At 48.6% G+C, this 281,067-nt stretch overlaps 12 protein-coding genes and 1 long non-coding RNA gene across 26 annotated transcripts in view; 5 read left to right on the forward strand and 8 right to left on the reverse strand.

Annotated features, from left to right (window-relative positions):
* Positions 1-37,186: 37,186 nt before the first annotated feature.
* KIF23 (kinesin family member 23) lies at positions 37,187-60,165 on the reverse strand. Of its 6 annotated transcripts, none has more exons than XM_056500124.1 (24): positions 60,070-60,165; positions 59,846-59,906; positions 58,590-58,718; positions 56,346-56,451; positions 54,691-54,827; positions 53,874-53,983; positions 52,317-52,487; positions 50,517-50,558; positions 48,638-48,750; positions 48,284-48,405; positions 47,806-47,908; positions 47,437-47,516; positions 47,222-47,341; positions 46,423-46,582; positions 45,614-45,781; positions 45,224-45,381; positions 44,822-44,995; positions 43,804-43,983; positions 43,138-43,425; positions 41,488-41,718; positions 40,534-40,616; positions 39,787-39,868; positions 38,814-38,884; positions 37,187-37,877 (listed from the first exon to the last, which is right to left on the reverse strand). In XM_056500124.1, exons 1-24 carry the CDS (start codon positions 60,078-60,080, stop codon positions 37,862-37,864), a joined length of 2,916 nt encoding a protein of 971 aa, XP_056356099.1. In that variant the 5' UTR covers positions 60,081-60,165; the 3' UTR covers positions 37,187-37,861. The 6 variants fall into 6 exon arrangements, with proteins under 6 accessions (XP_056356099.1, XP_056356098.1, XP_056356101.1 ...); XM_056500123.1 differs by having other exon boundaries at positions 59,846-59,909; XM_056500126.1 differs by lacking the exon at positions 50,517-50,558.
* A 1,239-nt stretch (positions 60,166-61,404) lies between these two features.
* Positions 61,405-73,930, reverse strand: PAQR5 (progestin and adipoQ receptor family member 5). Of its 4 annotated transcripts, none has more exons than XM_056500174.1 (9): positions 73,678-73,930; positions 71,352-71,383; positions 70,909-71,064; positions 70,070-70,197; positions 68,238-68,437; positions 66,583-66,709; positions 65,605-65,701; positions 64,167-64,296; positions 61,405-62,652 (listed from the first exon to the last, which is right to left on the reverse strand). In XM_056500174.1, exons 3-9 carry the CDS (start codon positions 70,954-70,956, stop codon positions 62,429-62,431), a joined length of 954 nt encoding a protein of 317 aa, XP_056356149.1. In that variant the 5' UTR covers positions 70,957-71,064; positions 71,352-71,383; positions 73,678-73,930; the 3' UTR covers positions 61,405-62,428. The 4 variants fall into 4 exon arrangements, with proteins under 4 accessions (XP_056356149.1, XP_056356147.1, XP_056356150.1 ...); XM_056500172.1 differs by lacking the exon at positions 73,678-73,930 and adding an exon at positions 71,690-72,157; XM_056500175.1 differs by lacking the exon at positions 71,352-71,383.
* Positions 73,931-75,835: 1,905 nt separating this feature from the next.
* Positions 75,836-84,790, reverse strand: GLCE (glucuronic acid epimerase). 2 transcript variants are annotated; one of them, XM_056499930.1, is made up of 6 exons: positions 84,470-84,790; positions 83,727-83,814; positions 81,537-81,766; positions 81,259-81,430; positions 79,737-79,973; positions 75,836-78,497 (listed from the first exon to the last, which is right to left on the reverse strand). In XM_056499930.1, exons 3-6 carry the CDS (start codon positions 81,762-81,764, stop codon positions 77,473-77,475), a joined length of 1,662 nt encoding a protein of 553 aa, XP_056355905.1. In that variant the 5' UTR covers positions 81,765-81,766; positions 83,727-83,814; positions 84,470-84,790; the 3' UTR covers positions 75,836-77,472. The 2 variants fall into 2 exon arrangements, with proteins under 2 accessions (XP_056355905.1, XP_056355904.1); XM_056499929.1 differs by having other exon boundaries at positions 81,259-81,766.
* A 1,483-nt stretch (positions 84,791-86,273) lies between these two features.
* Positions 86,274-99,992, reverse strand: NOX5 (NADPH oxidase 5). Its single transcript, XM_056500034.1, has 15 exons — positions 99,873-99,992; positions 97,963-98,113; positions 96,085-96,295; positions 95,180-95,504; positions 94,222-94,375; positions 92,690-92,862; positions 92,154-92,336; positions 91,398-91,530; positions 90,566-90,690; positions 89,600-89,641; positions 89,182-89,306; positions 88,392-88,476; positions 87,915-88,014; positions 87,662-87,828; positions 86,274-86,658 (listed from the first exon to the last, which is right to left on the reverse strand). Exons 1-15 carry the CDS (start codon positions 99,990-99,992, stop codon positions 86,527-86,529), a joined length of 2,226 nt encoding a protein of 741 aa, XP_056356009.1. The 3' UTR covers positions 86,274-86,526.
* A 3,877-nt stretch (positions 99,993-103,869) lies between these two features.
* On the reverse strand, positions 103,870-108,299 carry LOC130257397 (uncharacterized). 2 transcript variants are annotated; one of them, XR_008841318.1, is made up of 5 exons: positions 107,608-108,299; positions 106,531-106,891; positions 104,733-104,825; positions 104,432-104,544; positions 103,870-104,266 (listed from the first exon to the last, which is right to left on the reverse strand). It is a non-coding gene; the product is annotated as an uncharacterized LOC130257397 (long non-coding RNA). The 2 variants fall into 2 exon arrangements; XR_008841319.1 differs by lacking the exons at positions 106,531-106,891; positions 107,608-108,299 and adding an exon at positions 105,799-105,888.
* ANP32A (acidic nuclear phosphoprotein 32 family member A) lies at positions 105,741-120,073 on the forward strand. Of its 2 annotated transcripts, none has more exons than XM_056499853.1 (8): positions 105,741-106,344; positions 113,563-113,712; positions 113,827-113,949; positions 115,202-115,400; positions 116,843-116,941; positions 117,705-117,802; positions 118,537-118,597; positions 118,728-120,073. In XM_056499853.1, exons 1-8 carry the CDS (start codon positions 106,291-106,293, stop codon positions 118,787-118,789), a joined length of 846 nt encoding a protein of 281 aa, XP_056355828.1. In that variant the 5' UTR covers positions 105,741-106,290; the 3' UTR covers positions 118,790-120,073. The 2 variants fall into 2 exon arrangements, with proteins under 2 accessions (XP_056355828.1, XP_056355829.1); XM_056499854.1 differs by having other exon boundaries at positions 105,752-106,344; positions 116,855-116,941.
* Positions 120,074-120,589: 516 nt separating this feature from the next.
* On the reverse strand, positions 120,590-151,406 carry CORO2B (coronin 2B). Of its 2 annotated transcripts, XM_056500066.1 has the most exons (14): positions 151,179-151,406; positions 145,129-145,216; positions 142,873-142,926; positions 138,786-138,986; positions 130,283-130,399; positions 129,000-129,149; positions 126,945-127,109; positions 126,355-126,471; positions 125,370-125,474; positions 124,887-124,983; positions 123,078-123,190; positions 122,628-122,718; positions 122,400-122,539; positions 120,590-121,850 (listed from the first exon to the last, which is right to left on the reverse strand). In XM_056500066.1, the coding sequence occupies exons 3-14, from the start codon at positions 142,918-142,920 to the stop codon at positions 121,719-121,721; spliced, it is 1,476 nt and encodes a 491-aa protein (XP_056356041.1). In that variant the 5' UTR covers positions 142,921-142,926; positions 145,129-145,216; positions 151,179-151,406; the 3' UTR covers positions 120,590-121,718. The 2 variants fall into 2 exon arrangements, with proteins under 2 accessions (XP_056356041.1, XP_056356042.1); XM_056500067.1 differs by lacking the exon at positions 142,873-142,926.
* A 10,182-nt stretch (positions 151,407-161,588) lies between these two features.
* ITGA11 (integrin subunit alpha 11) lies at positions 161,589-202,880 on the forward strand. Its single transcript, XM_056500045.1, has 30 exons — positions 161,589-161,735; positions 165,794-165,905; positions 172,305-172,414; positions 173,850-173,941; positions 175,035-175,149; positions 177,130-177,257; positions 177,785-177,933; positions 178,808-178,952; positions 180,791-180,956; positions 182,117-182,187; positions 182,570-182,714; positions 184,116-184,264; positions 184,446-184,586; positions 185,381-185,584; positions 186,256-186,386; positions 186,859-187,025; positions 188,838-188,977; positions 189,821-189,931; positions 190,430-190,515; positions 191,401-191,602; positions 193,810-193,908; positions 195,272-195,348; positions 196,703-196,792; positions 198,309-198,399; positions 198,487-198,600; positions 199,773-199,859; positions 200,312-200,422; positions 201,356-201,451; positions 201,642-201,755; positions 201,946-202,880. The coding sequence occupies exons 1-30, from the start codon at positions 161,684-161,686 to the stop codon at positions 202,015-202,017; spliced, it is 3,567 nt and encodes a 1,188-aa protein (XP_056356020.1). The 5' UTR covers positions 161,589-161,683; the 3' UTR covers positions 202,018-202,880.
* A 2,837-nt stretch (positions 202,881-205,717) lies between these two features.
* Positions 205,718-212,578, reverse strand: FEM1B (fem-1 homolog B). Its single transcript, XM_056499815.1, has 2 exons — positions 212,105-212,578; positions 205,718-208,855 (listed from the first exon to the last, which is right to left on the reverse strand). Exons 1-2 carry the CDS (start codon positions 212,350-212,352, stop codon positions 207,220-207,222), a joined length of 1,884 nt encoding a protein of 627 aa, XP_056355790.1. The 5' UTR covers positions 212,353-212,578; the 3' UTR covers positions 205,718-207,219.
* Positions 212,579-217,446: 4,868 nt separating this feature from the next.
* CLN6 (CLN6 transmembrane ER protein) lies at positions 217,447-225,477 on the forward strand. Its single transcript, XM_056499816.1, has 7 exons — positions 217,447-217,651; positions 218,720-218,834; positions 219,288-219,386; positions 222,603-222,791; positions 222,873-222,928; positions 223,887-224,009; positions 225,063-225,477. Exons 1-7 carry the CDS (start codon positions 217,569-217,571, stop codon positions 225,349-225,351), a joined length of 954 nt encoding a protein of 317 aa, XP_056355791.1. The 5' UTR covers positions 217,447-217,568; the 3' UTR covers positions 225,352-225,477.
* Positions 225,478-227,145: 1,668 nt separating this feature from the next.
* Positions 227,146-231,628, forward strand: CALML4 (calmodulin like 4). Its single transcript, XM_056499735.1, has 5 exons — positions 227,146-227,258; positions 227,374-227,404; positions 229,239-229,379; positions 230,360-230,548; positions 231,345-231,628. The coding sequence occupies exons 1-5, from the start codon at positions 227,256-227,258 to the stop codon at positions 231,440-231,442; spliced, it is 462 nt and encodes a 153-aa protein (XP_056355710.1). The 5' UTR covers positions 227,146-227,255; the 3' UTR covers positions 231,443-231,628.
* Positions 231,629-234,247: 2,619 nt separating this feature from the next.
* LOC130257229 (uncharacterized) lies at positions 234,248-237,097 on the forward strand. Its single transcript, XM_056499540.1, has 2 exons — positions 234,248-236,858; positions 237,003-237,097. The coding sequence occupies exon 1, from the start codon at positions 234,248-234,250 to the stop codon at positions 235,256-235,258; it is 1,011 nt and encodes a 336-aa protein (XP_056355515.1). The 3' UTR covers positions 235,259-236,858; positions 237,003-237,097.
* The window catches only part of PIAS1 (protein inhibitor of activated STAT 1), a 58,398-nt gene continuing 12,869 nt past the window's right edge, over positions 235,539-281,067 (reverse strand). The window contains exons 2-15 of one of the 2 annotated variants that reach the window (XR_008841292.1): positions 271,121-271,565; positions 256,596-256,680; positions 255,704-255,751; positions 254,043-254,133; positions 253,483-253,617; positions 248,013-248,118; positions 245,873-245,946; positions 244,278-244,438; positions 242,507-242,637; positions 241,416-241,593; positions 239,487-239,629; positions 239,263-239,300; positions 237,191-238,600; positions 235,539-236,685 (exon numbers count right to left, since the gene is read on the reverse strand). Coding sequence is in view for 1 of the 2 variants with exons in the window: in XM_056499539.1 (XP_056355514.1) it covers positions 238,304-238,600; positions 239,263-239,300; positions 239,487-239,629; positions 241,416-241,593; positions 242,507-242,637; positions 244,278-244,438; positions 245,873-245,946; positions 248,013-248,118; positions 253,483-253,617; positions 254,043-254,133; positions 255,704-255,751; positions 256,596-256,680; positions 271,121-271,565 (1,932 nt within the window). In the remaining variant the exon portion in view is untranslated. Of the gene's footprint in view, positions 238,601-239,262; positions 239,301-239,486; positions 239,630-241,415; positions 241,594-242,506; positions 242,638-244,277; positions 244,439-245,872; positions 245,947-248,012; positions 248,119-253,482; positions 253,618-254,042; positions 254,134-255,703; positions 255,752-256,595; positions 256,681-271,120; positions 271,566-281,067 lie in introns of both variants that reach the window. The other variant, XM_056499539.1, reaches the window with a different exon arrangement.

The following is a 281,067-nucleotide window of genomic DNA, read 5'->3' on the forward strand; positions in this document are numbered from 1 at the left end:
CAACCCCCCCAAGCATCTCTCTGGGATGCACAGCATGGAATATCTGGGATTTCTGCAGGGCCTGGAGTTGCACTCAGTGGGTCCCTCCCAGCTCAGGATATTCCAGCATTCCATGACTCCAAGCTCCTCTCCAGCCCCATCCCAGCAGGAATGTGGCTCCTCCTCTCCAGGCCTGGGTCACACCAGCCATAAATCCAGGCCACGGATTTAAATCCATAAAATTCCTTCACCATGAGCTTCCCCATGGAAATCCAGGCACCCCAGCATCCAGAGCCTGTTTATCCTCCCAGTTCTCCCAGTCTGAGCCTGGTAGGGCTGGGCTGGTGTTGCCCAAGGCCTCTGTCCCAACGTGTCTGGCCGCAGAAATCTTGGAGCCAAGGCTCCATAAATTCCTTATTAGTCACCCAGAGCTGCATCCCACGGCTCTGGAATAGCTGCAGGCTGGGAACAGGCTTCCAAAAAGCCTTTAAAAATCCTGGGAAATAAACAGAGAGGGGGAGAAGCCGGATCTGGGTCTGCTCCAAAGCGCTGGGAGATTCCCTATGGAGGGGATTGGGAATAAATCCACTACTTGTGGAATTCTCTGCATTTCTCTGGACTGGCTGTTCCTGGGCTATCCATGGAAAAAAACAGGCAGGAATTCAGGGATTGCTCCACCCCTGCCAGGGCAGGAATTCAGGGATTGCTCCAGATCTGCCAGGGCAGGAATTCAGGGATTGTTCCATCCCTGCCCGGTCAGGAATTCAGGGATTGCTCCATCCCTGCCAGGGCAGGAATTCAGGGATTGCTCCACCCCTGCCAGGGCAGGAATTCAGGGATTGCTCCACCCCTGTCCTGGAAGCACCTCTGGAGGAGGAGATGTTTCCCAGGTTTTGTCCTTTGCTCCTTCCTGGAGTTCTGGCCTCAGTTACAAATCCCAGGAATGTGGGAGCCTTTTATTGTGGAATTGTCGCTCAGGATCCTTTGGATTTGTTCCATGACTCTCCTGAGAGGAAATCCAGCCCTGGCACAGGGATTCCCTATCCCTGGGGGGATTTAAATCCGTGTGGATGTGGCACTTGGGGACATGGTCAGGGGTGGCCTTGGCAGTGCTGGGAATGGTTGGATTCGATGATTTTTGGGAGCTTTTCCAACCCAAAAAATTCCATGACCCTACGGTGTCTCCTCACTGCAGATGTGTCACCCAGAGCCACCCCCTGTCCCCAATCCCAGCACCCTGCAGAGCAAAACACTCCAATCCTGGCATTCCCAGATCCAGGAGTGGAGATTTCCCACCCCAGAGCTCCATCCCGACGAGGCAGCAAACAAACATTTTGTCAGCGCTGACAAAGCTGAGCTTTTAGGAAAGGAGGAGGGGAAAAAAAAAGAGAAAACAGGGGGAAAAAAAATTAATTGGGACAACTTCCAGCGGGGAGCCAGGTGTGCTGGAGGCAGGAGAGCCATCCAGAGCAGGGAATGATTTAGAGGGAAGCACGGAGAGGATTTGGGAAACCATGGCACCGGGTCCCCACGGTGCTCATTAAGGTTGTACAGATTGCAGCTCCCAGCTCTCCAAAGTGCCCGTTATTAATCCATAAAAACATCGCCCGAGTGATTGAATCCGATGATTACTGGAGCAGGCAAACACGGGAGATGGGAAAACATCCCGGTGCTCTCCAGCAAGGCTCTGGAAGCAGGCAAAAAAATAAAAAATACGGGGGAAAAAAATGAGAAATGATGTGAAATATTAATGAGAGCTGTTCGCCCTCGGGCACGGAGCGCAATCCAGGCTTTCCCAGGGAAAGAGCTGATTACTGGGGGATAAACATCCCGAAATATTCAGGATCTTTGGATTTCACCTCTGGTGTGGCCGCCAAAGCCGATTCCCTTATCAGCCCTCTGCAGGCGCGGCCCCGGGGGATCCGAAGCATCAGGAATGGGATGAGCCTCCTCCGATGGAATTAACACCGGGATGAGCCTCTGGAAAACGGAGCCTCGGGCACAGCAGGGGATTTGTGCTGGCTGGGACACCTGGAAGTGAAACCAATGGATGGAGGACATCTCGGGAGAGCCAACAACTAACGGGGAATTCGGGAAGAACCAAAAATTAACGGGGAATTCGGGAAGGGAGAGTCAACAATTAACTGGGAATTCGGGAAGGGAGAACCAACAATTAATGGGGAATTCGGGAATGGAGAACCAACAATTAACGGGGAATGCGGGAATGAAGAACCAACTATTAAAGGGGAATTCGGGAAGGGAGAGCCAACAATTAACTGGGAATTCGGGAAGGGAGAACCAACAATTAATGGAGAATTCGGGAAGGGAGAACCAACAATTAATGGAGAATTCGGGAAGGGAGAGTCAACAATTAACGGGGAATTCGGGAAGGGAGAACCAACAATTAACGGGGAATTCGGGAAGGGAGAACCAACAATTAACGGGGAATTCGGGAAGGGAGAACCAACAATTAATGGAGAATTCGGGAAGGGAGAGTCAACAATTAACGGGGAATTAGGAAAGGGAGAACCAACAATTAACGGGGAATTCGGGAAGGGAGAGTCAACAATTAACGGGGAATGCGGGAAGGAGGAGCGCCCACCATGCCAGGCAGGGCTGGAAGCGCCATCCTGCAGCCCCAGGGATGTGGGAATGTCCCCGGGAATGAGACAGGATTTGAGTTGTGCTCATTGGGATCGAGTCTGATTGTCCCAGGTGTGATTTGGAATAGAACATCCCCGGTGCTGGTTTTCCATGGCTGTTGGACACAGGGGATGTCACACCTCGCCTTTCTCCCAACATTCCCTTCCCATTTTTGTTCTGTTTTTCCCCGAATCCCAGAATCCCAGAGGTTGGAAAAGCCCTCCAAGGCCAGCGAGTCCAAGCTGTGCCAAATCCCTGCCCAGAGCACTGAGTGCCACCTCCAGGAATTCCTTGGGCATTCACTGGGTAATTCCTTGGGATTTACCAAAGGAATTCCAAACTTCCCTGGGCAATTCTGATGCCTGACCACCTTTTCCATGAGGAAATTCCTGTCTGGAATGGTTTTAAGCAAGCAAATGGTGCTGGTAATGAGAGAATAGTCTAATTTCCACTGGAAGCAAATGGGAGAGAACAGCCCCATTCCCATTGGGAGTTAATGGAAGAGCAGCCCCATTCCCACCGGGAATTGATGGAATAACAACCCCATTCCCACTGAGAGCAAACAGGGAAGAACAGCCCCATTCCCACTGGGAGTTAATGGAAGAGAACAGCTCCAATTCCCACTGGGAATTAATGGAATAACAACCCCATTCCCACTGGAGCAAACAGGGAAGAACAGCCCCATTCCCACTGGGAATTAATGGGAGAACAACCCCAATTCCCACTGGGATCTGATGGAGAACAGCCCCATTCCCACTGGGAGTTAATGGGAGAGAACAGCTCCAATTCCCTCTGGGAATTAATGGAAGAACAACCCCATTCCCACTGGAAATTAAAGGGAGAACAGCCCCATTCCCACTGGGAATTAATGGGAGAGAACAGCCCCAATTCCCTATGGGAATTAATGGAATAACAGCCCCATTCTCTCTGGGAATTAATGGAATAACAGCCCCATTCCCACTGGGATCTAATGGGAGAGAACAGCCCTAATTCCCCTTGGGAATTAATGGAAGAACAACCCCATTCCCACTGGAAATTAAAGGGAGAACAGCTCAATTCCCACTGGGAATTAATGGGAGAGAACAGCCCCAATTCCCTATGGGAATTAATGGAATAACAGCCCCATTCTCTCTGGGAATTAATGGAATAACAGCCCAATTCCCACTGGGATCTAATGGGAGAACAGCCCCATTCCCACTGGGGTTTAATGGGAGAGAACAGCCCTAATTCCCATTGGGAATTAATGGGAGAACAGCCCCATTCCCACTGGAAATTAAAGGGAGAACAGCTCAATTCCCACTGGGAATTAATGGGAGAGAACAGCCCCAATTCCCTATGGGAATTAATGGGAGAACAACCCTAACTCCCACTGGGAATTAATGGAAGAACAACCCCTTTCTCTATGGAAATTAATGGGAGAGAACAGCCCAAATTCCCATTGGGAATTAATGGGAGAACAACCCCTTTCCCACTGGGAATTAAAGGGAAAACCACAGAGGACAGAGCCCAGATCCACAATCCCCAGAACCAGCGGGGCTGGGATGCAGCAGAAGAGCTAAAATTAACCCGAGAGCTCGTTAGCGAGACGAGGGAACATCCAATAAAGTGACATTTTCCTTGTAACACGTTGCACTTGGAGGGTTTTCCGTCCTTGGCAGTGGATTTGCCGCTCGGAGGTGCTTCCCTTCTGCTCAGCCACCGAGCCCGGGCTCATTAGGGAATTTTTAATTAGCTTTTCTTTCACAGGGAGACTGGAACTGAAGTTTCCACGTGAGCCGTGGTTTGTAGATATTCCCATTAAAATCCCGGTTTAGCCGTGGTCTCTCCTCAGCTTGTCTCCATCCGGCACTGATGGTTTATTTGTTCAAATCCCAATAATCCCAAAAGGTTTGTGGAATCCAGCCTGTCTGGATCCTCGCTCAAGGAGACAGGTTACTCATTCCTTGGGCTTTTCCCATAGAAAATCTTCCATCAGCCAATCCATGAGTAAAACCAGGAAAAAGAGCACCAAGCCCAGCCAAGCCGAATTCCCAGACTACAGTGAAGCTCATTCATTCATCCCCAGGGAAATGGGGGAAAGGAATCCTGATGGCTTTGGGAGAGAATTCCAGAGAAAACAAAGGCCTGACTTCAGCAGATAACGACTTTGGATTTACTGACCCATTCCAGGCTGGATGGAAGGGAGGAGAAAGGAGAACTGGGAAAAGTCTCCCTGTTTTCTGAAGTCCTGCCGCAGGTTTTCATGGATAAATTAAATCCTGGAATTGTTGCTGGCCCAGAAAGGAAATTAATTGGAGCTGTGATATTGCAGAGGTGTCATGGAGGAAGGGGAGAGGGATGTCAGGATGGAGAAGAGAGGGAAAACAGATGGAAAGGATGGGAATGTCACCATGAAGGGAAGAGGGAGCACATGACGTCATGGCCGTGCCAGATCTGGCTGAGCTTCCCTCATTATCCCCCTTTTTTTTCCCCAAAAAAGATGGGAAAAGCTGAAGAAACAGAAGTAGAGTCCTCCCAAATGAAAACATTCTAGGGCCACTTGAATCTTGCCAAAATAAAGGGATGCTCGCCTTGGAAACCTCCTGGGAATCAGGAGAGGGGCAGAGCCAAGCCAGGCTGCAAATTCCATGAGAAACAGGCAAAAATCCTGGCGAGGTTTGGCTCCAACTAAATCCAACCCTATTCCAGCACCATCCCAAACATCCCGGGCTCGCTCAGATAAACGGCTCCACCTTTGGGTGGCGATAAATAAATAAAACAAATAAATAATTCAATAAGTCTGTTTGGGAGGCAATGAAGTCGTTAAAAGATCCACGGAAGAGCCAGAGCCTGGCCGAGATTGCAGCCTGGAAGGCTCTTCCAGCACCAGCTCCTGCTCTGATTTCCCAGGAAACGCAGGCCGAGCCCTCCTGGAAACCCCAGCGGGCAGCACCGATCTGAGAAAATGTCAAGGGACGTAATTAATAAGAATTAATTAACCTGACAGAGCGGGCTTGCTGCTGGTGGCCAGATGCGCCCAGCCCCGCGCCAGGCGGTTTTCCCTCCCTCTCCTCATTTTCCACACGGATGAGGAGGCGGAGGCGGCTCAGGACGGAGCCGACAAGGCGCTTCCATGCTCCACTACACCTTTAATGTACGGCAAGGAGTTAAAACGGGAGACAAATTCCTGGCCAGGCAGCTCCAGCCAGCCCGGATTTCCTTACGCGTGGATGGGCTGAGGCGCAGATCCGTCGTAAAACCGGCATTAAAAATTAGTCGGAGCTGTTAGGCCGAGCAGATGGTTCGTGCTTGGAAGTGTTTCGGGAATCTCCTTTTATTTTCCGTGGATGCTTCGTGGCCTGGGATTTTCATTATCCACACTCCATGGAGCATCACGGCTCCAGCGTCCAGATTCCTTCAGTGTGGATGAGTCTGGGATGGGATGGGATGGGATGGGATGGGATGGGATGGGATGGGATGGGATGGGATGGGATGGGATGGGATGGGATCCATGGGTTGTGATCCATGACATGGAATGGGATCCATGGGATGGGAGGGAATGGGATCCATGGGTTGGGATCCATGGGATGGGATGGAATGGGATGGGATGGAATGGGATGGGATGGAATGGGATCCATGGGATGGGATGGAATGGGATCCATGGGATGGGATGGATGGGATGGGACGGGATGGGATGGGATGGAATGGGATCCATGGGTTGTGATCCATGGGATGGGATGGAATGGGATCCATGGGATGGGATGGAATGAGATCCATGGGATGGGATCCATGGGATAGGATGCGATGAGCCTGAACATCCCACACAGCATTTCCCAGGATTTGGATGGAATCTCAGCTGGATTTCCCCACTGAATTTATTTCTCCAAAGGAGGACAAATATTTTAATCCTGGAATTCTTTTGGAAAGGACCTTAGAGCTCATCCCATTCCACCCTCTGAGGGACACCTTCCACTAATCCAGGTGGCTCCAACCTGCCACAGAACACTTCCAGGAGTTGGGAATATAATATTCCAAGCTTAATTAGCCGGTAAATAAAAGAGGAATGTGACATTCCCACCTCCTGCACCACATTCCCAAAACAAATCCTCCCCAGCTTTAAGATCTTGGAGGAAAGCTGGATCCAATTGGAAGTGAAAATTAATGGCAAACCCTTGGAACCACATGAAGAGTTCCTTGGCCGTGCGCTGCAGCTCCACCCCCTCCAGGAACTCCCCTGGGACCCTCCAGAATTCCCCAAACCCATCCCAAAGCAAACATTGGGATGAGAAATCTTTAGGGATGGGGAGGGAATTGAGCCCACCCCGAGTTGGGGCGGGAGCTCCAAGGCTCCTTCTGCAGTGACGAAGGCCGCCCCTAATTAGCATAATTAATGACTTTGTGGCCTCTGCAGGCTGCAGCCCCGCTGATTCCCTCCTTCGTTATCGCTAATTAGGCTCCCAGCACCGCGAGCGGGGTGGAGCCATCCGTTATTCCTTAATGATCCCCCCATTCCCGGGAAACAGCTCCGAGTGCACGGACACAAAGGGCAGCTCCTTTCTCCAAAGTGTCCCTCGATCTCCTGGGAAAAAAAAATAAAAAAGGAAAATCCCTGGATCAGGATGGAATTGCTGTCATCCTGCTGCAGCTCCTCCTGGTGTGGTTTATTCCCTCCTGGAGAGGTTTATTCCATCCTGGTGTGGTTTATTCCCTCCTGGTGTGGTTTATTCCCTCCTAGTGTGGTTTATTCCCTCCAGGAGAGGCTTATTCCCTCCTGGAGAGGTTTATTCCCTCCCGGTGTGGTTTATTCCCTCTTGGAGCGGTTTATTCCCTCCTGGTGTGGTTTATTCCCTCCTGGTGTGGTTTATTCCCTCTGGGAGTGGTTTATTCCCTCCTGGTGTGGTTTATTCCCTCCTGGAGAGGTTTATTCCATCCTGGTGTGGTTTATTCCCTCCTGGTGTGGTTTATTCCCTCCTGGAGAGGTTTATTCCATCCTGGTGTGGTTTATTCCCTCCTGGAGTGGATTATGCCCTCCTGGAGTGGATTATTCCCTCCTGGAGAGGTTTATTCCCTCCTGGTGTGGTTTATTCCCTCTTGGAGCGGTTTATTCCCTCTGGAAGTGGTTTATTCCCTCCTGGAGAGGTTTATTCCCTCCTGGTGTGGTTTATTCCCTCTTGGAGCGGTTTATTCCCTCTGGAAGTGGTTTATTCCCTCCTGGAGAGGTTTATTCCCTCCTGGAGTGGTTTATTCCCTCCTGGAGCAGGAATCCTCCCAGGATCCTGCAGCTTTTAAGGCATCCAAAGGAAGCAGAAAGGGACGGAGCTGGCTGGGATCGGGATGGGGAAGGGATATCCCATTTTTCAGGAGACAGAACATCAGGGCTTCGTTCCCATTAGGGCTGCACATCCAGGCCTGAAGGGTTTGCTTGAAACCCCCCGATCCATCATCCAATGGGAAATCCTGGGATCTCTCCTTGCATCCATCGGCACGGATCCGGCATCCTGCTCCATCCAGTTCTTCCCAGTTTCAGACCTCCCCAGTTTGGATGAATTGAATGGTTTGGGTTGGAAAGGAGCTTAAAGCTCATCCCATTCCACTCCATTCCATGGGCAGGGACGGTTCCATTATCCCAGGCTGCTCCAAGTCCTGTCCCACCCAGCCTTGGACATTCCAAGGATCCAGGGACAGCCACAGCTGCTCTGTGCCAGGGCCTGCTCATCCTCACAGGGAATATTCCCAGTATCCCTCCCACCCCTGCCCTTGGATAACCCTGCTATGAGGTGATGCCAGAAATGAGCATCCCAACGGTTTTCCAAGGATCCCAATCCCTGTGTCCATCCCAGCCTGGGCTCCGCATCCATCTCCACTTTTTCCACGAGCCCTCGGAGCCTGGGTGGGATTGGATTCAAATGTGCCAAACAATCCTCATTTATCCCTGCCAGCTCCCAGCCTCCTCCCTCTCCACTCCTGTTTTCCTCAGCCGCTACCTTTATTTTTGCAATGTGTCTATAATTACCAAATGTTCCGAGATTCCGCCCAAAATTCCTCCCCTCGGAATCCGGGGATGTCGCCTCGCTGCTGTCAATTTGGGTTCTAAATGTTGTGATTGATAAAATTAAACTGTGAAGCGAGGCACGAAATCTGTCTCGTAGACACCACTTCTTTTTAGGGTTGGCACGAGGAGAAAACAACGCCAGGCAGGGGGAGAAAAAAAAATTAAAAAAAATAAAAAAAGGATCACCAAATGATTCCCTGGAGGACAGGGGGAATTTGTGAGTTTTTCCTTGAGGGGTTTAATAAGACATCCCGAGCTGGAATTTTTATTCAGTTCCTTGTGAGATCCCGAATTTCTCCACTTTAATTGCTCCAAGCAGGGAAGCTTTAGTCACAGTGTAATGTACCCAGGCATGTTCCGGCTTTAATGAATCATCCCAACTCTGCATTCCAAGCAATTAAGGGAAATCTGGCTGTTCGTTAGTGAGGCGGAAAATAAATTTAATCTCTCTTCTAAAAAATCAATTATCCTGCTGTAATGGAGAATTCAATTTGGGTCATGCTCCATAAATTTCCTGGGTTTAGGATGTTTTGCGTGTGCTCGTTATTAGGTTGTGCACGTGGGGGAGATCTGGGGATGGGCTGGGAAACATCCTGGAAGTTTCCCTGGGAGCTGGAGCGGGTTCAGAGTAAAAGTGGGGAAGTTTAGGTTGGAAATAAGGAAGGAATTCCTCCTTGGGAAGGTGGAGAGGCTCTGGAAAAGGGAAGGATCTGAGGAAAACTTAGAGCAGCTCGCAGGGCCTAAAGGGGCTCCAGGAGAGCTGGGGAGGGGCTGGGGAGAAAGGATGGAGGACACAGGGAATGGCTTCAGACTGACTCAGGGAATATTGGGAAGGAATTCCTGGCTGGGATGGAATTCCCAGAGCAGCTGTGGCTGCCCCTGGATCCCTGAGAGTGTCCAAGGCCAGGCTGGATATTGGGGCACCCTGGGACAGTGGCAGGGGTGGCACCTGATTGGCCCTGAGCTCCCTTCCCACCCAAACCGTTCCAGGATTCCATAATTCTCTGCTTCAAAGAAGTGGGAATTTGTGTTCTGGGATGTTGTGGCCACCCAAACCCATCCCTCAGCACCGAGAGAAACTTGGGAAAAGGAGCTGCTGGAGCCCATGGATGCACAGGGACACCAGGGCTCGCTCCTCCCTCCCAGGCTGTGGGATCCCAAATCCTGGTGGAGGCACCGGGATCCCACCCCAGGATCTGAGGATGGAGCCAGGACGGGCTCTGGACAGGCAGGGAATCCCTGGGAATGCTGGAAATGTGGAAATCCAGCAGGGAATCCAACACAGAGCGTTCCCCCTTCCCAACCTCGTTCCCTGTCACCCAGGCACTGCATTCCAAAGGGACACAGAGCACCTGGAAGGGCTGGGAACACCTGGAGGAGATGGAACACCTGGAGGAGATGGAACACCTGGAGGAGATGGAACACCTGGAGGAGATGAGAACACCTGGAGAAGATGGGATACCTGGAAGAGACAGGAATACCTGGAAAAGCTGAGAACACCTGGATGAGATGGGAACACCTGGAGGAGCTGGGAACACCTGGAGGAGATGGAACACCTGGAGGAGATGGGAACACCTGGAAGAGCTGGGAACATCTGGAGGAGATGGGAATATCTGGAGAGCTGGGAACATCTGGAAGTGCTGGGAACACCTGGAAGTGCTGGGAACACCTGGAGGAGATGGGAACACCTGGAGGAGCTGGAAACATCTGGAGGAGCTGGGAACACCTGGAGGAGCTAGAACACTTGGAGGAGTTGGGAACATATGGAAGAGCTGGGACACTTGGAGGATCTGGGAACATCTGGAGGAGATGGGAACATCTGGAAGTGCTGGGAACACCTGGAGGAGCTGGGAACACCTGGAGGAGCTGGGCCAGGTTTTGGTGGGCACAGCCTCGTTCTCCATCCCGGGGAATCCAAGGGAAGGAATCCAGGGGTGATCCCGGCGCTTCCCACACTCAGAGCCTGCACAAAGCTCGGGAGCGGCTTAAACTCCTAATTGAGCTCGGCTTTCAGCAGCTCCTAATTAATCTCGGCTCTCCGCGGGTGATCAGGGCTTCGCAGCTCATTAAAGCCTTTCCTCCTCGGGGAGTCTTTTCCTCTGCTCCCCCTTCCTGGGGAGGAGGATTCCATCCAAAGCTGCCTCCAGCTGCCCAGCTCTGAGGAACAAATCACCCCGGTCATTTTTAGGATCGGGAATTTTTCCACCCCCACACCTCCTTTTTGAAAGAAAAAAAAAAAAAAAAAAAAAAAAAAGAAAAAAGAAAAAAGGATATTTTTGTTCCCATCAACTCCACTTCCCAACCCTGATCCCAAATTTTCCTGCAGCTTCCGAGGATCTTTCCCTACTTATTTCACGATTTTACGGATTGAGAACATTCCAAAATCCTTTGGCTGCCACCTGCACCTGCTTTGGGGTTTCAAGGCTGGCTAAAAACCACCCCGAAGTCGGAGGTGGGAATAACGCTGGGGAATCCGTGCCCCTGGAATGTGGCTGACACACGTCTGGCTCCATCCATGAGATAAGTGTTATTCCCAATCCACGAGCCAAGTGCAGTTTTATGACGAATGAAACCTCACAGGTGCACAAAAAAACCCCCCAAAATTTGCTGTCCAAACAAGCTGTCCCAACTCCAAGTTTTTCCCTCATCTTGGAGTTTATTCCATGTTTTTGGAGCACTCAGAGAGGGGATCCTCCAGGTTTATCCCACAGGGAAGGGATGCTCAGGCCAGGATCCTGCTGGATCTGCCTGGATCCCAACTTCCCGTGGGAAAACTCGGGTTTTTTCCAGGTTTTTATCCCAGTCTGGTGATGTTCCCAGGGTCTTGGAAAGATGGAAATGGTTTGGGTTGGAAGGGACCTTAAATCCCATCCCATCCCACCCCTGCCATGGCAGGGACACTCCCACTGTCCCAGGGTGTCCACCCTGGCCTTGGACATTCCAGGGATCCAGCGGCAGCCGCAGCTTCTCTGGGAATTCCATCCCAGCCCCTCCCCGCCCTCACAGGGAATATTCCTCCCAAAATCCCATCAATAATTCCACAAAGAACACACACCGTGGATTCTAAGGAATGTTCCCAACCCTGAGCTCCTTCCACGCCGGAATTCCCTCCCCTTTTTTTATAGGGGATTTTATAGGGGATTTATAGGAATGTGTTCCCTTCTCCCACTGCCAGCTGAGGGGGTTAATCAGCCCCAATAACCACCCCTAAATCAGGGGTTAATTAGCACCAAATACCCCTCAAGCTCTCCAAATTCCCAAACTTCCCCATCCTTTGATGCTCCTGGAGCTCACTAAACCCTGGAGAACTTCCAGGAGCTCAGGGGCCGCCTGAGGAACTCTCCAGACAATTTTACCTCCCCAGCCCGTTCCCGAGGACACATCCCGACACTCTTATCCCGAGATCCCGATTCCCCCGCCGGGAGCCGGGCTGACCTCGGGCCGCTCCTGCCGGCTGGAATTCGGACAGATGCGAGCGCATTTCTGGGAAGCCGCGTCCCGCCGGGGCGTCGGGAAGATGGATCGGCTCGGGAGAATCCCGTTCCCAGCCCCTCCCGGGAACAGGATTCCCACGGAGAGGCGTTAATGGCTTTGATATCGACCATCTAAATATGTCAGCCCGCTCCCCGCGCTGGGATCAGGGAGCGCTATATTTATCCAGGGCTGCCATTAGCGGAATGCTAATTAACGGGATTCGGTTTCCGAGTAAATCCCGGCCCTTCCAAGCGCTGTAACGCAAAACTCGGCTCTAATCTCCCTGGAGCTGCCGCTGTTCCCGCTCATTCCTCGGGATTAGGCAGATTTATTTTCGCTGCTGGCACCCCCAGGTCGGGTTGTGGCAGCGGGGCTGGAGCTGATCCCAGAGGATCCCGAGACAACTCAATCCCGACTGTCCGAGCCGCGCTCCCGCTGGAGGGGACACGGATCGTGGAATTCCAGAATCCTGGATGGTTTTGGGTGGGAAAGGATCTTAAATCCCATCCCAAACCAGTGCAGGAAGTGGGATTTGCTCCGTTTTCCATCGAAAGGTGCTGCCAAGGTCTTTTTCTTGCCTCCCTCAGCTCTAAAAGGATTCCCAAAGTCCCCGAAAGCTCCCAAAAGTGATGGATGTGCTCCTCTGCCAGGATCTTCCCGCCTCCAAAAGTCCAGCTGGGAATCACCGCATCAAAAAAAAAAAAAAAAAAAAAAAAAAAATCAGGAAAAATTCAGGTAACTCTGTGATTCTCCCATTGATATTCCCAGAGCTCTGCTGAGCCAAACCTGCAGATCCCAAATTATCCCAAATCAATCCTCACCACCCCCAGCTGGATTTGCCCCCTCCAGCCTGAAGGATTTGTGCTGGGAAGATGTCCCTGCTCATCCAGGTGCCCTGGGAAGGACGGGATGAGCTTCAGCTCCTTCCCGAGCCGGTCACAGCCGACTGGAGCAATTTTCCAGCTGAAAGGAAAGCTGTGAAAACTCCTCACGGATCACGGGAGCTGCAATTCCTGCTCCAGGGATTTATCTCTTGTTTAAAAAGCGGGGGGGAAAAAATGGGAAAGGCAATGCCCCGTGTCCCTCTGGAGCTCCAAAGTCAGGAGAGCGCGGGCTCAAGGTCGGATTCAGCCTCGGGCCATCCAACCAAAAATTCCCATTATTTCCCTGAGCCATTTAAAATCTGACGGAGCACAAAGCCAGGGAATTGTGCAGGGAAGAGTTATCTGGAATATTTCCAGGGATGGGGAATCAAAGCTGATCCACTGCTGCAATCCCAGCGGCTTTGGGATGCTCCCAAAGGGATTCACATCCCTGCTATTCCCTGTTTTTATTGGCCCTCCAGGCATGGATTCCTCATCCTCCCAGAATTTCTATCAAGGCCCTGTGGCTGTTCTTGGCTCCATGAACCTTCCCTACTGCTCCTGGATTTACAGATCCTGGATGGCTCCACAATCCCAAAAAAAATCCTAAAAAAGTTTATTAAAGAAAAAAAAAAACCAAAATAAAACCTTGAATTGCTTTAAAAATCCAGCTTGGATTTTTAAGAAAAAAAAATACCAAACAACCTTTTTTCCTTAAAATCATACATTTAATTTTTGGTTTGGCTTGGGTTTTTTTTTGTTGGTTTTGTGGTTTTGGGGGTTTTTTGTTGGATGCTCAAATCCCAATCCTGGAAAACCGCTCTCTGCTCTTTGGAGCTGGATCAATCCTGAGCCTGAGCCTGGAATTCCAAGCCTGGAATCCACTACAAACACAACACATGCAACCACTTAGGAGCCAATTAATCCCAGAGGAAGCGCCCTTGTCGTTACATTTCCGGAATAACGCCGGGAAATTCCCGTTGCGTGTCATCGGGAATCGTTCAGGGACATTTGGATCCCGGTTTTTGCTGCCAGAGCTTTAAGGAATGAGCAGATGATGGATTCCTGGAACGAGGCGACGTTGTTTTCCTGCTGCTCCGCCCGGATAATTTGGGATGTTCCAAAATAATTAGGGTGGGTGATTAATCCCTTACAAGCTCTCCGACATGGGAGAGATCCCAGACCACCTTAGGGATGTGGGGCAACACTTTTAGATCCCAAAATTTCTAATTATATCCCCAAAAAAATCCATTTTTCCCCTCAATGAGCCCCCAAAATGACACCGTGGCACCCCAAAATAATCATCGCACTCCAAAAGGAACTTTATGCTCTAAAAGTCCTAAAATGCATCATTACACTCAATAAAAATTATTAGACCCTCCCAAAAATCATTGCTGCACTCCAAAATATCACCCTAAAAAGTATCAGTGTACCCCAAAGAACATCATTGTACCCTAAACCTCATAATTTCACTCTAAAAATTGTTATGACATCCTAAAACTCATCCTTATACACCCCAAAAATCACTGCACCCTAAAACCCCTCAAAGTATCTTAAATCCCATCATTATACCCTAAAAGCATCATAATAACCCCCAAAAAAATCATTATATCCCCCAAAAATCCTCATATCCCCAAAAAATCATCATATCCCACAAGAAATCATTGTATCCCCAAAAAATGTCATTGTATCCTCAAAAAAAGTCATTATATCCCAAAAAATGTCATTATATCCCAAAAAAATCACAATTATACCCCCAAAAAGTCATTACATCATAAGACCCCACCTTCATACACTTCAAAATCACCATTAATTCCCAAAGAATACAATTATATCCAAAAAAACACCATTATACCCCAAACACTGAAATCTGAGCTTGGGAAGGAATAAGAAAATCGGAATTCCGAGGAAAAAGTGTTTTCCCCCAAAAAAACCTCTCTGTTTTTTTGGGATAAATCCTGGTGTGACCCGTGGGGTTCAGGACACCCAATCCACGTGCTGGACATGGGGTGAAATCCAGGAAAAAAAGGAATTTCTGGAGCTATGATCCCATTTTTCCAAAGGCCCACAAAGGAATATTTAAACTTCGGGAAACAACCTTTAATTGATTCCGTGTGGTTCCCCCTCCCCTTTTCCCCCAATCCCTGTGAAGTATCCCAAGGTTGGAAAACCACCTCGTTTCCCGGCAAAAATTCCCGGATAAATGTTGGAGGCTCCGTGGGTTTTCCCATCTGGCAGCCAGGCTGGGCTGTGAAAAACGAGGGATGTTCATGTGCAAATATTCCCGGGCCGCCTCCAAGATCCGAGGAATTTTTATGGTGCAACCACAAGGAGAGGTTGGAGAACGGTGACAATATGGGAAGGGAACGGGGAGAGGGTTGTGGCTCGGAGATCTTGGAGAGGTCTGGGCTGGGATGGTTCAGGGAAAACGCCATGAATCCCAAAAAATGTTGGTGGGGAAGTGGCAGGTGCCGGTGGGGCATGGCAGAAGCTCCGGGGATGTGTCATTGTCACACCAGGGACATTCCATCGACCCACCAAGGACATTCCAGTGTCACACCATGGACATGTCATTGTCCCACCAAGGATATTCCAGTGTCACACCAAGGATATTCCATTGTCCCACCAGGGACATCCCATCGACCCACCAAGGATATTCCATTGTCCCACCAAGAACATTCTATTGTCCCACCAATGACATTCCAATGTCCCACCAAGGACATTCCAGTGTCCCACCAAAGACATTCCATTGTCCCACCAAGGATATTCCATTGTCCCACCAAGAACATTCCATTGTCCCACCATGGACATGCATTGTCCCACCAAGGATATTCCATTGTCCCACCAGGGACATTCCAGTGTCCCACCAAAGACATTCCATTGTCCCACCAAGGATATTCCATTGTCCCACCAATGACATTCCAATGTTCCACCAGGGACATTCCATTGCCTCACCAAATCCCACCAGGAACATTCCAGTGTCCCACCAAGGACATTCCAGTGTCCCACCAAACTCCACCATGGACATGTCATTGTCCCTACAAGGACATTCCATCATCCCACCAAATCCCACCAGGGACATCCCATTGTCCCACTAGGGACATTCCAGTGTCCCAACAAGGACATTCCATTGTCCCACCAAGGATATTCCAGTGTCCCACCAAATCCCACCATGGACATGTCATTGTCCCACCAAGGACATTCCAGTGTCCCTACAAGGACATTCCATTGTCCCACCAAATCCCACCAAGAACATTCCAGTGTCCCACCAGGGACATTCCAGTGTCCCTACAAGGACATTCCATTGCCCCACCAAATCCCACCAGGGACATTCCAGTGTCCCACCAAGAACATTCCATTGTCCCACCAAATCCCACCAGGGACATTCCAGTGTCCCACCAAGGACATTCCAGTGTCCCACCAAATCCCACCATGGACATGTCATTGTCCCACCAAGGACATTCCAGTGTCCCTACAAGGACATTCCAGTGTCCCACCAAATCCCACCAGGGACATTCCTTTGTCCCACCAAGAACATTCCAGTGTCCCACCAGGGACATTCCATTGTCCCTACAAGGACATTCCATTGCCCCACCAAATCCCACCAGGAACATTCCATTGTCCCTACAAGGACATTCCAGTGTCCCACCAAATCCCACCAGGGACATTCCAGTGTCCCACCAGCAACGTGCCATTGTCCCCCTCTCCAGGGCCATCCCAAACCCACCAGGATGTGTCCCTGTGTCACCTGCCCGGTGTCACCCACCCTGGGTGACCCTGCCTGGGCAGAGGCCCCCTCCAACCCCACCTATTCTGGAATTTTGGGATCCCATCCCTCCCAGGAATGAGGGACAGCTGAGCCGAGAGTCCCCATCCCAGGATATCCAGATTCCCGTGTCCCCAAAGGGGGTGACAGTGACACTGCACCTGCTCTAATTAACGACGAGCCCTTCCCTTAACGAGCACCTTTGGAAATGATGGGAGCGCTTTGCCCGTCTGAGAGAGATCTTGGAACGAACAAAATATTCCTGTGATCTTCTCCCTGACAGGCTGGAAGCAAAAATATTTAGCGAGGAGCTCTGATATCCTGAATAATTCAGGAGGCTGCAAACCCCTTGATCATCCCGCTGACTCCGGGAACAAAATAATCGGGATTTGTGCATCCAAAGCCGAGATAAAAACGCCAGGAGAAGAAAGAGGAGAAGAAAGAGGTTGAAAATTAAATGGAAAAAAAAGCTGATTAAAAACGCAGCCGTGCCAGGAGGAGGCCGGGGGAGATGGTCCTTGAAGCCACAGGTGTCCCACGATCCCGGTTTTATCCGTGGGAATAGAGGGGGGAGAGCTGGGGAGGGACTGGGGACAAGGGATGGAGGGACAGGACACAGATGGGATATTGGGAAGGGATTCCCGGCTGGGATGGAATTCCCAGAGCAGCTGCGGCTGCCCCTGGATCCCTGGCAGTGTCCAAAGCTGGGCTGGGGCAGTGGGAGGTGGGATTTAAGGTTCCTTCCCACCCAAAACCATCCCAGGATTTTCGGTTTCCACGATCGTGGGTGCGCACCAAGAGCGCGCCGGCAGGGGGAGCCCGAGAGCGCTGAGCCGAGAGGAGCCGAACTCGGCCGAACTCGTCCGAACTCGGCCGAACTCAGCCGAACTCAGCCGAACTCAGCCGAACTCAGCCGAACTCGGCCGAACTCGGCCGAACCCAGTGGGATGGAGGGATGGAGGAAAGAGGATTGAAGGGTTGGAGGAATGGGAGGTTGGAAGGATGGAGGGTTGAAGGAAGGGATGGAGGATGGAGGGATGAAGAGTTGGAGGAATGGAGGGATGGAAGGATGGAGAGATGGAAGGATGGAGGGATGCGAAGGTGGAAATGTGGAGGGATGGAAGAATGGAGAGATAGAGAGATGGAAGGATGGAGAGATTGAAGAATGGAGAGATGGAGGGATGGAGGGACAGAAGTTTGGAGGGATGGAGAGATGGATGGATGGATGGATGGATGGATGGATGATGGATGGATGGATGGATGGATGGATGGAGGGTTGAAGGGATGGAGGATGAAGGGATAAAGAACTGAAGGGATGGAAGATGGAGCAGTGCCATGGCTGCTCTTCCCACCTTTGGCTGATTTATTTCCACACTCAATCCATGCATCCCCTGGGGCAGGGAATGCCGGTGCCCCATCCCACAGAGAGCACAGCCCAGCCTGGGCCATCCCTGCAGCCCAAACTGGGATCAGCACCGGGATCCTTGGACACCAACCCCGGGAGCTCCAGCAGCCCCAGAGCCGCCTGCACGGCTTTATTTTTAATATTTAATGGGATAAAAGGCTGGAGTCGCTTTTAAGCCTTAAATTGCCTTCACCCTTTTAATCTTTAAAAACCAGGGCGAGCAGTTTTTGGAGTTTATTTTTTGGGGAAGTTTGTCCTAATGATCCCTGGTAGCCATTAGGTCGGGAATCAGGCACTTTCAAAGGGATCCATTAAATATTTCATTCCTCACTCCCATTCCTTTGGTTTTGATCTCCGTCCCCATTGATTAAAGGCACTGACGGCTCCATTTTGATTAAATCCTAAATCAAAACTCCCCCAAAAAACCCGCCAGAGCCGACATTTATGGAGTTCAGTAAACTGGGTGGAAGAACAGGAGTGCGAGCTGGAAAAAATCCATAAAATCCCTTTCCAAACAAACATCGGTTGACAGCAAACAGATGGATCCAAGGCTCTTATTCCAAACTGGAAAAATTAAGAGTTGGCAGGTCCTGGGGAAAAAAAAAAAAAAAAAAAAAAAAAATGGAGTTACAAAACATCTTAAAGTTTTCCCCTTCATATCCTGGTGTTGCTCTGGGCACGGGTTCAATATTTTCCTAGGCTACTGCAGGGAAAAGGGGCTGGGAACAGGGAAGCAGCTGGCACGGGAGGCCTTGGAAATCCTGGGGAAGATTGATGGGAAGCAGAGCTGCCAGCACAGCCAGGATCCAGCCCACCCCTAAATCAGCCCAGCCTCCAAAGGGGCAGGAAATCGGGGAAATGTGGGGATTTTCCTGCATTTGTTGGTTTATCCCGGGATAATGCTGAGGGGATGCTTCTGGGAAGGTGCAGCCTTGGAAAATTCAACCTCTGGCTCTGCCCCAGGAGGGGAGTGTGAGGGGCACCAGTCCTGTCCATCCTGGTGGGATATTCCAGGGATCCACAGATTCTCTGGGAATTCCATCCCAGTCCTCCTCATGGGGAGGGATTCCTTCTCCAATATCCCACCCAAATCTCCCCTTTTCCAATCTGAAGCCATTCCCTCATCCCAGCTCTCCTGGATCCCCTTGGAAGCTGCTCCAAGGTCTCCCTGGATCCTTCCCTTCTCCAGGGTGAACAATCCCATTTTTCATCAGAAATGTTTAATGAATCCTTGGGATTCCGGGATGTCCTGAAGGATTCTCACAGACTGAAGGAAATCCAGGATATCCTTTTAAAACAGAGGAGGAAAAATAAGGCTCCTTCCCAAAAGTGACAATGTCAGAGTGGCCTCCAGAATTCCAGAGGGGGCAGCTGTGGGATAATGGGGACAAAGTTGGGAATGGCTCCATTCCTGCCTGGAATCCTCCTGGAGCCTGGCTGGGAGTGCCTCGGAAAAATTCCAGCCCACCCTGCACTCCAATCTAATTATCCATCCAAGAGTGGAAAATCACAGATGGCTCTGCTGGATTTTGTGAAGGAGAACCTCTCCAAAGGGGTTATCCGGGGAAACACAACCAGCACAGGCACTCGGAATGGCAGCAGCTGGAAAGATGGGGGAAAAACACCCTGCTGGGCTGAAAATCCTGGAATTCCTCCTTGGGTGGGAAAGGGAGGGAGAAGCAGAGCTGGGAGCTCGGGGGATCAGCCTGATCCAGCACATCCTGCTGCTGCTGAGAGCCTGGTGACAACCCAGAGGAAAAATCCCGAGGAAAAATCCAGAGGAAGAAATCAGGAGGTAAAACCCTGAGGAAGAAATCCCAAGGAAGAAATTCAGAGGAAAAATCCCAAGGAAAATCCTGAGGAAGAAATCCTGAGGAAGAAATCCTGAGGAAGAAATCCCAAGGAAAACCCTGAGGAAGAAATTATGAGGAAAAATCCTGAGGAAGAAACCCAGAGGAAAAATACTGAGGAAAATCCCAAGGAAGAAATCCTGAGGAAGAAATCCCAGGAGAAAATCCCAAGGAAGAAATCTTGAGGGAAATTCTGAGGAAAATCCTGAGGAAGAAATCCTGATGGAACTCCTAAGGAAAATCCTGAGGAAAAATCCCAAGGAAAATCCTGAGGAAGAAATCATGAGGAAGAAATCCCAAGGGAAAATACCAAGGAAGAAATCCTGAGGAAAAATCCCAAGGAAAATCCTGAGGAAGAAATCCCGAGGAAAAAAATCCTAAGGAAAAATCCAGAGGGAAAAATCCAGAGGGAAAATCCCTCCAGCCCTGCACCAATTCCAACAGGAATGATTCATGGCTCCAGGACTGGGATTCTGGAGGGCAATTTGGGAACAGCTGGGGAGGATGGAATGCTGGAGGGATGGAGGAGGATCTAAACTTATTCCTGTCCTAATATCCCTGGGAAAGGAGGAGGAAAAATCAAAAATCCTGGAATCCCAGAATGGTTTAGGTTGGAAAAGCCCTTTATGGTCATCAGCTCCATTCCCTGCTTTTATTTCCATGCTGCATCCAGGATTTTTCCTAAAGGAATGAATTCCTGGAGGGTCCCACCTGGGAATCCACGGAATACAAGGACTGGATCCAAACCCAGGGAATTTTGGAATTTTGGAGCTCTTTGCTTCCCAGGGTTCCTTCCCTGCTCTGGCAGCTGCCAGGAATGGAGGAGTGGTGCTAATCCCACCCCAGATTCCCACAGAAATCCACAAAATCCCATTGCTTCACACTGAGGTCACTTGTCCCCTTCCCAAGTTTCCTGGAGAAGGAAAACACCAACTCGTATTCCTGCCATAAATAACCCCCAGGCTGCTGGAAAACTTGGAATTCCAGCTTTTGGGACAGCCAGGGTGTTTATAAAGGGAATTCCTGGCGTGTTCCAGGCTGGATTGGTGGATTGTCATGTTTTGCCATCCCTAAAAAATGGGTTTTTTCCCTTTTTTTCCCACTCCAGCAGCGGGCAGAGGTGGATCCGTGGATCCCACCTGCTGGAAGTGACGGCTCCAGGGCCTCAGGGTGTTAATCCAGCAGGAAAGATTTTTCCAGCCGATCTTTCTGGCGCTGGAAAAGGAAAGCTCATCCCTCTCCTCCTGCCTGTCACTGCTCCCGAGTGTCAACGGGACAAATTTAGCCCTGGCTCAAAATCCCAGGGCACAAATCCAACCCCGGAGCTGCTGATCCACAGGATCAGGGTGGGAGCAGGGCTGGCTCCGGCAGGGAGGGACTGGGATCCAGGGGATTGGGTGGATTTGGGAGGTGAAGGTTTGGATTTTGTGTCTCTTTTAGCACTGCAGGGAGGAATGAGTTCATTCCAGTGAGGGTGGGGAGGCCCTGGCACAGATTTTCCAGGGAAATCGTGGATGTGATTTGCCCTGGGGGGAAAATTTGGGGAAAGGTAAGAGAGGGAAGGGAAAGGGAAAGGGAAAGGGAAAGGGAAAGAAGAAAAGGGGGAAAAGTAAAGGAGGAAAAGGAAAGAAAGGGAAAGGAAGGAAGAAAAAGCAGGAAAGGGAAAGGGGGAAAGAAAAAAGGAGAGAAGGAAAGGGGAAAAGGGAGGAAGGGAAAGAGAGAAAACCATCTTGAGCAAGAAATGACTCAAAAATGCCCAACCCCACCTGAGCACAACTATCCCATCCTGAGCAGGATGTTTATCCCAAATCCCATCCGTTTGCCCTACCAATTCCCAATCCAGGCCATTCCCATTATCCCACAATCCATCCCCTTTCCTTACCAATTCCCAATCCATCCCCATTCCCATTTATCCCAAATCCCATCCCCTTTCCCCAGCCCTTCCCAATCCATCCCCATTCCTGTTTATCCCACAGTCCATCCCCTTTCCCTACCAATTCCCAATCCAGGCCGTTCCCATCCTGAGCAGGATGTTTATCCCAAATCCATCCCCTTCCCCCAGCAATTCCCAATCAATCCCCATTCCCGTTTATCCCAAATTCCATCCCCTTCCCCCAGCAATTCCCAATCCATCCCCATTCTCATTTATCCCACAATCCATCCCCTTCCCCCAGCAATTCCCAATCAATCCCCATTCCCATTTATCCCAAATTCCATCCCCTTCCCCCAGCAATTCCCAATCAATCCCCATTCCCGTTTATCCCAAATTCCATCCCCTTCCCCCAGCAATTCCCAATCCATCCCCATTCTCATTTATCCCACAATCCATCCCCTTCCCCCAGCCCTTCCCAATCCATCCCCATTCCCATTTATCCCAAATTCCATCCCCTTTCCTTACCAATTCCCAATCCATCCCCATTCCCATTTATCCCAAATTCCATCCCCTTCCCTTACCAATTCCCAATCCAGGCCATTCCCATTTATCCCACAAGCCATCCCCTTTCCCTACCTGCTTCCCAATCCAGGCAGTTCCCATTCCAGGCAGGAAGTTTATCCCAAATTCCACCCCCTTTCCCCAGCAATTCCCAATCCATCCCCATTCCCATTTATCCCAAATTCCACCCCCTTTCCTTACCAATTCCCAATCCATCCCCATTCCCGTTTATCCCAAATTCCACCCCCTTTCCCCTCCTGCTTCCCAGCCCCGGCTGCTCCCCCGCTCCCGCCGCTCCGTCAATTACCCGCTGACAGCTTTAATTCGCGCAAACGAGGCCCCGGCGCTGCTGGCAGCGGCAGCCGCTGCTCTAATAAGGTCAATATATATTCATGGATGTGCCAGGGAACACGGGAAAAGCGGGAATGCGGCCCCGAAGTGGGAGTGAGGGAAGGCTGCGGCTCCTCGGGGCTCTTGGCTCATCAGCGATGCGCGGCAGGAGCGAGGTCGGGATTTCTCTGCGCGGCACCGGCTCCTCAGCCCGGCTGGCAGGGAGCAGGGAATGCTTTCATTCCCTGCCAATCCCGGGGAATTGGTGTTCCCGGAGAGCTGGAGGGGGCGGTTGGACGCTTCCTGGCTTTTTGTGGATTTTTGGTTTTTTTTTTCGGGGTTTGCGGTTGACCGTTGGAAGGTGAATTCCTGCTGAGAGGAGCTCCAGGGAGATCAGAGCCGCTTCCAGAGCTTTCCAGGAGAGCTGGAGAGGGATTTGGGATAAGGGAGGGAGAGACAGGACGCAGGGAACGGCTTCAGAGGGGAAAAGGGGAGATTCAGGCGGGATATTGGGAAGGAATTCCTGGCTAGGATGGAATTCCCAGAGTGGCTGCCTCTGGATCCTCGGAATGTCCAAGGCCAGCTTGGAGCAGCCTGGAGGAGCAGCTTTTCCTTTGGAATTTGAGAGCCCAATCCATGGGATGCAGGACAGGAGTCTCATCCCGGGATCCTGGGCAGTGGGAGGAGCAGGGGGAGCCAACCATGGGAACCAGGAGTTTTTCCAATCCTCGGATCCCGCAGGAATTCTGGGCTCCTGCCAGTCCCTTCCCACCTTGGCAAACCGCAGCAGCTGGACCCGGGATTTTGGGAACTTCCATCTGGATCTGCAGGGACATCCCACGGGCTTGTCCAGCATCCCTGCTCCCTTCCCAAAAATCCTTTGGCTTTCCAGGAGCCAGTGAAGAGTTTCTGCCTCGCTTGGATGTTTCCCAGAGCGCCAGCGTCGTGTCCCCTCCGCGGTGACATCCCTGAGCAGGGCCACACCTCCACCCCGAATTCCTCGGCTTGGGATAATCCCAAATTCCTTCGTGCCACCTGGGCGGCGCATTCCCAGCTCCCACGGCCGCTCCTGGGAGCGGATCTTTGGGAAAAGGGCCGCGGGAGGGATGGGGAATGTTTGATCAGGCCCGTGTTGACTTTGGGAGCCGCTGAGCAAACACCGAGCGTGGGGAAATCCAACAGACACCGCTCCAAAGGCGCCGTAATCAGCTTAAAACCCAAGGATAATTACCCCAGCCCAAAGCTCCAGCACCTGCCAGGCGCTGGAATTAGCTCGGGAAGACAACCTTGGGAGTGTGATCCAATCCCAGCTCCTGAAACCGGGAATGGAGGAAAAGGAGCCGGGATCTGGTGCTGCCACCATCCCTGAACTCAGCAAGGAAAATCCTCTGGAGAGGCAGGACAGGATCGAATCCCAAAACAGAGTTCACCTGGAAGGAATGGGTGCCCAAAAATCCCTGGATTCCAACAGGCTCCCGTTCACCTGGAAGGAATGGGTGCCCAAAAATCCCTGGAATCCAACAGGCTCGTTCACCTGGATGGAATGGATGCCCAAAAATCCCTGGAATCCAACAGGCTCTCGTTCACCTGGAAGAAATGGATGCCCAAAAATCCCTGGAATCCAGCAGCTCGTTCATCTGGAAGGAATGGATGCCCAAAAATCCCTGGAATCCAACAGGCTCCCGTTCATCTGGAAGGAATGGATGCCCAAAAATCCCTGGAATCCAGCAGCTCGTTCATCTGGAAGGAATGGATGCCCAAAAATCCCTGGAATCCAACAGGCTCCCGTTCACCTGGAAAGAATGGATGCCCAAAAATCCCTGGATTCCAACAGGCTCCCTTTCACCTGGAAGGAATGGATGACTAAAAATCCCTGGAAAAGCCCTGGAATTATTTTCTCTTCCTACCAATGATTCCAGGTCAAATCTGCTGCATTTTCCTGGGAGCACAGCCATAACCAGGGCAGGTGGATCCAGCCAACATTCCCAGGTTTTTTGGGATCGGATCATGAGCGAGGGAAGGTGTCAGGAGCTGCTGGAATGTTCACAAATTCAAGGTAACGAAGCAGCTCGAGGCTGGTGAATTATTAAGGATTTTTCCCAGGTTTCTGATCTTTTATTCCCTTTATTAAATGTGGAAGTCTGAGATCAGGGAGCTGCTTCCCTTCTTCCTGCTCTGCTGAAAGAGGGGGAGAGGAGGGAAAAGCAAATCTGGGATGGGATGGGATGGGATGGGATGGGATGGGATGGGATGGATGGGATGGGAGTGGATGGGATGGGATGGGATGGGATGGGATGGGATGGGATGGGATAATGGGATGGGATGGGATGGGATGGGATGGGATAATGGGATGGGATAATGGGATGGGATGGGATGGGATAATGGGATGGGATAATGGGATGGGATGGGATGAGCCTGAGAATCCCATGGAGCATTTCCCAGGATTTGGATGGACTCTCAACTGGATTTCCCCACTGCATTTATTTATCCAAAGGAGGAACAATATTTTAATCCTGGAATTCTTTTGGAAAATGATCTTAAAGCTCATCCCATTCCACCCTCTGAGTGACACCTTCCATTAATCCAGGTCGCTCCAGCCTGGCACAGAACACTTCCAGGGGTTGGGAGTACATTGTTCCAAGCTTAATTATCCTTTAAATAAAACAGGAATGTGACATTCCCACCCCCTGAGTGGTCCCAGTCCGGCATCACATTCCCAAAACAAATCCTGCCCAGCCTTCAGATCTTGGAGGAAAGCTGGATCCAATTGGAAGTGAAAATTAATGGCAAACCCTTGGAACCACATGAAGAGTTCCTTGGAAAGCTGTTCAACATGGAAACAATCGGAAAAACCTGGAATATAAATATTTGTCCTTCCTGGTGCCAGAGCAGCAGGAAAAATGAGGAGAGGTTGGCACGGGAGCTTTCCATAAACACCCGCTCCAAAGGCCAGCCTTGCATGCGTGGAATTGTTGGTCAGTTTTTCCATTTCCTTCATCCAAAGGGAATTAAACATCCAGGAGATGCCAGGAGCGGATGGGATCGGAGGGAATCTTGCACAATGGGATGGGTGGAAGTTGTAGGAATACGGCTGGAAAAGGGCAGGGCTGAGGGCAGAGCTCTGGCCTCTCTGGGGTTAAAAATCCAGGCTTGGGAATGGGAATCAGCGTCCCAAAAACACGGGATGCTCCCAGGCTGGGATTGGGATCGTAACCCTGCTGCTCCCACAGCGCTTCCCAAGCACCTTCCAAGGAAATTCCAGCATTTTCTTTCATTTGATCCCTTTTTTCTCTGATTTTAACCCCTTTCCTCCCTGAAAAAAGAGAAAAAAACCAGGCAAATCTCTTCTTTTCAAGGCCTCTTTGTATTCCATTTTTCTTCTCTTCCCGGGTTTCTTTTTCTTTTCCCGGATTTCTATTTTCCTCTTCCTGCTTTTTAAACTGAAGGGAAACCTCAGGACAAAAGACAGGAAGATCCATCTTGGAATATTTATGGGAACCTATGGCTAAAAGTGGATTCTAATTTGGGATTTCTGCCCCAGTTTGGTGGCTGCTCACAGCATTCCCGTTATCCAGGGGGGAATGGTGTAGGGAATGCAAATGGAATCCAGTGGGAACAGGCGGTCCCACGCACAGCAGAAAACTTTCCTTGGATATGGAGAATCCTGGAATGGGTGGGAAGGGGCCTTAAATCTCATCCCATTGCATGGGCAGGGACAATTCCCACTATCCCAGGCTGCTCCAAGCCCCATCCAACCTGGACATTTCAGGGATCCATCACTGGGACAACAACGCTCCGGAGCAGCTGTGGGACTGCCAGGAGAATCCAGCTATTCCAGACGCTGCTTTTCCATGGATAACTCCACGCCACCTCCTCCCTCAGCGCTTGGCTCTGGTGGATTCCTACTTATTTTTTTTTTTATGGATTCAAGGTCAGGATCTTCACAGCGCAGCCACCCTCTGTTCCAACCCCGGGCGGAGCAACCAGGAGCTTCCCCCGGAGCCGCCCGCTCTCCCCTCCATAAAAACCACCCCGTGCCTTGGAAAACCCCCGGATTCCTTGGATGGCTCTGATTTCCGAGCCTCCCAACCCCGCGGCTCCGCCGGCAGCGGCTCTTCCCCGGCGCTGTTTGCTCGGCCAATATTGACTCTGCTCCCGGCGCGGCTCCCGCGGGATCGGAGGAGCGTCGGGATCGCGGCGTGGGCATCCCATCCCATCCCGGCCGTTCCCACGGCGGGATAACGCCGGAATGCCGGCGGGAAAACCCCGTACGAGATGATCCAGGGACGATCCAGGCTGCTCCAAACATCCCGAGGTCATGGAATTGCGCGCTCCGTAAAGGCGCCGCCGCCGCCTGTCACCTTGGGTGGCATTCCAAGGGTTTTTTTGTGGGATGTGGCCCCATTCCAAGGCTTCTGGTGCTTCCCGGTATTGCCATGGATGGGAGGAAGGGAAAGGGAAAGGGAAAGGGAAAGGGAAAGGGAAAGGGGAAAGGGGAAAGGGGAAAGGGGAAAGGGGAAAGGGGAAAGGGGAAAGGGGAAAGGGAAAGGGAAAGGATTACTCTGTGGTGGGACAAGGGAATGCCCAACAGTCCTTGGAAAGGGAGGGATTTATCAGCCAGGGATTTATCCCCTCCAGGAGACTCTGCCATGGTCTCCACCTGGGTTTTCCCCCACGTGGATCTGCTTTTCCAGGGAATGATTCCAGCCCAGCCCCTTCTGTCCTCACACTGGTGGGGTCCAGTCCTGACCTCCAACGTTCCCAGCCAATGGATTCTGGAACATTCCGTGTTTCCAAGCTCAATCCCTCACAGAAGAGCTCCGGGGGTTTCCCAACACCATTCCATGTCCTCTCCACCCACATTGGCTGCCCTTGGGCAGGCAGGAGCTGATCCCTGTGGAAAACCCCTGGGATAACTGGAACGCTGAAGTTTAAATAAACAGCAGATCTGCTTCCATGGGCATGGAAAGGCTTGGAAATCTCACGGATTCCTGGGAAGCCTCGCAATCCAAGGACACGGCACCATGGACACACCTCGGCTTCTACTTCCTGCTCCTCCCTGGAATTCCAGAGCCAGCCAGGATCCACACAGAGCATCTCCTGAGCTTCCAAAGCACTCCCTCCATCCTCCACCCTCATGGATCCAGCCCAGCATTCCCATGGAGTCGAACCCTGCAGGGATGGCCACAGGATGGGTTTGGCCGCAGTGGAAGCAATTCCCACCTCCCAGCCGGAATTCCGGCACCGCCGCACGCAAACCCTTCCGGGTGACATTGAACAAAAAGCAGGGAGTTCATCTCAGGTCCCCAAATCCCAAACCTTCCAAGGCTCCCAGGATTTAATTCGTTCATCAGCTGCCAAGGTTGGCAGGGCACGGAGCCACCGCCATCTGCTCCGGCTGCCCCGGCGCCTCGGATCTGCCAAATTTTGGGAATTGTGTGTCCCTCCATGGCCCTTCTGCTCCCCAGGGATGAGCTGCTCCCACTCTCCAGCTCCCTCAGGATGATTCCAGGAGCATCTCACCTGGAAAGAGACGTCTGGAATTAGAATTGCCACTTGTCACCAGGATATGTTTGGGTATCCAAAGGGAAAGTTGTGTGGAACATTCTCCATCCCACTTTTCTCCTTCCATACACCAGGAATTAAAGATGAATCTTTTTAATCTTCCAGTGGCTGAAAGGGAATTAAAAAAAAAAAAAAGAGGGAGAGTGAGTTTTGACATGAATGGTGATAGGAAAAGGGGAAATGGTTTGAAACTGAAAAAGGAAAGATTTAGATGGGATGTTGGGAAGGAATTCCTGGCTGGGAAGGTGGGGAGGGGCTGGGATGGAATTCCCAGAGAAGCTGTGGCTACCCCTGGATCCCTGGCAGTGCCCAAGGCCAGGCTGGACAGGGCTTGGAGCAGCTGGGACACTCCCCAGTGTCCCTGCCCTTCCAACCCAACCATTCCATGACTCCGTGACTTTGGGAAGACATTCCCATCCTTTTTTCCTCCTCAGATCCCACCCGTGGGCTGGCTCCAGGCCCTGCCCGTGCTTGGGTGTCATTCCTGGCGTCTCCTGTTCCGGATAAAAAACAGCTCCCAGTTTTACGACAGCTCCTTGGGCCAATTCCCGGCCGGCCATTCCCGCCTGGCAGCGTCTCCCAAAAAACATTTGGCCTCTCCTGTTCCTCTTTGTTTCAAGCCCCAATCCAGCTTTGCCTGGATTTTTGTTTTTCCTGATTTTTTTTTGCCTGGACTCGGGTGTTTTCCACGCCGATAACACCCGCGAGTCACCTGCCCAAACACGCTCCCATCCCGAGGGCCAAAGTTCGGGAATTGCACCCTGCCCTTGAGCCAGGCTCAGCCAAAACCCTCTTAGGCCCCGCCTAATTAACCCCAGCCTTATTAGCAGATAATCGCTGGACATTTAAGCAAATTATGAGCAATAAAAGTGGGACAATAATTCCAGTGTTTGGTTTCGCCCTGCTCCTCGCTGGAATCAGGCTCTGTTTGCCTGGAGTTACACATTATCCAGGACCTTTCGGCACCAACGGCTGCTCCGTGGCTTTGGATTGTTTAAAACCAGCCCGAGTCAGTAAAAGTTTGGATAAATATTGGATTTGGCCGAGTTTGCTGTTTGGATCAGGAGCCCGATTGCTGCTATTGATTGACAGATGTGCCCAAATGTTTGGAAAGGCTGGCCTCGATTGGATTCGGGAAGGTGTTTGGGCAAACAGCCCTAATCCAAGGCAAACAGAATCCTTGGAAGCAGCTCCAGGCTGTGTTAGCAGAGCAAACGGAGGCTCTGCAAACAGCTTAGAAGAATCCGGCCACCTTCACGTAACCTTTGGAGGAGGGATTGATCCGGGGGGAGGCGGCCCGGGGTTTGCACAGGGAGCAGATTGAGTGGGATCAGCGGGATATCGACCCCGGCGCAGGGTAAATGTTAGCGCTGAGCCGCGCCGGCCACGCCGCTCCCTGGAATTTATCTTCCGCCGGAGCTCCGGAGCCGCGGCGCCGCAATAAAATGGGATAACGGCTCGGGATGGATCGGGAACGGGGGCTCCTCCCGGGAAGGGAGAGGGGGAGAGGGAGGTTTGGGAATGCTGAGCCGTGGGTGGGATGGCACTGGGATGGAATAATGGGATGGCACTGGGATGGAATAATGGGATGGCACTGGGATGGAATAACGGGATAGCACTGGGATGGAATAATGGGATGGTATAGGGATAAAATAATGGGATGGCACTGGGATGGAATAACGGGATGGCACTGGGATGGAATAATGGGATGGCACTGGGATGGAATAATGGGATGGCACTGGGATGGAATAATGGGATGGCACTGGGATGGAATAATGGGATGGTATAGGGATAAAATAATGGGATGGCACTGGGATGGAATAACGGGATGGTATAGGGATAAAATAACAGGATGGCATGGGGATGAAATAATGGGATGGCACTGGGATGGATGGATTGGATAAAATAATGGGATGGCACTGGGATGGAATAATGGGATGGCACTGGGATGTATGGATGGGATAGAACAGGAATGCATGGATGGAATGGCACAAGGATCACTGAGGGGTGGCAGAGGGATGCATGGATGGGATGACACTGGGATGAAATAATGGGATGGCACAGGGATACATGGATGGAATATCACAGAGATAAAATCATGGGATGGCATGTGGATGAAAGGATGGGATGGCACTGGGATACAATAATGGGATGACAATGGGATGACACAGGGATGCGTGGATGGGATAGAACACGAATGCATGGATGGAATGGCACAGAGATAAAATCATGGGATTACATCAGGATACATGGATGGGATGCCACAGCGATGAGTGGATGGGATAGAACATGAATGCATGGATGGAATGGGACAGGGATAAAAATAATGGGATGACACTGGGATAAAAGGATGGAATGGCACAGGGATAAAAGGATGGGATGGCAAGTGGATAAAAGGATTGGATAGAACAGGGATACATGAATGGAATGGCACAAGGATGGATTGATGGGGTAGAACCTGGATGAGCTGAAGGGATGGAACATGGATGGGATGGCACAGGGATAAAAGGATGGGATGTTACAGGGATCACTGATGGGATGGAACGTGGAATCTTTGGAATGGCACATGGATTCACTACAGGACAGCCTTGGAAAAGGCGTCTGGAGGCGGATTTATCCTGTGGGAATCACAGCTGGCAGCACCACTCCAGCACCCTCCTGTTCCAGCTGCCCACGGCGTTCCCCAGCTGGGATGCACAGCTGGATTCTGGTTACTGACAGGACACTTCCCAAAATTCTCAGGGCTGTACTCGGATGATCCTTGTGGCTCCCTTCCAACCAAGCACATTCCATGCCCTATGGAAATGCCTCCAACACCCACCTTGACCGCGGCACTTCCTGCTCCAGGGAGAGGCGGGATATGCGGAATATTCGGGATTTGCAATTCCCGTGGCGCGGCTCGGAATATTCGGGATTTGCAATTCAAGTGGCGCGGCTGGGAATATTCGGGATTTGCAATTCCAGTGTGGCTCGGAATATTCGGGATTTGCAATTCCCGTGGCGCGGCTCGGAATATTCGGGATTTGCAATTCCAGTGGCGTGGCTCGGAATATTTGGGATTTGCAATTCCAGTGGCGTGGCTCGGAATATTCGGGATTTGCAATTCCAGTGGCGCGGCTGGGAATATTCGGGATTTGCAATTCCAGTGGCGCGGCTCGGAACATTCGGGATTTGCAATTCCCGTGGCGTGGCTCGGAATATTCGGGATTTGCAATTCCAGTGGCGTGGCTGGGAATATTCGGGATTTGCAATTCCAGTGGCGCGGCTGGGAATATTCGGGATTTGCAATTCCAGTGGCGCGGCTGGGAATATTCGGGATTTGCAATTCCAGTGGCGGCTGGGAATATTCAGGATTTGCGATTCCAGTGGCGCGGCTGGGAATATTCGGGATTTGCAATTCCAGTGGCTTGGCTCGGAATATTCGGGATTTGCAATTCCAGTGGCGTGGCTCGGAATATTCGGGATTTGCAATTCCAGTGGCGCGGCTGGGAATATTCGGGATTTGCAATTCCAGTGGCGTGGCTGGGAATATTCGGGATTTGCAATTCCCCGTGGTGTGGCTCGGAATATTCGGGATTTGCAATTCCAGTGGCGCGGCTCGGAATATTCGGGATTTGCAATTCCCGTGGCGTGGCTCTCCATGCGCATCCCGGCACCATCTGGGGCGCCAATTACCGGGAGCACCCGCGGAATGCAGGTAATTACTCCTGCAAATTGGCCGTGAGATTGCGCGGGCATCCCCGGGACATTCCAGGCTTTTTCCGAGCCAGGCTTCCAGGAACTCCAATAGATTCCAAGTTGTGCTGGAAATTATCTGCCCATCTGGCTGGGCCTGCGGAGAGCGGCTGTTTATGGGGAGAGAGATTAAACAGCAGCTCTTGATCGATGGTTTAATCATTGGGAGGGAGGGAAAGGCGTTGGGTTTTCCCAAGGATTGACCCAGGACCCGGAGACTAATGACAGGTTTAATTAAACAGGGAATAACCAGCTCTTGCTCCAGAAGAATCCACTGAAAACGACCCTGGATACACGAGGAGAACGTGTCTGATGGATCATCGCTGCACTGAGAGGAGCTGCGTGTTTAAATAAGCCTGGATTAATTATTAAGCCTGACTTGCCTCCATTTCCAACGGCACAAAACCTGGGAAGGGCTGGAGGAGGTGGTGGCCTTGTCCCTTCGCTGCTCCTCACTCCTGCGGGTCACATCCAGCTCCATGGAAGCACCAGGGGAATTCCAGCGATCCCAGAGGAATCCTTGGCGTTGGAAAATCCACTCAGGTGAGGCCCCGCCTGCAGAGCTGCTCCAGCTCTGGATTCCAGCACCAGCAGGGTCTGGAGCTGCTGGGGAAATTCCAGAGGAGACCCTGGGCTGGAGCCAGGCTGGGAGAGCTGGAATGTTCACCTGGAGAAGGGAAAGATCCAGGGGAAGCCCAGAGTCACTGCCAGGACCCAAAGGGGTTCCAGGAGAGCTGGAGAGGGACAGGGGACAAGGGACAGGACACAGGGAATGGTTTCCTATGCCAGAGGGATGGATGGATGGATGGATGGATGGATGGATGGATGGATGGGATATTGGGAAGGAATTCCTGTCTGGGAGGGTAGGGAAGGGTTGGGATGGAATTCTGTGGCTGCCCCTGGATTCCTGGAATATCCAAGGCCAGGTTGGAGCAATCTGGGATAGTGGGAGATGTCCCTGCTCATGGATCCTTCCCAAGCCAAACCAATTTGGGATTCTGGAAATAGGAGCACAAAAATATGGAAATCTTACCCATGGCAGGACAAGGATTAAAATACATTAAAAGACATGGATAATTTTTCCATGGAAAGCAGCTCCTGGTCTCCCACCAGGAGCACAGAGAGCAGGAGATCACCCAGGGTTTTTGGGAAAAGGCTTTTCCCATCACCAATGGAGATCAGCAGGTCCAGCATTCCCAGAGGGCACTGGGATGGGATGGGATGGGATGGGATGGGATGGGATGGGATGGGATGGGGATGGGATTGGCCAGGAGAAGCTTTTAGACTCCAATCTCTTCCCTTTTGTTCTGTTTTTGGTTTATTCCATGTCCAAAATTCCAGCATTTATCACGCATTCCCTCTTAACAGGAGCCTGGTTTCTTTTAGGGATTATATAAAAATCCATATTTATGAGACGAGCAGGGATCAAGAACATGGAGATTTAAAAGATCCAATTATCTTCCCAAAGTTTGCCTTTATGTTCATCCTAATGAATCCAATGTTTTCCAGGCAGACAATTGCCTTTCCCAGAATTTAGAGATGTTCCTGGCTCGTTAGAATTCCAGCATTCCCTGATTTTAAATTTAAAAGGAGCCTGTGCCTCCTGCTTGAAGTCTTGGGTCTCCAAGGAATTCCTGAGAAGGAATTTTTTTTTTTTGTCCTGCACAATAAAAAGAAAGATTCCTAAACATTCCTGGCATGGGAGATATCAGGGAACAGATTCTGGGCTGGCTAAATAAAGTTGGGGATTCAGCCAGGAACTGGACAATTCCAAGGATAAATCCCACAGTTCTTGGAGCAGCAGCTGGGCATCCCAAACACCAAGGATCATTTTGGAATTGTTTTCCTTTGGGATTCCCAGCAGGATAAAGATCCCAAAGCCTCCCACACTCACACCAAGGGAGTTTCCAAGTCCTTCCATGCCCCTGATCCCACTGCAGCCACTGGGATTTTGGGATGTGCCCCAAGCCAAGAAAAAGAGGGACAAAAATCAGCAGGAAAGTCTGAGCTGCCCCATTCCCAAGAAAAACCAGGATTTCCCAAGGAAGAAGCTATTTTCCCAATATTTTTAAATCCAGGTTTTTCCATGGACATCCAGCCTCGCTGACATTCCAACCTCTCCCCCCGACCTGCGGCTCAACATTCCTGGCAAAACAACAATTCCAAAAAAAAACCCCAAAGCAAAAACCCCTTAAATTGCACTTTAACTGGATTTTCCAGAGGGTTATTAGGAAATGTTTCCAATCAAGGAGTAAATTTGGATTGTAATAAAATATTCCATAAATATTTACATCAGCCCTGGCTCCACTTGAAAAGCTGGGATAGTTTTCCCTCTTGGACACGCTGCCAAAGGAGCTGGTTGAAAAAACCAAAGTCTCAGAGTCACTTTGTTCAAATTGAGGAACATTGAGGGTTTTTTTCCCCCAAATTCCATCCCAAAATATTCCAGGTGCATCCCAGGTAAGTTTTTGGATCTAAATGGGATGAGGAGAGGGAGAAGAGGAGGGAAAAATCTCCAAAGCTGCAGCACATCCCGAGGAATTTATGAGCTGTGTGGGGTGGGCTGGGCTCCAGCTCCATCTCATCTGGATCCACATCCAAAGGAATTGTCTGGTTCTGTGGGATGAGGTTTAATCAGGTGTGGATCAAGGAATTTCCCAGGAATAATTCAACCCAGGCTCTGTTTACTGCTCGGAATCAGAGCTCCCTGCCGTGACCCCTGTGCCATATTGAACCCGTTACCTGCTGATATTCCAGGATTAAAGAGGGATTTGGGAGATTTTTCCCACTTTTCCAGATAAACTGCTCTGTGTGTTGGAGCACAGAGGAGGGGGGGAAGCCCAGCATGGAATAAACAAGGTTGGATAGATGGGAAGGGTTAGGAAAACACTCCTAGGGCAGGGATGAGGAATTAATTAAAGATTCCATGGATGAATCAGATCCCAGGGAAGCAGAGCTGGAGAGGGATGGGGATGCTCAGGGGTCATGGCCAGGAAGGAGGATCCTCACCCAGGATATCCACTGGAGGGAAATCTTGGAAAAACTGGGACAGGCTTCCCAGAGAAGCTGTGGATGAATCCTTGGAAATGTCCAAGGTCAGGTTGGATGGAAATTGGAAAAACTTGGGATAGGGGTGGAATTGGATGGGATTGAAGGGCTAGGAGTAAAAATTAGGAGCCCAGGATTTGGGAACAAAAATCAGGATACCACATTTAGGAAGGAAAAGGAGAATGTTCAAGGATTAGGAAGAAAAATTAGGAGCCTGGGGTTTAGGGAAAAAAAAAAATTAGGATCCCAGATTTAGGAACAAAATATAGGAGGTGAAGGTTTAGGAATCAAAATTAGGAGGAAATCTATCCCAGGCTGCTCTAATCCCCATCCAACCTGGCCTGGAACATTCCAGGGATCCAGGGGCAGCCACAGCTTCTCTGGGAATTCCATCCCATCCCATGGATCCCATCCCAAAATCCCATCCCAATCCCCCCTTTCCCATTCCCTGTGTCCTGTCCCTCCATCCCTTGTCCCAAGCCCCTTTCCAGGGAAATCCTGCTTGTTTTTTCCAGGGAAATCCTGCTTGTTTTTTCCAGGGAAATCCTGCTTGTTTTTTCCAGGGAAATCCTGCTTGTTTTTTTCCAGGGAAGTCCTGCTTGTTTTTTCCAGGATGAGGGCAAGAAGATTCCCAGCTGGAATTCTGGGATGTGAGCAGAGCCCAGAGAAATCAGTGGGATGGAAATTTGGGACACTGGGAAGAGGGATTGACTCCAGAAAGGAGAGATCCCTTCCCATGGAATGGGATCCAACCCTCCCCTCCCTCCATCCGTGGAATTCCAAGAATTCTCATTCTGGGAATGAGCTGGGATCTGCTGCTGATCCAAGGAGGATTTGCCAGCCCTGGAAAACAGGGATGGGAATCCTGGTGCTACACTGACACCTCGTGGGAAAAGCTCTCCTTGCAATTCCAGCACTCCAGGGATGGATTTTTGGGATAAATGTTTGGATTTTGCTGCTCACCTTGTCCTGATAAACTGAATTTCCCTGGAATTAAAGGCATTGGGATCAGGATCTGCCTGGGAAAACCTGGAGATCTTGGAGCTGCAAATCCAACATTTCCCCTCCAACCTCCCCCGTTTGCTGGGGGTTTGGAGGAAAATAAAATCAAAATAGAAATTAAATTAAAATTCAAATAGAAATGAAATCAAAATTAAAATTCAAAGAATTAAAATAACAAGAAAAATTTTAAAATTAAAAATTAAAAACTAAAATTAATTAAAAATAAAAATATAAACAAAAATAAAAATATAAAAGTCAAGTTTGAAATAAGATCAAAATTAAAATTCAAAGAATTAAAGTAAGAATTTAAAAATAAAATTAAAAATTCAAACTAATTATCCCAGGAAAGGAATCCTGTGGTTTTCCCACCCCACCTAGTGGTGCTCTGGCAGAGCTGCTTCCCATGGATCCAGCTGGGAGCTGCCTCTGGAATTCATGGAATTCTGCAGGGAATGGAAAACTCCTCCCTTTGTCCCCCCCTGAGCTGCTCCAGCCATGGAATCCCTGCAGGGGAAGGAATTCCAGAGGTCCCAGAGCTGGGAATGTTGCCCTGGAGAAGGGAAGGATCCAGGGAATCCTCAGAGCCCCTTCCAGGACCCAAAGGGGCTCCAGGAGAGCTGGAGAGGGATTTGGGATCAGGGAAGGAGGGACAGGACACAGGGAGTGGGCAGTGATGGATGGGATTTTGGGATGGAATTCCCAGAAAACCCAGGCTGCCCCTGGATCCCTGGAATATCCAAGGCCAGTTTGGGATAGTGGGAAGTGTCCCTGCCCTTGGGATGAGCTTTTAAAACCCCTTCCAGTCCCAATCCCAATCCTTCTGGGATTTGAGGATTCCAAACCTTGGGAAGAAAAGCTTTTCCATGGGCTGGAACCCTTTGGATGGAGGCAATCCCTCAAAATGCTCCCAAAATTCCCTTTGGTGGGAATTTGAGGATAAAACTGTCCCAACCCCACCTCAGGATCCCAGGATTTAACACCCCAAAAAAACACCTTTGCTCCCAGTTTTCTGCTAAACCAGGGAAGCTGCTCCCCATGGAATTCCCTGAAAACCAGGAAGAGGCCTTGGAATAAAAGGATTTATTGAACACCTTTGCAGGACACACAGAAAGACAATTCCCACCCTACCTGTGAGGAAATCCCCTTTTCTTCCCCACCCATTCCCACATGGAAAACATTCCACAGTTTCCCTCACACCCCAGAGCAGGTGGGATGGGAATTCCCACTGCTCCCAGGATTTTGGGTGAGTCTGGAATGTTCTGACAGATCAGTGACACTTTAAATATTCCAAATTCATTCTTGCCAGAAGAAAAATCCGTATTCCCAAGTTTTTCCTGGTCCTAGTAAAATTGGGAATGGCCAAAAACACCCTTAAAGTGCTGGACTGTAGCTTGGAATAGCAGCTGTTGGGCCTCCCAAAAGAGAGGGAGTGACTAGAAAAAGATGGATTTGGGACTGAAAAAACTGGGAAAAAGCTGGAAGAATCTCCCAGGGAAAAGCCTGGTGGCTCTGTCTGTAAGGATCCAGCTCCATTTGGAATTCCAGAGGGACCTTTAGGAGTTCCCTAAATCTATGGGAAAGGACAGATCCATGCAGAACTTCTTTGGGATCACCCATGGAACCATTTCCCAGCTTCCCTAAAAACCTCTGGGAATGAGCACAAAGCAGTTCCTGAGGAGCAGTGGCAGCAGAGAATTCCTCAGGCTGGGAAAATCCAGGATTCCAGCTGGAAAAATTCAGGGTTTCCTGCGCCTGCAACGGGAAAGAGCCACAGAGAATTTTCAGGATTCATCCAGAAAAATTTTGGGAGCAGCCAACCCCCCCATTCCCAGGTTTTTGCCCTTCTAAATCCCCCACTCCTCCTAAAAAATCCAACATTAAAAAAAAAATTTAAAAAAATAAAATCCGAGGTTTTCCTTGGGTTTTTAGGCAGCAGAAGAAGCAAACAAAGGTGGATTCCAATTCCTCAATTCCCTCTTCCCATAATAGGGAATTGGAATCCCAAATAATTGAAATTTCCCAATGGATAATGAAAGCAAGAGGTTAAAGGTGCAGGAGAGGGAATTCAGGGCATTCCCAACCCTATTCCAGTTGGGATTTCAAACCCAAAGTGGGAAGGGCAGCAAAGCTGGGGGGAAAACATTCCCAAATTTTGGAAATGTCAGGAAGGAATTCCAGGAGCACTCCCTTGGGCTGAGCATGGAGCTGGAATTCACAGGGATGTCTCATTAATAATTTGGGAAAGAGGGAATTCTCCACTCTTCCTTAGTGGCTCCATAATGATGCAGTTGGCATTTTAGCAGGAATTCCACTGCAATTCCCTCTTCCCATGGGGAACTGGAGCCCTGAGAAAGTGGAAATTCCCAATTGTAAGAAATTGAAAATTCCCAATCCCAAGAGACTGGAAATTCCCAATCCCGAGAAATTGAAAATTCCCAATCCCAAGAAATTGGAAATTCCCAATCCCAAGAAATTGGAAATTCCCAATCCCAAGAAATTGGAAATTCCCAATCCCGAGAAATTGAAAATTCCCAATGGATAACATGAACAAAAGGTTAAAGGGGCATCTAGGGAATTCCTGCTGCCATTCCTGATATTCCACTTGGGAATGCAAACCTGATATGGGAAGGGCAGCAAAGCTGGGGGGAAAACATTCCCAAATTTTGGGAAGAATCCCGGAGCACTCACTTGGGCTGGGCGTGGTGCTGCAGTCCCGGTCCCAGCGCCGATCCCGCCCTCATCTCCACGGCCACGGAGCACTGGGAATACACCAGAGTCAGGATCTGCCCCTTCCCACCATTCCCAAATTCCAGATGTGTGTTGGGTTGATGTGACAGAAATGTGAATTCTGTCCCATCTGTTACCCCAGCTGGGGCAGTGACCCTGATCTCCTGGCACACATTATCTGCTCATGGGCCATCTTTAAACCAGCTGGGCAATCATCTTTATCTTTCCCACAGCCCATCCTCCCTCCAGGAGATATCTCCTGTTCATGGCCACTGAGTCCCAGGGCATGACTGATAAAATTCCATCATCCCACTGGGAGATGCTCCAGCCAGGGGAGCAGCCAAGCCTTTCCTACCCAGATAAAAACTGACATTTGGGACACCAAGGCACCTTCTTTCCACTGGATCCCAGAGGAAAGCCAGACCTTTGCACATCATCCCTGGAGCTGCAGAGGAAACTGCACCTTCTCCAGGAGCACTGCTGCAGCTGAACCACATCTGCCCCTGCAGGAGGATGCAGCCACCATGGAATGGGACTGTGCCAACACCCTGACTGACTGACGGGTGTCAGCTTGGATTCTGACTCTGGCAGGGCTGGGATTGTTCTGTGTAATACTGCATTTCTATTTTCATTTTCCTGGTAAAGAACTGTTATTCCTAATTCCCAAATCTCTGTTGAGAGCCACTTAATTTCAAAATTATAATAATTTGGAGGGAGAGGATTTACATTCTCCATTTCAAAGAGAATCTCCTGCCTTTACTGGCAGCCACCTGTCCTTGCAGCAGGACAACGGGTTTGGATGCTGAGCCCTGCAGTGCCCAAGGGGATATAGCAGGAAGCGCCCATGGAATGGTTGGGTTGGGATGAGCTGAAGTTGCCTCCCAGCCCGCTCCATCCCAGAATTCCAGGATCCAGGATGACATTCCCAGCTCACCCTGGTTTCCACGTCCGTCCATTCCGAGTCCGCGGCGTCGCCGGTGGGGTCGGGATTGGGAGGGGACGAGCGGCGCTTCCGCCTGGAACGGGAATTTATGGAATTACAGCACAAACCTCATGGAACCTGCCACATTCCAACACTGGAAAACCTCTTTGGTCTTCCTTAATAAATCTTGGATACAGCAGCTCCAACAGCCATAAATTTCTCCAAGTTTATGGGATTTCAAGTTGGATTTTCCCATTGGATCATCTGGCCTGGGAGAGGTTCCACACGGGCACATGGAATTCCCACAATTCCAGAAGCTCAAATTACAGGTTCCAGCATTGGAACCTTGGGAATTCCACAATTCCAGAAAATCAAATGAAAGGTTCCACAATTGGAATTTTGGGAATTCCAGGATTCCAGAAGCTCAAATTAAAGATTCCACGATTGGAACCTTGGGAATCCCAGAAACTGAAATGAAAGGTTTCACCATTGGAATTTTGGAAATTCCAGAAGCTCAAATTAAAGGTTCCATCATTGGAATTTTGGGAATTCTCGAAACTCAAATGAACGTTTCCATGACTGGAATTTTGTGAATTCCAGAACTACAGAAGCTCAAATGAAAAGTTCACAACTGGAACCCTGGGAATTTCAGCTCCAATTAAAGGTTCCATCATTGGAACTCCAGGATTCCAGAAGCTCAAATTAAAGGTACCATGAATGGAATTTTGGGAATTCCAGAATTCCAGAGGCTGGACTCACCCAGTGGGAGATTCCTGCTTGAGGGTCTCGATGTCTGTGAACTGCACGGCCTGGCCCCCTCCCCTGGTCTTGAACACGTCCCCCTGGAATGGGAACACGGCAAGGAAAAGTGGGATTGGGACAGGAACAACACCAGGATTCATCCCAGAATTCCAGCCCAAAGAGATATGGACACAAATTAACTCCTCCCATTTCACTGCCAATGGATTGTTACCTTTTTCCACAGGAAAATGCATAAGTCATGGGATCCCAAAAAACATGGAATTCATGGACCACGGAATCCACAAATCATGGGATCCCACAAACCATGGAATTCCACAAGCCATGGAATTCGTGGACCACGGGATCCACAAATCATGGGATTCATGAATCACGGGATCCCACAAACCATGGAATTCCACAAATCATGGGATTCATGAATCACGGGATCCCATAAACCATGGAATCCCACAAATCACGGGATCACACAAACCATGGAATTCATGAATCATGGGATCCCACAAACCATGGAACCCAACCATGAAAACTCCAAACTAAATTCCAGTGACTCCAACATAACAATCCCAAGATTCCCAAGGTCACCTTGACGAGCTCAGTCTGGATCTCAACCTAGTCCCAGCCCAGAGCACTGAGTGCCACCTCCAGGAATTCCTGGGGTAATTCCAACTAAACTCTGAGGATTCTAACACGAGATTCCCAAGGTCACCTTGATGAGCTTGGTCTGGATCTCAACCTAGTCCCAGCCTGGAGCACCGAGCGCCACCTCCAGGAATTCCTGGGGTAATTCCAACTAAACTTTGAGGATTCTAACACGAGATTCCCAAGGTCACCTTGATGAGCTTGGTCTGGATCTCAATCTTGCCCCAGCCTGGAGCACCGAGCACCACCTCCAGGAATTCCTGGGGTAATTCCAACTAAACTTCGAGGATTCTAACACGAGATTCCCGAGGTCACCTTGATGAGCTTGGTCTGGATCTCCCCGTCGGAGGCGAGCTCCTGGTGGGTCAGCAGGTACCGGTCACACCGGGCCAGGGCTCGCTCGCTGGGCGACTCCACCGTGATGGCCCTGGGCACGCGCGGCTGCAGCAGCGTCTCCGTGGGCACGTGCGACGGCGGCCGGTGATCCACCCAGCGCTCCCCGGCGCTGCGGGAGCGGCGCGGCCGCAGGGGAGCTGCGGGACCCACCTGGGAGTGATGGGAACAGGGAATGGGAACTGGGAATGGTAACTGGGAATCAGGGAATGGGAACTGGGAACTGGGAATGGAAGGGATAGGGGCCGGTGATCCACCCAGCGCTCCCCGGCACTGCGGGAGCGGCGCGGCCGCAGGGGAGCCGCCGGAGCCACCTGGGAGTGATGGGAACAGGGAATGGGAACTGGGAATGGGAACAGGGAATGGGAACTGGGAATGGGCACTGGGAATGGGGGAATGGGAACTGGGAATGGGCACTGGGAATGGAAGGGATAGGGGCGGTGATCCACCCAGCGCTCCCCGGCGCTGCGGGAGCGGCGCGGCCACAGGGGAGCAGTGGGAGCCACCTGGGAGTGATGGGAACAGGGAATGGGAACAGGGAATGGGAACTGGGATAATGGGAGGGATAGGGGCCGGTGATCCACCCAGCGCTCACCGGCACTGCGGGAGCGGCGCGGCCGCAGGGGAGCTGCGGGACCCACCTGGGAATGGGAATGGAATGGGAACTGGGAATGGGCACGTGAACAGGGAATGGGAACTGGGAATGGGGGCCGGTGATCCACCCAGCGCTCACCAGCGCTGCGGGAGCGGCACGGCCACAGGGGAGCCGCGGGAGCCACCTGGGAGTGATGGGAACAGGGAATGGGAACAGGGAACGTGAACAGGGAACGTGAACAGGGAATGGGAACTGGGAATGGGCACTGGGAATGGGGGATGGGCACTGGGAATGGGGGCCGGTGATCCACCCAGCGCTCGCCAGCGCTGCGGGAGCGGCGCAGCCGCAGGGGAGCTGCAGGAGCCACCTGGGAATGGTGGGAGAGAGGGAATGGGAACTGGGAACGGGAACTGGGGCTCTGGGAATGATGGTAGAGAGGGAATGGGAACCGGGGCTCTGGGAATGATGGTAGAGAGGGAATGGGAACTGGGAATGGGCACACGGAATGGGAATGGGGAATGGGCACAATTGCAGGAGGGATTAGAGAAGACATGGCAAGGAAAAGGGAAACACCAGGAAAAACACCAGGAAACACTGGGAAAAGGGAAAAGGAAACACTGGGAAAAGGAAAAGGGAAATGCTGGGTAAAGGGAAATGGAAACACCAGGAAAAGGGAAAAGGAAAAGCCAGGAAAAACATGAGGACACCCATGGCTAGAGCAGAGTGTGGCCACCTCAGAGCTCCCTAAAAGTGGGAATGCTCAACTTCCAAGGAAGCTCCAAACACCAAGAGGGCAGCGAGGGCAGCCAGGCTCAGTCTGGGACCAGCAGGACAAATTAAGAACAGCTCTACTCTATGTTAGGCAGGCTCAAGGGCAGAGAACCTTTAAGCCGGGCTTAGGGTTAGAAAACCTTTAAGCCAGGCTAAAAGGCAGAGAACTTTAAAGCTGGGCTCAACCCCACTAGGCCAGGACTAACCCTGCAGCACGGATCCTCTTCCTGCTCTAGCTCCTCTCTATCCCTGGGCACTTCCAGCACTCGGTTCCAGCACATCCCTCTCCTCCTGGCAGGGCTGGGCCAGGCCGAGCCTGGCTCTGCTCCTGCTTTACTCCTGGGTTTGGGAATGCTGGCTGGCTCGCAGGAAGGGCCTCTCTGCTCCCACTCCAGCACACAGGAGGCCACAGAGATGCTGCTGCAAGAGTTGGAGCGCCTGGGCAGCCGCGGGGCCGCCCGGCTGTCCCCAGGCTCAGCGGGGTCACCGCAGCTCTGGGGAGAAGGGAGAGAGCAGTGAGACACGGGAGACTCCAAGCAAACAGGGACAGAAAAAATCCAGGGGTTTCCCCCTTCCTAAGGATATCAGGAGGTAGGAGAATGGATAAAGAACAAACAGGACAACACGGAATTGAAGCTGCTCCAAACTCTGGGCTCAAACTTCAGCAAGGACACAGGGACAGACAGATCCAGGGATTTCCCGTTCCTGTGGATATCAGGAGGTGGGAGAATGGATGAAGAACAAACAGCAGACAAAGAATTCAAAGCAAGCTGCTCCAACTCTGTAGCTTGGGGGCTACTGATGATTAAAACCCCTGCACTTCATCCCTAAAAATGCAGTTTCCTACATCCAGAAGGGTTGGGGTGACTCACGGGCGCGGGGGAGGGAGACACGGATCTGGGGAGAGGCTTTTCCCGATCCCTCTCCCGGGAAGGCCTCTCTGGCCTCTCAGCTCTGGGCTCAGTGACGATGGCCTTGAGCTGCTTCAGCTTCTCATCCTTCACCCACAGCTTGTTCTGCATCTCCAGCTGCTTGGCTGCCACCCGCCGCTCCTGCAGGGACAGGGAAAGCCGTGGAAAACATGGAATTGCTGAGGCTGGAAAGCAATTCCAGGGTCAGCCAGTGCAAGCTGGGACTGAACCCAGCCTGGAGCTCTGAGTGCCACATCCAGGTGCTCTCCTTGGATATCTCTAAATCTCCCTGGGCAGCTCCAATGTTTACAACTCTTTCCAGGAGGGAATTTTCCCAGTATTCAGCCTGAGGCCATTCCCTCTCCTCTGTCCCTGTTGCCTGGGAGCAGAGCCTGACCCCCCAGCTGCTCCTTTCCTTCTTTCCCTTTCCTTCAATTCCTTTCCTTTTCTTTTTCTCTCCCTTCCCCTCAATTCCACTCCTTTCCATTTTCTCTCCCCCAATTCCTTTCCATTTTCTCTCCATTCCTCTCAATTCCTTTCTTTTCCATTTTCTCTCCCTTCCCTTAATTCCATTCCTTTCTTTTCCATTTTCTCTCCCTTCCCCTCAATTCTCTCCCTTCCCCTCAATTCCATTCCTTTCTTTTCCATTTTCTCTCCCTTCCCCTCAATTCCATTCCTTTCTTTTCCATTTTCTCTCCCTTCCCCTCAATTCCATTCCTTTCTTTTCCATTTTCTCTCCCTTCCCCTCAATTCCTTTCCATTTTCTCTCCTTTCCCCTCAATTCCTTTCCATTTTCTCTCCCTTCCCCTCAATCCCTTTCCATTTTCTCTCCTCTCCCCACCAGATCCACCCAAGAACCTCCACAAACACAAAGACCAATTTCCAACCCCGAATTCCCACAAACCCCCTCCTTAAAACCATCCCTACCCCCCAAAACCCCAACCCCCAGATAACTTTTTGCCGTTTTTCCTGCACTCACACATTCCTTCTCCCACTTGAGGGAGGTCTCAGTCACCATTCCCTGCAGCCTGGCCTCCAGCCTCCTCTTGTCCGACGCCTGCCGCTGCAGCTTCTGGCTCTTGCTCTCCAGCTCCTGCTGCAGGTTCCTCTTGTCCTCCTCGTAAATCGTGGCTGTCTTCTCCAAAATCTCAATCTGTGGGAAGAGAGGAAGGATTTGGGTGGGAACACAACCCTCTGATCCAAGGATTCCTGCTTGTATTTCCCTCCGTTTTCAATCCTAAATCGCTGCTTTAAAAGCTTCACCTTGTAAAACACGCAAAAAATTTTCAGTAAAAGTTCCCCCCAAAATATTTATTCCTGAATTTGCTAAATGATCCATTAAAGAAAAATGGGATTTATGCTCCAAAATGACCCAGCTGACCTTGTACTCCAAGGTTTTAATTTTCTTCTCCAGCCGTTCCAGCTCTGTCTTCTGCCCTGTGATGGTTTTCTCCTTCTCAGCCAGTTTTCCTTGGATATAATTTTCCTTGGATGACACACTGGAGTCAAATTCTTGCAGCATTGTTTTAAAGGCAAGAACTGGAAGATAATTTGGATATATTCTATTTTACCTTTAAACTTCACCTTTATCCCCAGAACATCCAAAACTCTGGTTTTCTCAACCAATCTAAAGCCTAAAATTCCTCACAAAAAAAGGTTGAGACGATCAATCTAAACAAGAAAACTTGGGCAAGGGGGAATCCTTTGAGGAATAATAAGGGCACCAAATCTGAGTTTTGTCCTGATGTTCCAATTTGGGACAAATTCCTACCGTTTTTGGCAAATTCCTCTGCCAGCATCTGCCTCATTTTGTGGCGTTGCTCCAGGGCCTCGATCAGTTTTGGGAGTGTTTGGTCATCGTTGATATCCAAGAGCTCGCAGGGAGGCAGGGGAGGGAAGTTCTGGAAAAACAGCTCAGCAGCAGATGGCTCCTCTGGTCCTGCAGGATTGAAAAAAATCATCAGCAGGATGGGAAAATTCCAAGGGAAAAGGGGCAGGATGGTGGAAAACTGGGAATGATTGATGAATTTGGATACAGGTTTCCAAAGAGGTGATGGATGGGAGAGGATTAAATGCGACTTCCTTGATTCCTTGTTTTACTAAAAGCATGTCCTGAACATCCAGGAACATCCCACAATTTTCTGTCAGGAGCTGGAATATTTGGGCCATGGATTCATCCCAGTCCCATGGAAAACTCCACAAGGACACTGAAGAGGGAAGAGCAGCAGCTCCCAGGGTACTGAGGTTCCTCTGGCACAGTTAAGGCTCAACTGAATTGGTTTAAAATTTAATTCCTAACAGAAAACCCTGCTGGAATCATGGAATGGTTTGGGTTGGAAAAAGACCTTAAAGTGATCCCATTCCATGGGCAGGGACACCTCCCACTGGCCTTGGACACCTGCAGGGATCCAGGGGCAGCCACAGCCCAGCCCAGCCCAGCCAGGAATTCCTTCCCCAATCACCACTCCCTGTGTCTTATGCCTCTCCAACCCTCCTGGGTTAGACTCTGGTAGTGCCTCTAAATATTCCCTGACCCCTTCCCTTTTCCCAGTGAACATTCCCAGGGTGGGACTCCCTCACCTGATCCCACAGGGCCTCCCCTGAGCTCCAGCTTTCGGGCCAGCTCCTCCCGGAACGCCTGGTTCCGCAGGCGCCGCCCCGGCGTCAGCCCGCACAGCGGCCGGTCCACGGGCCTGGCCACCTCCACCTCCTGGGTCATCTCTGCAAAACGCATCACTTGCTGCAGGGAAACAGGGAAAAAACACCAGGAGAACCCGGATCTGGCACTGGGAGAGGTGTTTGGGGGGTTAAATTGGGGAAAGGGGGAATTATCCGGCTGGAATCGCCAGCTACGGTTTGGGATCTTGCAGAAAGGTCCCACCCGAAGAGCCACAAAATTCCACGTGGAATTCTTGGAATAGGAGGGATTGAACACCTAAATATGGCTCCATGGAGTTCTGTGAGGAAGGAAACCTTTCTCACTTATCAAGCAAGGAGAAGGTGTAATATGAAAAGGAAAAATAAGATTTGGAGAACAGATTTATCCCACAAAACTACAACTGAAGCATTCAAACACCAATTATAATTCTTTACATCCCTTGGAGTACAAGAATCCAGGGAAAAACAGGAAAAGAAGAGCAGGAGGGAGTGGAAAAAGGGAATTTACCAGGAATTCTGTGAGGAACAAAAACTGTTCCCACTTTCCAAGCAAGGAGCAGATGCAAACAGGGAAAATAAGACTTGGAGAGCAGATTTATTCCACAAAATTATAACTGAAGCATTCAAACACCAATTAAAATTTCTTATATCTCTTGGAGTACAAGAATCCAAGGAGAAAGAGGGAAAGAAGAGCAGGAGGGGATGGAAAAAGGGAATTTACCAGGCTTTCCTCATAGTCCTCAGCCTTGGGATTCACACACACGATCATCCGAACTTTCCCTTCTCCATCAAAGTAGTTCTTGAAGAGATGAGTGAGTTTGGAATCTCTGTATGGAACCATCTGGGAATAATGGCCAGTGAAATTCCAGTGAGTTTTCCTTATGCAGGTGATGAACTCCAAGGATAATTAAGGGTAATTAGGGAAGGGCTGCCCACCTTGTTTGTTCCGTACAATTGGTTTTCCCGCAGAACCTCGATGCACGTCCTTAAAGTCATCAATGACTGGTTGATATTCCCTAAAAAAAGCAAACACAAGGGGAAAAAAAAAAAACTTCCACGAGCAGCCCTTGGATCACGTTCCCAAATTATTCAGAAGAATAAATTGCCCAATTAACGATATTTGTTAATAATTTCTCTAAATAGCTGAAGTGGCAGAAGTGCTGCTGCAAACTTGTGCTTTCCAAACGGGAAGATTGAAGGTCATCAAATCCTAACACAGCACTTCAAGAATTCCTGGGATTCTTCCCTTGGAGACAGGATTAGCAGGAGCTTAATTAGCAGGGTTAATTAGCAGGGGGTTCCTACCTGCCTCCCGCAGCCTGTTCCCCTCGGCTTTGGTCCTGTTGGTTCTCTCACTTCCAGCCAGATCCACCAGGGACAGCTGGCTCAGGGTGATCTGCTCCTTTTCCTGGGATACAGAAGAAATCCTGGATCCCTCCATGTTCCCTCCAGAGGGAATGGGGGACACCTCATCCCAAAAACCACTTCCAAAGAATGTGTTGGATACAAGCTCAGAGGGGTTGGTACAGCTTTTTTTTGGGGGAAGTTTGGCAAATCCCTTCTGCCTTGGGATTAAAAACTGTTGGATCAAATTCCCAAAATTTCAGATTCCCAAACAAAGGAAGAGGTAAATACCAACCAGCAGCTTCACTGTTTTAAAACCGAATTTATGATTAACTCCTCCAAAAAAAAAAAAAGTCTAAAAAAGCCTCCAAACTTGAGGCACAGGAGCTGATCCCGAGGCAAATTCCATAAAATCCTCCTGGAATAGCCCAGAACTCACCTGGAGGACGTTGTCCCCGTCTGCATCCAGAGGAGCCTGTGCCAGTTTGATGATGAACACGGAGTGGGAGCGGCTGGATTCCCGGTTCAGCTGCGTGTTGGCGATGCGCCGCTTCTTCTGCCCTGCTCACACACCCCAAATCCCAAAAAAATCCCACTGCAATCCCAAAAATTCCCACCTCCTCCAGCAGCATCTCACAGCTGAGGGATATTGGGAAAAGCTGGTGAAACCCTAAATGCACAGAGATGCTCCATCCCTGGAAGTGCCCAAGGTTGGGTGGAGCTGATCCAGAGGAATTTTTTTTTTAGATTTTTTTTTAGGGATTTTTTTTTTAAGATTTTTTTTTTTTTTTACCTCTCCAAAAGACTTCAAAAGCTTCCTCTGTGGATTTGACCTCCACTTCAGTGCAGCCTGTCACGTACATGTTGTGGTTCTGGTCTTCCCGAAGGATTTTGGACTGGGGAGGTCTTTGGGATAAGGGGAAAAAGGGAAAATAAATAAATTCCATTAGGGTGGGGTTGCCTGGGGAGCTTCCTGCCATGCAGATCTTCTTAGAGGGCAAAATTCAGGGGGAAAAAGGTAAAATTTGGAGGGGAAAAATTGCAGAATTTGGAGGGAAAAAGGTCACAAGTCTGAGCGGAAAACGTTAAAAATTCTGATGTAAAAATCGCCAAAATTCTGAGGGGAAAGTGTCCAGAAATTCTGAGGGGAAAACATCAAAAATTCCGAGGGAAAAGGGTCAAAATTCTGAGGGAAAAAGATCAAAAATGCTGAGGGAAAATCATCCAAAATTCTCACTGAAAAATGGTCAAAATTCAGGGGGGAAGGTCAAAAAAATCTGAGGGAGAAATGGTCAAAATCCTGAGGGGAAAAGGTCCAAAAATTCTGAGGGAAAAATCATCCAAAATTCTGAGGGAAAAATCATCCAAAATTCTGAGGGAAAAATCATCCAAAATTCTGAGGGAAAAATCATCCAAAATTCTGAGGGAAAAATCATCCAAAATTCTGAGGGAAAAATCATCCAAAATTCTGAGGGAAAAATCATCCAAAATTCTGAGGGAAAAATCATCCAAAATTCTGAGGGAAAAATCATCCAAAATTCTGAGGGAAAAATCATCCAAAATTCTGAGGGAAAAATCATCCAAAATTCTGAGGGAAGAATGTCCAAAAATTCTGAGGGAAGAATGTCCAAAAATTCTGAGGGAAAAGATCAAAATTCTGAGGGGAAAATGTCCAAAAATTCTGAGGGAAAAAGATCAAAAATGTTGAGGGAAAATCATCCAAAATTATCACTGAAAAATGGTCAAAATTCAGGGAAAAAGGTCAAAAAATTCTGAGGGAGAAATGGTCAAAATCCTGAGGGGAAAAGGTCCAAAAATTCTGGGGGAAGAATGTCCAAAAATTCTGAGGGAAAAAGATCAAAAATGTTGAGGGAAAATCATCCAGAATTATCACTGAAAAATGGTCAAAATTCGGGGAAAAAGGTCAAAAAATTCTGAGGGAGAAATGGTCAAAATCCTGAGGGGAAAAGGTCCAAAAATTCTGGGGGAAAAGGTAGAAAATTCTGAGGGAAAAACCATCCAAAATTCTGAGGGAAGAATGTCCAAAAATTCTGAGGGAAAAGATCAAAATTCTGAGGGGAAAATGTCCAAAAATTCTGAGGGAAAAGATCAAAATTCTGAGGGGAAAAGCATCCAAAATTCTGAGTGGAAAATTGTTAAAATTCAGGGGGAAAAAGTCCAAAAATTCTGAGGGGAAAACATCAAAAATTCCAAGGGAAAAGGACCAAAATTCTGAGGGGTGGGGAAAGGGTCAAAAATACTTAGGGAAAAAAATCCAAAATTCTGAGGGAAAAGTGGTAAAAAATTCTGAGGGGAAAATCATCCAGAATTCTGAGGGGAAAAAGGGTAAAAAATGCTGAGGGAAAAATAATGCAAAATTCTGAGGGAAAATGGGCAAAATTCTAAGGGGAAAAGGTCAATTCTCCATCTAAAAGCTGGAAGAGGGAATACAGGACATGGACACACAGCCAGGATTAGTGACACTCCAGCTATTCTCTAATTAGCAGCTATTTAATTGCAATTAATTGCTTTGGTGGCAGCTATTGCTTTTCTACAAGCACACAGAAGCAAGGAGAACATTTCCCAGGAAAGCAAGGAAAAGCAGGGAATTTTCTGCTTCTACTCAAGGAAATCAGCAGTGGAATAATGGGAATAAGACATTGGACACATACACAAAGTCTCCATTTCTCACAGGAGTGTTGCAACTGTTCCACCTACCAAAAAAATGGGGAAAAAAATTAAATCCTTGATTTCTGCCTCAAATCCACCCTTCTTCCAGAGGGAGAAATAATCCCAAATATTTTTATTTTGGTTTTTTTTTTTTTTTAGGATGGGCTTTGGGAATAAGCACCTTTTAATATTTTTCTTTTTATGTTTCAAATTCTAATTAAAAATTTTAATGCTTAAAAAACCATTTTATTTTAAAATGCTTTTAAACACTGAATGGTTTTAAAAGCATTCCCAGAGATTCAATTCCTTCTGGAATGAGGACCCTGGAGACAGCTCCCAGTTTGCTTTGCCTTTGTTAGTCTTTGTTAATCAACCACTCCTTAATTAACACAGGACTGAGGGGCTCCTTTAATGGAGTTGGAATTTCAATCCATGGATTCCAAAAGGAATTTGCAGATTTTTCCTGCTGATTTTAGACACCACAAAATATCCCTAAAAATTATAATAAAATATCCCTAAAAAATACCCCTAAAAATCTGGTTTTCTGGGAATTACCCCTAAAAATTATCAAAAATATCCCTTTAAAATATCTCTAATAAATATACTTTTAAAATATCCCTAATTTCTGGTTTTCTGGGAATTACTGATCTCAATAATATGGAATAATATGGAAACAAACCAGTGTTTTTCACTATTTCCAGAGAAAAAAAGCTATGAAATGGTTTGTTCCAAGTTGAAATCACCTGCTAGAATAGATTGGGAATTTTAGTGGGATACAATTGCTTAATTAATTAAATATTTGCTTATTAATCACCCAGCCTAACGAGGAAGGGAGCACCATGGCCATCAGCACTGAAACATTCCTGTCTGGATTCTTTTCCATGTGTTTTTAACAGTGATTCTCAGGAATTCTGAGCCAAGCTCCCTAAGGTTAGAACCAAGAAAACCATGGTGGAAATCCTAGAAAATCCTCCTAGGATTGGGAATCTAGGAATTCTCAGCCAAGCTCCCTAAGTTTAGAACCAAGAAAACCATGGTGGAAATCCTAGAAAACCCTGCCAGGATTGGGAATCTGGGAATTCTGAGCCAAGCTCCCCAAGGCTAGAACCCAAAAAAACCATGGTGGAAATCCTAGAAAACCCTGCCAGGATTGGGAATCTGAGAATTCTGAGCTAAACTCCCTAAAGTTAGAACCAAGAAAACCATGGTGGAAATCCTAGAAAATCCTCACAGGATTGGGAATCCAGGAATTCTGAGCCAAGCTCCCCAAGGCTAGAACCCAAAAAACCATGGTGAAAATCCTAGAAAACCCTGCCAGGATTGGGAATCTGGGAATTCTGAGCCAAGCTCCCCAAGGCTAGAACCAAAAAAACCACAGTGGAAATCCTAGAAAATAATCCCAGAATTGCTAAGGTTAGAACCAAAAAAACCATGGTGCAAATCCTAGAAAATCCTGCCAGGATTGGGAACCTGGGAATTCTGAGCTAAACTCCCTAAAGTTAGAACCAAAAAACCATGGTGGAAATCCTAGAAAATCCTGCCAGGATTGGGAATCTGGAAATTCTGAGCTAAACTCCCTAAAGTTAGAACCAAAAAACCATGGTGGAAATCCTAGAAAATCCTGCCAGGATTGGGAACCTGGCAATTCCCAAACTCCCTGGGGTTTGAGGGGCTCAAAGCAGGTGGTGGATGTCGGAGACGCTGCAGGCATTGTCCTCATCCCCTCTTCCAGAGCTCTGGCGCTGATTCCCAAGGCCAGGCTGGGAAATTCCCGGTTCTGGGACTGGGAATGCCAGACTCACTTGGGTTTGATGGAGTCGAAGGGAGCCTCCTCCAGCAGGTCGTAGATGTAGTTGTTGTAGATCTCGATGTAGGACACGAAGACGCCGTAGACGTTGTCCTCGTCCACCTCCTCCGCCCGGCAGCGATCCTGCGCGTCCATCATGTCGGCGAATTCGGGATCCAGCTGCCTCCTGCCGGGACAAACAGTTTGGGATTCGGGATTCCTGGGTAGATCTGACAGGGTTGGGTGGGGAAATGTGGGAAAATTCTGCTTTTTGGGGGGTCCTGTGCAGGGCCAGGAGCTGGAATTCCATGGTCCAGCTGAGGGAATTCCATGGTCCAACATAGGGAATCCCATGATCCAACTGAGGGAATCCCATGGTGGAAATTCCATGACCCAACATGGGGAATCCCATGATCCAACTGAGGGAATTCCATGGTTGGAATTCCATGACCCAACATAGGGAATCCCATAATCCAACTGAGGAAATTCCATGGTGGAAATTCCATGGTCAACTGAGGGAATTCCATGGTTGGAATTCCTTGATCAACTGAGGGAATTCCACCGTGGAAATTATCCAGCTGAGGGAATTCCATGCTTGGAATTCCATGATCAACTGAGGGAATTCCATCGTGGAAATTATCCAACTGAGGGAATTCCATGGTTGGAATTCCATGATCAACTGAGGGAATTCCACCGTGGAAATTATCCAACTGAGGGAATTCCATGGTTGGAATTCCATGATCCAATATGGGGAATCCCATGATCCAATTGAGGGAATTCCATCATGGAAATCCCATGATCCAACTGAGGGAATCAATCCCATGATCCAGCTGAGGGAATTCCATGACCCAACATGGGAAATACCATGATCCCACTGAGGGATTTCCATCGTGGAAATTATCCAACTGAGGGAATTCCATGACCAAACATGGGGAATACCATGATCCCACTGAGGGAATTCCATCATGGAAATTCTATGATCCAACTGAGGGAATCCCATGATCCAACTGAGAGAATCCCATGATCCAAATTCCATGATCCAGCTGAGGGAATCCCATGGTGGAAATTCCATGGTCAACTGAGGGAATTCCATTGTGGAAATTCCATGATCCAACAGAGGGAATTCCATGGTTGGAACCCCATAATCCAACTGAAGGAATTCCATGGTGGAAATTCCATTGTCCAACTGAGGGAATTCCATGGTTGGAATTCCATGATCCCGTGGAGGGAATTCCATGGTGGAAATTCCATAATCCCATGGAGGGAATTTCATGATCCAACTGAGGAACTTCTATGGTTGGAATTCTGGGGGAAAAGGTCAAAATTCTGAGGGCAAAAAGGCTCCAAAACTCAAGAACAAAAGCTATGGAATGGTTTCTTCCAAGCTGAAATCTCCTGTTAGAACAGCAGGAATAGATTTGGAATTTCAGTGGAATACAATTACCTAATTAATCAAATATTTGCCATTCTTTCCTCCCAATTTTTCCTTCATTTCTTCAAGAGAAGAGCCTGAGAGGATTGAAATCCCCTTTCTAAGGAATAAATTCCCTCTGCTATTCCCAGAGTCACTCACTTCCCAGCTGGAGTTTTTGGGGTGGGCAGGGCTTCTCTCCTCTGGCGTTCCAGCAGAGCATCCACCTCATTCTGCACATCCACCCCGTTCTTGTCATCCAGCTTGAAAACCTGAGGGAAAAATCAGGAATTTCAGCCAATTCCAACATCCAGGTACTGGCCAACAAACAATTAATTAGTCTGATTAGGCTGCTATTAATTTATTAATATCATGCCCCTCATTGGTGCTCGACCCAGCAAGATCTGACACAAAGAATTTGCAAAATAATGTTTTAGAAAAGAATTTCAGATTATTTCAGTATATTATAGGCACACCTTTGGAAAAATATCCCTAATTTCATGAGGAGACAAATAATTTTTGGTTGTATGGGAATTACTGCAATGAAGTGGAATAATATGGAAGTATGGAGCACCAAACCTGTGTTTTTCACTGTTTCCAGGGGAAAAAACAAAAAAAAAAAAAAAAAACAAACCATGGAATGGCTTCCTCCATGTTGAAATCACCTGTTGGGACAGCAGGAATAAATTGGGAATTTCAGGGCGATACAATTGCCTAATTAATTAAAAATATGGTTATTAATCACCCATCCTAATGAGGAGGGGAACAGTACTGAAATATTCCTGGCTGGATTCCTTTCCATGTGCTTTGAACAGATTTTTCCTAGGATGGGCTTGGGGAATAAGCACCAAACCATGGAATGGTTTAGAAATTCATTCCCTTTTGGAAGCAGGAGACTGGAGTTGGGATTTTTTTCCTCTTCCAAGCCTTGCAGTGGCAGGTTTGGAGCAGGGATTTGGGGCTGTGGGGAGTCACTCACGAATCTCTTGGCCTGGAAGGGACCAATGCTGTTGAAGATCATGGCCAGGCAGCGGGGCAGGAGCCCCCCATCCCCAGGAGATCCTGTCATGGTGTGGGTCTTCCCACTGCCTGTCACTCCATAGGTGAACAGGAGACCTGGGAATGCAGGGAAAAGGGAGAAATCAATGGGATAATGAAAATTAAAAATAAAAAAATTCCACCTCAAATATTCCACATCATCCAAAGTGCTGAAGGTCACAGCTGGGAATATCCAGGACCTTTTCCAAGAGTCACAAACCAGCCCTGGCACATCCATGGAATATTCCAGACTGGATGGGAATATTCCACTATTCCTGGGACAGTGGAAGGTTTCCCTGCCCATGGAATGGGATGAGCTTTAATGTCCTTCCCATATAATTGATGGTTTAGGAAATGATGATTTTTTTTTTTTGCCATTCGTTGCTTTTTTTAGGAGTTGAAAACCTGCTTTGCTAAAAGCCCCAAAATTCTAATTTGGCAATTTGTAATTCTCACAGACCACAGGAAAATTTGGGAGAGCAGGGAGAAGGATTTGGATGCATAATTCATGGAATTCCAGAACAGTTTGGGTGGGAAGGAACCTTAAAGACAACCCCATTGCCAAAGGCAGGGACACCTCCTGCTAAACCAGGTGACTCCAACAACAACTCCATGGCACTGGGTCATCCATTCCCATCCCAGGATTCCCATTCCATAAAAGCTTCCAAAGGAATGGCTCCTCCAAGCTGAAATCCCCTGCTGGAACAGCAGGAAGAAATTAGGAATTTTAGTGGGATAAAATCACCTGATTAATGAAATATTTGACTCATTTTTGAGAAGTTCAATCCCATTTTGTGTGAGGAGCTGAGCCACAATTCCAACCAAATTTCAGGAGCACTGGATCATCCCTTCCCACCCAAACCATCCCAGTAAAAAAGAGTTTCTGAGGAAATTACTCCCTCCAAGTTGAAATCCCATTAGAACAGCAGGAATAGATTGGGAATTGTATCCTACTGAAATTCTGAAATTAATAATATTTGCCATTTTTTTCCCAATTTTTCCTTCCTCTCTTCAAGGGAAGAACCCAAGAGAACTGAAATCCCATTTTGTGTGAGGAACTGAGCCACAGTTCCAACCAAACCTTGGGATCATCCATTCCCATCCCAGGATTCCCATTCCATAAAAGCTTCCAAAAGAATGGCTCCTCCAAGCTGAAATCCCCTTAGAACAGCAGGAATAGATTGGGAATTTTAATGAGATACAATTACCAAATTAATTAAATATTTGACCCATTTTTGAGAAGTTCAATCCCATTTTGTGTGAGGAGCTGAGCCACAATTCCAACCAAATTTCAGGAGCACTGGATCATCCATTCCCACCCAAACCATCCCAGGATTCCTATTCCAAAAAGAGTTTCTGAGGAAATTTCTCCCTGCTAGAACAGCAGGAATAGATTGGGAATTTCAGTGGGACAAAATTCCCTAATTAATTACATATTTTCCATTTTTTTTCCCCAATTTTCCCTTCATTTCTCCGAGGGAAGAGCCCAAGAGAAGTGAAATCCCATTTTGTGTGAGGAGCTGAGCCACAATTCCAACCAAACCTGGGGAATGGTGAAATCCTGGGAATGGGGGACAGGACAGGAACTCTGCTCACCATTTTTGCCCCTGATCAGATCCTCCACCAGAGGTTTGGCCACCACATCAAAGAGCTCCTTCTGCACCACCAGAGTGCCAAAAACCTCCTTGAAGGAATACTGTGTCTGCCAAGAGAGGGAAAACCATCCTGGAATTCCAGCTCCACATCCTGCAGTGGATCCCACAAAGAACAGAATTCCCAAATCTGAATTTCTCCCCCCAGAATCCAAGCAAAGGAAAACCCACTGTGGCTAAAGTGGAGCTGTTCCCTCTTAAAATTGGATTTATTTGGGATTTTTTTTCCAGTCCAGCTTCAGTTTTCAAGTCTGGAATTTCAAGCTGGTTTTATTTTTTAAATTATTTTAATGAATTTTGAAAGGAATTTTAGTAGTCCTGAATTTCAAGCTGGTTTTAAATTGTTATAAGTTATTTTAATGGATTCTTAAAGAAATTTTAATAGTCCGAAATTTCAATTTTAATGAATTACATTAATGAATTTGAATGAATTATAAAATCAATTTTAATAGTCCTAGGTTTCAAGCCAGTTTTATTTTTTAATTATTTTAATGATTTTTAAAGGAATTTTGGTAGTCCTGAATTTCAAGTTGATTTTACTGTTTTTAATGAGTTATTTTAATGAATTGTAATGAATTTTAATAGGAAATTTAGTAGTCCTAGATTTTAAGCTGGTTATGGTTTTTAATTAATTCTTTTAATAAATTTTATTTTTTTAATGAATTATTTTAATGAATTATAATGAATTTTGAAATTAATTTTAATATTCCTGAATTTCAAGCTGGTCTTATTTTTAATGAATTATTTTAGTGGATTGCAATGAATTTTGAAATTACTTTTAACTTTAGATGGACACTTTCCCACCAAAACTCTTCCTTAGGGAAATCCCTGAAATCAAAGTTTCTGGACAAAACCTCATTTAATTAAATTAACATTTCATTATTTAAGTTTGTCTGCTTTATTTAAACCTTTGAAGACCCCTTAAGGCACTTCCCATAGGAATTTTCCAGCTGAAATTGGAAACAAAATATTTCCCTTTCCACCTGGAGAACCTGTGGATTCCTTACCCCTGGAATGTGTAAAGTTGGATCAATCTGGGATGCTGGGAGATTTCCCTGCCCATGGAATGAATATGTGGGAATGGTGCTTCCCACATATTTGATGGATTAGGAAGTGATTTTTTTTTTTTTTTTTTTGTCCTGGATTGGTTTTTATGGTTGCAAAAATTTGGATTCCCACAAACCATGGGGAAAACTAGGAGAGGAGGGAGAAGGAATTCATGGAATCCCAGAAGGCTGGGCAGGGACAGCTCCCAATAATCCAGGATGTTCCAACATGGCTGGCGGGGATGGGCCAGGAATTCCAGGCAGGAATTTGGGGGCAGGAATTTGGGGAATTCCGGGCAGGAATTTGGGGCAGGAATTCAGGAATTCCAGGCAGGAGTTCCAGACAGTAATTTGGGGAACTCCAGGCAGGAATTGGGGAATTCCAGGCAGGAACTGGGGAATTCCAGGCAGGAACTGGGGGAAGGAATTGGGGAATTCAAGGCAGGAATTGGGGACAGGAATCAGGGGATTCCAGGCGGGAATTGGGGGCAGGAATTGGGGGAACTCCAGGCAGGAATTGGGGGCAGGAATTTGGAAATTCCAGGCAGGAATTTGGGACAGGAACTGGGGGCAGGCAGGAATTTGGGGCAGGAATTCAGGAATTCCAGGAAGGAATTGGGGGCAGGAATTCAGGAATTCCAGGCAGGAGTTCCAGACAGTAATTTGGGGAACTCCAGGCAGGAATTGGGGAATTCCAGGCAGGAATTGGGGAATTCCAGGCAGGAATTGGGGAATTCCAGGCAGGAACTGGGGAATTCCAGGCAGGAACTGGGGACAGGAATCAGGGGATTCCAGGCGGGAATTGGGGGCAAGAATTGGGGGAACTCCAGGCAGGAATTGGGGGCAGGAATTTGGAAATTCCAGGCAGGAACTGGGGGCAGGAATCAGGGAATTCCAGGCAGGAATCGGGGAATTGGGGGCAGGAATTGGGGGAACTCCAGGCAGGAATTGGGGGCAGGAATCTGGGAATTCCAGGCGGGAATTGGGGGCAGGAACTGGGGGAACTCCAGGCAGGAACTGGGAGCAGGAATTTGGGAATTCCAGGCGGGAATCGGGGGCAGGAATTTGGGAATTCCAGGCGGGAATCGCGGGCAGGAATTTGGGAATTCCAGGCGGGAATCGGGGGCAGGAAGGCGGCTCACCTCGCGGTACTCGCCGTTGCGGAACACGCGGAAGCCCTCGGGAGGGTGCAGCTGCACCGTGGTGCTGTTGATGACCTCGATGCAGCACTCCTGGTCCGAGCGGCTGAGCGGCCGCACCCGGCAGTACACCTGGGATGGGGGAGCAAACCAACCGGGAATGAGCCCGGGAATGGGGGAATAAACCGGGAATGAAACCGGGAATGGGGGAATAAACCGGGAATGAAACCGGGAATGAACCCGGCAGTACACCTGGGATGAGGGAACAAACCGGGAATGAAACTGGGAATGGGGGAAATAAACCGGGAATGAAACCGGGAATGGGAGAATAAACCGGGAATGAAACCGGGAATGGGAGAATAAACCGGGAATGAAACCGGGAATGGGAGAATAAACCGGGAATGAAACCGGCAGTACACCTGGGATGAGGGAACAAACCAACCGGGAATGAAACCGGGAATGGGGAAATAAACCGGGAATGAAACCGGGAATGGGGAAAATAAACCGGGAATGAAACTGGGAATGGGGAAATAAACAAGGAATGAAATCGGGAATGGGGAAAATAAACCGGGAATGAAACTGGGAATGGGGAAATAAACAGGGAATGAAACTGGGAATGGGGGAAATAAACCGGGAATGAAACCGGGAATGGGGGAAATAAACCGGGAATGGGGGCGAGAAAAAACCGGGAATGGGGAAAACAAACCGGGAATGAAACCGGGAATGGGGAAAATAAACCGGGAATGAACCCCAGAGTACACCTGGGATTGGGGAAATAAACCAGAAAAGAAACTGGGAGTCCACCTGGGAATGGGGAATATAAACCGGGAATGAAACTGGGGAATGATCCCGGCAGTACACCTGGGACTGGGGAAAAACCGGGAATGAAACCAGGAATGGGGCAAAAAACCGGGAATGAAATAGGGAATGGGGAAAATAAACCGGGAATGGACACGGCAATACACTTGGAATTAGGAAAAACAGGGAATTCCCACCGGGAGGTGGGAATCGGGGAATTCGGGATGAGCCCGGCAATAATCCCGGGAATTCCGGGAGGTGGGAGTCAGGGAATTCGGGATGAGCCCGGCAATAATCCCGGGAATTCCGGGAGGTGGGAATCGGGGAATTCGGGATGAGCCCGGCAATAATCCCGGGAATTCCGGGAGGTGGGAATCAGGGAATTCGGGATGAGCCCGGCAATAATCCCGGGAATTCACGGAGGTTGGAATCAGGGAATTCGGGATGAGCCCCGCACTCACCCCCACCGGGTCCTTCAGCGCGGGGTTCGTGGCTTTCTTCGGCCTCCGCGGCGTCTTGGCCCTACTGAGGGGAGAGATCCGTGAGGGGACACCGGGAAAGGACGAGAGAGGGTGAGGAGAAGCGGGAAGCGAAGGAACCGGGGGGAGCCGCCCCATCCCCGGGACCCCCATCCCCACCCCGGGGACCCCCATCCCGCCGCCCCGGGGGTTGCGGAGCCACTCACGCCGCCTTCATGTCGCGGCTGCTGTCGCGACAGGGCCCGGGGCTCGCGCTGAGGGGCTGCCACCGAGCGGCCGCCGCGCGCCCGCCGCAATTCAAATCCGGCCAATCAGCGCGCACGCATCCCGTGACGTCATCACGCACCCATCTCCATGGCGACGCCGAAGGGGCGCGGCTCGAGGCGCGAGCGCCCCCTGCTGGTGGCGGTGGTGGAGTGGGAGGGACCGCAGGTTCGAATCCCGGTCCCGGCTGATCCCATTTTTTTTTCTCCTTTTTTCTCCGCCTAGTTCCGATTTTTCAGGAAAACAGGTGGAACGCAGATCGTTTGCAGGGCCAGAGCTTCCCTGTGTGCCTGCCTTGAGGTGAATCAGTCACTCATTTAATTCCCAACATGATGGAAAGGAGTGAATGCCCAACCTGTGAAAAACGAGTTAATTCCTAACCCAATGGAAATGAGTTAAACCCCAATATGTGGAAAATTAGTTAATTCCCAACCATATGGAAATTACTTAATCCTCAACCTGTTGGAAATAATTCCCAACCTGATGGAAACGAGTTAATTCCCAACCTGTTGGAATTAATTCCCAACCTGATGGAAACGAGTTAATTCCCAACCTGTGGGAAATGATCCATGGAAATGTGGTGTTGGGACATGTGGGAAAAATCCGGCAGAACAAGTCCAGAGAAAAATAAACTTCTTGCCAAGGGACTGGATTCCAGTGGGGAATTGGGGAGAGGGATTCAATTCCTTTTAAATTCCAGAGAATTCCCATTTTTAGCCCAAATTCCTGAATTTTTCCACAATGCACTTCAAGGATATTTTAAAAAATGGGGGATAAAATGACCTGGAGGAGCCTGAAATTCCTGAAATTCCAGCTTTTCCAAGGAGGGATGAGGGAGGTTTGCTGGAATTTGATCCCAAAATTCCTGGATTTGTTCAGGATTTGCTATGGATCAACATTCCACAAAGAAATATCCCGGTTTATTTCCTTGGAACAACTTGGACACGGAGTTTTCCTTTCTCACTGAGGAAAATCCAGGGATTTTTTTGGTAAAAAAACCTGGAAAAATCCTCTCCCTGTGCCACTCCAAGATCCAGCACCACCCATTCCACGGGTGGATCCTGTGGAATTCTGGCGTTCCATCCCGGTTTTCCCGAATTTCCCGGCATTGCAGAGGGCGGGAGGATTTCAGTTCAAAAGTTGAACGACCTGGAATAATTCTGGGATGATTCCCGGCGTTTTTCCGGGCTCTCCAACCCCAGCTGGATTCCTCCCCGGTCACAGCAGCTCCCAAAATAAATAAACTCTGGAATTATCAGCAATGATCTCCAAAGGGATTCGTTTTCCCAGAAATATTTTTATTATTAAGCAGATTAAAACCAGTGATTTATGTTAATTTAATAAAACTGTTGGAAAAACAATTCCAGTGCTTATAAATATCCCGAAAATCCCAGCCAGCTTTCCCAAGGATTGATTTATCCCGTATTTAACCCGTTCATCCCAGATTTCATTGTGCTCACCAAAATTCCAGGAGCTCCCAAAGTGCAGCAAAAGCAATTAAAGGAAATTAATGGAATTATCCAGGAAAATATTCCCAAAGAATCAAGTGGAAGGAAAATCCAAGAGGGAAACCTGGATCCTGGAAAAAGCTGAGAGCTCCAGGCTCTTCCTGCAAAACCCAGGAGCAGCAGGGAAGGAAAACAGGGAACAACAGAGGGAAAATCCTGGGAATTCTTTAAAATTCCAGGGTGTTTTTAATCCAGGGAGGTTGGGGCGTGGAGCTCTCCCAGCCCCAGGATCCATCCCAGGAATACCTGGGACAGGATGGAATTAATTCATTCCATCCCCCACGTGGGATTCCCATGGGAATGAACTTCCCAGGATTTCCCAGATTCAGAGCTTTCCTGTGGGAACATCCCATTGGAGCTCTCCTGGAATCCCTTTTCCCACATAATGATTAAAAATAGTGGGAATTAACACGGGAGGGAAACTCCAATCCCTCCATCCCACTTTTCCAGGCACTTGGGCTGAGCATAAGGCTTGAAATTCCAAAGGGGAAAACGGGAATTTGGGAGTGCTTTGGCTTCAGCAGGATGCCAACATTCCCAGGATTTCTCCCCAAGGCAGACCTGAGGGATCCTGGATTCTTTGGGAAGCAGCAGCAGGGATCAAATCCCGATTATTTGACGCTTTCCCTGCGGATAACAACGGGATGGGAAGCGTTTCCCAGCCCATCCATGGATAAAAACCAGTGCAGTTTTCCCTGGGGAAATTCCCAAAGAAATATTTCCAGGAGACCAAACTCCCCCTCATCCACACGGACACCTCTGGAATGAAAAAAATCCGAGGCAATCCCTGATCCTAGCGGGATTTTTCCCTGGAAAGAGGCTCCGGGCGGAGGCTGCGGAAGCAGATCCCGAGGATGGCCAGGCTGGCAGCAGCTCCCATTCCCAGGGATCCGAAGGTTTCCAGGGAAGAGGGAAGTGGGAAGCGGCCCCGCCGCTCCTCCATGTCCATGGAGACGGCTTCCAGCTGGAAGAGCGTTCCCAAAATCCCGCAGACGTGGAAAACCTGGTGGCTGTGCCCTGCGACAGAAAACTCCGAGAATTCCACGGAAATTCCACGGAAATTCCATGGGTGTTCGGATGGGCCAGGTGGGTTCCACATCCACAGAATGCTGGAGCGCTCTGGGATGGTGGGAGGTGTCCCTGCCCATCCAAAGCATCCCGGAATTCCAGGATTCCGGGATTGAATCCTGCTCAACCCACTTCACCTGGCATCCACGGAATATTTATCCTGCAAATTCCTGCTCCCGATTCCAGGGGTTTGATCATCCTACAAATTTCTATTCCCAATGTCTGTGGCTCGGTGAGGGGATTGATTCCCTGGATTCCCTGGGGTTTATTCCCAGCATATCCTGAGTTAATTCCTGGCAATTCCCTGAATTCATTCCCTGGATTTTCTGGGGTTTATTCCCAGCATTTCCTGAGTTAATTCCTGGGATCCCATGGGGTTATTCCTGGCATTTCCCTGGGTTTTATTCCCTGGATTCCCTGGGTTAATTCCTGGGATCCCATGGAGTTATTCCTGGCATTTTCCTGAGTTCATTCCCTGGATTCCCTGGGGTTTATTCCCAGCAATCCCTGAGCTAATTCCTGGGATCCCATGGGGTTCTTCCCGGTGTTTCTTCTGGGGTTTATTCCCTGGATTCCCTGGGTTAATTCCTGGGATCCCATGGGGCTATTCCTGGCATTTCCCTGGGGTTTATTCCCAGCATTCCCTGGGTTAATTCCTGGGATCCCATGGGGTTATTCCTGGCATTTTCCTGAGTTCATTCCCTGGATTTCCTGGGGTTTATTCCCAGCATTTCCTGACTTAATTCCTGGGATCCCATGGGGTTATTCCTGGTGTTTCTTCTGGGGTTTATTCCCTGGATTCCCTGGGTTAATTCCTGGGATCCCATGGGGTTATTCCTGGCATTTCCCTGGGGTTTATTCCCAGCATTCCCTGGCTTTATTGTTGTGATTCCCTGGGTTCATTCCCTGGATTCCTCAGGGTCATTCCCAGCATTCCCTGGGTCCATTCCCTGAGTTTATTCCCTGGATTCCCTAGGCTCATTCCCAGCACTCCCTGGGTCCATTCCCTGGATCCATTCCCTGGATTCCCGGGCTCATTCCCGGCACTCCCTGGGTCCATTCCCTGGGTCCATTCCCTGGATTCCCTGGGCTAATTCCCTGGGTCATTCCCTGGGTCATTCCCTGGGTCATTCCCTGGGTCCATTCCCTGAGTTTATTCCCTGGATTCCCTGGGCTCATTCCCGGCACTCCCTGGATTCCCTGGGTCATTCCCTGGGTCCATTCCCTGAGTTTATTCCCTGGATTCCCTGGGCTCATTCCCGGCACTCCCTGGGTCCATTCCCTGGGTCCATTCCCTGGGTCCATTCCCTGGATTCCCTGGGCTAATTCCCTGGGTCATTCCCTGAGTTTATTCCCTGGATTCCCTGGGCTCATTCCCGGCATTCCCTGGGCTCATTCCCTGGGTTCCAGGGCTCATTCCCGGCACTCCCGGGGTCATTCCCTGGATTCCCTGGCATGCTCACCGATGAAGTCGAAGCTGCCGGGCGCCAGGCGCTCGGGCAGGCGGGAGGTGAAGCTCAGGAAGGTGAGGAGGGCGCAGAGGCTGTGCCGGGAATGCAGCGGGAGCGAGCGCTCGGAGCGGCTCCGGGAGAGCTGCCGGGAAAACGGGAGGGATCCATCCATCCATCCATCCATCCATCCCTCCATCCCTCCATCATCCATCCATCCATCATCCATCCATCCCTCCATCCATCCCATGAATCCTTCAGTCCCTGCATCATCCATCCATGAATCCTCCAATCCATTCATCCATGAATCCATCCATCCATGAATCCTTCAGTCCATCCATGAATCCATGAATCCATGAATCCATCCATCCATCCATGAAATCTTAAATCCATCCCTCCATCCCTCCATCCATCCATCCATCCATCCCTCCATCCCCATCCCTCCATCCCATGAATCCTTCAGTCCATGCATCATCCATCCATGAATCCTCCAATCCATCCATCCATCCATCCATGAATCCTTCAGCCCATCCATCCATCCATGAATCCATGAATCCATCCATTAATTCATTCATCCATCCATCCATCCCTCCCTCCATCCATCTATCCCTCCATCCATTCCATGAATCCTTCAGTCCATGCATCATCCATCCATGAATCCTCCAATCCATTCATCCATGAAATCTTAAATCCATCCCTCCATCCATTCATCCATCTATCCATGAATCCTTCAGTCCAATCATCCAAGAATCCTTCAATCCATCCATCCATCCATCCATCCATCCATCCATCCATCCATGAATCCTTCAGTCCATCCATCCATCCATGAATCCATGAATCCATGAATCCATCATCCATCCATCCATCCATCCATGAATCCTTCAGTCCATCCATCCATCCATGAATCCATCCATCCATCCATCCATCCATCCATCCATGAAATCTTCAATCCATCCATCCATCCATCCATCCATCCTATCCATCCATCCATCCATCCATCCATCCATCCATCCATCCATCCATCCATCCATTCACCATCCTTTCATCCCAAGGAGCCACAGCCATTCCCAGTTCCCCACCCAACTCAATTTCAGGAAAAACAGGATCCATCCATCCATCCATCCATCCGTCCATCCATCCATCCATCCATCCATCCATCCCAAAGGAACCGTTCCCAGTTCCCCACTCCCCTCACCCCCACTCCTGCCTGCCCAAATTCCCACCCTGCTCCAGTTAAATCCCTGGAAAAGGCCCCTCCCAGCTTCCCAAGGCAGGAATTTTCCAGCCCTTTGAAGTGGGAGGAATCCGCCGGCAATCGGAGCAGGAAAAAATATCCGCGAGCCTTTTCCTGCCGGAGTTTGTTTGCCTTTCAAACCCCCAGCTGGGAATTGTTTTCCCAAATAATTCCAGGCTGAGGCAGCTGAAATTTCCCGGGATTTTGTGGGATACCCACCCTGTAAAAAACTGGGATGCTGTCGAAAATGTAGGGATACACGAAGGCCAAAGTTCGGGAAGCTTTGCTCAGGCAGGGCCGCTCCGCCTCCAGAAACCTGGGAAACACCGGGAATTCCACATGGGATTCCAGGAATTCCACACTGGGGTACATCAGGAATTTCACACAGGATAAACTGGGAAACACTGGGAATTCCACATGGGATACATCAGGAATTCCACACAGGATAAACTGGGAAACACCGGGAATTCCACACGGGATTCCAGGAATTCCACACTGGGGTACATCAGGAATTTCACACAGGATAAACTGGGAAACACTGGGAATTCCACATGGGATTCCAGGAATTCCACACTGGGATACATCAGGAATTCCACACGGGATAAACTGGGAAACACTGGGAATTCCACATGGGATTCCAGGAATTCCACACTGGGGTACATCAGGAATTCCACACGGGATAAACTGGGAAACACCGGGAATTCCACATGGGATTCAGGAATTCCACACTGGGGTACATCAGGAATTCCACACGGGATAAACTGGGAAACACCGGGAATTCCACATGGGATTCCAGGAATTCCACACTGGGGTACATCAGGAATTCCACACGGGATAAACTCAGAAACACTGGGAATTCCACATGGGATACACTCAGAATACACAGGGAATTCCACATGGAATATACCAGGAAACACCAGGAATTCCACACGGGATGCCCTGGGATACACGGGGAATTCCACAGCTTCTCCCGAAACCTGGGATAGCAGACCTGGATCGTCTCCCCATCCCAGGATTCCATAAATCCCCTTTGGAACTTGCCAGAATCCAAGCTTCTCCCATCATCCCACATTTCCATCACTGACTTCTCTGCGTTTCCCAACGGAAAAATTCCCTCTTTCCCCTTCCCGACCTCCCAGCTGGCCCGATCCACGACCAAACCCTCCATCCCGAATTCCCGGTGCCGCTGGATCCCACCTGGAATAGCAGGACAGGCCAGTGCTGAGCACGGAGTTGAACACGGCCACGGGAACGTAGAAATCATGGAATGTGCTCCCGACCCATTCCGGCGGGAAGACGTAGGCGGAATACGCCAGCGCCGAGCCTGGAAGCACAGCAGGAATCCTGGAATTCCCACGGAATCCCCACGGAATTCCTCATCCTCCTGGGCTCAGCTGGGAGCTCCAGGTTGGAACATCAGGAATCTCCGGAACAGGGAGCATTCCAGAGGGGATATCCTGGAGTTCCCAGTTGACCCCAAACCTCCCCTAAGGGATGCGGCATCCCATAAATCTGGGCTGTCCTCCCACCTCTGGAATTCCTGAAATGCCATAAACCCAAGATAAATTCCCAAAATCCCATAAACCTGGGCTAAATTCCCAGAATCCCATAAACCCGGACTCCTCCAATTCCTGGAATTCCCAAAATCCCATAAACCTTGCCAAATTCCCAAAATCCCATAAATCCAGGCTCCTCCCACTCCTGGAATCTCCAAAATCCCACAAACCCCAGCTCAATTCCCAAAATCCCATAAAACCGGGGTAAATTCCCAGAATCCCATAAACGCAGGCTCCTCCCAATTGCAGAATTCCCAGAATCCCATAAACCCAGGCTAAATTCCCCAAACCCCACAAACCCTTGCTCAATCCCGGATCCCCCTAAGCCGGGCTCAGTCCCGGATCCCCTAAGCCGGGCTCAGTCCCGGCCCCTAACCCGGGCTCAGTCCCGGATCCCCTAACCCGGGCTCAATCCTGGATCCCCCAACCCCGGCTCTATCCTGGATCCCCTAAACCGGGCTCAGTCCCGGATCCCCTAAACCGGGCTCAATCCCGCACCCTAACCCGGCTCAATCCCAGATCCCCTAACCCCGGCTCAGTCCCGCAGCCCAAGCCGGGCTCAGTCCCGCACCCTAGCCCCGGCTCAGTCCCGGATCCCCTAAACCGGGCTCAGTCCCGGCCCCAAACCGGGCTCAGTCCCGCACCCCAAGCCGGGCTCAATCCCGCACCCCTAACCCCGGCTCAGTCCCGGATCCCCTAAACGGGGCTCAGTCCCAGATCCCTTAACCCAGGCTCAATCCCGCACCCCTAACCCCGGCTCAGTCCCGGATCCCCTAAACGCCGGCTCAATCCCAGATCCCTTAACCCAGGCTCAATCCCGCACCCCTAACCCCGGCTCAGTCCCGGATCCCCTAAACGCCGGCTCAATCCCGGATCCCCTAACCCGGCTCAGTCCCGGATCCCCTAACCCGGGCTCAATCCCAGATCCCCTAACCCCGGCTCAATCCCGGATCCCCTAACCCCGGCTCAGTCCCGCACCCTAACCCGGGCTCAGTCCCGGATCCCCTAACCCGGGCTCAATCCCAGATCCCCTAACCCCGGCTCAGTCCCGGATCCCCTAACCCGGGCTCAGTCCCGGCCCCAAGCCGGGCTCAGTCCCGCACCCCAAGCCGGGCTCAGTCCCGAATCCCCTAACCCAGGCTCAGTCCCGGATCCCCTAAACCGGGCTCAATCCCAGATCCCCTAACCCAGGCTCAATCCCGAATCCCCTAACCCCGGCTCAATCCCGGATCCCCTAACCCCGGCTCAGTCCCGCACCCCTAACCCGGCTCACTCCCGCCCCTAAGCCGGGCTCACCCAGGCTGTAGAGGCTGAGCGCGGCGTAGTCGCAGCAGTAGGCGCGGTGCCGGCCGCGCCCGCCCAGGGCCCCGAAGGTGTGGGCGGCGCTCGAGGCCAGCGGGTACAGCGCGCACGTGCCCAGGTAGGCCAGGAACGGCCCCGCCCCCGCATCCCGCCCCAAATCCCGGAGCCGAGCCTGGAGCAGCCAGAGGAAATACCTGGGGGAGTGAGAGGGGAGGGGGGCCGCGGTCACCAGGTGTGCCCAGGTGTGCCCAGGTGTTCCCAGGTGTGCCTTGAGGGCATCCCCAGGTGTGTCCAGGTGATGAGAGCACCCATCAGGTGTTCCCAGGTGTGCCCAGGTGTGCCTTGAGGGCATCCCCAGGTGTGCCCAGGTGATGAGAGCACCCATCAGGTGTTCCCAGGTGTGTCCCAGGTGTGCCCAGGTGTGTCCCAGGTGTTCCCAGGTGTGTCCCAGGTGTGTCCCAGGTGTGCCCAGGTGTGCCCAGGTGTGTCCAGGTGTGCCCAGGTGTGTCCCAGGTGTGCCCAGGTGTGTCCCAGGTGTGTCCAGGTGTGTCCCAGGTGTGTCCCAGGTGTGTCCCAGGTGTGCCCAGGTGTGTCCCAGGTGTGTCCCAGGTGTGCCCAGGTGTGCCCAGGTGTGTCCCAGGTGTGTCCCAGGTGTGCCCAGGTGTGCCCAGGTATGTCCCAGGTGTTCCCAGGTGTTCCCAGGTGTGTCCCAGGTGTTCCCAGGTGTTCCCAGGTGTGTCCCAGGTGTTCCCAGGTATGTCCCAGGTGTTCCCAGGTGTGTCCCAGGTGTGCCCAGGTGTTCCCAGGTGTTCCCAGGTGTTCCCAGGTGTGTCCCAGGTGTGCCCAGGTGTGTCCCAGGTGTTCCCAGGTGTGTCCCAGGTGTGCCCAGGTGTGTCCCAGGTGTGCCCAGGTGTGCCCAGGTGTTCCCAGGTGTGCCCAGGTGTGTCCCAGGTGTGTCCCAGGTGTGTCCCAGATGTGTCCCAGGTGTGTCCCAGGTGTGCCCAGGTGCACCCAGGTGTTCCCAGGTGTTCCCGGGTGCGCCCAGGTGTGTCCCAGCTGTGTCCCAGGTGTGTCCCAGGTGTTCCCAGGTGTCCCCAGGTGTATCCCCAGGTGTGCCCAGGTGTTCCCAGGTGTTCCCAGGTATGTCCCAGGTGTTCCCAGGTGTTCCCAGGTGTGCCCAGGTGTTCCCAGGTATGTCCCAGGTGTTCCCAGGTGTGTCCCAGGTGTGCCCAGGTGTGTCCAGGTGTGCCCAGGTGTGTCCCAGGTGTGTCCCAGGTGTGCCCAGGTGTGTCCCAGGTGTGCCCAGGTGTTCCCAGGTGTTCCCAGGTGTGCCCAGGTGTGCCCAGGTGTGCCCAGGTGTGCCCAGGTGTTCCCAGGTGTGCCCAGGTGTTCCCAGGTGTTCCCAGGTGTGCCCAGGTGTGTCCCAGGTGTGCCCAGGTATGTCCAGGTGTGCCCAGGAGTGCCCAGGTGTGTCCCAGGTGTACCCAGGTGTCCCAGGTGTCCCAGGTGTCCCCAGGTGTTCCCAGGTGTTCCCAGGTGTGCCCCAGGTGTGCCCCAGGTGTTCCCAGGTGTGCCCAGGTGTGCCCAGGTGTGTCCCAGGTGTGTCCCAGGTGGCCCAGGTGTGTCCCAGGTGTGCCCAGGTGTTCCCAGGTGTTCCCAGGTGTGTCCCAGGTGTTCCCAGGTGTGTCCCAGGTGTGTCCAGGTGTTCCCAGGTGTTCCCAGGTGTGTCCCAGGTGTTCCCAGGTGTGTCCCAGGTGTGTCCCAGGTATCTCCCAGATGTTCCCAGGTGCGCCCAGGTGTGCCCAGGTGTGCCCCAGGGCACTCACCCGGCGGGCACCAGGTGTGTCCAGATGTTGAGGGTCTCGTTGCTCATCCCGAAGAGGCTGAGCAGGCACTCGCAGGCCGAGCTCCGGGGCGGGCGGTACCCGGAGAGAATTCCCAGCTCCCGGTAGCTCTGGGGGAGTGGGGATGGGAATGGGAATGGGAATGGGAATGGGAATGGGAATGGGAATATGGGAATGGGAATATGGGAATATGGGAATATGGGAATATGGGAATGGGAATGGGAATATGGGAATGGGAATGGGAATGTGGATGGGAATGGGAATATGGGAGTGGGAGTGGGGATGGGTATGGGGATGGGGATGGGAATGGGGATGGAAAAATGGAAATGGAAAAATGGGAATGGGAGTGGGAATGGGGATGGGAATATGGGAATGGGAATGGGAATGGGGAATGGGAATGGGAGCGGGAATATGGGAATGGGGATGGGGATGGGGATGGGAATGGGAGTGGGAATGGGGATGGGAATATGGGAATATGGGAATATGGGAATATGGGAATATGGGAATATGGGAATATGGGAATGGGGATGGGGATGGGAATGGGGATGGGATTGGGAATGGGAATGGGGATGGGAATATGGGAATGGGAATGAGAATGGGGAATGGGAATGGAAACAATGAAGATGGCAATGGGAGTGGGAACAGGAACAGAAACAGGAATGGGAATGGGAACAAGAATGGGAACAAGAATGGGGATGGGAATGGGAATGGGAAAGGGAATGGGGATGGAGATGGAGATAGGAATGGATGGGAAGCATCCCCAAAATTCCAGAGTCAGGACACAGCTGATCCTCGGGATCAGGGAGGGAATTCCCGCTGACCTGGGGCACTTGGTGGGCGCGGAGCAGCCGGGGCCTGGGGCTCAGCATGGCCGTGGCTCCGGATCCCGGCGCTTTTCCAGCTCAGCTTCCCACGGGATGGCGCCTCAGAGCCCTCCTGGCCACATCCCACGGGAATGGCGCTGCTCCCGGACAGTCCTGCAGGGGATGAGAATTCCCGGGGTGTGGAGCTGGATCCTGTGGGACGGGGAGCATCCATCCCCCCGAGGGCTGTTGGGATCCCAAAGGAGCAGCAGGAGTTGGCTGATCCCAGTTCCCACAGGAATTCCAGCAGATCCAGAGGGATGTGGGAACAGCTGGGGATCCCCTCGGGGTCCCACTGAGGTCCCTGGATGCAGGAATGCCCCTGGGGAAGCAGGACGGACACGGGATCCCGGCTGGATCCCCTTTCCTGCCCCCATGGAATATCCCAGTCTGGCTCTTACCCGATCCTGGCGTCTGCAGCGCTGCCTCCGCTCTGGGAATAAAGGGAAAAATCCATGATCCCTCCTTCCCTCCTGCCAGGGCCCACCCAGAGCAGGAAAAGCAGGAAGGGAGCTCCTGCTCCAGGCACGGGCTCAGCTTCATCCCAGCAGCATCCAGAGGAATCCAAGGCTCTGGATTCCCAGGATTCTGAGAGCTCCCGGAGCCTCTGCACATCCTGAGCTGCCACTCCAGCCCATCCCAACCTCCCGGTGGGAATCCAGCCTTTGGATGTGCCGCTGAGCCACTCCCAAAAAACCCCCTGGAATTCCCTTTGGATTCCTCCCATCCCAGGCTCTACCTCTGCCCAGGAAAACTCCGGAACACCGGGAACGGCCGGAGAGGGAGGGAAAAATTAACGAGGCAGGAGAGCAATGAAGCAACACAACCCAGCTGGAAACGCCTCTGGTTAAAGATTAGACGGGAATCAGGAGCTTCCCGGGGTCTGGAACCACCGAGCAGCTGCTGGAGTCTGCAGCCCCTGGATCCCATGGAATTCCAGCGGTTTTCCATGGTGGAAACGGGACCTGAATTGAGAGAAGCTCCAAGAAAAGCTCAGAGACTCTTCCAGAGCCTAAAGGGGCTCCAGGAGAGCTGGAGAGGGACTGGGATAAGGGATGGAGAGACAGGACACAGGGAATGGCTCCCACTGCCAGAGGGCAGGGATGGATGGGATTTTGGGAAGGAATTGCTGGCTGGGCTGGAATTCCCAGAGCAGCTGTGGCTGCCCCTGGATGCCTGGGAGTGGGGCAGGCTGGAATCTGCTCCTCTTCCCTCTTCCCTCTTCCCCATTCCCTATTTTCTGTTCCCTCTTCCTTGTTCCCCATTCCCTATTTTCTGTTCCCTGTTCCCCATTCCCCATTCCCTCTTCCCTGTTCCAAATTCCCCATTCTCAGTTCCCAATTCCCCTTTCCCAGTTCCCCATTCCCAGTTCCCAGTTCCCCGTTCCCCATTCCCAGTTCCCTGTGCCTCCGGGATGCAGGAGGCGGCTCCAGGCCCGGCCTCAGGCAGGAATTTGTGGTTTCGGAGCTCAGTGAGTCACTGGGGCCGGGCACACCCAGCCCTGCTTCCTCCTCCTCCTCCTCCTCCTCCTCCTCCTCCTCCTCGGGCTCTTCCCAGCCCGGGAATGGGGATGGGATGGGATTGGGATGGGGACATGGTGGGGCTGTGACCTCTGTCAGCGCTGCGGCTTCACTCAGGTGGCTGCAACAGCTTCTTCTTCCTCCTCCTCCTCCTTAATCTCCTCTACCTCCTCCTCTTCCTCCTCCTCCTCCTCTTCTTCCTCCTCCTCCTTAATTTCCTCCTCCTCCTGCTGCTCCCCCCGATCCCCACCCGGCCCCTCTCGGGGCTCTCCGGGCCCTGCAGCCGCAGCTCCAGCCCGGGAGCTCCCGGTTCATCCCAGGTTCCCCTTGGAAATGTCCCCTCCTGGCACCAATGTCCCCTCCTGGCACCAGCCTGGCACCACTGCCAGGAGCCCGGCCCTGTCCTTGTCACCGTCCTCTGCCCACGGCACAACTTTTTTCCTTTTTCTCCTTTCCTTTCCTTTCCTTTCCTTTCCTTTCCTTTCCTTTCCTTTCCTTTCCTTTCCTTTCCTTTCCTTTCCTTTCCTTTCCTTTCCTTTCCTTTCCTTTCCTTTCCTTTCCTTTCCTTTCCTTTCCTTTCCTCATGTCACACATGGGATCCCATTCCCTATGGAAAATCCCTCCCCATGTCACACATGGGATCCCATTCCCTATGGAAAATCCCTCCCCGCGGCAGATCCTCCCCCTGGCACATCCCTCGCTCCGTGCCAGCTCCAGCGGCGCTTTTCCATGGCCGGGAATATTCGGGAATTCACGGCCAGCCCCGAGCGCCTTTTCCAGCGGCGCCGGGAGCAGCGCTGGAAAACTCCGGGAGCGGCGCGGCCGCGCCAGGACCATTCCCGGCGGGACAAGGGCGGCTTTGTGGGAGTTGTTGTTGCCGCTGGAATTCTCTGCGATCCGCCGGGAGCAGCGGCTTTTCCACCGCCAGAAATCCGCCCTCTCCCAGCCGGGATTGGGGGATCCCGGAGCTCATCCCGCTCCCGCTCCCGAGTGAAACTTCCCGGGAATTCCGCGAGCACCGGGAGGGGCCGGGAATGCTCCCGGTGCTCCAGCGCTCCCGGCACTTTCCCCCTTTTTTTTTTTTTTTTTTTTTTTTTTTTTTGGCTATCCCTTTCCCGAATTCCCGAACTTCCCGGGAACGCCGAGCTTTGGGATCAGCGGGAAAAGTTGGGAATGCCGGAGAAGGGGGGAAAAAACCGGGACTTACGGGCGCTGCTCGGGATGCGGCGTTTTCCAGCGCTGCCTCCAAATCCCGGGATTACTCAGCTGGGTACAAACACTGCCCACATGGAATTCCGCGGCTTTTCCAGAGGCACCGCGATGATCCCGGCAATTCCCAGCTTTTGGGAGAGAATGAATCCTGCCTCGTCCAGGGGAAAAAAAAAGTTCCCAAATAAACCCGGAAATAAGCGCGGCCAAACGCGGCCGGGATCGGATCCAGCGGCGAGGAAGTGGAAAAAAAAGCAGGAAAAAAAAATTCAATTCCCGGCCCTCGCCGTGGAAAACTCCCGGAGCTCTTCCAGAGCAGCCTGGGAATTCCAGCCCTCCCGGCTCATTCCCAGATTTTTCCCAGCTGGATGGGAGTAATTCTTCAGCAGAGCAAGATCTGGTGGGTTTCCCCTTCTGCTTCCCAAAAATTCTCTGCTTTTCCCACAAAATCCAAAATCCCGTTCTGCTTCCCAAAAATCCCACTTTTCCCACAAAATCCAAACCTGCTTCCCAAAAATCCTCTGCTTTCCCTGCAGCTGCTGGGAACAGCTTTCCCAAATTTGGAGAGTGGGGGATTCCAGAGGGATGGAGAGGGCTCAGTTTATTAGTAATTACTAGCAATTATAATTTATTATTAATTATTTATTAATTTGTGCTAGTATTTTTACTTATTATTATTACTTATTAATTATTATTATTACTAACTACTAATATTATTTATTATTATGAAATATTATCCCTTAAGACTCCTGGAAGGGGCTCTGGGATTCCCTGCAGCTGCATTTCCTCATTCCCAACATTGGAATATTTTTAGTGACCACTCCATTAAAATCCTCATTGAACAAATCCCCAAAAAAACTCCCAAACGAGCTGGATTTACCAGGAATTATTCCCACCAGGAATCCACCACTTGTGCTCCTTCCCTCAATCACCAAACTCTTAATTTAACAGAAAAAAATCCATATTTTCCCACTTTTCCAGAAATAAAAACACCTTATAAACACGACACCTCAAACCCACCACAGGGAAAAAAAAAAAACAAAACTTGGAATATATTTGGAAAAGAAAATATCTGGAAAAGAAAATATCTGGAAAATAAAATATTTGGGAAATAAAATATCTGGAAAAGAAAATATCTGGAAAAACCCCCAAATAACGGAAACATCCCAAGTTTTTTTTTTTCTTAAGATAAAAAAATTTTTATTTCCCAGTCTTAGAAAGCTTTCCAAGCATTCCCAATGTCCCATAGAAACGTAGGAGAACCTCTTCCCGCCAAAAAATTCCGGAGGGGCGGAATACAAAACTATCCTGTGCACATTGTGCTTAAAGAGCTTCCCGGAGCATCCTGTAAACAAATTATTGCATATTTTCCATCGGGAAAATCCCGGAAAATCCAACAAAATCCCAGCCAAGCCACGCCCGGGGAGGAGGAGAACGGGAATGAGCGGCTTCCAGGGAATCCCTGGATTCCAGGGAATGTCTGGATCCCAGGGAGGGTTGTGCTTGTGTTGTTGGGGTGGGGGAGCCACGGGGAGGGGATCCCATGGATCTCCGGGTGAAAATCTGGGATCAAAGCTCGCTGGGAGCCTGAAGGTGGAAAATGAACAAAAAGATCCCAAAGTGGAATGAATTCCATGAAGTTTTCCATGAAGGATCCTCTTCTAATGCACAACGGAATTTGAGGAATTCCCCATGGATTCTCCATGCTGCTGGTGGGGATTCCTGGAAGCTCCACCTGTGCTGAAGGTGATGGAAGGACAGGAGGGACAACCTTGGGATGCCCATCCCAAACTTCCAGGAGAGCCACACACAGAGGATCCCACGGGAAGAGCCAAGGGATCTCCAGAGGAAAATCTGGGATCAAAGCTGATCTTGGTCCCGAAGATCTCTGGGAGTCTGAAGATGGAAAATGAAGAAAAAGATCCCAAAGTGGGATGAATTCCATGAGGTTTTGGGTATTGGCTCCATGCCCAAGGATCCTCTTCCGATGCACAATGGAATTTCAGGAATATCAGGAATTCCCCATGGATTTACAGCTGCTGGTGGGGATTCCTGGAAATCCCAACCAAGAGGAATTCTGGCCCCTGTAAGGCACCAAAACCATCCTGGAGCAGCACCCAAGGAGTCTCTCTGGGATTTCCAGCTGGGAAAACGACGGAAGGAACACGTGGGGGGAGGACGGAGCGGATTTTTGGGAAGGGGCAGATTTTTTTTGGGAAGGAATCCCAGGTTTGGGGTGGGTTTGCGTCCGTTGGGTTTCCATGGGCATGGAAAAAATTCCCCCCTGCTACCTTTGGTATTGGAATTTCTCCTCCACCGTCCATCGGATGGACGGATCCGACCGGATTAAAGCCGGGAAAAGTCGCTCCAAGGTCGGTGAGAAAAGAAGGAAAAGCCTCAAAAAGTGAAAGCAATGAAAAGATGGAGATGGGTGTCGTCCTTGTGCCCGGGATTTTGGGATTGGGATCAGCTCCAACATGGAATGGGAGCAGTGGGAATTCCCAAAGTCCATCCACGAGTTCAGGCAGCAGGTGGGATCATGGAATCATGGAATGGTTTGGTGGGAAGGACCTTAAAGCTCATCCCATTCCACAGGGACCTTCCACTGTCCCAGGCTGCTCCAACCTGGCCTTGGACATTCCAGGGATCCAGAGGAAGCCACAGCTTCTCTGGGAATTCCAGCACAGGGAGAGCTGGAAAAACCTCTGGGATAGAACTGTTAAACTGCTGGATGGAGCAGGAGAGAAACGAAAATTCCCCAATTCTTGAATTTCCTGAGGGACTCCAGACGACCTCATGTCCCAGAAATGTCCCCAAAGCTCCAAGGAACCTCTCAGATGGAATTCCAAAATCCCAGAGAAAACAAAGAGATCCAGGAAAAGGGACCCCAGGTCCAAGGGGACACTGGGATAAGGGATCCCAGCTCTGAGGAATTCCAATGATTGGGATAAGGCATCCCAGTTCTGAGGGAATTCCAGTGACCAGGATAAGGGATCCCAGCTCTGAGGAATTCCAATGATTGGGATAAGGGATCCCAGTTCTGAGGGAATTCCAGTGACCAGGATAAGGGATCCCAGCTCCAAAGGAACACTGGGATAAGGGATCCCAGCTCCGAGGGAATTCCAGTGACCAGGATAAGGGATCCCAGCTCCAAGGGAATTCCAGTGACCAGGATAAGGGATCCCAGCTCCAAAGGAACACTGGGATAAGGGATCCCAGCTCCCAGGGGACACTGATGCTGGTGACCTGGGGCTGTGTGCTCCAGGCTCCCAGTTGTGCTTCCACGACGCCGGGCACGTGTGTTTTCCATGAAAAAACCCCTCCAGCTCCAGGATGTCCAGGCAGAGAGCCGGCAAAAAATCCCACCTGCGGATTTCTCATCCCAAAAAAAGCGAATCCCAAGGAAAACCACCCCCCCTCCTTTAAAGCCACACTTTGCACTCCCAGGCTCCGAGTGATTCCCGTGGACGGCGCTCATCCCACGGGAGCTGCTCCAACACGGACACAAAATCCCGCTGCGAGAGGCAGCGACCGCACTTCCAAGGCTTCTATGGCTTCTGCAAACCTTTTCCTGGGAAAAGGAAAAAAAACAAACCAATCCCAACAAAACCCAATCTCAACCTCCGAGTTGCATCCCAATCCCAAACCTTCCCGCGCCGGAGCAGTTTTAAGGCCCACTTTTTTTTTTCTTTTTTTTTTTTTCCTTTTCTGGGAAGAATCCATCAAAAAAGGCGTGGAAGGACGGGTGGGTGGGAAAAACAACAACAAAAAAAAAAAACCAAAAAAAAAAACCTCAGTTGTGCTTAGCCCGGCCTCCTCGCAGGTAACTCTTCCACCTCTTGAGGAAGTCCTTGAAGAGCGGCGCGTCGTCGATGGAGCTGAGCAGCTGCAGCTGGTTGATGTGCGTGGTGTGGTAGTCCCAGCGCGCCAGGTTGGGCGCCGTGCCCAGCATGAAGTGCCGCAGGTCGTAGACGCTGCCCGAGCCGGTGTCGAAGAGCGGCAGCATGGCCTTGAGCGACTCCATGCCGCGCTCGTACAGCAGCCGCGCCTCCTTGCCCAGCTTCTCGCCCGCCGTCTCCTTCAGGTCGTAGAGGCCGATCAGCGAGTACATGAAGCCGTTGAGCACGAAGGAGCTGGGCGAGGTGGGGTACTCCTCGTACCAGTCGTGCCGGTTCATGAACACCGCCTTGACGCCGCGCTGCTCCGCCGGCAGCTTGAAGGGCGCCGTGGCCCGCAGCGCCGCGCTCAGGAACGCCGGCTCCTTGGTCAGCTGGTACGCCCTGACCAGCGTGGACATGGCCTGGCCCTGCGCCATGGCCGAGTACCAGCCCGGATCCAAGGATTTGAAGCCCTCCCCCAGCTTCCTGGTGACCATGATGGGCCAGCCGCCGCGCTCGTCCTGGTTGCGCAGCAGCCAGCGGCTGGCGGCGAAGAAGGCGGCCATGTGCGCGGTGGCCGAGACGGTGACGTTGTCCAGGAAGCCGCGGCCTCTGGCCACCAAGCGCAGCACCCTCTTGGGCATGATCTTGGTCTGCTTCACGGCCTTGGTGTTGGAGAGCCCCACGCCCTTGCGCAGGTCCGTCAGCAGGTCGCGGGTCAGCGTGCTCCAGCTGCCGCGCGCGCCCACGCCGTAGAAGATGTCGCGGTCGCGCAGCGCGATGAGCTGCGTGCTGGACACGTAGTGCACCGTGAAGAGCTGGTTCCTCTCCGTGGTCTCCAGCACCACCGACACGCTGCCGTTGCTCAGCAGCTTCAGGTCGAAGGAGATGATGAAATCCCGGCCGTTGTTGAGCTCCAGGGAAACGCCCTCGGAGCTCTCTGGAAAAGCAACCCCCGGGAAAAGGCTTCGTTTTGGCGTGGGAAGGTTCCCGTTTCCAGAGGTTTGGAGTGGCCAACCCCAGCTCCAATCCTGGAGGGATTCCCAAGGTTTTAGGGCAGCCCTTCAGTAATTCAATGTTTCTGGGTTTTTCTGATTTGATCCGGAATGAAGGATAAGGGATGAAGGACTGGGAATGAAGGACTGGGAATGAAAAGGATTGGGAATGAAAAGGACTGGGAATTAAGAACTGGGAATGAAGGAGTGGGAATGAAAAAGGACTGAAAATGAAGAACCGGGAATGAAGGACTGGAAATGAAGGATAAGGAATAAAGGATTTGGAATGAAAAGGATTGGGAATGAAAAGGATTTGAAATGAAAATGATTTGGAATGGAAAGGATTTGGAATGAAAAGGATTAGAAATGAAAAGGATTTGGAATGGAAAGGATTTGGAATGAAAAGGATTTGGAATGAAAAGGATTGAGATTGAAGAACTGGGAATGAAGAACTGGAAATTAAGAATTTGGAATGAAGAACTGGGAATGAAAAGGATTAGAAATGAAAAGGATTTGGAATGAAAAGGATTGAGATTGAAGAAATGAGAATGAAGGATTGGGAATGAGAAATGGAAATTAAGAATTTGGAATGAAAAGGATTGGGAATGAAACGGATTTGGAATGAAAAGGACTGGGAATGAAAAGGATTGAGATTGAAAAATGGGAATGAAGGATTGGGAATGAGAATTGGAAGGGTGAAATGAAGGACTGGGAAAAGAGGGGTAGGGAATGAAGGATTGGGAATGAAAAGGATTGGGAATGAAAAGGATTGGGAATGAAAAGGATTGAGATTGAAAAATGGGAATGAAGGATTGGGAATGAGAATTGGAAGGGTGAAATGAAGGACTGGGAAAAGAGGGGTAGGGAATGAAGGATTGGGAATGAAAAGGGTTGGGAATGAAAAGGATTGTGAATGGAAAGGATTTGGAATTAAAAGGATTGAGATTGAAGAACTGAGAATGAAGGATTGCGAAAGAAAAGGATTTGGAATGAAGGATTGGGAATGAGAGGTGGAAGGGTGAAATGAAGGACTGGGAAAAGAGGGGTAGGGAATGAAGGATTGGGAATAAAAAGGGTTGGGAATGAAGGATGGGGAACAAAGAACCGGGAACAAAGGCCAAACAAACCCAACAATTCCCACTCCCTGCTCCAGCACCCGCCAGAACTCCCAAGCCAGCACCCACCTGGGCAGGAGAACTGCTTGACTCCGGAGAGGCGGGATTTGTCCCAGACGGTGGCGAGGGAGCAGCCCTTGGGCACGGTCCACTCCCCGTTCCCGTTCCCGTCTCCCGCCGTCTCGTACACCTCCACGTGCGGCGCCTTCTCCGTCAGGTTCTTGCTGTAGTGGCTCAGCCCGTACTGGGCGATCTGGATGGGGTAGAAGTAGCCCTGAGGGCCCCACTGGGTGGAGAGAGGAACTCCTGCCCGGGAAAAAAAAAAAAAAAACACAGGGAAAAGGCGTTGGAATGAGGGAAAAGTTTCTCCTCTGCAGCCCGGAGTTCTGGGAGCTGCAGAAATGGGGATTGAGGTGGTGCTGGGGAAGGATGGGGTGGGCACTTTCCTGATAAAATCCAGAATTCCCTGGTGTGGTATTTCTGAGTTTTAGGGAATCGTGGAATGGGTTGGGTGCAAGGGAACTTCAATCTCGTCCCGTTCCAGCTCTTCCACTGTCCCAGGATATTCCCGGGATCACAGCCACAGCTTCTCTGGGAATTCCAGCCCAGCCAGGAATTCCTTCCCCAAATCCCATCCATCCCTGCCCTCCAGGAGCCATTCCCTGGGTCCTGTCCCAGCCAACTAATCCTTGAAAATCCCAAGGCTGGAGGTGCCACCACAAAATCCCATTCTCTCATTCCCAGCACCAAATCCAGGTCATTTCACACTTCCAGACTATTTCAAGGAGCACTTCCAGGACATTTTTGGAATCACCCTAAACCCAAAAACAGGGATCTTCCAGCAAACCCGACCTTCCACACTGCTGATGCACTTCACCCTATCACAATTTCCATTCCCACATTCCCAGAACCAAATCCAGGTCATTTCGCACTTCCAGCCTATTTCAAGGAACACTTCCAGGACTTTTTTGGGATCACCCCAATCCCAAAAACAGGCACTCCCCACCTTCCACGCTGCTGATGCACTTGACCCTATTGCCATTTCCAGCACTAAAAAATATCCAGGCCACTCTGCACTTCCAGTTTATTTCAAGGAGCACTTCCAGGACATTTTTGGGATCACCCCAATCCCAAAAATGGGAATTTCCCAGCAAACCCCACGTTCCACACCGCTGATGCACTTGACCCTATTGCCATTCCCAGCACCAAATCCAGGTCATTTCACACTTCCAGCCCATTTCAAGGAACACTTCCAGGAAATTTTGGGGATCATCCCAATCCCAAAAACGGGCATTCCCCACCTTCCACACTGCTAATACCCTTGACCCCATTGCCATTCCCAGCACCAAATCCAGGTCATTTCACACTTCAAGCCCATTCCAAGGAGCACTTCCAGGAATTCTTTGGGATCACCCCAATCCCAAAAACGGGCACTCCCCACCTTCCACGCCGCTAATACCCTTGACCCTATTGCCATTCCCAGCACTAAATCCAGGCCACTCTGCACTTCAAGCCCATTCCAAAGAGCGCTTCCAGGACATTTTTGGGATCACCCCAATCCCAAAAACAGACATTTCCCAGCACTCCCCACCTTCCACGCCGCTGATGCACTTGACCCTGTCGCGCAGCTCCACGTTGTACCCCTCGAAGGACATGAAGACGCCGTCGGGCCGGTAGGGAGCGCGCTGGGCGTAAACCTTGGAATAACTGTGGGAAAACTCGAAGCGCTCATTCCCGTCGGACTGGGCGATCCGGCCGTAAACCTGGAAATATTTCTCCACCCAGCTGAAGGGCAGGAACACCTCGCTGCCCTCGCGGCGCCCCTTCACCGTGTGCTCCTCGTTGATGACGCAGTCGATCTCCTCGTACCTGGGCGCCGCTTTTCCCGGGATTCCCGGAATTCCCGCGGCTTTTGGCTGATCCTGGGGCGAGGCTTCCTCGCTGTCGGGGATCCCGCGGCGTTCCGGGGGGTTTGGAGGGGTTTGGGAATGGTGGGAGCAGCGGGTCCAGAGCAGCAGCGAGAGCAGAGCCAGGAGGGAGCAGAGAACCAGGAGAGCCTTGGAGCTGAGGCGGGCCAGGCAGCGCATGGTGCTGCATTCCTGGGGAAAACATGGAATTAGGATAAGGATTTGGGATGTTCTGTATAGGAATGGTCAGGGTGACAGGGCCAGGCAATGCATGGTGCTGCATTCCTGGGAAAAACAAGGGAAAATGTGGGATTGGAAACATGGATTTGGGATATTCCATATAGGAATGGCCAGGCAGCGCATGGTGCTGCATTCCTGGGGAAAACATGGAAAAATACGGGATTGGGAACATGGATTTGGGATTTCCTGGATGGGAATGGTCAGTGCATGGTGCTGCATTCCTGGGAAAACATGGAAAAATACGGGATTGGAAACATGGATTTGGGATGTTCTCGATGGGAATGGTCAGGGTGACAGGGCCAGGCAATGCATGGTGCTGCATTCCTGGGAAAAACATGGAAAAATATGGGATGAGGATGGGGATTTGGGATATTCCATATAGGAATGGCCAGGCAGCGCATGGTGCTGCATTCCTGGGAAAAACATGGAAAAATGGGATTAGGATGGGGATTTGGGATATTCCATATAGGAATGGCCAGGAAGTGAATGGTGCTGCATTCCTGGGAAAAACATGGAAAAATACGGGACTGGAAACCTGGATTTGGGATTTCCTGGATGGGAATGGTCAGGATGACAGAGTCAGGCAGCACAGGTTGCTGCATTCCTGGGAAAACATGGAAAAATATGGGATTGGAAACATGGATTTGGGATTTTCTGGACGGGAATGGTCAGGGTGACAGGTCCAGGCAGTGCATGGTGCTGCATTCCTGGGAAAAACATTGGAAAATATGGGATTGGAAACATGGATTTGGGATTTCCTGGATGGGAATGGTCAGTGCATGGTGCTGCATTCCTGGGAAAAACATGGAAAAATATGGGATGAGGATGGGGATTTGGGATGTTCCATATGGGAATGGCCAGGAAGTGAATGGTGCTGCATTCCTGGGAAAAACATGGAAAAATGGGATTAGGATGGGGATTTAGGATGTTCCATAAGGGAATGGCCAGGCAGCGCATGGTGCTGCATTCCTGGGAAAAACATGGAAAAATACGGGACTGGAAACCTGGATTTGGGATTTCCTGGATGGGAATGGTCAGGGTGACAGAGTCAGGCAGCACAGGTTGCTGCATTCCTGGGAAAACATGGAAAAATACGGGATTAGGATGAGGATTTGGGATATTCTGTAGAGGAATGGTCAGGGTGAGAGGGCCAGGCAATGCATGGTGCTGCATTCCTGGGAAAAACATGGAAAAATATGGGATGAGGATGGGGATTTGGGATATTCCATATAGGAATGGCCAGGCAGCGCATGGTGCTGCATTCCTGGGAAAAACATGGAAAAATATGGGATTGGAAACATATATTTGGGATTTCCTGGATGGGAATGGTCAGTGCATGGTGCTGCATTCCTGGGAAAAACATGGAAAAATATGGGATTAGGATGGGGATTTGGGATTTCCTGGATGGGAATGGTCAGGGTGACAGGGCCAGGCAATGCATGGTGCTGCATTCCTGGGAAAAACATGGAAAAATGGGATTAGGATGGGGATTTGGGATGTTCCATATGGGAATGGCCAGGAAGTGAATGGTGCTGCATTCCTGGGAAAAACATGGAAAAATATGGGATTAGTACATGGATTTGGGATTTCCTGGATGGGAATGGCCAGTGCATGGTAGAACATTCCCAGGAAAACATGGAAAAGTATGGGATTGGGAACATGGATTTGGGATGTTCCATATGGGAATGGTCAGGCAGTGCATGGTGCTGCATTCCTGGGAAAAACATGGAAAAATATGGGATTGGAAACATGGATTTGGGATGTCCGGGTGGGAATGGTGCCCCTGTCCATGGTCAGTGCCAACATTCCTGGGAAAAACATGGAAATGTGGGATCTAACCCGGGATAGGAACTCCAGGTATCCCAACAAAACCAGGAATAAATGGGAATGGGGAAAGCAGCTCTGCTCTTACCTTAGGGAAAGGGAATTCTTGGAATTCTAGTGCATCCCGGACTTCCAGATGTAAAAATCCCAGGATTTACAGATTCCTCTTGGGATTCCTGCAGGGAAAACCGGGAAAAATGGAGCTGGAGCAGGCCCAGATGGAGCTTTTCCTGGGAAATCCTGATATTGTCAGGAAAATCCTCAGAATTCCAGGAAAATCCTGCAGTTCCCAGGAAAAACTTACAATTCCCAGGAAAACTCTCAAATTCCCAGGAAAATCCTCAGAATCCCTGAAAAATCCTGATATTCCCAGGAAAATCCTCAGAATTCCAGGAAAATCTTCTGATTCCCAGGAAAATCCTGATATTCCCAGGAAAATCCTCAGAATTCCAGGAAAATCTTCTGATTCCAGGAAAACCCTGGTATTCCCAGGAAACTCCTCAGGGAATCCCAGCAATTCCAGAGCCCATATTCCCGAATTCCAGAGGCCAAATTCCCGAATCCCACAGCCCCTATTCCTGCACTCCACGTTTCCTCAGCTCCCATTCCCGAATTCCCAGATCCCAAATTCCCAGCGCTCCCATTCCCTCATCCCAGGCTCTGGCAGCGACCCCGAGGCGGCCCCAGCACGCCCAGCCCCGCCAGCGCCGGTCGATCCCACTGCCCTCTCTCTCTTTCTCTCTCCTGCTGCCGTGATTTTCCCATCATTCCCATCATTCCCACAATTCCCGTTATCCCGGGAATTCCCGGGAATCCCGGCCCGCTCCTTACCTGCGCCCAGGGCCTGCCGGGCGGCGGAACCCCCGCGCGGGGCAGCGGGGGGAGCACGGAGGGGCCGCGCCGGGGCCCCGCCCTCGCGCCTCGCAGCCAATGGGATCGCGCGAGGGGCGGCGCGCCAGCCAATAGGAAAGCGCGGCGCGGCGGGGCTGCCGCCACAACGGCGCCGGGTAGGGCAGGGCGGGGCTGGGCGGGGCGGAGGCGCCGCAGCCCCGGCGGCTCCGGGGGCACCGGGAGCGCTGCGGGCGCTGCCCCGAACCCCCGCGGCCGCTCCGGGACCGCCTCAGGCTCCGCTAGCACCGGCGGGAGCGGCCCCGCCCCGGCTTCCCGCGAGAGCGGCGGCGACCAATCAGAACGGCGCGATTGAGGGGCGGGGCTTCAGGGCGGAGCGCGGCGCTGATTGGTTGGGGTGGCCACGCCCACAGCGCGGTCACGTGGCGAGGCCGCGTGAGGTGGGCGGTGCCATCTTGGATGGCGCTAATGGACGGGGGTTCATTAATCCTGAATTAATCATTAATTAGGAATGAATTAATAATGAATGAAACGAACCGGGCTGGGCAAGGCGGCTTTGCTGCCCCTCAGGCTGTGCCAGGATAGTTTTGGGAATGTTGGGAAAATTCCCACCTGGAAAATTCCCACCTGGGAAAGCTCCAGCTTCCAGGCAGGGCTGGAATCGCATCCCCGAGGGATTGGAACACATGGAGCAGCTTCCAGGCAGGGCTGGAATCGCATCCCCGAGGGATTGGAACCCATGGAGCAGCTTCCAGGCAGGGCTGGAATCGCATCCCCGAGGGATTGGAACCCATGGAGCAGCTTCCAGGCAGGGCTGGAATCACATCCCCGAGGGATTGGAACCCATGGAGCAGCTTCCAGGCAGGGCTGGAATCACATCCCCGAGGGATTGGAACCCATGGAGCAGCTTCCAGGCAGGACTGGAATCACATCCCCGAGGGATTGGAACCCTTTGGATGTGGCACTTGGCGACGGCGGCGTGCTTGGATTCCATCATCTCCAAAGGCCTTTCCAACAGAATTCCGTGATTCCAACCAAATTCCAGATCCTTCATCCCTAAAATCCCCCCAGCTCGGGATAAAGCCGGCAGAGATCCCCCTGCACTGGATGAACGCGACCTGATCCCGATCCAGCGCTAATCCCGGGAATTCTGCGCCTTGCCCACCAAGAGCTGTTGCTACAGAGCGGATTCCAGGCATGGAAAAGCAGGAATTCCAGGAGGAATTGTTATCCATGGCCTCGCCAGCTCCTGATTCCTGGATTCCCTTGATTTTCCAGGAAAACCCGTCCCAGTCCAGCGCAGATTCTGGGTTGGAAGGAGCAGCACCTCTCAGACACCAATTCCCATCCCAGTTTTCCCTTGTTTTTGCCAAGGAGCTGGAATTGCTTCCATCAACCCCAACATTCCCATCTTGCCCTGATTTATTCCTCAAATCCAAAAGCAAACTTTCCCATCTTTTCCTGATTTATTCCCCATATCCAAAGGAAACATTCCCATCTCTTTTATTCCTCAAATGCAAAGGAAACTTTGCATCTTTTCCTGATTTATTCCTCAAATCCAAAGAAAACTCATCTTTCCCTCATTTCTTCTTCCAATCCAAGGGAAACTTTCTCATCTTTCCCTCATTTGTTCCTCAGATCCCAAAGGAAATTTCCCATCTTTTTCTGATATATTCCTCATATCCAAAGGAAACTTTCCCATCTTTTCCTGATTTATTCCTCACATCCAAAGGAAACATTCCTATCTCTTTTATTCCTCACATCCAAAGGAAACTTTCCCATCTTTCCCTCATTTATTCCTCACATCCAATGGAAACTTTCTCATCTTTTCCTGATTTATTCCTCGAATCCAAAGGAAACTTTCCCATCTTTTCCTGATTTATTCCTCACATCCAAAGGAAACATTCCCAAAGCTCCATCCCACCCACCCAGCCCCAGCGGATCCGGGCTGGGACGCAGCGGGATCGGATGCCGGACACCGAAGGGTGGGAAGAGCTCCTGGCAGAAGTTTTCCTTGGAAAAGGTGAAGTTGGAGCCCGTCAGAAGTTTTCCTTGGAGAAGCGGAATCCGAAGGTCCGGCAGTGGCCCTGGATGACCTTGGCCAGCGCCGCGGAGCCGCAGAAGAACACCCGGACCTTCCCGCGGCGCTCGGCCGCCACCTTCCCGAACACCTGGAACGGGCCGGGCTGGGATCCTCCCTTCCCTTCCAGCCCAGCCCGTTCCACGAGCCCTGGGCTGGGTTAGACAGCTGGAATGAGATGCTCTTTGGGGTCCCTCCCATTCCCTGATTCCATGATCCCGTTTCCCTGATTCCGTTCCCCAGTTCTCTTATCTCATTCCATGATTCCTTAATCCCTGACCCAGACCAGGGGCTTGGAATGAAATCATCTTTCCATTCCCTCACAACCCATTTCCTGATTCTCTGATCTCATTCCATGATTCCCTGATCCCATTCCCCAATTCCATGATCCCATTCCATGACTCCATGATCCCATTCCCCGACTCTGATTCCATTCCATGAGCCCATTCCATGAGCCCATTCCATGATCCCTGGGCTGGATTAGACAGTTGGAATGTCATTCCATGAGTCATTCCATGACTCCATGATCCCATTCCCAAATTCCATGATCCCATTCCATGACTCCATGATTCCATTCCCCGACTCCATGATCCCATTCCCCAAATCTGATCCCATTCCATGGCTCCATGATCCCATTCCATGGCTCCATGATCCCATTGCCCAAATCTGATCCCATTCCCCGACTCCATGATCCCATTCCCCAAATCTGATCCCATTCCACGACTCCACGATCCCATTCCCCAAATCTGATCCCATTCCCCAAATCTGATCCCATTCCATGACTCCATGATCCCATTCCCCAAATCTGATCCCATTCCATCCATGATCCCATTCCATGGCTCCATGATCCCATTGCCCAAATCTGATCCCATTCCATGACTCCATGATCCCATTCCCAAATTCCATGATCCCATTCCATGACTCCATGATCCCATTCCCCAAATCTGATCCCATTCCATGACTCCATGATCTCATTCCCCGACTCCACGATCCCATTCCCCGATCCCACTCCCGGATCCTCTGACCCGTTCCTTGGCCCCTCACCCTCTCCAGCCCCGCAGCATTCCCGTTCCCTGGATCCGAGGATCCCTGACCTTGTCCCAGTCGGGGCGGCCGGGCTGGGTGCGGCTGCGCAGCCCGGAGATGGAATCCCGCTTTTCCTGCGCTGCCAGCAGGTCCAGGGCCAGCTGCAGCCCCAGAGCCTTCACATCCCCCTTGCCCAGCGCCGAGGTCATGTACAGGTGCAGCTCCAGGAAATTCCCTGGGATTCCAGGGATTCAGCCCCGCTGCAGGGCCTGGACTGGGGTGGGGGTTTTTCTGGGAATGATGCCGGACGCTCCGGCTCACCTCCCGGCTCCAGCTCTGCCTGCTCCGACTCCAGCTTGGCCAGGAGGCCGAGGAACCACTGCAGGTGCTGCTGATCCCGTGTGATCCAGATGAAATCCACCTGGGAGCGCGGGAACGTCTCTGCTTGGGCACTCACCAGATCCCAGAGCCTGATCCTGGTACCAAATCCCAGCACAACCCCTGCACCAGATCCCAACACCAAATCCCAAAACCAAATCCCAGCACCAGATCCTGCCACTAAATCCCATCACCAAATCCCAAAACCAAATCCCATCATCAGATCCTGCCACTAAATCCCATCACCAAATCCCAGCACCAGATCCTGCCACTAAATCCCAGCACCAAATCTGTCACCAGATCCAGCCCCCATTCCCAAACCTCCCAGATCTGAGGGATGCTCCCAGGTTCTCCCCCTGGGACTCTGCAGCCCCATCCCAGGACAAGCCTGGATCCCACATCTCCTGTTCCCATTCCCACCTTCCGGAGCGTCATCTCCTCATCCCGCTGTTCCTCGCTCCAGGAGAAATGGCAGCTGGGGCAGCTCTGCTTCCGCCGCCGGTACCTGCACAGGGAGAGGCACTTCCTGCTCCTTCCTGCTGCTTCCCTCCTTTTCCTGCATTTTCCTGCCCATTCCTGCTCCTTCCCCACTTTTCCTGCATTTTCCTTCCCATTCCTGCTGCTTCCCTCCTTTTCCTGCATTTTCCTTTCCATTCCTGCTGCTTCCCTCCTTTTCCTGCATTTTCCTTTCCATTCCTGCTCCTTCCCTCCTTTTCCTGCATTTTCCTTCCCATTCCTGCTCCTTCCAGCTCATTCCTGCATTTTCCTTCCTATTCCTGCTCCTTCTTGCTTCTTCCCTCCTTTTCCTCCATTTTCCTGCCCATTCCTGCTCCTTCTTTACTTTTCCTGCTCTTTCCTGCTCCTTTCTTCCCCTTCCTGCCTTTTCCTGCCCATTCCTGTCCCTTCCTTCCTTCCTTTTCCTGCTCCTTCTTACTTGTCCCTTCCTTCCCCTTCCCACCTTTTCCTGCCTTTCCTGAATTTTCTTGCCCATTCCTGTCTTTTCCTGCTCCTTCCTGTCCTTTCCTCCCCTTTCCCTCCCAGCTCCCACCCACGGCCAAACTCCATCCAGCGCCTTTCCCGCACCCCAAATTCCCAAAGAAAATCCTGGTACCGAGGAAGGCCCCACCACAACGGACCAAATCCCATGGACAGCTGCACCCAGGCGTGCCTCCCAAATCCCTGGGATATTCCCAGATCCCAGGGGACCCACCGGAACATGATGCTCTGCAGGATGGAGGCGAAGGGCGTGATGCCGATGCCGGCTCCGATGAGCACGGCGTGCTCCGAGGTGAAGATCCGATGGCTCGGGGTTCCGTAGGGACCATCCAGGAAACACTGGGAGAGATCCCAATTCAGGGAGAGATCCGCCAGTTCCCGGTGCTGGAACGGCTCCCAGGTGGAGGAGAAGGGATCACGGAATTCGGGAATTCCCGGCGTTTTGTGGGAGCAAGGAATGGGTGGGAAGGACGGGAGTTTTCCAGCGGGGCAGGGTTTGGATCAGCCCCAGGTGGGATCATCCATGGACAGGGATACAGGGATGGGATGGTGGGAATGTGGATACAAGGACACTCAGGAATGCTGATCCCAGCCCATTTCCCAGGATCCAGGAAAAGTGGGAACACCCTCACCTTGACGCTGCAGCTCCGTGGGGTCTCCCCAGGCCCGGAGCCCTGAGAGGAGGAGGGAGCAGTGACCATCCCCCCTTCCCAAGCATTCCCAAAATTCCCTGGATTTGGGGTGTCTTCCCACAGGGCTGCACACACAATTCCAGCTGCCAATCCCACAATAATATCCAAGGAATTTATTTCTAAAGAGCTTTTTCAGGAGCTTTATCCCATTTGGGATTCATTCTTGGTGGATCCTGTGGGATTGGGGCAGTGCTCACCCCCTGCTCCAGGTCTTTTCCTGGGAAAGCAGCTCCAGAGGCTCGGAATGCCGTCAGCTCCACTGCTCCATCCCTGCCGGAGGCCACGGATCCTTCCTGGGAACAGTGGCTGGGAATCAGCACTGGGATTCCCATTCCATGGGGCACAACATCCCATCAATCCCAAATCCCATCCATCCATCCATCCATCCATCCATCCATCCATCCATCCATCCATCCATCCCAAATCCCATTCCATGGAGCACAACATCCCATCAATCCCAAATCCCACCATGCCATGCATCCATCCCAAATCCCATTGCATGGGTCACAAATTCCCATCCATCCCAAATCCCATCATCCCATCCATGCATCCATCCCAAATCCCATTCCATGGGGCACAAAATCTGGGAATCCCAAATCCCATTGCCAGGATTTTGTGCCCCATGCAATCTCAAATCTCATCATCCCATCCATCCATCCCAAACTCCACTCCATGGAGCACAAATTCCCATCAATCCCAAATCCCACCATGCCATCCATCCATCCAAAATCCCATTCCATGCGGGACAAATTCTTGATCCATGGGAGACAAATCCTTCAAGGCTGGACAAACAGGGAATGTTCATCCGTAGGGATTCCCTGGCTGCAAACTGGGATGATCCCATGGGATCCATTCCCATCCAGCTGCCCCCATCCCTTTGCCCTGATCCCAATCCCACAGTCCCACCTTTTCCCAGTGCTGGCTCTTCCCAGGTGGATTTGGCTCCAGGCCGTGCGATTCCAGCTGCTGGAAATACTCGTAGAGCTTGGTGGTCCATTGGCCCCGGGCCCGGATGTGCAGCCAGAGGGTTTCTGGGGGAGAAATCCACAAATTCTGGAATTTTTGGGATTGGGAAGAGCTTCAAACCCAAATCAACCCATGGAAGAACCTTCCATAACCCGGTTTGATCCCAGCCCCATCCGAGCTGGGAAAGAGATCCTGGGGGTGGGAAACATTCCAGGGATGGAAAACAGATCCTGGGAATGGAAAAGGGGTCCTGGGGATGGAATGTATTCCAGGGATGGGAAACAGATCCCAAGGATGGGAAGCAAATTCCAGGGATGGAAAACGGATTCTGGGGGTGGGAAACAGATCCTGGGAATGGGAAATGGATTCTGGGAATGGGGAACATTCCAGGGATGGAAAAGAGATCCTGGAGATGGAAAAGAGATCCTGGGGTGGAAAACTGATCCTGGGGATGGAACATATTCCAGGGATGGAAAACATTCCAGGGATGGAAAACATTCCAGGGATGGAAAAGAGATCCAAGGGATAGAAATCAGATCCCAGGGATGGAAATCAGATCCTTGGGATGGAAAACTGATCCTGGGGATGGAAAAGAGATCCCAGGGATGGAACATATTCCAGGGATAGGAAACAGATCCCAGGGATGGGAAACATTCCAGGGACGGGAAAGAGATCTGGGATGGGAAGCAGATTCCAGGGATGGGAAGCAGATCCCAGGGATGGAAAACATTCCAGGAAGATTCCAGGGAAGTCCCCAGGGCAGACACGGCACCTGGCTGCTCCGGGGCGCTGCTGATGGAGAAGGGGTGCCACTCGTAGGCGGCCACGGCCGGGATGTTCAGGTAGACATAATCCCCCGGCTGGAAGCGGAAGGATTTCGGCCTCTGGATCACCAGGTGGGTCACCTGCGGGAAAACGGGAGCAGGAAAAGCGGGAATGTCCAAAGGATCTCTTCCACGGGTTTCTGTCACGGGAAGTGCAGCGGAAATTCCGGGTTCTGGCTCCCGTTGGGTTTGTTCCCCATTCCCAGATCAGATCGATGGGATTTTGGGAAAACATTCTGAGTTCCAGGAGTTTCTGTTCTGCTCCGGTTGTTCTGTGAGTTTTCATTTGAAAAAACTGGGAAACAGGCTTGGAAATAAAGGAATTCTGTTTGTGTTCAACCTCCAGCTTTTCCGTGTTTGTTCCTTCATTGCCAGAGTCCCAGGAGGAGGTGGGACAGTGGGATTTGGGATGGATGGATGGATGGATGGATGGATGGATGGATGGATGGATGGAATTTGGGATCCATTCCCACCTTGGAGGAGAGCAGCTGGTGGGATTTGGGATGTGGGATGCATCCCCTTCCACCTTGGAGGGCAGCAGCTGGTGGGATTTGGGATGTCTGGGATCTGGGATGATGGGATTTGGGATGGATGGGATTTGGGATGCATCCCCACCTTGGAGGGCAGCAGCTGGTGGGATTTGGGATGTCTGGGATCTGGGATGATGGGATTTGGGATGGATGGGATTTGGGATGCATCCCCACCTTGGAGGGCAGCAGCTTGGCCTCCAGGATGTGCAGATCCCCCGCCCGGCGCCACACCCAGCCCAGAACCTTCTCCAGGAAAAACAGGGAGCCAGGAATCAGGAACCACTTCCAGAAGTGGGGACCGTGCAGGAGCAGCAGGAACCACACGGGGATGTAGGAGAGGTGGCTCCAGTAAAAAACCTGGGAATGGGAATTGGGAAGAGCTGGATCCAAACGGCGCTTCCTGGTGGGACTGTCTGGGTATCCCAGTGGGAAAAGGCAGCCCAAGGGAATCCTGGAATCGCTGGGATTTGGCTTGGAAAGGACCTTAAACCCATCCACGTCCAATCCCAACACCTCCCACCATCCCAGGGACACTCCCAGGGATCCAGGAGCAGCCCCACCTTCTCTGGGAATTCCTTCCCAATACCCCTGCGGCACTGAGAAACCATTCCCCGTGCCCCGTTGGGAAGAAAATCCCAGGAACCCCAAACCGTGGAGCGCCCGGGGGGCACCAGGGGCATCATTCCAGCCGGGAATTCCCACGGAATCACCTCGAAGTGGCCGCCGCGCCGCACGCAGGGGCTGGAGCAGGCGAGCATGGCCAGGAGCAGGGCCAGCAGGGCCAGCCCGGTCTGCGGGGCGCTGCCGGCCACGCCGCCCGCCCCCGGCCGCGCCCGCCGCAGGTACTCGCCCAGGGCCACCTGCCAGTCCCGCCGGGCCAGGCCTGGGGACAGGGCACAGCTCAGCACCGGCACGGACCGGCCGCGCCACCCCCCCTGCCCGTCCCGATCCCCCCGGGATCCCGGGACACAATCCCCCATTCCCGGGGTGACAGAGATCCCATTCCCGGGATCCCGGGACACAATCCCCCATTCCCGGGATGACAGAGATCCCCTCCCCGGGATCCCGGGACACAATCCCCCATCCCGGGATGTCAGAGATCCCATCCCCGGGATCCCGGGACACAATCCCCCATTCCCGGGATGACAGAGATCCCATTCCCGGGATCCCGGGACACAATCCCCCATTCCCGGGATGACAGAGATCCCATTCCCGGGATCCCGGGACACAGTCCCCCATCCCAGGGGCCCCGGGACACAATCCCCCATTCCCGGGATGACAGAGATCCCATTCCCGGGATCCCGGGACACAATCCCCCATCCCGGGATGTCAGAGATCCCCTCCCCGGGATCTGGGACACAATCCCCCATTCCCCGCGACCCTGTCCCCCCGTGTCCCCGGCACTGACCCACGTGCGCCAGGTGCGCCCCCCACCCGCGCTGGGACGGGGATTGGGGGTACCGGGATGTGGGAATGCCGGGGTTTGGGAATGCCGTGGTTTGGGATCCCGCTCGGGGCAGCGGCACCTCGGCTGCCCGGCGGGAGCCGCTAGAGGGGGATCACAGCCCGCGGCTGCTGCGCCTGCCCTGTCCCTGTCCTTGCCCTGTCCCTGCCCTGTCCCTTGTCCCCTGTCCCTGCCCTGTCCCTTGTCCCCTGTCCCCGCCCGTGCGCTCGCAGCACCCCCAGCACGGGCACCCCTTCTCCAGGGCATTCCCTGCTCCTTGGGACACGGGAACCCTTCTTTGGGATCCCGGGACACGATCCCCTATCCCTGGGATCCCGGGACACGATAGATTCCATCCCTGGAATCCTGAGACACGGGCACCCTTCTTTGGGATCCCGGGACATGATCCCCTATCCCTGGGATCCCGGGACACCAGAGATCCCATCCCAGGGACCCCGGGACACAATCCCCCATCCCAGGGATCCCGGGACACAATCCCCCATCCCGGGATGTCAGAGATCCCCTCCCTGGGATCTGGGACACAATCCCCCATCCCGGGATGACAGAGATCCCATCCCCGGGATCCCAGCACACAATCCCCCATTCCCGGGACACCAGAGATCCCATTCCCGGGATCCCGGGACACAATCCCCCATCCCCGGGATGTCAGAGATCCCCTCCCCGGGATCCCGGGACACAATCCCCCATTCCCGAGACACCAGAGATCCCCTCCCCGGGATCCCGGGACCCAATCCCCCATTCCCCGCGACCCTGTCCCCCCGTGTCCCCGGCACTGACCCACGTGCGCCAGGTGCGCCCCCGCGTGCGCGGTCCCCAGCGCCAGCACCAGGTGCGCCACGCGCTCGTGGCCCCGCAGGTGCCGCTCCAGCGGGAACAGCGCGGCCAGCGCGGAGCGGCGCAGCCAGGTGAGCGAGCGGCGCAGCACCAGGGCCTGGGACAGCCACGGAGAGAGGGACAGAGACAGGGACAGGAGAGAGGTGGGGATAAGGGACAGGGGAGAGGGACAGGGGAAAGGGCAGGGACAGGAGAAAGGGGACAGGGACAGCGAGAGAGTGACGGGGAGAGGGGACAGGAGAAAGGGACAGGAGAGAGAGGGGATAGAGGGTGAGGGGGCGAGGGAGGGGACAGGGACGAGGTGAGGACAGGGGAGAGGGACAGGGGAAAGGGCAGGGACAGGAGAGAGGGGACGGGAGAGAGGGGACAGGAGAGAGGGACAGCGACAGGGGTGAGAGAGAGGACAAAGGAAAGGGCAGGAACAGCGGCAGGGAGTGAGGGCAGGGACAGGGGAGAGGGCGAGGGAGGGGACAGGGACAGGAGAGAGGGACAGGAGAGAACAGGGGATGAGGGCAGGGAGCAGGGGACAGCGACGAGCAGGGGGCGAGATGGGCCAGGGCAACCGGAGATACCAGGGAGCAAACGGAATTATGGAGGGGGCAATAGGAGATACCAGGGGGCAATAGGAGATCCCAGGAGGAATGGGAGATGTTGGAGGACAATGAGAAATCCCAGAGGGAATGGGAAATGCTGGGGGGCAATGGGAAATCCCAGGGGCAATGGGAAATGTCGGAGGAGTACTGGCAGTTCCAGGGGGAACGGGAAACGTTGGGGGACCATGGAAAACGCTGGGGACAACGGGGAACTTTCGGGCCAGCATCCCTCCTGGACACCCCGGGAGCCTCCCACCCTTCCCGGCTCCCTCCCACCGTGTCCCCCGGTGTCCCCCGGTGTCACTCACGGCCAGCAGGGCGCAGTTGAGGTTGAGGCTCTGCCCGCAGCCCCGGGCCAGCGCCAGGGCGGGGCCGCGCTCCCGGTGCCCCAGGGCCCCCAGGGCGAGCAGGAGCGCCGAGATGGCGACCCAGACCCCCAGGCAGCACAGCCCGGGCCGCTGATCCCGGCAGGATTCCCGGGAAAAGCAGCACAGCCCGGGCCGCTGATCCCGGCGGGATTCCCGGGAAAAGCAGCACAGCCCGGCCCGATGATCCCGGCGGGATTCCCGGGAAAAGCAGCACAGCCAGTGCTCAGCGGGACTGGGACTGGGAGGCTTCAGCCAGCTGGCGGCACTGGGAAAATGGGAATGGGGGTTTGGATGGGGATGGGGAGCCCAGGGTGGTACCCGGCCCTACAGCCAGAGTGGCTGCATCCCTGTATCCATCCCAAAATCCAAACCCTTCACTCATCCCAAATTATCCCAAGCCATCCCAAAATGCAAACCCTGCCCCATCCCAAACCATTCCAAAATCCGCACCTTGTCCCCATTCCAACCCATCCCAAGTCATACCTGCACTCATCCCTGCCCCATCCCAAAATCCAAACCCTGGCCCATCCTAAACCATCCCTACACAATCCTAAAATCCAAACCTAGACCCGTCCCAAATCATCTCTCATTCAAACCCTGCTGCCATCCCAACCTCATCCCAAAATCCAAACCCTGCCCCATCCCAACCTCATCCCAAAATCCAAACCCTGCCCCATCCCTCATCCAATCCCAAAATCCAGACCCTGCCCCATCCCTCATCCAATCCCAAAATGCAGACCCTGCCCCATCCCTCATCCAATCCCAACCCTCTCCAGCTGCTCCCAACCCCACTGCGGGCTCCCCATGGAATTCTTTCCCGGAAATCCCAGCGTTCCCCTCCCCACCTGGTGCTCAGGCTCTCCAGGAGCTCTGGGAACGCTTCCAGCTGCTCCCGGAGCTCGGGGAAGGTGATGGAGCCGCTGTGGTCCCGGTCCAAGGCCTGGAGCAGGGCCTGGCTCAGCGCTCCGAGCCGCTCCTCGGGAAGGGCCAGGGAGCTCTCCCGGAGACAGCCCCGGAGCACCAGCAGCAGCTCCTGAGCGTCGATGGAGCCACTGCCTGGAAAAGCGGGAGAATCCCGATATCCCACAGCCCCACGGAGTCATCTCCATCCCAGAGTCCCATGGAGTCATCTCCATCCCGATATCCCACAGCCCCACGGAGTCATCTCCATCCCAGAGTCCCATGGAGTCATCTCCATCCCGATATCCCACAGCCCCATGGAATCATCTCCATCCCAATATCCCACAGCCCCATGGAATCATCTCCATCCCAATATCCCACAGCCCCACGGAGTCATCTCCGTCCCGATATCCCACAGTCCTATGGAATCATCTCCGTCCCGATATCCCACAGTCCTATGGAATCATCTCCGTCCCAATATCCCACAGTCCTATGGAATCATCTCCATCCCGATATCCCACAGTCCTATGGAATCATCTCCATCCAGAGATCCCACAGTCCTATGGAATCATCTCCGTCCCAATATCCCACAGTCCTATGGAATCATCTCCGTCCCAATATCCCACAGTCCTATGGAATCATCTCCATCCCGATATCCCACAGTCCTATGGAATCATCTCCATCCAGAGATCCCACAGTCCTATGGAATCATCTCCATCCAGAGATCCCACAGTCCTATGGAATCATCTCCATCCCGATATTCCACAGCCCCATGGAATCATCTCCATCCAGAGATCCCACAGTCCTATGGAATCATCTCCATCCCGATATTCCACAGCCCCATGGAATCATCTCCATCCCAATATCCCACAGTCCTATGGAATCATCTCCATCCCAATATCCCACAGTCCTATGGAATCATCTCCGTCCCGATATTCCACAGCCCCATGGAATCATCTCCATCCCGATATTCCACAGCCCCATGGAATCATCTCCGTCCCAATATCCCACAGTCCTATGGAATCATCTCCATCCCAATATCCCACAGCCCCATGGAATCATCTCCATCCCGATATTCCAGTCCTAATCCAGAAATTTTCCTTGCAGGGTGGAAAAACTAGGATCTGTTCCCTGGAAAATCAGGATGATCCTGATATTCCATAGCTCTAGAGAATCATCTCCATCCGGATATTTCACAATCCTATGGAGTCATCTCCATCCCAATTTTCCAGTCCTAATCCAGGAATTTTCCTCAAAGCATAGAAAACCCTGGCAGGGTCAGGATCTGCTCCCTGAAAAATCAGGATGATCCCAATATTCCACAGCCCTACAGAGTCATCTCCATCCCAATATTCCAGTCCTAATCCAGGAATTTTCCTCACAGGGAGGAAAATCCTGGATGGGTCAGGATTTGTTCCCAGGAATAAATGACTGGATAATGGGAATGGCATCCAGGGGAGGCTCTGGTTGGATATTTGGGAATATTCATGGAAAGGGCGGCATTGGAAGGGACAGGGGGACAGGGAATGGTTGGATTCGATCTCCAAGGGCTTTTCCAACCTGAACGATCCCACAATTTCAGGAAAGTGGGATGGGAGTTGGGATTGGAGCGGAGCAGATCCTGCTCTTCCTGGCTGATGGGAAATCCTGGGAAATTCTCAAGAGTGACCAATGAAATCCTTGACTTCCAGCTGGAATTTCCCCGTTCCCACACGGAATGAGGGCTGCAGCCTCATCCCAGCCAAACCTGGATGCTCGGAGAAGATCAAATCCCAATTTTCTCCCAAAAAAAATCCCCACGGATCCCGTTTTTCTCCTCTCACCGTCCACATCGTACACCTGGAAGAGGAACCGGAGCTTTTCCGTGGAATTCCCGCGGAGCAGCCGGCGCAGAGATCCCAGGAGCTCCTCCCGGCTCAGGGAGCCGCTCCCGTCGGAATCGAAGAGCGCGAAAAACCTCTCGGCAAAGAAGGACTGAGGGAAAAGAGGGAATGTTCCCATGGAGCAGGGAATTGGGGAATTGGGAATGTTCTCTATGAATCAGGGAATTGAGGAATTGGGAATAATCCCATGGATCAGGGAATTGGGAACGTTCTCCCTCCATGGATCAGGGAATTGGGGAATTGGGAATGTTCTCCATGGATCAGGGAATAGTCTCATGGAGCAGGGAATTGGGGAATTGGGGAATGATCCCATGGATCAGGGAATCGGGGAATTGGGAATGTTCTCCCTCCATGGATCAGGGAATTGGGGAATTGTGAATGTTCTCCATGGGTCAGGGAATGTTCCCATGGAGCAGGGAATTGGGGAATGATCCCATGGAGCAGAGAACTGGGAATGTTCCCATGGAGCAGGAAATTGGGAATGTTCTCCATGGATCAGGGAATCGGGGAATTGGGGAATGATCCCATGGAGCAGAGAATTGGGAATGTTCTCCATGGAGCAGGGAATTGGGAATATTCTCCAGGGAGCAGGGAATTGGGAATGTTCTCCATGGAGCAGGGAATCGGGGAATTGGGAATGATCCCATGGATCAGGGAATCGGGGAATTGGGAATATTCTCCCTCCATAGATCAGGGAATTGGGGAATTGTGAATGTTCTCCATGGGTCAGGGAATGTTCCCATGGAGCAGGGAATTGGGGAATTGGGGAATGATCCCATGGAGCAGGAAATTGGGAATGTTCTCCATGGATCAGGGAATTGGGGAATTGGGAATGTTCCCATGGAGCAGGAAATTGGGGAACTGGGAATGATCCCATGGATCAGGGAACTGGGAAATTGGGAATGTTCCCATGGAGCAGGGAATTGGGGAATTGGGAATAATCCCATGGAAAAGGGAATCAGGGAATTGGGAATGATCCCATGGATCAGGGAATCGGGGAATTGGGAATGTTCTCCCTCCATGGATCAGGGAATTGGGGAATTGGGAATGTTCTCCATGGGTCAGGGAATGTTCCCATGGAGCAGGGAATTGGGGAATTGGGGAATGATCCCATGGAGCATAGAATTGGGAATGTTCTCCATGGAGCAGGGAATTGGGAATGTTCTCTATGGAGCAGGAAATTGGGAATGTTCTCCATGGAGCAGGGAATCGGGGAATTGGGAATATTCTCCCTCCATGGATCAGGGAATTGGGGAATTGTGAATGTTCTCCATGGGTCAGGGAATGTTCCCATGGAGCAGGAAATTGGGAATGTTCCCATGGAGCAGGGAATTGGGGAATTGGGAATGTTCTCCATGGATTAGGGAACAGGGGAATTGGGGAATGATCCCATGAATCAGGGAATGTTCCCATGGAGCAGGAAATTGGGAATGTTCTCCATGGATTAGGGAATTGGGGAATTGGGAATGTTCCCATGGAGCAGGGAATTGGGGAATTGGGAATGTTCTCCATGGATTAGGGAATCGGGGAATTGGGAATGTTCTCCATGGATTAGGGAATTGGGGAATTGGGAATGTTCTCCATGGATTAGGGAATTGGGGAATTGGGAATGTTCTCCATGGATTAGGGAACAGGGGAATTGGGGAATGATCCCATGAATCAGGGAACTGGGAATCAGGGAATGTTCCCATAGAGCAGGAAATCAGGAAATGTTCTCCATGGATCAGGGAATCTTCCCTGTGGATCAGGGAATTCTCACTGATCCCTCCTCTCTTCCCATGGATCCCATTGATTCTTCCCACAGATCCCTCCCCTCTCCCCAGGGATCCCTTTTCCCAAGGATCCCGCACCTCCTTGACCTGCAGGGCGGATTTGAACTCTTCCAGGCTGATTTCCTTCTCCTTCCCGGCGACATTCCCGAACTGTTTGCCGACCCAGCGCAGGCACTCCGCGTCCGCCGCCGCTCCCATGGCTCCGAGTGATCCCTAAATCCCAAAACCCCTCTGGGGAGCTCCCAGCCCCGTCCCGGAGAGCTCCTCACATGGAGCATCCCAAAGCCGGATCCTGCAGGGATCAGCTGGGTTCCAGCAGCCCGTGGAATCCCAAATTTCCATGGAGCTGCCCAGCCCAATTCCTGGGATAATCACAGAGTTCACATGGCCCTTGGGAGCATCCCTGGGGATTAATTTTTCCCAGAAAAGCTGAGCAGGGATCCTCTCCCATTCCCATTCCCACCACTCCAAATCCCATTCCCTCTCTCCCATTCCCATTCCCACCACTCCAAATCCCATTCCCTCTCTCCCAATCCCATTCCCATTCTCTCCATTCCTATTCCCATTTCTTCCTCTCCCAATCCCATTCCCTCCTCTCCATTCCCATTTTGATTCCCTCCATTCCCAATTCCATTCCCTCCATTCTCTTTCCCATTACTATTCCCATTCCCCCACTCCCAATCCCATTCCCTCTCTCCCATTTTCTCCTCTCCCATTACTATTCCCATTCCCTCTCTCCCATTCCTATTCCCATTCTCTCCATTCCCATTCCCTCCAAATTTCCTCCAATCCCCCAGGCTCCATGAAATCCATCAGCACATCCCAACATCCCAGATTTCCCAAGGATCCAAAGGAAAATCCGGGTTCCAGGAGCCTTTTCCCATCTCCCACCTCTCCCATTCACCTCCAAGGGATCCGGGGAGACTCCAAAGGGAAATCCTGGAGCCGGATGGATCCAGCTGGGATTTCCCTCTGGAATAAATCCCAAATCCCCGCTCCCACCTCATTCCCATTGGTCCTGGTTTCCCAAATCCCGCCCAGCTCCGTGGCCCATCCCAACCCTGCTGTTTATCCCTTTCCCAGTTCCCTGTCCCATCCATCCCTCGGGAATTGTGTTCCTGCCAAATCCATCCGTTCCCCAATTCCTGCCCGTCAGGAACACACCGGGAATGTCTTTTCCAGCTTCCAGCCCTTTATTCCCTCCGGAAGAAACCAGGCTGGGATGAGGTTGCCATGGGAATGTCAGGAGCAGATCCAGGGATGAAACATTCCCGATTCCCACACTCCAGAGGCAGCTGGACCCCGGATCCCTCCGGGAATAACCAGGAGGAGCTGCTGGAGCACAAAACTGGATCCCAAAAAATTCCAACCATCCCAGGATCTTGGGATAAACTGGATTAAATCCAGCCCTCTCCTATCCCAAATCCAATTTTTCCTCCATCCCAAATCCAGCTTTTTCCCCATCCCAAATCCATCTTTTCTTCCTAATCCATTTTTTTTTCCATCCCAACTCCAGCCTTTCCCCCATCCCAAATCCAGCCTTTTCCCAGGATCTCCACTCGTTTATCCCAATATTTCTTGGATCCCAAAGGTTTTTCCAGGAATGGAGCCATTCCTTCATTTTCCCACCCCTTTTCCAGCTTTGTGCCATATCCAGCTGCATCCATAGGGGAAAAAAAAATGGGAATTCTGCTCCAAGATTTGGATTTGGGGCTCCAAGGAATGGGAATTCCAGGAGCTCCATTCCCAACTTTTCCTTGGATTCTGCGGGATTAACTCATCCTGAGGAATTCAATCCCTGTTTTTTAAAGGAAACCACCCTCAATTCCCAAATTCTCTTGGATTCCATGGAATTTCTTCATTCTCAGGAATTCCAGGAGCTCTTCCCGAATTCCCAAATCCCCTCTGGAAGCAGCTCCTGCTCCAAGAAATCCTGGAAAGGAGGGAAACTCAACATTCCCATGGGATTTATCCCTGGAAAAAGGTGGGAATGGGCAAAATTCCCAAAAGGAAAAACCCAGAGTGGAATTCCTGGAAAAACAGCCAGGAAAAAAACCTCTGGATCCACCCCAACGTGCCAGGATTTGAGCAGAATTCCCAAATTTTCTGTTCCACTGGAATCCTCTTGAAGTTTTTGGGAATGGCTCCATCAATCCCATGGATTCTCCTCCAGAAAATTCCTTGGAATTCTGCCATTCCCAGTTTTCCCTTTTCTCAGCTCACTTCCAAAATCTTTTTTATCCTTCAATTTCCTGGAATTCCCTGAATGATTTTATCCCCCAAAAAATTTTTCCCCTTTTCTCCCCACGAATTTTCCAAGGATCCCATGAAGTTTTTTTCCCACTTTTTTTCCTCATCCCCCTCATGGATTTCTGACAGCAAAAATTCCCAAAAATTCAGGATTTTCCAGCCTTTCCCACAGCTAAATTTGATTTAATTCCCAAAAATCTGTGGGTTCTACTTCAAATTTATTCAATTTTTCCACCTGTTTCCCCTAAATTAAGGATTATCTCAGAATTCCTTGGATTTTTAACTCATCCTATGTTTTTTTTGGGAGATTTTACCAAATTCTCCAATTAATCCAGGACAATAAAGCAGGAAAACATTGTAATATTCCAATTATCCCACAAGCTCTCCCATGAAAAAGAAAAGACATTCAGTAGTTTTTTTTTTTTTTTTTTTTTTTTTTTTATATAATGGGAATAACATTTTCCAACTAATTTTAGGGAATTTTGGAGCCATCCCAGTATTTTTTCCTTTATTTTTTACCTTCAAATCAGTTTTTCCTCGTTTTTTAAATGGGATTTTCCCACTTTTTTTCCCTTGCAATGCTGCAAAAATTCCAATTTTAAGGGGTTAAACCACAAATTGGGAATTCCTATGGAATGCCAAGGGTGTTTTCCATGGAATTCCTGGTTCTCAGGGATTTATCCCAAAGTTCCCCTGTTGGGAATGCTGAGGGTGGGAATTGGGGGAATTTTGGGAATTTTTCCATTCCCAGCTGAGCAGAGCTGGGATTTGTTCCCAATAAAAATAAGGAATTCTTTGTGTGGGAAAACAAAGGGACATTCAAGGTATGAACAAACAATTCCCAGGGATTTTCCATGGGAATTCACCCTGGGAATGTGGGGCAGGAAAAGGAGAATTCCCAAGGAATTTAGGGGGGAATCCTGGGAAAAGAAAATGAAAAATAAACAAGGGAAAAAATCCCCCAAATTCCTGTTAGAAATCAATCAATTCATAATTCCTGATAAAAACAAGCAAGGAAAAATCCCAGAAATTGAATATTTATGGTGAAATAAACAAGAAAAAAAACCAGGAATTCCATTAAAAATTCCTGGTAAAAAGCCATCCCATAAATTCAAAATTCCTGAAAAAATAGACAAGAAAAATTACACAAATCCCACTAAAAATTCCTTTTAAAAACAAATCTGAAGAATTTCAAAATTCTTGCAGAAAAACAACCCCACAAACTAAAAATTCCTGATAAAAATAAACAAGGAAGAATCTCAAGAATTACATTAAAAATTCCTGGTCAAACCCAATCCCATAAATTCAAAATTCCTCATAAAACAAACAAGGAAAAATCCCTGAAATTGGAAATTCCTGGTAAAAATGCAACAAAAACTCCACAAATTCCTGTTAAAAATTAACATGGAACAATTCCCTAAATTCAAAATTCCTGGTTAAAATAAACAAGGAAAAATTCCACAAACTCCATTAAAAATTCCCTTAAAAACAAATATCACCAATTTCAAAATTCCTGCTAAATAAACAAGGAAAAATCCCAGGAATTCCATTAAAAATTCCTGGTAAAAAACAAACCCACAAATTAAAATTCCTCTCAAAAATAAACAGGGAAAATCCCACAAATTCCATTAAAAAATTCTGTTAAAAATAAGGAAAAACCCTCAAATTCCTGCTAAAAACCAACCCCATAAATCCCAGATTCCTGATAAAACCAAGCCAGCAAAAATCCCAACAATTCCCATTAAAAACCAACCCCACAAATTCAAAATTCCTAGAAAAACAAACCAGGAAAAAACCCCAGGAATTAAAAACCACAAAGGGAAAGTTATAGCCTAGAAAAATATCCTTTTAAATTTATTCCCAAAATTATAATTCCCAAATTTTTTTTTTTTTTTAATTCCCAACCTCTTGGAATACAAACAATGGCAGAAGCAGCTTTAAACATGGAATTCTGGCTTGGAACTGGGAATAAATTCCCTGAATAATGAAAGAAAAAGGAATTTTTTGCACCTTCACACAATCAAAATCCACATTTTTCTTTGGAAAAAAACAAAGAAAAAAGCAGCTCTGGATTCCCATAAATTCCTTTTGAATCCCAGCTTGTCCCAGGAATTTTTTTTCCAGGAGAAAAGTTCTTTTCCAAAGGTTTCCAGCAGCACCAGGAGCACAAATTCCATGAAAAATTCCTGAAGATTCAGCCCAGGAGTCACCTCTGGACACACCTGGAAAGGAGAAATTAATCAGAGCTCAAATCACATTCTGCCTTATTCCCAAATCCCAAACATTTCAAAAAATTTGGAATATTCATTCCAATCAAGGATTTCTCAGCCAATCCTCAAATTCCACCCCAAAAAATCCAAATATTTTCTTAAAATTGGATTTTTTACCTGGTGCTGGACCCAGCTTTTCCAGTCCCATTCCCAATGGAATTCCTGCTGTTTTCATCCACATTCCTGGAATTTTTCCATGCTCACAGCTGAGACTTTATCTCCATCCTGCCCTATAAAAACATAGAAATAAAACCAAGTTTTCCAAGGATTTTTTCAAGGATTTTCAGCATTCCCTTGATGCTTCCCAACAGTTCTTTGGGATTTTCCAGCCCTGTGTTTTCCAGGCAAAGCTGGCCAAGTCCAGGAAAAACAGGATGGGATAAATGGGAATTTCTGAAGGAATAAAAGCACTATTTACCTGAGTTCTGCTCCAGCTGATGGGAAGAGTTTGGAAATCCCAAAATTCTTGGAAAAGAGCAGCTCTTGGGCTTGGATCCTCATCCAGCAGCTCCTGGAAAAGAATCCAGAGCAGGGAATGGTTTGGGATGGGATCATTCCCATTTTCCCAGGCTGCTCCAATCCCTCCTTGAACATTCCGGGGATGGAGCCCTGGGAATTCCAGCCCAGCCAGGAATTCCTTCCCAAAATCCCACCCCAATCTCCCTTGTCCCAATTCCTCTCCAGCTCTCCTGGAAGTTCCTTTAGGCTCTGGAAAAAGCTCTGAGGATTCTTGGATCCTTCTCTTCTACAGCATTCCCAGCCTGGCTCCATCCTTATTCTGCTGTTCCTGGAGTATCCCGTTTTCCTTCAAAATTCCTGGGATTTGGCTTGGAAAGGACCTCACACCCATCCAACCCCAATCCCAACACTTCCCCCTTTCCCCTCGGCCATTCCAGGGATGGAGCAGCCCCACCTTCCCTGGAAATTCCGGAAATTCCCAATATCCCACCTCACCCTGCTCTTTTCCAGCCTGAATCCATCCCCCTTGTCCTGGCATTCCAAGGAAAAAAAAAAAAATCGTGGTAACTGAAGGATTCCTGTCCTTGGCCTTGCTCCACCTCAGCACAGCCGGGCCTCGCTGCCCCTCAGGGACCTTCGCGGGGGGATCCTCCCGCCTTTCCTTTTTCCTTTCCTTTCTTTTTCTTTTTCCTTTCCCCTCCGGAGCCCGCCCCGGCCGCGGGGACCCCTCTGAGGCCGCTCCCGCCCCGTCAGGGCCCTTCCCGGGGAGCCCTTCCCGGTTTTCCCGGTATTCCCGGGCCCGGGCAGCGCCTCCCGCCCTCCGCTTCCCCTCCAGAGCCGCTCCCAGCCCGCTGAGGCGGCTCCGGCCGCGGGGACCCCTCAGAGGGCGGCCCGGCCGTTCTCCCTCCCCTCAGCGCCGCCGCCGCCGCCCCTCCCTCCATTCCTCGCTCGCTCCGCCCGCCGCCCGCCCCCCGCCGCCGGGGCCCGCGCCATTGCCCGCGCCATTGCCGTGCCTCGCTCCGCACCTTTCCCTCCCTCCTGGCTGCGCGCCCCTGGCCGGGCGGCTCCGGTTTGGCCGCCGCTCCCCGAGCCGACGCCTCCCCCAGGCTCGGGCGGGCCGCGGGCGCAGCGCGCACCGTGCCCGGCGCGGCGAAGCCGCGGTCGCTCCGTCCCCATCAGGCGGCAGCGCGGAATGAGCCTGGGCTCGGCGCCGGGCTGTCCCCCTGCCCGGCACAGCCGCTCCCCCATTGGCTTCCGCCGCGCCTCGCGCCGCTGATTGGCTGAGCCGCGGCAGCGCGGCGCTGTGATTGGCCGATGGCGCTGTCGATCCCGGCGGAGCCCCCGGAGCGCCCGCCCCCGCGGTTATCAGGTTAGTGCGCGCCGCGGTGCTGCGCTCGGGCTTCCGAGCGGCGCTGGGCGAGCCCGAGTCCCTCCGCGCCCCGCGATCGGGGGGCTCTGCACGGGGTCACTGCGCCAGCCGAGCCGCGCACCCTCCGCGCCTGCCGCCAGCCACGGACATGGACATGAAGAAAAGGATCCACTTAGAGCTGCGGAACAGGACGCCCTCAGATGTAAGCAATGCAATGCCCAAAAAAAAAAAAAAAAAAAAAAAAAAATTAATGCTAATAACGCTAATGATGAGAATAATAAAAAGGCATCCCACGGTTAATTTTTTTTTTTTTTTTTTTTTTTTTTTTTTTGGCGGGGTGGAGCGTGCCAGGTGTTGGCGGGGCCGCTGCTGCCCTTGAGGTGCCTACCTGTGTGTGTGGGGGGCTGTGCCCCCCGCTTTGGGCGCTCCGGGGACGTTCGGGGGCTCCCCGGGGCTGCTCCTGCCCGTGCCGGGCTGCGATGCCTCGGAGAGGGGCTGGCCGTGCATTAAATAAAAAATAAGTTGCTCGCTGCTCTCTCTCTCGGCGTGTTTAGTTGGCAAATATTTGTGCAGGGTGCTGGGCTAGGGAGAGGCAGGCAGGGACTGCGAGTGAGTTGCGAATGGTTTAGTTTAAAGTGCGTCTTCATTTCTTTGCAGTGATCAGGCAAGAGAGACTGGGGAGCCATATTTGTAACTTTGTAGTCCTCATGAACGCGCCCTTTCTCTCTCTCTCTCCCTCTCTCCAGATGCTGAGAAGATAAAAGGAAAGAATTTTGAAACCGACGCTTAGCGTTGGTTGGGTTTTGGTTTGGGTTTTTTTTTTCCCCCTGTTGTTGTTGTTGTTTTGTTTTTTTTTTTTTTTTTTTTTTTCTTTTGCGGGCGATGGGGCATCGCTGCCGATAGCGCGAGCGTTGAATAATAATCTTAATGATCATAAGAATAATAAAAAATAATATTGGAAGAAATCAACGCACTCTCCACCCCCTCCATCCCCACACACGCACAAAAAGGCTGGATGTGTGTGCGTGTTTTTCCTTCTTCCCCCTTTTCCCCCCCTTCCTTCCCCCGGGGCCGGACTTCAGGTTGTTGTTCCGCGTCTGGCGGAATAAACGGGGGACGGCGAAAAACTTTGGCAGGACAAAAAAAAAAAAAAAAAAAAAAAAAAAAAAATCAACAAAAAATACCAAAGCCCCAACAAAACCCCGAAACAAGCAAGAAAATAACGAGGGGGAGGGTAGGGAAAGAAGCGAAAAATAGGAAAAACCACCCCAAAAAAAGAGTGGGCGGGAGGTGGCCGGGGGCAGGCGGGGCGCGAACCCGCGGCGGGGAAGCCCCTTCCCCTCATCCCCCCCCGCCCCGCCGGGCCCTCAGCGCTGCCCGGGGAGGCTCCACCGAGCCCCGGCCCCGCCGCGTGCCCCGAGCCGCCGGAGGCTGCGGGAAGGGGGAGAGCTGGGGGCGAACGTACCTCAGCGGGCAGCGCGGCGGGACGCGGCGGCCGAACCGAGCGCGGTGTGCTCCGGGGAAAGAGAGAGGCGGGGGGGCGGGTGGGGGGGACAAAGGCGGGCGCGGAGCGGCGGAAGCTGCGCTTTAAAGTTTAAAAACTCCTGGGCGAGCAGGAGGAGGAAGAGGAGGAGGAGGAGGGCGAAAGGGAGGAGGTGGCGGGGGGGACTCGACGGCGAGCAACCGCCATGGCCGGGGGTGCTCCGTGAGGCGAGCGGGGCAGCGCCGCAGCGCAAGTAGGACGCGGCGCCATGTTCTGTGCTGCCCCCCCCCTCCCCGCCTTCCCCTCACGGCCGCCGCCTCCTCCTCCTCCTCCTCCCGCCGCCGCCGCTGCCTCGGCCGCGGGCGGCCCCGCGGGGCCGTGAGGGAGCCCCGCTGGCGCCGGGGCTGAGGCGCTGCGGAGGTTGCGGCGGAGCCCTCCCGACATGACGGGCAGCGCTGCCATTTTGTCGCCGGCCGCGGGGCGGGAGGAGATTCGTGAGGGACGCGTTGGGGGTTAAAAAAAAAAAAACCAAAAAACAAAAAACAACATAGATTAAAAAAGAAAGCGTTTCTAAAAATTGGCTTCTCGTGAATTTTCAGGGAGGTATGAAGGAGGGCGGGGGAGCGCCGCGAGGAGCCCCGCGGTTCCCCCCGGGTGAGGAGCGCGGAGCGGGGAATCCGCCTCCTTCCTGGGCAGGGCCCTGTGGGGAGGCAGCGTTGGGCTTGGGAAGTGTTTTTGCTCCTTTTCATCCTATTTTTTTCTGATTTTTTCCCCTGATTTTTTAAATTATTTTTTCACGATTTTTTTTTTTAATAGTTTTCTATTTTTGCTCGGTTTTGCCCCCATTTCGCCTCACCGCCCTCATCGCTGGAGGTTTCTTCCCCATTTTAAACGCTGTTTCAAAACAGCCTCCGAAAGGGATAAACTCAATTTTCCCCTCTTTTCCGTGCTTGGATTTTGTGCAGTTTCCGCTCACTTTTGCCTGACGCCAAAAAAAGTTCACTTTTGCCTGACGCCAAAAAAAGTTGGGAAAACTCGGAGCTGGAGGGAATTCCCTGCTCCTCAGGGCTGGGAATGGGCAGCAGGGAGCTGGAAAATCGCGATAATTTCCTTTCTCTGCTTGGTTTTCCTTGGAATTTTCAGGGAATTTGGTGCTTTGATCCCCCCCAAAGTGTTCTAAATCCCGATTTTCCAGTGTTTTTTTTAGGCAGAGAGGTGGAAATTCCAATTGGGAATGGTGTTGTGTTGTGAGCTGTGTGCACGTGTTTTTTAAGGAATGAAGTTTGCGGGATGGATTTTGTTGCTTTAAAATATTAAAGGAAAGTCATGCTAATTCCACCCTCTGGAATTGGGATTTGGCACGAATATTGATGCCAAAGTCATTTATTCCTGGGTTTTAGGAAGTTTTGGGTGGGCAGGATGAGTTTGGGAATTGTTTCCTTTACTTTTGAGAGTCTGTATTATTCCCCAATTTTATGTGGAATATCAAGAAATCCTGGGAAAATCCCCCTGAGTATTGGGAATTTCCTTAAATTCTGTGCTGCTTTTTGATTTAATTTCTCCTGAAATGAGAATTAAATCTTTGGGTGTGGATGGGGTTCTATGCTTTTTCCTGTGCTTCTTTGGGATATTTTCCACATGTATCTCCTATTTTTTTTTCCATGGAATTCTGGGCTTTTCTATTGGATAATCCCAGAAAGTCACATCCTGATTAATAAATCATCCTAAAAATATCCTCAGGTGGGTTCTGTGGAGAAATTCCTTCCTCAATCTCATTTCTGTAGTTTAACTTTTTAATTTTCCCTTTATTTTTTATATTAATTCAGTGTCAGGAATAATGTGGATGTTAATGCTGGAAAATTGGGAAATTTTGGATTTTTTCCCCCCAGATATTCCCACTTTTTATCTCATTAAATTTATGAATCACAGCAAAATGATGATTTTATTTCTCTCATTAATATAATTTTAATTATAATTAATTAATTGCTGGTAATTTCCTTCAGGAAATGTTCACCTTGGCAGGTTTTGGCACTTTCCTGCTCATTCCCACTGGAAAATCCTGAGGAAAATACAAATATTGGGAAGCAGGGGTGGGTGAGGGGTTAAAATTAGGCTGAAAATTTGATTTATTATGGGAAAAATTCCTTGATCAGCCCCAAATTCCATCAGAACCTTTGGAATTTCTAAAAAAAAAACCCCGAATTCTCAGGAGGTAGAAACCAAATCTTAACAGAGTAGCAAAAAAATGGGAAAAACAACTGAGAAAAAAAAAAAACAAACTTGGTTTAAATCTATTTTTAATTTTAAAGGGAATTTTCCACAGAATTAAAATTTCCAGGGGGAAAAAAAAGAATCAGGAATGAGAATATTGGGAATTTTAAAGCCAGGATTGGGAGGAATAAAAGGCAAAGATTGATCCCTGATGGAATCCCCATGGATTGGAGGGAAGGGAGAGACTTTGGTTTTTTTCCTGGGGAAAAAAAAAGTAGGATTAGGAAGGAATCTTGCAGAAATTCCTTCCTGATGCCAGGGGAGGCTCAGGTGGGACATCAGCAGGAATTTTTTTCATGGAAAAGGTGGATAAACATCGGAAAGGGCAGCGCTTGTGGAATTCCCACAATGGAAGTGTCCAGGGAATTCCTGGATGTGACACTCAGAGCTTTGGGATCAGGCACAGCTTGGACTCAATCCTGGGTGTCTTTTCCAACCTCAGTGACTCTGGAAATGTTGGAAGTTTCAGTTCTTGGTGGGATTTTCCAAGGATGTTGCAGCAGAGGTGGAATTCTGATTTGATTTTTGGGATGAGTTTGGAGTCCAGTTGGAGCTTCCTGGGATGGGAACTTGGTGTTGCCAGGAAAGGTTTAATCCTGGAAAGGTTGGATTCATGCCTGCACTCCATTAATTTTTCCAAGAATTCTCTGATTCCAGGCTGGAATTCCAGCTGGATGAGCTGGTGTGAAAGAGGTGGGAATGGAGCATGTTCCCAAGGATCCTGGGTTTCCTCAGGAATCCTGGATTCCTCAGATCCACCTGGGAACTGCTGAAGGGAGCAGGATTTCTTGGATAGGGGGAATTCCCATAAACTGGAGCTTGGAGAAATCCTAGAAAATTCCTAGTGTTGCTTCCATCTGTGCCAGTGGAATTCTGATCCCAATCACAGTATCCATGTTAATCCCATCCAGTCCCTTCCCTGCCTCTGCTGTGGGATTCTTGGGGCTGGATGATTCCCAAGATTTCCATGGAATTTGGCTGCTGGATTTCCTGGGAATTGGGTCGTGTTTTGTGGCTGTTTTCCAGCACCATCTCTTCCCTGCCCCAGGATTTTTGGGATTCTCTTCCCAGCACTCTCCTGGCTGGGAGATGCTCATGGATGACTCAGTGTTGGAAATCAATTTCTCCCATCTCAGATATTCCCAGTGGGAATTTCGTATTTCCAGGGAAGGTTTAATCCTGGAAAAGTGGTGGGATTGGATTGGTGGCTGGGTTCCTTAGTGGTGTTTTCCAAGGATTCTCTGATTCCAGTTGGGAATTCCAGTTAGGATGAGCTGGTATGAAAGAGCATGTTCCCAAGGATCCTGGGTTTCCTCAGGAATCAATTTATCCCATCTCAGATATTCCCAAAAAAGCCCCGGGGTGCTGTACCCATATCCCAAATCCCATGAGGTCTGGGCAAGGAATTCCATCCACTGCTTATCCCAGGGCAGGAAAAGGATGGAAAACCTTGGGAATTCTCCCTTCCCTGTGGAATCAGATCCTGCTCCAGGTCAGCTCCTCATTCCTGAGCAGCAGCAGCAGGTGAGGATCCCCCTGGAATGGGAATCCCATGGAATGGGAATCCCCAGTGGCCAGGGGCCATGGCACCTGGTGCCCTCCCTGCCCTGGGCAGAATTCCAAGGGCTCTGGAAAAAAACCTGGAAGAGCTCCGGAGCTGTGGCCAGAGCAGCTGCTGGGGGATATTCCATGGAATCGTTCCCTGTTTCCCACTGGGAATGGGATCACTTGGAGCTGCTGTGGGGTTGGATCACAGAGAGCTTGGAATTGCAGCTGGAATTTAATTAATTAATTATTTTAATTAGGTGCTTGAGCTTGGGGATTTTGGGATGATCTTGGAGCAGGGATTGGCTCATTGGAGTTGCTCTGGTAGTCCCAGGATTGAGTAGGAAGCTCATCCAAGCTTTTGTTGGTCACATTCCAGGTGGGATTAGAATGAGAAATTCAGGGAATTTCTCGCCTCCGGTTGGAATTTTAGGGGAGACAAATCCTTGGAAAAGTTCCCTGTTAGAAGTGGAAAGCCTCTCCCAAAGCTTCTCCTCGAAATTCTGAGATTTTATGGAGAGGGAATGTCCCATGGAAGGCAGAGAGCTGTGGGGTGTTGGGAAAAATCCTACAAATCCACTTCCTCCTCCTTTGGCACACCTGGATTTCCTTGTGGATTCTTAGGACATGGAGCCATCCTGGAATTTTGTTTGGAATGTTGTTATTTCCAGGAATTCAAGGAATTAACCACCAGAACAGTGTTGCTCTTGGGAAGGGTTGGGAATGTGCTCTGCTCTTCCCAAACTCACTCTGAACTCATCCAGGCTTTCCAAACACCTCTTGGATTCCAAGAGCTTTCTCCATGGATTTGTTGGATTTGTGCCTTTGCCCAGTGCTGGAATCAGGGAGGAAGGGAATGTGGCATTTGTGCATCAAACTTCCTTAAAAAGCGGGGAGAAAAAAAACCTTCCCTAAAAAATTCTATGGAGAAGCTGGAATGATCCTTAAAGTCCCTTCCAACCCAAAACATTTCAAGATTCTAAAAAAATGCAAATTAAAAGGGGAAAAAAGGCAGTTGGGTCATTGGCCTTTGTGATAAAGGGTTTTCCTTGGTATCCAAGATTATTTCCAGCTCAGCCTTAAATCTCCACTCTACACCTGAGGGAATTTTTGTCTGATCCACTGGTTTTGTGTCCAATTCCCTGTTTTCCAGGGGTATCCCAGCTCCGGGATCAGGGCTGGAGCTGCTTGTCCCTCAGTGTGAGCTCTGGGCCCATTTATTTATCCCAAATGGATCCTCTGGAGAATCCTGATGATTGAAGGAAAAGATTCACAAATTTTCCACCTGAATTTCAACCCAATGAGTAATTTGGGAATTTATTTTGGGGAATTTTGGGGAATTTTTTCCCTCAGTGTGTGGGCTGGAGCTGTTTGTCCCTCAGTGTGAGCTCTGGGCCCGTTCCCTTCCCTCCATTCCCATTCCCCTCGGCTCCTGAAATTCCTGTGAGGAATTACCAAATTCCTCTGAGGCAAAACCCACCTGGATCTTCCCAGTGAGGATCCCAAGCTCTCCTGGCTCCATGTCTGGGGGTGCTGGAACGAGATAACAGAGCAGGGACACAGATAAGGAGGATTCGCCTCCATTGCAATTTTCCCGCCTTTTTTTTTGGCGGGAACTCCGAGTGCGTGTGGAGATCGTGAGGGGAAAAAACTCTTTATTTATCCCAAATGGATCCTCTGGAGAATCCTGATGGTTAAATACCATTGAGGGAAAAGATTCATGAATTTTCCACCTAAATTTCAACCCAATGAGTATTTAGGAATTTATTTTGGGAATTTTGGGGGCTTTTCCCCCTCACATGAAGGAAAAACGTCTTTATCCCCAGATGCATCCTCTGGAGAATCCTGATAATTTCACAGCATTGAGGCAAAAGACCCATTAATTTTCCTTATTTTGGGGTGTTTTCTGTCTAAATTTCAACCCAATGTGTACTTTGGGAGTTTATTTTGGGAATTTTTTGGGTTTTTTACCCTCAGCGTGTGGGATCAGGAGCACTGCCTCGATCTTGGCTTTCTTCTCAACACAACCCCAAACTCCTGAGTTTCTCTGCTGGAAACCTCCTGATTCTTACTAATTCCCTGGAATTCCTTATGTTTTTCCTTGATTTCTTCGCTTTGCAGGTGAAAGAGCTCGTTCTGGACAACTGCAGGTCGTACGAAGGGAAAATCGAGGGCCTCACGGATGAGTTTGAGGAGCTGGAATTCCTCAGCACAATCAACGTCGGCTTAACCTCAGTTGCAAACTTACCAAAGTTAAACAAACTTAAGAAGGTAAATCCCACTTCCCCGAGCCAAATCCCTCCTTTTTCCCCTTCTCCACCTGTGGAAAAGTGGCTGGGATGGGATCAGATGGGATTTTTGAGGATGTTTTTTGGGCCTTTGCAGCTCGAGCTGAGCGACAACAGAATCTCAGGAGGCCTGGAAGTGTTGGCAGAGAAGTGTCCGAACCTCACGCACCTAAACCTAAGCGGCAACAAAATTAAAGATCTCGGGACAATAGAACCTCTGGTGAGTCGGGATTGCTCCCAAGAATGGGATTCATCCCATTCCAAACCCTTGGAATTCCTTGGTTGTCCCAGGCCGGGCCTTGGGCACTTTCAGGGAATGTCACCCCTGGAATCTGTGCCAGATCCTTCCTTCTCAAAATCCCAATTATTCCTACCCACTGTATCCCAAATCCTGGGGAATTTTTACTCCAAGGAATGGGATTCATCCCGTTCCAAACCTTTGTAACTCCTTCCTCTATCCCAGGTTGTCCCAAGCCTGGTCTTGGGCGCTTCCAGGCAATGTCGCTCCTGGGATGAGGGGCTTTCCCCCTCTCCTTCCTTCCCAAAATCCCAGCCAATCCCGGGATCCGGGCTGTGTCCCAAATCCCTGTCCCTGTTCCCGGTGAGCCGCTGCTTCCCTCTAGTGGCTGCCGGGCCGGGCTCCCCCATTCCCGGCGGGAATTCCCAGCATTCCACGGGCTCCGGATCCATCTCCAGCCACAACAATTCCCATTCAAATCCTTCCAGGAGCAGCTCCTTCCCGGATCTCCTTTCCTGCAGCACACGGAAAAGGCAGAGCTGTTAAACTCATGCAGAAGTGCTCCCATTTCTCCCAGTTTTCCCATTTTTCCCGAATGGATATTCCCTAAGAATTGGTATTTCTTATCCATGGATAAGCCTTGATACAAATACGCAATTCTTTCGGATTTTATTTTTAGGATTTCCAAGTTCTGTGGGCAGTGCAGACTTTTTTCACCCAAAAAAAATTCCACAAAACCCCCAGGAATTAAATTCCTATTCCATTTCCATGTGTTTTTTTTCATTTTCCGTAATCTAAGGAAAAATAATTCCATTTTTTAAACCTCTCTTAGCCAAGTTCTTGTGTCCCAGTGCTCCATTCCTGCTGTCATCTGCAAGAATTCCTTTGGGATCATTCCCTGGCCATCAGTTATTCCTTTGGATCTGGAAGCTGCAGAACTCCAGGGAGAGCCTATGAAAATGGGATTTTCCACACAGTTTTTCCTGGACTAGGGGTGGAAATTTCAGAGAGAGCTGATTGGAAAAGGGGGGAGGAATTGATTTATTCCAAGATTGGGCAATTTGGGATATTTTTATAGAGATTCCATTTTTTTTTTTTTTTTTTCATGCCTGCCATTTCCAGGGAGCCCAAAACATCCCCCCCGGGAATCCCTTGAGCACATTCCCTGTGGGATCCTTTCCTTTGGAGGGAATTCCTGCGCCAGCAAACCTTCCGAATCCCTTTGTTTTCCCAGAAAAAGTTGGAAAACCTGAAGAGCTTAGACCTGTTCAACTGTGAGGTGACCAACTTGAACGACTACAGAGAAAACGTGTTCAAGCTGCTGCCGCAGCTGACGTACCTGGACGGGTACGACCGGGACGACAAGGAAGCGCCGGATTCCGACGCCGAGGGATACGTGGAGGGGCTGGATGACGAGGAGGAGGATGAGGATGGTGAGGGGAGCAAGGAGGGAAAGATCTGGGGGAATTGAGGGGAGGAATGAGGGAAAGGACCTGAGGGGATGAGGGGGGGAATGAGGGAATTGAGGAGAGGAATAAGGGAAGGAATGAGGGGAGGGACCTGAGGGAATTGATGGGAGCAATGAGGGAAAGACCTGAGAGGATGAGGGGAGGAATGAGGGAATTGATGGGAGGAATAAGGGAAGGAATGAGGGGAGGGAGCTGAGGGAATTGAGGGGAGGAATGAGGGAAAGATATGAGAGGAATGAGGGAATTGAGGGGAGGAATAAGGGAAAGACCTGAGGGGAGGAATGAGGGAATTGAGGGGAGGAATAAGGGAAGGACCTGAGGGAATTGAGGGGAGGAATGAGGGAAAGATCTGAGAGAATTGAGGGGAGGAATATGGGAAAGACCTGAGGGGATGAGGGAAGGAATGAGGGAAAGGATCTGAGGGAATTGAGGAGAAGGAATGAGGGAATTGAGGAGAAGGAATGAGGGAATTGAGGAGAAGGAATGAGGGAATTGAGGAGGAGGAATGAGGGAAAGATCTGAGGGGAGGAATGAGGGAAATGAGGAGGAGGAATGAGGGAAAGGACCTGAGGGAATTGAGGAGAAGGAATGAGGGAATTGAGGGGAGGAATAGGGGAATTGAGGGGAGGAATGAGGGAAGGGACCTGAGCGTATTGAGGAGAAGGAAAGAGGGAATTGAGGGAAAGAATAAAGGAAAAGGACCTGAGGGAATTGAGGAGAAGGAATGACGGAAAGACCTAAGGGGTTGAATGAGGCAATGAAGGGAAGGACCTGAAGCAATGAGGGAATGAGAGGAAGGACCTCAGTGTCCCAAAAAAATGGTGGGAGAAGGTCCTGGGTGTCATGAAGGAAGGAAGGAAAGGACCTCAGCATCCTGAGGGAATGGGGAAATCAAGAAAGGGACCTGAGGGAATGAGGGGGAAGGATCTTGATGTCCTAAAGGAATGAGGAAAAGGACCTGAGGGAATTGAGGGGAAGGAATGAGGGAATTGAGGGGAGGAATTAGGGAAAAGGGCCTCAGCATCCTGAGGGAATGGGGGAATCAGGGAAGAGACCTGAGGGAATAAGGGGAAGGATCTTGATGTCCTAAAGGAATGAGGGGGAGGAATTGATGAGGGGAGGGGGTGAGGGAAAGGAGTGAGGTAAAGGAAATTGAGGGAATGAGAAGAAGGACCTGAGGGAATAAGGGCAAGGACCTGAAGCAATGAGGGAATGAGAGGAAGGATCTCAGTGTCCCAAAAAAATGGTGGGAGAAGGATCTGGGTGTTTTGAGGGAATGAGGGAAAGGACCTGAGTGTCCCAAAGAAATGAGGGAAGGAGGTGGGTGTTCTGAGGGAATGGTGGGAATGCTGAGGAATGGAGGGTGGGAAGGAGCTGGGCAAGGCCTGAAGGAGCAACTTCCTCAGTTTTATCCCTAGTGAAAGACCGGGACGACAAGGAAGCGCCGGATTCCGACGCCGAGGGATACGTGGAGGGGCTGGATGACGAGGAGGAGGATGAGGACGGTACGTGGGATGTGCTCCATGGAATTCCTGCATCCCAGAGGAATGAGGGGAGGGCCTGGAATATCCCATTCCTCCATCTGGGAACGGAGGGGTTGGGATCAGGAGGGGGCTGAAGGAATTACGGGAACAGGGATGAGCATGGGTAAGAAGGAATGTCTTGGAATTGTGGAAATCCTCATGGAAAAGGGTTTCCACGGGCATGGAAAAAAAGCAGGAATTAGGGAGCTGCCCCATGAAAGAAGTGCATGGAAAACAGCAGGAAGCTCCAATTAATTCCCAGCTCTGAGGAAGGAACAGCCTGGAATTCCAGGGAATGCCAGTGCTGTAGGCACCACCTTTCCCTGGCTGCCCCCAGATCCATCCCAGGATGAGGATCCAGCTGATCCCAGGGAATTTGCTGGATTCTCCCATCCCAGCAGCACAGCACAAGCAGAAAAGCTGGATGTGCACTTTTCCTGGGAATGCTGAGTGGGAACTCTGGGAAGGTTCCCAAAAGCTCCCAAACACATGGAAAACACTCCAGGGGCTCAGCACTTCCCAGGAATGGTTGGATTTAGGGGCTTTCCTTTTGGGAATCCCCCCAAAGGCTGGAATTTTGTGTCCATGGGAAAATTCTGCTCCATCCATTCCTAGAAAAGCTGGGATTCCCCAGCTCCCAAATCCAGTGCTATCCCAAAGGAATTCTCTGCTCAGATTCCCAACTTTTGGGTGGAATTATTGAAAGAAAACCTCCACTTTTTTTCCATGGATTTTGTTTTTCCAGAGGAGGAATACGACGACGACGCTCAGGTAGTGGAGGATGAGGAGGATGAGGAGGAGGAGGAGGAAGGGGAAGAGGAGGATGTGAGCGGAGAGGAGGAGGTGAGCCTTGGAATTCCACCTTGGGAATCTCCTGACTGGGAAGGGCTGGGCAGGAAATCCGGGATTTGAGGAATTGTAGGATTCATTTTGTGCTGGGGTGGATGAAGTCTTGGATGGGGGGATGGGGTTGGAGGGGAAAAATGGGATTGAGGGGGAAAAATGGGATTGGAAGGGATAATGGGATTGGAGGGAAAATGGGATTATAGGGGGGAAAAATGGGATTGGAGGAAAAATGGGATTATAGAGGGGGAAATGGGATTGGGGGAGGAAAAAAGGGATGGGAAAAGGGAAAGTGGGATGGGAGGAAGGAAAATGGGATTTTGGAAGGAAAACTGGGATTATAGGGGGGAAAATGGAATTGGAAGAGGGAAAATGGGATTCTAGGAATTTGTTTTCCCATTCCTCCAGCCCTAAATGCCCTCCTGTCTCTCTGGAATGTTCCTGAGCTTCCTCAGTCCTGCTCGGAGGCTCTGGATCAATCCAGCTTTTCCCACTCCTGTAAATCCCAATCCTATTTTCCTAAACTCAGGAATGGCACATTCCCAAATTCCCAGCTCCCAGGGGTTGATTCCCTGGGATTTCAGTGCCAGCTCCTGCTATTCCATAAAAACTGGGAATACTGGGAAGTCCTTGCTGAGGACATTCCAAGGACTTTCCCTCCTTGGAAAACGGGATCTTGGGAAAGCTCCTGGGCTGATCCCAAGTTTTCATCCCGGTTTTTCCCGGAATTCCAGGAGGATGAGGAAGGCTACAACGACGGCGAGGTGGACGACGAGGAGGACGAGGAGGAGCCTGGTACGGAACCAATCCCACTTTTTCTAAGGAAAAAAAAAAAAAAACCACCTCAGTTCCATGGAAAATGGAATTCCCGGGAAAGCAGGAATGTGGCTCCTGGAATAATGGGAATTCTTTTTTTATTTTCCAGAGGAAGAGCAGGGCCAGAAGAGGAAACGAGAGCCTGAGGATGAGGGGGATGAGGACGACTGAGCAGCTTTTCCCTGGAAAAAATTCCCTCTTGTGATTTGACTGTTTTTATCCCGGAATTCCCCCTTTTCCCACTCCCGACCCTTTGGATTTCCTTTTCTTTTCCTTTTTTTTTTTTTTTTTTGGTTTTTTTTGGTTTTTTTTTGGTTTTTTTGTTTTTTTTTTTCCGGATTGTAACGTTGCTGTGGGAACCGAGCGGGAGCAGCGAGGGTGGGAAGGGAATAAAATCCTATTTTTACTGCCGCTCCTCCTCCGATTCTTTGGGAATTTTTTTTCCTTGGATCCTTTTCCTTGAATCCCTGGAACTGCGAGAGTTGAGTAGGAACCGAGCTGGGAATTCTTGGAGCGGAGCTTGGACATCTTGGAAGCAAAACAAGGAGAAAACCGAGTTGAAATCCATGGATGAGCCGGGATTTTCCCACCTCTGCCATTCCCAAATCCATGTTTTTTTTCAGGAATGGCAGCCAGGCCTCCTCCCTGGGGTGGCAGTGGTGCCTTGCTCCATGGGTTGTTTTGTTTCTTTTTGGGAATGCTGCCATTTCCAGCCCCTTTTCCCAACTTTGGGAATTCCCTCTTTGTAAATAGCGACCAAGCGTTGGTTTTTTTGGGAATGTCGGATTTTTCGGGATGGGTTCGGAGCTGGTGACTTTGCGATCCCTGTGTGTTGTGTGTTCCTGGTTTTCCTTTAATTTGGGAGGGAATTTTAGGGTTTTGTTGGGAATTGCTTTTTTATTTTTCGGGATTTTTTTTTTTGGGTTTTTAAGGGAATTTTTGGGGGGAATTTTTGGGAATTTTCGTGGCTCCAGCCCAGCCAAATCCCTGGAAATGGCAGGCATGAAATAAAAAAAATGGGAATCTTTATAAAAAAATATCCCAAATTCCCAAATTGCCCGACTTTGGAATAAACCAACTCCTCCCCCCCTTTCCCAATCAGCTCCCTCTGGAATTTCTGCCCCTAATCCAGGAAAAACCGCTTGGAAAATCCCAAATTTTCCACCCAGAAAGCCAGGAATTCCAGGAGAAATGCCCTGAAATTCCATGGAAATTCCTGAAAGTTGTATTTTCTTACTTTGTGGGAGGCAAAAAAAACCCGGAAAATCCTTGAGGAATGTACAGATCCTGCGGGAAAAAATCCTTTGGAAGTGACTTGGATTTCCTAGGAAAGCTTCCGTGTGTAGAAATCCAGCGGCTCCAGGTTTTTTTGGGAATTTGGGGGCCCGGCAGAGCCACCTTTGGAGTTTTTGTCTGTTTGGCTTTGAGGAATTTCAATAAAGCTTTTGATACAAATCCTGCCTCTGGAATTCTTTCCGGGAAGACAAGGAAGGGCAGCTCTGGAAAAGTGGGAAATCCCGGATCTTTTTAGCACCTTTGGCTCCCTAAAAAGAAGGAATTGCAGCTCTGGAAAACCAGGAATTCCTGGATTTTTTAGCACCTTTGGCTCCCTAAAATCTTTTGGATGAAGCCCAGGGAGAGGTTGGGGTTGAGTGAAGCTCCTGGAATATTTTCCCTTGGGAATGGGGGGGATCTGGGGGATTATCCCAGGAAAACTGGAGCCCTTCTGGAAAATCCTCTCCTGGCTTTACCAGGCTGGGAACAAGGAGCTCCTGGATCTCAGGGAAAAGCCAGCATTCCGTGATTTCCTCCCTCTGGAATGAGTTGGATGCTAAACGGGAATGTTGGGATGCACTGGGAATACTGGAATGAGGATCCATCTTCGGCTGCTCCCTGATCCAGAATTTTCCAGGAGTTCCCCCCTCCCACAGAGCCCCTGGATGAAGGAAAAGTGGGAATACGCGGTTTCTGGTGTCCTGAAAAGATTTTATTCCATCTCTATCCCGTGGGAGCATAAATAATCGGGAATGACAGCACGTGGAACGCAGCGGGGAACGCGGGGCACGGACAGGACTGACCCGCACTGGGAACGCCGGGAACTTCAGGAATTGGGATCTCCAGGAAAAACCAGCGGGATCTGGTGTTGTTCCCTGTGCTCTGGGCAAATTCCAGCAATCCTGGGATTGTCCAAAACGCTGAGCCCTGGGTGCATCCCTTGGGATCCATCCCCAGGAATATCCCAAGATCCCACCACGGGAAGAATCCCAAGTTCTCACCATGGGAATGATCCCAGATCCCCACCACGAGAAGGATCCCAGTTTTTCACCATGGGAAAGGATCTTGGGCTGAATCCCAGGCTCCAGCTTCAGGAAGAATTCCAGTTTTGCACCACGGGAAGCATCCCAAATTCCTATCACGGGAAAGATCCCATGGGAATGGTCCCAGGTTCCCACTATGGGAAAGGGTCATGGGATGGATCCTGGGATCCCATTATGGGATGATCCCAGTTTTCCAGCACGGGAAGGATCCTGTCCTGCTCCCATGGGTATGATCCCAATTTTCCAGCATGGGAAGGATCCTGTCCTGCTCCCATGGGAATGATCCAAATTTTCCAGCACGGGAAGGATCCTGTCCTGCTCCCATGGGAATGATCCCAATTTTCCAGCACAGAAAGGATCCTGTCCTGCTCCCATGGGAATGATCCCAATTTTCCAGCACGGGAAGGATCCCGGATTCCCACCTGGACACCCCTTTGACAATCAAGCCCTTCCCACTTCCCGCCCCTTTTCCAGTTCTGCTCCCGCTGTCACATTTTTTGCATAGGAAAAAACAAAAATTAATAGCAAGGAAGCTTGGCGCTTTCCCGGGAATCCGCCCCGGGCTGGCTCATCCCGACGGACAGGACACGGCTCCGACTCAGTGGGAGCCTCCAGGCTTTCCCAGGAATCAGGTTAGAGCGGGATTAGTGCCGGACAAGACGCGCAGGACGTGATTCCAGGCTCTCGGCAGCCGCGGATCCCGGAATTGTGTTCTGGGTGAGTGGATCCAAGGAATTCGGGAGTAGAAACAAAGGAATTTCTTTAGAAAACGCCCCTGGAGTTCAATTGTTCTTGGGGCTGTTCCGCAGGTTCTTTAATTCCAGCTGCAGCTGCCGGACCTGAATGTCCTTCTGCGAGAGCTCGTCCTTCAGCCGCCGGATCTCGTCCTGCTGCCGGAAGAACACCCGGAGCAGCTGGAAAACGAGGATGGAGATGAAGGGGTGGGATCACACCAGCTCATCCCAGGATTCCGTGCTGGGAATGGGCCGGAACTCGGCTGGTCTTGGGGACAAGGGATGGATTTGAACAGAAGGATGGGAGATTGTGATGGGATTTTGGGAAGGAGTTCCCAGCCGGGAGGGTGGGGAGGGGCTGGGCTGGAATTCCCAGAGAAGCTGTGGCTGCTCCTGGATCCCTGGAAGTGCCCAAGGCCAGGTTGGAACAGCTTGGGATAATGGGAGGTGTCGTGGAAAAGGTGTCCATCATGGGAAAGGGTTGTGGGATGAATCCCAGGATCCCACCATGGGAAGAGTCTCAGGTTCCCACCATGGAAAAGGGTCATGGGATGGATCCCAGGATCCCACCCTGGAAAAGGGTCATGGGATGGATCCCAGGCTCTCCTCCCTGGAGGGATCCCACACTCCCACTTCCATTGGGATGGAGACCGCTGGCACAGTGCCTTTCCAGGTTCATCCCCCAGATCCCATTCCCATTCCCATTCCCATTCCCATTCCCATTCCCACCTCGTTCTCCGTGCGGGGTGGGACATTCTCCAGGAGGTCGATCCCGTTGACCACCACACTCTTCTTCTCCCTCACCGGCGCCTTGAAGACAATCTTGGCATTCCTCTTGTATCCCTCCTTCAGCGACATCAGGATGGGATCTGCGGGAGAGCCAGCGGGTCAGCGGGATCAGTGCTGGCCCTTTCCCACATCCTGGATATTTTTGGGATACCCCCCTGGTGGCTTTACCTCTGTTGACCCCGCTGAGCCACTCGTCCGGGGTCAGAGCCGGCTCCGTGCCCGGAGTCATGGGATAAATGTCCTCCTGGTATGTCTCTGACTGGGAAAACGGGAAGAGAAGAGCAATGGGATCTGGGAAAGGGGGAATAATTCCCTCCCCCACAGAGGGGATAAACACTCGGATATTTGGGAAACTCTGGGAACAGGGAGGAAATTTGGGAAGTGCTGGCTGGAGCGGAGAACCTGGGATCACATCCTCCATCCAGCCCTGACCAGCAGCTGGATTTGCTTCCCAGAAAACCCCGATCCAAGGGATATTTTCCCAAAAACTCCCAAACCTCAGGTGAGACCAACCCTTTGGAGAAACATTCCCTAAAAACTTTCCCGTTAAACTGTCGGGGAATGTCCGGACCCGCCGGACATTCCGGATCCCGCTCATTCCCACATTCCAGGGCTCACCCGCCTCGGGACGATCATGGAGATGGGCTCGATGAGCCCCTTGAGGGTGATGAGTTTGTAGAACCGGAAAACTTCGCAGGCGGAGACGTCCAGGCCGTGCTTCGGCATCACCCCTGCGGAGAGCACCGGGATCAGCCATCCGGGAAATTCCAGCATGGAAAATCCCGAACCGGAGAGCAACGGGATCAGCCATCCATGAAATTCCCAACATGGAAAATCCCAAACCAGAGAGCACCGGGATCAGCCATCCATGAAATTCCAGCATGGAAAATCCCGAACCAGAGAGCACCGGGATCAGCCATCTGGGAAATTCCCAACAAGGAAAATCCCAAACCAGAGAGCACCGGGATCAGCCATCCATGAAATTCCCAACATGGAAAATCCCAAACCGGAGAGCACTGGGATCAGCCATCCGGGAAATTCCAGCATGGAAAATCCCAAACTGGAGAGCAACGGGATCAGCCATCCATGAAATTCCAGCATGGAAAATCCCAAACCAGAGAGCACCGGGATCAGCCATCCATGAAATTCCAGCATGGAAAATCCCAAACCGGAGAGCAACGGGATCAGCCATCCATGAAATTCCAGCATGGAAAATCCCAAACCAGAGAGCACCGGGATCAGCCATCCATGAAATTCCAGCATGGAAAATCCCGAACCGGAGAGCACCGGGATCAGCCATCCATGAAATTCCCAACATGGAAAATCCCAAACCAGAGAGCACTGGGATCAGCCATCCGGGAAATTCCAGCATGGAAAATCCCGAACCAGAGAGCACTGGGATCAGCCATCCGGGAAATTCCAGCATGGAAAATCCCAAACTGGAGAGCACCGGGATCAGCCATCCGGAAAATTCCAGCATGGAAAATCCCAAACCAGAGAGCACCGGGATCAGCCATCCATGAAATTCCCAACATGGAAAATCCCAAACCGGAGAGCACCGGGATCAGCCATCCGGGAAATTCCAGCATGGAAAATCCCGAACCAGAGAGCACCAGGATCAGCCATCCGGGAAATTCCAGCATGGAAAATCCCGAACCGGAGAGCACCGGGATCAGCCATCCATGAAATTCCAGCATGGAAAATCCCAAACCAGAGAGCACCAGGATCAGCCATCCGGGAAATTCCCAACATGGAAAATCCCAAACCAGAGAGCACCGGGATCAACCATCCATGAAATTCCAGCATGGAAAATCCCAAACCTGAACTTTATCCAAACCCAATCCATACCCTATCCAAACCCAACCCAACCCAAACCAAACCAAATCCAAACCAAACCCAACCCAAATCCAATCCAATCCAATCCAATCCAATCCAATCCAATCCAATCCAATCCCAATCCAGTCCATTCCAGTCCAATCTCATCCCAATCAAACCCAAACCCAATCCAATCCAATCCAATCCCAATCCCAATCCAAACCAAATCCAATCCAATCTCATCCCAATCAAACCCAAACCAAATCCAACCCAATCCAATCCAATCCAATCCAAACCCAATCCAATCCAATCCAATCCATTCCAGTCCAATCCAATCCAATCCAATCCAATCCAATCCAATCCAATCCCAATCCAATCCATTCCAGTCCAATCCAATCTCATCCCAATCAAACCCAAACCCAATCCAATCCAATCCCAATCCCAATCCAAACCAAATCCAGTCCAATCCAATCTCATCCCAATCAAACCCAAACCCAATCCAATCCAATCCAATCCAATCCCAATCCAAACCCTTTCCCTTGTGCCATTCAATCCAGCACCTTCCCCATCCACCTTTTCCGGGAAGCGGAGCAGCAGCTCCTCCATCCTTACCCAGCCCTTTCTGCGGAGCCGGGGAGCGGAATTCCATGAGATAACTCAGGTAGGGCTTTTCCGAGCCGATCTCGTAGTACCGGATGTTGCCGTCGCCCTGGAGCAGCAGGGAAGAGGGGTGGGAATGGATTTGGGAATGAGAAAGTGGGAAAAAACAGGATTAGGAGGATTTACAAGGCAGGGATCAATGGGATTTTGGGAAGGAATTGTTCCCTGGGAGGGCGGGGAGGGAATGGGCTGGAATTCCCAGGGAAGCTGAGGCTGCTCCTGGATCCCTGGAATGTTCTGGGTTGGACAGAGCTTGGAGCAGCCTGGAATAACGGAATGTGTGTCCCACAGCAGGCACATCCATGGAGCTGGAGCTGGAACCTCCCTTCCCACAACAAACCATTCCAGGATACAAATTCCAGCCCCAATCCCTGGGCAGTGCTGGGGGTTTTCCTGGGAATGCCCCATCCGGATGCTCCGGGCATCCATCCCTACCTTCCCAGCCAGGTACAGCATGTGGGTGTCGGCGTCGTAGAATGGGAAGAGGAGCCCCGAGAGCCCATCGATCTCCTCCTCGATCAGGGGCATGGATAAATCTTCCTGGAAAACAGGAAAATCCCGGGATTAGCCGTGTCCCAATGGCGGTGCTGAGCAGGATCCTGATGGCGGAGGAGAAGGAATTCTGGCAGGGATGGAGCAGGAATTCTGGAAGGGTTGGAGCGAGATCCCAGTGGGGTTGGAGTGGGAATTCCAGCAGGGATTGAGCTGGGATCCCAGCAAGGTTGGAGCAGGAATTTTGGCAGGAGTGAAGCAGGAATTCCAGTAGAGTTGGAGCAGGAATTCCCACAGAGAAGGAGCAGGAATTCCATTAGGGTTGGAGCAGGAATTTTGGCAGGAATGAAGCAGGAATTCCAGTAGAGTTGGGGCAGGGATTCCCAGAGAGAAGGAGCAGGAATTCCATTAGGGTTGGAGCAGGAATTTTGGCAGGAATGAAGCAGGAATTCCAGTAGAGTTGGAGCAGGAATTCCCACAGAGAAGGAGCAGGAATTCCATTAGGGTTGGAGCAGGAATTTTGGCAGGAATGAAGCAGGAATTCCAGTAGGGTTGGAGCAGGAATTCCCACAGAGAAGGAGCAGGAATTCCATTAGGGTTGGAGCAGGAATTTTGGCAGGAATGAAGCAGGAATTCCAGTAGGGTTGGAGCTGGTCTTCTGGCAGGGATGGAGCAGGAATTCCATAGGGACAAAGCGGAATGCTGGTGGGGCTGGAGCAGGAATTCCAGCAGGGATAGAGCAGGAATTCTGGCAGGGACAGAGCAGGATCCTAGTGGGGATGGAGCAGGAATTCCAGTGGATACGGAACAGGAATTCTGGCAAGGACGGAGCAGGGTCCTGGCAGGGACAGAGTGGGATCCTGGCGGGGATGGAGCAGGAATTCCAACAGGGAAGGAACAGGAATTCCAGCAGGATCCCAGCACCCACCTGGTCCCAGAGAGCGATCTGCCGGGTGTTCCAGCGGGACACTCCCGTGGTCAGGAGCCGTTTGGTGCTTCCCAGGAAAACCACACGGTTGACGCGGTGGTTCTTGCAGCTGGCCTCCTGCAAGACAGGAGTGAGCTCTGGAATTCCCCTTGGATCCAGCTCTCATCCCAGGAAAACCCTTTCCTTGCACCCCTCGCCTCATCCCGGGGAAATTCCAGCTCTGTCCTTTTGGCAAGCCAAAATTCCCATTTTCCTGAGGATCAGGGAGATCCCACCTCCTCCAAATTCCTGCACCCTCCCCTTTATTCCCACCGTTTTCCACAAATCCTCAATTAACACCAGAATCAAAGCCTCCAACTCTGGACCTTCCCCTGCTCCTTCCCCTTCACTCCCAACATTTTCCACAAATCCTTAATTAACACCAGAATCAAAGCCTCCAACTCGGGATGAATCCAAGCCCTTCCCACCACCTCCACAACCACCCTGGGAACCGGCGAAAAAAAAATCCCACGGGATTTTTTTTTTTTTTTTCCCCGACGTTCCACAGGATTATTCCCCAGAACCTCGCTCCAGGCAGGACCCCATCCCACCTGCAGGACCCTCCCGGAGCGCGGCTCCACCACGCGCAGCCTCTTGTCCTTGCAGGTGGTGGCCAGCAGGCTGCCGTCCGTGTTGAAGGACATGCAGAGGATCACGTCCGTGTGGCAGTCGATCATCTTCACCGGCTCGCCGATGTCCAGGTTCCAGATCATCACCTGCGGGAGGAGCCTCTGGAGCAACCCGGGATGCTGGGCAGGGGTGGGGTGCTCCTGCTCTGGGGAAGCTCTTCCTGGTTTTTGGGAAGTCTCCCTGGTCATGGAAGCTGTTCCTGGCCAATGGAAGCTGTTCCTGGCCAATGGAAGCTGTTCCTGGTTTTTGGAAGATGTTCCTTGTCTATGGAAGTTCTCCCTGGTCAATGGAATCTGTTCCTGGTTTTTGGGAGGTCTCCCTGGCCAATGGAAGCTGTTCCTGGCCAATGGAAACTGTTCCTGGTTTTTGGAAGATGTTCCTTGTCTATGGAAGTTCTCCCTGGTCAATGGAAGCTGTTCCTGGTTTTTGGGAAGTCTCCCTGGCCATGGAAGCTGTTCCTGGCCAATGGAAGCTGTTCCTGGCCCATGGAAGCTGTTCCTGGTTTTTGGAAGATGTTCCTTGTCTATGGAAGTTCTCCCTGGTCAATGGAAGCTCTTCCTGGTTTTTTGGGAGGTCTCCCTGCCATGGAAGCTGTTCCTGGCCAATGGAAGCTGTTCCTGGTTTTTGGGAGATCTCCCTGGCCAATGGAAGCTGTTCCTGGCCAATGGAAGCTGTTCCTGGTTTTTGGGAGGTCTCCCTGGCCAATGGAAGCTGTTCCTGGCCAATGGAAGCTGTTCCTGGCCCATGGAAGCTGTTCCTTGTCTATGGAAGTTCTCCCTGGTCAATGGAAGCTCTTCCTGGTTTTTGGGAGGTCTCCCTGGCCATGGAAGCTGTTCCTGGCCAATCGAAGCTGTTCCTGGCCCATGGAAGCTGTTCCTTGTCTATGGAAGTTCTCCCTGGTCATGGAAGCTGTTCCTGGCTTTTGGGAGGTCTCCCTGGCCATGGGAGCTGTTCCTGGCCAATGGAAGCTGTTCCTGGTTTTTGGGAGGTCTCCCTGGCCAATGGAAGCTGTTCCTGGCCAATGGAAGCTGTTCCTTGTCTATGGAAGTTCTCCCTGGTCAATGGAAGCTCTTCCTGGTTTCTGGGAGGTGTCCCTGATCATGGAGGCTGTTCCTGGCCAATGGAAGCTATTCCTGGCCAATGGAATCTGTTCCTGGTTTTTGGGAAGTCTCCCTGGCCATGGAAGCTGTTCCTGACCAATGGAAGCTGTTCCTGGCCAATGGAATCTGTTCCTGGTTTTTTAGAGATCTCCCTGGTCAATGGAAGCTGTTCCTGGCCAATGGAATCTGTTCCTGGTTTTTTAGAGATCTCCCTGGCCAATGGAAGGTGTTCCTGGTCAATGGAAGCTGTTCCTGGTTTTTGGAAGATGTTCCTTGTCTATGGAAGTTCTTCCTGGTCAATGGAAACCGTTCCTGATCTATGGAAGCTCTCCCCGATCTATGGAAGCTGTTCCTGGCTTTTGGAAGCTGTTCCTGACGCATGGAATGTCTCCCTGATCCGTGGAATTTGTCCCTGGTCCATGGAAACTCCCTCTGATCCATGTAATGTCTCCCTGACCCATGGAAGCTCTCCTTGGCCTACAGAAGCTGTTCCTGATCCATGGAATGTCTCCCTGGTCCATGGAAGCTGTTCCTGATCCATGGAATGTCTCCCTGGCCTAGGGAAGCTGTTCCTGATCCATGGAATGTCTCCCTAGTCCATGGAAGCTTTCCCTGATCCATGGAATGTCTCCCTGGTCCATGGAAGCTCCCTCTGATCCATGTAATGTCTCCCTGACCCATGGAGCTCTCCCTGGCCTATGGAAGCTGTTCCTGATCCATGGAATGTCTCCCTGACCCATGGAAAGCACGGAACGAGATGAGCTTTAAGCTCCTTCCAACCCAAACCCTCCCACCACTCCACGATCCCACTCTGGCCATCCCAGCCGTGCCGAAATCCGGGAAAACCTTGGGAACGGCATTCCAGGGAAGGCTGACCTTGTAGTCGTAGCCGGCGCTGAGGAGGATGTTGTTGGTGGTCGGGTGCCACTCCACGAGCCCGACGCGCCGGCTGTGTCCGTACAGCTCCAGCACCGCCTCCGTCATGTTCCGCTTCAGCCCGCCCTCCGGAATCTCCCAGATCCGCACCTGGAACGGCGGTGGGAGCATCCCAACTACCTGCCTTGGAAGCTCTTTCCCCCCCCCCAAAAAAAAAAGCCTTTCAGGAATTCCAGGATCAACCCTGCTGCTGAAGGTTCCTCAGGGATAAATAGCGAATCCTTGGGGAAAATCCCGCCGGGATGGATCCGCACCTGGAATGGTGGTTGGAGCATCCCAACTACCAGCCTTGGAAGCTCTTTCCCAAAAAAATCCTTAGAGGAATTCCAGGAACAACCCTGCTGCTGAAAGTTCCTCAAGGATAAATAACAAATCCTTGGGGAAATCCCACCGGGATAGATCCGCACCTGGAATGGTGTTTGGAGCATCCCAACTCCTGCCCTTGAAAGCTCCTTCCCAAAAAAAAAAGCTTTCAGGAATTCCAGGATCAGCCCTGCTATGGATTATCCCTCAAGGATAAATTACAGATCCTTGGGATCCCTTGGGGAAATCCCGCCGAGATAGATCCACACCTGGAATGGTGTTTGGAGCATCCCAATTCCTGCCCTTGAAAGCTCTTTCCCAAAAAAAAAAGCCTTTCAGGAATTCCAGGATCAACCCTGCTATGGATTATCCCTCAAGGATAAATTACAGATCCTTGGGATCCCTTGGGAAAAATTGTGCCAGGATAGATCCACACCTGTAATGGGGTTTGGAGCATCCAAACTCCCATCCTGGAATTCCTGTTTTGTCCAGGAATTCCAGGATCAGCCCTGCTATGGATGGTTCCTCAAGGGTAAATAATGAATCCTTGGGATCCCTTGGGGAAAATCCCACCAGCATTATCCAGGCAGGGATAATGAATTCCCAGATTTGCTCATAGAGCCTTCCCAGTATCCCAGATCCCGCCCAGCCCCTCTGTTCTCTGAAAGGTTTTCTGGGAAGTGGGAGGCGGCTCCAGAATCTTTCCCCAGCTCTGGATTTGTGTCCAGAAAAAAAAAGAACAGGAGGGAATTCCAGCCCAGGAGCCAGGTTTGGGGGAAAAAAAGCCAATTTGGGATTGGCTTTGATTTCCTGTCCCTCAGCATTCCCAAAAGAAATGCCATGGAAATATCAAAATAGGGAATCAACGGGATCGGGAGGATGGATGGATCTGGGAATTGCATCCCAGAATTCCAGCTCACCGAGGTGTCCTCAGAGCAGGAGGCGATGATGTTCTCAATGAAGGGGTTCCACTTGATGTCCAGCACGTTTCCCTGGTGACCACAAATTTTGGGATAGTTCGGCTCGATCCGGCCAGTCTGGAACGGGAAATCAAGGAAAACATTGGGAAAACCATCAGATTTTTGGAGGAATTGGTGTTTCCAGGGATGGGAAATTGTTGGAGAAGGGAGATCCAGCTCGGCCTGGTATGGGCCAGGGATTGAGTTTATCCAATATTCCCAGTATTCCCAGCTGATCCATGGATGGGATTTGGTTTCTCCAGATGCCATGGAGCAGGCTCAGTGGGAATTAATGGAATCATGGAATACTAGGGCTGGAAAAGTGCTCCAAGATCATGGAGTCCAACCATTCCCATCACTTATCCTTGTCCCCAGGAGCCACATCCACATGGATTTCCAACCCCTCTGGGAATGGAGATAGGGCTGGGAAACCTTTTCCATGAGAGAATTTCCCCAATATCCAAACCTCTCTTTTCATGATCCAAACCAAATCCATGGGCAAAAGGACTGGAAAAGACTCCAGAGCCCCTCAGCCATTGGATCCCAGAATCCCAGAAGGGTTTGGGTGGGAGGATCTTCCAGAAAATCCATTCCCAATCCTTGCCATGGCCCAGGATCCCTTTTCCTTATCCCAGCTTGCTCCAAGCTCATCCAACCCAGCCTGGAGTTGGAGCATTTGGAATTTCCCTCCCAGATTTTGGATATCCTTCACAAACTTTGGATTTCTCTCCTAAATTATGGATTTCCCTCCCAAATTCTGGATTTCCCTCCCAAACTTTGGATTTCCATCCCAAATTCTGGATTTCCCTCCCAAACTTTGGATTTCACTGCCAAACTTTGGATTTCCCTCCCAAATTTTGGATTCCCCTCCCAAACTTTGGATTTCCCTCCCAAATTTTGGATTCCCCTCCCAAACTTTGGATTCCCCTCCCAAACTTTGGATTTCCCTCCCAGATTTTGGATTTCTCTCCTAAATTTTGGATTCCCCTCCCAAACTTTGAATTTCCCTCCCAGATTTTTGATTTCCCTCCCAAATTCTGGATTCCCCCCCAGACTTTGGAATTTTCCAAGGTTCTCCTCCACGGAACAACCCCAAAATTCTGGGATCACCAACTCCTGCTAACCCTCGATCCGCAACCCCACAGGATGGGACCTTTCCATGCGGAATTCCCAAAGCTTTTATGGAGCCTCCTGGGAAGATTCCCACCGGGATGGGCGGCAGGAATCCTTCCCATTCCCAAGGAATCTCCGTGTCCGGGTGCCACCCCGGTGTCCTTCCCTGCTCCGCGCTCGGAGCGTGCGGAATAACTGGGTCAGCTCGGCACAGCCCCTGAATATTTCATGGATTTTCCTTCCCGACTTTTCCCGTGCCGAGCTCCCGGCTCCGTTTATCGGGAACAAAGGAACGTGCTGGGAATTCTGCCCTCGGCAGCTCCAGGAATTCGGATCAGGGCCAGGAACATCCCCAGAGCTGTCCCAAGGTTTCTTGGGATTCATTTCCTCCCTCCAGCTGCACTGAGGATTTTGGGAAGGAAAATTCCCAAAGATCAGACAGAAAAGGAAAAAAGAAACATGGAAATGGCAGTGATTCCTTAGTTCTGCCTGAATTCCTGGGATGCAATTCCCGGTTTTAGCTTTGTTATAGGAAATATTCCAGCCCTCATTGCTTATCCAAAGGCTCAGCTTATCCCATTTTTCCCAAATTCCCAATTTGCGTTGCCAGGACTTTATTCACACCCCGGCCAGAGAAGAAATTCCCACAGAATTCCAGGTGGATGGAATTTTTAACGGCACAAATTCAAATTCCACCACTTTCATTTTGAGGAATCAGCCGAACGAATTCCTTTTCCAAGAAGATTTGATGGATTTTCCCCAAAACTCATCAGGATTTTAAGAGGACAACGCTGAACTTGGGGCATGTTTGGGATCGTTTTTTCCCAAGGAATCCGGAATTTTGATTAAAATTTGTTGCACACAGTGGGGAAAGGACAAGGAACGTGCCATGTGGGGAGAAGGGAAAACAAAAAGGGAAAAGTAAAGGGAAAATAAAGGCAATAAAAGGGAAAAATCCCTAAAAAACCCGGGATTCTGGCTGCATTTTCCCGTTTTTCAGCAGGACCTTGCCGGCAGCTGGGAGTTAATCCAAGGTGAATCCTAATCCCTGGATCCCTGATCCCCGGCTGGGGGAAGCGCAGTGACCCAGATTCCAGCCCCACAGGGACAGCCTGGAGCTCTCCTGTCTCCAGCAGCTCCGAGGTTTTCCACGGAAAAAAGCTGGGAGGAGAAAATCTCCCGGAAGCTCCCGCCCCTCCCTCTGCTGAAGCGCTTGGAAAAGGGAAAATCCTTTGGGTTATGCTGGGAAAAGGGAAAATTATTTGGGAAAATAATTCCCAATTCCCTGGAAAGCTCCACAAACGTGGAGAAATCCCTGGATTCTGCTCCATCCTTCAATCCCACATGGAAAACCTCAGGGATGGCCATCGGGCAGCACCTTCACATCCCATTCCTGGAGGGAAAATCCCACGGGAACATGGAAGGGAACCCGGGGAGGTTTGGGAATTCCATGCCCTGTCCTATTCCAAATCCAGCGCTGTTTCATCCCAAATCCAGCCTTTCCCCTCTCCCAAATCCAGCCCTTTCCCTATCCCAAATCCAGTCTTTTCCCCCTCCCAAATCCAGCCTTTTTCCCTATCCCAAATCCAGCCTTTTCCCGCATCCCAAATCCAGCCTTTTCCCTATCCCTAATCCAGCCTTTTCCCCATCCCAAATCCAGCCTTTTCCCCATCCCAAATCCGGCCATTCCCACAATCCCAGCAGTGACGGGAGCAGGAGTTTGGATTTCAGTTTCCTCCGGATAAACAGAGGCTCCCCCTTCCCGTTCCCACTTCCTTTGGGAGAGAACATCCGCTGCCTCTGGAAAACAACTCATTCCCAGTGGGAACAAAAATTCCTCTGTTTCCATGGAAGTGATTCCCTGCAAAGGGATCCGTGGTGATCCCAACAAAACCCTTATCCCAAATCCCTCCCCAGCTTTCCCGGAGCTCCTTTGGGCCCTGGAAGTGGCTCTGAGATTCCCTGGATCCTTCCCTTCTCCAAGAAACCGTTCCCAGCATTCCCATCCTGGCTCCAGAACAATGAGATGTGATGGCACCGAGCTGCTAACCCAAGGAATTGCAGCATCCAAGGATTTTTTTCCCTGATTCAAAATCCAGGAATATTTTCCAAGGGGTCTCCAGGACCAAATCCTCAAGGCCAGGTTGAACAGGGCTTGGAGCATCCTTGGATAGTGGGAATTGTCCCTGTCCTATCCCAAATCCAGCCCTCTCCCCATCCTAATTCCAGCTTTTCCCCCATCCCAAATCCAACCTTTTTCCTATACCAAATCCAGCTTTTCCCCCATCCCAAATCCAACCTTTTTCCTATACCAAATCCAGCCTTTTCCCCATCCCAAATCCAGCCCTGTCCTATCCATGGAATGGGATGAGCTTTAATGTCCTTTCCAACCAAAACCATTCCAGGATTTTGGGATTCTCCCGTTCCTACGGAGCCACTCCTGCTCTTCCCCATCCTTCGCCCACTTCCTTGGGATATTTTTATCCCAAGGCTCACTCCCAATCCCGAGCCTCTGGAATCTGGGAGGAAGGAGGAACAAAGCTCCCTCTTCCCAACCCACACAATCCCTTGGATCACCCCATGAAAACCCCGGGATGTGGATTTGGGATGAGAGGGAGGAGCAGATGGCCCGGCCCAGATTCAGGGAGCTTTGCTGAGGGCAAAATCCAGGGAAAAGATCCAAAAATACGGCAGCAAGTCCATGGAGCGGCTCCGTGGTATCCGGGTTACCTTCATTAGCTTCTAATTATGGATCTCAATTAATTAGGGAGCTGCTGGTTTCCAAGGAAAATGAGTTTCTCCTTAACGAGCTAATCAGGCTCCGGATAAAAAAAAAAAAATACAAAATCGGGAATTTATTAACTCCTCCAGCATCCAGGGCTGCTCCAGGTGGGATTGATCAGCTGGATATCCCAGGATTTCTGAGGATCCCTTCGGAACAGGTGGCAAACGCCATCCCTGCTTTTATCCCAGCGGGATTTTGCCAGGAAAAAAAAAGTGGGATTTGCTGGGAATTCGGGGTTGTTCCTCAGGATTCGGGATGGAGGGAGTGTGGATGGAGATTCCAGCTGGGATCTGGGAGGAAGGAGCCGGGATGGGGCCGGAGCTGGAGCGCTCCGGGTGCTCAGACAAAGCTCCCGGTTTTTTGGTTTTTTTTCAGGGAATATTAATGAGGCTCAAGCTGCGCTCTGCAATTAGATCCTGATTAGAATTCCTTCCATCTGGAGCTGCCTCCGGAATGAACGAGGAATTCGGGAGAGGCGGGAATGTTGCACAGGGAAAGGGTTGAAGGAATGGGGGAAATAAAACAGGGAGAGCTCCTGCTTCTCCCAGCTTCCCTTCCCAGCTGGAATTTGGCATCTGGGAATTTGGGAATGCAGCTCTTCCGTGGCAAAATTCCTCCTGGGAATGAGGCTGGGAGCATCCCAGAGCTGCAGGCTCCCATGGATGGGATGTGGATTCCCGCTTGGAATGCGGGAATATCTCAAGGGAGATTTTGGGAGCAATCCAAGGATCCCAGAATCCTGGAACGGTTTGGGCGGGAATGGGATTTTATCCCATTCCAATACCTCAGGTTGCTTCAACCTGGCCTTGAACATTCCAAGGATAAAGACACTTTTTTAGGAATTCCCATTGGGAATCTCACTTGCTCCAGCAGGATGACGACGAAACCCCAGAAAAATCATCAGTAATTCAGACACTTTTTTGGGAATTCCCGTTGGGAATCTCACCTGCCCCAGCAGGATGAAGAGGAAGGAACCCCAGGAAGACCATCAGAAACTTGGACACTTTTTTGGGAATTCCCATTGGGAAACACCAGGAAGACCATCAGGAATTTGGATACATTTTTGGGGAATTCCCGTTGGGAATCTCACCTGCTCCAGCGGGATGACGAGGAAGGAACCCCAGGAAGAGCAGCAGCAATTTAGACACTTTTTTTGGGAATTCCCGTTGGGAATCTCACCTGCTCCAGCGGGATGATGAGGAAGGAACCCCAGGAAGACCATCATCAATTTAGACACTTTTTTTGGGAATTCCCGTTGGGAATCTCACCTGCTCCAGCGGGATGACAAGGAAGGAACCCCAGGAAGACCATCATCAATTTAGACACTTTTTTGGGGAATTCCCGTTGGGAATCTCACCTGCTCCAGCGGGATGACGAGAGAGACCATCAGTAATTTGGATACTTTTTTGGGAATTCCCGTTGGGAATCTCACCTGCTCCAGCAGGATGACGAGGAAACCCCAGGAAGACCATCAGTAATTTGGACACATTTTTGTGAATTCCCGTTCAGAATATCACCTTCTCCAGCAGGATGACAAGGGAGACCATCAGTAATTTGGACACTTTTTTAGGAATTCAGACACACTTCTGTGAATTCCCGTTGGGAATCTCACCTGCTCCAGCAGGATGACAAGGAAGACCATCAGGAATTAAGATACTTTTTTGGGAATTCCCATCGAAAATCGCACCTGCTCCAGCAGGATGACAAGGAAGGAACCCCAGGAAGAGCAGCAGCAATTTAGACACTTTTTTTGGGGAATTCCCGTTGGGAATCTCACCTGCTCCAGCGGGATGACGAGGAAGACCATCAGGAATTCAGATACTTTTTTGGGAATTCCCATCGAAAATCTCACCTGCTCCAGCGGGATGACGAGGAAGGAACCCCAGGAAGACCATCATCAATTTAGACACTTTTTTTGGGAATTCCCATGGGGAATCTCACCTGCTCCTGCGGGATGACGAGGAAGGAACCCCAGGAAGAGCAGCAGCAATTTAGACACTTTTTTTGGGGAATTCCCGTTGGGAATCTCACCTGCTCCAGTGGGATGACGAGGAAGACCATCAGGAATTCAGATACTTTTTTGGGAATTCCCATTGGGAATCTCACCTGCTCCAGCAGGATGACAAGGAAGAGCAACAGTAATTTGGACACATTTTTGGGAATTCCCATGGGGAATCCCACCTGCTCCAGCGGGATGATGAGGAAGGAACCCCAGGAAGACCATCATCAATTTAGACACTTTTTTTGGGGAATTCCCGTTGGGAATCTCACCTGCTCCAGCGGGATGATGAGGAAGGAACCCCAGGAAGAGCAGCAGCAATTTAGACACTTTTTTTGGGGAATTCCCGTCGGGAATCTCACCTGCTCCAGCGGGATGTCAAGGAAGGAACTCCAGGAAGACCATCATCAATTTAGACACTTTTTTTGGGAATTCCCATGGGGAATCTCACCTGCTCCAGCGGGATGACAAGGAAACCCCAGGAAGAGCAACAGTAATTCAGACACTTTTTTGGGGAATTCCCTTTGGGAATCTCACCTGCTCCAGCGGGATGACAAGGAAGGAACCCCAGGAAGAGCAGAAGGAATTTGGACACGTTTTTGGGAATTCTCATTAGAAAACACCAGGAAGACCATCAGTAATTTGGACACATTTATGGGAATTCCCATCAGGAATCCCACCTGCTCCAGCAGGATGACAAGGAAGACCATCAGGAATTCAGATACTTTTTTGGGAATTACCATCGAAAATCTCACCTGCTCCAGCGGGATGATGAGGAAGGAACCCCAGGAAGACCATCATCAATTTAGACACTTTTTTTGGGAATTCCCATGGGGAATCTCACCTGCTCCAGCGGGATGACGAGGAAGGAACCCCAGGAAGAGCAGCAGCAATTTAGACACTTTTTTTGGGGAATTCCCGTTGGGAATCTCACCTGCTCCAGCGGGATGACGAGGAAGACCATCAGGAATTCAGATACTATTTTGGGAATTCCCATTGGGAATCTTACCTGCTCCAGCAGGATGACAAGGAAGAGCAACAGTAATTTGGACACATTTTTGGGAATTCCCATGGGGAATCCCACCTGCTCCAGCGGGATGACAAGGAAGGAACCCCAGGAAGACCATCATCAATTTAGACACTTTTTTTGGGAATTCCCATGGGGAATCTCACCTGCTCCAGCGGGATGATGAGGAAGGAACCCCAGGAAGAGCAGCAGCAATTTAGACACTTTTTTTGGGAATTCCCATGGGGAATCTCACCTGCTCCAGCGGGATGACGAGGAAACCCCAGGAAGAGCAACAGTAATTCAGACACTTTTTTGGGGAATTCCCTTTGGGAATCTCACCTGCTCCAGCGGGATGACGAGGAAGGAACCCCAGGAATTCAGATACTTTTTTGGGAATTCCCATCGAAAATCTCACCTGCTCCAGCGGGATGACGAGGAAGGAACCCCAGGAAGACCATCATCAATTTAGACACTTTTTTTGGGGAATTCCCGTTGGGAATCTCACCTGCTCCAGTGGGATGACGAGGAAGACCATCAGGAATTCAGATACTTTTTTGGGAATTCCCATTGGGAATCTCACCTGCTCCAGCAGGATGATGAGGAAGGAACCCCAGGAAGACCATCATCAATTTAGACACTTTTTTTGGGAATTCCCGTTGGGAATCTCACCTGCTCCAGTGGGATGACGAGGAAGACCATCAGGAATTCAGATACTTTTTTGGGCATTCCCATCGAAAATCTCACCTGCTCCAGCAGGATGATGAGGAAGGAACCCCAGGAAGACCATCATCAATTTAGACACTTTTTTTGGGAATTCCCGTTGGGAATCTCACCTGCTCCAGTGGGATGACGAGGAAGACCATCAGGAATTCAGATACTTTTTTGGGAATTCCCATTGGGAATCTCACCTGCTCCAGCAGGATGACAAGGAAGAGCAACAGTAATTTGGACACATTTTTGGGAATTCCTGTTGGGAATCCCACCTGCTCCAGTGGGATGACAAGGAAGGAACCCCAGGAAGAGCAGCAGCAATTTAGACACTTTTTTTGGGGAATTCCCGTTGGGAATCTCACCTGCTCCAGCAGGATGACGAGGAAGAAACCCCGGGAAGAGCAGAAGGAATTTGGACACTTTTTTGGGAATTCCCATTGGGAAACACCAGGAAGACCATCAGCAATTTGGACACATTTTTGTGAATTCCCGTTGGGAATCTCACCTGCTCCAGCAGGATGACAAGGAAGACCATCAGGAATTCAGATACTTTTTTGGGAATTCCCATCGAAAATCTCACTTGCTCCAGCGGGATGACGAGGAAGGAACCCCAGGAAGACCATCAGCAATTTAGACACTTTTTTTGGGGAATTCCCGTTGGGAATCTCACCTGCTCCAGCGGGATGATGAGGAAGGAACCCCAGGAAGACCATCATCAATTTAGACACTTTTTTTGGGAATTCCCATGGGGAATCTCACCTGCTCCAGCGGGATGACGAGGAAGGAACCCCAGGAAGACCATCAAGAATTCCGACACATTTCTGGGAATTCCCATGGGGAATCTCACCTGCTCCAGCGGGATGACGAGGAAGGAGCCGCCGCCGGCGCTCTCGGTGACGATGGCCAGGTAGCGCGCGTTGACGGCGCAGAAATGGTTGTCGTGGACGTTCTTGGTGATGGGGATCCCGTCGAAGCAGTGCTCCCGGCTCGCCGCCTTCCCGTAAACATTCCGGAACTTGGAGCTGCGGTACTGCGGCCGCCATGACATCTGCGGGGAAGTGCAGGGATCGGCATTCCCAAAAAAACCAAATCCACGCGATCCTGGCTGTTCGTTGTTTTTGTTTGGTGGAAGCATCAGGATTGCCCCATTCCGACATGAACATTCCCAAAAAATCTAAAGAATTCTCCCAGTGCTGGAATGGCTCCCAAAAGGCTCCAAAAGAAGGCTCAGCATTCCCAAAAAAACCCCCATATTCCTGGTTGTTCTTGCATTTTTCCTGATGGGACATGGAAGCCTCAGGATGGCCCCATTCCAACATGAACATTCCCAAAAAATCTAAAGAATTCTCCCAGTGCTGGAATGGCTCCCAAAAGGCTCCAAAAGAAGGCTCAGGATTCCCAAAAAAACCCCATATTCCTGGTTGTTCTCACATTTTTAATCATGGAAGGATGGGGATGGCCCCATTCCAATATGAGCATTCCCAAAAAATCTAAAGAATTCTCCCAGTGTTGGAATGGCTCCCAAAAGGCTCCAAAAGAAAGCTCAGCATTCCCAAAAAAATCCCCACATTCCCCGTTGTTCTCCCATTCCCAATCTGTTTTTCCTGCCATGACATCTGCGGGGAAACGCAGGGATCGGCATTCCCAAAAAAAACCCAAAAAAAACCCAAATCCACACATTCCTGGCTTTGTTGTTTTTATCTGGTGGAAGCATTGGGATGGGTCCATTCCCACATGAACATTCCCGAAAAATCTAAATAATTCTCCCAGTGTTGGAATGGCTCCCAAAAGGCTCAAAAAGAAAGCTCAGCATTCCCAAAAAAATCCCCACATTCCCCGTTGTTCTCCCATTCCCAATCTGTTTTTCCATGACATCTGCGGGGAAACGCAGGGATCGGCATTCCCAAGAAACCCAAACCCACGCGCTCCTGGCTGTTCGTTGTTTTTGTTTGGTGGAAGCATCGGGATGGGTCCACTCCGACATGAACATTCCCGAAAAATCTAAAGAATTCTCCCAGTGCTGGAATGGCTCCCAAAAGGTTTGAAAAGAAGGCTCAGCATTCCCAAAAAAACCCCCATATTCCTGGTTGTTCTCCCATTTTTGCCATGGAAGGATTTGGATTGCCCCATTCCCCCATGAACATTCCTAAAAAATCTAAAGAATTCTCCCAGTGTTGGAATGGCTCCCAAAAGGCTCCAAAAGAAAGCTCAGCATTCCCAAAAAAATCCCCACATTCCCCATTGTTCTCCCATTCCCAATCTGTTTTTCCTGCCATGACATCTGTGGGGAAACGCAGGGATCGGCATTCCCAAAAAAAAACCCAAATCCACACATTCCTGGCTTTGTTGTTTTTATTTGGTGGAAGCATTGGGATGGGTCCATTCCCACATGAACATTCCCAAAAAATCTAAAGAATTCTCCCAGTGTTGGAATGGCTCCCAAAAGGCTCAAAAAGAAAGCTCAGCATTCCCAAAAAAACCCACATTCCCCATTGTTCTCCTGTTCCCAATCTCTTTTTCAATGACATCTGCAGGAAAATGCAGGGAACAGCATTCCCAAAAAAACCCTGCATTCCTGGTTTCTCTCCTGTTTTTCCTGATGGGACATGGAAGCATCAGATTGCCCCATTCCAACATGAGCATTCCCAAAAAATCTAAAGAATTCTCCCAGTGTTGGATGGCTCCCAAAAGGCTCAAAAAGAAAGCTCAACATTCCCAAAAAAACCCCATATTCCTGGTTGTTCTCACATTTTTAACCATGGAAGCATCGGGGTGACCCCATTCCAACATGAATATTCCCGAAAAATCTACGGCACCGCCCCGGTGCTGCAAGGGCTCCCAGAGGCTCAGGGAGCTGCAGAATTCCAGCTGCTCCCCTTTGGAGCGGGAATGCTCATCCAGGACACGCCTGGGTGCACATGACAAAGGAATTCCAGCTTGGAATGTGATGGCTTGGAAATGGATGGCGGGAGAGCGGGAATTGGGGCGGGATGAGAGCGCTTAGGGATGGAGGGTTGGGAATATTCCATGTTTTCTTCAGGTTTTCCTGCATGGAGCAGCCCAGGATCCAGCAGGGATCCCAAGGTGATCCTGGTGGGAAAGGACCCAGGAGGAAATCCCCAGCTGAGCCTTTATTTCCTGGGAATAGCAACGCCTGAAAAACCGGGAAAAGATCCCAGAAGCAAAAATCCATCGGCTCTGCCCTCATTTCCTAGGAATAGAAATGCCTGGAAAAACAGGAAAAAAACCCCCCCAGCAGCTCTGCCCTCATTCCCTGGGAATAGCAATGCCTGGAAAACCAGGAAAAGGTCCCAGGAACAACCCCCCAGCCGTGCTTGGACGTTTTCCCGCTTTCCTGGCAGCTCCAGCCTTTCCCGGGAGCGGCAGCGAGAGCAGCTCTTGTCTCCATGGGTTTGGCTTTTCAAAGGATCCTTTCATCCCTCGGGAGTCTTGGAAACAGCAGGAGCGAGGGGAAAAATCGGGAAAGGAGCTCTGGCCACAACAACAGGCAGAGCCCCAGCCCTAATCCTGAAAAAACCTGGATATCCTAAAAATAGCTCCCGGTAATCCGCCCTGAGCGTCCGAGCTCACGGAGAAATTCATCCCTGCCTTCACCTGGAATTTTTTGGGAGGAAAAATTCCTCCCTTCCAGGTTTTTTTTTTTTTCCCCTTGGAATTGTGCCCTTCCAGCAGCTTTTGTGTTGTCACCATGGTGCTTCCCGTGTTCCGAGGGTTTTAAGTGGGAATAAAGGGATCTCTCCAGGATTTGCTGTTTTTCTGGTGGATTTGGTTGAGTGGTGGGGGGGAAAAAAAAGAGGGATTTGTTTGGAAAAAAACATCAGGAAAAAGGAAATCCAACGTGAAAAACTCTGGGGTTTTCAGGAAAAGGGATCCAGGCCACAGAGCTTTTCCCAAATCCCCCTATTCCCAATTTTCCTGTCGTTGTGATAAAAAAAAATTCACTGTCTGGGATTTTCTGGATAAAATCAAGGCTGAGTTTTGCAGGAATTTTTTGATTGTGTAGAAATCCCAAATCCAAGCCCATCCCAGCTCCAGGGATGGGGCTGTTTTCCCTCCCTCCCTCCGGATCCGACGCATCCCTGGAAGTTTTTTTCCATGGGAAAGGTCAGGAATGCTGGAGTTTGACATTTCCAGCATCAATGGCTCATTAAGGCTGGGCACAAACAGGAGCTGCTTTTCCAGAGGAAAATCAAGGATCTGGAATCGCCAGGAAGGAGCTGGAGCTGCCCAATCCCACCCCTGGGATACCCTGAAATTCCCTCGTGTGGAAAACAGGGGACAAAAAAATAAAATTTGGATTTTTTTTTGGGAAAAATCCCCTCTGGACACACTGCTGTGTCACATTCCTGGGGGGATTCCTGGGATAGAGATCCCAAATTTCTGGCAGATTCCACGCGGAATCTGCGCCTGGGAGCTTCAGGATCGAGGGATTTGGGATGAAATCCCAAAGGATTTGGTCTGTTTGGGAATGGATTTGGGGTGATCCCAGCTGGAGCCAGGAGATATTTTGGGATTGATATCCTAGATTTTTTTAGGATTGATATCCAGGGGCGAAATCCAGGCTGGAAAACCTCAGAGCACACTGAGAGAGCCACCACCCCTCCCAGTCCAGGAATTTTTTCCATTGGGAGGGGAAAACTTGGGATCAGGAGCTGGCTGGAATTCCCAGTCCAGCCTGAGCCACTGGAATTCCCAATCCAACCTCACCATGGGTTTGGAATTCCCGATCCAACCTTGACACTTCAACCCAAGAGGGAAAACCCAAAGAAATGCGGGATGTGGGGCGGGAATGCCGTGAATTCCCTTCATTCCCAGGGATCTCTGGAGCCGAGGGAGGCTCTGGGATGGCCTGGGATGAGTTTTCCATGGATTTTGTCACAGCCAGGTGGGAATTCCCAGCTCCGGACACTCACCAGGCCGCGCTTGCTCCCCAGCACCTCAGACTTGTGCAGGTCCCTCATGGAGCTCTGTGCAGAGAAGGGAAAGGAAAAAAATTCCATTCATTTCCCAGGAATTCCAGGGAAAACGCCCAAACCCTTCCTGCTGCTCCGGAGGGCCGGGATCCGCCCCCAGCAGGGAATTTTTGGAGGTTCCAACCCCATTTCCTCCTCCTGCTCTTGGAGAATTCCACATGGATGCCAAAGTTCTTCTAGAGGATGAAAGAATTCCATGAAAATCATGGATTTATAGTTTTAAAAAGTGGGATTATGGGATATTGGGAAGGAATTCTTCCCTAGGAAAGTGGGGAGGGGCCGGGCTGGAATTCCCAGAGAAGCCAGGGCTGGCCCTGGATCCAGGGAATGTTCAAGGTGAGGTTGGATGGGGCTTGGAGCAGCCTGGGATAGCGACAGAATCCATGGAATGTGGGAGGTGGGACAATTCCGGCTGGGAATCTCCCAGCCTGAGGTTTTTCCAGCCTGGAAGCGCCTGGGATTTCCTTGGATTTTGACTTTTCAAGGATTTCGACTTTCTCGAATCCTCATCCCTCCTGGATCGCGGAGCTGCTTCCCAAATTCCCACGGATCTCATGGAATTCTCAGAAAGGTGCAAAAACCACCCCTGGCACCCTCAGGGAGCCCAGGCTGGACCGTTTTCCACCTGGGAAAACTCCTGGAGGAGGAAAACCAAACTTTCCCAGGCCCCACGTGCCGAGGACAATCCCAGAATTCCCCCTCTGGAAAGAATTCCGGACGCAAGGCCAGTTGTCCTCCCACTCTGTTTTCTGATGGAAAACAAAACATTCCCAGCCCCCGGAGCTGCCCTGGGGCACCACCCCCGGGAATTTCCCCTCCTCCAGCTCCTTGGAATTTCCTTGAGGAGAAAAAAAATTCCAAGCTTTTCCCTGTTCCCTGACTTTTTGGGAATTCAGAGAGGGAGAAAAGTCGCTTTTCCCGTTGGAATGAGTGTAAGCCAGGGATTCATCCATGAGAATTCTTTCACTTCCTGTCCCAAATCCTTGGATCCAACGGGGTTTTCCAGCCAGGATCCAGCAGTTTGGATCTATCCCAAGAAAATCCTCCGGTGGGAAGATCCCATCAATCCAACCATTCCCAAAGTCAGATTTTTAATGGGAAAAAGGGGGAAAAGCCACTTCAGAGTGGGAATTAAAGGGATGGAATTGTCAGGGAAAAGGGATCCCAGGGGGAAAAAATTCCTTAGGGAGATGCGGGTGGGAGAGGACCAAAAAATTCCAGGAAAATATCCACCTGGAGCAGAAACTTTGGGACAGCCTGGAAAAATTCCCTTTCCAAGCCCCAGCTTTGCACAGGACAGGGAAATTCATTTATCCTGGGAAACTGATTTTTCCTGGGATTTTTCCAAAGCAGGGAACAGCTCCGACATGTCTCCCTTTCCACGCAAAAAATTCCAAATATTCCCGGGAACCAGCACTCTGGGGTGGCTCCAAACCCAAAATCCCAGAAGGATTTCTGGGGAAGTTTCTCCCAGACTTTTCCAGCAGAAATCAAGGAACGCAAACAGCCGAACCCCATCCAGAAAGGAGGAAGGGAAACAAGAAGGATCCAGCCGATATTCCAGGCTGCACATTCCCGTTTCCCGGGAGGCTGAAAGTCACGGAATGGCACCGACCCCCCCCTTGCCAAGCCTCAGGAATCCGAGCCTGGACAATCCTTTCCTTGTGCTGCAGCTCCCGGGATGAGCGGAACCCTCCGGAGCCAGGCAAGGGACCCTTGTTTTCCTTGTTTTCCTTTTTTTTTCCCTTGTTTTCCTCGTTATTCCAGCACAAAGCCGGGAGCTGGCAGAGCAGCAGCCTCAATGTCCCTCCCCTGCCCCAAAATGTGCCTCAAATCCCACTTTTTTCCCCAAGTTTTCCTTGGATTTTTTTGGGGATTGGGGCGCTCTTCACACGCGATTTCCTTTTTTTTTTGGGATGATCCCACTGGGAGCTGGGATCCCTCTGGATGAGCCTGCATGGAATTCTCATCCCAGGCCAATTTTTCCAGACATTTTGGATCTTTTCCTGAATTCATTTCCTCATTCCCACAAAGAGATTTGACCCGCAGAGATTTTTTGGGATAACGGGTCAGATTCTGGGAGGAAACCCATCCTACGGATAAAAAAACCCACGGAAGCGCATTCCCAGCTTCCAGCGGAGAAATTTGGGATATCCCACCGAATCCCGGGAATGTTCCCATCCCCGGGATCCTCACCTGCCCTGCTCGGTCCTGGACTGGTCGGGCGCCTCCGGATCCCCCGGGATGGACACGGAGCTCAGGGAATCAGGGCTGCTCCAGGAGCCTGGAAAAGAAGGAAACCCTTTGGATCCCAATTTCCAGCTGGGATGGATCCCGAACCGCGGCGTCGCCAAAATTAGGGAACGGGGATAACGACCCAAAGGGTTTTGGGATTCGCTCCAGCCCCCAGTGGCATTCCAAGGGTTGGGATCCACAGGGATCCGGCATTGCCGATGGAAATCGTGGAATTCTGGAATGGGTTGGGTGGGAATGGACCTTCAATCCCACCCCATTCCATGGGCACTTCCCTCATCCCAGGTTGCTCCAAGCCCCATCCAAGCTTTCCTTGGACATTCCTGGAATGCGGCTTGGCCTTTTTAGGTCATTCCCATTCCCAAATCCAAACGGAATCAACTCCGTGACAATGATCCCTGCTCCTGGCAGTGCCTTATCCCAAAAATCCCCAGCAGCTTCCCAGGATGCACCACAGGGAATTTTGTTGGAGCACTCTCTTCCCAAGATTTTGGTGGATTTTTCCATAATTTTCCATCATTATTTTGCACAATTTGTTGGGATTTGCACAGCAGGAGTTGCTGGGAGAAACCACCGCTTCCAGAGAGGAAAATTCCCGGTTGGAATCCCATCGGGATGGGGCTGAGCTCCATGGAATTCTGTTTCCTTGAGGGGAAAAAAATATTCCAGGCTTTTTCTTAACTTGAGGGAATTTTAGGGAAGCCAGAGAGGGGGAAAAGTTGGAATGAGCAGGACCGAGCCCAGGGCTCATCCATGAGAATTCTGGATCCATAGGGAGGGTGGACACAGCTCCCATTCCAATCCACGAATTCCTTGGATTTCAGATGAGTTTGGAAAAGATGAGGTTGGAAAAGCTTTGGACACAGGGATGTGGCTGCCACCATTCCCAGCATTCCCACATTTCCCATCAAACTGGGAATCTCCCACATCCCACAGATCCCAATCTGGGCTCAGATCCCGATTTATTTATCCCAATTTATTCTGATTTATCATGATTTATATATCCAAATTTATCCCAATTTATTTATCTTGATTTATCCCGATTTTTCTGCTCCAACACCACCTTGGATGTTGGATTTGGACACAGGGTTGTGGCTGACCCCATTCCCAGCATTCCCACATTTCCCATCAAACTGGGAATCTCCCACAGCCAGACCCCAATCTGGGCTCAGATCCCAATTTATTTATCCTGATTTATTTATCCCGATTTATCCCGATTTATTTATCCCGATTTATCCCAATTTATTTATCTTGATTTATCCCGATTTATCCCGAATTTTCTGCTCCAACACCACCTTGGATGTTGGATTTGGACACAGCGTTGTGGCTGACCCCATTCCCAGCATTCCCACATTTCCCCTCAAACAGGGAACCTCCCACATCCCACAGATCCCAATCTGTGCTCAGATCCCGATCTATTTATCCCGATTTATCCCAATTTTTCCGCTCTAACACCACCTTGACTGCTCCAGCCTTTCCCTGGCACGGGCATTCCGCTCCCGGAGCTTTTCCCATCCCCATTCCAGCTGGAGATCCGTGCTGGGAGCCTTTGCCAGCGGGAACAAAGGAGCTCAGGATTTCTGGGAGCGGCCTTGGCACGGCTCCGGGAGCGCCAGAATCCATGGATTTTGGGGGGCACAGGACCAGCTGCCTCCCAAATCCAGAGATTTTATTTTTTTTTTCCCCCCCACTGCCGGATTTTGGGAATGACTCGGGAGACAGGAATCCGGGATTGAGCAGCGGGATGAATGGGACTATTCATGGTTTGATAAAATTCCATGGAAAAAAAGCGGGAAGGGGGGGTGGGAATGGTGTGAGTTACAGATCCTGGAGATCCCGCCAGGCCCCGTTAACGACCCCAATTCATTCCATTGAGTCCCAATTAATTGCACAGAATCCCAATTAATTGCACGGAATCCCAATTAAAGCTCATTAAAAAGCCGAGGGCTGGAGTTGCCTTGGATGAGGGGAATTTTTATTGGAACGGGGATTTTCCTCTCCCAGATTCCAACGGCTCCTTATCCCTGTTCCCAACCACCAGATTGGGGATCCCACCTGGGCTTTTCCCAGTTTTATGGAGAATTTGGGAATGTGGGAAAAAGGGAAAGGGAAAGGGAAAGGGAAAGGGAAAGGGAAAGGGAAAGGGAAAGGGAAAGGGAAAGGGAAAGGGAAAGGGAAAGGGAAAGGGAAAGGGAAAGGGAAAGGGAAAGGGAAAGGGAAAGGGAAAGGGAAAGGGAAAGGAAAGGAAAGGAAAGGAAAGGAAAGGAAAGGAAAGGAAAGGAAAGGAAAGGAAAGGAAAGGAAAGGAAAGGAAAGGAAAAAGAAAAGGAAAAGGAAAATAAGGCAGGAAAGTTCCCACTTCCCACATTCCATGGATTCTCTGTCACTATCCCAGGGTGTCCAGCCTGGCCTTGTACATTCCAGGGGTCCAGGGGCGGCCACAACTTCTCTGGGAATTCCATCCCAGCCAGGAATCCCATCCCAATATCCCACAGGAAGCCACTCCCTGTGTCCTGTCCCTCCATCCCTTATCCCAAATCCCCCTCCAGCTCTCCTGGACCCCTTTGGGATATTTGGAATTCTCAAGGACAGGCTGTTCCACCGAATCCATTTTTAGCAACCTCCCAGGGAAGCCTTCATCCCGCATTCCTGGGAAATCAATCCATGTTCTCCAACTCCCCATTCCCTAACGCAGCCCAGCCATCCCAGCAGGGATCGATCCGGTATCAGCTTTTCCATGGATCAGCAATTGCTCTGCCCTTCCGAGGTGGCAGAGGACACTGAGAATTCCCACTGGGAATATCCCAGCATTCCAACCTCCCAGCCATGGAGAACTTCTGCAGGGCATCGCTTATTTGAGAGGGAATATTTGGAATTTCCTCTCTCTGGAATATGGGTTTGGCTCCATTTCCTTCGGATCCCAGCTCCATGATTTTGCCAATTCAAGCCAGAGGAGCCATGGGATCATCCCAGGACCATCCTCCTTTCAGGGAAAAATTCCAAGCTTTTCAAATCCCTCTTCCCGAAATGACCACGCCCCCACATCCCAGTAATTTCTCAATTTGGGATTTGGGAGCAGCCTCTGGAATGGGTGGGAGCTGGGAACACCTGGTCCAAGGTTAAATCCTCCAGCTCCTCCTTCACTGCAGAATTCCCACCTGGATATTCCCACCTGGATATTCCCAAGGATTCCAATCCCATTTTCATGGCAAAGGAATTCCTTTCCTCCCGTTTCCACTCCCGTCCTGCCTCACATCCCCTCTCCCTCCAATCCTGCTTCCATCAGCTTCCTGCTCCTCCTGCTTCCTGGGAAAGTTATCCAGGCTGAGGGATAAAAATTCCCAAAATTTGGGATGCTTTTCCCTTTCCAAGGCACGGAGACCAAACCGGACTCCACAGCATGGAAGAATTTTCCCAGATTCCTACAGATCTTCTGGAAGCTGGAAAAAAAAAAAAAAACCTGGAGCGGCCATTCCATGGTATCCACGCCATGATTCCAGGGAATTTGGGCAGCTCCCAGAGCGAGGCTCTCCCAGCATTCCCATGGATCCATCCTATTTTTAATTCCCTGGTTCCAAACTCCCCCAGGAGCTGCAGCTCCAGCTGCTCCTTCCTGTGGGAAGGGAGGGGGTGGCTCGGGACAGGGATGGATCCAGGAAATATTCCAGCCCCCTCCAAGCCTTTCCCCACCCCTCCAAATCCCAGGAAAATCTCTTTGTGCTCCCTCTCCTATTCCTCGGGATGGCTCCATGTGCATTTAGGTCCCCGCTCCCGATTTTCAGCTGGATTTTCCCCGCAGGAGGAATTGCTCAGGAATATTTACAAACTTTGGAAAAGCTTATCCAAGGTTCCCAGCTCTGCGTGGGAAGCGGCCCCAGCGTGGGAGGTGCTGCTGCAGGAGAATCCCAAATTCCTGCCCCAGATAACGCCGGCAGCTGGGGCAGGATGTGGATCCAGGAATTCCCTGGGGCTCCCCCCCTTTTCCTGCCTTTCTGTGGGAACAATTCCCATCCCCAAATCCCACCGTTTCCTGCAGCTTTGGAGCTTTTCCTGACTCTGGAGAGGCACAAACATCCCGGAAAATCCTCTCGCAGCTCCTTGTCCCACTTCCCTTTTCCCTCTCCACATCCAGGGACTGACATTCCCCAGATCCGTGGCCCAGTTTTGCCTGGAAAAGCCCTGGAATCGATGCTGTGCCAGGTCAGGAAGCTGCTCCTGGAATTTCTTTGGATTTCATTAATCCACGATCCAGGAGACAAAATCCACAGGGAGAGCTTGGATGGAACACAGGGAATTTTGGGACAGAAGACAGGGAACTTTTCCATTTGCTCATCCACTCCCTGAAAATCAACAGAAAATTCCCCATCCTGCTGCAGGTGCTTTCCCTGGGGCCTTTTTCCCAAATAAATCTGTTCCCACTCCAAAAAAAAAAAAGAAAAAAAAAAAAAAAAGTGGGAATGAGCACTCCAAATTCCCAGCCTGGCTTCCAACTGCAGCCCTGGATATCTGGGAATTCAGGGTTCTTTGATCCCAATTGTAGATTTATATCCCAAATTCTGGCCTGCTCATCTATCCCTCTCTGGAATTGCTGGGAACACGCTTTTCCAGGGATTTTGGCATGGACTGGGAATTGCACCTGGGAATATCCAACCCCACAGGCAGCTGGTGACATCCCACAAGTTTTTTCTTAAGGAAAAAGATGGGAAAGAGGGATCCTCCCTGTTTTCACTGGTTATTTGGACATTCCAAATATTCCAGCCTGTCCCAATCCATGTGGCTTTTATGGGATCAGCAATCCCATTCCCAGAGCCCACTGAGGTCATTCTAGACCCTTCCCATTCCACGATTCTTCCCAGTAATTCCCTGGAATGTCCGGTGACCTCCCAGAGTCACGGCTGTGCCACACCCTCGGGCTGGGATGGGCTTGGAGCTCCCTGCTCCCAAATCCCATGGATCCCTCAGTCTGGAATTAGCTCAGAGAGCTCCCTGATCCCAAATCCCATGGAGTTTCCAGTCTGGAATTAGCTCAGAGAGCTCCCTGATCCCAAATCCCAGAGATCCCCCAGTCTGGAATTGGCTCAGGGAGCTCCCCAATCCCAAATCCCAGCGATCCCCTGGAATTGGCCCATTTACTCCAAATCCATCAGGACCCAGGGGTTTGGGATCATTCCAGGGATCCTGGGATGGGAAAAGCCGGGACCGACCCTCAGGAAGCAAACCCCTCCCTGCCCGCAGGAATCCGGGAGCTGCTCCGGGATGGATTTGGGGCCTCCCCTGCTCCCTCCCACCCCATTAATCCCAGCGCCATTCCCGAGGTTTTCCACGCCCTTCCAGCCACCTGTAGAAGTCCGGGAAATCGGGAAGAGGCTCTGGGAGGGGTCCCGGGGAATGCGCGACCCCCGAGGGGGCTGGACCTGAGTTTTGGGGGATGCGCGGTTTTTGGGATGCGCAGTTTGGGTTGGGATGCTCGGCCTGGGGGATGCTCGGTTTGGGAAACTTGCGGTTCGGGGAACGCTCGGTTTTTTGGGATGAGCGGTTCGGGGCGGGTTCTCGGTTCGGGTGACGCTCGGTTTGAGGGGGTTGCTAGGTTTGGGGGGCGATGTTCGGTTCGGGGAATCCGCGGTTTGGGGCGGATTCTCGGTTTGGGGGTCGACGCTCGGTTTTTCGGGATGCGCAGTTCGGGGAGGATGCGCAGTTCGGGGCGGATGCTCGTTTTTCGGGACGCCCGTTTTTTCGGGAGACGCTCCGTTCGGGAACCCCGCGCTGCTCAGAGCGCTGCCCCGCTCCCCCGGCGGTGCTCCCCTTCCCCACCGCCCCCTCCAAGGGTTAAAACTGCAGCAGAGCTGCGGGGCCGGAGCCGCCGCGGCCGCGGGAGGGGCTCGGCCGCGATCGAATCCCGGGAATCGGGGGGAGGAAAAGCGGGAGGCTCGGCCGGGAGGGGCACGGCCGGGCCGAGCGGCACCTGCGGGCGGCGGAGCGCGGCTCCTTCCTTACCTCGGGACACTCATGCGGCTGGCGGCCGGCGAGGAGCAGCGGAGCGGACGGGGAAGGAGGAGAAGGAGACGGAGAGGAGGAGGAGGAGGAGGAGGAGGAGGAGGAGGAGGAGGAGGGTGGGGTGTGCCCGCCGCCCGCGCCCAGCGCTGCCCGCAGCTCGGCCGGGGCTCGGCGCTCCGCGGCCGCGATGCGATGTGATGTCAGCCCCGCACCGCCCCCGGGGGGAGCGGCCCGGCCCGCGGGGGGGCAGCGCCGGGTTAACCCTTGGGGAGCCCGGTTCGGATCCGGTTCAGCTTTAACCCTTGGAGTGCCCGGTTCGGCTCCGGTTCAGCTTTAACCCACTGGGAGCCGCTGTTCGGTTTCAACCCTTTGAGAGCCGCGGTTCGGTTTCCGTTCAGTTTTAACCCTTTGGGAGCTGTCACGACATGCCCTGGGCTCCCTCCCATCCTGACAGCGCCAGGAAATCCTGGAATGCTGCGCTGGGAAGGAGCTTAAAACCCATCCCATGGATCCCATCCCATCCCATCCCATGGATCCCATCCCATCCCATCCCATCGGATCCCATCCCATGGATCCCATCCCATCCCAGGCTTCACTTCCAGCAATCCAGGAGGATGAAAACTCCATAGAAATCCAATAATCCGTGGATATTTCAATATTCTGGGATATCCCAGGCTGCTGCAGCTTCCAGAAGGATCCATCCACATGGGAAAGGAGATTTTTTTCCCCCCCATTTTTATTCTGGGCAGTGACACCAGCAGGGCTGGCTGCTCTGTTTTCCAGGCCCAGCTGGAAGTGACACTCAGAATAATTTAAATTTAGGACATCAATGTCCCCTGGTGTTCCCAAATAACTTCAAAAATCCAGGATAAAATTCTGGAGAATTTTATCCCAGTTCCTGATCTCTTCACTAAGGAAATCCCACTCCCCGTGGCATGGTTTCCAAATTAATTTGGGGGAATTTGGGGAATTCTAATTAAATAATTAAATTGAGGAACGTCCCTCCTACCCATGGCCTGTGTCACCTTGCATGCCCCAAATCCCAAATACTGGGAATTTTCTGCCAATATTTCAAAATCTCTGGGAATCACAGATGAATATTGGGGATGAATACTTAGGGAAGAAATAACATTTTTAATCTCCTTGTATCCAAGGAATGAAACCAGGCTACAGCCCAGGCCTGGAATTCTCCAGGATTAATTTTTTGTTACTATTATTATTATTATTATTATTATTATTATTATTATTATTATTATTATTATTATTATTATTATTATCATCATCATCATTATAATTATTAATATTGTTATTACTATGGGGTTTAATATTAATATTAATAATATTAATATAATAATTTATTTACAATTGTAAAAATAAAAATAATTTATTTTTTATTTATTTTTCCCTCCAATTAATTTTATTTATTTCAAACAACTCCAAGCCAATTCCAAAGGCACTCCCAGCCCTCCTGGAAGAAAAACACAGCCCAAAATCCACGGATTTCCCTTTTATAAGGAGATTACTCCACCAAGAACCTGATGGAAGATGAGTTTTATTCCCGGGCCAAGTTTCCCTGTAAAAACCCGAAAGATCTGATGCCAAGGGGAGGAAAAAAAATCCCAGATATTCCTTGGAAATCAACGATTTTTAAGGATAAACCACGTGAGCTGGGCTGGAAAGTGTGGGAAAGGTTAATGCAATTAACGGGGAATTAATGACATCAGCCGCCTCTAAATCCCGACCCACCCAGCCGTGACCTTTTCCCAAAAAATCTCCATTTTCCCGGGAGCTGGGCTGGATCCGAAGGATCCCAGAGGGTGCTTGGAATGCAGCAGAGCTCAGGACAGGGAATATCCAGGAGGAGAATCCCGGATTTTTCCAAAGCTTTGGAGCAGCTCCGTGTCCCGGCTGCAGCACCTGGAGCCAGTGGAATTAATTATCCCAATGAATCCTTGGAAAAACTTGGGAAAACTTGGGAAAAAACCTGAACTGGGATAGCTGGGAAAGGTAGGATGGGAAAGGAAGGTGTCTGGAGCTGGGAGGATCCCGGGAATCTGGATGGATCCCGATTTTCCATGGTGGGGGAAATCCCAGCGTCTCCCAAATCCCAAATGCAGCTGGGGAGGAGCCCCAGAAATTTGGGAAAGGGGTTGGGAGTTGGGAAAGCTGGGGAAGCCCAGAGCTGGGAATGCTGGAGAATTTGGGAATTAATTTGGGAATTAATTTGGGAATTCGGGGATAAATTTGGGAATTAATTTGGGAATTTGCAGCACTGCTGGTCCTGCCAAGGATGGGATAATTCCCTTCCTGGAGGGAATTCCTCTGGAATGAGCAGGAAAGCAGCTCGGGCTCCACCAGGACTGCTCAGCAATCCCAAATCCTGGATTTGGGAATACCAGGGAGGATTTTATTCCGTTTGGGATCCAAACGGAGCAAGTGCCACATCCCAGGGATTTTGTGCCTCATGTTCGGCTTGGAATGTTCGGTGGGATCCCACCCGAGCTCCCACCTGGATTTGTTTTCCTGGAGAACATCCCTGATCCTGTTGCAGATCCCGGGAAAGGGAGATGCTCAGCGCCTGGAAAGAATTCCAAGGGTTCCAATCTCCTGCGGGCACGGGGCAGGATCTGGGCTTTTCCATCGGCATTCCTGAATTCCCAGCGGAACCAGAAATCCCTGAATTCCCAGGAGCATCCCTGAATTTCCAGCAGCATCCCTGAATTCCCACAGGTACCAGAGATTCCAGCTTTTCCATCAGGATCCCTGAATTCCCAGCGGGACTGGATCCTGGCTCCCCATTCCCGGAGTTGTGGAGCAGAATCCCGGCTGGAATTCCCGACCCACAGCGTGTCCCGGGAATGGGGAGAGCGGATCCCGCTGGATTCTCCTCGTGGAGCGGAGAATTCCTGGATCCGGGAGCGCCTCGGGCTCCCTCTCCTGGCGCTGCCGGGCGGGAATCGCCTCGGAAATCCTGGGAATGGGAATCTCACCGCGAGTACAGCGGGATAACACCCCCTGGGATGGGCGGAATTCCACAGAAACTCAGGATCAGGGATCAGAGCCGGGACAAGGAATGAAACCATTCCCAAAATTTCGTGTTTTCCCCCCTTGCAGGATATGGAGCTCACCATGGAGAATTTTCCATTTTTCCTCATCCCTCCCCTGAGGTTATCCTGGAATTTTGTTGCCTGGTGCTGCCAGGCTGGATGTGAACAATTCCAAAAAATCCTCGGGAAAATTCCCACCTGGCTGGGAATGCAGGAAGAGCAGGGTGGGATTGGTGATCCCAGACTTTCCACTGGGATTGGTGATCCCAGACTTTCCATGGGATTTGGGATCCCAGACTTTCCATGGGATTTGGGATCCCAATCTTTCCATGGGATTGGAGATCCCAGTTGTTCCATGGGATTGGTGATCCCAGTCTTTGCATGGGGTTGGTGATCCCAATCTTTCCATAGGATTGGTGATCCCAGACTTTCCATAGGATTGGGGATCCCAGACTTTCCATAGGATTGGGGATCCCAGACTTTCCATGGGATTGGTGATCCCACTCTTTCCATAGGATTTGTGATTCCAACCTTTCCACTGGACATGGTGATCCCAGTCTTTCCATGGGATTGGTGATCCCAGTCTTTCCATGGAATTGGTGATCCCATCCTTTCACGGAGATCCCATTGCCCCCACAAGTGGGACAATTCCAGCTTTCCCACGCCTTCCTCAGCACCACCATTCCCTCTGAAATTAGGGACGGGCGATCCTCCTTTTCCAAAACCTGATCCTTAGGGAAAAACCGCCGGAGCTGCTGCCACGACCTTTCCAGGGATCCCAGTTCCGGGACATTCCGGAGCCGCGTGGCCGAATCCCAGCTCTGCCCACAATTACAGAGCAGCGGGAATGCCATGGACACAGCCATGGACACAGCCATGGACACAGCCATGGATACAGCCATGGACACAGCCATGGACACAGCCATGGACACAGCCATGGATACAGCCATGGATACAGCCATGGATACAGCCACGGATACAGCCACGGATACAGCCATGGATACAGCCATGGATACAGCCACGGATACAGCCACGGATACAGCCACGGATACAGCCATGGATACAGCCATGGATACAGCCACGGATACAGCCATGGATACAGCCATGGATACAGCCATGGATACAGCCATGGACACAGCCATGGATACAGCCAACCATGGATACAGCCATGGATACAGCCATGGACACAGCCATGGACACAGCCATGGATACAGCCATGGACACAGCCATGGATACAGCCATGGACACAGCCATGGATACAGCCAACCATGGATACAGCCATGGATACAGCCATGGACACAGCCATGGACACAGCCAACCATGGATACAGCCATGGATACAGCCATGGACACAGCCATGGACACAGCCAACCATGGATACAGCCATGGACACAACCATGGACACAGCCATGGACACAGCCATGGACACAGCCATGGACACAGCCATGGACACAGCCATGGATACAGCCATGGACACAGCCATGGACACAGCCAACCATGGATACAGCCATGGACACAGCCATGGACACAGCCATGGACACAGCCATGGACACAGCCAACCATGGACACAGCCATGGACACAACCATGGACACAGCCATGGACACAGCCATGGACACAGCCATGGACACAGCCATGGATACAGCCATGGACACAGCCAACCATGGACACAGCCATGGATACAACCATGGACACAGCCATGGACACAGCCATGGACACAGCCAACCATGGATACAGCCAACCATGGACACAGCCATGGACACAGCCATGGACACAGCCATGGACACAGCCATGGACACAGCCATGGATACAGCCATGGATAAAGCCATGGATACAGCCATGGATACAGCCATGGACACAGCCATGGACACAGCCATGGACACAGCCATGGACACAGCCATGGATACAGCCATGGACACAGCCATGGATACAGCCAACCATGGATACAGCCATGGACACAGCCATGGATACAGCCACGGATACAGCCATGGACACAGCCATGGACACAGCCATGGATACAGCCATGGATACAGCCATGGATACAGCCAACCATGGATACAGCCATGGACACAGCCATGGACACAGCCATGGACACAGCCATGGATACAGCCATGGATACAGCCAACCATGGATACAGCCATGGATACAGCCATGGATACAGCCATGGACACAGCCATGGACACAGCCATGGACACAGCCATGGATACAACCATGGACACAGCCATGGATACAACCATGGATACAACCATGGATACAGCCATGGATACAACCATGGATACAGCCATGGATACAGCCAACCATGGACACAGCCATGGATACAGCCATGGATACAACCATGGATACAGCCATGGATACAACCATGGATACAACCATGGATACAGCCATGGATACAACCATGGATACAGCCATGGACACAGCCATGGACACAGCCATGGATACAGCCATGGACACAGCCATGGACACAACCATGGACACAGCCATGGACACAGCCATGGACACAGCCATGGACACAGCCATGGATACAGCCATGGACACAGCCATGGATACAGCCATGGATACAGCCAACCATGGACACAGCCATGGACACGACACCCGCGGAGTCCTGGAATAACCACTTGGATTCCTGAGCGGATAATTTATGGAGAAATCCAGGGCTGGGCGTCGATCCCTTTGGATGAAAGTTCCTCTGGAATAACAAAACCTGGCGCTGGGAGCTGGGACAACCCAGATCCCGGGATTTGAAAGGGAGCTGGTTCCATTTGTCCCGCCGGGAGCGGGAACAAACAGCTCCGTCTGCCGCCGGCAGCTGGTTCCCATTATCCCTGGAAAAGATCCCGGTTTTCGCAGGGAGCTGGGAGGGGAATTTGGAGCCGCTTTTACTCGTTCCAAGTATGGAGTGAAAATTCCGAGGGGTGAAAGGATCCGAGACGAGGCAGCTCCTCCCGGTGGGAGCCGAAATTCCCAATTCCAAGCAGTGCCCTCGGCTTCCAACCCTCTGGAGACCACCAGGATTGGGAATTCCTGGGAAGTGTGGATTTGGGGCAGAAGGTCTTCCCAATGGGAAAACAATTCCAAAGGAAAAGGAGAGGGAAATGGAAATTGAAATTCCCAGTTCCACGTGGTTCTCTCAGCTTCCAGTCCTCAGGAAAGCACCAGGATTGGGAATTCCTGGGGATGGAAGCTGTGGGGGAAGTGTGGATTCCAGAGGATGGGAAAAGCTTGGGAGAGGATGACGGAAAGGGAGCAAGGCAAGAGATCCAGGGAAGAGACTTTGGAGGAAAAAAAGAGGAATTTTGGGAATTTGAGTGGTCAAGAACAGGATTGAGGCTTGGGATAGTGGGAATTGTTGCTGCCCATGGAATGGGATTTAAGGGTTTAAGGACCCTTCCCACCCAAACCATTCCAAGATTCCATAATTTTTCTGTATCTACTTTTAGTTCCTATCCCAGCTTCCTCATTTTCCGCCCACCCAGATTTATTTGGAACGGGAAAAGCAGCGGGATGGAGGAAGAGGAAGCTGTGGGATCCCAGGAAACCCCGGCAGGAGAGGATTAAATGAGGAATAAACGAGAAAATCCAAGGAGATTAAAAAAATTCCATGGAATCCAGGTGGACTGGGGTGGGAATCTCCTTGTGCGGGGGGCTCTGCTCCGTCCCCATTCCCAAATCCAACATTTTCCCAACATCCTCCATGGACTGAGAATTGTGGTGACCCCCTGGAATTACCCAGCAGAATTCCTCTCTTTTTCCAGTGGCAATGGATAAATCTCAAGGAATAAGGGGAGGGGAAAGTGGGAAAAATTTTTGGGATAAACCCTGTGCCAACATCCAGGTTTATGGGGGATATTCCCAATATTCCAGCCTTTGGATCCCACGGACTCCCTGAGCTGTGGGAGCTTCCAGGAAATTCCCAGAGTTTTCATATCCCACAATTGATTTCCTATGGAGAGCAGTGTCTGCCGGAATGGGAATAAGGACAGTTCAGGAATATCCAACCTGAACCTCTGGAATTCCACCGGGAGCTCCTTTCCCATCCCTCCTCATCCTGGGGCTGCCCATGGATATGGAACTCCGTGAAAAACGGAATTTACGGGGAAAAGCTGGATTTGGAAACTGTGGGATCTGGTGGCAGCTCGGAAAACAGCCGGAGCTGAGCATGGAAAAGGGCTCCTGGCAGGAATCCCGGGCTGTGGGAAGCCAGCCCAGGGAATTTAAGGAGCGTTTTCCATGCCTGGGTCTGATGTTTGATGGATGAGTTTGGCTCCAGCAGGAATTTTAAAGGTAAACCCGACACCTTTGGCTCAGCTCCTCGTTTTCCCCTCGCTCCAGGAGCATTCCCAAATTTCTCTGGGATGACAGGGAAGGGACCAGGTCCCTTCGGTGCCTCCCAAGGGGTCCCACAATTCCCAGGAATGGGAGCAGGTTTGGAAAGGGTCCCCAAAGCTCCTCATTCCCAACAGAATTCCCAGAATTTGCACCCCTCATCTGCCAGTCCCACCCAGTTTTCCAGGAGGCATCCCAGAATTCTGGGGGCTGATCCCAGAGATCACCACAGCATTTTGGGGGCTGATCCCAGGATCCATCCCAGAATTTTGGGGAAAGATCCCAGGATCCATCCCAGAATCTGGGAGGCTGATCCCTGGATTCACCCCAGGATTTTGGGGAGCAAATCCCAAGATCCATCCCAACATTTTAGGGGAGCTGCATCCAGAATCTTTCCCAGAATTTTGGGGAGCAGACCCAGGATCCATCCCAGCATTTTGGGGGCTGATCCCAGAATCTATCCCAGAATTTTTGGAGGTCTGAAACCAGGATCCATCCCCCAATTTTTGGGGAGTTGATCCCAGGATCCATCCCAGAATCTGGGAGGCTGATCCCTGGATTCACCCCAGGATTTTGGGGAGCAAATCCCAAGATCCATCCCAATATTTTAGGGGAGCTGCATCCAAAATCTTTCCCAGAATTTTGGGGAGCAGATCCCAGGATCCATTCCAGAATTTTTGGAGGGATAATCCCAGGATCCATCCCAGTATTTGAGGGGCTCTGATCCCTGTTTTCCTGTGTGGAAATTCCGGCTGGAATTCTGCTTCCCTCTTTTCCTGGCTCTGGGAAGAGCTGACACTGTGGGAGAGGCTGGAATTCTGCTTCCAAATTTTTTTTTTTCTGGACCAATTCTCCGGAGCTCTGAGCTCAGCAGAGCTGCTGGATCGGGAATGAGGGATCCACGTGCTCCAGCTTGGAGCTGCTCCGGGGTATCCAGGGGGACAAATCCCGATCCCAAATCCAGGTCTGGAGTTGGGCTGTGGTGTTCCTGAACATCCATCTTTCCCTGGAATGTGGGAAAAGCCTCCTGAGCAGGATAAAATCCCTGCGTGCCTCCCCCTCCGCAGCTCCTCCCGCGCTGAAATCTGGGAATTTGGGAATTTGTTGTCATTCCTGGTCTGTGTTTACATTCCTGGTTTCCAGCCTGGCTCTTCCCAAACTCCCGAGGCAGCTGCATCCAAGGTCAGATGCCTCCCAAAAGTCGGGATCAAGGAGCTGCTGCAGGAACAGCTGGAGCCTGGAAAAACTGAAAAATCTGGAAAACCTCCTGGGATAATCCCAAAAAATAGGGAAGGAAAGTCAGGAATGCAGTGAGATAAAAGCACAGAATCCCGTGGGATTGGAGGAGCTGGGATTTGGATCCAGGGATTCCCTCCCATGGGGAGGGATTGGAATGGGATGAGCTCCCTTTCCATGATTCCATGAGGAATTCCTGTTATCCAGAGGTTTTTCCAGGCAAACAAAAGCTTTTGCTGGATGCAGGGGTCAGCTGGGAGGACACGGCCGGAGCAGTCTCCTCCTTCTCCAGGGTTTTTGAGGAGTCATCCAAGGATTTTAATCTGGGAAAAACACGGGATCTTCCCGTTGGGAATGGTTGATGTAATTCCCAGATTCTCATCCAGCTGAACTCATTCCCTGAGATGAAACATTCCCTGTTTTCTCCTCCCCTCTCCCGGTTTTTCTCCTTTATTTACCCCTAGTTTTTCCCTCTTTCTCTCCCAATTTCTCCCCTCTCTCTCCCAGATTTTTTCCCTCTTTCTTCACATTTTTCCTTTTTTCTTACCAATTTTTCCCTTTTTTTCTTCCTAGTTTCCTCCCTCCTCTTCCCAGTTTTTGCCCCTCTTTTCTTCCCAGGTTTTCCCCACTTTTTTCCCCCAGTTTTTCCCCTTTTTTCCCCAGCTTTTCCCTCTCCTCTCTCCCAGTTTCCCCCTTTATTTTCCCAGTTTTTCCTTCTTTTCCCCCCAGTGTTTTCCCAGATTTCTCCCCTTTTCTTTCCCTAGTGTTCCCCCATATTTCCCTCTCTTTTCCCCTTTTTTCCCCGCAGTGTTTTCCCCTTTTATCCCAGTTTTCCCCTTCTTTTCCCAGGGGAGGTGACACCCCCAGAGGTGCCACCTGCAGCCATCAGTGTCCCCTTGCCAACCCCTTCCAAGGTGGAATCCCACCGGGAGAGGCTCGGAATTCCAGGCTGGAATTCCCGGCTGGCACAGCCGATTCCAGGTCGGAATTCCCGGCTGGCACAGCCGATTCCAGGCTGGAATTCCCAGCTGGAATCTGCTCCCTAAAGGGTGGCACAGCCTGGAGGAGGCTGTGCCCATCCCATCCTTTCCTGCTGAACCTCATCCCAGGATTCCAGGCTGGAATTCCAGGCTGGCACAGCTGATTCCAGGTCAGAATTCCAGGCTGGCACAGCCCCGATTCCAGGCTGGAATTCCCGGCTGGCACAGGTCATTCCAGGTCGGAATTCCTGGTTGGCACAGCCCCGATTCCAGCCTGGAATTCCCAGCTTTTACAGCTGATTCCCGATGGGAATTCCCGGCTGGCACAGTTAATTCCAGGTCGGAATTCCCGGCGGCACAGCTGTGATTAAAGTTCAGAATTCCCGGCTGGCACAGCCAATTCCAGGTGGGAATTCCCGGCTAGCACAGTTAATTCCAGGTCGGAATTCCCGTCTGGCACAGCTGTGATTAAAGTTCGGAATTCCAGGCTGGCACAGCTCATTCCAGGTGGGAATTCCAGGCTGGCACAGCCCCGATTCCAGGCTGGAATTCCCAGCTTTTACAGCTGATTCCTGGTCGGAATTCCCGGCTGGCACAGCTGATTCCAGGTCAGAATTCCCGGCTGGCACAGTTAATTCCAGGTGGGAATTCCCGGTTGGCACAGCCGATTCCAAGTCGGAATTCCCGGCTGGCACAGCTGATCCCAGGCTGGAATTCCCGACTGGAATCCGCTCCCTAAAGGGTGCCGCGGCTGGAAAAGTCCGTCCCCATTCCCATTTTTTCCTCCTCCCAGTTCCCCTCGTCCCTCCCACTCCCTCCCAGCGCTCTCCCGCTGTCAGGGAGCCGGGAAAAGCTCGGGATAAGGGACGGGATCTGGGATAGGAGCTGCCAGTCCCGCCGATGCTCGGGAGCCGGCGATTCCATGGCCATTCCCAGCGGGATTCTCCTGGCCTGTTCCCTCTGCCTCCTGCCCGGTGAGTGCCCATCCCAATCTCCCCCCCAAAAAAACCGGGAATGGCTTGGGAAAAGCGCTGGAAAAACCTTGGGAAAGTTTGGGAGGGAGCTGGAGGCTGATGGAAATTGTGGAATTCCCGGACAGATCCCGATTTCTCCTCGGTTTTGGAGAGGGATTAATCGGGATAATCCCAGAGGATCAGATACCGGGGGGAAAGGAACGTCCCTTTTCCCAAAATCCAGATTTTCTGAGGTTTATCCCGTCAGAAAACCGGGAATGCTCGGGGTTAAATTCAGGAAAACCTCCCTTTTCCCAAAATCCAGCTTTTCTGCGGTTTGTCCCGTCGGAAAACAGGGAATGCTCGGGGTTAAATTTAGGAGAGGCTTTAGGCGGAGTTTAATTCCAGGAGCTGATCCTGCGGCTTCTCCGGGGGGCTGGGATGGATTTTTTCGGCTTTTTTTTTTTTTCCCAAGGTTTTTCCCTTGGAAAAAACCGACTCCTCATTCCTGCTTTAATCCCATCTGGATTCCACCCGCCAAAGCGGGAGGAAAACGGGAAAAAACGGGGGAAAAACCGGGAAGAAAAAAAAAAATCTCTTTTCCCCACTGCCAGGAGCTCGGCCACCGGCTCGCGCCTCCTCCAGCTGCAAACATTCCCAAACTTCCTGCTGGAAAACGCGCCAGGCTGCTTGGGGTTTTTATGGGATTGGCGCTTTTTTTGGGATTTTTTTTTTTTTTTTTCTTTCTTTTCTTTCCCTTTCTGTCGGGGGATCCTTTCAAGGGAGCCGCGGCCGAGCTGCTTTTCCTGGAATAATTGGATCCATGTGTGGATGAAGGGATGGATGTGGGGCTGCGGCTCTGGGATGGGATGTTGAAAAAATCCCGGACAGATTCCCGGGAAATTCCCCCGTGGACACGGGGCTGCTCCATAAAGGAGGGGTTCTGGAAGGAAGATTTGGGAATTCTGCCTCGGGATGTGTGGGAATAATCCCGGAATTAGCTCCTCGGGATGAAACATTTCCCAGTTTTCTCTCCTCTCTCCCAGTTTTTCCCCGTCCGTGGACGTTTCTATCCGCGGATTTTCCTCCAGGAATCCCCACCCTGGAGAGTTTCTGCCTCTGGAATTTTGTAGATCCAGAGGTTTCTGCCCGTGGGATTTTTGTGCCCGCAGGGATTTCCACCCTCGTGGGTTTCTATCCCCGGATGTTTCTGGATCCAGGGATTTTTTTGGGAATTCCAGAAGCACAAGGTCCTGGTGTAGCAAACCCCCTCCCGAGCCGCTCCCGGGGATTTTGTGGGAAACCAGGAATGTTCCAGGATGACTGAGCTTCTGTTCACCCCCAGCATTCCCATTCCCCATCCAAATCCCGGGATTTTCCCTAATAGCTGATGACAAACTCTGGCTTGGAGATGAAAACCGGGAGCTCTCAGCATTCCCTTGGATTCCTGGGAATTCAAGACCACCCTGCTGCTTCCCGGAGTTTTTTTTTTTTTTTTTTCCAAATATCTTTATCCTTTAGAAAATTTTCCTTGTTCAGCTCAATATTCCCCCTCCAGGAATTCCATCCCCAGCTCTGGCAGTGCCAGAAACCAGGAAAAAAAAAAAAATCTGGATTTTCCTGACAGTCCAATAAAAACCGGGATATTCTCCTGGGGAATCAGAAAACTTTGGAGCAAAGGCAGCAAAATCCAGCCCCAAATTTTCATGGAAGCAGAACCAGAGTTGGGAATCGTGGAAAAGCTTCCAGGCACTTCCCAAAATTCCTTTTCCAGGTGGGAATCTCAAAGGATTCAGGCAGGGCGGTTTCCCCCCTTTTTTCCCCCTTTTTTTTTTCCCGTTTCCCTCCTCCAGTTTTTCCAATTTTCCCTCCCTTTTCCCCCCCTTTTTTTCCCAGTTTTTCCCTTTTTTTCCCCAGCTTTCCCCCCTTCTCCCTCCCAGTTTTTCCCTCTCCTCTCTCCCAGTTTTCCCCCCTTTTCCCCCAGTTTCCCCACCTGGTTCCAAAACCTTTGGAATCATCCCCATCCCAGAAATTTCCCTTCCAGGATATTTTTTAATCCTGATTAAAAAGAGGAAGAGTGGATTTTATTCCCATTCTTCTTCCCCAAAGATTTCCTTGTTTCCCAATACTTTTCCTGACAAGAATCAAAAGTTTGGATGCATCCAAAGAAAAGAAGGAATTTGAGGCTTCCTGCCCTCAGAATTCCAAGGAAAACCTGGAGCTTTTGGTCACTTCTTTGGGACAGTGACGTCATTCCCAGCAGGAAAATCTCTCCCAAATCTCCTGGATAACCTCTCCTAAAATTCCTACTTGGAATATTCCAAATATTTATTTTATTCCTTTCTTTTTGCCAGAGTTTTGAGGTTCCATCCATTCCTTGGAATTTTCTCACCTGGATTTTTTGCTTCCCTGGGATTCCAGCTCTTCTCCCTGTTTTCCCAGAGATTTCCCATTTCATGGAATATTTCTGGTTTTTTGGAGGATTTCTATTCCTTTTCTGGAGTCTTATCCAGAAGCTGCAGCTCCTAAACTATGGAATGGGATTCCCCAATTTATCCCGGTGCCCCCATTCCCAAAAATCCTCATCTTGGGGGGCCTGCAGTGCAAAATCCAGGAAAATTAAGAGGAAAATCCATCCCATCCTCTCCAACACTTCCTCTGCATCCGAGACGCTTCTGGATCTTGGAATTTCTTGCTGGGAATACAAAATTCCCCAAATTCCCTCTGATTCCCCCTTTCCCTTCCCCATCATTCCTTGGCCAATCCCAGCTTCCTTCTCTCCCGAGGTTTTCATTTTTCTGGGATGTGAAATGAGGTCAACTCTCCGCAAAAAATCTTGGCTCTCATCCCTGTCTCCCGTTTTTTTGGGTTTTTTTTTTAATCCCAGCTTTCTAGAATTTCTTTCTGGAGCTTTTGGAAGCTCCTTCTCCTCGGAATCCGTGACCATTCCCTGCTCCAGGAGCAGATTTGTTCCCAGGATTCCAAACATTCCCTTTACCCTGACATTCCTGTCTATCCAAACATTCCCAAGCTGCATTTTTCCACCCAGGAAGTGACAGTGCTGAGTTTTCCAACCAACAGCTCCTTTATATCCCGAGAAATTCCAAACTGAGCCTCCCATCCCTGTCCTGGAGGAGGATTTTTCTTGGAATGAAGCATCCAGCAGGATTCAGGGAATCCAATCTGGGATATCCTGCTGCTCTGTTCTGGAATTTGGGATGTGCTTCCCATGGATAGCATCTCCAGCATTCCCAAAATTTCCACTCCTGGGGGGATTCCTGATTTCCCGATTTCCCACCTGGATCTGGCTCCTGGCACAGGGAGGAGCTGCCAGAAAATTCCTTCAATTTTGCTCCAGGGACAGGAAGTTTCTCTGGAATTTTTCCCCGGGATTGGGGTGCCAGGACAGGGATCCTGTTCCCACTGTTCTGTGGGAAGTTACATCTTCCAGAGGATCCATAGGGAAAGGACTAATCCCAAAAATCCCAGCTGGAATTCCACCCTTAGGGATATCCCTGTCCAGAGCTGCCTCTCCTCGCTCCTGCTCCCACAGGGAATGGGAATCCCAGCTTTGGATCTTTGGGAAAACCCTTGGGAATGGCCAGGATCCATTTTCCATGGATCCCATCCCGTGATTCCCATGGAAGTGCCGGATCCAGCCTGGCTCGTCCATGGATTCCAGAGGGAGGAGCTCCTTTCTCCTTCCCATTCCCATCCTGGCTCCAGAAAATTCCATGGATGAGCTGTTGAGGGCTGAATTCCAGGAATCCTAAATGAGCTCCAAGGGCTGGGAACTCCAGGATGGAGAGTGGAATTTTGGGAAGCTGCAGACGAGGCAGGGCTGGAATTCTTTGGAATTTCCATCCTGGCTGGGATGGGAACGGGATCAAACCATCCCTGGAGCATCCTCAAAAATTTGGGAGCAGCCTTGGGATGGGCAAGGTTGGAACCCAACCCCAAGGAGGAGCGGGGCTGGGATTGGAAAAATTCCCTTCCGAGATTTGGGAATTCCGAGCTGGCCGTGTGGAATTGTTTTCCAGCTTTTTGGCTGACGGATCCTTCCCTTTTTTTTCCCCCAGGATTCGGGAATTCCTTCAACATCGACACCGCCAGGCCCCAGATCATCGCGGGATCCAGGGAATCTTTTTTTGGATACACGGTGCAGCAGCACGACATCGGAGGGAAGAAATGGTGAGTGGGATCCGGAAAAAACGGGAATTCCGGCGGGAATTCCGGCGGGAATTCCACCAATCCACCCCAAACCTCCTCCAGAATTCCCAGTTTGGGGCGGGAATCGCTGTGCCAGGGTGATGTTGCTCCTGGAGGTGCTGAATGAAGGAAAGGTTTTCCTGAAAAAAAAAAAAAGGAATTTTTGGTGGGATAAAGGAATATTTGGGAATAGTGGGTGTGGATCACGATTCCTTGGAGCCCCTCAGGCTCTGGAACAGCTGGAATCACATCTGGAATTCGGGTCCAGGACATCCTGGTTGTTACAGTTTCCGTGGGGCCTGGAGAAGAGATCCACAGGGAATATCCATCGGGAATGTGGGAATGGTTCAGGTTTGGGATTTTGTGGTGGGTTTGGCTGATCCCAGGACCAATCCCAGGGATGATCCCAAGGCTGATCCCAGGGATTCCAGGGCTGATCCTGGGGCCAATCCCAGGGAATCCCACATCCAGATGCTCCAAAGCCCACGGAATTCCCTGGAATTCAGGATCTGCCCCCAGGTGGATGAATCCAGGCTGAATCCCATAATTAATGCCACGGACACTCCTGGAATTCCGGAATCCAACCTTTTCCAGCTTTGGAAAACCCTCCTGTATCCTGAACCTGAGATTCCAATTCCAAGGAATTTCGGGAAGTTGGGATCTCTCTTTCCACGGCTCCCAGCCCCGTTTTCCACCAGGATTGGGAGTTTTTCCCAGGTGATGCCTTGAGATAAAAGTTGGGAATTCAGTGTTTCCCAGGATTCCTGAGCTCTCTGAGGGAAACTGCTGGAAAATCCCAGTTTTGGGAATATTCTCATTCCATCCACAGGAGCTGGTTCAGCTCCATCCCAGCTGAGGGGCTGCAATTCCCAGGATATTTGGGATCTCTTATCCCATTTTTCCATGCCACCACCACTGCTGGGGTGGCCAAGGACTGAATTCCCTGGAAACTGGGAATTTTTTCCTCTTTTCCCAAGCAGGACACTGGAGCCAAGCCCATCCCTGCTTTCTTTTCCCAACTTTTCCCACCAACTTTTCCCAACTTTTCCTGCCAACATCTGCAGGATCCACCTTTAGTTTTCCCTTCTGTTGGTTCCTCTGCTTGGAAAAATGGAATTTTTCCAGCGGGATCCTCTGGATGGACATGGACATAAAAACTCAGGGATCTGCAATTTAGCAGGGAAAATAAAAAATCCAAGGAAAAAATGTGGACACAGCTAAAAATGGAGAAATCTGGGAGCAACCAAAAGACTTTGGAATAAAAACCATGGATGTGCAGAGGGAGCTGGATAAAAATCCTGGGAACTGGATAAGAATTCCAGGTGCTGGATAAGAATTCCGGGAGGAGCTGGCAGGACATGGAATGAATGGGAATGTTTTGAGACCCCCAATTCCTGCTGAGCATCTTCCAATCCCATCCCAAAGAATTCCACAAAATCCCCTGGAATACAGCAGAGATGCTCTGGGATCCGGCTGCCAAATTCCAAGCGCGGAATCCGAGGATTTTGGCACCTCTCCTTCCGTCTGAGCCTTTTAATGCTGCTTTTGGCTGCTGGGAATTGTTTGGGAATGGATTCCAAGAATTTCTTGTTTATGATTTTTTATTTTTTTTTTTTTCCATATGTTTCTAAAGGAATATCGGAGTGGCTCCGAAGAGATTTGATTTTTCAGGTATTTTTGAAAGTCGGGGATTTTCCCCTTTTCCAAACTTTTCAAGGAGCCACCCAGACTCATGGAAGTGCATCCCAGAGAGCGGAAAATCCATGAGGAAAAAATCTGAGTTATTAAAATCTGGGAGGGGGGGAAAAAAAATTCCACTTGGATATTTAACACTGGAAAAAGCTCATCCATGTGGGATTTGATTTTGCTCCGGCATTTTCCAGAGCAGTGAGGGGTTTCCAGACCTCCCTTTCCACACTTTTTCCATCTTTTCCATGGAGCTGGAGGTGCCTTCTCCAAGTGGGAGTGGAAAAGATGACAACAGGTGCCTGGAATTCATCCCAAAAAACACCAGAGCTCCATGGAATGGCAGATCCCTGCAGGCAGGGAAAGGGGGACCTGGAATTATGGAATTCCAAGTGTCCAAACTGGGGATTTTTTGGGAAAAATGGGATCTCCCTGCACTGCTGGGACAAAATAGAAAGAATTTTGGGATAAGGAGAGGCAATTCCTGGGAGGATGGAGGGGATTTTGGAGGATTTGAATCCCGAATTCAGGCAGGTTGGATTTGTTTGGGAATAATGGGCAGAATTCCCATAAATGGGATGTGTATCCCATAAAACATGGAAGCTCCCATGGGAATGGGAACTCCTGGATATTTGTGGCAAACACAGCCTGGCATCTCGTGGAATTTTGGGAAGAATCTTCCTGGAGAAGGCTCCAAGAGCAGGGAAAAAAGGGGAAAAAAAATTCCTTTCATCTTTCATCTCCCCCTTCCAGGTGTTTTTCCAGGTTGCTTCCCATCATTCCAGGAGCTGTGGCTGGGAGAATCCCAGAGCTCCTTTTCCAAGGAATCCTGGAGAGGGGAGCCCCATTCCTGGAATTTTTGGGGTGCTGGACATTTTCCCTATCCTAACCTCGTATCCCACGTGTCCAAAGGAAAACTCTGATCCCAAAACTCCTTTTCCAAGGAATCCTGGGGAGGGGCAGGGCTGGTGTGGCCCCAGCCGTGGGAAATCCATAACCAAATCCCAGAAAAAAGCAGATAACGGGAGCAAAGCCAGCCTGAGGAACTCTGGAATACCGCGGGCAGCAGGAATGCCACATTCCCGTTTTTCCCAGTTTTCTCCCCCTTTTCTGGTGTTTCCAGGTGAGGCCTCTCCATAGCTCTTGGCTCAGCCAGGATTTTCCATGGAGTTCTGGAACCTGTGCGATCTCCAGTTTCCTTCTGGAGATTCCCAAGAAAACTGGGAATTTCCCAGGTGACTTTTCCCAATCTCCCATTTCCACCCCAAACAAACCCTTCTCCCTCAGAAGCACCTTTGATTCCCAGATTTTTTTTTTCCCGGATTTTTTGCCACCCCATCCCCACATCCCTGGAATGTTCAAATCCAGCTCGCAGCAACCTCTGGAAGTGGGGCTGGAATGACCCAAACCATTCCATGTTTTTCTCGAAAACGAGGCAAAAAACAGGGAAAATCCCCCCCAAAAAACAGGGAATAGGGTGGGCTGCTCTGGATCCTGCATCCAGGGGTGGGAGGGAGAGCTGGGAGCAGACATTATGGAATTCTCTGCGCTTCCACAAAATATTCCAAGCGCTCCGGCGGCGGCCAAGCCACGGGAGAATTCCAGCCAAGAAAACCTCTGGCAGGAGCTGGAAAACAGAAACCCCTGGAAGTGTTTTTCCAGATCAGCACAATTCTGGCTTTCAATCCAGCCAGAGGATTTTTCTCTCTCTCTTTTCTTTTTTTTTTTTTTTTTTTTGCCTCTCCTCCTTTCCCCTTCAGCCGAGCTCAAATCGGGAATATCCAGGATCTGAGCCTGGAGCTCAGGGCTGGAATGGGATGAGCCTGAAGGTTTTTCTCACCTAAACCATCCCATAATTCCCAGATTTTTGAGCCTTTCCCAACCTGCAGTCGTGGATGCTTTCCTGGGATTCCCAGAAAACTGGGAATCAGGACCCAGCACTGGGCTTTGCTTAGAGAACACATATTAGGATATTCCTGCTTTTCCTTTCCTTATTTTTTTGGGGATGAAAGTTAAAATCCATCCTCAGACAGCTTGGAGCAGTCAGAGCTTTTCCCACTTAATCCCTGTTTGTTTTTTCCCTTTGTTTTCTCCAGGAGCAGGGAACAGAGAGAGAGGCGAGGCAGGAATTGTTTGGTTCTGATTTTCTTTCAAAGCCTTTTTTTTTTTTTTTTTTTTCTTTTTTTTTTTTTTTTTTTTTTTTTTTCTTTTTTGGCCAAGTTGTGACACAGGAGCCGCTTCCCTCATGGGAATCCAGGGAAAAGTCAGGAATTTTGGGATGATCCCAGAGTGTGTGGAGGGGGAAAGATTGGAAAAAGCCAGGAATGTCTCCCTTCTATGGTGGGATGCTCCAGTTTTCTTGGGTTATTTGGATATTTTGGGGGATTTGGGATAACTCATCCCAAATCCCTGATTTTTTTTTTTTTATTTTAAGAAGGAAAAATCCAGGATTTCTAGCCAGAGTTTCCAACTAAAGGAAGAGTGGTGCAGCATCCCTAAAAACACCTTCCAAACAGCTGGAAAAGCCTTTTCCCAAGCTGCCAAGTTTCCATGAGAATTTGACAGCTCCAGCTGATGAATCATTCCCATTTAACCGAGAAGGGAAAACAATTCCATTGTTTTTTGGGAGACAAGAATTCCGGCTTCGGGAGCTCCACAGCTGCTCCACATTCATGGCAGAAGTTGGGAATGTTTGGGTTTCCTTTGAGCTCCCGGAATTGGGGAATGGGGTGGGTTTGCCTCGTCATCCCAAAGGGATGATCCGACCCCAAATCCGCTGGGGTTTTTTGGGGAATATTTGTTAATTGGGTGGTGTGATCATATGAATGTGGGACAGTTAATGGATGGAAAAGGATTTCCTGTGGGATGAGGGGCACAGCGAGCTGGAGGTGCTCCCAGAAATTCATTAAACCCCATTTATCCAAAATTCCTTTGGGAGTTGGGAATTGCACCGGGAGATCCTCATTTTCCGAGGAGCTCCCACCTTTATTCCTCCTCATCCTCAAGGTTTTTCCATTCCCCTTCCCCATCTTCCACCTTTTCCCTCCTCTCCACAACCAGTGTGGGAAACCCTCAGGAAAAAGAGCAAATTCCCAAAAAAAACCCCAGATTTTCCTGGATGCTGCTGAGGATGTGGTGAATTCCCACATGAAGCCATAAGACAGGAAGTACATCCATGAGAATCCTTGGATTCAGGAGCTTTTCCTTGGGTGAGCGATTCCAGTTTGGGAGAAAAGAATGGAGATGTTTGTCTTGGGAGCAGCAACATTTTTAAGGAATGACAATTCCTGGTCTAACAGGGAACATCTGTGCCGGTGGCTTTTCCAGCTGCCCTGTGGAACAAAAGAACTCCTGTTTATCTGGAGATCCAGACCGGGATGGTTGCATCCATAGGATTTTTTGGGCAAGCTAAAATAAAAATAATCCCATTTATTTTGGGAGTGGGAGTTGCCGTCAGCTCGTGGTGCCGAGGGTTTTTTGGGATAGCCTGGAAAGAAGGAATGGATTCCTCAGGTCCTGCGCTCTTCCTGATTTTTTTTTTTTTTTTTTGGGTGGCAGGGTTGGAATGTTGTGGTCAAGAAAAAGTGGGGAAAGTGTTTGGATGTCCCAAAAATATCCTGACTGGGAGTTGGGGTCCTTGCTGGGGAATGGGATTTAGCAGCTCCCTTGTTTTGGAGAGCGGGAGAATTCCCAATGCCCACTGGTGATCCCAATGTTGGGAACAACTCCAGCTTGGAGCAAATTCTCTTCTCCAGGGTTTTCCTGGGAAAAATTCCTTCCCTCAACTGGAGATCCCAATGTTCAGATCCCAGTGCTCATAGCAATCCCAGTTTGGAGCAAATTCCCTTCTCCAAGATTTTCTTGGGGACAATTCCTTCCCAAATTCTCACCCACCCCTGGTGATCCCAATATTTGTAACAACATTTTTGGAGAAAATTCTCTTTTCCAGGCTTTTCCCTGGGAAAATTCCTTCCCAATTTCCTCACCCACCACTGGAGATCCCAGGGCTGTTCATAACTTCTCCAGGTTGGAGGAAATTCCCTTTTCCAGGATTTTCCGAGGGGAAAATTCCTTGTGGATCCCAGTGGGATTTGCTGGAAGTGCTCCACCAGCTCCCTGTTATTCCTTCTGGTTCTGCTGGAATCCTGCATCCACTTCCATGTCCTGGGAATGTCCTTGGAATGGTGTCTTGGGGTGACCAGTCGGAGATGTCTTCAAATCCATGTCTTGGAGATTTTCTTGGAATGGAGTGGGAGGTGTCTCCATATCCCTGTCTTGGAGATTTTCTTGGAATGGAGTGGGAGGTGTCCCTGCCCATGGAAGGGGTGAGATGATCCATGAAGTCCCTTCCATCCCAAGCCATTCCATGACCCTGTGGAAAAGCTCCTCCCTAGGCAATCCATGGGCACCTCAGCTGATTCCAAGGGATTTGGTGCCACCCTGGAGCTGCTTCCCTGCTCCTCCCTGTGCTTCCAAACGGGTTCAGAGCCCTCCCTCCCTGCCAGGGATCCATCCTTGGAATGAATTCCAGAATTCCAGGAGCACTCCCAGCTTTTCGCTGCTCCAGCAGGAAGAGAAGGAGAAACTGTCCTTCTGTTGAGGTTGGGACCTTCTCCTGCCTCTCCCAAATCAGGGAATAGTGTCTGAGGAATCCTTTCTCCCGGGGGATTCCCGACGGATCCGTGTTTTCCGCAGGCTGGTGGTGGGAGCTCCGTACGAATCCAACGGGCAGCAGAAGACTGGAGACGTCTACAAGTGTCCAGTGCCCAGTGATGGCCACGGCAACTGCACCAAGCTCAACCTGGGTACGGCATTCCAACCCCAGACATCCCAAATTATCCCTAAAAAAACGGGATTTTAGGAAGGAATCCCTCCCCGGGAAGGTGGAGTTCCCAGAGAAGCCACTGGATCCCTGGAAGAGTCCAAGGTGGGGTTGGATGGGGCTTGGAGCACCCTGGGATGGTGGAAGGTGGCACTGGATGGGATTTAAGTTCCTTGCATCCCAAATTGTTCTGTGATTCCAGGATTGCTTCCCAAAGTGGGAGCTCTGGCTCATGGGGAGCTGTGTTTTCCAGAGGAACGGTTGGATCAGGATTTGGGACGCAGCTCAGGGAGAATTAGGATTGACAGGGCTGCCCTGGGGGACGTTCCCAATTTCTGGGATGTGCCATGGAAAAAACAGGGATTCCCTGGCCTGGGAATCCAGGATGAGGAGCTGAGCCCTCAAGGGATTTCCTCCTCTCCAGCTCCCAGCCTCATTCCCAAAAAAAATTTCCTTCCTTGGTTGTCCATGTAGGAAATAACCCAATTCTCCCAAATTTTTTTCTCACTTTCCAAAATCCCCAAAACCTGGAGTTCCACCGGAAGAGATTCCTCTCCAGCACACAATTCCTGGTTGTTCCAGAGATTCCAGGGGACATTCTGGATTTCCTCCTCTCCAACTTCCAGCCTCATTCCTGAAAATTTTCCTTCCCTGGTTGTTCATCTAGGAAAGAACCCAATTTTCCCAATTTTTCCCATTTTTTCTCACCTTCCCAAAATCCCCAAAACCTGGAGTTCCGCCGGCAGAGATTCCTCCCCAGCACACAATTCCTGGTTGCTCCAGAGATCCCAAAGGGCATTCCAGATTTCCTCTTCTCCAGCTCCCAGCCTCATTCCTAAAAATTTTCCTTCCCTGGTTGTTCATCTAGGAAAGAACCCAATTTTCCCAATTTTTCCCATTTTTTCTCACCTTCCCAAAATCCCCAAACCTGGAGTTCTGCCGGCAGAGATTCCTCCCCGGCACACAATTCCCGGTTGATCCAGAGATTCCAGGGAACATTCATGGTTGCTCCAGAGATTCTGAGGGGCATTCTGGATTTCCCAGGAATGTCCCTGAGGAAAGACCCCAGTTCTCCCAAATTTTTTCTCACCTTCCCAAATCCCCAAAACCTGGAGTTCCACCGGCAGAGATTCCACTCCAGCACACAATTCCTGGTTGCTCCAGAGATCCCAAAGGTCATTCCAGATTTCCTCTTCTCCAGCTCCCAGCCTCATCCCCAAAAAAATTTTCCTTCCTTGGTTGTCTACCTAGGAAATAACCCAATTTTCCCAATTTTTTCTCACCTTCCAAAATCCCCAAAACCTGGAGTTCTGCCGGCAGAGATTCCTCTCCGGCGCACAATTCCCGGTTATTCCGGAGATTCCAGGGAACATTCCGGATTTCCCGGGAATGTCCCTGATCCCGGCCTCTCTCCCAAGGGCGGGTGACGCTGTCCAACGTGTCGGAGCGCAAGGACAACATGCGCCTGGGCCTGAGCCTGGCCACCAACCCCAGGGACAGCAGCTTCCTGGTGAGCAGCATTCCTGGGAATTTGGGAATTTGGGAATGTGCAGCAGGACAGGGAGGTGTTGGGGGGCTCCTCTCCGGGGGTTTTTGTTTAGGGAATGTTGGGAGATTTATAGGGATTTGTTGATGAAGTGGGGTGAAATGGAATAAAGTGTAATAGAATTGAATAAAATAAAATAGAATTAAATTAAAGTAAAATGCAATACAATAAAATAGAAATAAAATACAGTAAAATAAAATAAAACTGTTATAAAATAAAGTGAAATTAAATAGTAAAAACATAAAGTGAAATGAAATAGCATACAATAAAGAAGTTAAAAATTAAAGTGAAATGAAATTAATTAAAATAAAATTTAGACTTTGATGATCCTGGCAGTGCCTTTAAGCATATATAAAATATATATTAAATTTATAAATATTTAGATGTATTATATTATAAATATCTCCTACAGTATATGCATGATAAATATATATAAAACATGTGCATATTTATATATCCTGATGTTATATAAATGTATTTTTACTTGATAAATATTTTATAAATATTTATAAATGCATTATATATTATAATATACAATGATATACTGTTATATATTTATATATTATATCTAGATATTAATTTTATATAGATATATATAAATAATATATATAAGGTTATATAATTTTTTATATATATTTATATTATGTTATGTTTATTATATTATGTTATGTTTATTATATTATATTATGTTTATTATAGTATATTATGTTATATTAATAAGACTATAAGACTATAATAGAACTATATATAATAAGACTATATTAATATACTATAATAAGCGGAATTTTTTTAAAATTCTTTGATTCATTTATTCATCTATCCATTTATCCACTCATTTATTATGGAATCTCCATCCCTGGAAGTGTTCCAACACCAGCTTGGAGAAATCTTGGAAAAACCTTCCCTATGGAAGGGCTGGAATGAGATTTTCCAGCTGCATCCCAACCCATCCCATCATTCCATAATTAATTCTCGCACCACCTCCCACATTCCATGGGGAGAAGCACATCCATGGAAAGGGGATGCGTTGGAGCCAGCGCTGGTTTCTGTCCCGCAGGCCTGCAGCCCGCTGTGGTCCCACGAGTGCGGCAGCTCCTACTACACCACGGGAATGTGCTCCCGCGTCAACGCCAACTTCCGCTTCTCCCGGAGCGTGGCCCCGGCCCTGCAGAGTGAGCCACGTCCCGGCTGGGATCCCAGCTCCGATCCCTGATCTGATCCCAGCTCCGATCCCTGATCCGATCCCATCTCTGACCCCAGCTCTGAACCCATCTCTGATCCCTGACCCGATCCCTGCCCTGATCCCAGCCCTGATCCCAGCTCCAATCCCTGGCCCGATCCCTGCTCTGATCCCTGATCTGAACCCATCTCTGATCCCATCTCTGATCCCAGCTCCGATCCCAACTCCGATCCCAACTCTGATCCCATCTCTGATCCCTGACCCGATCCCTGACCCAATCCCAGCTCTGATCCCTGCCCTGATCCCTGACCCGATCCCATCTCTGATCCCTGGCCCGATCCCTGATCCAATCCCTGACTCGATCCCTGATCTGATCCCTGATCTGATCCCTGATCCAATCTGGATCTGATCCCAGCCCTGATCCCAGCTCCAATCCCTGACCCGATCCCTGACCCGATCCATGCTCCAATCCTGCCTCTGATCCCTGATCTGATCCCTGTTCCAATCCCTGATCCAATCCCTGATCCAGTCCTGCTCTGATCCCTGATCTGATCCCAGCCCTGATCCCAGCTTTAATCCCTCTCCAATCCCTGATCCCATCCCTGATCCCATCCCTGCTCCAATCCTGCCTCTGATCCCAGCCCTGATCCCAGCTCTGATCCCTGATCCAGTCCCAGCTCTGATCCCTGATCCAATCCCTGAACCATCCTGCTCTGATCTCTGATCCAGTCGCGCTTCTGATCCCAGCCCTGGGCTCTGATCCCAGCTCCAATACCTGCTCCGATCCCAGCTCCAGGATCTCAATTCCAACCCCTGTTCCAATTCCAGCTCCAATCCCAGGTCTGATCCCTGATCCAATCCCAGGTCTGATCCCTGCTCCAATACCAGCACCGATTCCTGATCCAATCCTTGCTCCAATCCCAGCTCCTATCCCGGCTCCAATCCCAGCTCCAATCCCAGTTTGGCTGCACAAAACAAAGCCCTCACTGACCAGGACTTAAATATGTTGGAATTTGGGAATTTGGAGCTAGGATTTTATTTTGGAGGGTTTAAATGAAATTTCCTGGCTTTCCTGGAGCTGGGAAGGATTCCCAGAAACCTGTCCTGCTTCTGGGAGCTCCTCATCCCATGGGATGTGATCCCTGGCTCCAGAACCTCTCAGGGCAGAGAGATGGGCTGGGAAAAATGGAATCTGGGGGGGGATCAAGGCAGTAAAGGCATCATCAAATTCCCAGTGTCACTTCCCTCTTTCCAGCCCTCGCTGCAAAGGATAATTGGGATTTTTGGGAGCTTTAGGAAGTGTTTATTTAGTGGCAGGGTCAGCTCCTCTCCCTGATTATTGGGATGGGGATGGAGGCACACAGACGATCCCAGTGATTCCAATCCATGGATCCTTTCACCCATAAAAACCTATAGCTGATAAATCTCCAAAATCCTGGATTATTCTTTTCCAAGGAACGCTGTAAAACACCAGCAAGGCTGAGACGATCCTGAGCAATTTTCCCCACTGGAAAAAAAAAAAATCCTTAAATCCTTCCTGCTCTGGCTGCAGAGCCGAGCCCTGGGGTCCCCTCTGGGGTTTTTGGCTGCCTCGGAGCCGAGGATTTCGTGGGGAGGGAGGAAATGCCCGCCCTGTGTTCCATGGCAGGGCTGGGAGTGACTCAGGGACCAGGAACGGGGCCGGATCCTGCTCCTCTTTGAAGTGTGGAATGATATTAGGGATCAAATTCCAAAGCTGAATCCCAAATGATGCCGCTGGGTGTTATTCCTAGGAAGTGATCCCATCTTTTCTCGGCAGAGAGGATTCCTGTGGTTTCTCCCCACCTTGCTGGAGCCCCAAGTTCTTCCCCAAATGACTGAAATCCGATTTTTTTCCCCGAGAAATCCTAAAAGGAAGTACCTGGCTGGAAATGAAGCCATAAATCTTCCCCTTTGCAGGAGGACTTTTAATAAATCCCTGGATTTTCCACAGGATGCCAGACCTACATGGATATCATCATCGTTCTGGATGGATCCAACAGCATTTATCCGTGGGTTGAAGTCCAGCACTTCCTGATAAATATCCTGAAAAAGTTTTACATCGGTCCTGGCCAGATCCAGGTGAGGCCCTGAACAGTTTGTGTTATCCCAGGGCCATTCCCAATGTCCTTTTTCTGTCAAGCTGCTGGAATTTGTCAAAATATTGGGATTTTTAACTCATCCCTTGGGAAAATACTCCCGTGTCCCTAAGCTATGGAGGAATCCCACATCCCAAAGGAACAGGGAGTATGAAACCCCATGGAAAGGAGCTCTCCATGCTCTTGCTCTGAGTAATCACAGATTGATTTAGGCAGGAATTTGGACCAGGATTTGAGCAGGAATTTCTCAAATTTTCCCAAATAACTCAGTTTGCTCCCACCTGGAGATGCTGTGGGTCCAAACTGCCACAGTGGGGTGTGGCACACCTGCATCACCCCAAAACCTGGGATCAGAGCAAGGAGGAGAGCCACAAAATTGGGAATTCTGAATGATCCCACGGAGGGAAAACTGGGAACGAGCGAGCGACGGAATTTTAACGCTGGCTGGTGACTCCGTAAAACGAGGCCGTGTTTCGTCGGCGTTTTTGGTGACATTCCCGTCATTCCCAGGTGGGAGTTGTCCAGTATGGAGAGGACGTGGTCCATGAGTTCCACCTGAACGACTACAGGTCCGTGCAGGACGTGGTGGCAGCCGCCAGCCACATCGAGCAGCGAGGGGGCACCGAGACCAGGACCGCCTACGGCATCGAGTTCGCTCGGTAAAACCCCTCCCATGCCCAGGAAAACCTCCCAATCCTGTTTTTTCCCCATTTCTCCTTCCCTCTCCCTTTGTTTTCCTTGCTGCTTAAAAACGGGGGGATCGCCAGGGCTCGGAGGAAAATGTCGTTTGTGGGAAGTTTTGCCAACGGCGCTTCCCAAAATTGCTCTGTCCTCGTTTGTGGCTGGAGCAGACTCTGGAATTGTGTCTTCTCCCTGGGATGAGGTCCCAGACCCCAGATTCAGCCCCAGGAATTCTCCTGGAATTCTCCTGGAAATCCCCAGGAACTCAGGACAGCTCCACTTCCTCCTTTTCCAGGGACAAATCCTGAATTTGTCCCAAGCAGTATTCCTGCTGCAGATCGTGGAATTTTAATTGGAAAAAGGTGGCCAGGGCCACCACTGACCATGTCCCAGGTGCCACATCCATGTGGTTTTGAGATCCCTGCAGGAATTGCGATTCCAGCACCTCCCTGGACAGCTTGGAAAAATTTTAGATGGATCCGAGCAAAGTCCTGAATTATTTGTGTCAAACAGAGTCTGCTCAGCATCCCTTTTCCATAAACACACAGGAATTTGGGACCGTGCTTTGTCCAAATAGTGGGATTCTGGCAGGGGTGGAGAACTGGATGAAGAAATTTTACTCACAGCGTAAACTCCGCCGGCCGACTCAAGATCCGTTCCCTCACCCGATTTTGCTGAATTAACGCCTCTTTCCTTAAAAAAAAAAAAAAGCAGGGAATCCTCATCCCAAAGCATCTCCTGCGGGTTCCTGCTCCTCCCCGAGGGGCAGCAGCCCCAGGGAGGGCTCGGTGGGCGCGGAGCCGCCGCGGAGCCGGCGGGGCTGAGCAGCCCAGGGCATCTCTTCACTTGCAGCTCGGAAGCGTTTCGGAAAGGTGGCCGGAAAGGGGCAAAGAGAGTAATGATTGTCATCACAGATGGAGAGTCCCACGACAGCCCAGACCTGGAGAAGGTGATCGAGGACAGCGAGAGGGACAACGTCACCAGATACGCCGTGGCGGTGAGCGAGGGCGCTCTCGGGGTGCGGGAGCTCCTGCGGGGCTTGGTGGTGCTCCAGGAATGCCAAAGCGCCAGGGCAGCCCATTCCTGCTGCTCCTGGAACATTCCAAGAGATCCTTCTGTGCTCCAGGAATGCCAAAGTGCCAGGGCAGCCCATTCCTGCTGCTCCTGGAACATTCCAAGAGATCCTTCTGTGCTCCAGGAATGCCAAAGCGCCAGGGCAGCCCATTCCTGCTGCTCCTGGAACATTCCAAGAGACCCTTCTGTGCTCCAGGAATGCCAAAGTGCCAGGGCAGCCCATTCCTGCTGCTCCTGGAACATTCCAAGGGGTCCTGTCCATCCCCAATGTTCCTGGAACGTTCCAAGAGATCCTTCTGTGCTCCAGGAATGCCAAAGCACCAGGACAGCTCATTTCCACTGCTCCTGGAGATTTCCAAGGGTTCCTGTCCATTCCAAATGTTCCTGGAACATTCCAAGAGATCCTTCTGAGCTCCAGGAATGCCAAAGCGCCAGGGCAGCCCATTCCTGCTGCTCCTGGAACATTCCAAGGGGTCCTGTCCATCCCCAATGTTCCTGGAACGTTCCAAGAGATCCTTCTGTGCTCCAGGAATGCCAAAGCGCCAGGGCAGCCCATTCCTGCTGCTTCTGGAACATTCCAAGGGGTCCTGTCCATCCCCAATGTTCCTGGAACGTTCCAAGAGATCCTTCTGTGCTCCAGGAATGCCAAAGCACCAGGGCAGCCCATTCCTGCTGCTCCTGGAACATTCCAAGGGGTCCTGTCCATTCCCAATGTTCCTGGAACGTTCCAAGAGATCCTTCTGTGCTCCAGGAATCCCAAAGCACCAGGACAGCCCATTCCTGCTGCTCCTGGAACATTCCAAGGGGTCCTGTCCATTCCCAATGCTCTTGGAACGTTCCAAGAGATCCTTCTGTGCTCCAGGAATGCCAAAATGCCAGGGCAGCCCATTCCTGCTGCTCCTGGAACATTCCAAGAGATCCTTCTGTGCTCCAGGAATGCCAAAGCGCCAGGGCAGCCCATTCCTGCTGCTCCTGGAACATTCCAAGGGGTCCTGTCCATCCCCAATGTTCCTGGAACGTTCCAAGAGATCCTTCTGTGCTCCAGGAATGCCAAAATGCCAGGGCAGCCCATTCCTGCTGCTCCTGGAACATTCCAAGGGGTCCTGTCCATTCCCAATATTCCTGGAACATTCCAAGGGGTCCTGTCCATCCCCATTGCTCCTGGAGCATTCCAAGAGCTCCTTTTGTGCTCCAGGAATGCCAAAGCACCAGGACAGCCCATTCCCAATGCTTCTGGAGAATTCCAAGAATTCGTGTCCATCTTCACTGCTTCTGGAACATTCCAAGGGCTCCTGTCCATCCCCACTGTCCTGGAGAATTCCAAGAGGTCCTGTCCATCCCCATTGCTCCTGGAGAATTCCAAGAGCTCCCTGTGGCTGGTGCTGCTTTTGGGATGCTCCGCTCGGGATTTGGATGCCAGAGCTGGTGCTGGGACCAGGGACAGGCAGGACCCCAAATTCCATGAGGAATGTCCAGCCTGGAGGAATTCCAGCAGCTCCTCTGTTTGTCCCCACAAAATGGGAGGACGGGGCTTCTCCCACTGGATACCCCAAAGGGCTTTGGGATGGTTTTATCCATCCTGGGAAAACGACCCCAGGGAGCTGCTGACCCCATCCCTGGAAGTGTCCCAGCTTGGACAGGGCTTGGAGCAACCTGGGGATGGCGGAAATTGTCCCTGCCCATGGAATTTACGATCAATTCCAAGCCAGACCGCCCGGGAATTCTAATTCCGCGGGATTCTCGCGTCTTGCTCCCAACCAGGTCTTGGGATATTACAACAGGAGAGGGATCAACCCCGAGGCCTTTCTGAACGAGATCAAGTTCATCGCCAGCGACCCCGACGACAAACACTTCTTCAACGTCACGGACGAGGCGGCGCTCAAGGACATCGTGGATGCCCTGGGAGAAAGGATTTTCAGCCTGGAAGGTGAGGGGTGCTCCTCCCTGGCACATCCCACCCCTGCATCCTTTTTTTTTTTTCCCCCTCCAAAATTGGATGTGGATTCTGCAATAAAGCCTGCTTGGAGTATCTTCAGATTTAAGGAAATGTCTTTATTAGGAGTGGTTGCATCCCTCAGATATCAGGAGCAGAGATCCTTTTTTCCAAAGGACACACCTCGTTCCAGCCACCGGAATTCTGGTGGCTTTGATTTTTTGCTTTTTATAGAAAAACCTTGGAGATTTGGTATGGGGGGAATTTGGGTGTCTTCCTCATCCATCAAATTCCAGGGTTATAAACAGGAAAACCCACACACAGGAGGTTCCTGGGGTGCCAGACATCAGGAGATTACAGGAATAATGTTGGGATTTCGGCTCTATTGGCTGAAATGAAATATCAGGAAATATTTCTGTCTTAAATGTCAGCTCTTGTGACAACTTTGTCGCGCTCCCAAACTAAATTTATCCGAATTTCAGAGGAAAAATGCAGCCTGGAATGCACAACTGGAACAGGAGATGGAGGGCTCGCACTGGGAATGAAACATCTTGGATTTGGGGGATTTTAGCTCAAACCAGCTCAGAACTCCCCACAAATTTCCCAGTTTTCTCCACCCTGAAGCTTCCCTGTGGAAGTTGCCCTGGATGAGGAATTCTCCCAGTTGGAATTAGGAAGCAAAAAACTCCCAATCCCCATTTTTGGGTGACCTTGCAGCTCTGCAAAGGGAGAGTTCCCAGACCTCCTGAGGTTGTGGAATTGGGGGATTTAGGGAGAAATGGGATCGTCAGAGAGACCTGGAGCTGCTGGAGTGAGACGAGAGCTGGGAATGTTCACCTGGAAAAGGGAAGGATTCAGGGAGAGCTGTCTCCAGGAGAGCTGGAGAGGGACTGGGGACAAGGGAAGGAGGGACAGGACACAGGGAATGAGTGGAAAAGTGGAGATTTAAATGGGATATTGGGAAGGAATTCCTGCCTGGGAGTGGGGAGGGACTGGGCTGGGATTCCCAGAGAAGTTGTGGCTGGATCCCTTGGACAGGCTGGACAGGGCTTGGAGCACCCTGGGATAGGGAAAGGTGTCCCTGCCCAAGGAAGGGCTGGAATGGGATGGGAGCACACTAAACACAAATTTTTTTTTTTTTTTTTTTTTTAAAGGAACCAACAAGAACGAGATCTCCTTTGGACTGGAAATGTCCCAGACTGGATTTTCATCCCACGTTGTGGAAGTAAGAGAGGAAATGCAGGATTTTTGGGAGATTGGGATTTGGGACAAATTGTTAATTCTGGAGTTAAATCATTAACATGAGGATAAGGATGAGGGAATTTTTGGGAGACCTGAGCAATCCTTAGGATCTGCAGCAGCTCCTCCCTCTTGGGAAGGACGTGCTGGGATATCCATGGAAAAAGTGGGAATTTCCTGGCAAGAAAAAACCCATTGGAATAAAAAAAAAAAAACAGGAATAGGGTGGAAATGTCCATTCCAGCTTTTTTAAAACCCTCCAGCATTCCAGGTGGTTTTTTTGGAAGAATGGTCTGTGTGGGATCAGAGGGATGGAATCACCTCCACTTGGGAAGAAATCCCATCAATCCACTGCTGTTTTCCCACAGGACGGGATCCTGCTGGGAGCAGTGGGAGCCTACGACTGGAATGGAGCTGTCCTGAAGGAAACCAGCAGCGGGAAAGTCATTCCTCTGCGGGAATCCTACCTGCAGGAATTCCCTGAGGAGCTGAAAAACCACGGAGCGTATTTAGGTGGGAAAGCTGAACGGGCGTTACCACCGGGAGAATCTGGGATTTTATCCTTAAAAACGGATATTCCTCATGGGATGCAGCACGGGAGCGTCCTCACCTGGGAAGAGGCTGGCTGTGGGGCACAGATTTGAATTTAAATTTGATTTAAATTCAGGAGCAGCCGAGGCAGCTGCGGGTCGTCCGCGGCTTTTCTTGGAACGGTCTCAAAGCGCCGATGGAATTTCATGCCTGGGCAGGAAATACCTGCTGGGTTAATCCATTCCATGTGCAGCCACTGGAGCTCTGGAATAAAAATATCAGCCCAAACTGTGAAATGCAGCCTCTCCTCGGAGAGAAGTGGGATTCTGTGGGATCAACCCCTCCAGGCTCTTCCCTGGGAATGTGGACATGGGGTTCATCCGTGGGGTGACAGCAGAGTGTCCCCCAGGGCTGGGATGGCTGTGGGTGTCCCATGGGAATCCCTGTGGGAGCTCAGCTGGGCTATCCCTCCCACTGCCTGGAGGGAGAAATCCAGGAATATTCAGGAATCTCCGGGCTGATGCTTGCTTTAGGAATATCCCTCCAGGAGGGGCATTTTTAGGGAAAGAGGGACCAAAATTCCACTGGATGTGATTCAGTTTCAGTTTTGAATCCCAGAATCCTGGAACGATTTGGGTTGGAAAGGAACTTGAAGCTCCTCCCATTCCCCCTTCCCCTATCCCAGTTTTCTCCAAGCCCTGTCCAGCCTGGGATTGGAACATTCCTGGCATGGGGCAGCCACAGTTTAAACCTGATTTAAAGTGGGATTTAAACTTGAGCCTGAAAGTTCAGGAGCCTGGACTTGGGGTTAAAACCCGGGATTTGGCAGCCCCAGCTTTCTATTCCCACAAAATTCCATCTGCAGCCATGGAAGTGCTGCAGCCCAGGGGGTGATCCCGGTAGGAAAAAGGGATTGCTCGGGGTCATTGCCTTAGGCAGGGTTAATTCCATAAGGAGGAGTGGTTTTGGTGGATTCATGGCTTTTATTGGACTGGGAATGTTGACTTCAAGCACCAGCAAAGCTTTTCCTGCCTGGAGTTCCTGGAGCAGCGGGAGCTGCAACTTCCCAACACTCAGCACCTCACGAGCGTTTGTCCAGCTTGATGTGACCCATGAAATAAAACACTCAGAAGTCCAGGAATTGCAGGAATTGGATTCACCTTTGACAAAAGAAGGATTTGCACAGGAAGTGCAAATCAGGCAGCGCCAAAACTCCCGGCGCAGCTCCGGCTGTGGCAGCGCTGGCGTCCATCTGATTTTATCTTTGTTAAAATCCAGGTTTTCCAACTTCCCTTTCTGGGAAGCGCCCAGAGCTGTGCCAGCAGCCAGGAAAGCAGATCCTGGGAGCAGGCAGGGAATTCTCACTCTTCCATCCCTTTCCAGGCTACACCGTCTCCTCCGTCATCTCCACCAAGCACGAGCGGATTTACGTGGCGGGAGCGCCGCGGTTCAACCACACGGGCAAAGTCATCCTGTTCAACATGCACAGCAACAGGAACCTCACCATCCACCAGGCCCTCAAGGGAGAGCAGGTAATTCCAGCCGGGAATGCTTTTCCCCCATGGAAAAACCAACCTTGAGTTCCCCGAGTTGGAAGGGCTCGGCGGCGCCGCGGGCGCGCTGGTTGTGGATGTCCCTGTGGATCCCGGGGGTGATTCCAGGGAATGTCCCAGGGATGATCCCATCATTCCCAACCCATCCTGCCTCCTCCAGATCGGTTCTTACTACGGCAGCGAGATCAATTCCCTGGATGTGAACGGTGACGGCGTCACCGACGTCCTGCTGGTGGGAGCGCCCATGTTCTTCAGCGAGGGCAGGGAGAGGGGCAAGGTCTACGTGTACACCCTGCAGGGGGTGAGTGACATCATCATCATTATTATCATCATTATCATCATTATCATCATTATTATTATTATCATCATCGTTATCATTATCATTATCATTATCATTATCATCATTGTTATCATCGTTATCATCATCATTATCATCGTTATCATCTCTATTGTTATCATCATTATTATCATTATTATTATTATTAAATATTTAGTCTTGTGCAATTTATATTTATTATTGAATGTATTATTAATGTGGAATATTTCTTTATCCTTACTATTATTATCATTATGGAATATTTATTGTTGCGCGGTTTATATTTATTATGGGATCTATCATTAATAACGAATAGTTTATTATTATTGCTATTATTATTGGATATTTATTATTATTGAATTTATATTTATTATGGAATCTATTATTAATAAGGAATATTTTTTAATTGCACTGCTATTATTATGATGGAATATTTATCATTGTGGAATTTGTATTTGTCGTGGACTTTTTAATTAATATGGTACCATTTATTATTATTGTTGTTGTTGTTAATAATAGTGATAATAGTGATGATGATGATAATGATAATGATAATAATAATAATAATAATAATTAATTTCTTTATTTAGAGTGCAAAGCAGAAGTGGGGCTGGCTGGGGGCTCAGGGCTTCAAAATTCCACATCCCTGGGAATGCTCCCACCTCCTCCCTTGTGGAATCTCCCCCATCACTGCACCGTTCCCTCGAGGGTTTCTCCTCTTTCCAGTCCTGCTGCTGCTGCTCTGGGAATTGTTTTCCTTCCTTTTTTTCCCTTGGCAGAACCTCTTTGTCCCCAGCGGAGCCCTCGTGGATCTCCAGAGTTACCAAAATTCCCGTTTCGGCTCCTGCATCGCCGCCGTTCCCGACCTCAACCAGGACTCCTACAACGACCTGGTGGTGGGGGCCCCTCTGGAGGACGAGCACCAAGGAGCCATTTACGTTTTCCTCGGGTTCCAGGAGACCATCCTGAAGAAGTACAAGCAGGTGGGGCTTCCCTGGGCTTGGTTTTCCTCATCCCTCACGGGAATAAAATTTGTCCCTATTTTAAGGACTGCTGGAGCAGGACAAATCCATACCCAGGATTAAGTTATTTAATTATTTAAATAATCATTAATTAAGTTATGTTAATTATTATGGCCAGATATTCCCTCTTTTGAGGCACCCAATACAAAACGTTGGAATTCAATCCGTGGTGGAGTCCCCATCCCTGCTGGGATTTAAGATGTGTGGGTGTGGCACTCGGGGACATCGGTGGTGGCCTTGGCAGGGGGGTGGTTGGACAATCTCAGGTGGCTTTTCCAACCTAAATTATTCCATGGGACAGCAGGGGAAAGGCTTGAAATTTGAGGTTTGTACAGCAAGGGATAGATTTATTGTATATATATATATAGTAGATTTATTGATTAATTATAAATTATTTATTTATTTATGACACTTGTGATAAACATTAAATAGGGCGAATCCAGTAAAAAATTTGCATGGTGCCTCCAAAGAGAAGCTGCTTTAATTCCCTAGAAAACCTAGAAAAAAATGTTCAGCCCAACCTCCAGGGATGGGGAATTTTCAGCGGCGAGGCGGAGCCGGCCTGGCAAACCCTTGGCAGGCAGGGATGCTCCTGCTGGAATCCAGCCTGGACTGCTCCCATTCCTTTCCAGAGGATTGCAGCTGCCAGCCTCGCTCCAGGCCTGATGTATTTTGGATGCAGCATCCACGGGCAGCTGGATCTGAACGAGGACGGGCTCGTGGACTTGGCCGTGGGCTCGCTGGGCAACGCCGTGCTGCTCTGGTGAGCCTTGCTGCCCTCTCCTGATTTCCTCTGCCCAAATCCAGGGAAAAACTCATCTCCCAACAACCCAAGCCATCTTTCCTGAATAACCACCCCCTGTCTGACAGGGCTGTGGGATCTCAGGACCCTCAGGCCCTAAAAAATTGCTGGAGTTGGTTTGATGTTGAGTTTCATCCATAGTTCCCCAGAGGTTCCAAAATAATTTGTGGGGATTTGTGCAGGGTCCTGATTTAATTAGAGCAATGTTTTCAAATGTTAATTAATGTTTGGGGAGCCCCTTGAAGCTGTTGGGATGGAGGACGGCCGTGCCCAGCTGAGATGGGTCCCCCTGGGCTCTGCTTGGAGACAGCCTTCGGTCTTCCCAACTTCCTGCAAAAAAAGGAGTGAAAAAGTCAAACCTGGAGCTGTGGGAGACTCCAGGACGTCCCACCCCGAGCCAGAGCCCATCCCGTGCCCTCTGCCCACCCTGCAGGTCCCGCAGCGTGGTCCAGATCAACGCCAGCCTCCGCTTTGAGCCCCCCAAGATCAACATCTTCACCAAGGACTGCAAGCGCAACGGGAAGGAGGCCACCTGCATGAGAGCCTTCGTCTGCTTCACCGCCCTCTTCCTCTCTGCTCGCTTCCAGGCTGCCAGCGTGGGTAAGGCCAAAATCCCAATTCCTACCTTGCTCTGGATCCTTCTCTTTTCCTGGCTGGATACTCTCAGCTCTCCCAGCCTGGCTCCAGAGCAGAGGGTTCATCCAGGGAGTGGTTCTTCCGTGTGGAAATCATGGTGAAATCAAATAAATAAGGAAATGCCACTCAGATTTTAGTCACTTCCAAGCTGCCAGCGTGGGTATGGCCAAAATCCCAATTCCTACCTTGCTCTGGATCCTTCTCTTTTCCTGGCTGGATACTCTCAGCTCTCCCAGCCTGGCTCCAGAGCAGAGGGTTCATCAAGTGGGTGATTCTTCCGTGTGGAAATTAAGGTGAAATCAAATAAATAAGGAAATGCCACTCAGATTTTAGTCACTTCCAGGCTGCCAGCATGGGTAAGGCCAAAATCCCAATTCCTGCCTTGCTCAGGTCTCCAGCCCCGTGGAAAACCCAACTTTTGGGATGGAAATCCAGGAGCTTGGAGGAACTCATGTGTCCATCTGCCACTTCTGTGTCACTCACAGACTCTGTTTGTCCCTATCCCAGCTGAGTCTCCGGGCTCTGGTGGTGGCTCTGCCAAAGAAACCCCCTCAGGACAAACCCCACCTCGTCCCCCAGCCATTCCCTGGGCTGAGCTCTGCTGGGATTTGCCTTTCCCTGCTCCCTGTGACAGGAATGTCACCTCAGCAGGACAGGAGAGGCCGTTCCGCAGGGCTCCTCCATCCCTCCCACCGCAGCAGAGGGACACATCTGCCCACCAGATGTGCATTTTCCACAACATCCCAGGGGATCTGTGGAGCTGGCCAGCTCTCCTGTTCAACCCTTGGATGGTGCTGTGACCCCAGATCCCCCGGTGGATTCCCGGGAGGAGCAGGGAAGCGACGGCGGCTCAGCCCCTGCAAACCCTATCCAAGGAAAATCAGGATCCAAAGCCAAAGGGAAAACTCCCATCGCCCAGAGCAAGAGTTTTGTTTTGTGCTGTCAAATCCAGCTTCTTTTTTTTTTTTTTTTTTTCTCCTTGCTGCTGATAAAATCTAAGTGGGATTTCCTTATTTATTTGATTTTTATCTTTATTTCCACACGGAAGAGTCACGCCCTGGATGAGTCTCTCTGCTCTGGAGCCAGGCTGGGAGAGCTGAGGGTGTCCAGAAGGAAAAGAGAAGAATCCAGTGAAACCTCAGAGCCCCTTCCAGGGCCTGAAGGGGCTCCAGGAGAGCTGGAGAGGGACTTGGGAGAAAGGATGGAGGGACAGGACACAGGGAATGGCTTTAAGCTGAAGGATGAGATATTTAGATGGATATTGGGAAGGAATTGTTCCCTGGGGGAGTGGGGAAGGGTTGGGATGGAATTCCCAGAGAAGCTGGATCCCTGGGAGTGTCCAAGGCCAGGCTGGAGCACCCTGGGACAGTGGAAGGTGTCCCTGCCATGGCAGGGGTGGAATGAGATGAGATTTAAGGTCCCTTCCAACCCAAAAACCACGCTGAGATTCTGTGCTTCTCCGAAATCCCTGCTTGGTTGGGAACCTCCAGTTTCTTTCCAACAGCAGCGCAGGAAGCAAAGGGATTCCATAAACCATCCAGGTGAGGGGCGTGCTCTGATTCCTCCAGACCAGCACAGGAACATCTGAGAGCCCAAGAATCCCACTCCTCACAGATCTCACAGAGCCTTGCCACAACCCATTTCTAACCCCCTCATCTGGAGAAGAAGGGGAATCTTTTTTCCCAGAACCGCCTGTCATTTCCCTCAGGAAGGAATGGGGCCACTCTTTGCCCAGGGTTTGTGGCCTCAGGGGCTGAGCTGAGCCTGTCCTTGCAGGGCTCAGGTACAACACGACCATCGACGAGCGCCGCTACTCGCCCCGGGCTCACCTGGACGGCGGCGACCGGGCGGCGCCGCGGGCGCTGGTGCTGCCGGCGGGGCAGGAGCTCTGCCACACCCTCCCCTTCCACGTCCTGGTGAGTGGGGGGCAGCACGAGGCTCCTCCAGCATCCCTGGGTGGGAACGAGCCTCGTCCCGTCCCGCTGGGCTCCTTCCCTCCCCTTGATGTGGTCGGGGATGGAGCTGCCGGCACGTGGCGGCTGCTGTGTCCCCAGGCAGTGACATCACCCCTGGTGCTCAGAGCTCCAGGAGCTGTGTCCTCACCCCAGGGTCAGGCTGCTTTCCCCTGCTCCAAAATCAGGGATTTTCCTTTTATCCCATCCCCTGTGCCATCCCTTTGGGGTGTCGCCCTCTGGCACAGCAGGTCCCACCCCGGGGTGCAGAGCGGATCCCTTGCTCGCGGGGAACAGCTGATGCACAAACCTGGCCAAACCCAAACATTCCCAGGGAATGAGGAGGATCTGATGGAAGCCAGGCAGCCCAGAGCTGCCAGACTGGCCCAGCCCCAAGCCCCAGCCTGAACTGCCGTGAACTTTTGGGAAATTTGAAGCTGGAGATGGAGCTGGAGCTCATGATTTAGCCCAAAAAAACATCTCCCTTCAGAGCATCCCTCTGCACCTCAGTGCAAGGCAGGGGAGGAGCTCCTAGGAGCTTCCAGAGGGCAGGTGGGATATTGGGAAGGCATTCCTGGCTGGGATGGAATTCCCAGAGGAGCTGTGGCTGCCCCTGGATCCCTGGAAGTGTCCAAAGCCGGGTTGGATGGGGCTTGGAGCAACATTGGAGATGGGATCTTTTTTTTTGTTACATCCCAGCCGTGGGTTGGGGCTGCAGGGCAGATCTGGGACCTCTGGGGGACACCCTGAGGTGCTGCCCCAGCCCAGGCAGCCCTGGGCTCCTCTGCCACGTGTTCCATGTGCCAGGACACGGCGGATTACGTGAAGCCGGTGACGTTCTCCATCGACTACGAGCTGGAGCAGCCCGAGCACGGCCCCATGCTGGACGATGGGTGGCCCACCTCGCTCAGGGTCTCTGTAGGTAGCAGCTGTCACCTCCCAAAGTGTCACTTCCCAATGTGTCACCTCCCAAAGTGTCACCCTAAGGGCATCACCACCTCCCAAAGTGTCACCTCCCAAAGTGCCACCCTAAGGGCATCACCACCTCCCAAAGTGCCACCTCCCAAAGTGTCACCTCCCAAAGTGTCACCTCCCAAAGTGTCACCCCTAAGGTGCCACCCTAAAGGCATGACCACCTGTCAGGTGTCACCTCCCAAAGTGTCACTTCCCAAAGTGTCACCCTAAACAGTATCACCACCTCCCAAAGTGCCACCTCCTAAAGTGCCATCCTAAAGACATTGCCATCTCCCAAAGTGTCACCTCCCAAAGTTCCACGTCCTGAAGTGCCACCTCCCAGCTGCCACTTCCCAAAGTGCCACCTCCCAAAGTGTCACCTCCCAGGTGCCCACCCCAAGGCAGAAGGACAGATTTCTCTCTGGAAGAATCGCCACCAAGCTGCTCTCGTTGTCCCCTCAGGTCCCTTTCTGGAATGGCTGCAATGAGGACGAGCACTGTGTCCCCGACCTGGTGCTGGACGCCCGAAGTGACATTCCCAGTGCCATGTGAGTAGGTGACCCAGAGCACCCTCTGAGAGTGTCACCAGCTGGGGGAGGCTCCAAAATCCGGCCCCAAGCCGCGTTCTGTAAATCCTGACATGGCTGCTCCTTCATCCAGCACCGCCACAAGGCTCATCCCAGCCTCCGTGAGGGGCTCCTTGGCACTTCTGAGCCTCCCCCTGCTCCCTGGCTGGAAGGAATCCGTGGTTTTTCGGGGAATCCACAAACCGGCTCATACTCGGTGCCATGGTGATGAGCTCCAGGGATACGAATCAGGAAATACCAGGGAATAACTGCAAGGCTGGCATTGCCCACCTGCCAATTACTGGCTGACTCATGGAAATAATTCCGCACTGCAGCTCCGTGGTTACAGAGCTTTTAAAGGTTATCCCTGAACCCACGGGAGGCCCCGGAGGGGCTGGAGCCCCTCTGCTCTGGAGCCAGGCTGGGAGAGGCTCAGGGAGCCCTAAAGGGGCTCCAGGAGAGCTGGAGAGGGATTTGGGATAAGGGATGGAGGGACAGGACACAGGGAATGGCTTTGGGTAAAGGAGGGATCAATGGGATATTGGGAAAGGTGGTGAGGGGCTGGGATGGAATTCCCAGAGAAGCTGTGGCTGCCTCTGGATCCCTTGAATGTCCAAAGCCAGGCTGGACCCTGGGGCTTGGAGCCACCTTTGCAATTGGCACAGGATCTGGTTTTACATCCCAGCTGTGCCGAGCATTCCTAATAACATCTGAGAAAGCGTCGCACCGCTGGCCAAAAATCCCAAAATTACGGACGATGGGAGGAATCCATAATTCCTCTTCCAGCACAGCAGGACAGAGGGGGAGAGCAGGGATTTCCACGCCCTACCCACGGCTGTAAAATCCCAGGAACGCCCCTTCTTGCAGGGAATTCTGCCGGAGGTCGCTGCGGAGGGGGGACTGCTCGGCCTTCAGCCTCTCCTTCGACGCCTCCGTCTTCGTCATCGAGAGCAGCAGGAGGAGGGTGGCCGTGGAAGCCACGCTGGAAAACCGCGGGGAAAACGCCTACAGCACCGTCCTCAACATCTCCTTCTCCAGGAACCTCCAGCTGGCCAGCTTGATCCCCAAGGTGAGCTCCCGGGGGAGATCCAGGCTTTTCCAGAGGTGCTGCTGCCTAAAGCAGAGCCCAAACCTGTCTCCATCCCCCATAAATCAGAGCTGTTTATGGGCTCTGTTTCTAAGCACTTCCAGCTCCTTATTTTGGAAATACAAAATCGTTTGAGTTTTAAGAGCCTGAGCGAAGGTCAAACGCAGAGGAAATTATTTCCCTCTATTTTTCTCCTGCTGTTGTTTAAAAATACTCCCTGCACACGGCCAAGTTCCCGTCAGGAACGAGTTTTTGCAGCTGAAAAATAACTCCTGGAAGTAGGAGCTGATCATGGGAATGTGGCTCAGCACCTCTCCATGGCTTTCCCTGGATGATCCCAGAATGTCCCAAAAATCTGACCCCCCACTCACTCGGTCTTGGAGCAACTCCTCCCTGGTCCCAGCGAGGTTTGGGAATGTGCTGATGCTGCTGAGCCATCCCTCACCCCTCCATGACTTCATCCCCGCCCGCAGATCCCATCTCCTTTGTTTTTCTCCCATCCGTGCCAAGGGAAAATTGTGGGGCTCGCTGCCCACAAAATAAGAAAAATGCATTTTTTGGAGATTATTCCAAACGAAGTGAGGGGAGCAGGGAAAATCCCCGGGATGGTGAGGAACAGAAAGCTCTGGGCAGCAGTGGTGGTTGGGAATGTTTGCAGCTGGTCATGGAGGAGTTGTGGATAACAGGCTCCTGGCTGTCCCTCCTTAAAACAGAGCATCCAGAGCAGATGGATATCTGTGCCTTATAAATAAAAAGTGGCCCCAAAAAGTCCTTAACTTCAGCAGATTAGTGGGAGGAAGCCCCAGGCTGCTGCTGGTGGCTGGTGCTGGGATATTCCAGCTCCTGGGTTTTGGCTGGTGGTTGGGTTTTGGTTTGTGGTTGGCTGTAGTTTGCATCCTTCCTTCATTCATTAGTTTGTTGGCCATTGGTTGGTTGTTGATTAGGTTTTGGTAATTGGTTGGTTGGTTGTTAGGTGGCTGGTTGATTGGTTGGTCATTGGTTCTTGTTGTTGGTTGGTTGGGTTTTGGTTGTTGGTCGTTGATTGTTTGATTAGTCATTGGCTGGTTGGTCATTGGTTGGTTGGTTTGTGGGTGGTTGCTAATCGGTTGATTGGTCATTGGTCATTGGCTGGTTGGTTCTTGGTTTGCCATTGGTTTGCCATTGGGTGGTCATTGGTTGGCCACTGATTGGTTTTTGGTTGGTTGGCCACTGGTTGGTTGGTTCTTGGTTGATTGGTCATTGGTTGGTGATTGGCTGGTTTCTCGTTGATTGACCATTGGCTGATCACTGGTTGGCCATTGGTTGGCCATTATCTGGTGATTGGTTGATCACTGGTTGGCCATTATCTGGTGATTGGTTGGCCACTGGTTGATTGGTTCTTGGTTGGTGATTGGTTGGCCATTGGTTGGTCATTGGTTGGTTTTTGGTTGATTGACCATTGGTTGATCACTGGTTGGCCATTGGTTGGCCATTGTTTGGTGATTGATCACTGGTTAGCCATTCGTTGGCCATTGTTTGGTGATTGGTTGGCCACTGGTTGGTTGTTTCTTGGTTGATTGGTCATGGGTTGATTGGTTGGTTTTTGGTTGATTTGCCATTGGTTGATCACTGGTTGGCCACTGGTTGGCCATTGTCTGGTGATTGATTGATCACTGGTTAGCCATTGGTTGGCCATTATTTGGTGACTGGTTGGTTGGTTCTTGGTTGATTGGTCATTGGTCATTGGTTGGGTCATGGTTGGTTTTTGGTTGCTTGACTGTTGGTTGATCACTGGTTGGCCATTGGTTGGCCATTGTTTGGTGACTGGTTGGCCACTGGTTGGCCATTGTCTGGTGATTAGTTGATCACTGGTTGGCCACTGGTTGATTGGTTCTTGGTTGGTCAGTCACTGGGGACTGGTTGGTTTTTGGTTGGTTTTGGGTTGATTTGCCATTGGTTGATCACTGTTTGGCCATTGTCTGGTGATTAGTTGATCACTGGCTGGCCACTTGTTGGTTGGTTCTTGGTTGATTGGTCATTGGTTGGTTTTTGGTTGATTTGCCATTGGTTGATCACTGGTTGGCCATTGGTTGGTTGCTTGTTTCCCCAAAGCCAAGGCCCATGTTGAGCCCCTCGAGAGTTCCCAGTTTCCCGAGGAGCCGGCTCCAGGGCTCATTCCCAATGTCCCAGAAACTCCTGTCCCGTTTCAGGACGACACCGACATCAACATCGACTGCGCCGGTGACGACAGGCTCCCCACCAGGAGGGTGTGCAACGTCAGCTACCCCTTCTTCCGTGCCAAGGCCAAGGTAGGGCATTCCCAACTCCCAGCTGGGCTGTCACACAGACCTTCTGCCCCCAGGGTCACATCTGGGCAGCCCTCAACAGGATTTTACTGATAAACTTCTGGTTTCTTCCCTTTTGGAGTCTGAAAACATCTTAGGGAAGCTGGGATGGTTGGGATCCTCAGAGAGCCCCAGAATCCAGCCCAGCTCCTCCAGGTGACAGAATTTGCTTCCAGTCCTTTGGAAAATTTATTGCTGGCTTCAAACCACGTGTGGGAACTTCCCTGAGATCATTCCCTGCAGAATGAGGCTCCTTTTCCTTGCTCTGAGGTGCCTCTGGATCCTGCTCAGAGCCAGTCCAAGCCCCTCTGGGTGGTGGCATCCTCCAAAACGGTGTTCCCAGTATTTGGGATGAGCCCATAAGCCATAAACCCTTGTGAAAAATTAAATTCAGGGATAAGGTAGGGGAAGGAAAAGCAGAGAGCTGCAGCCACTCGGGATCCATGCAGAATTCCACCCCATACTCCTGTGGGAAAAGGGACCAATACAAGCAGGATCTGGAGAAAAAATCTCCCCAGCTCCCGAATCTGTAACTTTTCCTTGATTATGAGGGATTATCCAGGCCTGAGAGGTTTTCCTTGCTCTGAGGTTCCTCTGGATCCTGCTCAGAGCCAGTGGGTGGTGGCATGCTCCAAACCAGTGTTCCCAGTATTTGGGATGAGCCCAGCTCCAGTTTATAATTTTTACAAGCCATAAACCCTTGGGAAACATTCAGGGATAAGGTGAAGGAAAGGAATAGTGGGGAGCTCCACATGGAATCCTGTGGGAAAAGGGACCAACACCAGCAGGATCTGGAGAAAAAACCTCCCCGGCTCCCGAATCCGTCTGAAAACCTTTCCTTGATTGTGATGGACGAGCCTCAGGCAGCAGGCTGGGCTTTAAACCTCCCAAAAATCCCGGTGGGATGCCTGTGGCTGCACGAGGAGCTGGCTGCCCATGACCTACAGGGTCGGGAATGCGTCCCTGGGCCATCAGGTAGCGCCGCTCCTGCCAAAACAAAGACAGGCTGGAAATGGAATTTTGGCTCTGGAGCCACGGGAGCTTTAATATCCCAGTCAGCTGTGCCTGCCCAGACGGTTTGAGGTCACTGCAGATGGGACATTTGTCACATTTATCCCGTTTTATTGGTGTTGGCTCCCTCCAGCTGCCCTCCCTTCCCTGCAGGGATCTGCTTCCAGAGGGAGATGCTGCTCCCACGGCAGGGGAATTCCTGCAAATCCTCTCTGCCTGGAGAGGCTCTGACCCCAGTGGGATTGGGAGTTGTGTCTCCTGCAGGGCTCAGCACTCGGGGTTTTATTCCCCCTGATGTTTTTTCCCTTCTCCGTAGGTCGCTTTCCGCCTGGATTTTGAATTCAGCAAGTCTGTCTTCCTGCAGAGCATGGAGGTCCACATGGTGGCCAGCAGGTCTGGGGACGCTTTCTCCCTCTGGAATCACGGAATCATGGAATGGTTTGGGCTGGGAAAAAAAGCCCATCCAGTGCCACCCCTTCCCTGATCCCAGAGTGTCCAACCTTGGATCCAGGGGCAGCCACAGCTTCTCTGGGCTTCCCTTGGGATTCCTTCCTCCAGAGCCAGAGGTTTTCCATGGAATAACCCCATGGAGACCCAGCTGTTCCCAAACTTGGCTGTTTTCCCAAACCCTGTGCTCCCAAACTCAGCTGTTTTTATTTATCTGGGGATTTGCATCCATGATTTTTCCGTGCCTGCGGGAGCTGCTGGGCTCTGCTGGATCTCCAGCCACTCCTGCTTTCTCATCCATGCCCCAGAAATTTTTCCCTGGAAAAAGATTTCCTAATAATTTTGCAAAGTTCTCCTTACTCCCCATTCCTGCACAGGTAAAGATTTCCCACAGGGAAATGTGGGAAATCGTGCAAAGAATGGGGAAAATCATATAATGAAAGGGGGAAATCCTATAATGAAAAGGGGAAATCTTGCAAAGAAAGGGGAAAATCCTATAATGAAAGGGGGAAATCCTGCAAAGAAAGGGAAAATCCTATAATGAAAGGGGGAAATCCTGCAAAGAAAGGGGAAAATCCTATAATGAAAGGGGGAAATCCTGCAAAGAAAGGGGAAAATCCTATAATGAAACGGGAAAATCCTGCAAAGAAAGGGAAAATCCTATAATGAAAGGGGGAAATCCTGCAAAGAAAGGGGAAAATCCTATAATGAAAGGGGAAAATCCTGCAAAGAAAGGGGAAAATCCTATAATGAAAGGGGAAAATCCTGCAAAGAAAGGGGAAAATCCTATAATGAAAGGGGAAAATCCTGCAAAGAAAGGGGAAAATCCTATAATGAAAGGGGAAAATCCTGCAAAGAAAGGGGAAAATCCTATAATGAAAGGGGAAAATCCTGCAAAGAAAGGGGAAAATCCTATAATGAAAGGGGAAAATCCTGCAAAGAAAGGGGAAAATCCTATAATGAAAGGGGGAAATCCTGCAAAGAAAGGGGAAAATCCTACAAAGAAAGGAAAAATTAAATCAATCTAATATTTATAAATTATTAATGAATCATTTATTAATTGAGTAATTAATAATAAATTTTTTTAAACAAAGTCACCAATTATTAGAGCAGAGGAGGACTCCCCTGCACCACTTTAAACTGCTGGGTGGTGACACCTCCCTCCAAACCATTTTCTTCACAAAAATCCCAGAATAAAATCCTGCTTTGACCAAAAAGCAGAAAAGTTCAGCGTTCCCAAAAAAAAATTCCCGAGGGGATTTGGCTCCTGCCTGACCCCCTGGCCCTGCTGCTGTTCCAGTGACAGCGAGGAGAAGGAGAGCACCAAGGAGGACAACGTTGCCCACCTCAACTTCCAGCTCAAATACGAGGCTGACCTGCTCTTCACCAGGTGAGGGATTCGGGATGAGATTCCTGGGAGGAACTGGGAAAATCCCTTGGGAAAAACCAGCTGGGAGCAGCCTTCAAGCCGAGGTTTAATTTGGGAATTTATTGAAAATCCAGGAGCCGTAAAAATAAAAAAATCAGGGGGAGATTTTTATAAAACTGCCGAGCTGCAAGCAGCTGGATTCTCCCGATGTTTAAAGGCATAAATTTTATTAAAGAGGTGTGAGGGTGAGTTTTTATGGGGAAAAAAAGGGAATTCTTGGAGGTAATAATGGCCATAACAGGTGTCTGGGCAGGTGGCCATCCCACAAAACCATGGGAGGGAAGCTCAGCTGTGGGATGAGCGTGGAATCAGCGGGAATTAAAGTCTGGGAGAGCCAGGGATGAAGGCAGAGATAATTTAGGAAGCTGCTGATGGGAAAATCAGGGATCCCAAAGCACATTCCCTGGCGCTGCTTGCTGGAATTTTTGGGGGATTTTTCAGCCCTTTGGTCATTTTATATTTTTTACTCAGACGGCTTAAATGAAATTCCTTTAATGTTTAGGATTTATGGGGAGCGAGGGGATTCTCCAGCTCGGAATGAAGGGAAAGCTTGGAGGGAAAGAAGAGCACAGAAAAGATCAAATTTGGGGATTTTTGGAGTGAAAAAGGAGGGAGGGAATTTTAAAGAATGTGGGGCCATCACAGGTGCTCCCGAATGGGTTCCCACAGGATATTCCTGGCCCTTTTCCCGCCTCTCCAGCTGCAAAGTTGGGATTGATTTACCTCCTGTGACATCCAAAACTCAGCCAGGGCTTGGGATGGCTCTGCTTTATTAAAGAGAAGAGAAAATCCTGCAAAGAAGGGGGAAAATCCTGCAAAGAAATGGAAAATCCTACAGAGAAAGGGGAAAATCCTACAAAAAGGGGGAAAATCCTATATAGAAGGGGAATATCCTGCAAAGAAAAGGGAAAATCCTATAAATAAGGAGAACATTCTACAAAAAGGGGGGAAATCCTATAAAGAAGGGGAATATCCTGCAAAGAAAAGGGAAAATCCAATAAAGAAGGGGAATATCCTACAAAGGAAAGGGAAAATCCAATAAAGAAGGGGAATGTCCTACAAAGAAAAGGGAAAATCCTATAAAGAAGGGGAATGTCCTACAAAGAAAAGGAAAATCCTATAAAGAAGGGGAATATCCTGCAAAGAAAAGGGAAAATCCTATAAAGAAGGGGAATATCCTACAAAGAAAAGGGAAAATCCTATATAGAAGGAGAACATTCTACAAAAAGGGGGAAAATCCAATAAAGAAGGGGAATATTCTACAAAAAGGGGGAAAATCCTATAAAGAAGGGGAATATCCTACAAAGAAAAGGGAAAATCCTATAAAGAAGGGGAATGTCCTACAAAGAAAAGGAAAATCCTATAAAGAAGGGGAATATCCTGCAAAGAAAAGGGAAAATCCTACAAAAAAAAGGGAAAACTCCTATAGGGAAAGAAGGAAATCCTAAAGGCCCCTTTGTCACCCTTTGTCCCACAGGACATCGAGCCTGGACTATTTTGAGATCAGATCCAACAATTCCCTGGATGGATCCAGCCCCGTCGGGCCCCCCTTCCACTGCACCTTCACGGTGAGCGGGAACCGGACCCCGGAGTTTTCCTGGATTTGGGATCCCCATCCCACGATCCCGACACATCCCTGTGCTCTCCCCCGGCAGCTGCAGAACCTGGGATTCTTCCCGGTGCAAGGGGTGACCCTAAAGATCACCGTGCCCGTGGCCACGCGGGCGGGAAACCGGCTCCTGCTGCCCGCGGAATTCCGGGCGGACCAGGTAGGACGGGACTGGGATGGGATTCTGGTTTGGGGTGGGATTCTGGTTTGGGATGGGATTCTGTCCCAGTTTAGGATGGGATTCTGGTTTGGGATGGGATTCCAGCCCAGTTTAGGATGGGATTCTGGTTTGGGGTGGGATTCTGTCCCAGTTTAGGATGGGATTCTGGTTTGGGATGGGATTCTGGTTTGGGGTGGGATTCTGGTTTGGGATGGGATTCTGTCCCAGTTTAGGATGGGATTCTGGTTTGGGGTGGGATTCTGGTTTGGGATGGGATTCCAGCCCGGTTTAGGATGGGATTCTGGTTTAGGATGGGATTCTGTCCCAGTTTAGGATGAGATTCTTTCTCACTTTAGGATGGGATTCCACTCCAATTTAGGATGGGAATCAGTCCCTGATTAGAATGGAATTCAGCCTCAGTTTAGGATGGGATTCTCACTCTGTTTAGAATGGGATTCCAGACCTAATAAGGATGGGATTCTGTCCCAGTTAAGGATGGGATTCCAGCTAGGTTTAGGATGGGATTCTGATTTAGGATAGGATTACATCCCAGTTTAGGATGGGATTCTGTCCCAGTTTAGGATGGGATTCTGTCCTAATTTATGATGAGATTCCAACCTGCTTTAGGATAAGACTCCATCCCAGTTTAGGATGGGATTTTGTCCCAGTTTAGGATGGGATTCCAGCCCAGTTTAGGATGGGATTCTGGTTTAGGATGGGATTCTGGTTTAGGATGGGATTCTGTCCCAGTTAAGGATGGGATTCCAGCGTGGTTTAGGATGGGATTCTGGTTTAGGATAGGATTCTGTCCCAGTTTAGGATGGGATTTTGTCCCAGTTTAGGATGGGATTTTGTCCCAGTTTAGGATGGGATTCTGTCCCAGTTTAGGATGGGATTCTGTCCCAGTTTAGGATGGGATTCTGTCCCAGTTTAGGATGGGATTTTGTCCCAGTTTAGGATGGGATTTTTTCCCAGTTTAGGATGGGATTCTGTCCCAGTTTAGGATGGGATTCCACCCTCCATCCCACATCCCACAGCGAGCCAAACCCAATCCCAGCTCCAGCAAATCCTGTGGGTGCTGGGGGCCCCCAATTCCATCGGGATGGGAGCACAGGGAAGCGACTGCCCCAATCCCTGTGTCTGTCCCGGAATTCCATCGACTTCTCCCACAGGAAAACACCACCTGCAACATCTGGGGGAACAGCACTGACTACAGGAGAACCCCGGCTGAGGAGGACCTGTCCCGCACCCCACACCTGGTACTCACCTCCCCGGGGCTGATCCTGGCTCCAGGATATCCCAAAACATGAAAAAACCTGGAATACGGATGGCCCATGGACATGGGAGGGGAGGACGCTGGAATTTTTATGGGATTTTTGAGCCCTTTGGTTGTTTTTATTTTTATTTTTCCTCTTAGCCACTGTAAATAAATCCCTGTAATACTCAGGATTTATGGGGAGTGAGGGGATTCTCCAGCAAAGATCAGGATCGTTTTTTTCCAAGGGAAAACTTGGAGGGAAAGAAAAGCACAAAAAACAGCAAAATTGGGAAATTTGGGGTGAAAAAGGAGGGGAAAATTTAGAGAATGTGGGGGTTTGGCCACACATGAGGAGGGACACGGGGGATCCTCCCTCCCTCAGTGGGGCCAGGGATGAATCCCAGTGGGATTTTCCCTCCTCTCCCAGCCGTGATCCCACGTTTCCCTCTGCAGAACCACAGCAACTCCGACGTGGTTTCCATCGACTGCGAGGTGAGACTGGCGCCCAACGAGGAGCTGAACCTGCACCTGCGGGGAAATCTCTGGATGAAGTCTCTGAAGGCAGTGAGTGCTCCACAGAAAACATGGATTTCGGGAGAAATCCCCCAAAGGAACCCTCGCCCCCCAAAAAAATGTGGGATTTTTCCCTTTCCACGGGAAGCCCAGGAGAGTGCTGGGCAATTTTTGTTCCCATTTTTTGTTATCTTATTGGATTGTGCACATAGGGGATTATTTAATTCCATAACATTCCATAATTAATTAGCTGATGCAAATTTAATTAATTTACAGCCTTTTTGCTGTCGTTCCATCCCACTCCTGGCATCCTCATGGATGCAAAAACAATCCCTAGGGATGGGATGGGATGGGATGGGATGAGATAATGGGATGGGACGGGATAATGGGATGGGATAATGGGATGGGATGTGATGGGATGGGATGGGATAATGGGATGGGATGGGATAATGGAATGATGGGATGGGATCCATGGGACAGATCCATGGGATGGGATCCACGGGACAGATCCATGGGATAGGATGGGATCTGTGGGGTAAGATCCATGGGATGGGATAATGGGTAATGGGATAATGGGATGGGATAATGGCATGGGATGGGATGGGATAATGGGTAATGGGATAATGGGATTGGATGGGATAATGAGATTATCCCATACCATGGATCCCATTATGGGAGGATAGGATAGGATATAGGATAGGATGGGATGGGATAGGATATAGGATAGGATAGGATAGTATATAGGATAGGATATAGGATAGGATATAGGATAGGATAGGATAGGATAGGATAGGATAGGATAGGATAGGATAGGATAGGATAGGATAGGATAGGATAGGATAGGATAGGATAGGATAGGATAGGATAGGATAGGATCCATGGGATGGGATGGGATAAGGGAATAACGGGATAATGGGATGGATCCCGTTGGGAATTGGGGCTCCTTGTCCATGTGGGATTCTCATCCTGGCCCTCTGGGAGCAGCTGAAGTTCAAGGCACTGAAGCTCAGCACCATCGCCGCGCTCCAGCGGCGCTTCCGGAGCCCCTTCGTTTTCCGGGAGGAGGATCCCAGCCGCCAGGTGAGCCCTGCCATGGGGAGTTCTGGGATCCTGCCACACCCTGCCCTCATCCCGCTGGGAAAATCCCTGCGGATGGAGGCACCCAGGTCTGGAGGAATCTCGGCATTCCGGCCAAATCCTTGGCGCAGCAAAAAAAATCCCCTTTTCCCGCCGTTCCTGCCCGGAATCCGCAGCGTTTTCTCTCCTCCAGGTCACATTTGAGATCTCCAAGCCCGAGGAATCACAGATTCCCATCTGGATCATCCTTGGGAGCACCTTTGGGGGCCTCCTGCTCCTGGCCCTGCTCGTCCTGGCGCTCTGGAAGGTGAGCTGAACATTTTGGGGGGATTTTTGGAGATTCCCATGCAAACCCTCTGTATCTAAATCCAGCACCCCAAAATGAATCCTCAAAATCCCCTTTTCCATATAAATCATACCCAGGACCAGCTTCTAGCTGATATCCCAATAAAATCTGGAATTACAGTGGGATTTTTTTTGTTTTTCCCTCCCCACAGCTCGGGTTCTTCAAGAGGGGGAGGCGCCGGCGAGCGGCGGAGCAGGAGCAGAATTCCCAAGGGATGGAGTGACTCTGCTGGGGCCAGGAGCCCCTTCCCAGCTCTGGAAATTCCCGGGATCCCGAGGGATTTGGGGGCTGAGCTTGGCTTTGCAGCGGGATGAGAGAACAGCCCTTGTGGGACAGCACTTAAAAGCCGTAAAAAAAACCCCTCAAACCAACTGAGAATTCCCAAAAAATCTACCCAGAGGAGGTTCCAACTGGGATTTCATTAAAAAAACCCTCAAACCAACTGAGAATTCCCAAAAAATCTACCCAGAGGAGCGTCTAACTGGAATTTCATAAAAAAAAAACTCCTCAAGCAAACCAAAAATTCCCGAAAAATCTCACTGGAGAAGCTTCCATAAAAAACACGTCAAGCCAACTAAAATTTCCATTAAAAACACCTCAAACCAACCAAAATTTTCCCCAAAAAATCTCCTTGGACAAGCTTCCAAGTGGGATTTCATAAAAAAATCCTGAAACCAAAAATTCGCAAAAAATTCTCATTGGAGAAGCTTCCTACTGGAATTCCATAGAAAACACGTCAAACCAACCGAAAATTCCCAAAAAATCTCCTTGGATGAGCTTCTAAGTGGGATTTCATTAAAAAAAACCCTCAAACCTACAGGAAATTTCCCAAAAAGTCTCCTTGGAGGAGATTCGAACTGGGATTCAATAAAAAAACACCTCAAACTACCTAAAAATTCCCAAAAATTCTCCTTGGAGAAGCTTCTTACTGGGATTCCATAAAAACACGTCAAACCAACCGAAAATTCCCAAAAAAGTCTCCTTGGAGGAGGTTCCAACTGGGATTCAATAAAAAACACCTCAAACCAACCAAAAATTCCCAAAAAAGTCTCCTTGGAGGAGGTTCCAACTGGGATTCAATAAAAATCCCCTCAAAGCAACAGAAAATTCCATTAAAAACACCAAAAAATCCCAAAAAAAAAAAAAACCTCGGATGAGCTTCCAAGTGGGATTTCATAAAAAAAACCCCTGAAACCAACTGAAAATTCCCAAAAATTCTCCTGGGAGGTGCTTCCCACCGGGATTTCACCAAGGTGGGGACGAGGGGACACCAACGTGAGGGGTCCCTGATGCGGGGCTGGAAAACTCCTTAAAATAATTAATAATAATAATTAATAATAATATCCCAAATTAAAAAAAAAAATAATAAAATAAATAAAACATGGATTGCTCCTTCCCGTGGTGGAGCTGTGGCAAATCCCGGGCTCTGCTGGCCACGGCTCTCAAACTGCCTTCGTTAAGAGGAGTAATTAAGTGGAGGCGTTAATTAGTCTGAATGCACTGAATGAAATTCTTGTGATTTCAAGCACCTTAAATGCCAAATCTCCAGCTGTACATAATTCTTCTAAAAAAAAAAAAAAAAATAGGAAGGAGAGGGGAAAAACAAAAAATCAAAAAATCCTGCCAAAAAAAAAAAAAAAAAAAATCAGGACGGATTTTTAAAAATTTGAATTTTTTTTTAAATTTAAAATGTTTTTTTTTTAATTTTAAAAATCGATTTTAAAAATGAGTTTAAAAAGCAGTTTGATGAGTTTTGTGGCAGCAGAGCAGTTTGGGGAGCCCACCTGTATCATACCTGTACATAGCTGGTGCCATGGAAAAATCATGGAATTTTAGGGGCGGGAATGTGCCCTTGGCATAGCAGAATTATTTATGCTAATATTAATTTTATGGAGAAGAGGGAAGAGGATTTTTCTGGATGCGGGAGGAGGTTCGGGAAATATTCCTGGTATTTTTTAAGGATTAAAAATACAATATTTTAAAAATTCCTGGTGTGTGTTCCCTTTTTTCGTGGATATGAGGGAGGTTGCTCCCATCCCTCTGGGATTGGGGGGGAGGATGGATCCTGGAATTATCAGGATAGAAGAATATAAATATAAAAATAATCCTGCTGTTATTATTCCAGTTATTCCCGTGGGATATGATGTTTTCCCAGGATATTTGGGAGGGATGAGCTGTCGAGTGAAGCTGTTGGGAGACCCAAACTTGGTATAAAATGGGATTTTTTAAAATCCCAAATCACATTTTCCAGGCTCAGCTGGAGTGGGAATTCTGCATTTCCCAGTTCTTGGATGGATTGGGAGCTCAGGGGTCTGGCTGGGGTGCAGGGATACCCTGGAGAGCCCAAATCCTGGGATTCCTTCAGGATTCTTTCAAAAAAATAAAAATGAAAACTTTAAATAAAATTATAAATATAAATAAACTATCAATATCTGATTATATATAGACACTGAATATCAATATCTAATTCATAAAAATGGATACATTTTATATATATAATATTTCTATATATAAAATGTAATATATAAATATATAAATATATTTAATGTTTTTGTACACTTAAATCTTATATTTATATTTTTTGCATTATAGATATGTTATAGTGTGTGTATATGTGTATAATATATATTTGTAATCTATATTATATATCTTATTAATATTATATATAAAATATATATATATTTTACTTATATCAATGTATAAATGTATATTTTGTATATGTATACTTATCTTTATATTTATTCATATAATTTGTATTTGTGTCAATATATTTATTTTTACATGAAATACATGTGCACACACATTAATATTTTATATATATATTCGTGGGTTTATATCTATGGATATACATATATCTACACTATATATGTATATACATTTACTTTTTTTTATTATTATTTTTTAATTTTTCTATATATATGTGTGTGTGCATATATAATACAAAGTGTATGTATATATATAAAAGATATTTTTATATATATAATATATGCGTGTACATAAAATATATGTGGATATACAAAAATACATAAATAAAAATATATTTTTATTACTATATCTATATATAATCTACATATAAATATAAATTTTTTAAGTTTTCTATAAATAAAATTAAAATGTATTTATACATAGATTTATATAAGTACATTGGCATGCATTATATAATAATGTATTTATTCTAATATATTGATATATTAATATATGTTGTATTTATATTAATACATTAATATATTTGGTATTAATATACTTTTATATTTTCATATTTATATATATTCTATATTATTAATTTTTGTATTGTAAAATCATATAATATATTATGTATAATATAAAATATATTATACATATAGATATAAAAAATATATTATATATCTATATTTATCATATGTAAAATATATATAATATATATTATATATTAATTATATATTATCTAACATATAGAATGTATATATTATATACTATATACTATATACTATATACTATATACTATATGCTATATACTATATATTATATACTATATAATATATATTATATATATATTATATATTATATATTATATATTATATATTATATATTATATATTATATAATTATATATTATTTATATAATTTATATTAGTATATAAAAAGCAAGATGGACGTTTTAGGGCAGATTTTTTTTTCTTTCTTCTCCAGGAGTTTGGGTAATATTTTGTAATTAGATAGAAAAAAAAGCATTGCAGGCCATGGATTATTAATTATTGAGTTAAAAATAAATTACACCTTCCACTATCCCAGACTGATCCAACCTGGACAATCCCAGGGATGTGGCAGCCACAGCTTCTCTGGAGAACCTAAACCAGACCCTAAAGCTTTTCCCTCAAAAGACAAAAACCCCTGGATAAAAAAAATAAAACAAAACCAAAAAAAAAAAAAAACAGGAATTCCAAGGTAATTCCACATTCAATGTTTATTTCTTTGTCATACAAATAGAAACGTGTGCCCCAAATCTCGCCTGAAAGTTCTACCTGGATTGTTTTTGTTTTAAAAAAAAAAAAGAAAAACGAAAACCCACGGAACATTCGTTCATCCTGACGGTTAAAAAGCTGCGTGGGAAAGGAACAGAGGGTTCAGGAGCCTTGTCCCCAACAAGTGACATTTTCCTGTGGGAGCATCTGCCACTTCTCCCCAAAAAGTTCTCCAGCCACAACGTTCCCGTACAATCACTCGCTCGTCAGCGGAGAGGTTGATGAGAAGAGAAAAATTTTTTTTTATTTTTTTTTATTTGTAAAAATCAGTTTTACGAAGAGATTTTTTTTCTTTTTCCCTATTGAAAGGAGTAAAAACCATGAAAAATCCTCGAGTCCCGTTCAGGGAGGCACAGACTCCAACTCTTCTTGGAAAAGCCAGGTTCAAGGAAGACTCTCTTTGGCGGCAGACGGCTCCGTGAGGAAGATACAGCATCTGGAATCCAAGAGTGCAGCTGGACAGACTTTGAGTCAGAAAAAAAAATAAAAATAAAAATAAAAATAAAAATAAAAATAAAAATAAAAATAAAAATAAAAATAAAGGTGCGTGTTGAGCGTCGAAACAACAGGAAAAAAAAAACAAAAAACCCCAAGTTAAAAGCAGTTTGAAATGTTGGGACACACACAAACACAAATTTCCCTACCCAGTTTCTAGGGATCCATGCATGATGTTTGGATAGGAGCGACGGCGCTACGGAAAAAGAAACGATGATTCTGATTATTCTTGAAGTTTTTTTTTTTGTCCATAGGTTATCCAATACTTACTGGAGCAGTGTCAGTGATGGAATACAGCCCCCTCAGGGCTGAATTTTCCACCTGCACTTCCTAACAGAGCACCCCTCAGGTCTGTAGCTGTTGATAACTGCTGCTCAAAAGGGAATTTTGATGTAAAAAACGCGACTTTTAAAACGTTACCAACATCTTCAGCACGAGCTGACAGGCATAGAAGCACGGTGAGGTACGAGAGCAACGCACTGCTCTGGGGGTGGACACTCCCCTTTCAACACAACTACCACAGAATTCCCAATTTTTTCTTTTCCCACCTCACTGCCAGGAGTTTGAAACTCCGATTTTGCGAATCGTGTCGGACACGAAACGTTCGACGGGAGTTACCCTGGGGGATTCTTTTCGTGGTGTTTAGAAAACCAAGAGCTAAGGAAGGGATTCTTTTAATTAAAAAAAAAAAAAAAAAAAAAAAAAAAAAGATAAAAGGACCAAAATCTCAAACATCAGATTCGACTACGGGACAATGTGGCTTTTCCTGCCCCCGCCCTCCACCATCTCCACCCGAGAACTGGGGCCGCAGACGGAATCCAGAAGAGCCCAAAACCAAAGGAATGGAGAAAAACAACTTCATGGACACGGGTGTATTTTGCTGTCTGGTGTTGTCCCGGGATAGCACCACCACAAAAGGTTGGACACGGCCTAGTGGAACTGGACAAACTCCTCCAGAGTTCTGGGGATCTGGTTTTGGTAGCCGATGTTGTAGATCCGCACGGCGCGGGCAGCCAGGCACTTGAGACTCAGCTTCATTTGAGTTTTAAGGAGGATTTCGGACACCCCGGTGGTGCTTTTATCCAGAGGGGTTTTCTTCTGCTTGTTGGTCATGTCCGTGTGGGCGCCGGCCTCCACCAGGCTGATGATGATGGAGTGCAACGTCAAGAAGTCGCTGATGGGCCGGTGGTACTGCACGATGATGTGCAGGGGGCTGTTCCCCTCGTTGTCCACGGCGTTGACGTCGGCGCCGCAGTCCAGCAGCAGCTTGGTGACCAGGGCGTTGGGGAAGCTGCACACGTCGTTGGTGTGGAAGTCGTCGACGGGCGTGCCAGAGTTGACGGCGTGGTGCAGCAGGCTGGAGCCGTCGCGCGTGCGCGGGTCCAGGTGGATCAGGTTGTAGATCTGCTTGTTGATGCGGGACTGGTCCTCCTCGCTGCACTGCGTCTTGGTGGAGATGCACACCAGGTAGAGGAAGGTGAAGATGTTGCACTCGTAGTTGTCCACGGCCGTGTGGACGTCGGCGTCCGGCGTGGTTTTGATGCGCGCCATGCCCTGCTCGATCTCCAGCACGCTGCAGCGCAGGACGCTCTCGATGTCCTTGGCCTTCACGGGCTCGTTCAGGTGGATCATCTGCGAGAAGACCTGAGCGAACCTCAGCAGGTCCTTGTGGGTGTTCCTGTTGCCTTTCTGCCGCAGGTGCAGGGCGTGCAGCCAGAGCTTGATGCACTGCTCGAACTCCATGTTGTCGGCGTAGACGGCGCCCCGGTAAATGATGGGGTGGGAGACGTCGATATTGTCCGAGCCCAGGATCCTCTCCCGCACTATGAGGCCTTCCATGTGAAGGGCATCTCTGTCCTGCCTGATGGACTCTAATTCCTGAGGGGTCCTGCACTCCGACCTGTTCCCGTACGCCTCGATCTGGGGAAGCACCTCCTTCTCGATGACATTCTCGCTGTCGCGGTACCTCTCCAGCATGGCTAAATATAAATAGTGGTAAGTCTTCAAAATGTCATAGTTCTCCCTGTCGTTGGCAAACGAGGCCCCCAGCAGCTCCAGAGCTTCGATCCTGCTCCTCCTGTCGCAGTCGGCGTGGGCCAGCAGCAGCTCCACCACATCGGCCTTGCAGCTCTCGGCGGCCACTTTGAGCGGCGTCATGCCGTGCCCGTTGACCATCATGGCCGCCTTCCACTTGACCAGCTCCCTGACGATCTCCAGGTGCCCGGCCTCGGCAGCGAAGTGCAGGGCGGTGGCCCCGCAGTGCGCCTTGGCGTTGGGGTCGGCGCGCTGCTCCAGCAGGTACCGCACCACGTCCGTGTGGCCCTTGTAGGCCGCGATCATCAGGCAGGTGTTGTCGTACTTGTTGGCGATGCTGATGTTGGCGTTGTTCTCCACCAGGTACTTGACGATGTCCAGCCGCCCGTCGAAGCAGGCCGCCCGCAGCGGCGTCGAGTTGGTCACCGTGGTGTGGTTGACGTTGGCGCCGTGGCTCACCAGCAGCTTGACCACCTCGAAGTGGCCGGCGCCGGCCGCGCACCACAGCGCGGTGGCGCCGTCGATGACAAAGCTGGCAACGGGAGGGACAGGGAGTTAGGTGGATGCTCTTCCAAAAGAACCCCGCACCCAGCCATCAATGGGGATTTCACACAGCCAGCCCGTCCCTGGATTTCTAGGAACTCGCTGGGATCGTCACGGCTGACGGAGCACACGGAGCTCCAAAGTGGCCAAAGGGGTTTGGGCACCTTGAACATCCCACTCACAAACCCCAGCCTCAGATCAGAGAGAACTGGGAAAAAGAGTTCTAAAATTATCCGTTCAGTGCCATTAAACGACACATTAAAGACCAAGAAAAACTTTAAAGTGGATATTCTGGCACAAAAAAAAACCCAGATTTAGACACCAGCAGCAAAACTGGCCTCAAAATTCCTGCTCACTTCCCTGAGCTGCAGATCTGCCAGCACTTCCCTATTCAAGATCCCGTGCCCTGAGCCAGCCCTGGTGGCACAAATGGAACCTCAGGAAGAACATAAAATCTAAAAAAAGCAGAAGTTCTGAGCTGGGCTGCTCCACAGATCTGTGTCACATGCTGCCCCTGCAGATAACGGGGAAATGAGGGGACAGATCCTTCTTTTTAATCTGTTTTCATTCCCTTAACCACATAAAAGAAAGGATTTGTCTTTCCCACTCCCTGGTTTTTGAAGGATTTAAATGAAGAAACAGGCAGGATGCACACACCCTTCAAGGGACATCCCAAACACACAGGAAGCACAAATATTTCCAAACAGCCACATTCCCCAAAATTTAAATATCCTAAGATCAGCTTAAATTTCACTTTCACATTGATTTTTAATCATTTGGTGAAGCCCTTGTAGGTCCACAGCAACTGTTTGTAAATCCAACACCTCCAGAGGCTCTTTAAGATCTCAAGAGAGAATTCCCAGTGAGAAGTTCCTGATTTTGTAAATTATCCCATTAAAATATTTCTGTAGCGAGGCAGGATGGGGGTGGATTTTTTATGAGCACCATTTTTTGTGATTTGTTGGTGTTTGGAGGTTCCAAGGGGAAAACCCAAAGGAGAGGAGCTCCTGAACCACCTTCTCTGAGTCACAACAATCCCTGGGGATGACGTGGGCTCTGCTCCTCTCTCTGCATCCATTGTGCCTCAGACAACTCCTCCTTCAATCTGTGCCAGGCACAGCCTCTGGAAAACACATCCCCAGCCCAGCCAGGCAAAAATCCAGCATGTGCTGCCTCTCATTCTCAACCTGTTTCTGATTGGGAAAAAAAAAAAAAAAAACCAAACAAAAAAAAAACAAAACAACAACAACAACAAAAAAAAACCCAAACAAACAAAAAAAAAACTCAGCTGGAAAAGGAAGGAATAAAAATCAAACCATGCAGGGAAGGGAAAACTGAACAGTGTCAGAATCCTTCCTGATGGCACTGCCACCTGCAGCAGGAAAAATGTCCCAGAGAGGCCACTCTGGCACAAAAGAAGTTCTGGGATGGGAATATTATCCTGTCCACAGCTTCACATAGGGAATTCCCAAATAAATAATAAATTAAAAATTAAAAATACAGGAATTTTTAGCAGAAAATCACTGAGTTGTGGTCTCCAACACCCACATGATGTTTAGGTGGGGATGTAATGAATTTATTTCTAAAAATAGCAGAAAGGAAGGCCCTGGGCACTGCCAAGCTGGGGAAAGCAGAGAACAGATCCTCCTGGAAGCTCTGCTGAGGCCCACAGAGGGCAGGGAAGTGATCACAGAATAGCCTTGGAAGGGACCCACAGGAACCACCAAATCCCAGAATAATCTGGGCTGGAAGGGACCCACAGGGGCCATAAAATTACAGAATAATCTGGGCTGGAAGGGACCCACAGGGGCCATAAAATTACAGAATAATCTGGTCTGAAAGAAATCCACAGGGGCCATCAAATCCCAGAATAATCTGGGCTGGAAGAAATCCACAGGGGCCATCAAATCCCAGAATAATCTGGGCTGGAAGAAATCCACAGGGGCCATCAAATCCCAGAATAATCTGGGCTGGAAGGGACCCACAGGGGCCATCAAATCACAGAATAATCTGGGCTGGAAAGGACCCACAAGGGCCATCAAGGGACAGAATGCTGAGCTGGAAGGGACACACAAGCACCACCAAGTCACAGAATAACTTGGGTTGGAAAGGGCTCTCAAGGGCCATGAAATGACAGCTGCAAGAGGCCCACAGGGGTCAGTAAGGCACAGAATCACAGAAACACAAAATCACAGAACAGCCTGGGGTGGAACGGGTCCACAAGGACATCAAGTGGCAGAATCCTGAGCTGGAAGAGCCCCACGAGGGTCCATCAAGTCAGGGAATATTCTGAGCTGGAAAGAACCCACAAGCACCACCAAATCACAGAATCCTGAGCTGGAGGAGACCCACAAGATCCATCAGGCCATGGAATAAAAAAAGCTGGGACCACAGGAATAACCTGAACAGAACACAGAGCTGGAACTGCCCACAAAAACTACCAAGACAGGGAATAATCTGAGCTGGGAGCACAAGGACCACCAGGTCATAGAATAGTTTGAGCTAAAAAGAACCCACAAGCACCACCAAGGGACAGAACCCAGCCCTGGAAGGGCCCCACAAGCACCACCAAGAGCCCGAGTTCAAAGGAACCCACAAGCACCATGAAGTCACAGAACCCAGAGCAGCAAGGGCCCCACAAGGGCCAGCAGGCTGTGATAATTGACAAATTACTTGTGTTAATCATAGAAGTTTTGGAGTTTGTATAAACCAGAGTACTTAAGAAAAGAACACAGACCTAGAAAAAGGGAGATATATGATTAAACCCACTCTGTTTAAATCCCTCTGTTATCAGTATTGCATATACCAGTTTGCAAAAGAAAAAAAGGGGTTTCCATAGTCTGAAAGGTTTTTTTGCAGAATCAGATTTCCTGCCTTTGAGTGATCAATCACAAACTATCTGCTAAAGATCAGAATTCCCACTTCTGTTTTTTATCCGCCAAGACCAGATGGTTACACGACCAATTGTCCCAAGAGCTGTCCCGCGGAAGTTTGGAAGTTCCTCTGACCACCACCGCTTACCTTGCAGAATTACAACAAAACAATAACAATTATCGACCGCTACAAGGAAAACCATCCTAGCTGCAACCCAAGCTGGCTGGAACCGGGGGGTCTATACAAAACAAACCAATCTAAATTTCGCTAAACACCCAGACTTTTGTTCCAAGGTCACGGAGCACTGCGGGCAGCAGAAACCCCAGCGAAACCCCGGCAGGAGCGGAGGCCGGGCCGCACGTACCCGTCGAAGCGGACGGTGCCGGTCTGCTGCGTGTGGACGCGGTAATGCTCGAGCAGCAGCCGCACCACCTTGGCGTGCCCGTTGCGGGCGGCGATGATGAGCGGCGTGGAGCGCTGCCCGCCGTGCTGGCTCACGTAGCCCAGCAGGTACTTGATGTCGCTCTCGGAGCGGTTCAGCAGCAGCGCGGCCAAGGTGAGCACGCGGCCCTCGCTGGCCGCCTTGTACACGTACCCCGCCAGCCCCTCCATGGCCGCCTCCGCCTCCGCGCGGCCCCGCCGCCCGCAACGGCCCCGCTCGGGCCGGCCCGCCTCTGCCCCGGCCCGCTCCGTCCTGGAGCAAACATGCGGCCGCCCCGGGGCTCGCCGCCCCACGGCTCCGGTGCCGGAGGGAGCGCAGCCGCCCGCCCGGCAGCCAAGGCGCGGCTCCCCCCGCCCGCAGCGCGGGCCCGGCCGGCACCGCCGCGCTCCGCCCCGGAACCGCCCGGCAGCGCCCGCCGCGCCGGGGCCGGCCGGGAACGGGGGCCGAGCGGGGCCGTTCCGGGTGCGAACAGCCCTCAGAGAGTGCAGGCCGAGCCGGGCCGTTCCGGGTGTGAACAGCCCTCAGAGAGTGCAGGCCCAACCGGGTTATTCCGGGATGTAAACAATCTCCATAGTGCGCAGGCCGAGCGGGGCCGTTCCGGGTGTGAACAGCCCTCAGATAGTGCAGGCCGAGCTCTGCCGTTCCGGGGTGTGAACAGCCCTCAGAGAGTGCAGGCCAAACTCTGCCGTTCCGGGGTGTGAACAGCCCGAACAGCCCTCAGAGAGTGCAGGCCCAACCGGGTTATTCCGGGATGTAAACAATCTCCATAGTGCGCAGGCCGAGCAGGGCTGTTCCGGGTGTGAACAGCCCTCAGAGAGTGCAGGCCGAGCTCTGCCGTTCCGGGTGTGAACAGCCCTCAGAGAGTGCAGGCCGAGCCGGGCCGTTCCGGGTGTGAACAATCTCCATAGTGCGCAGGCCGAGCGGGGCCGTTCCGGGTGTGAACAGCCCTCAGAGAGTGCAGGCCGAGCGGGGCCGTTCCGGGTGTGAACAGCCCTCAGAGAGTGCAGGCCGAGCTCTGCCGTTCCGGGTGTGAACAGCCCTCAGAGAGTGCAGGCCGAGCCGGGCCGTTCCGGGTGTGAACAATCTCCATAGTGCGCAGGCCGAGCGGGGCCGTTCCGGGTGTGAACAGCCCTCAGATAGTGCAGGCCCAACCGGGTTATTCCGGGATGTAAACAATCTCCATAGTGCGCAGGCCGAGCGGGGCCGTTCCGGGTGTGAACAGCCCTCAGATAGTGCAGGCCAAACTCTGCCGTTCCGGGGTGTGAACAGCCCGAACAGCCCTCAGAGAGTGCAGGCCCAACCGGGTTATTCCGGGATGTAAACAATCTCCATAGTGCGCAGGCCGGGCCGTTCTGGAATATAAACAATCTCCACCGTGTGCAGGCTGAGCCGGGTTATTCCGGGATATAAACAACCCTCAGATAGTGCAGGCCGAGCTCTGCCGTTCCGGGGTGTAAACAACCCTCAGATAGTACAGGCCAAGCTGGGCTGGGCCATTCTGGAATGTAAACAGCCCTCAGAGCGTGCAGGCCCAACCGGGTTATTCTGTGATATAAACAATCCCCATAGTGTGCAGGCCGGGCTGTTCTGGGATATAAACAACCCTCAGCTAGTGCAGGCCAAGCTGGGCTGGGCCATTCCAGGATGTAAACAGCCCTCAGAGAGTGCAGGCCGAGCCAGGCCGGGTTATTCCATGATATAAACAGCCCTCAGAGAGTGCAGGCCGAGCCGGGCTGGGTTACTCCATGATATCAACAGCCCTCAGAGAGTGCAGGCCGAGCTCAGCTATTCTGGGAACTAAACAGCCCAAACAGCCCCTGGAGCCTGCAGGCCGAGCTTGGCCATTCCACAGCCCCCAAAAACGAGGTTGGAAAAGCGCTCCAGAGTGTGCATAGCAAACCAGGCCATTCCAGGATCCTGAACTGCCCCCAGAGCCTGCAGGCCGAGCTTGGCCATTCCACAATTCCAAAAAATGAGGCTGGAAAAGCGCTCCAGAGCGTAGAGATCGAGGTTTGAAAGACTGCCTAGGAGAGAGGCTGGACAGAGTTAAAGCAATAAAGCAGGAATTTATTAAGAGATCTTCACAGGATAAACCTTGGGTAGTACAAGTGCCTGGCCGTAGTTCCACCCAAGATCGAGTCACGAGTTTTCCCACTTTTATAAGTTTTGGTTCATTTCCACATTGGGGTTCACTGTCCAATTCCAGCTCCAGGTTCTGCAGTCCCAGCCTCCCAGATTCTCTCCTCCATTCGCTGCTCTTTGCACTTTTTGGGGCTGAAGCTGCAACGGTGTCCTTGGTTCTGGGGCTGCACTGTCACCACCTCAGCTTTCAGCCATGCCCTCTCCCTTTATTCAAATAAAGTTACAGCACATCTCTGTCTCTTTTTTGGACATAAACCTCTGGTGTTTGTGGATTAATTTTCCTGACATCCCCAAGCAATAAAATGCAGTAACACCTGCTAGGCCACACGTGTCACCAGCTCAGCTTTCAATCCTCATTTCCACTGCATGATCACTGAGGCTGGGAAAGAGCTCCGAGGTCATTGAGTCCCTGGTCCCCAGATTGTCCCCAGCACCACATCCAGCCCTTCCTTGGGCACTCCAAACCTCCCTGGGCAGCCCCTGCCAAGGCCTGACCACCCTTTCCACGGAGAAATTCCTCCTGATTCCAACCTAAATCCAACCTAAACCTCAGCTGGTGCAGTTTAAGAAAATGTCTCTTAATCCTGGCTCTTGTTCCCTGGGAGCAGAGCCCGACCCTCCCTGGCTGTTCCCTCTTGTTGGGGAGTTGTGGAGAGTGAGATTGGGTTGGGTTGGGTTGGGTTGGGTTGGGTTTAACTGGGTTGGATTGGATTGGGTTGAACTGGGTTGGGTTGAACTGAGTTGTGTTGGTTAGACTGGGTTGGGTTGGGTTGGGTTGGGTTGGGTTGGGTTGGGTTGGGTTGGGTTGAACTGGGTTGTGTTGGTTAGACTGGGTTGGTTAGACTGGGTTAAACTGGGTTGGGTTGGGTTGGTTGGGTTGGGTTGGGTTTAACTGGGTTGGATTGGATTGGGTTGAACTGGGTTGGGTTGAACTGAGTTGTGTTGGTTAGACTGGGTTGGGTTGGGTTGGGTTGGATTGGGTTGAACTGAGTTGTGTTGGTTAGACTGGGTTGGGTTGGGTTGGGTTGGGTTGGGTTGGGTTGGGTTGGGTTGGGTTGAACTGGGTTGTGTTGGTTAGACTGGGTTGGTTAGACTGGGTTAAACTGGGTTGGGTTGGGTTGGTTGGACTGGACTGGGTTGGGTTGGAATTTGTTGGATTGGGCTGGGCTGGGTTCAGCTGGACTGGGTCAGGCTGAGCTGGCTGGGCTGGGTTTAGTTGAGATGGGTTGGTTGGGTTGGGTTAGTCTGGACCAACCTCAGTTGGGTTCAGCTGGGCTGGATTTGGCTCAATTTGGGGTTTTTTAAGCCAGAACCAGCAGCTCCCATCACCTCAGCCATGCCCCACCCACCCCAGCACACGCAGGACCTTCACCCCTGGTTTTGGGGACATTGTCACCAGCCTTGTCACACACCTGCCACCTCGACCCTGGTGACACGAGCCACCAGCAGTAAGGTGACACCACCCCAGGCCCCGTCTGCCACACCATTGTCCTGTGGGGGATCCGGTCTCAGCCCCATTAATTATGAATTCGGAGTTCTGCCACCGGAGCCGCGGCTCCCTGCAGGATGTGCATTATTCATGGAGCAGCAGCCGGAGCCTGGAGAGCCCAGGGGACACCAGGGGACACCAGGGGACACCAGGGGACAGGCCATGGCCAGCCCTGTTCAGAGCCACGTCCCCGTGTCAGGCACAGGGTGACAAGCAGGGTCCTGGTTGGATTAAGTGGCTCAGTTATCTCGATGATCTCCTCCACTTTTCAGGATATTTTTCCAGGTGTCCTGCTGAGGGAACAGAGATGGCGTGGGGAGGGTTCCCTGCTCCTTGACAGGGATGAAAATCTCCCTTCTGCTGCTTCTGGGAGCTCCCTCAGCTTCAGAATTCCAGAATTCCTCAGCGGAAGGCTGTGCCACGATTCCCAGGGATTGTCCTCTTGCCATTCCGTGTCACACCTGCACATCCAAGGGAATGGGGACAGGGTGGGACACACGGAGCTCCCATCCCAGGGATGATGGAGCCTCCATGCCCAAACCAAGTCCTCCAGGAGGGTTTTGGTGCCTCCAGTTTCCTTCCCTGTGAGGGTGGTGAGGCCCTGGCTGTGGCTGCCACATCCCTGGATGCCAATGCCAGGTTGGAAAAACCTGGGATAATCCTGGGACAATCCCTGCCCGTGGCAGGACGCACCTCTGGATTTAGCCCCAAAACTCCAAACCCCAGAGAGTGCGAATTTACCCCCGAGGGCTGTGAGTCCCTCCCCGCCTGATCCCATCCCGATGGATTTATCCAGCCAAAACCGAGACCTGGGAACAAACAGAGCGGGACATCCCCATCTCCCAGCTCAGAGAGGCCCCACACGTGCCGTGATCCAGGGAAATGGTGTAAGGAAAATTAATTCACAAACACCAGAGGTTTATGTCCAAAAAGGAGACAGAGGAGTCCTTTTTGCTTTATTCGAATAAAGGGAGAGGCCATGGGGCATTCCCCTGGGATCTCTCGAATTTTTGGAGGACGCAGCCTCCCTTTTTATCCTAATTTCCCGGCCGCTTTTCCCTCTCTCTTTCCCCATTGCTGAGGTACTCGAGAGGCACAGACTTCCCGGAACGCCTGACACCTGACATTCCCCTCTAATGTATAACCCTCCCTTTTAATTTTTAATTCTTGTAGAATTCATAGTTTTCCCCCCTGTTGCTTCTTTCATCTTCTGTTACCCAGTTTCATTTACCAGCAAACCTACAGTTTGTTTGTAAAGGCAAATCTCTTTTTCCATTCACCAATCAGTGCAATCCCTCCCATTGTTTCTTTTATCTCTAGGCGCTAACTTTATCTACCAACAGATTTACAATTTATTTGTAAAGACAAATGTAACATTCCTCTCAGTGGAAACGGGAAAAGCAGCGGGGAGCAGGGAACGGAGCGGGGCCGGGAGCGGGGAACGGGGAATGGAGCAGGGAACGGAGCGGGGCCGGGAGCGGGGAATGGAACGGGGAGCGGAGATAAACCGGGAGCTAAGACCAGAGCTAAGCGGTGCGGGGAGCAGGGAACGGACGGGAAACGGTGCGGGGAGCGGGGCCGCAGCTAAACCGGGAGCGCAGCCAGCGCTGCCCCCGCCCCGGCGGGGCGGTGCCGGTGCCGCCCCCGCGCAGCCGCCGCTGCTCCGCGGGCCGGGCCGGGCCGGGAGCGAGCACCGGCACCGGTACCGGCAGCGGTACCGGCACAGGCAGCGGCTCCGGGAGCGGCTCCGGGCTCATGCAGGGCTCGGCGCGGCGCCGGCCGTTCCCGGCCGCGGCCCCGGGCTCGCCGCCGCCCGCCGGGCCGCTCTACCCGGGCAGGTGAGCGCGGCCGGGGCTGGGGGTGGTTCGGGGATGGGAAAAGCCGCTTCTCGTTCCTTGGGATCCTCATCCCATCCAATCCACCCTGCTCAGCCTGCTCTGCGCTCCCCGGGACTGCCCGGCTCCTTCCCGGTACCGCCCCCGGATGATGCGGGGTCCGGGACATCCCCAGGGTCGGGGTCCAGGGAATCCTTAGGGTCGGGTCCGGCGCATCCCCAGGATTGGGGTCAGCGATATCCTGAGGATCAGGGTCCAGGGAATCATTAGGGTCACAGTCCAGGATATGAGGATCACGGTCCGGGGCATCATTAGGGTCAAGCCCTGGAATATCCCGAGGGTTGGGGTCCCCCAAAGTTCCCCCGCTCAGCTTTGTCCCGGGCATCCCGGTGTACCTGGGTTATCTCAGCCGATCCAGGGTTGGACAGACCCTTCCCGGGAGCCGCAGCATTCCCAGCTCATCCAGGGTACCCCATCCTCCCCCTCCAGCTCTCGGGCTTCACTGAATCATCCCAGAGTGGTTTGGGGTGGAAGGGACCTTAAAGATCCTCGGGGGATCCGTGGGCAGGGACACTTCATGGACTTTGGACCGTGGGCTCAAGCTCAAGGCAGCAGGAGGGGGATGGATCCGCTTTTCCTGCCGGGAGTGAAGGTCCAGAGGTGCTGGAGGGGCATTTCCTGGAAATGGCTGGAAGCTGTGCGGGGGCAGAGGGTGTTGGCAGCAGGAGGGAGGTGATGCTGCACCCTGAGCGTCCCAGCGTGGATCTCCACCGGGCACCGCCGCGTTTTCAGCGCTCAGCCCAGCCCCTGGGAGCTGGGGTTCTGCTTCATCATGCAAAAGTTAAAAATAGTTGCACTTAATTCAGCGCTTTTCACCTTGCTGAAGAGACCAGGAGGAGCCTCCCCCCCGGGCCGGGTCAGGGATGGCGACAGCTCTGTGCTCTCCTTTGCTGGCTGCTCCTCAGCTCTGATACCCCACAGACCCCGGGGAAATGCAGCTTTGGTGAGGGATGGCAGCCCTGCCTGCTCCCAGGGCTGCTCCATGGCTCTGTGTCCCTCTGTCCCCTCCAGGCATGGCTCAGTGAAGGCTGAGGACACCTTCAAGGCCTCCCCGTTCCACCTGGACCTGTGGTTCTACTTCACCCTGCAGAACTGGGTGCTGGATTTCGGGCGCCCCATCGCCATGGTGAGTGAGGGGACAGGGCCAGGGGGTCCCCAGGGCTGTCCCCTGCACCACAGGGGTGTCCTCCAGGAGCTGGGACCTGCTCTGCTGTCTCCAGCTCCCTGTTCTCTCTCCCACACCTTTGTTTTCACACCAAAAAGGGATTTGGGAGGTTCCTCCTGCTTTTCCCTATTCTGTGCCTGTATTACCTGAGGGTTGTGCTTCCCATTCCATTGAAATGGAGTTTTTTAGAGCTGGAAGCTGGCAGAAGGTTCAGGAAGATGCAGGATCCCAAATGCCTTCCCTGACCCCACAACTTGCCAGCACCTGGCAGGGCTGGGAGGGAAAACTTCCAGAGGGTGATTTTTGGGAGGTTTGCTCCAAGAAAACCAGCCCCCTGAGCTTTCCCAAGCATTCCCAATGTTTTCCCTCTCCGTGTCCCTCACCCATAATCACTGTTCTTCCCTCTCTCCTCAGATCATCCTCCCTCTGGAATGGTTTCCCCTAAATAAACCCAGCGCTGGAGATTATTTCCACATGGCTTACAACGTTATCACCCCCTTCCTGCTGCTGAAGGTAAACCTGGGGTTTCCCATTCCTGGTTTTGTAAAGTTTCAGAGGTCTTTAAGATGTTGGTTATTCCCAAATTCCTGCCATGAGAAAGAGTTAATGGGATTTTTCATGCCACCTTTTAAAGAGCACCTGAATTTCCTGCTTGCCCCTGGAATTTTGGCTCCAGGAGGAGTCAGAGCTGAAGGTAAACCTGGGAATATTCAAGCATTTCCCGTTCCTGATTTTGTAAAGTTTCAGAGGTTTTTAGGGTGTTGGTTATTCCCAAATTCCTGCCATAAAGAAGAGTTAACAGGCTTTGTGATGCCACCTGAATTTCCTGCTTGCCCCTGGAATTCTGGCTTCAGGAGGAGTCAGAGCCCTTTTCCCAAATGATATTTTTAGGACAACATCCATCCTTGGCTTAAAGGACAGCTGGAAGCAGAGTGGATTTTCTGAGTTGTTCAGAGCTTAATTCCACTTGCTCTTTGACCTTGGAACTGTGGCTGGAGCTGGAATTTATCTGGCTCCAGCTGCCAACCTCTGGATCAGATCCCATAAACCATTCATGAGGTGAAATTCTGTCAGATCATTAGGAACCTTTCCCTATTAAGAAATCAATTATAAATCTATTTTAACCTCCACGAGCTGGGAGTTGAGTTATGGCCTGAGATGGAAATTCCTTCTCAATATTCCGGGAGGATTTCAGCTCTGGGGACAAAAAGGGAATATCCAGGATGAGGAATCTGACCCTTCCCAGGTGATTTCTGCATCATGGGGGGGCTCAGCACTGAGGAGTAATTCCCAAAAAAATTCCAGGATGCTTTTCCCTGGCCCAGGGTTTGTTCCACCCTGCAGGACCTTGTGCTCTCCTTGTCCTCCCGTGACGTTCGTGCTGCAGTTCCAGGGAAAGGGGAAGTTAAGCCTCCAAATTAAACACAAATAAGGAGCTTTTCCCTGCTTGGGGAGGGCTGCAAAGCTGATTTAGGGAGAGGGATTGGGGGGGGCTGGTTGATCCCAGAGCTGGGACAATCCTGAGCCAAAGCTGGAAAACTCCTGGAGCTGGGATCTGGCTTGGGAGATCTTCCCTGCTTTGCAAGGAAGGAAAAAAAAAAAAAAAATTCTGCAGCTTCCTAGAATTCCTACTCCTATTTCAAGGCTTGTCCCAGGCTGAGCTGAGTCCCACTCTGTTGGGAAAAAAGGGAAAAGAACCCCAAAATATTCACTTGGAGAATCCTGAGGTGTCCAGACAGGGAGGGAAGCAGGAGGAGCTCTGTGCTGGAGGCTCTGCTGCCACTGGAGGGCACATCCAACCTTCCAGTCCTCTCCAGAGGCTGGAAAACCATGGAAAACCACGGCCTGTCCTCCCTCATCAAGGAGATTTGCTCATTTTTGGTGAAATTTCTGAGTGCCCCAAAGCCCAGCCAGGGCAGGAGCTGCCGTGTCCCTTCTGCTCCTCCTCCTGCTGATCCCTGGAGAGGCTGGGCAGAGTGAAGGAATAAAGCAGGGATTTGTTAAAGGATTCACCTGGGGCAGTGCAAGAGCCTGGCCATGGGATGGACCAAAGAGGGAACCAGGATGGACACAGGATGGACCCAAAATAGACCCAAGATGGATCCAGGATGGACTCAGGATGGACCTAGAATGGACACAAGATGGACTCAAGATGGACCCAGGATTGGACCCAAGATTGGACTCAAGATGGACCTAGAATGGACTCAGGATGGAGCCAAGATGGATCCAGGATGGACCCAAAATAGACCCAAGATGGATCCAGGATGGATTCAAGATGGACCCAGGATGAATCCAAGATGGAACCAGGATGGATTGAAGATAGACCCAAGATGGACACAAGATGGACTCAAAATTGATCCAAGATGGACCCAGGATGGACTCAAGATGGACCCAAGATTGGATCCAAGATGGACCTAGAATGGACTCAGGATGGAGCCAAGATGGATCCAGGATGGACCTAAAATAGACCCAAGATGGACCCAAGATGGATCCAGGATGGATTCAGGATGGAACCAGGATGGATTGAAGATAGACCCAAGATGGACACAAGATGGACTCAAAATTGATCCAAGATGGCCTCAGGATAGATTCAAGATGGACCCAAGATTGGACTCAAGATGGATTCAAGATGGATCCAGGATGGACCCAAAATGGATTCAAGATGAATCCAAGATGGAACCAGGATGGATTGAAGATAGACCCAAGATGGACACAATATGGACTCAGGATGGACACAAGACTGGACCCAAGATGGACACAAAATGGACCCAAGATGGACCCAGGATGGACTCAAAATTGATCCAAGATGAGCTCAGGATAGATTCAAGATGGACCCAAGATTGGACCCAAGGTGGATCCAGCATGGACTCAAGATGGATTCAAGATGAATCCAAGATGGAACCAGGATGGATTGAAGACAGACCCAAGATGGACACAAGATGGACCTAGAATGGACTCAGGATGGACACAAGATGGACAAAAGATGGACCCAGGATTGGACCCAGGATGGATTCAAGACTGGACACAAAATGGACCCAAGGTGGACCCAGGATAGACTCAAAATTGATCCAAGATGGACTCAGGATAGATTCAAGATGGACCCAAGATGGATCCAGCATGGATTCAAGATGAATCCAAGATGGAACCAGCATGGATTGAAGACAAGATGGACACAGGATGGACCTAGAATGGACTCAAGATGGACCCAAAATGGATTCAAGATGAATCCAACATGGACTCAGGATGGACTCAAGATGGTTCCAAGATGGATCCTGGTCAGGAGTTTTCCCACTTTTACAAGTTTTGCTCCATTCCCACCTTGGGGTTCACTGTCCAATCCCAGCTCCAGGTTCTGCAGTCCCACCCTCCCAGATTCTCTCCTCCATTCGCTGCTCTTTGCAGTTTGGTGCTGAAGCTGCAGCAGTGCCCTTGTATTTTGGGTTGGAAAAACGTTGTGCGAATGTGATAATATTTAAGAAATTCAGAATTATATCCCAGCACTGTCCAAAATCTGAAAAACATGAAAAGTAAAAGTGAAGGCATCACTCCTCACTGCTGAAGCTGCAGCAGTGCCCTTGTATTTTGAGTTGGAAAAACGTTGTGCGACTGTGAGGTGAATGTGATAATATTTAAGAAATTCAGGATTATATCCCAGCACAGTCCAGAATCTAAAAAAACACAAAAGGTAAAAGTGAAGGCATCACTCCTCAGTGCTCCCTGTGCCTGCAGCTCATCGAGAGGTCCCCCAGGACCCTGCCCAGGTCCGTGGTGTACGTCAGCATCATCACCTTCGTGATGGGCGCCAGCATCCACCTGGTGGGAGACTCGGTGAACCACCGGCTGATCTTCAGCGGCTACCAGCACCACCTGTCCGTCAGGGAGAACCCCATCATCAGGAACCTCAAGCCAGAGACCCTGGTGAGACCCTGACCCCTGGGTTTAGGAGGGACCCCCTGCTTTGTGCTGCTAAACTCGGGTTTTCTCCTGTTCTTGTGGCAGATCGATTCCTTCGAGCTGCTCTACTACTACGACGAGTATCTGGGGCATTCCATGTGGTGAGTCATTCCAGAGGTTATGGAACAGCACAGGGGGCAGGCAGAGCTTAAAGAGGGGGAAAAAAAAACTCCTGAGGCGGAGCTGGATGGAGAGAATGATCTGCTGGCCAGGGGGATTAGGGTGGGTCTGGCAGGGGCTGGGAAATCCCTGCTCTGGGATATTTCTGGGATGTGGCAGTGGTTGGAGGGGCAGAGGAACAACTTGTCCTTCCAGAGGGTTCTTCCTGAAATTCCAGATCTGCAGGAATCTCTGAGCAGGGAATTCCAGATCTGCTGGAATCTCAGAGCAGAGAATTTCAGAGCTGCAGGAATTCCTGAGCAGGGAATTCCAGGAATCTCTGAGCAGGGAATTCCACAGGTACAGAAATCTCCAAGCAGGAATTCCAGAGGTGCAGGAATCTCTGAGCCAGGAATTCCAGAGGTGCAGGAATCTCAGAGCAGGTAATCCCAGGAATCTCTGAGCAGGGAATTCCAGAGCTTTAGGAATTTCTGAGCCAGGAATTTCAGAACTCCAGGAATCTCTGAGCAGGGAATTCCAGGAATCTCAGAGCAGGTAATCCCAGGAATCTCTGAGCAGGGAATTCCAGAGCTTTAGGAATTTCTGAGCCAGGAATTCCAGAACTCCAGGAATCTCAGAGCAGGGAATCCCAGGAATCTCAGAGCAGGGAATTCCAGAGCTGCATCAATCTCAGAGCAGGGAATTCCAGGAATCTCTGAGCAGGGAATTCCAGATCTGTAGAAGTCTCAGAGCAGGGAATCCCAGGAATCTCAGAGCAGGGAATCCCAGGAATCTCAGAACAGGGAATTCCAGAACTCCAGGAATCTCAGAGCAGGGAATTCCAGAGCTGCTCCACCCCCAGCTGAACCCAGATCAGCAGCTCCATGTCTGGGATGGATCTGGGGGAGTTTCATCCCTTCCAGGCTGATCCCAGCGCTGGGAATTGTTGTTTTCCTGCAGGTACATCCCGTTTTTCCTGATCCTGTTCATTTATTTCACCGGCTGCTTCACGCCCGTGGCGGGGCAGAGCAGGATGCCCGTGGCTGCCCTGCTCCTGGTGGGGCCCAGCAGCCTCTACTACTGGTGAGTGCCTCTGGAATTCCCCAGGAATGCTCCAGGAAATGCTGCTCCATTCCCCAGGGCTCCCCAGCTGCTCTGCAGGGCTGGAAAATCCGATTAAACCTCGTGGAAATCTGCAGCCTCTTGAAACTCTGGAAGCTGGGACGGCCCCAGGGTTACCCAGGAGAATCCCAGAGACACCCAGGACTGGTCCATGCTCTCCCTGCATTCCTGGGATCACCACTGAGCCCAGAAAAGATGGGACCAGGATCACCAGTGATCCCAGGAAAGCTGGGAATGCTCTCCTTGCATTCCTGAGATTACCACTGATCCCAGAAAGACTGGGAATGCTCTCCTTGGGAATGCAAGGTCACCAGTGATCCCAGAAAAGCTGGGAATGCTCTCCCTGCATTCCCAGGGTCACCACTGATCCCAGAAAAGCTGAGAATGCTCTCCCTGGGAATGGAAGACACCACTGATCCCAGAAAACCTGGGTCCAGGGTCATCACTGATCCCAGAAAAGATGGGAATGCTCTCCCTGCACTCCAGGCTCACCAGTGATCCCAAAGCTGGGAATGCTCTCCCAGGATCACCACTGATCCCAGAAAAGCTGGGAATGCTCTCCCTGCTATCACCAGTGATCCCAAAGCTGGGAACACTGATCCCCAAGCTGGGAATGCTCTCCCTGCACTCCAGGCTCACAGCAGTGATCCCAAAGCTGGGAACACTGATCCCAAAGCTGGGAATGCTCTCCCTGCATTCCAGGCTCAGCACTGATCCCCAAGCTGGGAACACTGATCCCAAAGCTGGGAATGCTCTCCCTGAATTCCAGGCTCACAGCAGTGATCCCAAAGCTGGGAATGCTCTCCCAGGCTCAGCAGTGATCCCAAAGCTGGGAACGCTGATCCCAAAGCTGGGAACGCTGATCCCAAAGCTGGGAACACTCCCTGCACTCCAGGCTCACAGCAGTGATCCCAAAGCTGGGAACACTCTCTGCATCCCAGGCTCACAGCAGTGATCCCAGAAAAGCTGGGAACACTCTCCCTGCACTCCGGGCTCACAGCAGTTTCCCGGCAGGTACCTGGTGACCGAGGGCCAGATCTTCATCCTCTACATCTTCACCTTCTTCGCCATGGCGGCGCTGGTGCTGCAGCAGAGGCGCAGGGGGCTGGCCCCGGACAGCAACGGGCTCTTCCTGCTCTGCTCCTTCAGCCTCGCCCTCCTCCTCATCGCCCTCTGGGTGGGCTGGCTCTGGAACGACACAACCCTCCGGAAAAAGTACCCCGGGGTGATTTACATCCCAGAGCCCTGGGCCTTCTACACCCTGCACATCAGCAGCCTGAGCCCCAGCGGGGGCGGCTCCTGAGCTGGGATATTTTTTGTGGGAGGGGGGGGGAACAAAAAAAAATACAAAAAAAAACCTAAAAAAGAAAAAAGAAATTTAGTTTTTCTAATGTAGGTTCGTGTATTTGGAATAAATTGCTGAGCGATGTGTGGTGGTTGTGCCTGGTCGGGGAGGGGGGGTAATTAAATTGATTAATTAATTGATTAATTAATTGATTAATTAATTGATGGGGAGTTGTCATCGTGCTCAGCCCTCAGTGCTGAGTACAGGGATGGGGCAGGAGAGGGCAATTCCCCAGAAATGGCCCCAAAATCCATCAGGAATGGGGTGAATTCCCAGGATTTCTGCACCAGCACTTTCTGCTCTCACTCAGACATGAAAATCCCTCAGAATTCCCCAAAACAGCCCCAAAATCCATCAGGCACAGGTAAATTCCAGGGATCTGTGCATCAGCACCTTCTGCTGTCACTCAGACTTGGGAATTCCTGAGAGTTCCCCAAAAATGCTCCCAAAATCCATCAGGAATTGGGGAACTCTCAGGATCTCTGCACCAGCACCTTCTGCTCTCACAAAATGGGAAATTCTCCATAAAACACCCCAAAATCCAATGGGGTGAATTCCAGGGATTTCTGCACCAGCACCTTCTCACTCAAACATGAGAATTCCTGAGAATTCCCCAAAAATGGTCCCAAAATCCATTAGGCACGGGGTGAATTCCAGGGATCTTGTGCACCAGCACCCTCAGCTCTCACAAAATGGGAAATTCTCCATAAAACAACCCAAAATCCATCAGAATTCCCCAAAAACCCAAGAAGAGGAGCAGGGCTGAGCAGCTCCAGGGCTGTTTGGGGTCTGAAAATTCGAGTCAGAGCTCGACAGCAGGAGGAAAATTCCCAGTGAAACTCGGGATAAAACATTTGGGGACATTTGGGGACATCTGGGGACTTCCTGGGAGCAGCTTCATCCCCACTCTGGGTATGAAATCCTAATAAATAAAAGCTCAAAAAACAGATTTTAACCTTCTCAGCCTGTCCGTGGGTGTTCCCACATGGCTGGTTTGGGATTTTTGGGGTTTGGGAATTTGGGTTTTTAGATTTGGGGGTTTTTGGATTTGGGGATTTTTGGGATTTTGGGTTTTTAGATTTGGGGACTTTTTTATTTCGGATTTGGGGATTTTTTTTTTTTTTTTTGGGATTTTGGGGTTTTAGGTTTGGGGATTTTTGGATTTTTCAATTTTTGGGGTTTTGGGATTTTTTGGATGTTGAGTTTTTAGATTTGGGGATTTTTTTATTTTGGATTTATGGATTTTTCGAATTTTGGAATTTTGTGGTTTTGGGGTTTTTAGATTTTGGGATTTTTGGACTTTTGGATTTTGCTATTTTTTTAATTTTGGGGTTTTTGGATTTTTTGAGTTTTGGAATTTTGGAGGTTTTGGATTTTTGGGGCTGTGGATTTTTTGATCAGGGGATTTTTTGATTTTTTGGTTTTTAGATTTTGGGACTGTGGGGGTTGGGGATTTTTGGGTTTTGGGGATTTTGGGATTAGAGGATTAGGGGATTTTTTGATTTTTGGGTTTTTAGGTTTTTTTGATTTGGGGATTTTAGGCTTTTTGAGTTTTTGGATTCTTGGCTTTGAGGATTTCTGAATTTTCCATTTTCGCCTTTTCCTCCTCCTCTCCCCAATCCCGGTGCGCTCATTTTGGGATGACCCGACCCGATCCCGAGGAGCCCCGAGCGCCATCCCGGGCTGGGAAATTCCCTTTTCCCGGCGGGCTCAGCCCGTGGCCATGGCAGCGGGTGTTTATTCCATTTAATTACCGCTAATGACGCTCCCAGCGCTCGCAGCTCCGGACTTCGGCCCCGAGCGCTCCCGGCAGCTCCGCTCCGCCCGGAGAGAAAAAAAAAACCCCGAATTTCCCCAAAATCATGGTGAGTGACCCTGAGCCCACCCCAGCCCGCGCCCCCAAATCCCATTTTAAAGCTCTTCTGGTTTTTTTGTTTTGTTATTTTTATTTTTTTTTTTCCCTCTCTCTTCCTGCTCCAGGCAAAGTTTCTGTCGCAGGATCAAATTAATGGTAGGTACCGGTTTGTTCTGCTCCGGGGGTTCATTAGCGAGATTAAATTTATGTTTATATATATAAAAAAATATTAATTTGGGGGGATTTTAGCCCCAGAAACGTCTCAGTGTGAGCTTGTGCTCCCCCAGTCCCTCTCTCCCGGGATTTGCTGGCTGGGAAAACAAGGAAATCTCCCCAGTTCCGTGGAAATTCTGCATTTCTAAAGGTGGATCCCGCAGAAATTCCAGGATTCGGGAGGGGAGGAGGAAGCTCAGGGGATGCAAATTCCCATTTCGAGCCCCCCCGGGGAAAGGGGAGCCCGGGATCGCTCCGGGAACGGCCGAAGGAAGCAGAAATAAGAGTATTAATAAAGATTATTATTGCAAATCTGATAATCTGGCGGGGATTGGCGAGGGGAGGAGGCGCCGGGCCGGGGCACGGGAGGGCACAGCGCCCACGGACACCCCAAAAACATCCTCGGGGCACCCCAAAAACATCCGCGGAGCCTCCGCGGGGCTGGGGACAGAGGGGACAAGGACGGGGTGGCCCCGGCCCGGCTGGTTTTCCTGGCCCGGAGGGAAGGGAGGGAAGGGAGGGAAGGGAGGGAGCGCTCCCGGCTGGATCTGGGTCAGCTGCGAGCCGGGCTGAGCTGCTGGGAAAGGGAGAAGGGATGGGGAGAACTCGGCGTCCTCCACCTCTAAAATCCTCTAAAATCTTCCACCTTCAACATCTTCCACCTCCAGCATTCCCCATTTCCAAAATCCTCCCCCATCCAAAATCTTCCACCTCCAGCATCCTCCAAAATCTTCCACCCTCAACGTCTTCCCCTTCCAACATCCACCTCCAGCATCCTCCCTTCCAAAATCCTCCCCCTCCAAAATCTTCCACCTGCAAAATCCTCCAGCATCTTCCCCCCCATCATCCTTCAGCATCCCCCCACCTCCAAAATCTTCCCCCTCCAAAATTTTCCACCTCCAGCATCCTCCAGCTCTGAAATCCTTCACCTCCAGCATCCTCCACTTCCAAAATCCTTCACCTCCAGCATCTTCTACTTTCAGCATCCTCCCCCTCCAAAATTTTCCACCTCCAAAATCCTCCAACATCCTCCACCTCCAAAATCCTCCAGAATCTTCCACCTCCAGCATCCTCCAGCATTCACCACGTCCAAAATCTTCCACCTCCAAAATCCTCCTCCTCCAAAATCTTCCACCTCCAGGATCCCCCAACATGACCACGTCCAAAATCTTCCACCTCCAAAATCCTCCATCATCCTCCTCCCCCAAAATCCTCCCCCTCTAGAATCTTCCACCTCCATCATCCTCCTCCCCCAAAATCTTCCTCCTCCAAAATTTTTCACCTCCATCATCCTCCTCCTCCAAAATCTTCCCCCTCCAAAATCTTCCACCTCCATCATCCTCCCCTTCCAAAATCTTCCTCCTCCATCATTCTCCCCCTCCAAAATTTTCCAGCTCCATCATCCTCCTCATCCAAAATTTTCCTCCTCCATCATCCTCCCCTCCAAAATTTTCCACTTCCATCATCCTCCTCCTCCAAAATTTTCCCCCTCCATCATCCTCCCTTTCCAAAATCTTCCCCCTGCACCCTCCTCCGCCTTTAACTCTCCTCCCTCCCCTCATCATCCTCGCTCCCTCCCGCCCCCAGCGAGGCAGGAAAAGCGATTTTACACGAAACCCTTTCGCAGCTTTTCCCCCTCCCAATTAGCGCCGCTGGGGGTTTTAATTACCCTCAATTCCCCCCCGTGGAAACGCGACACCCCCTGGAAATGCGACACCCCCGGGGTGACACCGGACCCGCTGGAATCCTCCCGGGATTTTTTTTGGTTTTTAATTAGAGTTCAAGGAATGTTTTTCCCTGTACGACAAGAAGCAAAAAGGGAAGATCAAAGGCTCGGAGCTGCTGGCGGTGATGCGGTGCCTGGGAGCCAGCCCCACGCCCGGGGAGGTGCAGAGGCACCTGCAGCTGCACAGGATCGGTGAGCACAGCCCCAAAAACCGGGGGAAATTCCAGTTGTTTTGGGGAACGTCCACCAGAAGTTGCTGTGATGGGTTAAATCCAGCCCACGGGTTGAAATAGTGCTGTTAAAATAAAATAAAAACAAAAACAAAACAAAACAAAACAAAAAAACCCAAAACAGAACAAAAAAAAAAAAACAAAAAAAAAAAACAAAAAAAACAAAACAAAAAACAAACAAAACAAACAAACAAAAAAAAAAAAACAAAGAAAAACCAACCAAAAAAAAAAAAAAACCCACAAAAAACCACAAAAAAACCAAAAAAACCCCCAAAAAAAACCCCAAAAAACACACACACACACAAAAAAAGAAACCAAAAACCAAAAAAAAAAAAAAAAAAAAAAGGCAGGAGACAAACATAAATATGGATTTGAGGGTAGGAGACTGTCCAGACCAACAGAGCCTGAACAGAAAAAAATGTTCAGCTAGAGGTTCTGTAGGAAAAACCAAGCACAGAACCCAAGGAATTGTGAGATCATGTCCGGGGGGACCAAAAATTCAGGATCCAAGTTGAGAGCACGAATTTAACAAAGTTGTAAATGGGATTTTAGGAGGAAAACCTCAATTGTGATGTGACCTGATCCAGATTAGGGACAGGGAAAGGAAACTCCAGGAAAGGGAGAATAAATTCCAGGAAATGGAGAAGAAAAGCCAGGAAAAAGGAGAAGAAACACCAAGGTCAGGGAGAAGAAAAAACAGGAAAAGGGAGAAGAAAAAACAGGAAAAGGGAAAAGAACCCCAAGGTCAGGGAGAAGAAACTCCAGGAAAGGGAAAAGAAATCCCATGGAAGGGAAAGGAAACCCCAGAAAAGGGAGAAGAAACCCCAGAAAAGGGAGAAGAAACCCCAGGGAAGGGAACTGGAGGAGGAGGAAGGGGGGATGTTCAGTCCTGGATCCAGCCCCCAAACTGAGCCGTTCCCAGAGGAATTTCCCCTTTTCCAGACAGGAATGCAGAGCTGGATTTCTCCACCTTCCTGACCATCATGTACCGGCAGATGAAGCAGGAGGAGCCCGAGAGGGAGATCCTGAGAGCTCTGGCCATGCTGGACAGGGACAGGAGAGGAGAGATCCCCGTGCCCGAGCTGCGAGCCAAGCTCACCCTGCTGGGGGAGAAACTGTCCGAGGAGGAAGGTGGGACAAGATCCAGAACTTCCACTGGGATTCCATTCCTTTCCTTTCCTTTCCTTTCCTTTCCTTTCCTTTCCTTTCCTTTCCTTTCCTTTCCTTTCCTTTCCTTTCCTTTCCTTTCCTTTCCTTTCCTTTCCTTTCCTTTCCTTTCCTTTCCTTTCCTTTCCTTTCCTTTCCTTTCCTTTCCTTTCCTTTCCTTTCCTTTCCTTTCCTTTCCTTTCCTTTCCTTTCCTTTCCTTTCCTTTCCTTTCCTTTCCTTTCCTTTCCTTTCCTTTCCTTTCCTTTCCTTTCCTTTCCTTTCCTTTCCTTTCCTTTCCTTTCCTTTCCTTTCCCTCTCTCATTTTCCCTTCTCTCTGTTCTCTTTTTCTCTTCTCCCTTTTCCCCTTCTCTCCATTCTCTTTCTTTTCCCCTTTCTCTGTTCTCCTTCTCTCTTTTTCCCTTCTCTCTTTTCTCTTCTCTCTTTTCCCTTCTCTCTTTCCCTCTGGGATGAGGATCCTGTGCCAGCAGGAGACACCAAACTAAAACCAGACAAACCCCCCAAACCCCTCCCATTTCCCAGCAACAAATCCAAATCCCACTTGGGCTAAATTTGTGAATTTTTTTTTTGCCCTGTGGAACTCAAAAAGATGGATATCCTGCTCCAGAGAATTTTAATGGAATTCAAATCCAAATGCTGATTGAACCAGTTTGATCCCAGAGGTGATTCCCAACAAAAACCCCAAACCTGCAGTTGTGCTTTTCTTCTGAGCATCCCAAGAGCCCAGAGATCCCATCCCAAGGATGTTTTCCCGTTTTTCAGTGGATGATCTGCTGAAGGAAGCCAAGGTTGGGCCGAGTGGAACCATCAGATATGAGGAGTTTGTGCACCTCCTCTGCCTCCCCTCGGCGGATTACTGAAACCCAGCACCTGCAAAGGTTTTATTTCTATTTTTCCCACTTCCAGTCAGTCCCAGGAACCACCAGCTGCCTTTCCAAACCTGATTTTGCCTTCATTTAGTGCTGCCACTTCCATGGGTTCCCCCTGATTCCTGGGGAAACCACTTGTGAGCTGTTATTGAAATAAACTCAGTGTGACAACCCGTGTCAAGCTCTCAGAAATTATTTCAAAAAGCATTTAAATCTTGGGGCTGTGGCAGAAGGAGCTCAGGGTCAAGGTCTCCTGCTTCTCCAAGAAGTCAGCACGACCCAGCTGGGTCTCCACAAGGGAAAAATGGGGGAAAGAAAAAAACCTTCCCAGGGAAATTCACCTTTTCCACACCAGGAAAAAACTCCCCAGGAAAATTCCCTTTTCCACACCCCAGAAAACCTTCCCAGGGAAATTCCCTTTTCCACACCAGGAAAAACTTCCCCAGGGAAAATTCCCTTTTCCACACCAGGACAAAACTCCCCAATTAAAACTGATTAAACCCCTCTGATCCTTTTTCACCTTGATTAAACCCCCTCTGATCCTCTTTTTTATCCCACCTGTGTCTCAGGATCCAGAATCTGTATCTGGAATTTCAGGCAGGAAGTTTCACAGGGATCAACCTGGAAAATTCCCATATTCCCAAAAATCTGCTCTGGCTTCTGCTCCAGGAGCCTCTTCCTCTCCCTCCACCCTTTTTTCTTTTTTTTTTTTTTAATCCTGAATCTCCTCTTTGCTCCATCAGTGAAATAATCAGGAATTAATTAATTCATCCTGGCAGCCACAGATCCAAAGGATTGGGAAGGAATTCCAAGAAAATTCCAAAAGCTGAGGCTGCCCCTGGATCCCTGGAAAGCTCCAAGGCCACCAGCCAGGAATGTCACATAAAAAAGGAAGAAATTGGGAAAAAAAAAAACCCAAAATCCAAGCAAATCCCAACCTTCCAAAATCCATAACAGTGTCCCTGTGAGGGTAAAATAGGGAATATCCTCATGGAATATCAGACAGGGGAAGGTACAGAAAATCAAATTCAGCTCTTAATGAGCTCTTCCTCCTCCAGGGACAGGAAATATTCCAAAAAAAGCTGAAAATCAGAGTTACAAAGAGCTCAGCACTGCAGGAAAGCAGCACAGGGGGATCAGAGACAATTCCAGGTCAAAAAAACAAAAAAAAAAACCCCAAAAAAACAAATCAGGAAAATCCCCTCTTCCCATTTTCCCCTTCAGGAAACACAAAATAACCAAATGTTTTTTATTACACTGAAAGTTTTCTACAGAACCAGGGAACATTCAATAGGTGAAGCAGGTTTTGGGTTTGGATTTGGGTTGGTTTTTTTTTTTTTTTTTAATAGAATAAATATTTTCACTGGGTACTTTTATACAAAGTGACACTGGGCTGCTGTACATTGGAAATCCATGGATTGGTTTGGCATGCCCTATGGGAAAGGAAGAGGTTTAAGGCAATGGATGACAGCTTTCAATTCATGGAATTCAGGGTCATTTTCATATTTTGTTTATTTACATTTTTTTTCCCTTTGTTAATCCATGAGCAGCAGCACTTTGGGGACCACCCTTGTTAGAAATCTAAAGTTCTGTTAAAAAATAAAAAAAAATAATAATAAAATCACACTGCTGAACCAAAATCTTTCCTATTAAAATGTGCTTGAAATGTTCAAAAATGAGTTTTTGAGTGTTCACCACGTTCTCCTCTGCAGCTCCTTGAGAATCCAAGGGAATCCCAAAACCATGGAATGCTGGCAGGAGGGAAGGCTGGGAGTGCTGGTCCCTCCCTCTGGGGTGGCAGGGCTGGTTATGGGATGGACCAGGGGGAGTTTCCAGCCCCCAAAGGACGGGAGAGGGGCAGGGGCAGCCAGGCCCTGCTGCACGGGCACGGGGCACAGCCCAGATGTGAGCACAGCCCAGATGTGAGCACAGCCCAGATGTGAATGTGACACCTGTGAGCACGGCCCAGATGTGAGCACAGCCAGATGTGAGCACAGCCCAGATGTGAATGTGAATGTGACACCTGTGCACAGCCCAGATGTGTGAGCACAGCCCAGATGTGAATGTGACACCTGAGCACAGCCCAGATGTTTGTGTGACACACCTGTGTGCACAGCCCAGATGTGTTTGTGTGACACCTGAGCACAGCCCAGATGTTTGTGTGTGACACACCTGTGCACGTCCCAAACCCAGCCCAGATGTGTGAGCACAGCCCAGATGTGTTTGTGACACCTGAGCACGGCCCAGATGTGAGCACAGCCCAGATGTGGATGTGACACCTGTGAGCACAGCCCAGATGTGTTTGTGTGACACACCTGTGCAGAGCCCAGATGTTTGTGACACACCTGTGCACGTCCCAAACCCATCCCAGATGTGTGTGAATGTCCCCATAACACCTGTGTGCTCCATACACACATCTGTGCAACCCCAACCCCCTGAGCACAGCCCAGATGTGTTTGTGTGACACCTGTGGGCACAGCCCAGATGTGTGAGCACAGCCCAGATGTGAATGTGTGTGTGTGACTCCCGTGTGCATTCCCAGGTGTGTGTGAATGTCCCCATAACACCTGTGTGCTCCATACACACATCTGTGCAACCCCAAACCCCTGAGCACAGCCCAGATGTGGCTGCACATCCCGGATAGATGTTCACATCCCAGATGTGCACATCCCAGCCAGATGTGCACAGCCCAGCCAGATGTGCACAGCCCACACGTGAGTGCATCTCCCAGACGTGTGAACGTTCCACACAGCCAGCTGTGCACCCCCACAGCCAGCTGTGCACCCCCACAGCCAGATGTGCCCCCCCAGCCAGATGTGCACCCCCACACCCAGATGTGCACCCCCACAGCCAGATGTGCAGCCCAGGCACATCTGCCCAGCCCAGCCCAGCCGGGTGTGGCTCTCCCAGCACGATCCCACCCGCGGCTCCGAGGATCCAGAGCAGGGGCACAGCCCAGGCACCGCTGGGAGCTGGAATCTGGGAATCTGGGAATGCTGGAGCACTGGGAATGGGAATGCTGGAGCACTGGGAATGCTGGAGCACTGGGAACTGGGAATGCTGGAGCACTGGGAACTGGGAATGCTGGAGCACTGGGAATGCTGGAGCACTGGGAATGGGAATGCTGGAGCACTGGGAATGGGCAATGCTCCTTTTCCAATCCCAGCACACCACCACCACATCCCACTGTCCATGGGATTAACAGGGTGTGAACCTGGAGCCTTCCCCTCCACTGGGATCTCAGGGAATTGGGAATGTTCCTGTCCAAGCTGCCATTCCCAAAATCCCAAATCCCAGCACACCAGCCCCACATCCCATTTCCATGGATTAACAGGGTTAGGACCTGCAGGGATCTCAGGGAATGGGAACACCAAGCTGAGCTGCCATTCCCAAAATCCCAAATCCCAGCACACCACCACCCCCACATCCCATTTCCATGGATTAACAGGGTTAGGACCTGCAGGGATCACAGGGAATTGGGAATGTTCCTGTCCAAGCTGCCATTCCCAAAATCCCAAATCCCAGCACACCACCACTCCCACATCCCATTTCCATGGATTAACAGGCTCTGGGTCCCTCTGCTGTTGGGATTCCCCTTTCCAGAATCCAAGCACAGTGGGAAAAGCAGCTCTGAGCAATCCCAAATTCCAGCAGCTGGGACACGCAGGCTCCAGGAAAACCACAGCACTCACACCCTCAATTCCAGAAAATTCCATTTTATCCATGAAAAAATCTCACCCTAAACTGGATCAGAGCCATTCCTGGCAGAGCTTGAATCACTTCAAAATCAGACTGTTTCAAAAATAACTCTTGCCCATTTTCTAGCCTTTTATTTCTTTTTTTTTTTTTTTACTTTTTTTCTTTTTTTTTTCCTTCTTTTTTTTTTTTTTTTTTTGGTTTTTTTTTTTTTTTTTGGAACTGACATTTAATAAATTATAAAATTGGGTGTATGGTGAAATAGAATATATCAGCCAGATATGTATGAAATACACATGCATGGGAAAAAACTATTGAACTCACCTGGAACTCACACACACAGATCTATAAATACATATATACACACACATATACATATAAACACCAACAGTTTCCTTTTTTTCCAAAATTTCAAGTCAACTATTTAGTGGCAGAGGGATGCTGTAAAAACACTAAAAACAATTTTTTTGATGCCACATCATGTGAACCTTTCAAATAACCATACAACTGATCAGACAGCAATATCTAAATGCTACTTGGATTAAAGAATTTTTTTTTTTTTTTTGCTTTTTTTTCTTGTTGTTTTTTTTTAATTTTTTCCTGTTTTTTTTTTCTTTTTTTTTTAATCAATGCAAGATTTATTTTGTTTTTTTTTTTGAGAGGATTTCATAGGCAAAAGGTGGCCCTTGTCAATGCTTGAAGCAGCTATTTGCAATCAACAGGTTTGTATTTTTTTTTTTTTGTTTTTTTTTTGGACATGAAAAAAATTCAGACAATAATCTGCTAATTTTAGTATTCCTTAAGTCTCTTTTTTTTTTTTTCCTGATAAACTCATTACCTGCACTTTCAACCAGTTATAAAAATATTTTTCACACCAGAGGAAATATTTACTCTCTCTGACATGGACTTTGGGACACAAGAGAATCACTTCCTTCCCTCCCCCTTTTTTCTCTGACTTTAAAGAATCTCTTGAAAAAAAAATCTGCATTCCAGCTATTTACACATTCCACTCCTTAAGAAGAATGGATCAACCCAAATGACCCAAAAAAAAAAAAAAAAATTAAATTTCCTATGTCATGCACAAAAAAAAAAAAAAAAAAAAAAAAGAGAAAAGAAACCAGGAATTAAATAAGGCTGAAAAAAAAAAAAATCCAAATAATTCCAAGGGAAAAGTGAATTTTTGAAAGCCACAAAGAGCTGGGTAAGGAGCAATAATCTGGGATTTGTGGTGGGTTTGGGGGTCAGGCTGGGCTGCACAGACCATGCAGGGGGGGCTGGATTTGCCTCTTGAGCTCAGGGAAAATCTCCCCTGGAAGCAGGAACTGCATCTACTGCACTAAAATGAGAATTTTCCAGGCAGGCAGGGCAGGCCTGAGCTGCCAAGGTGGAATATTTTTATTTTTTTTAGGATTTTAGGAGTTAAACACAAGCAGCTCCACGAGGTTACACTGACATGCTCAGGAGGGGGAGGGGGCTGCAGGGCTGGCAAACAAAACCTGCAGCCCCAGCCCAAAAAATGGAAAATCTTGTTCCTAAAACTTTCCTCAGCTGGGATTTGATGCTGATTTGGGGCCCCACTCCATAAATTGGAAAATTTTGTCCCACAAACCATTCCCCAGATGGGATTTGGGGTTCCACTCCATAAAAAGGGAAATTTTGTCCCACAAATAATTCCTCAGATGGGATTTGGGACCTCACAAAAATGGGACAAGTCATTCCTCAGCTGGGATTTGATCTTGATTTGGGGTTCCACTCAATAAAAATGGAAAATCTTGTCCCACAAATAATTCCTCAGCTGGGATTTGACCTTGATTTGGGGCTCCACTCCCCCAAAATGGAATTATCTTGTCCCTAGACCATTCCTCAGCTGGGATTTGATCTTGATTTGGGGCTCCACTTTGGAATATTTTGTCCCACAAACCATTTCTCAGATGGGATTTGGGGCTTCACTCCACAAAAACTGAACTCAAACCATCCCTCAGCTGGGATTTGTTGTTGATTTGGGGCTCCACTCCCCCAAAATGGAAGATCTTGTTCCTAAACCATTCCTCAGCTGGGACTGGGGCTTCACTCCATAAAAATGGAAAATTTTATCCCACAAACCATTGCACAGATGGGATTTGATGTTTATTTGGAGCTCCACTCCATAAAAATGGAAGATCTTGTTCCTAAACCATTCCTCAGCTGGGATTTGATGGAGTCAGGCCCTCAGGAATGACTGAACCCCAAAAAATGTGGAATATTCTGAGTTGGGAGGGACCCACAAGGATCAAAGTCCCACCCTGAGCATCCCTGGGAGCGTTGTCCAAACATTCCTGCAGCTCTGGCAGCCTTGGCAATGTCCAAAAAATTCCAAAAAGGGAATTCCCTGGGCAGCCCCACAGCCTCAGAGGAAGAATTTCCCCTAAAATCCAACCTAAAGCTCCCACTCAGCTTCATGTGAAGATGAATTTGTGACATTCCTGACTAAATCCAAAAGGAGAATTTGTCTGGGTAGAGGGGAAATGCCAAAAAAATCCCAAAAAACCAATCCCACTCCTGAAAGGCTCTGGGCTGCAGACAGAATTCTGCTGCCAGAATTAGGAAAATCTGCAAAAATATGGGATGGGGGAATCAGATTCCACCAGCAAAGGGAAATATTTGTCTCCAAAAGAGACAAAACTCTCTCCCCAAGCTTGAACTTTACAAGTTCAGCTCCTCTCCTGTTTCTTTAACTGTGGAGAAAATAATGCCATTGGTGTCCAAACTACAGGGAAAAAAAACCCAAAGGAAAGAAAAGAAACTCACATGGAAAATGCACAGGTGTAAAATCTTCAGCATCCATAAAAATGAACTGAAGCTCCTTGTTTTTCTTAAATTTTTTTTTTTCTCTTTTGTCTTTTTTTTTTTTTTCTTATTTTTACCAGCGAGGCCATCTTAGGTTTATATACAAAAGTAAAACTGAAAATAGACTTTTTTTTTTTTTTCTTTTTGTTCTCTGTACACATAAATCTTTTTTTTTTTTTTTTTTTTTTTTTTTCCCTTTTAAAATAAAAAAGGAAAAAAAAAAAACCACCTTGCTTAACTTTTTTTGGACAGAAAGAAAAACCGAGCATGAAGATTTCCTTTGTCCCACCCCAAAAAAAAAAAAAAAACCCAAAAAAAATTAGAAATGGATCAGTCCAATGAGATAATATCTGGTATGATACCAAAGATTGAGGCTGTGTCTGTGCTGCTCCTGCTGGCCACGGGGTGCCCGTGGTTCTCTCGGAGGCTGTTGGAGGAAACCAAGCTGCTGTTGCTGCCACTGCTGCTGCCATTTGTGGCTGGCAGGGAGCTGCTGCCTCCTGCATTCAGCTGATCCAGGAACATTTGGGATGAGGTGTAAGGGAAAAATCTGGAGTGTAAAAGTTCCTGATCGTCCGAGGCGGAGACGGCGGCGGCGGCGGCGGCGAGGAGGGAGGTGTTGTAATGCTGGGGGAAAGTTTAAAGGGATTGGGAGAAAAAGTTACAAAAAAAAGGGTTTGGTAAGGTGGGGTTTGGGGTTTTGTAGTGGTAGTAAAAGGGGAATGGGAGTTTAGGATTGGGGTGTCTCGGTTTGGAAGGTGGGAGGAGTTGGGGGTGGGGTGGAAAGGGCAGGGAGGGAATGGGAGCAGAAAAGGCAAAGCAGGAAAAAAGGCAAATAGGAATGGGAACAGAGAACCCAAATCAGGAATGGGATCTGAAAACCCAAATCAGGAATGGGATCTGAAAACCTCAACAAGGAATGGGATCTGAAAACCTCAACAAGGAATGGGATAAGAAAACCTCAACAAGAAATGGAATCAGAAAACCTCAACAAGGAATGGGATCTCAATCAGGAATGGGATCAGAAAACCCAAATCAGGAATGGGATGAAAAAACCCAAATCAGGAATGGGATCAGAAAACCCAAATCAGGAATGGGATCTGAAAACCTCAATCAGGAAAAGGACAAACAGGAATGAGATCAGAAAACCCCAAGCAGGAATGGGATCAGAAAACCCCAAAGAGGAATGGGATCAGAAAACCCAACCAGGAATGGGATCAGAGAGCCCCAAGCAGCAATGGGATCACAGCACCCAAACCAGGAAAAAGGTTTGGCTCTCCCTGACTTACCTGATTGTCACCTGACAGGAAAGGGAAGAAATCTAAACCTGTCAAGAGAAAAAAAAAAAAAAACAAAATTCAGCTTCTCAAAACAACCCCCTCTGTTTTTTCACCACTTATTTTGAAACAAAACCAGCCTAACACTGATGGCACATCAAATTCTCTTTGGCAGCAGACAGATTCAGCTGATTATTTTGGTTTTCTGCTGGATTTTAGTGCTGTGCAGGACTGACCTTGCAGGTCATAAGGCATGGGTGTCATGTGGAATGGGTGCCTGTAGTCCTGGATGAGGGATGTGTTGATGTAGCTGGTGTCCACAGCAGGAAGGCTTGGGGTTCTTGACACAGGAGAAGCTTGGTGGGGTAAATTTAAAATGCTGGAAAGCAAAAAAAAAAAAAAAAAAGAAAAAAAAAAAGGTTGTTAAAAGCATAAAAATACACTCTTGGTTTATTGCTGTCCCATCAGGGGGTGTTTATTTGCTAATTTTTAAATTGAATTTCAATTAAAAAAAATTCTGGCTGCTGCTTTTACATTTCCCTGTGCAAGAAAAACATCCCCAGATCTGCCAAATCCACATTGTGCCTTCTGCAGCATTTTACACTCACTCTTCCAAACACAACTGAAAAAATTTATTCTGTTCCACACTCAAAGCTTTGATTCCCTGTGCACCATTCTACAAATACAACCAAAATATTTTATTGTGTTGCACAGTTAAATCTTTAATTCCCTGTGCACCATTCCCCAAACACAACTGAAATATTTTATTGTGTTCCACACTCAAATCTTTGATTCCTTGTGCTCTATTTCACAAACACAACTGAAATATTTGTGTTCCACACTCAAATCTTTGATTCCCTGTGCTCTATTTCACAAACACAACTGAAATATTTTATTGTTTTCCACACTCCTTGATTCTCTCTGCTCCATTCCCCAAACACAACTAAAGTATTTTATTATTACCCATTTATATCTTTGACTCCCTGTGCTCCATTCCCCAAACAAAACTGAAATATTCCTGTTCCACACTCAAAGCTGTGATTCCAACCTGGTGCTCTGAGCACAAACCCTGGAGCTCCTGAATGAGGATTAACCCACACACAGAACCTTCTAGAGTGATTTATTTCCCACAGAACTTTCTAAAACTGCTTTATTTCACACACACAGAACTTTCTAGAGTGATTTATTTCCCACAGAAGTTTCTAGAGGGATTTATTTCACATACACAGAACTTTCTAGAGTGATTTATCTCCCACACACAGAACTTTCCAGAGGGATTTATTTCCCACACACAGAACTTTCTAGAGGGATTTCTCACACAGAGAACTTTCTAGAGTGATTTATCTCCCAAAAACAGAACTTTCCAGAGCTGCTTTATTTCTCACACACAGAACTTTCTAGAGTGATTTATCTCACACACACAGAACCTTCTAGAGCTGCTTTATTTCCCACACACAGAACTTTATAGAGTGATTTATCTCCCAAAACCAGAACTTTCTAGAGTGATTTATCTCCCACACACAGAACTTTATAGAGGGATTTATTTCCCACACACAGAACTTTCTAGAGTGATTTATCTCACACACAGAGAACTTTCTAGAGTGATTTATCTCCCACACACAGAACTTTCTAGAGTGATTTATTTCCCACACACAGAACTTTCTAGAGGGATTTATCTCCCAAAAACAGAACTTTCCAGAGCTGATTTATTTCCCTCACACAGAACTTTCTAGAGTGATTTATTTCCCACACACAGAACTTTCCAGAGCTGATTTATCTCCCCCACACAGAACTTTCTAGAGTGATTATCTCCCACACACAGAACTTTCTAGAGTGATTTATCTCCCACAGAAGTTTCTAGAGGGATTTATTTCCCACACACAGAACTTTCTAGAGTGATTTATTTCCCACAGAACTTTATAGAGTGATTTATTTCCCACACACAGAACTTTCTAGAGCTGATTTATTTCCCACACACAGAACTTTCTAGAGGGATTTATCTCACACACACAGAACTTTCTAGAGTGATTTGTTTCCCACACACAGAACTTTCTAGAGTGATTTATTTCCCACACACAGAACTTTCTAGAGTGATTATCTCCCACACACAGAACTTTCCAGAGTGATTTGTTTTGGCAGTGCTGCCTCCCCTGCTCTGCTCTCACCCCTTGTTGTTCATTGGTGATGCTGGGGATATGGAGGGACAGCTCCTCTTGGCTGAAGGCTCCTCCTCCTCCTCATCAGAGGAGCTGTCAATGGTCAGGTCGATCACTTCCACTTTCTTGTTTTTGTTGGATTGTTGGTGAGAGGACACCTGGTGGTCCAGGGAGGAGCTGATGCATCCTGCACAAAATCAACAATCAGCACAGCACAGCTCAGCACAGTTCTGATTTAAAGGCAAAAAAATAATGACAGAATGTTGGGGGGAAAAGCACCATCACCCCACAGAGGTGTCACCCCATTACTGATCTCAGAAGTGATTAAAGATTGTCTTGGGTTATAGGATGTGGCCAGAAATGTGAATTTATCACCATCTGTTGGAAGGTGGGATAGTTATTTCCTTATTTCCTGGCACACATTATCTGCTCATGGGCCATCTTTAACCCAGCTGGGCAATCATCTTTATCTTCCCACAGCCCATCCTCCCTCCAGGAGATATCTCCTGTTCATGGCCACTGAGTCCCAGGGCATGACTGATAAAATTCCATCATCCCACTGGGAGATGCTCCAGCCAGGGGAGGAGCCAAGCCTTTCCTACCCAGATAAAAACTGAGATTTGGGACACCAAGGGACCTTCTTCCCATTGGATTCCAGAGGAAAGCCAGACCTTTCCACATGATCCCTGGAGCTTCAGAGGAAACTGCACCTTCTCCAGGAGCACTGCTCCAGCTGAACCACATCTGCCCCTGCAGGAGGATGCAGCCACCATTGAATGGGACTGTGCCAACACCCTGACTGACTGACGGGTGTCAGCTTGGATTCTGACTCTGGCAGGGCTGGGATTGTTCTGTGTAATGCTGCATTGCTATTTTAATTTTCCTAGTCAAGAACTGTTATTCCTAATTCCCATATCTGTGCCTGAGAGCTCCTTAATTTCACAATGATAATAATTTGGAGGGAGGGGTTTACATTCTCCATTTCAAAGAGAAGCTTTTGCATTTTTTGGCAGACACCTGTCCTTAAACCAGAACAAAGATGTAAATAATGTTTAAAAATGGGAATTTTGAGAGGTGAAGAACCCCCAGCCATGGCTCACCATCAACTCCATTGTAGGATGCTGTCACCTCCTGCACCTCCTTCTTGGATCTCATGGGGGCCCAGGACCCATCCTCCTTGAACTGGATTTCATCACAGTCTGTACAAAACTTCAGGATTTCCATGAACAACCTGCCCAACAAAAACATCTCACATCAGTCCTAAAAAAGAGCTTTTTTTCCTTTAGCAGTCAGTGAAAGTCTGATTTTGTGTGTTTGCCTCCTTGATGAAAAGGAATCGCTCACAAAATTCAAAAATAAAAATCTGCAAAAATTATTTTATTTAAAAGCACTGAGAGTGGAATCCTGCAGAGCTCCTGGCACAGAACTCTCCATTTCCCAAAACAAAGGGATTATGTAAACTAGAATTTATTTTAAAAAATCTTCTCCTTACCCCCTGTGAAAAAATTTACCTGAGGAAACCTCTCCAGCTTTTGACCACACATTCTCTAAAAAAGACTCATTGCTGATGAGGTGTTTTTTTGAAATTTTAGGGTTTTTGGGAATTTATTAAATCCAAGTTATTCAGATTATTAAATCCAAATTATTCGGATCATAAAATCCAAATTACTCAGATTATTAAATCCAAAGTATTCAGGTTATCAAATCCAAGGTATTCACATTATCAAACTGAAATTATTCAGGCAATCAGATCCAGGTTATTCAGATTATTAATCCAAATTATTCAGGTTATCAGATCTAGGTTATTCAGATTATTGAATCCCAATTATTCAGGCTATGAGATCCAGGTTATTCAGATAATAAATCCCAATTATTCAGGCTATCAGATCTAGATTATTCAGATTATCAAATCCCAATTATTCATATTAACAAATCCAAGTTATTCAGAATATTAAATCCAAGTTACCCAGATTATCAAATCCTAATTATTCAGGCTATCAGATCTAGGTTATTCAGATCATTAAATCCAAATTATTCAGATTATCAAATCCTAATTATTCAGGCTATCAGATCCAGGTTATTCAGATAATAAATCCCAATTATTCAGATTATTAAATCCCAATTATTCAGATTATCAAATCTCAATTATTCAGGCTATCAGATCCAGGTTATTCAGATAATAAATCCCAATTACTCAGGCTATCAGATCCAGGTTATTCAGATAATAAATCCCAATTATTCAGGTTATCAGATCCAGGTTATTCAGATAATAAATCCCAATTATTCAGATAATAAATCCCAATTATTCAGATTATTAAATCCCAATTATTCAGATTATCAAATCCCAATTATTCAGGCTATCAGATCCAGGTTATTCAGATAATAAATCCCAATTATTCAGGCTATCAGATCCAGGTTATTCAGATAATAAATCCCAATTATTCAGATTATTAAATCCCAATTATTCAGATTATCAAATCCCAATTATTCAGGTTATCAGATCCAGGTTATTCAGATAATAAATCCCAATTATTCAGATAATAAATCCCAATTATTGAGATTATTAAATCCCAATTATTCAGATTATCAAATCCCAATTATTCAGGCTATCAGATCCAGGTTATTCAGATAATAAATCCCAATTATTCAGGCTATCAGATCCAGGTTATTCAGATAATAAATCCCAATTATTCAGATTATTAAATCCCAATTATTCAGATTATTAAATCCCAATTATTCAGGCTATCAGATCCAGGTTATTCAGATAATAAATCCCAATTACTCAGGTTCTCAGATCCAGGTAATTCAGATTATTAAGAGTTTCAGTTTCAGGCAGGAGATGACCTGGGGCTGGGCTCCAGCCTGACTCACCCATCAATGATGAGATGCTCATAAGGAGCTTTCTTGTCACACACAGGGCACACCCAGGTTGGTTTTTTCTCATTCATCTGGATGTAGAGAGTGGCATCAAAGCACTGCAGGTGGGAGCAGGTCAGGGCCCTGCAGGGGATGGTCAGGCGCATTTTGCCAAGCTGCAAATTAAAAAAAAAATAAAATTTATTATTTTGGGGTTCAATTATCCACCAGGGATTTTCTGTCTGAAAAGAGGCAAGAGTTAGGTGGAGTTTTATGTCTCAGAAATCTGAGTTTTGTCATTTACACAGGTGACTCCTTCCTGTTTGAAATGGGATAAAAGTGAATAAAAATAGTATTTTTAATTATAAGTGATCAAGGAAGTTGAAGAATACATCCAAACACAGAGTCCACTGAGCACAGGTGGAAGGACCAAAAAACCAAACCAAACCAAACCCAAATATTCCACCATGAAAATATCATTACACTGAAAGGAATTTCACTTTAATTGAAATAAACTGAGATTTAAATTATTCTGAAATAAATAAAAATCTCCTCACAAACCCCCAGCTCTGTGGGTGCTGATGCTGCAGCTCAGGAGGGGTTTGCACTGACCACACCAAAATCTAAACAAGATTTTTAGCACCTGAAAACCCCACAAAACAATAATTTATGATTAATTGTTCATGCAGTTGTGTTTATTTATATTTTATTGATAAAATCCACTCAAGGCTGCACCTGAGCAGCTCTGGGGTGGAATTTTGGGATCCAATCCAGGCTGATGCTGAGCAGTACAAGGAGGAAGCCACAGGATGGCACCACAATATCCCAAAAACCCCAAAAGCCTCTCCCAGGCCCCACTTCCTCCTGAACTGAAATCCCTCTGCCCCATGCCCAGAAAATCTTGGGGGTTTTTCCTTCCCTCTGGCTCCCAGGCCTGGGCACCTCCTCCCTCCCAATCCATGACCAAGCACATCATTCCCACCCAAAATCACATCATTCCCACCCAAAATCACATCATTCCCATCCCAAAATCACATTATTATTCCTATCCCTAAATCACGTAATTCCCATCCCAAAATAACATTATTTCTATCCCAAAATCCCATCAATCCCATCCCTAAATCACATTATTATTCCTATCCCAAATTCACATTACTATTTTCTATCCCTAAATCAAATTATTATTCCCATCCCAAAATCCCATCATTCCCATCCCAAAATCCCATTATTATCCTATCCCAAAATCCCATTGTTATTCCCATCCCTAAATCCCATTATTATTCCTATCCTAAAATCACATTACCATTTCCATCCCAAATTCACATTATTATTCCTATCCTAAAATCACATTATTATTTCCATCCCTAAATCCCATTATTATTTCCATCCCTAAATCCCATCATTCCCATCCCAAAATCCCATTATTATTCCTATTCCAAAAATCACATCATTCCCATCCCTAAATCACATCATTCCTATCCCAAAATCACATCATTCCCACCCAAAATCACATTATTCCTATCCTTAAATCCCATTATTATTCCTATCCCAAAATTCCACCATTCCCATTTCCATCAGAATCACTTTTAGGGAATAAAAAAACAACTTACTGGACAAAGCAGAGACACTCTCAAGCTGGTTGTTGCTATTTCACTGTCTGGATCAGCAGTTAGCTTCTCTTTAACTGGGATTTGAAAGAAGAAAAAGTTTATTTTAGGTTAATTTGAACATGAATTGGATGATAAAAAAAATAAAATAAGTTTGAAATGGTGTGTTTATCCAGAGGTGTCTTCACCTGACATTATTTAATATTTAATATCACATTATTTCAATTATAACTTCAAGCTAAAGTTGTTAAATTTGTTTAAAACTCTCACATGGAGAGGCAGCACCACAAACCCCAAATCCTCATCAAATTATTTAAAACTAAAAAGCAAATTGGGCAATAGGAAATCAGCAGTACCCTGAGAAAATCAGATTTAAATAACTGCAGTGAAATACTGAAGTCTTGAATTTCTGGAGTTTTTCATCCTCTGTTTTTATTTTCAAGGAAAAATTTAAAAAATCAAACTCATTTAATTCCTGCTCTAAGAACCAGAGCTACAATTTTATTCTCACCTTGCAGAGCAGCAGCCACAAGAGAAGATTTTTGTGCATTTAAATCATCAAACTGCAACAGGACAAATTAATTCTCAGCACTTTTATTTTATTTAGTGCTGGACTCATTTCTCCAGTTCTGGGGAAGGTGCAACACCTGATCTGAGCATTAAAAAGTGATTTAAAAGTGAATTAAAAGTGATTTAAAAGTGATTTAAAAGTGATCAGATAGTGGGATTTTCTTCCTTTCCCCAAAAATCAAACCCTCAGCAGTTTTTGGTGGTTATTTTCTGACACAAACTTGTCAGAGGACACAAAAAATCAGCAAATTCAGGATTTCTGTGCCACTCCCTTGGGGCTCACCCCAAATCTCCTGCCCAGATCCAGCCCCAGGGTGATTTTTGGCCCTGAATTCTCAATGCCCATTTATTTCCCTGCAGAAACACAGTTGTGCCATTCTGCACTAATTTAATTTAAATTTCTTCATTTCTGGAGAAGGTGCAACACCAGATCTGAGCATTGAAAAGTGATTTAAAGGTGATTTAAAAGTGATTTAAAAGTGATCAGATAGTGGGATTTTCTTCCTTTCCCCAAAAATCAAACCCACATCAGTTTTAGCTGGTGATTTTCTGACACAAACTTCTCAGAAGACACAAAAAATCAGCAAATTCAGGATTTCTGTGCCACTCTCTTGGGGCTCACCCCAATTCTCCTGCCCAGATCCAGCCCCAGGGTGATTTTTAGCCCTGAATTCTCAATGCCCATTTATTTCCCTGCAGAAACACAGTTGTGCCATTCTGCACTAATTTTTAAATTTCTTCATTTCTGGAGAAGGTGCAACACCAGATCTGAGCACTGAAAAGTGATTTAAAAGTGATCAGGTGCTGGGATTTTTCCCCCTCTCCCTAAAAGCCAAACCCACATCAGTTTTAGCTGGTGATTTTCTGACACAAACTTCTCAGAAGACACAAAAAAGCAGCAAATTCAGGATTTCTGTGCCACTCTCCTGGGGCTCACCCCAAATCTCCTGCCCAGATCCAGCCCCAGGGTGATTTTTTGGCCCTGAATTCTCAATGCCCATTTATTTCCCTGCAGAAACACAGTTGTGCCATTCTGCACTAATTTAATTTAGATTTGTTCATTTCTGGAGAAGGCACAGCACCTGATCTGAGCATTAAAAAGTGATTTAAAAGTGATTCAAAAGTGATCAGATAGTGGGATTTTCTTCCTTTCCCCAAAAATCAAACCCACATCAGTTTTAGCAAATTCAGGATTTCTGTGCCACTCCCTTGGGGCTCACCCCAATTCTCCTGCCCAGATCCAGCCCCAGGGTGATTTTTTGGCCCTGAATTCTCAATGCCCATTTATTTCCCTGCAGAAACACAGTTGTGCCATTCTGCACAAACAAAGCCAGGATGGCTGAGCTGAAAGAGATTCTCTTGCATTTTTCCTCTCCCAGTGTCACCAGGGTTCCTGGACTGGCTCCTAGTGCAAACAAAAGCCTCTGAGTCTTTCAATTGGAGCTGAATACAAAGAGCAGCACTATCAGATTCCCAAAGCCCAGAGGGCTGTAGGAAGTCCAAAGCTTGGTTAGCACAGTTCTAGCTGCAAAGTGAATTTTTTTTCCCCATTTTTAAGAAGCTCAGCACATACTGAGAGCTCTGGAGTGATCCGGGTTCCGGATTCCCTTGGCCCGCAACCGCTGCAGCAGCACCGAGGAGGAGAGCTGCTTCACCAGGTACACTGCCATGGAATAGTTCTGCAAAAAAACACAGAAAACACCAGATTAAATACCAAACATATCAGAGAAAACACCTAAAGTATCAGAGTAACCCCAGCCTGCAGCACAGCCAGCCTGCAGGTTATGGCACTGCAGGGAGAGCTGCTTCACCAGGTACACTGCCATGGAATAGTTCTGCCAAAAAACACAGAAAACATCAGATTAAACACCAAACATATCAGAGAAAACACCTAAAGTATCAGAGAAAACACCTAAAGTATCAGAGTAACCCCTGCCTGCAGGTTATGGCACTGCAGAGAGAGCTGCTTCACCAGGTACACTGCCATGGAATAGTTCTGCAAAAAAACACAGAAAACATCAGATTAAATACCAAACATATCAGAGAAAACACCTAAACTATCAGAGTAACCCCAGCCTGCAGGTTATGGCACTGCAGAGAGAGCTGCTTCACCAGGTACACTGCCATGGAATAGTTCTGCAAAACACCAAAAAACATCCAAAACATCAGAGAAAACACCTAAAGTATCAGAGAAAACACCTAAAGCATCAGAGAAAATATCAAAAGCATCAGAGTAAGCCCTGCCTGCAGCACAGCCAGCCTGCAGTTTATAGGACTGCAGAGAGAGCTGCTTCACCAGGTACACTGCCATGGAATAGTTCTGGAAAAAACACAGAAAACATCAAAAACATCAGATTTAAAACATTAAATTAAGATTTAAAACATTAAATACCAAACAAATCAGAGAAAACACCTAAACTATCAGAGTAACCCCTGCCTGCAGGTTATGGCACTGCAGGGAGAGCTGCTTCACCAGGTACACTGCCATGGAATAGTTCTGCAAAAAACACAGAAAGCACCCAAAATGTCAGAGAAATCACCAAAATATCAGAGTAAACACCAAAAATACCAGAATCAATATAAAAACCATCAGAGAAACCCCTATCTGCAGCACATAACAGTTTGTTATGTGGAGGAGAGAGAGCTGCTTCAGCAGGTACACTGCCATGGAATAGTTCTGCAAAGCACCAAAAATATCAAGAGAAAATACAAAAAAATATCAGAGTATCAAAAATATAAAAGTACCAAAAATATATTAAAAAAAAACCCCTGTCTGCAGCACAGCACTTGTATTAATGCATTTAATTTAATATGGATAATGTTCAGTATTGGTATCAGTACATTTAATTTTATATGGATAATGTTCAGCACTGCATTTGTATCAGTATATTTAATTTTACATGGATTATGTTCAGCACTGCATTTGTATCAGTATATTTAATTTAATATGGAATAATGTTCAGAACTGGTGTCAATATGTTTAATCTTATATGGATAATGTTCAGCACTGCACTGGTTTCAGTATATTTAATTTTATATGCATAATATTCAGCACTGCACGGTATCAGTCTATTTAATTTTATATAGATAATGTTCAGTACTGGTATCAATGCATTTAATTTTATATGGATAATGTTGAGTATTGTGTCAGTATATTTAATTTTATATGGATAATGTTCAGCACTGCATTTGTATCAGTATATTTAATTTAATATGGAATAATGTTCAGGACTGGTGTCAATATGTTTAATTTAATATGGATAATATTCAGCACTGCATTGTATCAGTATATTTAATTTTATATAGATAATATTCAGCACTGCACTGATATCAGTATATTTAATTTTATATAGATAATGTTCAGTATTGGTGACAATATATTTAATCTTATATGGATAATGTTCAGCACTGCACTGGTTTCAGTATATTTAATTTTCTGTGGATAATATTCAGCACTGCACTGGTATCAGTATATTTAATTTTATATGGATAATGTTGAGTATTGTGTCAGTATATTTAATTTTATATGGATAATGTTGAGTATTGTGTCAGTATATTTAATTTTATATGGATAATGTTCAGCACTGCACTTGTATCAGTATATTTAATTTTATATGGATAATGTTCAGCACTGCACTGGTATCAGTATATTTAATTTTACAGGAATAATGTTCAGTACTGGTGTCAATGCATTTAATTTTATATGGATAATGTTGAGTATTGTGTCAGTATATTTAATTTTATATGGATAATGTTGAGTACTGTGTCAGTATATTTAATTTTATATGGATAATATTCAGCACTGCACTTGTGTCAGTGCATTTAAGAAAAGCTGTCAGGCTAAATATGATCAGAATTTTTTCTTTTTTTAAAATAAAAGCTTATTTTGTTTTCAAAATACAGAAATAAGCAGTGATGCCTCATCCCAAGCTGGAAGCACTGGCCACCTTTTTCTTCTCTTCCTGCACTCAGTTTTCTCTGAAATCTGAATTTCATCACCAAAGGTCAGAGGCAGAACCCAACTCTGTCAAGTCCCAAAATTCAGGTGAATTTTCCCTCATGGAATGAACTCCTCCTGCCTGGAGCTCCAATTCTCATTTCTCTTATAATCTCCAAAAAAATCAAGTTATAAATGTTTTTATAAAATGTGATTTAGCAGCAGCACCCCTGAACCCCCAGCATGGAAAGGACTCTGTTCTCACATTACAGTACATTAATTATTTTTTAATTTAAACCTGGAGCTGCATTCACACCATTTAAATTAAAAAATAAAAAATTTTAAAAAAATCCATGTAATTGTGCAGGATCTGAAGGATTTCAGAGCTACATCTCACCACAAAATCACCCCAACTGAAACAGCAGCACAGACACATTTGAAATATTTTATCCTCACAATGAACACTTCTCACATCGTTAAAAACCACTACTGCCTTCACTTGTTTGTTTAGTGCCTCAATTAGGGGAAGAGTTAGAAAAATGCTAATTAACTTGTGAAATTATTTACAGACAGCTTGAATCTCCAAAGGCAGCAACTTGCCCAAGGCATCTTGTGCAGAAGGTTTTGGGAACAGATTGTGGAAAAATCAGAGAGAGATCCAGCAAAGAGGGGACAGGAACTGACTCTGGAGGGAAGGGGGACAGAGAATTCAGAATTTGTGTCACACAGGCACAGCCAAATATAAAATAATTCTTCACATTTCACTGTCAAAGTCTTAAATCATCAATTCAGGAAGGGTTGTGTCTTAAAGAATTAATTTAAGAAGGATTGTGTTTTAAATGATCAATTTAGGAAGGGTTGTGTTTTAAATGATCAATTTAGGAAGGGTTGTGTTTTAAGGAAAACATTCAGCAATTCTTGTTTTTTGGTTTTTATACAATTCCAGGATGGTTTGGGCTGGAAAGGATCTTAAATCCCATCCCAGTCCATGGGCAGGGACACCTCCCACTATCCCAGGCTGTTCCAACCCTGTCAAACCTGGATTTGGATAATTCTGGAGTTGTGTAATAATTCACTTATTTATGCCAGAAATTCCCCAAAATGTTCTTTATTAAGATTAATCTGTGAAACCTGAGAACCAGCCAGTTCCCAAGGGATTGTCCCAAACTTCCTGTCCCTAAATCCTGAATTCTGAGCAGCACCCACCTGCACAGAGTGGGCAGTGAAAAACCAAACTGAATTTTTCTGATACCTGCAGCTCTCATTAGATAAAAATATAATTTTTTTTTTTTTTAACCAAAATCACTCAGCCATCCTTTATCCCATCCTCTGAATGGAGATTGTTTTCCATCCAGAAATCCATCACAAAATCCCATCCTGATCTTTCAGAACTATTGTGCCTGAATGGAGTGTAAGCATTTTTTTATTTATTTTTTTTCCCCATGCTGGGCTTTGCACACTGACAAATTCTTGGCCAAAGTTTCACCTCAGGACAATTCTGGGCACTTCTAAAAAGCAGGCTGGGGGCAGTGGCAGCCTCTGGAATGCCCATCCAGCAGCTTTGCTGCCAGCACTGAAAGCAGCTCAGGAATTCAGGGGCTGATTTATTGAAGTCACTTTTTGCAGCACGTTCCAGATTTCATTAGTCTGATGGAACATCAGTGATTTTTGTAACAGACAGAAAAAAAATGTCCCACAGACACAAAAAAATGATCAAAAACATGAGGGTTTAAACAGGAAGGATAATGGGAGAAATGGAATCACTAGGGCTGTGCTGTTATTTTCTTTTTTTTTTTTTTTTAGCATTTCATTTTTTTCTCTGATTTCAAGATTTCATTTCCTGAAAGGAAAAATTTCATTTTAGGAAAGGGAATGAAATCTTGTGATTTCAGAGCAGATCAACTGGACAAGCTTTGGTTCATTTCCCTGCACTTCAGGTCATCCCATTCACTTTTAGTCCTTTCACTTCCTTTCAGATTTTTCTCTTTTGAAAATTTTTAACATTTCATTTCTTCTCCTGTTTCTCTGTTAACCTTTCTGTTCTGATTTCAGAATTTCAATGGGGATAATTTTTGACAAGTTTTGGCCCTTTTCTTCCCTGATTTCATGACTTCAATGGGGATATTTTTGGCAAGTTTTGCTCCTTTTCATTGCACCTCATTTTATCTCAGTACATCTGGTTGCAGCCACCCCATTTACAATTTGTGTCCCAAAGGAGCTCTGTGCTCTGTCTCACCTGCTCCTTGCCAGCCCAAGAGCTTCAAAGTCTGAATTTTGGCCAAATTAACAAACAAAAGGATTAGAGGATGCTTTGATCTCTTTATCTGTGCCCTCCCTGAGTCCTAGTCTTGAGTTGCAATGCAGGATGTAACAGAAATGTGAATTCTGTCCCATCTGTTACCCCAGCTGGGGCAGTGCCCCTGATCTCCTGGCACACATTATCTGCTCATGGGCCATCTTTAAACCAGCTGGGCAATCATCTTTATCTTCCCACAGCCCATCCTCCCTCCAGGAGATATCTCCTGTTCATGGCCACTGAGTCCCAGGGCATGACTGATAAAATTCCATCATCCCATGGGAGATGCTCCAGCCAGGGGAGGAGCCAAGCCTTTCCTACCCAGATAAAAACTGAGATTTGGGACACCAAGGCACCTTCTTTCCACTGGATTCCAGAGGAAAGCCAGACCTTTGCACATCATCCCTGGAGCTTCAGAGGGAACTGCACCTTCTCCAGGAGCACTGCTCCAGCTGAACCACATCTGCCCCTGCAGGAGGATGCAGCCACCATTGAATGGGACTGTGCCAACACCCTGACTGACTGACGGGTGTCAGCTTGGATTCTGACTCTGGCAGGGCTGGGATTGTTCTGTGTAATACTGCATTGCTATTTTAATTTTCCTAGTCAAGAACTGTTATTCCTAATTCCCATCTCTTTGCCTGAGAGCCCCTTAATTTCCAAATTAATTTGGATGGAGGGCGTTTCCAATCCTCCATTTCAAAGAGAAGCTTTTGCATTTTTTGGCAGCCAGCTGCCCTGCACACCAGGACACCCAGAGGGACTTTCTGCTGAGGATTAAGAGAAGAAGAAGAAGAGAAGGTGACTCACTCTGCCAATCTCTGCAGTCCAGGACACCACGATGGTGTTGGGCACCGTGGTGGACAAGCGCACGAGTGAGGTAATGTTGATTGGTCGGCTGGGGCGCTTTGGTTCAACTCCATTTTTGGTTGGTGGCAGGTAACCCTAAAAAACAAAATATTTCAGCTCTCATTAAACAAAAAAACCCAAAGTTTTTCTCTCCCAATACACCTGGATCAGGCTCTGTGTTTAATACAAAGAGTATTTTTTAAGTTCTTGCTGCTGACGGAAATCCAAAATCCTAACCCTGCCCACAGAATATTAAAAGGAATTTTGCCACCTCTCCTGTCTCAGCAAAACTAAACAAAAAAAACCCCCAAAGTTTGGACCAGAGTTTGTAAAATTCAATCCTTTTTTTTTCTCCACTCATGTTAATATTACTAAATATGTGATCTTGAAAAGAGGTTTTTAACTGGCTAAAACGAATTACTTAATATTTTCTACTCATTCTAAAGATTAGGATAATTTTTCAGGCAGGCAATTCCTACTAATGCATCCCAAAATGTGCATTAAAAGAATATTTTACTTACAGGAAGGCTGCATGGTTTCCCATTGACTTTCACACACAGATTGGGTGGGAAGTGATCTTCTTGTGGACAACTGGTTTCTGATAAACAGAACCTGAAAGCAAAGAGCTGCCATCACCTTTCACTTTCCAAATCATCTCTTCCTAGAGGGAATTGTTTTTATCACTGAGCTATGAAATCACAGCCCTCAAATTCCATCACAAAGCAGGAAAATCCCCCAAAATCCCAGTGGTTCAAGCAGGCTGGAGGTTCCTCCTCAGATTCCTTCAATCCCAATTTTTTCCCTGCCTTTTCTCCAGCCTGACCTCTCCACATTAAACAAATGTGTCACAAAATGACATTTTCCACCGTCCCAGCTGCAGTTTCAGGCAGCCAAGGAATCCTCAGGGCTCTGATGTTGAATTTATTTATTCCCAGTTCAAGGAGGTGTTTTTATTATAAAATTATTTATGATAAATTAAAAACCACAAATTAACCAGGATGTTGATTCCTAAAGAAGCAGATTTTGGAATTCCTGCTCGTGGATTTTCCATCCCATCCCACATGGCTGAGACAGAAGATTTAATCCATTTATAATTGATTAAAAACCCCAAATTAATCAAGATGTTGATTCCCAAAGAAAAAGATTTTGGAATTCCTGCTCATGGATTTTCCATCCCTCCTCACCTGGCTGAGACAGAGAATTTAATCATTTATGACTGATTAAAAATCCCAAATTAACCAGGCTGGTGATTCCCAAAGTTCCTAAAGAAGGAGATTTTGGAATTCCTGCTCATGGATTTTTCCATCCCATCCCACCTGGCTGAGACAGGATTTTATCCATTTATGGTTGATTAAAAACCCCAAATTAATCAAGATGTTAATTCCCAAAGTTCCTAAATAAGAAGATTTTGGAATTTCTACTCATGGATTTTCCATCCCTGGCTGAGACAGAGAATTTAATCCATTTATGATTGATTAAAATCCACAAATTAATCAAGATGTTGATCCTTGAAGTTCCTAAAGAAGGAGATTTTGGAATTTCTGCTCATGGATTTTCCATCCCTCCTCACCTGGCTGAGAAAGAGAATTTAATCCATTTATGATTGATTAAAAATCTCAAATTAACCAGGCTGATGATTCCCAAAGTTCCTAAATAAGGAGATTTTGGAATTTCTGCTCATGGATTTTCCATCCTATCCCACCTGGCTGAGACAGGATTTTATCCATTTATGATTGATTAAAAATCCCAAATTAACCAGGATGATGATTCCTAAAGAAGCAGATTTTGGAATTTCTGCTCATGGATTTTCCATCCCTCCTCACCTGGCTGAGAAAGAGAATTTAGAATTTATAATTAATTAAAAACCCCAAATTAACCAGGATGGTGATTCCTAAAAAAGCAGATTTTGGAATTCCTGCTCATGGATCTTCCATCCCTCCTCACTTGGCTCAAACAGAAAATTTAATCCATTTATGATTAAATAAAAACCCCAAATTAATCAAGATGTTGATCCCTGAAGTTCCTAAATAAGGAGATTTTGGAATTTCTACTCACTGATTTTTCCAGCCCCAAACATTCACTGAGAAGAAAATCAACCAGGAATTCCCAATTTTTTTGGGAAGGTTGGGAATAAATAAATTTATTTAGATAAATCCTAAAAAAACAATAAGAAAATCCCTACCTTAGCTGGACCTGTACTGTGAAGTCACATTTGGTCCCAGAAATATCCCTGGAAAAAACAAAATATGGGTTAAAAATCCTGTTTTTAATAAGATTCCTCAATATTGGGATATAGATTCCTCAAGAAGTTCAATTTATGAAAATCACTTTTTTTTTTTTACACAAAAAATGTAAAATTCACATTTTCAGGTCTGTATAATGGAAACCAGATTTTGCTGCTCTACCCTCAAAGAGAGTTTAAAAGGAAGAATTTTTATTTTTTTGAGGTAAAGAAATAAAATAAATAAATTCTGACCTCTATTTTTGTGGGTGTTTATTTTTTTTTGTATTTTTTTGGTTTTTCTTTTTTTTTCTTGTTTATTTTTGGTGGTTTTTTTTCTTTTTTTCTTTTTTTTTTTTTTTTTTTTTTTGTTTGTTTGTTTGTTTGTTTTTTGGTTTGGTTTGGGTTTTTTTTTTGCTTTTTTTTTGCTTTTTGTTTGTTTGTTTGTTTTTGTTTTTTGGTTTTTTTTTGGCTGGTTTCTTTGCTTTTGTGGGGGATTTGATTTTTTTTTTTTATGTTTTGGTGGGTGGGTCAGAATTTTTTTATTTTTTGGTTGGTTGGTTCAATTTTTTGTACATTATACAGAAAATTCTGATAATAAAGTCCCAACTTTATAACAAATTAACAGACTGATAAATCAAATTTAATTAATTAACTGCTGGCAAAATTCTGGATTTTTAGGGATCTTAACCCCAAAAACTCATTGAATTCTCTCCTCCCCATACAACAATAAAAAATAAATTTCCAGAGGAGTTTTCCCTTCTGATCTCCAAGTGAGGGAGATGAAAAGCTGCATTTTTGGGGTGAATTATTGGGGTTTTTATTGGAATTATTTGGATTTTTCCTGACTCACATGGAGCTGCTGATCTGCTGCACTTGCTGGGGTGTCAGGGCAAAGGCAAAGCAGGTTTCCCGAAATCTCTGGCTGTTATCTGAGGCTGCAAAAACAAAAACAAGCAGAAAAATTATTTTTTTTTTTTTTTTAAAAATTAAAATTAAAAAATTAGAAATTAAAAAAAAAAAGCATTAAATCCAGACACAGCTGGCTGTGAAAAGCTTTGGGAGTTGTCATTGAACAAGAAAATAAATAAAAATACACTGATGTGTTTATTAAAATAAGGATTAAAATTTTATTTATTATATATTATATATATATAAAATATATTATATATTATATATTTGTTTATTAAAATCTGATGTGTTTATTACATAAGGATGGGGATATGGAGGGATTTAATGGGAAATGTGCTCTGGTATAAAATAAAAATATAATTTAGGATTTCTCAGGAATCTTTTTTTTATTTCCCGCAGTGCACCAGAGCATGGCTGGGACTGGAAGAGTTCACTGCTATTTTATTTTATTTTATTTTATTTTATTTTATTTTACTTTATTTTATTTTACTTTATTTTATTTTATTTTACTTTATTTTATTTTACTTTACTTTTTACTTTTATTTTATTTTATTTATTTTGTTTTATTTTATTTTACTTTATTTTATTTTATTTTACTTTATTTTATTTTATTTTACTTTATTTTTTACTTTATTTTATTTTACTTTATTTTATTTTACTTTACTTTTTACTTTATTTTTTACCTTATTTTATCTTATTTTATTTTACTTTTATTTTAATTTACTTTATTTTATTTTACTTTACTTTATTTTACTTTATTTTATTTTACTTTATTTTACTTTACTTTATTTTATTTTATTTTACTTTATTTTATTTTATTTTACTTTATTTTTTACTTTATTTTATTTTACTTTATTTTATTTTACCTTACTTTTTACTTTACTTTATTTTACTTTATTTTATTTTATTTTACTTTATTTTACTTTACTTTTTACTTTATTTTATTTTATTTTTGGGGGTTTTTAGGCTGATTTTTTTCCTGTATTTTTCCCAGATTTTTCCTGATATTTTTCCCAAAAATCCTGGGAACTTTGGGGTATTTAAGTGCAGATTTTGGGTGTCCAGTGACACCAAAAATATCTAAAAAAAGCCAAAATCTGCAGCTGTAAAATCTGATTTTGGAGCAGAAGCAAACAGTGCTCCTGGCTGGAAATTAATGTGAAATATTTCTAAAATAATGGTTTTAGCAATAAAAATGGTTTAAAATATTTATAAAACAAAAAAATATTTATAATATTATTTGTATTATTTTTATATTTTAATATTATATATTATTTATAATATTATTTATAAATATTAATAATATTTATTAAATAATAAATGAAATAATTAATTAAAAGCATTATTAATAATTTTATAATTATTCATGCATTAAACTGGATAAATTTCCCATTTTTTGGTTTTAACTTTAATTATTCTATATTAAAATCAAACCATCAATAACCAAATTACTTCAATTCAGAATATCTCTCAAAATAAAAACCTTCATTTATCTCTAACCCCTAAACTTTTTAAGAATTTTAATATTTTTCTAATCCCTAAACTTATTTTCTTACCCAAAAATAACTCAAATAATATCCCTGGACATGTAATTTCTACAATAAAAAACCAAATTAAAATAACTACTATACTAAAACCAATCACAATAATTTAGAAAAAGTTTATGCAAGTATTAAAATTTATTCTAAATAGATAAATTTATAATTTCTTTGTCTTACCCTAAACCAAAACAAATAAATAATTGGGTTGGAACCAACAATACCAAAGGCACTGAGTGTAAATATTACAGCAATAACCTCCCAAAATCCCAATTTTTTTTTATTTTTTTGCATGACACTGCCCCAAAATCCTTCCATTTATCCCATTATTTATTTATTTTATATAATTATTGATTTATTCCAATTATTTGCTGTTGTGGGTGAGCAGGAACAAGGAACACCAAGTTTCTTGGAGAAAGAATTCAGTTTTATAAATAACTTCCATTTTTATTTTTATTTTTATTTTTATTTTTATTTTTATTTTTATTTTTTTTTATTTTATTTAATGCATCCATTTCCTCCCTGTGCCTGCAGGAAACAGCCACAATGGGGACAATGAACAATGAAAAATCTGATTTTTTCCCATTTGCTCTTCCATAGAATTTTCCACCTATTTTTAGCTGGAAATGGCAAGATCACAATTACAAACTCTTAATTAAAAGCTGAATTAATGAGGGAATTCCAGTTGTCATTTCTTGCTTTTCCATGGTTTTATCTGCTGCCTTAATTTTTATTTTTTTTTAATTATAATTTGCTTCAGCCTGGAAATTATCAACTTGGATTTATTTAAAAAATTCTGGAAGGTTTTTGGGAACTTTTGGTGTGAGCTCAATTTTATTAATTAAAAACTGCTGATGATTTAATTAATGTCACTTTCATTTAAATCTCAATTATCCAGCAGCCACCAAAATTCCTTGGATTTCCCAAATTTTTCCCTCTTTTTGCAGCAGCTCCAATTTAGGGAGATGGAAAAACTGGAAATATCTGAAGCAGAAAAACTGTGACAAAATTTGAACCAAAAGCTCTAAAATTTAATCAATATTTTTCCTCTGCTCATGTTGATAAAAGGTTTTTTTTTTTTTTTTTTAATAATTAATGATATGAAAAGTGGGGTTTGAATTTCCACATTCACAGAAGCTGTTTCAAAATTTAACCACTCTCCCAGCAAAAAAATATTTCCTAATATCCAACTATTGTATTGGTCAAATTAAAATATTTATAAATTTATTTGGGGAAATGGCTCAGGAGCCACCCCAGGGCAGGGAACAGCCTCTGCCTGAACCAAAAACTGAATAAAAAAAGAATTTCTGACATTTCTTCCGGAGTTTTTGGGGGTTTTTTTTGGTGTTTTCAGTGTCTTTTGTGCAGCCTCAAAGAGGAAATTTGGAAAGGGATGAGAGGATAAAGGGTTAAATGGGATGGGATGGGATAATGGGATGGGATAATGGGATATAATGGGATGGGATGGGATGGGATGGGATGGGATGGGATAATGGGATGGGATAATGGGATGGGATAATGGGATGGGATGATGGGATGGGATGGATGGGATGGGATCAATGGGATGGGATGGGATGGGATGGGATAATGGGATAATGGGATAATGGGATGGGATCCATGGGATGGGATCTCAGCTCCCTTCCAACCCAAACCCTCCTGGAATTCTGTGCTGTGCCCTTGTCTCACTGTGAACTGCAGATCCCAGATCCCAGAGTTCCCCCATTCCCAGATCCCCCTTCCCAGATCCCCATTCCCAAATCTCCCCCATTCCCAAATCTCCCCCATCCCCAGATCTCCCCCATTCCCAGATCCCCATTCCCAGATCCCCCATTCCCAAATCTCCCCCATTCCCAGATCCCCATTCCCAGTTCCCCATTCCCAGATCCCCATTCCCATTCCCAGTTCCCCATTCCCAGTCCCCCATTCCCAGTTCCCCATTCCCAGATCCCCATTCCCAGTCCCCCATTCCCAGTCCCCCATTCCCAGATCCCCATTCCCAGTTCCCCATTCCCAGTTCCCCATTCCCAGATCCCCATTCCCAGATCCCCATTCCCAGTCCCCCATTCCCAGTTCCCCATTCCCAGTCCCCCATTCCCAGTTCCCCATTCCCAGATCCCCATTCCCAGATCCCCATTCCCAGTCCCCCATTCCCAGTTCCCCATTCCCAGATCCCCATTCCCATTCCCAGTTCCCCATTCCCATTCCCATTCCCAGTTCCCCATCCCCATTCCCAGTTTCCCATTCCCAGATCCCCATTCCCAGTCCCCCATTCCATTCCCAGATCCCCATTCCCAGTCCCCCATTCCCAGTTCCCCATTCCCAGATCCCCATTCCCAAATCTCCCCCATTCCCAAATCTCCCCCATTCCCAGATCCCCATTCCCAGATCCCCATTCCCAGATCCCCCATTCCCAGATCCCCATTCCCAGTCCCCCATTCCCAGATCCCCATTCCCAGTCCCCCATTCCCAGTCCCCCATTCCCAGTTCCCCATTCCCAGATCCCCATTCCCATTCCCATTCCCAGTTCCCCATTCCCATTCCCCCATTCCCAGTTCCCCATTCCCATTCCCATTCCCAGTTCCCCAATCCCAGATCCCCATTCCCAGTCCCCCATTCCATTCCCAGTTCCCCATTCCCAGTTCCCCATTCCCAGTTCCCCATTCCATTCCCAGTTCCCCATTCCCATTCCCCCCACTCCATCCCTGGACAGCAGCAGCTCTGCCACCCCCTTCTCTCCATCACATTTTCTGTGATTCCCAGGGGATCACACCCAAATATTCCAGAATTCCTGACCGTCAGACAGACAGACAGACAGACAGAAGAGGAGGGAGGGCAGACAAGGACCCACAGCTGAGGTTGGGTCAGCTCAGCTACCCCAGGGATACAGAAAAGAGATGAAATCTGATTTTTTTGGTGGTTATCATCTCTTTATGATCATATTTAGTTCTCCCAGATCTGCTTATCCCACAATTGATGTGTGAAAATCCCACCAGCCCACATTCAACAGCAGCTCTGCCATCAAAATCTGAATTTCCACGTTTATCCAGCTCCTCTATTCCCAAAGATGAGAGATTTTCCAATTGGAAATTTGGGATTTCAGAGTGCAGAAAAGCTGACAGATTTCTATTAATTCATCTGCTCTGTCTGCTGTGTTTAAAACACCAAACAGATCCTGGCAAGTCAAGCACATAATTTACTTTTAAAAGTTCTGGAGGATGATTAAAACCAGAAAAAAAAAAAAAATCATTTTAGACAATAAAATCATTGTGATGGTTAAAAACACAACCATGCCCTGCAACCATTATTTAACAAAAGAAAGGTAAAAATAGATCTGCAATTGAAAAGCAAGAGGATGAAAATAGAATTTATAATCCAATAAAGCTGGAACCAAGCCAGGACATTCTTCAGAAGATGCCAGGAATGGTTTTGGGGGGTTGGGTTTGTTGTTTCCTTTCCATAACTATGATTTATTAAATATTAAAATGTTTTCTTTAGTGAATGCAACAGAGCTTGGAAGAGTCAAGAGTGCAAAATGCTGAAAAAGTCACGGAGTTTCTTCTCCTAAAATTTCCTTTTCCTAATTCACTCTTCCACCATTTCTGAATTATTCCAGGTTTAACCTCAGCCCAGGAATGAGCCATTCCTGGATTTCCTTAAAACATTTCACTGAGGCAAAAAGTTTTCCAAATTTGAGGGAAAATTCTTTTAATATATGGGATTCACAGGGCCAAACCACTTAAAATTGTATAGGAACATATATATTTCTACAAATATAAATATATCTAAATATAGAAATATATTAATATAGAAATATGAATGAATGTGTAGAAATATAGAAATATATAGAAATATATAGAAATATAAAAAATAAATATATGGATATATGAATATGTAAATATATAACTTATATAATATATAAATATATAAATACATAGAAATAAAAATAAAATAAATATAAACACAGTGTGTATATAAAAATAAATATATAACTATATGTATATCCACACAACCAACTAATCAGCTATTTAATAAATAAAAATGATACAGAAAACCCATTTTCTACTAATTCTGCTCTTTATTTTGGAAAACCCCTCCAGCACCAGAATGAAAAAAAAAATAACTCAGCTTGAGTGGCTGCATTTTCTACAGCTCTAAAAATATTCTGTTCCACCTCACCAGTACCCAGGGCTAAAAATAGCCACACAATCTTTCTGCAGTAAAATACCTCTTGCTTTGAGAAAAATCCTCTCTGAATTTCCATTCAGCCACCTTCAAACCTTCCATGAATTATTATTTTTTTTTTAACATGGAGCTGAGTTGGTGATGCTTCTTAAAACCCAATAAAATGAGGTTCATCTTCTCATCATCATCAAAAATTATTAAATAGTGAAGAGAAAATATATTAAAGAGAGGCTTGGACTGAAATTAAACTTGTACTTTATACAAGAATTATCTAAGATATCATTAATGATTCCTAATAATTGTGTTTATTTCCAAAAATAGGTGTTTTTTTGGAAGTAAGGAAGAGGATGAGGAGCAGAGGAAATTTTTGCTGCTGTAAGAAAAACAAGAGTTGTTCACTAACATAATGCTGTGGATTAGCTGAATTTACCCAAATATTAACCAGAAATATGGAAGAGCTGCCTGGGACTTCCTGATGAGGGAAATCAGGAAAAAGTTTTGGGCAGAACTCCAGGAAGATTTGGGCAGGGTGGGATTTTGGGGTGTCTGTGCAGGGCCAGGAGTGGGAAATTCCCCAATTCTTGCTGAGATTCCTCATTTTGCTTTTTCTTTAGCACCAGAAGGCATCACACTGATTTGAGTTCAATCCTCCATCAATCACCACTGCTGAAAATTCCATTTTCCTCCTCCCAACCAGGCCAAGACCTGAGAGGATCCACCTTGAGGCTTTAAATTCTGGTTCCTGGGTATCCATATTTATTTACACATCCACATTTCTGCCTCTCAGCCACAACCCCTGAGCCCCAAATTCTGCCATTTTTTGGAACCAGCAGCACTTTTAACCCAGCAGCCACCACCCCTGCATTTCCTGCTGCTGTTATTTAACATCTGGCACACCCAGATCCCTCCTGGAGCCACTTTCTCCTTGGAAAAACCTCTCAGCCACCACTAAATCCATCCCAGCCCACACCACATCAGGGTTCTGCACCCCAAAATCCAATACCTGACATCCCTCAGTTGTGGGATTCAGGAGATCTGAACTCCAGCACCAAGAGAAATCCCAAATTCTCACTTTTTGTCCCACCTTGGCCATTCTGCTTCATTTCAATCATTTATCATGATGGATGCTGGATGCTCAACCTGTCCAAACACTCCAGAACTACTTGAGGGGAAGCATTTTAGTAAAAAACCCAAATCCTTCTTTCCTTGAAGAGCTTTTCTGCCACCTCCATAGGTCACAGCTGTGCCCACAAACTGCCTGAGAAAAGTGACAGAAAAGTGAAATCTGCACCTTAGAGCAGATGAAAAACTGAGCCCTGGCTCTGGTCAGCTGCTGCTTTTATCCCTTCAAATCATTTTTAGATTCTCTTCAACTCCCAGTTAATCCTCAGGAGGAACAGGCAGAGCCACCCTGGGGGTGGGAAAGGAAGGGAGTAAAGAGATGTGAAGGAGCTTATTTGAAATTGTGCCTAAATATATATATGAAAATAGCCTGGAAATACTCCAAGGGCTACAATTAATCCATAAATATTATGGATTTTATAACTCTTTCTGATATGTTGTATAAACAGAATACAAGGGAGATCAGCTGGAAATGATGTGCAATTGGACAGACATTTCTGTTTGATTATTCTTTAAATCAGTCACAGGCTGGAGCATTCCTGAGGAGCTGCAGGAAGATTTGGGGACATTTCCATGCCAACATTCCATGGCCAAACTCTTCCCTCTCCTGGATCTCACCTGATCCATCATTTTGCCAGAGGGAAGGAACATCACAAGATCCTCCTTATTCCCTCACACACCTAAATTATGTCCCACAATTCAAATGCTGCTTTCAGGCTTTGAGATTTGAATTTTTATTCCTAAAAGCACCAACTCAGCCACTCCAGAGGAGCAGCACAGAGCCAGCAGTGCCTCATCCCTGCATGGATCCTGCTTCTGGAGTTCTACTCTCAAGGAAAGTTTTTTTCCACAGGCACAGGATGGGATTGTTGAGCCAGGGAGATGGATTTTGTTTGTCCTAACTCAGGATATTTTATGTTCTCTGTGATTCTGTGGAAGCCAAGTGGCTTCTCAGCTGAACTCCAGCCATGTCTGGAAATATCCATGTCCTGTCCCTGGAATCTCATTCCTTCCATATCCTGGAATCTCATTCCATCCATTCCCTGGAATCTCATTCCTTCCATATCCTGGAATCTCATTCCTTCCATATCCTGGAATCTCATTCCATCCATTCCCTGGAATCTCATTCCATCCATGTCCTGGAATCTCAATCCATCCATGCCCTGGAATCTCTTTCCATCCATACCCTGGAATCTCAATCCATCCATATCCTGGAATCTCAATCCATCCATTCCCTGGATCTCATTCCATCCATTCCCTGGATCTCATTCCATCCATATCCTGGAATCTCAATCCATCCATTCCCTGGAATCTCAATCCATCCATTCCCTGGAATCTCAATGCATCCATGCCCTGGAATCTCATTCCATCCATATCCTGGAATCTCATTCCATCTATTCCCTGGAATCTCAATCCATCCATTCCCTGGAATCTCAATGCATCCATGCCCTGGAATCTCATTCCATCCATACCCTGGAATCTCATTCCATCCATATCCTGGAATCTCAATCCATCCATTCCCTGGAATCTCATTCCATCCATATCCTGGAATCTCATTCCATCCATGCCCTGGAATCTCAATCCATCCATATCCTGGAATCTCAATCCATCCGTATCCTGGAATCTCAATCCATCCATTCCCTGGAATCTCATTCCTTCCATATCCTGGAATCTCAATCCATCCATATCCTGGAATCTCATTCCTTCCATATCCTGGAATCTCAATCCATCCATTCCCTGGAATCTCAATCCATCCATTCCCTGGAATCTCAATCCATCCATTCCCTGGAATCTCAATCCATCCATATCCTGGAATCTCAATCCATCCATTCCCTGGAATCTCAATCCATCCATTCCCTGGAATCTCAATCCATCCATATCCTGGGATCTCATTCCATCCATTCCCTGGAATCTCATTCCATCCATATCCTGGAATCTCAATCCATCCATTCCCTGGAATCTCAATCCATCCATATCCTGGAATCTCAATCCATCCATTCCCTGGAATCTCATTCCTTCCATATCCTGGAATCTCAATCCATCCATTCCCTGGAATCTCAATCCATCCATGCCCTGGAATCTCAATCCATCCATATCCTGGAATCTCATTCCATCCATTCCCTGGAATCTCAATCCATCCATATCCTGGAATCTCATTCCATCCATGCCCTGGAATCTCAATCCATCCATTCCCTGGAATCTCATTCCATCCATGCCCTGTCAGGGTCTGGAATCCCACTGACCTCTCTATGCATGAGGAGACTGAGCAATCAGCCAAAGAAAACCTTCATAAATCCATTTTTTTTTTTTTTTAGGAGTTACCCAGTTGCTCAGAGCTCTCTCACAAGAAACACTGTTGACTGTGGAAAGCCCAGCTCATGCAAATCCAGAAACAAGCACCCCAAGTGTGCTGTAATTCCAGCTCAGCCCAGCTCTGAGCTAATATTTCACCCCATTCTTGCACAATGAAAAGCTGCAGGGCCGGAAGTCAGACAACTCAAAAGCTTGAGTTGAGAATTTAGTGTTTTGTTGAACTTCCTCCCACAAAGTACATTTCACAAAAAAAATAAACACAGAGGACAGTAAAAGCGTGACTTTCATATAAACCATAACAGCAACTGCACAGAGCTGAGATCAGCTCGCTGATAGAGAACCAGGAGAAATCCTGGCCAAACAAAACTCTCCTGCTTTCCAACCCAGCTTTTTGTGCTCTGAATTGTTGAATTGTTCCAGGGCTGTACCTTGAACTGCAGGCACCCTCAAGATTTTCAGGCAGCTCAGCTGCAAGATCTGGCTCCATGAGGCACCCAGGATTGCTCCCAGCCAAAGGAAAATTCAAGGGAAATGCAAGTTCAAAAAGTGCAAAATTCATGGGAGGAGCACAAATGCTGCTTGGGAAGCACAGGAAGGAGGGGAAATTCTGCTGCTTGCAGAAATCCTGGTAGTAAAGTCCAGAAAATAAGGAATTAAATTGAGAGCTCCATCCAGAAGCACCAGGATTGCTCCCAGCCAAAGGAAAATTAATGGCAAATGCAAGTGAGGAGCACAAATAATGTTTGGGAAGCACAGGAAGGAGGGGGAAATTCTGCTGCTTGCAGAAATCCTGGGAATATAATCCAGAAATTAAGGAATTAAATTGAGACCTCAGTGTCTGAGGCACCAGGATTGCTCCCACCTAAAGGAGAATTCATGGGAAGTGCAAGTGAGGAGCATTTGGGAAGCACAGGAAGGAGGGGGAAATTCTGCTGCCTGCAGAAATCCTGGTAATGAGTCCAGAAAATAAGGAATTAAACTGAGAGCTCCATGGAGCTGGAATTCTGCTGGCTCTGAGGGATAATGAGTGATCTGTGCCTCTTCCTTCCAGGAGGCTGCAGGTAAAAATTCTGATTTCTCTGGCTCAGATCCAGCTTTCAGTGCTGTGTTTGTATCACAGCAAATAAACTGCAGGAGGATGATCCTTGTGCCATTTGGACTGATTTTAAACAGGAGGAGAGCTCACAGCCTCTTTAATCCTTTCAATTGGAAAAAAAAAAAAAAAAATTAAAAAGCTTCATTTCCCTTACAGGTAAGTAAAGACCCCCTAAGCCAGTTAAAATGTTTTTTGGAACAACTACACAGCTCAAGCAATTAGCAATGACATTTGCTGTAACAAGAGGCATTTTTAGGATGTTGCTTAACTATCTCATGTCCCTTCCATAATAATCTGGCAAATTCTGGGCCTTGTTACTGGCAGTAAACACATTTCACCACACAAAAGAGATCTTATCTGTGTGTTAGGAGTTACTTTTAGAAAATGTGCTTAAAAAACAACCAATTAGCAATAGTCTGTGCTCTGGGGGCTGGAAATGGGGGAATTAAGTGAGAGCTGCAGCTTCACTTGACAAACAACCAAAATTCTCCTTTTTGGATCCTGTGAGAAAAACAACAGAGAAGCAGAGGAATAAAGCAACTGGCATCCATTGCATCAGAGTGGGCAGCTTTTCCTTCCAAACATTAAAAAGCCTTTTATAAAAAATAAAAATGACTTCAAATGGTGGTAACCCATGAGCTCCATGAATATTCACCCCCCAGAACAGGAGCATTCCTGGCTGGCTGGGACACAAACCCATCCCAGCCCCATGATCTCTGCACTTGGCAGGGAGGGTGACTAATAAAATGTGGATCAAATTCAACAGCTCCACTGCAAATGAACAAATGGCTCTTTGTCTCACACCAAAAAATGTCCAAGGAAGGGCTGGATGTGGCACTCAGGCTGGTGACAAGGTGCTGATCAAAGGTTGCACTCTGATTTTGGGGGGTTTTCCAGCCTCAGGGATTCTGGGATTCAGCCAGCTCTGCTCAGATGGAGAAATCCCTGCATCCCATGAATCCCAGGCTGGAGCTGCATTCAAACAGAAGAATTTTCTATTTCTGTTTCTGTTTCCTCCTTTTGTCCTTGACATTACAAATAAGAGTGAGCAGATTTCATTTCCTTATCTGTTCCTCACATTACTTGTGTGCTACCCACCCACACGAAATATTTGGGTACAGAATGCCTGCTCAAGTGCCCTGCTGGGCAACTCCCTGCCCTGAGGCTTTCTCAAATTATTGTTTCTTCAACCAACCATCACTTCTAAAAAAAAACCAGAAAATTGTAGCAAACCTTCCCAGCTGTCCCACCTGCACTTGGGGCAAGCCAAGGATGTGCTTTGCCCAGTTTTATGTCATTTCAGGAAGAACTGAAATTTGAATTAGATTTTCTCTCACACACACATTTTCTTTCTCTTTCAGTAGGTTCTGTTTCAAGCAGGCAGAGAATTATTCCAAACCCCACATTGGGTCAGCAGTTCATCCTTGTGGGGGAGGGAAACAGAGTAAATTCAAAAGTTCTTTATCCCTACCCCATGAGTAATCTGATGGGAAAAAGCAAGGAGATGCTGAAATGCTGGCTGAATTCCAAGCTGTGAGTGTCTGCAGGAATAGCTGCCAGTGGAAAACAAACCAGGAACCCACACATGGGACACTTGAGGAAACCCACACTGCTGGCAGCACACACAAGGATGCCCAAACCATCTGGGGCAAATATTCCACAAATTATTCCAGATTTTGCAGTCCAAGTATCAGTAAGTGCATAAATGGAGAAAATGAATCTGGGCAGGGTGGGGAGGGGATGGGATGGAATTCCCAGAGAAGTTGTGGCTGCTCCTGGATCCCTGAATGTCCAAGGTCAGTGGAAGGTGTGGGGATGGGCTCTGAGCTCCTTTCCAACCCAAATAATTCCAGAATTTTATGACGTGCATGGATACTGAAGCTCTTGCCCCAAATGCTTAATGAAAAGGCTTTTTAATAGGATTGCTCCAGACAAACAGAATTCCCCCACAAAAGAAAAGCCCCAAACATTCCTGAAGTTAAAAGAAAGGACAGGGATTGCTTCCAAATATCTGCTTGGAATTTCTCTTCCATTTTCTTACCCTGACACTCCACAAAGGGAAGAATATCCCATTGTCCATCAGCTCCTGAGGCACTGACACTGGCTGGGGGATCCCAGAATTTGGGCTGACAGCAAAGGGCTCTTCCCACATCCAGCAATAAATAAATCAATCCATCCCTGCACTGGAATGTCTTGTGGAAATTACAGCCTTATTCTGAAGTATTTCTGATGTAAAAGTGATGGGGCACATACTGAGCTCCTAATTAGCTGACACCACCAGCACTGCCTGGAATGGTTATTAATCAATTAGGGTCTGGATTAAAGCACAGTGCACCTCTGCAAAGAATACCTGAACCAGAAGATTAAATTACCAATATCTTGCTGTTTTTTCTCCAATTACAGCAGCTAAAGCAAAAAAAAAAAGATACAAACAACAGTGCCAGATCCTTCAGAAATGCACAGACAAGCTCAGCACTCATACATCAGGTGGAAAAACCACCTGAAACAGAAGATCAAATTACCAAGATCTGTTTTTCCCTTAGTTACTGCAGCTAAATAAATAATATATATATACATATATATATATATATGTGTATACAAACAACTGTGCCAGATCTTTCAGAGATGCACAGACAAGCTCAGCACTCACATCAGGCCTCCCACACCCCCAGCCCTCCAGACTGGCACTGGAAAGTACCTGCTCAGCTTTGTTTACAAGGGATTTCTTCTGCAAAGGACTTTTTTTTTTTTTTTTTTTTTTTTTTCTCACTCACCCACCCTCTCTCCCCAGATCTCCTCTCACAAATCTGCTCCTCCTACCAGCAGGGAGTTTTTCCTGGGGTTTCAAGCCAGCAGAAGGTTCCAACACACAGAAATCATCAGGATTGGTGCATTTAGGTAATATTGAAGAGTATTAGAAGTTAACCATGTTGTAAAAAAAATGTTGCCATGAAAAATCACATTATAGAATATTCTGGGAGCAGCAGATTCTTCACAGCAGCTCCACACATCAGTGATTTAAACCTTCATACAAAAATCAGCTGCAAGACAAAGTAGCCACAACTGCAAAAGAACCACAAGTTCCCTAAATTCAGATGTTCAGACTGTAATGGATCCAGCAAATTTCCAGCCTGGCATTCCTTCCCAGCACAGATGAGAACATTTTAGAAGCTTGACAGATTTGGGGGTAGTTTTGTTTAGTTTGGGTTTTGTTTTTTTTTTTTTTAATAATGATAATGAAACTTTGTGGTTTATAAGAACTACTGAAGGCAAACTGGTTTTGGTTTTTTTTCCTAATATTTTGTTTGTTTCTTGCTAAAGCCCCCCCTTTAAAATAACGGATGTTTAAACCATATTTAGAGGCTCAGCTAAAGCAACTAATGAGTGTTAGGTAAGATGTCTCTCCATGCAGAACAATCTGTTCCAAAAGTTCCCAAAAATAGCAATTCTCTAAACACTGCTGTGATGCAATATTTAACCACTTGCTGCAGCAGCAGCAGCTGAATGTGACCAATATCCCCCAAACAGAATGTGTTGGGTTGATGTGACCAGAAATGTGAATTTATCACCTTCTGTAGGAGGGTGGGGCAGTGCCCCTGATCTCCTGGCACACATTATCTGCTCATGGGCCATCTTTAAACCAGCTGGGCAATCATCTTTATCTTCCCACAGCCCATCCTCCCTCCAGGAGATATCTCCTGTTCATGGCCAGTGAGTCCCAGGGCATGGCTGATAAAATTCCATCATCCCATGGGAGATGCTCCAGCCAGGGGAGGAGCCAAGCCTTTCCTACCCAGATAAAAACTGACATTTGGGACACCAAGGAACCTTCTTTCCACTGGATTCCAGAGGAAAACCAGACCTTTGCACATCATCCCTGGAGCTTCAGAGGAAACTGCACCTTCTCCAGGAGCACTGCTCCAGCTGAACCACATCTGCCCCTGCAGGAGGATGCAGCCACCATTGAATGGGACTGTGCCAACACCCTGACTGACTGACGGGTGTCAGCTTGGATTCTGACTCTGGCAGGGCTGGGATTGTTCTGTGTAATACTGCATTTCTATTTTAATTTTCCTAGTAAAGAACTGTTATTCCCAATTCCCATATCTTTGCCTGAGAGTCCTTTAGAAGAGGGGAGGGTTTCCATTCTCCACCTCAAAGAGAATCTCCTGCCTTTATCACAAACCAAGACACACACCCAGCACATTTCCTTACCGAGGCTGGTGGGTTTGATCAGCTCATCCAGCAAGTCATAGAAAGGGAGTTTCTGCAGCTTGATGTCGGGGTGCACGGGGTGCAGGGCCGAGGTGAGGTGGGGCAGTTCCAGTTCGTGTTTGGGTCCCAGCAGTGACACTGGCAGCAGGGGGGACGTGGCGGGGTGCCCGTCGTAGCCCAGCTGGGGAATGGCGGACGGCGACAGCGCGGCCGGCATGGAGCTCGAGTGCACGCTGGGGATGGACAGCTCTGCTGGGCTCATGATTTTCTGGGGGAACCTCCTCCTATAGAGTTCTTTGATTTTCATCTGGACAGCAGGGCTGCAGCCAGCCTTGAGCAGGTGCAGGGCTTTGGTCAGCAGTTCGTGTTTGCGGCCGTGCTTGTTCCTCCCCGCGTAGCCCAGCAGCACCTGCAGCTCCGAAACTCGAAGGCTCATAACCATTTGCTTCAAAGAAACAGAACAAACCATTAATGGGGCACCTCCAGCACCCTCACCCACTCCAGAAAGGCCTTCAAGCCTGTGAAGCATCCAGTTTTTACAGGCTCTGCCCCACTGCTCCACCCCCTTTGACAATTCTCCCATATTTATTACAATGCTCCCACATTTATTACAGTGCTTCCCTATTCATAACACTACTCCCATATTTATCTCAATGCTCCCATATTTACTACAATGCTCCCCTATTTATAACAATCCTCCCATATTTATTTCAATGCTCCCATATTTACTACAATGCTTCCCTATTTATTCCAGTTCTCTCATATTTATTACAATACTCCCATATTTACTACAATGCTCCCACATTTACAACAATGTTCTCCTATTAACCACAATGCTCCCATGTTTATTATAATGCACCCATATTTATTACAATACTCACATACTTCTTACAATGCTCCCCTATTTACTACAATGCTCCCATATTTATTATAATGCACCCATATTTATAACAATACTCCCATATTTACTAAAATGCCCCAAATTTACTACAATACTCTCACATTTATTTCAATGCTCCCATTATGTCTTACAATACTCCCATATTTATAACAATACTCTCATATTTATTTCAATGCTCCCATATTTACTACAATGCTCCCATTATTTCTTACAATGCTCCCATATTTCTTACAATGCTCCCATATTTATAACAATACTCCCATATTTATTTCAATGCTCCCAATATTTATTTCAATACTCCCATATTTACAATGCTCCCATATTTCTTACAATGCTCCCATATTTATAACAATACTCCCATATTTATTTCAATGCTCCCAATATTTATTTCAATACTCCCATATTTACAATGCTCCCATATTTACTACAATGCTCCCATATTTATAACAATACTCCCATATTTATTTCAATGCTCCAATATTTATTTCAATGCTCCCACATTTACTACAATGCTCCCATAGTTATTCCAATGCTCCCAATATTTCTTAAAGTGCTCCCATATTTCTTACAATGCTCCCCTATCTACAATAACACTCCCATATTTACTACAATTCTCCCAAATTCATCCCAATCTCACAAATTTATTACAATACTCCCATCTTTATTCCAATGCTCAGTATCCCTTTTCAAATCTGCAATGAGAGATTTTTCAAGGTGTTTCCCACTCTGTGGGCAAAAACCTGAGCAGAGGACTCGGTGCAATATAAAGGTTGTAACTCTAATTATTTTTTAATCACTTGCTAGAATCCCTGATGCTAATAATTTTGTATTGCTCTGGCTGGATGTAAGAGCAATTCTCCACTGACAATATCCAAACAGCAGCTTGGAATTTCCACTTCCATTTTCACTTCCTCAGTTTCTGCCATGCAGCAGAACCAATCCACACAGGTTAAAGGAAGGAGATTAATGACATCAAAAGGAGAGTGATAAAATTCCATTTGTGTGCAAGCCCTTGTCATCATTCCTGGGTGAAAGGAAACTTCTTCCCATTCCATCTCTGCTTCTCCCATCAGAGCTGTGTGTCCTGATTTTGCCTGCTGGTAATTAGCATCTTCATTAGCACAGCCATTTAGTGTCTCCCAGTATGATCTAATGAATCAGACTGGTACAACTTGTCACCTGTTTCACTTCTCCAGGAACTGAGAAAAACACTTCCCAAACCAGTGCAACCAGTAATAACCAGTGTGTATCAACTGGGCAGGAAGGAGCCAGAAAACCAACTTCAGAGCCTGGTTTTTATTGTAAAATGTATTTCAGTGCTTGGCAGGGGCTTGTTCATCATCAGGAGGGTTGGAATGAGGATATCCCTGCAGGATTTTGGATTCCCAAGGAATCCTAAAGAAACACAATGCCTAAACCCCACTGATGTGACAGGTCACCTGCATCAAACCACCTGAATATTGTGTAGTATCCAACTCCAAACAATCCTTGATGGGTATTTTTGGGAGCAAACAGCTAATTCAGCAACTTCCCAGCCACTGAAGGGTGAAGACACAAACCACAACTTGCATTTGGAATCTCTGAATTTCACTACAAACACTCCCACAATTCAAACTGGGCAAAGTGTTCAGTCTCAAACACTGCTCTGATTTTTTCTCCATGTGAATTCTCAAACCTGAAGTGCCAAGATCAGAGAACACCCTGGCTTTAACAAAACCAGCCCAAAACTCCTCAAACCTCCAGCACCTGCAAGAAATCTTCACTGCCCAGGTGTCCACGGGAGGTTTTCCCTCCCCTGAAACTGCTCCTGGGATTTAAAAGCCCTAAATGAGATGATTCATGTCTTTAATGAGGTTTGCAGCAGCCACACTCAAGTCAGATTTGCCACAGGATTTCTGCTGTGCTGAACCACAGCTTGGGAACCTGGCTGCAAATCCTTGCTGCAGCTCTTTGGGTAGAAATGGAGTTGTTTTGTTTTTTGGTTTTTTTTTTCCCTGAATACCCCAAGAACCTTCTTCACACTTAACTCTGAGACTGTCACAGAGGCACTAATGAGAACAGACGAGGTACTTGCTAAGAAATGAAGATGTCTTAAAAGAATAAGGCATTTCAGCTCCAATCTGAAGTGCTGACAGCTGAAAGGAAAGTGAAACAAATAGATTTGAAACGTGGAAAAACACTATTTATAATGCTTTACAAACACTTCTTCAGCAGAGTGAGTGCTTACAGCTGAAGGGTTTAATGTTTAGAGGATCCAGCAGAAATCCAAGAAATCCAAGCTCTGATCCTGACCCTGCAACAGGCAGGGAAACAACCCAAGTGCTGCCAAACACACCAAGAAAACCCATGGAAAAAACTCAATTTCTCCCATTTTCTGTGTCACATCTCACCTCAGCTGAAGGGTAAAACACAAAGAGTTTTCTTAGGGAAATGTTGCTTTTATTTCTTGAGCAAAAAAGATCACTGGCACCTGCCAGGTACAAACCCCACCAACAGCAAATCCCTGCCCCAGCTCTGGCTGCTCAGCAGAATTGCCAAAATATTCAGATTTCTTTATCCCAACAGAAAATAAAAAAAAAAAATCAACAAAAAAAGCTGAACTGCAGAGAAATAAAAGGATATGCACAGCTCCCAATGGAAGGATTGACTGCAGAGAAATCCTGCATGTAATTCCAGATTTTTCCTGATGGGAATATCCATTCCTACAAACAGCAGTGCCCAAAAAATTGATGTTATTTAGTTCTAAAAAGGTTGAGGTTTCAGCACTCAGCTTCAAACTTCTAAGAGTCCAGGTTATTTTTATTTTCCCACCTCCCTGTTTTCAATGTTTCCAACCCATTTTTTCTGGCTGGGTCATCCCAAGGATTTGGGATGTATCCCCAAATTTCTGTGTTGAGGGAACACACTGAAACAACCCACATGGAAATTAGGAATATTCCCACCAAGCAGGTTTGGAAAGAAATAACTGAAATATATGAGAATAACCCATGGGCAGCACTGATGTCACTCCCCTCATTCTCTCAGGTGATAATCCATAGCAAAGGGATGTTCTACCTACCAAAAATAATCCAAAAATAATCCAAACCAAAATAATCATGACATTTTTTAAAGCATTTTTAAAACATTAAAAAAAAAAAATTAATACAAATTTTATATCCATTTTTAGTAGAGATGAAAATTGTTGAAGGTAAGAAGCATTTTTTTGGATTTTCCCTGCAACAGCAGAGATGAAATCTTAATTTTCTACACAAACCCAAGGAAAGATTCCCAAAAACTGGGAAATTCCCAGCTCAGGGAATTCCAACCCTCAGCACAACTTAACAACCCAGGAGCTGCATCTCATCTCCATGACCTATGAAAAATTTGGAATGAAGCTTAAAAATAAATAAAATCCAAGTGTTGGTGCCTCTGGATAAGAAATTCCCTGGGTAACCTGTGGCTGGACTCACAGGCACTGATTATTCAGGGAAATAAATACAATTATTCAGGGAAATAAATACAATTATTCAGGCTGGGAACAACATGGAAAACATGGAAAACAGGGAGGTTTAAAATCTGCTTTGAAATGCAGGAGGAGCTGCAGCAAGATCAGATCCAGGTTATCTCCTGACATCCAACCTGAATTTTTTCCCCATTTTTTAGAAGGGAGTGACTTATCTCAGAGGTAGAAACCAATATTTATTTTTATTTTTAATAAACTGAGCACAATTCACAGAGTGATGGACAAGACTAAGCATTTTTTTTCACCCATCCAGCAGCACAAAAAAAACAAATTCAAAGCAAAATATTCCCATCCAGGTTTGATCTGTGTTTTCTAAAAAGGATATTTCTCCAGTTATCAGCCCTAGGATCTACCTGGAGAATCCAAGGAGTTATTCCTGGATGTTTATGATAAGCAGAAGCAGGGAAGAAGCTCCAAAACATATTTAAATTATTTGCCAGCACAAGAATAATTTGGCTTGGGCCCACACCCCATTCTGTGCCTAAAGCAATTCAGTAGCAGGATAAAGAATAATGAAATAAATGAAATAAAAAATCACCTCAAACCCCAGTGAAAAGATGGAGGAGAGGGAATAAAAGGAGAAAAAAAAAAAAAAAGAAAAGGGAGATCATTGATTTATAAACAGCAATTTCAGGCAGTGACAGTGAATTTCTCATTATTAATTCTCATTCTGTGCAGCAAATTCCTTCAAAGGTGAAGGAAATTTCCCCTTAAAAAAAAGAATTCCATAAACACTTCCAAAAGCCAGGTAAAAAAAAAAAAAAATTCAAATTTTTTTTTTTTTTTCCCTCTAATAAAAGCAACAAGGAAGTGTTAGGTGAGTATGGAAATTATTCTGAATTAATCCCATTCCAGCTGTAAAAACACAGCTCCTGCAGGAGCCTCTTTAACCCCTCAGAGGAATTTTCTGGACAATTTTCTCTCCATTCTTGGCTTCTTGAATATTTCACATTTATGAAACTGGGCAATCACAAAGATAAAAATATCTTTATTTTTAATAAACCTCATTCCTTAATCTGAAATTCCACCTGCAAGGCTCACCCAAGGAAAGTCTCAAGGCTAAAATGATAAAAATTGAATTTCTTCTCCTCAAAACAATTTGCAGGAGGGAGTGAAAAAAAAAAAATTCCTGGGAAGCTGGAATGGAACTTCCTGCATTTTTCTGAGCAACCAAAACAGGCACAGGTTGAATTCCGTGTAATTCAAACCAGAAAAATCATAAATATTCAACATCCTCCAAGCTTTAAGGAGGGTTTTTCATCAGGAAAAATTATTTTGATTGCAATGAGATCTCCAAGGTTTTGGGAATGGAGGAAGAATTAAAAAGAGGCAGTAGCAGGTATAAATATAATTTGATTTTTTTTTTTTTTTTTGTTGCACACAGAGAATTGAGGATTTCTTCATCCAAGCTCTGTTTACACAAGGTATCAATGCTCAGAAAGCACAGGTGGTAACTGGAGGAGCAAACTGAATAACTAACAAGAAAAACAGGCTTGAAACCAGTAAAAAAAAATAAAAAATCACTCAACAAAACCATGGCAATGCCAAAAATCATTGGGCAGAGCTGCTGCTGGCACCTGGATTCCTGAAATTTAAATTGTATTCCTGATTTTCCCCCAGGAATGGATTCTTTACCTCCCAAAAATCAGATTTCCTTGGGAATTAAACGGCTGCAGAGCCATTTCTAGAAACATTCTGACCCTCCAACCAAGCTGAAGCTTTTTCAGCTTTAACCATTTTGTGCCATTTTTAATTCAGGTTTTACAACTTTAAGCTGGGTGCTAACATCAAGAATCTGTCAGGGAGGAGATGATAAAAAAATGCAGAATTTCAGATTCCCACCAAAATCCTTCTGTGTCAGCCCCTGGAATCACAGAACCACTGAATCTGGAATTTCACAGATAATTATCAAAGGAATATTCCCCTGGCAAGCACTTCTGGTTTATATTCATTTTGTTAAAACCTGACTATCCCCAAATTCAGTGAAATTTTAGGAACTCAGTGATGTTATTTCATATCTAAATCCCAATAATTCCCCAAATTCAGTGAAATTTTAGAAAGTTCAGTGATGTTATTTCATATCTAAATCCCAATAATTCCCCAAATTCAGTGAAATTTTAGAAAGTTCAGTGATGCTGTTTCATACCTGAACACAAATAATTCCCCAAATTCAGTGAAATTTTAGGAAGTTCAGTGATGCTGTTTTATACCTAAACACCACTAATTCCCTAAATTCAGTTAAATTTTAGCAACACAACAATTCCCCAAATTCAGTTAAATTTTCAGAAGCTCAGTGATGCTATTTCATACCTGAACACTAAAAATTCCCCAAATTACCTAGACACCAATAAATCCCCAAATTCAGTTAAATTTTAGAAAGTTCAGTGATGCTGTTTCATACCTGAACACAAATAATTCCCCAAATTCAGTGAAATTTTAGGAAGCTCAATGATGCTATTTCATATCTTAACACAAATAAATCCCCAAATTCAGTTAAATTTTAGCAACACAACAATTCCCCAAATTCAGTTAAAATTTAGGAAGCTCAGTGATGCTATTTCATACCTGAACACCAAAAATTCCCCAAATTACCTAAACACCAATAAATCCCTAAATTCAGTGAGTTTTTAGGAAGCTCAGTGATGCTGCTTCTCACCAATAAATTGAAATTTCCATGTAAATTCCAGCCAGAGCTCTCTGATTTCCCTTCCCTCAGTGATTTCAATAAATAAAATATCCACTTGAAATCCACAATGAACACAAAATCTAATCCCAGTGATGTCACTGAGTTCTTTGAGATGTCTGTCACTGCCTGAATTCCAAAACCCACGGTGACAAAAGTACCAAAACTCAGAGATGAGTGAGTGACAGGATGTTGGAAAAGCAGAGAAGCAGCTGCTGCTAAAAGGCAAAATTTGGAATTTTTAATTTAATCCCCATGTTTTAAAGGTTGGGCTGTGCTTTTGGAAGATGCTTGGGGTATTTTGGAGATGGGAAATACCTAAAATTGGGATTAGTGCCCTTTTTTTACAGATCATTCCTCTGGGAGGGAGATGCAGCCAAACTGGGAGACCCCAAAATTCAGTTTTTGGCCAGGAATCCCAAATTCAGTGTTTGAATAAAGAGATCCAGCCAAATTCTGTAACCACAGCCCCAAATTCAGTGTTTGGCCAGGAATCCTGTGGGGTTTTTGGGAGATGCAGCCAAACTGGGAGAACCCAAAATTCAGTTTTTGGCCATGAATCCCAAATTCAGTGTTTGACCTCTGGACCCTGTGGGGTTTTTGTGAGATCCAGCCAGACTGGGAGATCACACACCCCAAATTCAGTGATTGACCACAGCCCCAAAATTCAGTATTTGACCATGAATCCTGTGGGGTTTTTGTGAGATTCAGCCAAATTCTGTAACCACAGCCCTTTAAATTCAATGTTTGACCTCTGAACCCCAAATTCAGTGTTTGATCTCTGAACCCCAAAATTCAATGTTTGACCTCTGAACCCCAAAATTCAGTGTTTGACCATGAATCCTGAGGATTTTTGTAAGATCCAGCCAAACTGTGTGCCCAACACACCCCAAATTCAAGGTCTGACCACTGAATTTTTGGGTTGGTGCCAACCAGGCCAGGCAGAGCTGCTGGGGCAGGATTTGCTCCAGCTGGGAGAGAGATTTATTTTAGGAAAAACCTGCCAAGACTTAAGTCATGTCTAAAGCAGGTTTGATTTAAAGCAAGTCCCATTTTATCTTAATCCATAAGGAAAGTTTTACCAGCCCCAGGAGAATTTCCCTGCTAGGTGAAGGATATTATTACTTTTGCTATTAAATAAGGTTGCTGACACAGTGGTAATCTCCATTTTCTTGGAGACTCCAGGTTTTGGTTTTTGGTTGTTTTTTTTTTTTTCCAGCCATGTTTAAACTTAATTGTCCCTGGTGTTTTTTCTTTTTGCAGCTGGGAATTTTGTGCTGGAATGATTTCCATGCCAAGTGAAGGCAGAAATTGCAGTTTAGGAAATCCTGGATCTGACACAGGAGCCTGAGAGTGAAGACAATTATTTGGGAGAGGGTCACTGCCAGACAAATTGAGTTTTTATTAAGAATATTCTTCACTAAAGCCTTGCTGAGCCAGATGTGCAAAAAGATCCCTAAACCCAAAGTCCTCTCAGAATCCCAAAGGTTTAAAACTTCTAATCAAAATAAAACAACTGTCACAGCACTCAAGAATAATCTGAAATGCTGCTTGTATTAAAAAATTGATTTCTCCACCTTCAGTGATCTAAATAAAATTAAATATCCACTTTAGAATCCACAATTAGCACAAAATAAATGGTCACAGGGACTCTGGGAGTGCTGGGGATTTGCAGACAGGATTTTCCTGTCAGACTCCCTCCCAAGCAGATAAAAGTTCTGCTGAGTTCCTAAATATCTCCAATACCTGCAGGAAGCACAGGAAAGCTGGAGAAGAATGCACCTGGAATTTCATGAATGTACACACACCAACAGCAACATTCCCAATTTTTTTTTTTTTAAATTTGCTTTTAATACTTTGTAAATCTCTCCTGCATCATTACTTGGCTGGCGTTTGTCAACTCCAACTCCATTAAAACAAATTAAATGCAGATTTTCCTCCAAGATTTGAAAAGAAAATCTTCTTTCTCTACTTTGCAAAGTGATTTATTCCCCACGTGCCCCAAAGTGAAAAATTAGTTATCCACTACAACTTTGCTATTAATTAGCTCCAAATGAGATAACACTTCAAGATATGAGATTATCACTCAAATATCCCCAAATTATCCCTTTTTTTTCTCCTCATTTGTCCCATTTTCTAGGATGCAGCACAGGAGACAGACAACAGCATCCCTGCCTATTATTCTGCTATCTCAAGAAGGTTTAATTAAGAATCATATTAAATTTGGATGCTGAATTGCAGAGTGCTGAACAGCAGGGTGAAGGCAGGACATAATTGAATCTCATTTCCCTGAAAAGTAACCAATGGCTCAGTTAATGCCCCCAGAGAGGGAAAACTGCAGAACTGGAGAGATCAGCTCCCAACTCACACTGGAAAAGGGGAAAAATAATGAAAACCAAAATGGAACATGACAAAATTCACGTTTTCTTTTGGAATTTGAGGCAAGATTCCTTCAATAAATGAATTTCCAAGGTTTGTCAGTGGGTAGAAGGGATCAGGATGATCTTGATCCATCCCACAGGATGTTTGGTTGGGATTTTATTTGGAATGCAGGAAAGCTTCTACTAGAAGTTCCAAAATATTTTAAAATGGGTGAGGGAAAAAAGAAGGGGAAAAAAAGAAGGGCGAAAAAAGAAAGAAGGGGGAAAAAAGAAGGAGGAAAAAGAAGGGGAAAAAAAAAGAAGGGGAAAAAAAAAGAAGGGGAAAAAAAAAGAAGGGGAAAAAAAAAGAAGGGGAAAAAAAAAAGAAGGGGGAAAAAAGAAAGAAGGGGGAAAAAAGAAAGAAGGGGGAAAAAAGGGGGAAAAAAAAGAGGAGAAAAAAAGAAAGAGGAGAAAAAAGAAAAAGGAGAAAAAAGAAAGAGG

This window comes from Oenanthe melanoleuca, chromosome 10 (assembly GCF_029582105.1).
Source record: "Oenanthe melanoleuca isolate GR-GAL-2019-014 chromosome 10, OMel1.0, whole genome shotgun sequence".
Lineage (NCBI taxonomy): Eukaryota > Metazoa > Chordata > Aves > Passeriformes > Muscicapidae > Oenanthe > Oenanthe melanoleuca.

What these genes read in the sequence shown, in the direction of transcription:
- KIF23 (XM_056500123.1), bottom strand. An exon ending in AGGACTATGAGGAAAGCCTG is followed by an intron (nt 46,583 to 47,221) that starts GTAAATTCCCTT and finishes GTTTCCCTGCAG; the next exon opens with CAAGTGATGCGTTTTGCAGA. An exon ending in TGTCTCCCTCCCCCGCGCCC is followed by an intron (nt 43,426 to 43,803) that starts GTGAGTCACCCC and finishes CCTTCTCCCCAG; the next exon opens with AGCTGCGGTGACCCCGCTGA.
- PAQR5 (XM_056500175.1), bottom strand. Translation starts at nt 70,956, where the DNA reads ATGCTGAGCCCCAGGCCCCGGCTGCTCCGCGCCCACCAAGTGCCCCAG. An exon ending in ACACACCTGGTGCCCGCCGG is followed by an intron (nt 68,438 to 70,069) that starts GTGAGTGCCCTG and finishes TCACTCCCCCAG; the next exon opens with GTATTTCCTCTGGCTGCTCC. An exon ending in GCATCCCAGTTTTTTACAGG is followed by an intron (nt 64,297 to 65,604) that starts GTGGGTATCCCA and finishes TTTTCCCGGCAG; the next exon opens with CTCTCCCGGAGCCGCTCCGA.
- GLCE (XM_056499929.1), bottom strand. Translation starts at nt 81,754, where the DNA reads ATGCGCTGCCTGGCCCGCCTCAGCTCCAAGGCTCTCCTGGTTCTCTGC. An exon ending in GTGCATCAGCGGCGTGGAAG is followed by an intron (nt 79,974 to 81,258) that starts GTGGGGAGTGCT and finishes TTTCCCGGGCAG; the next exon opens with GAGTTCCTCTCTCCACCCAG. An exon ending in CAAGCAGTTCTCCTGCCCAG is followed by an intron (nt 78,498 to 79,736) that starts GTGGGTGCTGGC and finishes TTGCTTTTCCAG; the next exon opens with AGAGCTCCGAGGGCGTTTCC.
- NOX5 (XM_056500034.1), bottom strand. Translation starts at nt 99,992, where the DNA reads ATGGGAGCGGCGGCGGACGCGGAGTGCCTGCGCTGGGTCGGCAAACAG. An exon ending in CTGGAGAGCCTGAGCACCAG is followed by an intron (nt 95,505 to 96,084) that starts GTGGGGAGGGGA and finishes CCATTTTCCCAG; the next exon opens with TGCCGCCAGCTGGCTGAAGC. An exon ending in AGAGCCAGCACTGGGAAAAG is followed by an intron (nt 89,642 to 90,565) that starts GTGGGACTGTGG and finishes TCCTCCTCTCAG; the next exon opens with GGCTCCGGGCCTGGGGAGAC.
- ANP32A (XM_056499853.1), top strand. Translation starts at nt 106,291, where the DNA reads ATGGACATGAAGAAAAGGATCCACTTAGAGCTGCGGAACAGGACGCCC. An exon ending in GGAACAGGACGCCCTCAGAT is followed by an intron (nt 106,345 to 113,562) that starts GTAAGCAATGCA and finishes TTCGCTTTGCAG; the next exon opens with GTGAAAGAGCTCGTTCTGGA. An exon ending in CGAGGAGGAGGATGAGGACG is followed by an intron (nt 116,942 to 117,704) that starts GTACGTGGGATG and finishes TTGTTTTTCCAG; the next exon opens with AGGAGGAATACGACGACGAC.
- CORO2B (XM_056500066.1), bottom strand. Translation starts at nt 142,920, where the DNA reads ATGAGGGACCTGCACAAGTCTGAGGTGCTGGGGAGCAAGCGCGGCCTG. An exon ending in TCGTCATCCCGCTGGAGCAG is followed by an intron (nt 130,400 to 138,785) that starts GTGAGATTCCCC and finishes TTCCCGTTCCAG; the next exon opens with ACTGGCCGGATCGAGCCGAA. An exon ending in TGCTGTACCTGGCTGGGAAG is followed by an intron (nt 124,984 to 125,369) that starts GTAGGGATGGAT and finishes CTGCTGCTCCAG; the next exon opens with GGCGACGGCAACATCCGGTA.
- ITGA11 (XM_056500045.1), top strand. Translation starts at nt 161,684, where the DNA reads ATGGCCATTCCCAGCGGGATTCTCCTGGCCTGTTCCCTCTGCCTCCTG. An exon ending in TTCCCTCTGCCTCCTGCCCG is followed by an intron (nt 161,736 to 165,793) that starts GTGAGTGCCCAT and finishes TTTTTCCCCCAG; the next exon opens with GATTCGGGAATTCCTTCAAC. An exon ending in GACATCGGAGGGAAGAAATG is followed by an intron (nt 165,906 to 172,304) that starts GTGAGTGGGATC and finishes TGTTTTCCGCAG; the next exon opens with GCTGGTGGTGGGAGCTCCGT.
- FEM1B (XM_056499815.1), bottom strand. Translation starts at nt 212,352, where the DNA reads ATGGAGGGGCTGGCGGGGTACGTGTACAAGGCGGCCAGCGAGGGCCGC. An exon ending in GGCACCGTCCGCTTCGACGG is followed by an intron (nt 208,856 to 212,104) that starts GTACGTGCGGCC and finishes TCCCGTTGCCAG; the next exon opens with CTTTGTCATCGACGGCGCCA.
- CLN6 (XM_056499816.1), top strand. Translation starts at nt 217,569, where the DNA reads ATGCAGGGCTCGGCGCGGCGCCGGCCGTTCCCGGCCGCGGCCCCGGGC. An exon ending in CCCCCTTCCTGCTGCTGAAG is followed by an intron (nt 219,387 to 222,602) that starts GTAAACCTGGGG and finishes CTGTGCCTGCAG; the next exon opens with CTCATCGAGAGGTCCCCCAG. An exon ending in CCCAGCAGCCTCTACTACTG is followed by an intron (nt 224,010 to 225,062) that starts GTGAGTGCCTCT and finishes GTTTCCCGGCAG; the next exon opens with GTACCTGGTGACCGAGGGCC.
- CALML4 (XM_056499735.1), top strand. An exon ending in CCTGCAGCTGCACAGGATCG is followed by an intron (nt 229,380 to 230,359) that starts GTGAGCACAGCC and finishes CCCCTTTTCCAG; the next exon opens with ACAGGAATGCAGAGCTGGAT. An exon ending in GAAACTGTCCGAGGAGGAAG is followed by an intron (nt 230,549 to 231,344) that starts GTGGGACAAGAT and finishes CCCGTTTTTCAG; the next exon opens with TGGATGATCTGCTGAAGGAA.
- LOC130257229 (XM_056499540.1), top strand. Translation starts at nt 234,248, where the DNA reads ATGTGCCCCCCCAGCCAGATGTGCACCCCCACACCCAGATGTGCACCC.